The sequence below is a fragment of the Mesocricetus auratus genome, unplaced genomic scaffold, assembly GCF_017639785.1.
Source record: "Mesocricetus auratus isolate SY011 unplaced genomic scaffold, BCM_Maur_2.0 Super-Scaffold_100020, whole genome shotgun sequence".
Classification (NCBI taxonomy): Eukaryota; Metazoa; Chordata; class Mammalia; order Rodentia; family Cricetidae; genus Mesocricetus; species Mesocricetus auratus.
The window spans coordinates 40,870,553-41,150,256 of record NW_024429201.1 but is presented as its reverse complement, the minus strand read 5'-3'; the positions used below and the strand labels follow the sequence as shown (position 1 = coordinate 41,150,256).

At 42.7% G+C, this 279,704-nt stretch overlaps 7 protein-coding genes, 1 long non-coding RNA gene and 1 pseudogene across 18 annotated transcripts in view; 5 read left to right on the top strand and 4 right to left on the bottom strand.

Moving 5' to 3' along the window:
- Rhobtb3 (Rho related BTB domain containing 3) overlaps positions 1 to 18,647 on the bottom strand; it is a 55,976-nt gene extending 37,329 nt beyond the window's left edge. Inside the window, exons 1-4 of the mRNA XM_005065708.4 lie at positions 17,970 to 18,647; positions 17,646 to 17,871; positions 13,230 to 13,416; positions 2,917 to 3,071 (exon numbers count right to left, since the gene is read on the bottom strand). Coding sequence (XP_005065765.1) covers positions 2,917 to 3,071; positions 13,230 to 13,416; positions 17,646 to 17,871; positions 17,970 to 17,971 — 570 coding nt within the window. The 5' untranslated portion in view covers positions 17,972 to 18,647. The remainder of the gene's footprint in view (positions 1 to 2,916; positions 3,072 to 13,229; positions 13,417 to 17,645; positions 17,872 to 17,969) is intronic.
- On the top strand, positions 17,652 to 30,555 carry LOC121133195. The gene is made up of 2 exons (XR_005869975.1): positions 17,652 to 17,789; positions 28,706 to 30,555. It is a non-coding gene; the product is annotated as an uncharacterized LOC121133195 (long non-coding RNA).
- A 22,050-nt stretch (positions 30,556 to 52,605) lies between these two features.
- Positions 52,606 to 77,375, top strand: Spata9 (spermatogenesis associated 9). The gene is made up of 5 exons (XM_005065707.4): positions 52,606 to 52,728; positions 52,883 to 52,971; positions 60,111 to 60,338; positions 72,151 to 72,246; positions 76,933 to 77,375. Exons 1-5 carry the CDS (start codon positions 52,668 to 52,670, stop codon positions 77,215 to 77,217), a joined length of 759 nt encoding a protein of 252 aa, XP_005065764.1. The 5' UTR covers positions 52,606 to 52,667; the 3' UTR covers positions 77,218 to 77,375.
- Positions 77,376 to 79,130: 1,755 nt separating this feature from the next.
- Positions 79,131 to 90,647, bottom strand: Rfesd (Rieske Fe-S domain containing). The gene is made up of 4 exons (XM_005065706.4): positions 90,086 to 90,647; positions 82,283 to 82,455; positions 82,154 to 82,188; positions 79,131 to 80,503 (listed from the first exon to the last, which is right to left on the bottom strand). Exons 2-4 carry the CDS (start codon positions 82,452 to 82,454, stop codon positions 80,240 to 80,242), a joined length of 471 nt encoding a protein of 156 aa, XP_005065763.1. The 5' UTR covers position 82,455; positions 90,086 to 90,647; the 3' UTR covers positions 79,131 to 80,239.
- Positions 83,593 to 84,090, top strand: LOC101839887 (protein kish-A-like). The gene has a single exon (XM_040729087.1). The coding sequence runs from the start codon at positions 83,666 to 83,668 to the stop codon at positions 83,882 to 83,884; it is 219 nt and encodes a 72-aa protein (XP_040585021.1). The 5' UTR covers positions 83,593 to 83,665; the 3' UTR covers positions 83,885 to 84,090.
- A 33,324-nt stretch (positions 90,648 to 123,971) lies between the features above and the next one.
- On the bottom strand, positions 123,972 to 126,259 carry Gpr150 (G protein-coupled receptor 150). Its single transcript, XM_005065704.4, has one exon. The coding sequence runs from the start codon at positions 125,844 to 125,846 to the stop codon at positions 124,563 to 124,565; it is 1,284 nt and encodes a 427-aa protein (XP_005065761.1). The 5' UTR covers positions 125,847 to 126,259; the 3' UTR covers positions 123,972 to 124,562.
- Positions 126,260 to 126,267: 8 nt separating this feature from the next.
- Positions 126,268 to 128,628, top strand: LOC110339617 (annotated as a pseudogene).
- Positions 128,629 to 141,365: 12,737 nt separating this feature from the next.
- On the bottom strand, positions 141,366 to 178,655 carry Arsk (arylsulfatase family member K). Of its 7 annotated transcripts, XM_021223608.2 has the most exons (9): positions 178,398 to 178,451; positions 175,001 to 175,033; positions 174,821 to 174,903; positions 171,442 to 171,601; positions 164,558 to 164,840; positions 162,115 to 162,286; positions 154,378 to 154,602; positions 143,063 to 143,287; positions 141,366 to 141,723 (listed from the first exon to the last, which is right to left on the bottom strand). In XM_021223608.2, exons 4-9 carry the CDS (start codon positions 171,597 to 171,599, stop codon positions 141,404 to 141,406), a joined length of 1,383 nt encoding a protein of 460 aa, XP_021079267.1. In that variant the 5' UTR covers positions 171,600 to 171,601; positions 174,821 to 174,903; positions 175,001 to 175,033; positions 178,398 to 178,451; the 3' UTR covers positions 141,366 to 141,403. The 7 variants fall into 7 exon arrangements, with proteins under 7 accessions (XP_021079267.1, XP_040584995.1, XP_005065579.1 ...); XM_040729061.1 differs by having other exon boundaries at positions 174,821 to 175,033; positions 178,398 to 178,655; XM_005065522.4 differs by lacking the exon at positions 174,821 to 174,903 and having other exon boundaries at positions 174,904 to 175,033; positions 178,398 to 178,642.
- Positions 178,656 to 178,707: 52 nt separating this feature from the next.
- Ttc37 (tetratricopeptide repeat domain 37) lies at positions 178,708 to 271,955 on the top strand. 5 transcript variants are annotated; one of them, XR_005869908.1, is made up of 43 exons: positions 178,708 to 178,816; positions 187,179 to 187,323; positions 191,039 to 191,129; positions 195,130 to 195,273; positions 195,634 to 195,725; positions 196,659 to 196,734; positions 196,842 to 196,982; positions 202,269 to 202,367; positions 202,462 to 202,570; positions 210,953 to 211,093; positions 211,768 to 211,869; positions 213,366 to 213,505; positions 215,545 to 215,631; positions 216,053 to 216,156; positions 216,776 to 216,902; positions 217,506 to 217,685; positions 218,355 to 218,479; positions 219,320 to 219,573; positions 221,831 to 221,933; positions 224,808 to 224,984; positions 225,079 to 225,223; positions 225,372 to 225,450; positions 225,531 to 225,592; positions 226,402 to 226,458; positions 227,892 to 227,960; positions 229,019 to 229,093; positions 229,862 to 230,003; positions 232,495 to 232,588; positions 234,986 to 235,063; positions 237,383 to 237,507; positions 238,420 to 238,543; positions 240,041 to 240,259; positions 242,174 to 242,246; positions 245,945 to 245,998; positions 246,176 to 246,287; positions 247,788 to 247,916; positions 252,799 to 252,920; positions 254,438 to 254,596; positions 257,790 to 257,942; positions 263,953 to 264,083; positions 265,886 to 266,009; positions 267,748 to 268,007; positions 268,540 to 271,955. XR_005869908.1 is itself a non-coding variant. In XM_005065703.4 (42 exons), the coding sequence occupies exons 3-42, from the start codon at positions 191,040 to 191,042 to the stop codon at positions 267,820 to 267,822; spliced, it is 4,692 nt and encodes a 1,563-aa protein (XP_005065760.2). In that variant the 5' UTR covers positions 178,708 to 178,816; positions 187,179 to 187,323; position 191,039; the 3' UTR covers positions 267,823 to 271,955. The 5 variants fall into 5 exon arrangements, 4 of the variants coding, with proteins under 4 accessions (XP_005065760.2, XP_012981356.2, XP_021079249.2 ...); XM_005065703.4 differs by having other exon boundaries at positions 267,748 to 271,955; XM_013125902.3 differs by lacking the exon at positions 178,708 to 178,816 and adding an exon at positions 178,820 to 178,836 and having other exon boundaries at positions 267,748 to 271,955.
- The last annotated feature ends 7,749 nt before the right edge of the window (positions 271,956 to 279,704 follow it).

Below are 279,704 nucleotides of genomic sequence, written 5' to 3'. Positions count from 1 at the left end.
ACAGCCCCTGTGCAGCCGGAAGTGGTAACATGAGTTTGTAATCTTAGCGCCCATGCAGACAGGAGCCAGAATACCCCCAAGCTCCTGGGCTAGCTGGTGTGGGGTATGCAGTGGTGACAGCAAGAGAGTCTATCTCAAACTAGGTGGAAAGTGAGGATCAACAACCAAGATAGTCTTCTGACTTCCATATGTGCACACAATGGCACACGCAAGTGTATGAACGCACATGCAGGTGCACACACGCACACACCATCACCACCATAGCATATATGCACAAGCACACACACACACACACACACACACACACACACACACACACACACACACACACCAAGGTCTTCTTGATTCTATCTCATCTTCTTACTAAGTATTAACATAAAGGGAAAATCCACATCTCTCTCCCGACCTTGTCCACATATTCAGTCCTTCCTATCCGTCACTGTAACTACACCATTAAACACTAGGAGAAAGAGAAACACGAAGGAGTAAGAAGAAAAAGAGTGAGGAGAGTGGCCCCAAGCACTGCAGGCTCAGGAGGTGGAATAGAGAGCCAGGAGACTTCTACCCAGCAGAAATTAAACTAAATCTAACCCATGAAACAGCATCAAATGAAATCATTAAAGAGAGATGACACTCACCCACGCCCACATAAATTACCTAAATATCCATGGAACTGTATAGTTACTGATCAAATAAAAATATTTCAAACCTACACTAGAAATACTGGACTTCATTGTAGCCATTTACATTTAATAGAAATCCATGTCACCTATATTTATCATAGTCAACTTAGTGAACTCCAGACAATAAAACTTCTATAGTCTTCTGTGGTAATTTGAGTATCTCAACACAAGCATACATTACGTACAAAGATCTCACGCCTACGTCCGAGCTATCTGTGGTGCTGACTTTCACTGATGATTATCAGATGTACCTATTGGGAAGGTCTACTTCTTGGAGAGCTAGTTAGTTTAGGACCAGGAAACTGTTAAATGATGCAAGTATTCTCCAAAGACCTTATTATCTTAGTACTATGGGATGGCTATTACATGTTGAGATTTAAAATGGTCACAAGACTCACCAGCATAGCAACTGAATAGGCAAAGTCTGGCTCCTTCCCATTCAACAAACAGTCCTTTGACACCCCCCCCAGTGTGTGTGTGTGTGTGTGTGTGTGTGTGTGTGTGTGCGCGCGTGTGTGTGTACATGCGCGTATGTTTCCACTGGAAGTAATTTTTTCATACAATATATTCTAATCACAGTTCCTTTTCCCCCAAATCCTCCCAGATTCTCTCCACCTTCCTACCCATTCAACTCCACAACTAAATTCTCTCTTTAGAAAACAAACAGGCAAACAAACAAAAAGCACAAGAAACACACACACACACAACCCCACATAAAAACACAAAACTGGAAACCATAATATCCGAGCAAAAGAGGAAATTAAGATGCTCAAACAAAGAAATATGTGGCAAAAATGTACAAGCACTCCACAGGCTTCGTTTTGTGTCAGCCGTCTGCTGCCAGGCATGGGGCATTCAGTATGGTTTGTGTATGGGGAGAACTCCTTGGGGAAAAACTAATTTTTCCTCTTGCAAGTGGTTGTCGATTGGAACGGCCTCTGGTAGGGATGGCCCTCTTCGCCACTTTCTCCTCTCAGCACTGGGCCTGTCTGGCTTAGACCTGCGCAGGCCCTGTGCCCGCTGCCTCAGACTCCGGGATTCAGATGTGCACCAGTCCAGGGGCGCTTGGAAAGCACTGTCTTTTTGGTGTCACCCATCCTTTGGGGCTCATGCACTCTTTTGACCTTTTCCTGCACAGAGTTCCCTGACCCCGAAGGCAAGGGTTTGATGACACTTAGAACTGAGTGTATGCTTGAATTATAGCAAGTCTGGTTGTGAAGTCATGCTGAATCATGTGTAAAAGAAACCCACTGTTGTCAGCTAACAGAAGTACAGAGAACTTTTAGGACCCACTGGTTCAGGCTGCAAGGGTCATTCAGCTGCATACTGACATTATAACCCAGCATGGCGAGATGGTTCAGTCAGTAAAGCACTTGCTTTCCAAGTACAAGGACCTGACCCATGGGGGAAACATTGGACATAGCCGGACATACTTATAATTCCAGCCCTGGAGGGAGAGACATGCAGATCCCTGAGGGAAACATTGGACATAGCCGGACATACTTATAATTCCAGCCCTGGAGGGAGAGACATACAGATCCCTGAGGCTCACTAGCTATCAAATTTCGCCACTGTGAGCTCCAGGCCAATGAGACCTTGTCTCACAAAACAAGGTGGATGGCACCAAGAACAACACTCAAGAATGACATCTGGCTTCTACACACAGCACATGAGCTCCCCTCCCCAATAATGCCGAGCAGGCTGAACGAAGCGTGCTGTATTGGACAGCACTGGGGCGGGGAAGACAGGTGGACCTGAGTGACACTGACTGGCCTGCCTGACTTACTTGACAAGTTCCAGGCCAGTGGTAGTCCCTGTCTTTAAAAAAGGTGAGCAGTGTCTGAGGACACTTGAGGTTGTCCTTGGGCCGTCACATTTAAGTAGGAACATATGCACCTAAGCCCACATACAGGCACAGAGGTCATATGTGTGCACGCACACACACACACACACACACACAAGGTCACTACAAACTCGCGTAGGTATGATTTTTGACATACATCCAGACCGATATAGTAGCAATTTTGAAAGATTCTAAAAATCAAAAGAGATGATTAAAAACATTTCATTGGGATGGAGAATTTATAATTTTACACTTATTAAGACTATGCCACTTGTGTTTCTCAAGGTTAAAACAAACAAGTCTTACAAAACTAAAGCTCTAATTGATGTCTTAGTAACTCGAGTGCCAGCCTGACAAATGGCGTCACACGCTGCAGGACTCTCCACTTACCACTCCTCCAAAATATTTTCCAATGTAGAAGTCATCAAGGCTGTGGAGTTCCAGATATGTAGCTCCGAGCTCTTTGGCAAGTTGGATCCCTTCTGTGGTACTAACACAGCTCCCTCGGTCTGAGGTGCACAGGGGACATGTACAAGGTAACTCTTCTGAGGAAAGTAATGTAAAAACAAGGTGTTGTAAAATCAAACAGGAAGAACATAGGCAGTGTGAACATTAACAGATAGAGTCACTATACACTAGTCTCTCAATAAATAGTGGCTGATTTGGAAAAAAAAGTTCATAGATGAACAAGTATTGACCACAAGGAGAACAAATAATGTTTCAGAAAACAGAAGAATTTAGAGGCCACTGGGTGGCTATTACAAAGGGAGGCCGAGCAACGACACTGCCCAGGCAGGGACAGCTGACCTGAGGCAATTACACAACCCCAGTATCGCATCCTAGACCATCATCTGATCACCCACACAAAAATGTGACACAGGGGACTGGGCCTTCTCTTGTCATAAATTTTCTGTTAACTAAATCACCAAGTTGGAATGAGTCTTACTTTCATTGTGAATTTGAAAGTTGCAGATTGCCCGACTGCCGCCACCTCGTAAATCAACTGCATCCTTAATAGAATCATCTAATTCCAAAACATTCTACTCTGAAGACTTATTTTTATTCCGTGTTTGGGTGTGTTGCCTGTATGTGTGTCTGAGCACCATGTGAGTGCCAGGTGCCAATAGAGGCCAGAAGAGGCCTGGATCGCCTGGAACAGGAATCACAGACGGTTAGGAACCACCACATGGGTTCTGGGAAAGGAACCCAGGTCCTCTGGAAGAGCAGCCATCTCCCAGCCCCTAAAACATTCTACTTGAGCAACAAAATTAAATCAATCAAAATTTAAAGACCAAAAAGTATTTAACAAGCAAGCAGATGTCTTAGGACTCATGTGTGTACAACAAACATGTTTACAACAGAACATGTGAGACTTAATGGTATCTTTACGTTCTCCCTAAGGCCCAAAATACATATTCAGCTCCATAGCCATCAGCCAGCTTTGGTTTGTCTCCGGGATAAACTCCAGTCATACCATATCCAAACAGCAGCTAAGTCAAAAGAACGAGGCAGCCTCTGAGAAAGGCATGTGGCGTCTGTGGGGCACAGTTTAGGTTGGAGAACAGTGTAGGTGGTACACTGCCTGGTGACGGCCCGAGTTAGGGACAGTGACGAGACACCATGACCAAAACAACCTGGAGAGGAAAGTACTTAATTCGTTCACACCTCCATCTAACAACAGTTCATGGAAAGAAGTCGGGGCAGTAACAGAGCAGGAACCTGGAGGCAGGAGCTAATGCAGAGACCAGGGAGGATGCTGCCTGCTGGCTTGCTTCCAATGACTTTGCTCAGCCTGCTTTTTATAGAACCCAGAGATGGCACCATCCACAGTGGGCTGGGCCCTCGCCTGTCAATTGTTAATTAAGAAAATGTCCTATAGACTGGAGGCATTTTCTTAGTAGCTGTTCCCTCCTCTTGTATGACTCCATCTTGTGTCAAGGTGACAAAACTAGCCAGCAGAGACCCTGGGAGCAGCTCTCCTCAGGAGTGAGGGAAATGGGTCTGAGTACTGGGAAGACTTTGACAGCAATGTAACTGTATATGAGAATTCACCTACAGGCTCCCTGGAGGTAAGCCTTTCAAAGCTTTTTCCCATTTGAAGAAAGGCAGCTGAGCCTGTGTCCTACCCCTCCCCAGTAACTAGATGAAGGCTGCACTCATGGAGAGGACATGACCGTGGGCAAAGCAGTTCCTACCTGTGTAGCATCGGCCAACAAGCTCACAACTGAGAAAGTGATCAGAAGAGCCACAAAAAAGCGTTTGGCAACATGAAATGTTACCTAGTTACTGCACACAGATGGAGCACATATGTGTACCCAGTTACTGTGCATGGATGGACACGTGTGTAGCATTTGAGCAACTCTGCTGAGCAGCACAAAAACAGTACTGTACACGGAGCACACATGTGTATGTATAGGATGCATGCCTGTGCATAAATGAAGATCCAAAGATAAATTTTCTGGAGTCAGCTCTTTCCTTCCACCTTGTGGGCTCCAGGGACCAAACTTAGGTCCACAGTCTTGGCAGCAAAACCTCTACCAACTGAACTACATCATTTTCAAGTTCAGAAACCAAAGAGCCTTTAGTCCCAGCACTCAGGAGGCTGAGGCAAGGGGATCTCTGTGAGTTTGTCTCAAAAAACAAACAAATAAAAATAAAGTTCATAAACCATGTACTTTTATCTTCATTTTACAGAGAAGGAAATTGCAGCTCAAATCAGTGAGGTGTCTTGGCCTTGGGAAGCAGAGATAGAAAACAGAGACAAGCTGTCACTTGCTCCACCTGATGCACAAAAGTGGCACATCCAGAAACAGAGCAAAAAGTTTGAATAGAGATTAGCAGTTTCCAAAATACAGTGATAAGAAACGTAATTAAGTGTGGCTTCTTTAATCATGTCACACGCTCTAACGTGAGCATTCTTTCTCTAAGACTTTTTCAGTTTGTAGCAAGCTGTTTGTGTAGCATTAGGCTGTCTTGAGAAAGAACAATGGATCTTTCTCACTCCTTACAAGGCCTCAGTGAACAGTGCCTTGATTTTTCTAAAGACAGAGGCCTTCTTACATCCACAAAGGTCTGCCTGTGTGGCTGGAGGTGGGTGGGCAGGCAGATCACATTATGAAGCTTTACTTGTGAACAAAAAAGTAAACGAAGTTATCAGTGTCTCAAGTGGAAAATGAACCTGATGTTCAAAAATGGCTAATAAACCAACCTGAGGGAAAATAAGTTTTATTTGAAGCCACTGGAGTGAAGTTTCCATCATGTGCCTATTCTCCTTCTATTGACTCAGCAAAAAGGAAAACTGTCGTGTAACTGTCAGTAATTAGTGACATGTCCTCTGGATTTCTTCAGACCTGTTTTAGAGAAAATGTTTCCTAACTAGGTTGCTCTGAGATGCTCTTCTGAACCATTCCTGTATCTCCCCATCCCAATCAGCTGTACTTTACTTAAGAGTCCATTCAAAAGTATGTCTCGAATTGTTTGCAGGTGATTCAATAAAATATTTCTTGATTAAATACATTCTTATTAAGCATATAACTACCAGGGGATCAAAATAACATTTATTTGTTGTTTATTTTGAGATAGGGTCTAGTAGCTCCAGCTGTCCTGGAACACAGTATGTAGACCAGGCTTGCCCTGAACTCCCAGAGGCTCCAGGAATCAGAGTTAGCACTGTCTATTCCACAAGCCCCAACACACACACACACACACACACACACACACACACACACACACACACACACACATACTTTTATTATCATAAAGTGTCTATTTATTCTCTTAAACAATGTAACCCTACATTCAAACAAATGATATTTCTTTCAAAGTAGTGGCATTGATGTTGCTATTGCTTAAAGGTTTTAGAAATAGTTTTGATATAAATTCTAGCCCAGCAGCATATGAAGCCTTCAGAGTTTTAGAGATAACCTGGGGAGGGGGAGATAACTTGAAAAGCAGGGGCCCACATCCTGGAATTTAGAGTTGTGAATGTCTCCCGGGACTATTGTGCACATTTCTCCTTCAAAGATATTTTCACTGTGTACCAAGCACAAAGACTTGTGCCGGGATGCGGCTCAGTAGAGGAGAGCCCATGCTTATCCCGAGGTACCGCATCAAACCAGGCATGTAGAACACACCTATAATCCCAGTACTGGTGACACAGAGGCAAGAGGACTATAAATTCAATGTCATTTTTGTTTACACAATGAGTTCAAGATCAGTCTGGCCTACATGAGACACTGTCTCAAAAAATACAAACAGAAAGTCAAAAATTTATTCAGAGCCAAGTATGATGATATCCACATTGCCAAGTTTGTAAACAGGAAGAAGCATCTAGCCATAGGGGGTGTCAAAGTCATGGTGTTTCAGTGAGCGAGCCCTTATCTGAGCCCTATCAAGAGCTTTATAGCACTGAATTGTTTTCAGTAAACATTACACAGCTGCCTGCTCCCAGGCCGAAGGGGAAGTGGGTCTCTATTCAAGGTCTGGTGTCCCCACAATTCACCCTTTTTTTATTTTTAAATGAGGCACTCCTGGCTTAGGTCAAGTAGGGTTCCCTGGCCCGTCTTTGAAGGACCTTGAACCCCTGTCTTAGGTGGGAGGGGTCTTCCCCACAGGTTGCCCGTCAAAAGAGTGGCCCCACCCTTAGAATCATCTGTAATAAGGCAGCAAATGTGTACTGATATACACCCACACAGCAAGACCCTGTCTCCAACAAATACATGTGCACATACACACACACACACACACACACACACACACACACACTGCTCTGCTAAATACGCTCTAAGAAGATCTTCAAGAGAATTAGCAAAATTCCCCTGCTCACTGAAGTGTGTTGTGTGGATGAGGTGAAGGAGAACCCTTGAGTTAACAGCCAGATTTAGCTCTATAATTAATACGTAATCATCTGTAGTCAATTCATTTCAGGATTTTAATGAAAACTGTTTTCTTCATTTAGATGATTTTAAAAACAATTTATTCACTCACTGAAAAATGTTTATTAGTACCTATTACCAATAGGAGCAGACAGACAGAAATATGAAAGACTCCGTGACCACTGGCATCTGCAACACAGTGAATACTGAAATAGATATCCAAGGTTACCATGGGAACAGAGGAGGGGACATGACCTCAGTGTGGAGGCTGTACCCTGGTTCAAGGGTAAGGGTGAATCTGCTAAGCAGTTACAGCAGGGACTGTGCGAGGGGCACTGCAAAGTGGTGGACCACAACTGCAGCCGTAGCCACAGCAACAGAAAACACGCTTCCATTTCAAAAAAGATTTCTTTTATTTATGTGCACATGTGTGTGCGTGTGTGTGAGAGACAGAGAGAGAGAGAGAGAGCCTGTGAAACCTGGAAGAGGATGCTCGATTGCCTGGAGTTCCAAGCAGTTGTTTTGGGACTCAACCCAGATCCTCTGAAAGTGCAGCAAGTGTTTGTGACCACTGAGCCACCCCTCCAGCCCAATTCTCATTTGTAGGACATCAAGTTAAGTCTCTACCTCTGCTACCTGCCAAACCATACAAGTGACTAAATAAAAGGGAGGCTCTCAAGGAGAGAAGGAATGAAAGGAAGGGGAGGTGGGGAGAGGGGGGAGGTGAGAGAGAGGACTGAGAACAACGCAGCATTAAAATTAAGTGAGATGCCATCAGGCCAGACACTAGGAGAGCCTGGCAGAAGGAAGGCAGACGGCACTGGACTGAAGCTGAGTGTGAAGCCAGATACAGTTGGTTTTCACATGCTGAGCAATGTCCAGGGCGCTCACCGCTCAGATGTGGGAGCAAGACATAGCAGGAGCAAGGGTAAAGGCTGGCAGCTGGCGATGCACACTGATTGGAGGAGGCGGCTGCAACCGCGGACCCCATGAGCTGGCAGAGCAAGAGAAAGGATCAACCCAGCCTAGAAAATGAAGAACAAAAGTAATAAAGAATGCCCTGCCGTCTGAGAAACAGCTACAACATCACCCAACACACAACGCCTAAGCAAAACCCAGGAACATTCAACTGATGAGAATAACTAAGCATAACTAATTAAGTATTTGTAATGAAATGTGCATCTTCAAGTCAGGAGTAAGAAATTGGGGATGAGCCATTTAGAGGTTTTAGACACACACACACACAAAATGTTAAATTTAAAATCCTAATCAAGGGAAGTGGCAGAAAAAACTTTTACATAAAGGGGCACTGTACTCAAGACACATGGGAAGATGAGGCAGGAAGAGCAGGGTTCGAGTCAGCCTGGGCTACAGCATGAGACACCACGACAAAGAAGGGGCGGTGGGAGAGGGAACAAGGATTCAGCAGCAGAAGACAGCAAAGCTAAGAGCATCAGAAGAGATCCAGAATTACCAACTCAGCCCACAGGAGGCCTGTGAAAAGGGAGAAACGGTGGGGTGCTGGCAGCTGAGGCCAGAAGCGACCTTGGAAGACCAAGGAAAAGCATGAGGCTCTTCAAGGAGTCCAGAGCGACTGTTACAGAAAACGAGAACCATGCCCTACATGCTCAAGAAGCAGTCAGAGCCAGGTCGGCTTTTGCATTTCAGATGAGGAGTTTCTGACACAGTTACTAACGTGAATACAAAGGCTGCATAAGAAGTCCCAAGGGGAGACTGTTCTGTAACTTCAAAGGAGCTAGACACAATGACACCTGCAGTGGTGTGTCCCCAGAACCTAGGGTATCATTTCTGAACACCATCCCCACCAAAGAGAACCTGAACTGCTAGAGCAATGTCTGCAATTTGATGTCTTCCAGCAAGTAAGGAAAAGCTGAAAACAGACTGGAGCCAGACTGAAGACACCTTCTAAGACATGGACCATATGATGCACAGAGATCATAAAGTGTCGAACTTTAAAAAGAAGTCCTTATAAATCATAAGAATCGGGGGCAGAGAAAAGTGGAAGCTGTTATAGAGGAAAACCAACCACAGAGTCGGAGGGAGAACCGCTCACACTATAGCAAGCATGAGTATGGCAATGGGAAGGATTATACAAAATAGTGGTCTAAAACTCTTTAAAAATGTCCATATCATGAAGCACCCCCCAACCAAGAAAAAAAAGTGGATTAAAGACTAGAGAGCTAAGATAACCACATGTATTGTAGTATTTATGACTTGAATTGGAAAAAAAACCTGTAAGTCACATTATTGGAATAAGCAAGACAATGTAAATGTGGATATTTCAAACAGTACAGTAGATAACAATGTTACATTTCCTGGGTGATGACATTACTTGAGACAAGAAGTGAGTAACAACCTTGTTCTTATGATGAATATTGGGCAATCAGGAGTAAAAAAGAAAAATACCATGTTACAATGTAGTCTCAAATGATTTAGACGAGAAAAGTGTGTGTGTGTGTGTGTGTGTGTGTGTGTGTGTGTGTGTGTGTGTGTTATAGACTGCAATTCAGTGTTTCATTCTTGCCAGTTTTCTTAGGTTAGAAATTTGGAAAAATAAAAGTGAAGAATGAAGTTCCTGGAGAATTCAGCGCACAGACTGCACTGATCTGACTTGTATTCTGACATTACTACTCTGAGTTTATTTCAGAAATAGGGGAAGCAAAAACAGGAGGCCAGAGAGCTCAAGCTTCGAGGCTTCTGTAGTCTCTTTGCAAATCCCTGGGAGAAAACTCAACAATGTATTCTCCCACAGTTACACACTGTCAAATTGATTAAGATCACTGTCTCTGCCAGGAGGTGGTGGTGCACTCCTTTAATCCTAGCACTGGAGGCAGAGGCAGGTAGATTTCTGAGTTCGAGGACAGCCTGGTCTACAAAGTGAGTTCCAGGACAGCCAGGACTACACAGAGAAACCCTGTCTCAAAAACAAAACAAAACAAAAACCCCAAACAAACAAACAAAAAAAAAACCACAAAAAACTTGTCTCTCTCCAATCTTAAATTGGTATTGAATGAGGCCACCCCGAAGGAGACATCTGTGCTTTCTGGATGCTACTAAATGAATTAACTTTAGGTTCAAAAAGCTGTCACTCGTGACCTCTGGAACCTCCTGCAACAGGTAAGTGTGTGGTAGCTGTCCTGGTACTGGAGCAACTTTCAGAAACATCTGGCCACATGGTGCAGACTTAACATGAGAAATCACAACGTTGAACTGAAATATGAACATGAACTTAGTTGTCTGGGGCCAGAAAGATGTAGAGTGAAAAAAATTAGAAAAAGCGAAAAGTACTTATTACTCTCTTCTCTCTACTGGAAATATCACAATAATCCACATGAAAATAACATCAAAGACTTTAAAACCCCAAAGACAAAAGAATAAATACAAATAGACACAAAATAAATAAAGACATGGTAAGCTGTTAAACAGCAGCCTCCTTTAGACATGTGTGGCATTTGGCAGGTTTGTCATATTTGAAATTTATTGTTTTCTTTGTGCATTATAATATTTGTTTTTCTATTTGTATGTGCCTGAATTTGTGGGTGTAAAATTGGATAAATTTGAGGACTTCCAAATATCTGCAGCTTGCCCTTTTAGAAAATCAAAATGCCACCATGAAAGATTAAATGGTGGCTAAGATCAGTTACTGCTGCTGCAGAGGGTCCAAGTTCAGTTCTCAGCACACACACTGGGCAGCTCACATCCACCAGTAACTCTAATGTGAGGGTATCTAACACCCTCTTCCCGGCCTCTGAGAGGACTCCATGAACAGGGTAACCAAAAACTCAGGTAGGCATATACATACACACATAAGTTTTTTTAAGCACCAAAACTTTAAAAAAGATCAAATGACAAAGAATTGAAGCCCAAAAGGGTTGACAACAATTCAAGCAGTTTGAGATTTACTTAGTATAAAATCAAACAAGGTCTTTAGCTTTCTGAAAGCGGTTGGTGTGAGAGATGAGTTCAACCGGGTCTATTTTGGGTGAACAGAGAGGCAGAAGGAATCCTGCGGTTAAGGGTCATTTCCATGGGGATACAGGTCAGGGGACAGGCTACAAGCAAAGACGCAGAGTGAAGACGCCATGTACACATAAGTGTGTACAAAGAAAGCCAGGGACACAACGTGCAAGTTAATGACCTAGGCAGAGAACAAGAAGGAGGCTGAAGGGTTGAGTGTTGTTGATGCACAGAGGAGGATAGGGAGGGGAACCAGAGAAGAGGGCAGAGGTTAGAAGAGCCGGGCAACAGTAGCTGTGGTGGATGGGAAAGTGTTTGGGTAATTTCAAAGAGAGAACTGTTACTAAAGTGTAACAAATTTCATAGCACACAGGACTACCAGCGAAGGGGAGACTCCAGGAGGCCCGCCACAGTTCTGAAGCCAAAGGCAACTCAGGAACTAAGGAAAACTCCTCCAAGAATCATGAAAAAGATGTTGGGGAAGTCCTGAGAAGGTGAGGTCAAGGGTGTGTCAAGTTTGTTTTCTTGGTAAGTACTAGCATGAAACGCAAACGTGCCCTCTGGTCCAGCAACCCAATCCAAGGAATAATCCAAGTACCAAAAGCACATCGGAGACATAGTTTATGGCACATTCATACAGTGGCATGACACACAGCAGTTAAATGAGGAAGCAATATATACACACTCCTACTGTTTAACGCTGTTTGTACGCTGTTCAAGAACAGGTGCCACTAATGTCAGAAGCCGGAACACCAGCTCCCTCCACAGAGGGTGTGTTTACCTGGTGGAGCAGCACTGCAGACATACTAAACCCTTGTCCGTCACATGAATAGATGCCTAAGTAAGGCACATTATGCTGTATTGTCAGGTTAGCTAATCACACGTCCCCCAATGTGCCTGCTAGTTTTATGTCAACTTGAAGAGGGAATCTCAGTTGAGAAAATGCTCCAAAGTGGCCTGTGGGTAAGCCTGTAGCACATTTTCTTGGTTGATGGTTGATGTGATAGGGCCCAGCTCCTTGTGGGTGGGACCACTCCTGGGCTGTGGTCCTGGGTGCTATAAAACAGGCTGAGGATGCCACGGAGTGCAAGCCTGTAAGCAGCTCCCCTCCATGGCCTCTGCATCAGCTCCCACCTCCAAGTTCCTGCCCTCAGGGATGGCCTGTTACCTGGAAGTGTAACAGTCCCCAAGTTGCTGTTTTATCACAGCAATGGAAAGCTAACCAAGACAATTCGCTATACCTTAATTTAAAAAAAAAAGTGTTAAAAAGAAACAATGAATTAAAATTTAAAGACAGCCTTACTAAGGAAATAACATTGAGTAAACTTACAAAATACTACCAAATCAAAACGAGTCCTGAGTTGCCCCTGAGAGATCTAATGATCAAATGTACAACAGCATTGCGGAGACAGCCTGAACCACCGGGACCTGCCAAACATGTGGTAGGTAATAAACAGCCCTTTCCGAGGGCAGTGTTGTCGTGTTTGGGCTCACTCATTGTTATCCACCCAACAATCCTATTCACATGGGTAATCTATCCTTGCCCTTTGAATGGACCTTAAGACAGATAACATGGCTCAAAGCCAGCCTGTGCCAAAAGAACACAACTACTGATGTACAGCAGAAGAGCAACTTAAAGGAACACTGACACCCAAGTCCCAGCAGGAGCTCACGAGCCTCTGCTCTGGTATCTGGTTACTGTATACAACAAGGCGATGACAACTGGCACTTGAACCCACAGTCGTTTTGACTTTCAAAATAAAACGGCATTAACCATGAATCATTAATAAACTTAGCTTTGTAAACATGGTACCTGCATGCTCATTATAAAGAAGAAAACCATGGACTTACCATTTTGCCTGGTCCCAACAGCAGCAATGATTACTGGAACTGAGTTTGATGCTCTTTTAATCACTGGAATATAATTATCCTTTACTTCATGGAATGAAAACTTGTCATTTACATTGTATTTGATCACAATGATGTCAGCACCCCCAATTAGGTTTTGGGATGTGTACCAGTCACTGTCAAAAATGTCCTAAACAAAAATGCAAACATCAACTTTTAGTTTATCTTCAAATCAATCCCCAAACCAATCGCCAGATCAGTTACAGCATATTAGTCTAAATGTCTAGCGTCTGTTGGCTTTCTGAAGTTACAAAAGTGTGTTTTTGAATGGTTTGGTGGTTCGAATGAGAATGGTCCCCGCAGAAACTGAATGCTCACTCTCCAGGTGGTGAAACTGTTTCGGAAGGATGTGGAGGAGTGGCCTTGTTGGAGAAGGTGAGTAGCTGGGAGGTTTTGAGGTTTCAAAAGCCCGGGCCATTCCCAATTACTCTTCTCTCCTCATACTTCTCGATCAGATGTAAACTCTTAGCTACACAGACTCACCCCCCGGTACTGTGAGCCCAATAATGGTTTTCTTCTATAAATTGCCTTGGTCATAGCAATAGGAAAATAACTAAGACAAATGGGTAACTACATAAAATTTAATATGTCTGATGCCTGATGGTTTATTTAAAACACCTTTTCTCCATTTACCCTAAGCAATGACGCACTAGTAAGGCATGTTACCTAGAGCATTCTTGAGTTTGATGAAACCAGCAATGCCATTCCAGTGTCTAAGCCTAAGTCAGCATCTGTCTTGAAATTATACTGATTTTAGTCACTTAAAATTTCAAGGGTATGACAGTATTCATTCAACCCCAGAAGCTTCTCTGTGACCCAGTTAGACACTGCAGGACTTTTGTGCTCTGAACTACAATACACTGAGAATCTTGTGGTATTCCTCTTATATTATACACATTGAAAAAATTCACATATAGTCTTTAACCTTATACTGTATCTGCATAGCACATATGAGCATGCAGAACATATGCCCTGATAAGACACACTGTACATTACAAGGGGCTAAGTGCAAAGGACTGTGTTTGCAGTTCATGTATTTAGCTCATACATTAAACATCCAGGATGAAACTTCAGAAATGTTTACTAAAAGGCTATATAGAATCATATCTAATTCATTATGGAACTTAGTTCTCTGATGTCTGTAAAACTTTTGTGAAAATAGTATATAAAGAAAATGCCATCTTAATTTCACTGCCAAATAATTTTCCTCTTACATTCTAGTTAATGATTAATCATTTCTTTCATTTGCCCTTTTTCTAAGAGTCCACCTAGAGTAAGGGAACACTATGGCTAGTTATAGCTAACAATCCCAAAACTGTTGGGCTACGAAAGTTCACTCTTTGGTATTGGAACTCAAAACAAGGTTAAAAAGTGCTCAAACTAGCCAATCAAACAAGATCTGTGTGACAGAGCTTTTAGCCCACAACAGAAAGGCCCTTTTGTAGTGAGAAGCTCTTGTCCCATCTCCATACCCTCACCTGCCCATCTCTCAGCAAGCTTATTCAGGATGAGAGCTGCCCTGCAGAATGTTTACACAGGAATGCATTATCAAAAGCAGAGTGGACACAGCAAAAGACTGAACAGGCTCACGATATAGTAGTAGGGTCAGAGGTGAAGTGTGCAGGAGAAGTGAGAAAATGGATATAGGCCAAGAGGAGAACATCGGATTCCCAAGGCCCAGATCACAAAGTCCCACTGGTCCCAACTGCATCTACAAACATTCAGACTGAGAATAGCAAATACAGCACAGCGTGGAAGGTGACGGAGGTCAGCAACAGTCCAAGAGTCAGGCTCTCAGGATCCAAAATCACTACAGACTGGACCAGTCTGAGAAATCATTCTTTCACATTCCAAACAGCTCAGAACCCCAGATTTACTGGGGAGAGAAAACATGGGGAAAGGGGGATTTGGGAATTATTAATTTACTCTGTGGTATTGAGCATAAAGCAACTATAAGCACTTTTATTTGTAATGCAACCCAGACCTTCAAAGAAAGTATCAATTTATCATCTCATGGCTTATTGATTTTTTATTCATTCATTCATTTCCAAGTTTTTCTGAGACAGGCTCTCATGTAGCCTAGGCTGGCCCAAACTCACAGTCCTCCTTCCTCTGCCTCCCAAGTGCTGGGATTACAGGCATGAGCCAGGATGCCCACCTAACTGCTTTGGAACATGTTTCCTACAGACAGAAAAATACAAATCTAGAAGTACACATTAAATAATGGTATGACTGCAGAAGAGCAGTAGGCAGAACTAAGCTATGAACTTCATCTAATGAATCTGAAGCAGACTTTTAAAGACATCAAGTACATGGAGGCAGCAAGGTGCCCAAGTAGGACTAGCGATCTCCAGAAAGTAACTCCAGAGAGGACGCAATCCCAGCTCAGGCAGTCGGCGACTCCTTTCTTTTTAAGCTGTCACTGGTTTCTAGAAATATGGAGGAAATTCATTTGTCCCACCCTTTGCAAGTCAGTTCCAGGATTTCACTGGGATGTTATGCAACAGCAAACTTGGAGCCACACTGGAGAATCAAATTCATCTTTAAAAAAATCTGAGTTGGGCTGGAGGGATAGCGCAGCCGTTAAAGGCTAGGCTCACAACCAAAAAAATCTGAGTTCCTACAAAGAAACAAGGGCTTCATCCTACTTGATTGGTGTGTACACTGAAGGTCCCGCATTGGCATAAACTTTGACTGGCATGAGGAACTCTCCCATGTCTAATGTAAGTGATAAGTGACTACACAGAAGCTATTAGTACGCACGTTACTACAGCAGTCATCTCTCTTGGCCCTACAGCCTCCACACTGGGACTTTACCCTTCAGCACGTTCCAGGACAGACAGGAAAACAAGCCTAAGAGAAGGCGAAAAGACACTGTGTACAGAGTGTCAATGGGGGACCTGCAATCGGTTCTCTCTGAGTCCAAAGTGCTGTGTTTGACATTGTGACTCAGCACCTATGCCAATGCCACTGAGCGGCAGAACCAACCTTCCTGCTTCTGGCAGGATTTACTTGTGTTCAAGAGGAAACAGCAGCTCAGACTGAGTAACTAGACGCACACAACTCACTGTGTCTGAAGACTCATCCTAATCTGGGAAACTGTACCTGGTGACAATCTTGGTGTCACAGATTTTGTTTGATCTATTTTATTGTTATAAAATGTGTGGCTCTTTGCTAAAGGAACACAGGCAGGAAAGGGTGAACAGCTCAACCTAAAAACTTAGGAGAAACAGCCCCAACACCCCAAGTCATCCTATTTTATATTCTCTGCACCTATTTCCTCAATCCACCAAACATTTGTTCAACATTATGTTGAACAAGTAACACTTGAAGGCCATTAAATCTCTCATAATAAAAGGGCCCAAAGTGAACTTTCTTGCACAGACATCGGCCCTTAAGTCCTCCCTAGTGGAGTCTTTGGATACCATCACCGCTGTCATACCTGAAGGCTAAGCCCATCCTTTTAATTGACAAGTTTACTTAAACTTTTGCATGTAAAAATCTCACATAATTTGTGCCTTGGTTGAGACACCCATGTTTCATTCATATATATTTATCTTTAGCTGAAGTACATATAACTACACTATTAGCAAGCAATCACGGGCTTAAAAATAAACAAAACCACTTGAAATATAGTGTTACTGCGTGATGAAGATATCTAAGCCTCCCTTGATCTTTTATCAAACACTGGAGAGTCAGAATAGATTTTTTTTCATTCAAATCTCATAAACAAAGATTTTTTTAAAGTGCTAAGTAACGCTAGTGGTATTTCTGATTTATTAATCGCTAAAAAACAAAGGCTAACAGATGAGTATTTGCATCATTAAGAACTTATTTTTTTCCAGAAGTCAGTAGTCTACAAACGAGCCGTTTAAAATTAGTTCTCAAACCCCGTCCTTTCTCCCTTTTTCCATACTATTTCTGACCTGTTCCAGAGAAGAGAGTATTTTTTTTTTCCCTATGCTGAGTGGTAAAGGGCAGTATTTATAGAACACATCTCCCTACTCTCCACAGGGTGGACACGAAAACATGACTCTCGGGCCAGTGGAACTTCGCGGGCCCCGTCCCTTGGGGTTGGCCCAGTCAACTCTCAGCCAGTGGACAAGTCACAGTCGTGGAGCACGGTGACTGCTCTACATTCCCTGGGGCTTTCTATTTCACAGACGTGTTTTGTGACTGCGCTGCCCCACCACCTCCAAATTGAAACAAAGGACGCGATTTGCAACCGCCCCCCCCCCAAAACCCAGCCCAACCAAGCCCCTGGCCAGGCTGTCAGGAAAAATAGGAAACAAGGGGAGGAGAGGTCCAAACCACAACCGGCTCCTTCGGCCTGGGCGTCGCGCAGCCGCTGCCCCTTACCCAGACGGGACAGTCGTGCACCACCAGCTTGACGTTCCCGAATGCGCTGGCCTGGTACTCGGTGAACACCGGGCGCGCCACCGTGCCGGCCGCGTTCAGCAACAAGCTGCTCTCGTCCCCCGACACCAGCGGGCTTCTCCCCAGGTAGGTGCGGATGAGCCCCGACGGCCGGCTGTCCTGGTGGAACGCGTCGCCCTCGTTCCCCAGCGCCACGATGTGGATGGACCTGCGGGGCCGAGAGGGGCGCGGTGAGCGGGTGGGCGCAGCCGGGGCGCGCGGCGCGTCCGGGACCAGGGCCGCGGCAGGACGGCGACGCTTACGTACATGATCGCGGCTGGCAGGGCGGCGGGGAGACGGCAGCGGGCGGCCTCGCGGGGGCCGGGGCGACCTCTCCTCGCAATCAGCTCATGCCCGGCCGCGGCCCTCGTGCGCCTGCACCGCGGCGCCGCCGACGCTGAGCGGAGCGGCCCGGGCGAGCGGCCGGCGGGGGCGCGGGCAGCGCTGCGGATCCCCGGTCGCCGCCCCTGGCCTCCCCGGCTCCGCCTCCGCCGCGCGGTGACCCGGCCCCGCACGTGTCCCCCCCGGGAGTCCGCGGCGCAGGGGAGCGGGCCGCCCGCCACGAGCCCGGGCGGCGGCCGCGGGACACAAAGGAGCGGTGGGCGCGGGGACGACGCCGCAGCCCGGGCGCTGCCCGCCGCCAATCCGCCTGCGGCAAGTTTGCTCAACTCGGAAGGCTGAAACCCGAGCCGCGAGCGGGGGAGGGGCGGCCGGGCCCCAGCCGGGACCGCGGGAGAGCCGGGCTGGGGGGCAGCCCCCTGGTGATCCCGGGGTCCTGTGCCCGCGTAGGCCCTCCCCCGGAGTGTGTTATCGCTTTGCCAGTGGTCAGCATGCGCTACAGCTGTTTCGTAAAATCCTACTTGGGAAGAAAAAAAAAAAACATAAAGCCAACATTCATGAAGCTGCAGAAAAGGTTCTTTGTTCACGCACCAATTAATTTGCGAATGTCGCTTTGGAAAGGTCATTTACTATTGCAAGCTATATTTGGCATACTTTAGCCAAAACTGCGGAATTTAAAGTGTCGGGATTTTTTAATGTGCTTTTTTAAAAAAGAAAGTTCTAGCAGTTTACGTAGATTCTTCTTTTCAATACACATTCCAGTTACATTATTTAATAATAGCTCACAGAAAAATAAGGACCATGTTAATTGAAGGATACTTTCGATTCTTTCATGATGACACGCAGAAATAAAGCTTGCGGACGCCCCTTTTAAAGGGCCTCCGACTGCTGATGTTAGGACTGGCCAGGGCTTACTCTGGGGCTCCTCCATAAACATTAGAATTCTCCCAAGCACCCACACCTTGTTAAAAGGGCTCTTCTTTATCTTTTTAGCTATTGGCTCTGCTTTGAAATTGGGCCTTTTGTCTTTTTTCAATGGACCGGTTTTGGGAGACAGGCGGTGTCTGAAGGGGCTCTGGAAAGACTGAGGTAGTGTCAGCAGCTTTTTATTAGGAATCAGTATTGCTCGGCTGAAACAATGTATTAGTTTCTTATCCATAGGTAGGGCAGGACAGGAGACATTCTCTATGTAGTTTGTTTATTATTCCTTCTTATTGCTCAAGATGCCTCTACCTGTGTTGCCTAGGCTAACTTTTAGTCTTACCTCCTCAGAGTCCCAAATAATTGTAATTACTCATATATCTCTGCTCAAATGGTCAGTGGTAAAAAAAAAAAAAAACAAAACAACAACAAAAAAAAAGCAAAGCAAAAATCTATCTGGTCTACATAGTAAGCTGCAAAACAGCCATAGTTACATAGTGAAACCCTGTCTCAGATAAATGAGTTCCCTCTGTACCCAAGTACAATTTCTTTTAGTCTCTGGAAATAACCATCCTGGAAGATTCAAATGTGCTGTGTCACATTTCCTCTTGGACCAACAGAAAACATGCTTTTGTTCTCAGCATTCCCCTCCAAGGACCCAGCAGTCAAACACAAAGACACTAGAGTAGATACATAGGAAAAGGAAATATGACACATAAATATGATGAACTTTTTTAGATGGTTTTTCACTATATTGTCCCAAATTTCCAGAGTAGCTGACACCATAGATGTTTAATGAAGCTAAGCTTGTCATATCTTATCCCATGGGAGAGCCATAAGGACGTCATGCTACTCAAAAACAAGCCAACATGAAAAGATGAGTATCATATCATCCTACTTATGAGCTACCTAAAGTAGCCATGGTCTTAGGGATAGTGGCAGGACAGAGCATCTTGGAGCTGGGGCAGGGGAGGAGTATTACTCATGACTATACACTTTCAGTTTTAGAAGATGAAAAAGTTATAGAAATCAGTTGTACAATAAAGTACACATAGCTAATGTGACTTGTACTAATCACCAAAGCATGATTAAGATAGTAAGTTTTCTGTTGTTACTTAAACCACAATACAAAGTGCATAGGAACACACGGAAAACATCAGTTGTAACTGGGAAGCAGACAAAGGGAGAAAGCATTCTTTTTCTCTTCCAGTTTTGAGTGTTTTAACCAGGCCAGGTTAGACACCGGCAATAGTAAGATACCTCAGGACTTCCTCTGTGTTCTTGAGAAGCTAAGCCTGTCAAAGCCTCCTAGACTCTCAATATATATATTCTCCACAAGCTATACTCCATCTTTTTTCTGAAATATGTTGGCTCCTTGATAAACCTGACATACATGCTCAATAGTTAATAGTGGTGCACGCAGAGTACAGGATGAAAAACTCAGCAATGTCCAGCTTTGTGCTATAGATCATTCGGGAGGGGTAAGCGACATCTTAGAAGATGAGGAAAGCCTGGGTAGATCTGAGGGGAGAGGTTGGGAAGGGAGGGGTTTAGGAAGAACTGGGTGGCTCAGGCAAATCACAGGTGGAGGTATGAAAACATGCATGGTGACTGCTCCAACGGCAGCAGATGAGGTGATGCATGCAGGTTCCCATATCGAGGCCAGCAGAGTGGTGAGCCGGTGTACTCTGGTGTAGGCTGGGCATCCTAGGAAGTGGCCTGCCTGGAGTGAAGACATTCTAAAGAGATCCCTTTGGCTAAGAATTTCTCCCAGGAATCTTAATGGGAGAAGGAAAGGGTAAAGTGCCAGCCAGACGAGGAACTTGTCACCAGGAAGAGATTTCATGAGTTCAGACAATTTGAGTCAAGCTTTCAGGAGAAACAGGAACCGAGACCATGCTGTTGGGGGAGGAGACCACACTATGACCAACCCTTGTCCTCTGTTTAACCCTGAACCTCATGTCCGGGCCTGGAGATGGACTTGGGAGCCAGCGAACCTCTTCATTTATCCGTTTTCCTAGGGAGGTCGCAGTGAATGACCCTTCCTCTGCTTTTCAGCATTACTTGTCTGTCTACTTGGCCTACTCAGGACTAGTTAGAGCTGCCAAGGTCCAGACTTTGTCCCTAACAGTTTCGGTAACACCCTTCTCTCCATGGGACCACTAGATGCTCACAGAACCTATTTTCACTTCTAAGATAAATAGTTGAATTTTCTAAACTTTCTGGGTATATGTTTGGCCATGTGATTCAACCTCACCAATGGCATATAATCCTGATGAGCAATTAATCCCACCTTTAATCCCAGCACGTGGAAGCAGAGGCAGGTGGATCTCTGAGAGTTCAAGGCCAGCCTGGTCTATAGAGTTAGTTGTAGGACAGCCAAGGCTAAGCAAAGATACCATGTCTCTAAAAAGAACAAATAAAAAAGAAAGTAAAACAAAAAGAAAAGGTATGCCCCTATAAAGGTTGGGGTACCTCCTCCAGACACCATAGGCTGTCAAACAAAAACCCCAGTGTCAGGTATGCGTTACTCCTTTCTGAGTTGTTGGTCAATGGCTTCCCATAGACCTACTCAAATATCATAGGCTATGGCCGTTACTCTTTCTTACTCTCCAGAACTTGATGATAAGACCCTATTTCTAAAGACACCACACACCCAAGTCATGGATATGGAGGAACTAAGCTAGTACTGCCCAGAAGTTTCATTCCTACAGGGTGGCTTTCATAATGCTAGAAGGTTCTAGGCACACTACTTGGAGAGCAAAGTCACCAACAGTGTTACACACCCGTGGACCCAGTAACCAGCCACAGGGTTTGAAGACCCTCTGTACAAGATGGATCTGATGTCTGGTACCATTAACAAGGCCAAAGCCGGTGGCTGGCTAGGCCGTAAGCCCCAGAGGAGAACATATTACTGTCATTCTGCTAAATGGGCATAGTGACAAACTTCTCCTTGATCCTTCTCTTTATACCCATAGATCAGTATGTCCCTCCCTCATGGGAGGGGCTTCTTTTTACAGTAGATGACAACAGAGAGACTCACAACAGGTCAGCGTGCAAAGATTGAGAAACCATGGAGTGCTCAGCTCTAAATGGGACATCTGCATGCACCCTTCACCTTTCCAGTCTTCACAGGAGTGGAGCTGGAAAGACGGTAGGAGAGAAGACGCAGACTTCAGTAGCGAGATGTCCGATGTGACAGCACAGTAGCTAGGACTGTGTGCACGAGACTCGCACAAGATCAAGTTGTCAAAAATCGAAGCACTGACGGGGGGAGGGTGTCGCACCTGCTGTGCGGCCTGCATCCGAGAATGTAGCGAGGTGGTCGGGATAGATGACACAGAGACCGGTCGGTTGCTTTAAGAAAACTTTATGCTTCTCCAGTCAGCCTAGGAGGAGACCCCAAGTCCGCTTAGGAGAGAGAAGTCTCCCCAAGAAAAAAGAGCTTCCCTCTTTAAGGACTTCTGCCATCCATCTACATACAATTCTTTCCAGACTTCTCACCCTCCTGGCTGGTGGTTTAATCTCTGGCCCCAGAATCAGGGAGACACCGCAGGGGGGGTGAGAAGTCTTTAAAAGAATTGTATGTAGATGGATGGCAGAAGTCCTTAAAGAGGGAAGCTCTTTTTTCTTGGGGAGACTTCTCTCTCCTAAGCGGACTTGGGGTCTCCTCCTAGGCTGACTGGAGAAGCATAAAGTTTTCTTAAAGCAACCGACCGGTCTCTGTGTCATCTATCCCGACCACCTCGCTACATTCTCAGATGCAGGCTACACAACAGGCGCGACAGGAGGGGCTCCTGAAACCCCACCCCTATCTGCTTAGTTGTTGGCAATTGACGGCTGCCAGAGAGCCACTGGGAGAGTTCCTTTTCTTCAGGGATGTGGGTCCTAAGAGGCTACCCAGATTCCAGTAGGTGGTCCACACCTGTGCACCTACAGCCAACAGTAAGTAGACTCAGTAAGCATGTGTGTGGGGGGGAGGATGTTGGGATGTTGGGAAGGGAGGGGGTTCTCAGGAGGGAGGGGAAGGGGTAGAGTTGATCTAAACGCATATGCATGTATGAATATTAAGTAAAATATTTTAAATACAAAGGCTTACTTTAAAACTACACACACACACACACACACACACACACACACGAAAAGGCATGCTTTCTCTACTCTCTTTTGTCCTTCCTTCCATCTGCCAACTGCTGCCGCCTGTTCAACCTTGAGTTTGGAGACCTTGGCACCGCAGCGTGGAGCTTGCGGCAGAGGCTCTTCACAGCGTGCATTGTACTGTGGTATGAGTGACAAATAGATCTTTCTCGGGTTCAGCCAGACATCTTGAGGTCAATTGCTATAGCAGCTACGGTTACTTGTCTTGGCTAATAGAATGCCACAGATGGTCCATTCCCAGACATCTTAAAGATGCTTTCTGTATATTAAGATCACTTTTTGGTTGTTGTTTCTCTTTTACTTAAAAATTTTACTTACTGTATGTGTTTGTAGTTTTTTTATTGGTACGTGACATTTACAAGAAGGAATTGAAACAAGTTGTAACGCATCAGATTCTTCTTCCTCCCCAACTTTAAGACCATTGGGGAACACTCAGGAAGGGCTTTCCATCTGAATCAATATTTTTTCCTTTCATAATGGCTGAGATGTTCTCATTCTGCAATCGCTCTGTTGGATGTCTTCATTTGATAACAAGATGTAACTACTGTGAGACAGCTCAGGGAGCTGGTAACAGCCCAGGTTGCAAATATTACTCTAAGGTTCTGGAGTTTCTTGAAAACAAGCTGGTGCCTGAGTGACCAGAAGGAAACAAGTGCTCCTGCCAGACGTGGAGTTTGAGGCTTGGCACAAGAGTTTGCCATTGTGTTTTGGGGAGCTAGGTCTGTGCAGGGGGCTGCCGCCTCTCATTTAGATACTGGGGCTGTCTGCCCATCTCCACCAAATAGGACTCTGTTCACAAACAGAGTGTGTCTTTACACTTTTGAAGGAGAAGAGTCAAGCTGCACTAATACTTAGTAAAGGGACAGGTAATGGCACCTTTGACCCTTCAGTGGGCAGGGTGCGGGTGTGGGGGTTGATGTAAGGCAAGGCAGGACAGGCGGTCAAGGAAGACGTGCCTTTGCCTTTCCACGTAGAGTACCGCTTCACAGCTTCAGTGTCTAGCTAAGGGGGCTAAGAGTGGTCTAGTATACAAAAACAAAACAAGAACAAACCCAAACACAACTGACACAGCCCCTGGCCACCCATACATGAGTTCTCTGGGTAATCCTGGTTGTCCTGGAACATACTCTGTAAAGCAACCTGGCTTTGAACTCAGAGACCTACCTCTTTTGCCTTCCAAATACTGACATTGAGCATGTGGAGAGACGGCTCACAGGTTGAGAGCACTGGGCTGCTCTTCCAGAGGTCTTGAGTTCAATTCCCAGAAACCACACGGTGGCTCACTTCTGATATGCAGGCATACGTGCAGACTGTGTGCATAATAAAAAAATAAATCTTAAAAAAAGGTGTGTGCCACCATACCTATCACAGGGTAGAATTTCTCACAGGGTAGAATTTCTCACAGGCTGAGAGCCACACACAGTAATTAAAAACAAAACAAGGCCAGTGAGATGGCTCAGCGATTGGAAGTCCTTCCCACCAAGGCTGACAACCTGCATCCCGTCGAAGGCACTCACATGGTAGGAGGACAGAGCTGACCCCCACAAGTTTTCTCTCACTGCTACACCTGCTTCGCCGAGCCTGAGTGTGTGTGTGTGCGCGCACGTGTGTGTGTGTGTGAGAGAGAGAGAGAGACTGCTGAGTGTGAGTGTGAGAGAGAGAGACTGCTGAGTGTGAGAGAGAGAGACTGCTGAGTGTGAGTGTGAGAGAGAGACTGCTGAGTGTGAGAGAGAGAGACTGCTGAGTGTGAGTGTGTGAGAGACTGCTGAGTGTGTGTGAGAGAGAGACTGAGTGTGTGAGAGACTGCTGAGTGTGTGAGAGACTGCTGAGTGTGAGTGTTTGAGAGAGAGAGACTGCTGAGTGTGAGTGTGTGAGAGACTGCTGAGTATGTGTGAGAGAGACTGCTGAGTGTGAGAGAGACTGCTGAGTGTGTGAGAGAGAGACTGCTGAGTGTGTGAGAGAGAGACTGCTGAGTGTGAGTGTGTGAGAGAGACTGCTGAGTGTGAGAGAGAGACTGCTGAGTGTGAGAGAGAGACTGCTGAGTGTTTGAGAGAGAGACTGCTGAGTGTGAGAGAGAGACTGCTGAGTGTGTGAGAGAGACTGCTGAGTGTGAGTGTTTGAGAGAGAGAGACTGCTGAGTGTGAGTGTGTGAGAGAGACTGCTGAGTGTGAGTGTGTGAGAGAGACTGCTGAGTGTGAGTGTGTGAGAGAGACTGCTGAGTGTGAGTGTTTGAGAGAGAGAGACTGCTGAGTGTGAGTGTGTGAGAGAGACTGCTGAGTGTGAGTGTGTGAGAGAGACTGCTGAGTGTGAGAGAGAGAGACTGCTGAGTGTGTGAGAGAGACTGCTGAGTGTGAGTGTTTGAGAGAGAGACTGCTGAGTGTGAGTGTTTGAGAGAGAGACTGCTGAGTGTGAGAGAGAGAGACTGCTGAGTGTGTGAGAGAGACTGCTGAGTGTGAGTGTTTGAGAGAGAGAGACTGCTGAGTGTGAGTGTGTGAGAGAGAGACTGCTGAGTGTGTGAGAGAGAGACTGCTGAGTGTGAGTGTTTGAGAGAGAGACTGCTGAGTGTGAGTGTTTGAGAGAGAGACTGCTGAGTGTGAGTGTTTGAGAGAGAGACTGCTGAGTGTGAGAGAGAGAGACTGCTGAGTGTGTGAGAGACTGCTGAGTGTGTGTGAGAGAGACTGCTGAGTGTGAGTGTGTGAGAGAGAGACTGCTGAGTGTGTGAGAGAGAGACTGCTGAGTGTGAGTGTGAGAGAGACTGCTGAGTGTGAGTGTGAGAGAGACTGCTGAGTGTGTGAGAGAGAGAGACTGAGTGTGAGAGAGAGAGACTGCTGAGTGTGAGTGTTTGAGAGAGAGACTGCTGAGTGTGAGTGTTTGAGAGAGAGAGACTGCTGAGTGTGAGTGTGTGAGAGACTGCTGAGTGTGTGTGAGAGAAAGACTGAGTGTGAGAGAGACTGCTGAGTGTGTGAGAGAGACTGCTGAGTGTGTGAGAGACTGCTGAGTGTGAGCGTTTGAGAGAGAGACTGCTGAGTGTGAGTGTGTGAGAGAGACTGCTGATTGTGAGAGAGACTGCTGAGTGTGTGAGAGAGAGACTGCTGAGTGTGAGTGTGTGAGAGACTGCTGAGTGTGTGTGAGAGAGAGACTGAGTGTGAGAGAGACTGCTGAGTGTGTGAGAGACTGCTGAGTGTGAGCGTTTGAGAGAGAGACTGCTGAGTGTGAGTGTGTGAGAGAGACTGCTGAGTGTGAGAGAGACTGCTGAGTGTGTGAGAGAGAGACTGCTGAGTGTAAGTGTGTGAGAGACTGCTGAGTGTGAGTGTGTGAGAGAGAGACTGAGTGTGAGAGAGACTGCTGAGTGTGTGAGAGAGAGACTGCTGAGTGTGTGAGAGACTGCTGAGTGTGTGAGACTGCTGAGTGTGTGAGAGAGACTGCTGAGTGTGTGAGAGACTGCTGAGTGTGTGTGAGAGAGAGACTGAGTGTGTGTGAGAGACTGCTGAGTGTGAGTGTTTGAGAGAGACTGCTGAGTGTTTGAGAGAGAGAGACTGCTGAGTGTGAGTGTGTGAGAGAGACTGCTGAGTGTTTGAGAGACTGCTGAGTGTGAGAGAGACTGCTGAGTGTGTGAGAGAGAGACTGCTGAGTGTGAGTGTGTGAGAGAGAGACTGCTGAGTGTGTGAGAGAGAGACTGCTGAGTGTGAGAGAGAGAGACTGCTGAGTGTGAGTGTGAGAGAGAGACTGCTGAGTGTGTGAGAGACTGCTGAGTGTGTGAGAGAGAGACTGCTGAGTGTGAGAGAGACTGCTGAGTGTGTAGAGAGAGACTGCTGAGTGTGTGAGAGACTGCTGAGTGTGAGTGTGAGAGAGACTGCTGAGTGTGTGAGAGACTGCTGAGTGTGTGTGAGAGAGACTGCTGAGTGTGAGTGTGTGAGAGAGAGAGACTGCTGAGTGTGTGAGAGAGAGACTGCTGAGTGTGAGAGAGAGACTGCTGAGTGTGAGTGTGAGTGTGAGAGACTGCTGAGTGTGTGAGAGAGAGACTGCTGAGTGTGTGAGAGAGAGAGACTGCTGAGTGTGTGAGAGAGAGAGACTGCTGAGTGTGAGAGAGAGACTGCTGAGTGTGAGTGTGTGAGAGACTGCTGAGTGTGTGTGAGAGAGAGACTGAGTGTGTGAGAGACTGCTGAGTGTGTGAGAGACTGCTGAGTGTGAGTGTTTGAGAGAGACTGCTGAGTGTTTGAGAGACTGCTGAGTGTGAGTGTGAGAGAGAGACTGAGTGTGAGAGACTGAGTGTGAGAGAGAGACTGCTGAGTGTGAGTGTGTGAGAGAGACTGCTGAGTGTGAGTGAGAGAGAGAGACTGCTGAGTGTGAGTGAGAGAGAGAGACTGCTGAGTGTGAGTGAGAGAGAGAGACTGCTGAGTGTGTGAGTGTGAGAGAGAGACTGCTGAGTGTGAGAGACTGCTGAGTGTGAGTGTGTGAGAGAGAGACTGCTGAGTGTGAGAGAGAGACTGCTGAGTGTGAGTGAGAGAGAGAGAGACTGCCGAGTGTGAGTGTGTGTGTGTGTGAGTGAGAGACAGACAGAGAGAGAGAGAGAGGAAGGGAGAGGAAGAGGGAGGGAGAGAATAAATGTCATAAATTAAAATATTGTAACTAAGAAGATCTGAAAATGTCACAGCAAGTGTTCTCAGAGAGCACTGTTTTAAGTGTGAATTTATATTAAACAACTGCACTCACTTCTTTATTTGTTTGAGGAGGGAGGCCAATCTGCATCCCACATGTGGAAGTCCGAGGACAACTTGCAGGCCTCTCCCTGCCTCCATCATGTGAGTCCCAGGAGGTCAAGCTCAGTCTGTGAGCCTCGGCAACAAGTCCGTTACCTACTGAGCCATCTCAGTGGCTCTGTGTCCACTTCTGCTGACATTGACTTTACCCTAAGTGTGTATCAAAGTTAATAATGATATTCTGAATTGCTAATATTTAACTAATCATTTAAACGAATATGCAAACATAAAGGCAAAATCCAAGACTGTTTCCAGCATGAGTGAGTCTCATACATTGAAACCAGGGATTTGATTTTAAGTGTCTGGTAGTAAATGCTAAAAAAGCCTCTTTAGAGATCCTTAAAAAGGAAAGCCAGGAGGCAGCATACCACTGGGGAAATAGTTTTCTTCTTGCCAAGATAAAAATGTCTAAAATAATACATTGAATACAAACGGGGGAAAAAACAACCCTGCATTCCTTTGTCAGCAAAGACCTCCAAAATATGCACAGAAACTTTTGCTAGACACAGAGTCACAGTGTACGGACAGCAGTGTGGGAAGTCGCAAGCCAAACGGAAAGCTGGTTTTAATATTTTCCATTTAGTGGTGTGTATAGTAGGTTCTGAGGCACTGTGGCTTTTACTAGATTGTGTTTCAATAATAAAATGTAATTTTTTGGTGTGATCTTAAAAGAAAGCTGTAGTAAAGATGGCAGATTTTCTTCCATACCCTCCAAAAATCACTTTTCAAAATTAAACTCTAAGTTTTATTCCATGTTTTTAAACTGTAAACATTGGTGGATTCATGGGAACTTTTGCCTGTTTGTTTTTTTGTCACTCTACCTAGGCTGACCTCAGACTCAAGGTTGACCATGTTCATTGCTGCTCTGTTCATAAGAGCCAGAAACTGAAAGCAACTGGACATCCCTCCATGGAAGGACATCACGCTCTCCTTCCTCCTTGTTGTGGGGTTCGACGGTGCTCCCGGAGCTGTGCTCCCTCCTTCCATTGTGAAGAGCTCTGCCGTCTGTCTGTCCTGCTGCAGGCGGATGTGCGGGTTATTTCTGACTTTCACGTGCTTCTAACAAGTTTGTCAGGCCCCTTTCTTTAAATATGTGAGACTGCTAAATCACCTGATTTCAAAAACTATTTTTATCCACTGCCTAGAGCATGGGAATTCTCCCTTTAGTCTTCAGATACTATGTTCTTTATGTAATTATATATCACGAACGTATGCCTGGTGCTACATTATGTGCGTTACAATACTGATTTATAATTTACAGCCCCAGAGAAGGGTCTGTTGCTATCTGATTTGCAAGAGAGGACAGACACATTAAGTGACTTACGTAAGCAGTGAGTGATGGGGCTGAGACTCAGACTTGGGTGAGCAGCCCGGAGCCTGGGTCCTTAACCACGATGCTAAGTGGATGCTTAGAAATACCTTCTTCGTTGTTTAAAGTTGTTGTCATTTGTTTCTGCTTTCTGTATATCAGTGCTTTGCCTGTTTGTATGTCTGTGTGTCACTTTTCTGCCTGGTGTCCACAGAGACCAGAAGAGGGCATGAATCTCTCGGAATTCAGTTACAGACACTTGTGAGCCACTCTGTGGGGGTTGAAAGCTGAACATCTTCTAGAGGGCAGCCAGTGTTCTTACCTGACTAGTCCTCTCTCATCCATTTCCTTTCGTTGTGTGTGTGTGTGTGTGTGTGTGTGTGAGTGTGTGTGTGTGTGTGTGTGTGTGAGAGAGAGAGAGAGAGAGAGAGAGAGAGAGAGAGAGACTGATGGCAGCACACACGATGTCCTCATACCTTCCAGCATTTTCCTAACTCCCTTAAACATTTTTTTCAAACAGAATTCAATGGACATTGGAGGTCTGAATGAAAAAAGCTAAAAATACAGGCCAGAGAAGAGGCTAGGCTGGGAAAGGAGCTTGCCGCCAAGCCTAGAGGCCTGAGTTTGATTCCCGGGACCCCCACAAGGGAAGGAGGGAACCAGCTCTTTCAAGTTGTCACTGCTTCCTCATGAACTTGAAACTTGTGCCCTCCCTAGCAAATAGTAAATAACAGAATAAAAGCGCAAACGCCCGGCACCTTCTGATTAGTTTGTTGGACACATAAGCAACTTTAGGCAAGATGGAAATATGTTTATCAAATGTCAGCCAAGCTTTTTGTGTACTAGCTGATGGAACTGAAAAATAAATGTCACATGTAGCAAGCCAGCTAATGAAGCAGCTCGTCCATTGAAGCCACACACCCCAGCGAACTCTCAGAGCACCTTCAAATAAACAAACAATGGGATGCTGGCATGGCTGCATTGTGGCATCAACCAAGAACTAAAGCCAATCAGACACCCTCAGTTGTTCTGCTTATGAGACTTACTGCATTCTATATTTATTAGAGTGTGTGTGTGTGTGTGTGTATGTGCGCGTGTGTGTGTACCATACGTATCTACTTCTGTTTCTGAGACAGGATTTCATATATCCCAGGCTGGCTTCACACTCACTATGTAGCTGAGGATGACCTTGAACCCTTGAACCCTCTGCCTCTACCTCCCAGATGTTGAGATTTTAGGCACGCACCACCATACCTAGCACGTATGGTATTGGGGATCAAACCCAGGGCTTGACACATGCTAAACAGCACTCTATCAACTGATCTGTGTCTGCATCACTGTGTTAATAAATGTTTCATTCAAATAATCATTTACGATGATCTCATCTATTGAAGCTTTTCTCTTTCAGGATGTTTTATCGTGTTCATAATGTCCTACAGCAATGTAAGAGTGTGATTTATAAGCTCTCAGGAGGTTGTCTAAAATTCCCTTCTCAGTGGAGTGTTCAGCTGCTGCCTGAATTCAGCCCTGCTCTAGAGGCAAGCTCAAAAGACTCCCTGAAGCCGCGCCTTCCTGGAAGCTGAACAGAGGCCTGGGGCTGGCTTTAAGAAGAAAGAAGCTGAGAAACTGGAAGAAAAGGGAGGGGGCTAACACAGATAAACCCCAGGGCATCTTGCCTGGAATTTCAGGCCTTGTGGGAGGACTGTATTCATATTGTTTTAACTAATTTAATGAGAGATAACATTTGTCAATTTACACACAAAAGCATGAGATTAGCCACCCAACCAATAAGAGCTTGCAAGTAGTTCATTGGGAACAGTAAATTCTTTTATCAAGGTCAGACATCTGCCTTGAAAACCTTTGTCTGGGCCTAAGGAGGGAGACTTAACTCATTTCATCCCTTGAGTGGTCTTCCAGTGGACACCTACAGCTTCATTTTGTTTCTGCATTGTGGGTTTCTTCCGAAAGGCAAGATTTACACTTTTAACTATGTTGTTTGTAGAAGCCACAGGAGAATACAGGTTCTTGTCACAAGCACACCCAGTTACCCTGACCCCCTTCAGAAAAGATCTAGCAGAGTTGTGATCCTCTTTCTTTGAAAAACACAACTAGCCACTGTGTTAAATGTTGATAGGTAATGGACATTTAAAGAACTGTTCTATTTTAGTTAAGTATTATATAAGTTATAGAACATATGTTCCTTCAAATTAGGACGCCTAGCATTTTTCAAAGTGTTGAACTTCAAAGAACCCCAGTTGTGTGGCCTTTAAGATACCAGCGCTATTATTCAGCCATTGAAGAGCTGGAAACCCTTCCCACTATAAAATGTACTTCCAGTGATGTAAGTGTGGTTATCAGGCCCCAGTGATGGGGTCCATTTATTAATAATATTTTTGTGAAGTTTTTAACTTGTACTCATGAAGAAACATGAGGTGTTATCTTTATAAAACATTGCCGTTAGCCCTTTTTTTGATAACTGTAATGCACTACGAATAGATGTTTTTGCCCTTGCTGCACTCTGGCTGTTACTGTGATGGCAGCAGCCATTGTGCCATGTCCAGTGGCGGGCTCTGTGGGCGCTCGCTGCAGTTCTGGCTGGCTTTGCCTTTAGCTTGCTGTTAAGGGAACTCTAATCTCCACCATGCCAGGTCCCTGGTTCACCTGACCCCTCTGCCCTGGCACAACACTTCTGAACCTGTAATCCTATACTGAAGTTCACAGTGACTAGGAATTGAAACACTTTTCTGAGTCCCCAGCTGATGCTATTAAATATTAAGTTGGCAAAGGCATTTCAGTTTTTTTATTTATCTTAGCAAGGCTTGATAGTGGATCAGGAGTTCAAGGACAGTCTTGGCTACATAGTGAAACCAAGGGCCAGACTGGCTACAAGAGAGCCTGTGTCCAAAAAGAAGAAGAAAGTAAAGGCAAAACAAAATAAACAGAGAACCCCCGGTGGTGTATCTTAATGACCTGTGTTTGCTTCATCGTCATCCTCTTTATGATCTGATGGGGGAAGTCCTGTGTGTATGTCAATAAAGCACTGTTGGCCAATAGGGAAGTAAGATAGGTGGGACTAGGAGTCCAGGAGGACTCTGGGTAGGAGAAACACAGAGAGTCAAGATGTAACTGCCATAGGGATAAGAAACCCAGAATGTTCTCCAGTAAGAGAAATACTTAGATTAACAATTATGGGGTAAATACTTAAGTCAGAGCTAGCCAGTAAGAAACAAGCAAGGCCAACAGCTTCATAATTAATATAGCCTCATGTATGTTCATTTGGGACTGATGCGGCTCTGGAACCAGGCTGGCAGGAAGGCTTCCCTTTACAATGATCCCCTCAGGCATGCTCTCACGTTCTCACTAACACTGCCTTCTTTTCCTCCTCAAAGAGCCATTAGGGTTTTAAACAGTGGGGGTGGAGAGACGGCTCAGTGGGAAGCCCTGGCTGCTACCAGACAACCCAGGTTCAAGTCCCAGGACCCACATGGCCCACTGCCTGCATGGCATCCAGCAGCTGTCTGTGGCTCCCAGTTGGGGGGGCGGAGGCTGACCTCTTCTGGCCTCCAGGGGCACTGCGTGCACAAGAGGTGTAGACATACATGCAAACAAAACACCCACACACATAAAATAAAAATAAGATTGAAAGAATGTTAGTAAATAAATGCTAGCTTTAAATATTAATATTGCTTTCTGGAGTGATCTTTTATTGATATTCACTCATCATTTTTTTCCTTTCTCCAGATAGACGTTTCTTTCTCTAAGGTGGCCAGATCCAGAGCCCTTCCTCAACAGGAAACATGCCAGGTCCCACAGGGCTTCTTCTGTTTCTGTAGGGAAGGGCTTCTTAGAGGTTCTCCTTCAACATCCTTGGGCTACATAAGTTCCTGCCTGTTTCAGGGCCAGGTTTCAGTCTGTGTTGAAAGATAACAGACCTTTCTCTGTGAAGTGGTAAATATGGATAACCAAAGAAGGTGCTTCTAGACTGATCCCATTAGAAAGCAGAGATGTTGGAACTTTTCCTTGGAAGCATCTCCACCCGGATACGCGAATCAATTCTTCAACACTCCACTCCTGAACTTCTACCCAGGCTGCCCCAGAAGCACAGTCGAAGTCTTCCTGAGTGTTTGTGTTTGGGTCACAGAACATACTCACTGACTTACTGTAGAAGTGGGGGCTGGAGAGATGGCTTCTCTTGGGGAGGACGCAGGCTCAGTTTCCAGCACCTACAAGGTGACTCACAACCACCTGTAACTCCAAGGATGCAGGGGACCTGAAGACTTCTTCTGGCCTCTGTGGGTACCAAGCATACAAGTGATGCACATACCTACTCATAGGCAAACAATCATACACATCAAATGAAAACAAGTATTTTCCTGGAAAAGTGATGAACACTTTTAATCTCAGCATGACGGAGGCAGAGGAAAGTGGATCCCTGTGAATTCTAGGCCAGTCTCATCACACAGGGCAGCCAGACCTACATATTAAAGTCCTATCTCATACAAACAGACAGCTAAATAAAATAAGCATTAGATCATCAACAGGTACGTTTAAAGATGTTGTGTTGCTATGAGTTATCTTTCATCTACTTTGGTTTGTGATTATGAAATCTGGCAAATTGTAAGGAGATCTCTTGAATTCTGAGGGGCCAGAAACCCTTTTGCATCAGCTGAATCTAGCAAGAAATGGTATTTTTGTTGACCTGGATAACTATTTGTGGGGGAACTGCATCAAAATAATCATCAGTAGTTGCTATTAGAGTATTTGTCATGTTGGGAGAGACATGTCTTCCAGATGATTGATTATACCTCACTTTAGAGTTGCAGAAAAGTCTGTGCTGAGAAGTAAGACACGCAGAAATGTACAACCCTGCTACAACACAAGAGAAACAAATTGTGACAAAATGCAAGCAAACAGCTCTGGTCTTGTTTTGTTTTGTCTTTTAAAGCAGAGTTTGCTTTTCTCCCTGGTGTGTCACTCTCCGTAGCTTTAGGACAGTGTGGCTGTCCCTCTCCACACATCAGCTAGAAAGTGTTTAGAGCAGTGGTCCTCAACCCTCCTAATGCTGCGACCCTTTGATACAGTTCCTCATGTGGTGACCCCAACAGTAAAATTATTTCATTGCTGCTTCATAACTGTAGTTTTGCTACTGTTATGAATCATAACGTAAATGTCTGACAAGCAGGATATCTGCTATGTGACCCCAAAGGGGTCTTGACCCACAGGCTGAGAACTGGTTTAGAGCGACTGCATGGCAGACTCTGGGGTTAGGAGGCATATCCAGGCCAGGCTTTAATGTGCTATGCTCTTTCATATTATACTCTTTCATATTATGCTGATTACAATATTCTGCTAACAACCCCTTTCATGGCCTCCAGGATTTTTACTGAAGAAAGTTAAATTGATTTAAATGAAATTGCCATTTTAAGCAGTCAGACTAGAGATGTCATGGGGAGAGGCTAGCTGGGCTGACAGCACGGTGGTAGAGTTGCTGATTGCTGTGTTATCCTGGACTCATTCAAAACCAAAAGCACGACTATGGAGGATCATTCTCTGTATGGACATCTAAGTCAACACACTCAGACACTTGATACCTTGGATGAGCAGCCTCCAGCCATCTGTATTCATTACACCCATACCACTGGCTCATATTCTCACAAGATGTCTGAATTCTGGGTCTTTCTTTCTTCCCCATCTTAGCTAGCCTTTTGCTTTTATTTCCTCCTCTATGTACCATTTGTCACATCCTCATAGGCTTTCCTTATGTTATGTCCTTCTACCCCTCCCTCCCATCCTAATTTAAAACTGGATCCATGCAGGTATCTGACTTTTCGTATCTGGATTATGAAGCATCATTGTATGTCTTAGTTACTTTTCTATTGCTGTGATAAGATCTCATGACCAAAGCAACTTATAAAAAAAGGTTTTTGGGGGTTTGCTTAAAGTTCCAGATGGTTGGAGTCCATGACCATCACAGCAGGAAGCATGGCAGGCAGATAGACATAGCATTCGGGCAGTAGCTGAGACTTCCCATCTGATCCAAAAAGAAGGGGGAGAAAGAGCGAGAGACTCGGAATGACCTAGGCTTTTGAAAACTCAAAGCCCACCTCCTCCAATAAGGCCACACCTCCTAATCCCTCCTAAATAGTTCTAACAACTGGGGACCAAGCATTCAAACATATGAGCCTATGGGAACCATCCTCATTCAAACACCGCAGTGTACAAAGTCACAATGTGTGTGCATTGATGGTCCCTAACTTCAGTGTGATGTAGTATTAATCTGGTAATCAAAGGTAAGCTTTAGCTCTTAGATGGGGTACAGACTTTCTCCTTTTTCCGTCTTTAACTTTGACTCTTCTTTATCTATTCTCACACTCTGTGGTACAGAGAAAAGGTTAGCATCCGCTGAGGATTCCCGTGCGCTTCTCAACACCATAAAGCCACACACACCCTAACCCTCCCCCTGTATTCACAATGCAGTATGAATCCTGCGGTAGGTTAGGTGAAAGTCCCCTGAATCCCTTTATGGAATAGATCAGCCTCAGGGCTACAGTTTCAGGGGGTGCTGTGGATCTTTGAGTGGGAATCTCAAGGAAACAGTGTCCTTCTAGACACAGCAGGACACAGCACACGTGAACTCAAAGAGGCTACGGCAGCATGCACAGGACCCACATAGGTTCAAGCTGGTGGGGTCCTAGTGCCGAGAGTAAGAAGTAGACACTGGCTCCTGGCCCTAACCAAGAAGCCAGCTGCAACTGATACCTCCTGGAAAAGGAGACATTAGTTTCCTCCCCTCGAGTCTCACTTGCCATGCTAATCACACTTCAGTCAGACCCCATGCGCGGGAGTAGTTGACCAGCACAAAGCTAACTCAGTGGTACTTTGAGTTTTTCTCCTCATTTTGCTCTGTCTGGGCATTTTTTGTCTTGTTGGTCTTTTGCTTGTTTATTTTTTTGTGGGTTTAATGTATTTATTTCTTGGGTTTTTGTTGTTGTTGTCATCTTGTATTTGTTGGCTACTTAAAGAGAGGGGGGAAGGGTGTCAAGTTAGGTGGATGGGAGGTCGGAAGGATCTGGGGAAAGTTGGTAGAGGGGAAAAGTATGATCATAATATATTATTTGTTTTTCAATAAAAAAGTAGGAAATAAAAGAAGAGGTAACCCATCTATATGACAGTCTTAGGTCTTTGGGAGCATACTCTCAAAGTTTGTTGTTGGGACACAGCCTTTCAGACAGTCTCCAGTTTAGGCTTATGGTTTGACGACATGCTTTGGCACACTCTTCTACTGTTCCCAGCTGCCATTCTTACCAGGGCTAAATAAATAATGCCTCCTGGTTTGGGATTTTTATAATCCCTGAAACTGTGAGTTAACTACATCATCACCACCACCACCAACAACAATAACCTTATTTCATAAGTCTCCTGCCTCAGATATTTATTGTAGTAACAAAGCTGGTTAACAGAAAACTTGTGTCCTCTGACATGTCACTCTGAGAGCACTGGGTGCTTCCCCCTTGTGCTTGGAGGAACCACACCCTGGGCTCTGCTCTGTGTATTTGACATTGCTGTCTCCTCTTCTTGGCTCGTCAACATGTCCAAGTGCTATGGTTTGGGTGCTGGTGAGTGTGCTACCCAAGGATGGATGTCCTGACCCCACAGATGACATCCCTTGGGTCATAGAGACAATATGAGATCTCTACACAGCACTGGCTTCCTAGTTTCTGAGGTGATGGCCTCTTCTTCCTACATTTGCTCCTGCTGTGGTTGATGCCATTTTCCATCTACCACAGGGTCCTCACCAGAGCTCAATCAGTGCTGATATACTGCCCTAAAATCTGTAGAACTGTATGATAAGTGCATTAGTCAGAGTTCTCTAGAGCAGAACCAGTAGAAAGAATATATTTTAAAGTAGGATTTGTTAGATGGACTTATACCATAGGTCTAGGTGGTCCAACGATGAAAATACTCACACTATGAATCCATTAGCAGTACAGTTCACAAGGCTGGATACTCAGTAGCCCCAATATGGCACTGAAGGCCTGGAGAGCTACTCATCTACAATTCATGTAAGAAGGCTGAGACACTGCATTCTGATGGCAGTGGAGGGTGTCAGTGGAGGCATTAGCAGCAGAATCACAAACCACTGTCACACACGCACTTACCAGCAGAAGGGATGACAAGCAGGCATGATAGGGGATATTCTTCTGTATATAGATGGGGCTACCAGTCAAAGAGAATGCTGGAGAGAGGAAGGCAGAGAGAGGTCGCCAGGGAGATGCAATGTAGCACAGCTGGGCGTTCTCTGGTAAGATAAGGCCATGTAGAAATACATATATTAATAGCTATAGGCTAATAGTTAAGAGAGAGCTTGCAGTAAGAAGACTGAGCCATCAGCCAAACAGTTTATAAATTATATAAGTCTTTGTGTGTTTATTTGGGGCTGAAGGGTGGCAGGATCAGGTGGAACAGAAACCCCATCTACGCAGACAAATTCCAAAAGCTTTTTCCTTGGACTTCCTTTCCTTGCATCTAGGCTGCTACCAGAAGAGGCTCCCCACATTAGGACTTGTCTTCACAGGCGTGCCCAGAGGCTTATCTCATGGGAGATTCCTGATCCTGTCGACCCGACAACCAATACTAATATCACCAGTTTTCTTTTTTCAGTACTTACCCTGCCTTAAGTACTCAGTTATAATCATGAAAAGTCAACAAGCAAATGTAAAAATATTCTTTCCCTTCTTGGGGAGAGGCAAAAACAACTTAAAAAAGGAAAACAAAATATCTTTCAGGTAAGAGATATTTCTTTTTACTTGCCAAGATGTTCACACTTGCCTATAACATGTTTCTAAATGTTGCAGACCTGTACATGTGGAAAATTATTATGACTGAGAATTAACATTCTATAAAGATTCCCATTTTCAGCTTGTTTTCATCTCTTTATAATTATATAGCATTGTATAGTTTAAGGAATAATTACTGCGCCTATCATTCATAGGAAATAACTCCACCCTCTGCATCCTTCTTAAATGGACCTACCCATCCTTCCAGAGGTGGCCGCCATCCTGAAGTCTTAGTGATCAGGTTTTCTTTTAGGGTCCAGATTTTTCTCTACTCCTTCACCTGCTCTGCACACTATGAGTCTAGATTTGTAGGACTCATGGTATGTACCTGCTGTGGCCTGGGCTGCCAGTGAATTCAGTTGCTGCAGACCTCAGGAGGAGCTAAATGAGACAGGGAGCTTTACATCCTGGCTTCCTTCCCTGAAGAGTCTCCAGAGTTCAGGCCAGAGTCAGCTGGTTGACTTTATCATGAACTGACATGATCGGGAGCTTCCAGTAGAGAGAACAAGGTATATAAGGGGAAGAAAAAATTGTGTAAAGAAGTGGGTGTGTGAAGCCGTGAAGACTTGATGAATGCAGAGCCCATAGAGCAGCACACGTGGTAGACAGGGTGCCCGAGAGGAGCTGGACGCTCCACACCTGGATCTGCAGGCAGCAGGAAGAGAGTGAGCTACTGGGCCTGGCTTGAGCTTTGCAAACCTCAAAGCCCATCCCAGTGACACACTTCCTCCAGCAAGGCCACATCTCCTAACAGTGACACTCCCTATGAGCCTATGGTGGTTATTTTTTATTTAAACTACCAAAGCTGGTAAGCTTTGGTGTCAAAAGTGCTGGCAGAATTCTTCTTCCTTGAGGAAGATTAGTATTTAGTCATTTAGGTCTTGAATTGATTGGATGAAACTCACCCATATCTAGAATGGTAATCTTCTCTACTCGAATTCCACAAGTTTAAATGTTAATCTCGAAAAAGAAAAAAGGTGCCTGCACAGAAACAACTAAATTAATGTTTGACCAAATATATGGACACCATTACCTATGCAAGTTGATGCATAAAATCAATCATCATGCAGGCCAAAGGCAAATCAACCTCTACATTATCCCATCGTGTTTCACAAAGTCTCTGATAAGACTTGTCCTTGTCATATGGATATCATTGCCTCCTTTTCTATGAAATGGATTATTAAGCAAAAATTTAATAAGGATATACTCTTGAGGTCAAGTCTTACACATACATGTGTGTAAAAGATATTATTGACTGAATGATGGTCTCAGAGTTTCTACTTAGCTCAAACTGAGAAAAGGAGAAGTTGCCTGCATTTTCAATTTCTAAAACAAACATTAGACAGTAAAATTTAATTTGCATGCTAAAAACAGAGGTAACCTGGAGACAATAGGCTTAATTTACTGCTGGAGTGGAAAGCGGAGGGTCTTCTTGAAGTCCCATGTCCCTTCAGGAAATATTTGTGTGCTTTGTAGCTAAAGGAAACAAATGGACCATCAAGGATCTATCACTCAAGACTCTAAGTGAAGAGGGGCCTGTCTAAAGAATGGGGGTAAATCTTAATCAGCTATAATTCTAATCAGGAGTTTGTGTCTAAAACACACAAAGAATGCAAAAACTAAACAACAGGAAAACAACACAATTAAAAATATGAGCATAAAACTAAACAGAGTATTCTCAAAAGAAGGAATGGTCAAGAACTATTTTTTTAAATTCTTCAACATTCTAGCTCTCAGGGGAATGCAAAAGAAAAGGTTTCACTTACCCTAGTCAGAATGACCAAGATCAGCAATAGCAAGTGATAATAAATGAACTGGGAACTGCTGGTGGGAGTGAAAATGGGAGCAGCCATGGTGGAAATCAGTGTCGAATTTCCTCAGAGAACTAGAAATAGATCTGCCATCACATCCAGCAAGACCACTCTGGCCTTATTCCCATAGGACTGGGTATTGTACTGAAGAGATACTTGTGTATCCATGGTCAATAGATTGTTATTCAGCTATTAAGAAAAATGAAACTTGCAGGTGAGTAAATGGCTGGAGCTGGAAACAATCAGACTCAGGAAGACTGCTCATTTTCCCTGGTATGTGGATGTTGGCTTTGAATCTTTAGACACGTGTATTTAAATTACAGTACCCATAGAAAACAGGAAACTAATTAGGGGTCAGGGGGATTTCAAGGAAAGAGGGATAAAATGCAGCCGGTGTGAAGAGAAAAAGGCAAACAGTAGACTAGGAAGGGTTCAATGGGAGGTCAGAGAAGAGGGGGCGTACGGGGGATGATAACTAACACTCCACAGCTCTGAAAACTTATATGAAAACTTACTACTGTAGCATCTTCCTAAACACGCACACACACACACACACACACACACACACACACACACACGCACGCACACACGCACATATTTATACATACATGCACACACATATACATACACATATACACACATATATACATATGCACACATATATACACACATACATATACATAAACACACATATACATATATAAAATGGTTTAGTTATGTTACCTTATGATATGAAAACAATGCCTGCCCCAGACACCATGGGATCTCAAATTAAAAACCTGATGTCAGGTGTAGTTACTTCTTTTCAAGTTTTGGTCAGTGGAATTCCTTAGACCACTCTTTCAAACATTACAGGCTATTGCCAACACTCTTGTTTACTTATCATTCCTATACCCCCTATTTTCTTTTTAGAAAGAGATCCATGAATCTAATCTCCTTTGCTTAGTTTTGTTTCCCTGACCATGACCAGCAACAATTTGCAACCAACCCCCCTAAACAATGACAAACATCCATAACCCACCAAGTGACAAAAACCACCGCCCCAGCTCTTGGGAATGTGGGCATCATACTCGTAAAGTTACTTCCTGCTGTCTGGGGTGATGGCACCTTTAGGTGACCTTGAGAAAATTAAAAAGCAGTCAAATCCTGGGAGAGCTGACTGTATCATTTGTTGTCCAGTCTCTGTGTGATGGGAAAAGGCAGGGCTAACCTGAGGTCTTGGCTGGAGCAGTGTGTGAGGCTGGACCATCTCAGCCAGCAGCCTTGAAGTTGTTCTTGTTATAGATTTTTGAGGAAACTGCAGCAGAGGCATCCTGAGAGACTGACTCACAAACACAAAAGTTTGTGAAAACACACACAGTTTCAAAGGTAGCATACATATCTGCACTAACACACTATTAAATGTGTGGTGTGACCAAATCAGCTAACAATGATTCTCTGTTCTATGTTTGAGAAGGTAAAAGGTATCTGTCAACTTTATAAGTCCATTTGGACTGCATAACCAACTGTAACATAAATCTCCATCCATGCATATCAAAGGATGACATGTAATAGTAAGTCATGAGGATTCTGGGATCAACAAGATTTATCATGTCTCATCCAGTTCTACAGCTGTTCCCACATCCAATGATCAGCTTACATGTCTGTCTTGTAGTATTTCTTGATTTTTTTTCCTTTATGTCTATAGCCTAGATTTCCAGGAGATCTCCCAGATCAAATCTGATCTTCATTAATTTTGAAGGAATCCATAGTTATTTCTTTCCTGTGTAAACTGAAGCAGAGCCTCTGCCCCAATGCAACACATTTTCTGACTTCCATTCTAAAGTTATGACTTCCTTAAAATATTTAGGCTGGTTTAATTTAGCAATGCTTTTCTACAGTTCAATGTCTGTCAGCAGCGTCTGCCTTTCACTCATAAACATTCAAAAACTCAAAGTCAACCAAGTACCACACAGGGCCCAGATGCCCTGTGTATTGTCCATCCTTATGTGGCTTATTATTTTTATATTACAATACTCTTTCAAAAGGCTTTTTATGTTTAAAATATTTTTTATATTTTATTACTATACCCATTTTTTCTTTCTTTAGCATCTAAGTACATTTTTCAAACATTTTGTCCTTATTCAGAGGTTTTTTTTTTCATTCTTCTCTGATTGCATGAGCCAAATCTTAAATGGCATGGCTCTGCTTAGCACATGGAGCTGGCTGCTGGCTCTGTCCCTTTCGGGTCCATAGGCAGTGGTGGAAACCACACATAATGGTCTCAGTCAACCTAACTATCTCAACCATCCCAGCTCTGGAAGCTGTAGTGCCTGATTTCCAGAGTCCCGGACAGCATCTGCCCACTTGCGAGTGTTCGAGGAGAGACACAGGTGGCAACTGCGGTGGCGCTGGCTGGCGTGACTTTTCTGTCGGTATGGCCATACAGTGCATTGGAGTGCCCAATGTAGGCAGACTTTCTTGGACCACCAGCCCCCAAATAATGACATGGAGGCTTATTATTTATTATGAAATCTTGGCGTTTAGCTTAGGCTTGTTCCCATCTAGCTCTTATTACTTACATTAACCTGCTTTTATTAATATACGTTCTGCCATGTGGCTTGTTAACCTTCATCCATAAATGTATGTCTGCCTCCCTCTGTGTCTCAATGGCATCTCTCCTCTCTTCTTCCCAGAGTTCCTCTTTCTCCCAAGAAGTCCACCTATTTGTTCCTGCCCAGCTATTGACCAGTCACATCTTTATTAAACCAATCAGGGGCCTTAGGCAGGTAAGGTAAGACAGCGATACATCATTACACAGTTTGCTCAAATATCCCTCCAGAACTTGACATAAGACCCTATTCCTGAACACACTATACACCCGGGTTACAGAAAATAGAGAAATAAGCCCATACTGACTCAAACACTTCATATCTACTGACTAGCTATCACAGTGCTGGAAAATTCCATACATACTACCATGGAAGAAAATCAGTCAGCTATTTTCCTTAGTTACGAACCTGGTAAGCTACTATAACAACTGGTCTGGAGAGATATGCCTATTGGTAGCACAAATGTTATGGGGGCAGCCACTCTCTGATTGCATTTAAAGTCTGCTACAGAAGATGGGACCCGTGCCCTGTGCAGTTAACTGGCCCAAAAGCCTGTGGTTGGCTATGTCATAGGTGCTAAAGAAGGAACATATTACTGTCGTTCTGCTTAATGAACATAGTAATAAATGGCGCCCTAAGTTCTTCTCTTTATACCTAGAGATTAGTATATCTCTCAACCCTCAGTGGAGAATACAGATGACAACACATAGATTCACAACGGGTCAGTATGCAGAGACTGAGAGACTATGAGGTGCTCAGCTCTAAATGGGACATCTGCAGCCACTCTTTCCCAAAGACTCAGGGACCATTTTGGAGGAGGAGATGGAAAGATTGTAAGAGAGTCAGAGGAACGACATGTCGGTAGAATGCAGTGATGCGGTGTATCCTTCTGTACATATGTTTCTCTTATTGGTTGATGAATAAAACACTTATTGGCCAGTAGCCAGGCAGGAACTATGGGCCGGACTACCAAACGAGGAGAGGCAGGGTAGAGAAGGCAGAGAGAAGCTGCCAGAGAGACCATGCTGCTGAAGGAGTCACATGCCAGATTATGGGTAAGCCACAGTCTTGTGGCAATACTTAGTTTAATATAAATGGGTTAATAATTAAGAGAGAGCTACCTAGTACGAGCCATTGGCCAAACAGTTTATAAGTCTTTGTGTGTTTATTTGGGGGCTGATCGGCTTCGGGAACCTGGTAGGACAGAAACCTCCATCATGAGGGGCATGCAGACATAGCTGTTAGGACTGTGTGCACAGGAGTTGTACAAGATCAAGCCAGTTAACATCTCAGCATAGACTGGAAAGACAGTCATAAAGTTCCACCCCTATCTGAGGAGCTATCAGCAACTGATGGCTTCCAGGGGGCGGGAAAGTCATTTTCTTGGGAGATGTAGTTCCTGAGAGGCTAGCCATGTTCCGGTGGATGGTTCCACACCTGTGTGTGTACAGGCAACACTAACTGACTCAGTGGATACAAGGAGAGAGATCAGAGAGGAATAAGAGCATATGAAGTTGGGAGAGAAAAGTGGGTGATAGGTAAGGAATTGGAGGGAAAGGAATGGGGGACACATTTGATCCAAATACATTCTATGCATGTATGCATATTAAATGAATGTGTTTTAGAAATAATACACACAATTAGAATTTTTTATGTTTCATTTTATTTTGCTATGCTAGGGGTAGGACCCAGGGCCTCATCAGTGCTAAACAGATGCTCTACCACAGTCATATCCACAGTCAACAAACGTCATCTAAACACAGCTAACTGTTGGTGAGGAATTGATTTAATACAGACAATGCTTTACGACAAATTTCAAGGAAATAAATGAAGTGTGGAATTTAACAGAGCAAGGTATTTGGTGCTCTTTGGTGGAGGTTCTTTACCTAGAACCACGTTCAAATGGTGTACACTGTTCAGTCAGACAGCCTTGGGTTTTCTCTTCTTCCTACCCCTCCAGCTGGGAAGAGAAGTGGAAGGATCCTAATGCCCTTGCATCCCCAGAGTGTGCAGCACACAGGAGGTATCCCGGATATGTTCTAGCACTAGGTGGGTGCATATAAGAACAAAACCTTTCTAGGTCTTCATAGGGAGTCAAGTTCTCTGTTAAATGCTGACAATAACATAAAAATACAAACATTTTCATTAAGAACAAAACCTTTCTCGGTCTTCACAGTCAGGTTTTCTGTTAGAATGCTAGCAACAACACAAAAATGTAAGCATTTTCGTTTTGCCATATGTTTTCAAATGTGCTAATTTTATTTTGCCATGCCTTTTATCTCTTAGAAACATGTGAGCATTTTTTGTTTTTTCTTCTACCTACTAAACTTGGACACAAAGCAAACACTATGAGTCTCTTAGTTGGTATGATTAGCATAGTTTAAAATGGAGCAAGCTGCTGGGAGATCTTTTAAGGATTTAAATACACCTCCTTGGTGGTTGGATGAGAATGTCCCCTCCCACCCCACAGCGCATATATTTACATGCTTGGTCACCAGTAATGAACTGTTTAGGAGGTGTGGCCTTGCTGGAGGAGCTGTGTCACTGGAGGTGGGAACTGAGGTTTCAAAAGTGCAAATAGGCCTTGTGTCTCTCTGCTGAGGCCTGCAGACCAGGATTGAAGCTCTCAGCTGTGGCTCCAGCGCCATGTCTGCCTGCCTCCTGCTGCGATGATCTGAAACTGTAAGCAAGCCTCCAATTAATGCTTTCTTTTCTATGAGTTGCAGTGGTCAAGGGGTCTCTTCAGCAACAGAGCGTGACTAAGATACTTCACTAACTTTAGTTCACTACAGTTATATCATGGGGGCATCGATGCTGCTTTGGGGATAAAGATGCCTGCTGCTAAACTCATGACCTGGGTTCCATCCTAGAGACCGCAGTGTGGGAAGAAAAAAGGGACTCCCACAAGTTGTCTTCTGACCTCCACACACTCACTGTGGCATGCATGAAACCACACACACACACACACACACACACACACACACACACACACACACACGCACACACGATGTGTAGACAAATAAATGTAGTTTAAAATGTCTTGTTTAAAAAGCGGGGGGAGCTGAACAGTGGTGGCACACAACTTTAATCCCAGCACTCAAGAGGTAGAGATAGGAATATCTATTAGTTCAAGATCAGCCTGGTCTACAGAGTGAGTTCCAGAATAGCCAGGGTTACACAGAGAAACCCTTTCTCAAAACCAAATAACGCCCCCATGACAGTACAGACTAGAAATCTAGCTCCAGCTTTCTGCTGGCTCTGTGTATGTTACTGTTGTTCAAAGGCTACATTTCAGGCAACTTTCACAAAGTGACACTTTCTCAGCCTGAAAATATTTACTCACAATGATCTGACTCACAGGAATCTTCTAGCATATTCTCAAGAAAAAAAGCTCTTGTATTTTATGAAATTAATTACAGATTTTTGGAGGGTGATCTAGTCTATAAATACTTTTCTTGGCAGCTGGCCCGCTATTATTTTCTCCCCATGCTTAAAGCTACTTCTTTGCCTGGCCCATAAGAGAGCATAGCATCTTTTGACTTTGTTCACTTGGAATGAAGCTCATGACTAAATGACGAATACTGCCAAAACAGTGAGGCCTTGCAATGTTTTGCTTAGTTATTAAAAAATAATGGGCTAACATTTTCACTAAAACACAAAAGTTACTTTTGTTAGTAGCATTAATCACTGATTTAGTCTCCCATAGCCTCAAGTTTGCAGGAAGCAGCCCTCTGAAGAAGCAGCCACTTGTGGCACCATGTTAAGTCTTCCAAGTGTGCAGGATGTTACTTTGTACAATGAGACACGGATTTCCCATGCCTCCCCAGTCACTGACCTACTAAGGCAAGAGAATGACCCAACTCAAAAGAGGGCTGCAGTTGTGTAAGCTGCTGTTTCATGTCAAGATGCTGAGTGACCTGGGGGTCATTGCTCTAGAACTGTCGTTCCCCATGGGCAGAAGGAACTTTAATGTTGCAGGTCTCATTGTGCTGATAACAGTGAAGTAGTCAACAACCCATCCAAGCCCTCAGAAACGTCTAGATCAATACATTCAGTCAATTCTTCATGGCTTCTGTTCCAATTGAATTTGGAATGTGAAATAGTATCAGAAATTTTTTTTTACTAAATTACATTTTAAGATTAGTGAAATAAAGCATCTAAATGAACAAAATGTATAAAATCCATTTAAAAAGAAATATAATTTTGTCAGTTTACTTTAGTTCTCTGAAAGACAAGACAATGTTCTATCAGTTGAGCTGCTATCAACATGCTAGCAAATAGCTAAGAAGCATTTTGCAATGTTATAGTGGATATGGCAACAGCAATTTATAATTAAAACATGCAAATGACAGTAATATTTAAGACATTAATTAACTAAGTTTCCAGGAATTGCAATACTTTATATTTTCAATAAGACTTAATGCATTTATATTTCATATTTTAGGTTTTTTAAGTCCCCATGGTATGGTTTCTTTATGAAACGTAAGTAACTAGAATAAAAAACTATTTTAATGAGTAAAGATGATAAATAACATGATTCCACATTTGTGTGAGAGCATGTTTTAGAACCACACAAATAAATGCACATAAAACGGCTGGAATCTGAATGGATTTAGTGGTCATACCAACATCATGCTTCAGGTTTTGCTGCTGTGCTGTGGTTTATAGGATGTCATTATTGTGCAAAACTGGGTCAAGGGTAATTGAGATCTTGTCTATTTTTGCAGTTTCCCATGAGCCTGTAATTAAGATAAAGCCTGGAATTATAAATAGCCGCAATGGAGCTGCTCCATTGTCCTAATTAAATAATTTCAAGCTACAGATATTAGAATTAAATATAAACATGCCCCTGATTCTCATCCCTTTTATCAAGTCTTGGAAATCCATAAATTTTCTCTTCCAGATAATCTCCACAGAAAACTGCTATCAGGGGCCAATTCCGTGCTGAAAACCCACATCTTCCCATCATCTATCGCTGATGTTCTTTTCAGACTTCAGTTCTTCATTAGATTGTTTCCTCTAGATCCCTGCATGGCATCTGACCTCCAGGACACTCTTGAGAAACAGTAGCAAGTAAAAAATAAATGAATGATGAGCTTCCAAATATCTAAGGGGCTTTCCTGCGGCATGTCCTCTAGTTAGGTCAAATCAGAACACAGTAAAACAAAGCAAGTTATCTCTCTGCCCCGCTGACCTTTCTCCATCACTGTCTCCATCTCTATCAATATCTGTCCGCCCCGCTGACCCTTCTCCATCACTCTGTCTCCATTTCTGCCATTCTCCCAAAATGTACCTAATTTGTATTTATTACCTGTCCATGAAATGTAATTGATTACTTGTTCCAAGTGTCTGATTCTTTCAGGAGATATTTAGCTGCTCAAAACCCTTCCTGAAGGGCTGGAGAGATGCCTCAGCAGTTAAGAGCACTTGCTGCTCTCCAAGAGGACCCAGGTTCAGTAACCAACATCAACATGGCAGCTCACAGCCATTTGCAACTCTAGCACCAGGAAATTCAGTTCCCTCTCCTGCATCAGGTACACATGTATAGACACAGTCAAACAAGCATACACATAAAATAAAAATAAACATCTTTAAAAAAACTTAGTGGACAGCAAAGTCAGATACTTGAAGATGAACTTATTTTTAAAAAGGTTTAAATTTAAAGCAGATTTTTGAGGACTAGCTTTCATGGTACTATACAAGCTTCCGGGGAGGGAAGCAACCAACAGCCTCACACAGCTGCGACACCTATGACCCACGTCGAGACCAGCATGGCACAATATCACTAAGACTGCAGTAGAGGTACACACACCTTAGGGATAACCAATAGCTCTTTAATCAGACTTAAGACCTGATCAGCAAGAAAGAGACCATGGAAATCTAGAACTACTCAGGGATAGTGAAGCCATGATTGGAGGAGGATCTGTAAGCACTAATTTACTAAACCAGCACAATTCCTAGTAACAGTCTACAAACACTCGTTCTTATGCCCACAGATAAGTGTGGTCTTCATCTCTCATCAGGGAAACAGATGGAGACTGTCGCACCTGTTGTGCAGCCTGCATCTGAGAATGTAGCGAGGTGGTCGGGATAGATGACACAGAGACAGGTCGGTTGCTTTAAGAAAACTTTATGCTCCCCAAGTAGGCTTAGGAGAACTCCCCAAGAAAAAAACGCTTCCCTTTTATAAGGACTTCTGCCATCCATCTACATACAATTCTCCAACCGAGCTCTCACAGCTCTCCCAGACTTCTCACCCTCCTGGCTGGTGGTTTAATCTCTGGCCCCAGAATTGGGGAGACACCGCAGGGAGCAGGAAGGAGCATCTAGCCGTAGGGGGTGTCAAAGTCATGGTGTTTCAGTGAGCAAGCCCTTATCTGAGCCCTATCAAGAGCTTTATAGCACTGAATTGTTTTCAGTAAACATTATCTCACAGGTGCCTGCTCCCAGGCCGAAGGGGAAGTGGGTTTCTGCTCAAGGTCTGGTGTCCCCACAGAGACCACTACAGAAAATCACAGCCAATCAAAATGCAGAGTTATGGAGCTTGGTCCCAGTGGATACAAGTACAAAAACTTCCCACAACCATGGTCCTGGGAACATTGTGAGAGAGTGGACAGAAAGATACCCAGGAGCTTAGTGTGGTTTGTGTCTCCTATGACTGTCAGAAGCTCCACTCATAAACCCTCACCAACATGATTGCTCAGCTTGAGCCGAACAAGGATGACACCAATGGACGTGACAGCGTGGGTGTGGAAAGGCTCACACGGCCTCAACCCTACACGCAGAACTATGGTTGACTGAGGAATGCTGAGAGTGGACAGTCTGTCTTTTCCAGGGAAGATCGAGGAATGCTAAGAGCGTTCCCACTGGTTGTCCAGAGCCAAATGGTCAGTCCTGAAAATGTACACACCACACACGTTACACAGACCGAGCAAGTTGTTATTTGGGAATATATTAGCACATATACGTGTGTGTGTGTGTGTGTGCATATACATACGCATGCAATAACAATTAGTGAAAAAGAGGTCATAAATTTGAAGGAGAGTGAGGCAGGGTATGTGGGATGGTTAGGAGGGAGGAAGGGGAAGAAGAAATGGTTAGCATTAAATTGTTGAAAAATTGATATCAATGGGAGCAATTTGAAAAATTTAGGTGTGGGATGTTTTGGTTGCATGTATTTAAATGTGTCCTGTGTCGTGTTGCCCTTGGAGTCCAGAAGAAGGTTTTAGATCTCCTGGAATTGGAATTCTGAATCACTCTGAGTCATCACATGAGTGTTAGGATTCAAACTCATTCCCCTTGGAAAGCAGCTAGTGCTCTTAACTGCTAAGCTCTCATTACTGCCCATGACTCTTGTTTTAAATCAGAGAAACGTTTTATATCACATGTAGTTGATATCACCTTTCCAGCTCCTGGGAAGTAAAAAATGAAGCATTCATCTCAAAAATATGAGCCAGCCATTTTAATGAAAGGAATCATTTTTCTAGGTTCTTAGGAAACAGAAATGCCTTGTTTCTATTTCTAACTGAATGTGAGTTCCCTTGGTACAAGGATTTCTCTCAACTCCTCTACCCCAGTTCTGAGAACAGTGACGTTAGATGACAGATGTTCAGTATAAGCCACACGATTTGAGCGAAATCCTTCTGGTATTTGCACTGATACTCGCTGAAGCGCAGGAAGGCAGGGTTAGTCAGGGCCCTAGTGACAGCATGGGTCAGATGTTGACAAGGAAGCTGGTGGTCACCCTGCATGTTTTCATCTGCTTCAATGACACTGCTTTCTTTGTCTCCACTGTGAGTACAAGAGAACCTCTAAGCTTCACGCCTTTGTTAACTTAAAATCAGAAAAAAATCAAGGGGAATGTTAAGGAAAGGTATAAAAATAAAAGTTGTAGATTTTCTTAACAATTTTATTTAGTGATAATAAATCTAGTGGACAAAAATCAGTGGACTATAATAATTAAGTAATCAATCAGTTTGTTATTATTCATTTTGTTTTTGATTTGAAAGTATACATCCCTTTGTATAACTCAGATATTCACGAAAAAATGGTCATGTAATTTTTCAGAAAGAAACTTTAAAGTCTGGGAAGTAGAGATTTTATAGGCCATATTGTCTGATCTAAATTCCAATCAAAAACAAGATCTCAAATGTAATTACTTGGAAATCATGAAACAGTTACGATAACCCTTGGGGGAAAACACAATCAGAGGAATCTGTGAAAAGAACTCTTCGTTCCAAAATCCATAGGGCTCTCCTTGTTGAAGAAGAAAACTAAGAGTAAGGTGACTTTATTTAAGAAAAAATAGAAAGATAAATATTCAAGATAAAAATAAGAGAAAAGCCTGCTACATTTCCATGGAGCCCCATGGCAACATACTTAAAACCCAGTAGAGGAGTTCCTAGAGAAATAAAAGTTAGCAAAACTATTCAAGAAAATATAAACACATATTGCCATGTATGAATGCAAAAGCTGGAAACTGAATTTTAATGGAAATATAAAGAAAACAAAGGAGAAGTTAAAGCAATTCTAAATAGTTCAGTGTTATTGTTCCAGCCACTACTGCAAAATACGATTCATTAAATTTGTATTTACAAAAATGTGGCACTGTTCTGTTAAATAATGAAACAGCCATGGACCAACATAGGTGTATGGACACATTTGTGAAATGTTTAAGTCAGACCTTACCCAATAAAGTGGAGCAAAGGACCATGAAAGACAAGTGTCAGCATTAGGTAGGCTGGGACATTTTCTCTTTTAAGGCTAGCAAGTTGAGGGAGAAAGTGTTCACATCCATTGATGATGAACAAAAGCAGAGAAAGCTGAACAAAGCTCAACCCTGATTTCCAGGAAAAACAAAACAACAAAAACAACAACAAAGCCCTGGAGGGTCATAGAAGGAAACTAAATGTGGTGGAGATCATTTAGGTTACCATTTGTCCTTGACTTAAGTGTGATAAATGCATGAGGAATGTTTTTGGGTTTGGTGGGTTAAATTCTCTAGGGTGTTCTGATGAGAAGAAACTTCCATAAAACCAACTGTGACCTTAGGAAATACAAGGGAAGGCAGCGGCTGGGGGCAGAGCGCCAGGGATATCGGGGACAACATGGGCTGCTGGGTGCTCCTCTGAGGTCCAGATAGATAGGGCACAGAGAGCATCTCACTCTGAGGTAAAGATAGGGCAAAGAAAGCATCTCTCTCTGACTCCATGATGGCACCATTGTCAGTGAGGAAGGTTTTCTTTCTGGTAATGCGTTGCACTTTTCAAATGTTAACACATACTTAAGAATTAAGGCCACGAGGGAGAGAAGAGGGTGCTGTTTGGCTACACGTGGGCATGTGTAGTGGGTTAAGGGCTGAGAAGAGCGTGATAGCAGGGGTCTGCCAATGATCTCTCTCCCACAGTTTCTATGAGCAAGCTTCCATTGGCCGCAGCCTCAAGCTCTTCCAGGACAACCACCAAGCTACTATTAAGTGTAAAACAAGACTTTGATCCACCAATTTTTAACTCATCCCCACTAACAATCAAATTGACCTGTTATTTAGTTCTTCCCTTGTGTGGTGAGTGAGGGGCGATGATTTTCTAGGTGTGCAAAAACTAAAGAAATGAAGACAAACCAAACACTTTACCGTTTTGCCTGATGTGATCTATTAATCTCAATCTATTCAGAAGTCTTTCCAAATTAATGGCTGTGTGTGCATGTTTGCACATGAGTGTGTGAATGTAGGCATATGAGTTTGTGCATGCGTGAATGTATGTGTGTGCATGTGTGTGCTCTAGTGTGTGCATGTCTCTGTGTGCATGTGTGTGCGTTTATGCATGTGTGGGTATGTGTTCATGTATGCACGCGTACGTGTGCATATGTGTGTGTGTGCACGCACATGTATTTGACACTATCTGAAGTATTTCTTCCCAACTGCCTTCAAAGAGAACTTTGTTCTGACTCTCGGGTGATCTGTTAATTCAAGTCTCACTATAGAATTTAGGACAGACTCATTTTGTATGTGAAAATTCCTGGTGTGATTCAATTTTCAAGCTCCTCCCTCCTCCCTTCTTGCCTCCAAACATAGTCTTGTTCCTCCCATCTCCACAGTTATTTCGGAAGGTTCTGTAACAAGTTCTCAAAGGCCCCATTGTGCAGTAACAAAGAACTCTAACGGTGAGGGTCAGGTTCTGTCCTTGCCTGCAGTCCTGAGTGGAAGAGTCCTCATCCAGGCCTGCTAGACATTTGGGAGCCATGGCCGCCAGGCCTATCGGCTGGATATGTGGACAGGCGCTAAAGACCTTCTCTGGAAGACGTATGACAATCTTACTGTGACTTGGGATATGGGCGTGGGAACCGCGGGGACAAATGTCGCCAGTTTCTCTATCCCCAATTACCCAGGAGGTGGACAGGGTCCCACACCTCTGTGAATGTCACGGGCTACTCGTCCTAACATCTCCTTTTCTCAGTTGAGGGGCTCCAGAAGGCAGTGATGGACCTTATAGATGAGTTTAAAGATGAAGTCCCTGGCATCCTAAGATTGTCACAGTCTAAACAGGTAATGAGACTCACAAGCTTCAATAGGAAGAGAAAATATGTGATTTTTGTGTCATACAAATCATTAATGCTGAGGTCAGTAAGTGACGCTTAAGAAAATATGATTTTTTCCTCAGAAAAACCAATTTCCAATTTTATTTACTGGGAGGAGCCCTTGGGTAGCAGAGAGATAGACGAAGAAGTGACTGAGATAAATTAAGATTAGATCAAAAATCTGAAAATCTTTCATAGCAGAAACTGACAATGCAGTTTGTTTTATTTTTTTTTTTTTGAGACAGGGTTTCTCTGTATTGTTTTGGAGGCTGTCCTGGAACTCGCTCTGTAGAGTTCCAGATCCACCTGCCTCTGTCTCCAGAGTACTGGGATTAAAGGCATGCGCCACCTTTTCCTTAACATTTGCTTAATGTAAAATTGGAAAATCGCTAGAAATGCTTAGGTAAAATCTAAGGCAATTAAGGGATTACAAACACTTAACTGTGATAAACTAATCTGAAAAGATCGTGTGAACATGTGTGATAATGTGGAGAGAAACTACTGATGTCTACCACGTAAGCAAAATACACATGCACTGTGTTTCTAAAGTCTCTGTTTCATAAAAGATTTGAAGGAGATAAAGTATTGGACTTGGAGACAGAGGGATAGAGGGAATTCTGAAGAAAAGGCATGATCTCATTAACCTAATTACTCCACGTATCGACTTTTGAAGTACAGTACAGTTTAATGTTGCATGACACCCTAAAAGCCAGACTTGGGCAATGTCACATGTCACGTTTCTAGCCCAAACCAGAAACTAAACACAAACATACCCCGAGAGGCATGGCATTCACAAAGTTTGCCTGTGTCATTAGGAAAGGCGTTGGGGCTGTCAAACACTGTTAACTCTCTATTGTTTGTGATTGGGGAGACAGGGATGTGGGGACAATAAACAGGATGTGATCCCTGTCAGTGGGTTTAATCTAATGAAGATGGGTTGTAATGGTAAAGTTAATAGGTATTCATTTAAGCCAGACCCAGAATAAGATCTTTGGATATCATGCAACAAAAGAGGCTGATCTTTGTCTTAATTATAACACAAAAGTAGACAGAGAAGATTTTGAGGTTGGAAATGACATCCAGTTTTTATTTTGAAAATAGTTCATAGGCCTAGGGAGATAATAGTTCAGTGGTTAAGGTCGCTTGCTGTACAAGCAAGAGTTTGTGTCCCCAGCACTCACATAAAAGCCAGGCATATCTGCTTGTGTACCTTGCATTGTTGGGTGGAGACAGGTGGATCATGGAATCTCAATGTCTAGTGAGCCTACCTGAAACGATGAGATTCAGTGACAGACCTGTCTCAGATACAAGGTGATAGAAGAAGCCATCCCCTGGCATCCCATGGGCACATGAACACAGATGTGTGCATCTATCACGCACATGAACAGAGATGTGTGTATCTATCACGCACATGAACACAGATGTGTGCATCTACCACGCACATGAACAGAGATGTGTGTATCTATCACGCACATGAACACAGATGTGTGTATCTATCACGCACATGAACACAGATGTGTGTATCTATCACGCACACGAACACAGATGTGTGCATCTATCACGCACATGAACACAGATGTGTGTATCTATCATGCACATGAACACAGATGTGTGCATCTACCACGCACATGAACAGAGATGTGTGTATCTATCACGCACATGAACACAGATGTGTGTATCTATCACGCACATGAACACAGATGTGTGCATCTATCATGCACATGAACACGGAGTTTGCATCTATCACACATACATACACATACACCAAGGAGAAAAACAGTATTTATCTAGAGATGTTTTCTTAATGCAGGCAGAGTTTCTAGTAAAGTTCTGTTACAAATGGTTGCCAAGAGCATTGGGAATATAAAGAATGGGTGTAGTGTTCTGTGAATCATAAACTTGATAATGTGGGCTGACAAGGCTATGCAGGGGTAAGGAGGAGTCTGCGTTTCTTGAATGGCTGGAAGAAGAATGGCTGTTAAGTAAGACAGGGGCTATGTGGACGACATGAAGATGGGATATAATAAAATTATTTCAGTAGTCTTGATTCAAGGGATGTAACTCATTGTGTTCAACCCATGTAGTTGACCAGTAAATTGAAGCTACTTAGCTTCTTATTCTGACTGTAGACTAAACAGACAACAAGCCCTCTCTGTTTGGGGTCTAGACTTGGAATGAGGGTGATGTGAAGCGTGGGGTCCCAGATGAGCAGTTGTTGAACAGTGCAGTTCGTTCTGCTGAGCAGTTCAGACTAAGTCTTAAAAACTCCGGAGGAAAGGCCAAATTCTGGAATCCCAGGCCTCCCATTTACAGCCTAGATACCTCCCCCTCTTTACATCCCCTGGACTTTGTAAAAAGTATTTTGAAATATTGGGAACTTTTCTAAGCTGTACTCTGGATTTCTAAGAGAAGAGATGAACAGTGTCTAGTGGACCTAGCATCTAAGTGCTTAAAGTGGATGGTAGTGTAATAATTTTTTTAAAAACCTCAAAGGGAGTCCTAGAGGCAAGAGTCATGCTAGAAATACCCTGTTTCTTTTCCAAAATGGGCTTCCTCCATTGCCAAAATTTGAGACATTGAGATTTTTTTCAAACAAACAAAAAAACTCTACAATTTTTTTCATACTTTTTCTACCTTGCTCTGTCTTCTGGTGGCATCGTTGTCACAGGATCTAAGACCATGATTTGTGTTCAGATAGATGGCTGCCTTCTCCCCAAAGAGAGCTCTATCCTGTTCCCAACACCTTGAATTTATTTACTTTTAAGAGTCTTGGGCCACTTCGGGAAGAGCACAAAGACGGCTTTTGCCCATTTTGAAACCCACTGCTGCTTTTCCACCACCCCCTTTGCTAACTTAGTGACACAAACCCACTGTGTGAGATATACAAAGCACAGGCCGTGTGTAAAACGAGAAGAAACCCCATAAAAAAGCACTACCCCCCCAGTACCTCAGTACTTATCCACCCCCCCACCCCACAACCTCCTAGCTCTGGTTTTGTCTGGATTTGACAGAACAACTTCACCTTTTGCAAAACACTCCATAAATACTGAAAAAAAAATGGAGAGAAGATGGTGAGGTCAGGGAGGTAGGGCCACAGTCTCCACAGGGCTTGTACAGGCTTTGCTTCCAGACAGAGTTCAGCATCAGCTGAGGCACTGTAAGATGTGATCTGACAGGTTTTAGCTGGTTATCTCTGGTTTATTTGCTGCTGACACTGAAAATAAGCAAATCTGGGAGAAGGGAACTGTTCAGGTGGCTAGCCCGCTGGCCTAGAGAAGAGACTGTGTATCTAAGGGTGGGGTGGAATTCTGGAACTATTCAAGGGAAGAATTGGATACGTTTACTGACACGCTGGTTTTATAAGTGGAGGATAGTAAGTGCTGCCATAATAGGATTGAAAGTTCATCATTAAAACTGCTGACAACAGAAATGGGAAGGACTCGTGGGGAGGGGAGTATGTATTCAAACGGGAAATCTAGAGCAGGTTCCAGAACCCATTTTACTAACCAAAGCAAAGTTTCCTTTGGTGAGTGACCTTTGCAGCTCTGGGTCCTTGGGTGGGGCATTTATTTCCTGGCCTCTGTGAACTGCGCAGATGAGGGTGAGCAGTGCACAGAGGGGCATCCATGTTCCCCTGGCAACCAGATGCTTAGGCTAAGAGTCAGAGAGCATGAGCTTCATTTGGGGTGGCCATTGGGACCCCACCCCACATGATTTTATTAAAAATAAACAGACACACCGGGCGGTGGTGGCGCACACATTTAATCCCAGCACTCGGGAGGCAAAGGCAGGCGGATATCTGTGAGTTCGAGGCCGGGCTGGACCGACAGCCTCCATAACAATACAGAGAAACCTTGTCTCGTAAAACCAAAAATAAATAAATAAACAGAGACACAGCGCAGGCAGTGGAAAAGGAGAAAACACCCTGGCAGCCAAGAATAAAAAAAACTTTCAATTGTTTTCCTATTAAAATAGTTAAGAAACTTGCTGAAAGTAATAGTGTTTTGAAATCATCACAAACATCTCTTTCCGCCTGAGGAATGTAGGCTCCTCCTGCCATCAGCTTGTTCACAGAGTGCAGGAGAGAACCACACCTGTTAAGGAGGGCACACACACACACCACACATACACATCACACACACATCACACATTACACACACACACCCCTGAATACCCTCTACACACACACTGCACACACCACACACACAGACCACACACACACACATCACATATACACCACACACACATCACACACACACCACACACACACAGACCACACACACACACATCACATATACACCACACACACATCACACACACACCACACACACACACTTCACACACACACACCACACACACATCACACACACACATCACACACACACACCACACACACATCACACACACACCACACACACACCCCTGAATACCCTCTACACACACACACTGCACACCACACACACACACACACACACACACACACACCTTGGTCTGTTTTTTCCCATCGGTTCCTGACAGGCAGGAAGCATGCCTTCTTGGGGAAGAGCCAGTTCCATGCTTTGTGGGAGAGAAGATAAAAGTAGCCAAGAGCACTGCATGGTTGGAAGTAACAAGTCCTTGAAGATTATATGCCAAGTTTTTGTTTCTGCTTTGTTTATTTTAAAGAAACCGTTTTCAAAGGCATGCAGGGCCGATCATGATCTAATTGTAATAAACTAAGCGTTAGAGGGAAAGAAAGAGCATAGTTGTGAGACACAGGTGAACACAGAGAGACAGCCAAGATTTCATGATGCCAGCTAAATATGCTCGCATTGCAATGCAGGCTTACATGAAATAATATCATTTTCAACAAATGTTCATGTTTTCATCAACCTAAATTATCTGAGCCCTACATGAGACTTAAGATGACCAAATTATCAATGATAATTGACCATGTTTTTATAAAAAAGCAAGAAAGAAATGTAGAAGGGGAGTTGGACAGGCTGATTTGTCTGGTTGTATAAACAGAAGCAGACAGAGACAAACAGTGACTGCAAGCCATCCTATGAAGAACTTGAGGCCTGATTGTTTGTGCCCTTAATCTGAGCTCTCGAGAAGCAGAGGAAGGAAGGGGATCTGGGCTTTGAACCCAGTTGGAGTTTTGTGGCCAGTTTGGCCAGCAAGACTGTGGCTCAGAACAACCAGAAGAAAGTAAAAGATCCTGTAGATTCATTTAGGAGACCTGGAATCTGCAGAAGGTTGACATTTCACAACTCCCAACATGGTAGATTCCCCAAACACTGAAGACTCCAACAAGGAGATAAGCCTTTCAAGGTGGAACTTCATGTGTCCCATGCCTGTTTGTCCCGGCAGTGTGGCTGACTGCGCTTAATCATAACTACAGCGAGGGAGTGCATAGGTACATTTCAGTCACAAGTGAAAACAAACCAATGCCAGTCCACCCGGCGGCAGAGCTCGGAAGGGTCGACACAGCGTAGTCTCGAGAGGATCCTGGGTACTGGAGCGGTACAGACGTGATGCCCCGGGCTGCCCTTCAGCCACAGCCAGGGAACAGAATGATGTCAAGTGGCTGGAGCTCTGAGCTGGTTTGATCACTTTGTTTTTAGATTGCTTTTAGGGTATCATTAGCAGTCTAGATAGCGCTATCTACTGTTGATGCTGCCTGGGAGACTGACACCTCCCTTTGGCTACTGAACTTTTCGGAAAAGTTAACAGAACAAACCACACCAGAACACTACACAGGGAAAAAATGTATCCTCACCAGTGGGCTAGAACAGCTTCTAGTTGTCTTCAGTGAAAATTGCTAAGCAGCAAGAAAAACACTAAAATCCAGTGAGGTGCATTAACTTTTAAAGTAAATATACAAAATGTTAGCTTTGAGGCAAACACACAATGTTCACTGCAGACAAAAAAAACCCCCAAATTTAACAGATATTTTGTATGCATATATTTAGGTTTAACAAAATATTACAGAATCAAAGGTTGCTTATCTTCAGTCAATGCCTAACTAATATTTTTTCCTAAGCATGGCCAGAAGAGCCCCAAATTGTTTAAATTAATGATGACACTAAGTGTGCCTGTCTGTTGACTGTAATACCGTTTAGCCACACTCTATGCAGTTTCTTTTTGGTAAACTACTAAGAGGAAACCACATGTTAAATGTTTTGATAATGCAACAATTTTGTTAGAAATTACTAGAATTTCTGAAGTTTTGAGATAATGTTTTTTTTTTAACTTACTGACTGGCCTATAGCATGTCTGGTTTAGTTTCCTTTGTACATACTCTAGATGTAAACTTCTAAAAATATTTATAATGGTTTAAATAAGTACATTGCTTGACTATTTCATATATTGAGTAATGCTTGGATAAGAATCATTGTTGAGAGTGAAGCCTTAGTCCAGCTATACAGGAGGATGAGGCAGTATGATTGAGCTACAGAATGAGTTCACACCCAGCCTGCACCACTTAGTGAGACCTTGTCTAAGAATGAAAAGGAAGAAGAGAGCTAAGGCATGATTCAGTGGTAAAGCAATTGCCTAGCATGTATAAGATCCTGGGGTGGGGGAAGGAAGAAAGGAGGAAAGGAAGGAAGGAGAGAAGGAAAAGAAAGACAGACAGGAAGGAAGGAAGAAAAAGAATCTTATCTATTTCTTAAAGCAGCCTGTAAAATCAATGTAAAAATACCATAGACCACCAGGCATAGCAGCACATGCCTTCAATCCCAGCCTCAACGCAGGTAGTAATGGGTAGATCTCTATGAGTTCAAAGCCAACCTGGTCTGCATAGAAAATTCAAAGCCAACCAGAGTGACACAGGAGGACATAGTGAGACCCTGTTTAAAAAACAAACAAAAACCCTACATACCCAGAAAGAAATGAAACAATGCTGTCTTTCGTTTAATTCAATTCTCAATATTTATCCTAAGGAAAAATTAAGGTATTCATATAAAAGCTTTAATTAGGGGTGCCAGTGAATTTATACAGGGGCTAAGTACATTTACAACATCATGTACAGCATAGTTATATACTCAGTTTCTGCTACAAGTAGATGCTAATAATGTATCAGAGAATCATGTATCAGATTCTTTTCAAAGCTTATTTTTTCAGAAAAAAGAGCCAGTGCAGAAAACATCCAAGGTCAGAATGGCTCTGGCTGTAGCCAAGATCAACCGGGGGGCATTAATTCAAGGACTAAACAGCATATCCAGCTCCTCCAAATCTGTGGCCAAGCTTCTGCAGCCACAGCTGGCATGTCGACTCTTAGAGCTGAGGCACATATCTCACCGGCTGCTGAGGGAGGTGAACGCGCCAAGCCAACCCCTGTACAGCATGCAGGCAAGTGGATGTTGCGTCCCCATGAGCTGTAGAGCCTTTCTGAAGATTCATGACTGACCAGAGTGTTGGTAATAAATGACTGTTGAGTGCTCAGCCCTAAATGGGATATCTCATCTACATGACCATTTTAAGGCTCAGGGAGCATCATAGAAAGGGGGTGGTGGTCTAAGGCACAGAAGATATAAGAGATGTTGTGAAACTCATCTTCTGGACATGACACACCTGCTCACCGATGAGCTCACAGCAGCAGTGGCTGCCCGTATAAGGCTGAGCCTGTTGACGCTCCTCCACCAGCTGGAAAGGGCTCATAGAGCTATAGGCAGTTGATGGCTGCTACAGGAGGGTGAGCCACTTTTGAGTGATACAGCACAGGTAAATTGCCCCAAACCTATGCTCATACAAGCACCTGGTCAAGGTAGTGGGCTACCCCTACCCCCAGAAGTCATGAAAGTGGAAAGGATTCACTGGGGAAGAGAAGAGGACTGGGGGTGTAAAAAAATGGAGATCAAAGTCCATTATATTGCACAGAATTGTGAAAGAATAAAACGATAGTGAATTTGGCATCCTTTGTGTGAAGCAGATGAAGTTGGATAGGAGACATGATAGAGTACAATTTCTAGTTGAAATCTGGAGGGGTGGTGATGTGAACTTTTCCTACCTTATTGTCTAATTGAGCTGTATAAACTTTCCATTTCAAATAGTTAAAAGAAAATATAAGCATGCAAATTGACTATTTGTGTCAAGCATAAAGGGAATTCTATAATGATTTTTCAAAGTGGTTGTGTTTTCCTCCTCTCTCTGGGAACACTTGTTTCCCAACTAACCCTTGGTGTGCTAGATGGGCGTATTCAGCTGTAAAACCACTCAGGTATACTCACTCATATTCATGTTTATTTCTAATTATATTTTCTGCATGGCCTAGTGGAGCTTCTGTTATTTCTTGTTAAGGGAAGCAACTGTTAAAACTTTTCAGGCCTGACTTTTTTTTAACTTTATGACACAGAGCTCTGGGTCTTTCAATCTGGATGCTATTCAAACATCTAAATTTGTTCTGTGGGAAAGTTGGAGTCTTTCAGCACCAGTATCCCAATCCCAGGAGCATTGGATTGAACACTGGCCAAAAGGAGAGGAAACCATCCTCAAATGGGCTGAAAGCAAAAGAGAAGAGAGTGCTAGTTTGTATAAGCAGCCCAGAGCTAAGGTTCCAGACACGTGCATAGATAATGAAGCAATGGCCTACCTCTTTTTCTTTGCAAGTCTTCATTCTTTCTTTCTACATCAATTGTACTCAAAGACTATCCAGCATGACTTTTAACTGTTTGGGAATCTCCATACTTCCAAATTCAAATAATTCCTGAGTCAGTGTTCCTTGGGTTCATGATGGAGAATGGTGTACATCCAAGTGCTTGCCTTTAAACTAAGGAAATAGGCTGCATCAGTTGGCCTGAGACAGGTTCCCTGCTTCATTTCCAGAGTTGGGGTTGGAGCCCTATCCAGACCACACGGGCTGAAAGTAGAGTGGAAAGAGCAGGTCCTCAAGCAGGATGGATGCTAGGCAGCCAGAACCAACCAACATCCCATTATGGATGCTGGGTGGTCAGAATCAACCAACATCCCATTATGGATGCTTGGTGACCAGAATCATCCAACATCCCATTATGGATGCTGGGTGGCCAGAATCATCCAACATCCCATTATGGATGCTGGGCAGCCAGAATCAACCAACATCCCATTATGGAGAAATCTATCAATAATTCAAGGCTTTTACATTTAAAAAATCATCACCTGGGAACAGAATTTATAAAAGGTTTTCTTGTGGTACTTAGTATCTAAGAATATAAAAAATGTTATGTGTTTGCTAACCAATGGATTCTGAAGTATTCTGCGCCTTGTTTCTCATCTTTAACATTGGAGAATAGCTGAATATTATTAATTCTTTCTGAAATGTCCTTTGAAAGATAATGTTTTCCCTTGCCCTTCTCTAAATTTTGTTAAAACAATAGGCTTAAGAATTATTTTTATTTTATACAGGAATGTTTTCCCTGCATGTATGTCTGTGTGTCATGCATGTTCCCAGGGTCCATACAGGCCAGAAGAGGGCATCAGATACTCTGGAACTGGAGTTACAGAGAGTTGTGCTGAGACACCACAAAAGACAGTTACAACACCACAATGACAGTTGCAGGGCCACGTGGGTGCTGGGGATGGAACCCAGGTCCTTTGAAGAGTAGTAAATGTACTCAACAGCTGAGCCACTGCTCTAGTGTCCAAACCATAGTTTTTATGTTGTGAAATGTCTTCTGAAGAATATTTCTGAAGTATTTCCTGCCAATCATCTTATCTTGCTGTGATTTTTTGTCCTGATTTTCTACTAAATCCAAGGAGCTGAGACTTTAAGCCAACAAGGTTTCCTGCTGTTGATCCACACTGCATACATTTACACACACACACACACACACACACACACACACACACACACACACGGGGCGGGGGGGGGAGAGGAGAGAGTGAGCTCATATCAGGGACATAGATTGTCGTTCACAGTAAAAGTGTCAGCCAGAGCAATGTCCTGTTGGCTCCCTACTTTTCAGTCTATTGACTGAATAACAGTGAGGATTCTTAGTTAATTGTGCATATTTAATGTTGTACCAGGAAAGAGGAACCTTGAAATGAAGAAACAGAGCCTTTTCAGGAACAATGAAACACCTGTCTGGCTTCTCCTCCGAGGGGGGCAGATATCTATTACCCTGGAACGTGTCTGTAGAAGAAAAAGGAGAGGGTATTATTTTGGTGTCCTCTGACATATCTTGGGGATTCATCTCCAGTTCTCTCTACAGAAATGCACTTGCTGTAGCTCCTGAAGCTATTTGATATGTCCCTTGCTCAGAAGAAACAGTTTGTGCAGGTATATGAGCACTCCATGGAGAGTAATATCTCTGTACTCAAAAAAAATTTAGTGGCAGAAAAATTCTGTCTTTGCCTTCCAGCTAACGTGTGTGTGTGTGTGTGTGTGTGTGTGTGTGTGTGTTTATCCACTAATGAGAACAAGACAAAACAACCCCCCCAAAAAACCCACAATGTGTTTGCCTTTTTCCTTGACTGCCACTGAGATTCTGAGACACATACCTGGCTCATCTGCACTTACTCTAGAAACATGTTTTCAGGCAGAGTGGCTGGTCCAAGGCTGTCATTGTCTTCTTTGACATTGATTTACAGTCAGCACACTTAAAAGATTTTTCCTTTTGGGGGCTGTCTAATGATGTAGCTTTAAATAATTTTACCAGTGAAATAGTTCAAAACACAGGAGTAATTTAGCAGAATTCCCACATGACTATAAGTCCTAATGAGTTTCAGATTGCCTTCAGAATGCTCTTCATAAAAAGAAACACATCCTGGTCCCTTCTCGAAGAGGTGATCACTGTGAAGATGAAGTGGACATCTCTACATATACTTTTATATTTTATTGCATTTGCATATGTATACTTACATACTTTTATTATGTATGCTTAACATTCACTTGTCTTTTGAAAATTCCTGTTTTTAGCTACAATTATTGATAAATGTAGCTAGAGTCATTTTAGCTTCTCTCTGGCATTCCAGGAAGAAAAGATACTCTAGAGTTTGCTACTGGGAGAACGAATAATTAATTTCCAATTCTTTTATTTTACAAACAGTGGTTTGGTCAACACACTTATCCCATCCCCCTGTCAACACGAATGAGACTGTCTGGGAACATCTCCAAGGGATTTCTTTCTTCAACTCTTATTAACTCAAACTGTACCTCAGGAAGCTTTCCTGAGAAAATTCTGAGTCTTGAACCTGGAAATAACTAATTCAACTCTTGAAAAATTCTTAATTATCATTCCTTGAAATATTCTATATTTGTCAGTTTCTATAAACCTGACATGCCTACTAAATACATTTTAATGTGTGTGTGTGTGTGTGTGTGTGTGTGTGTTTTCCTTTGCAATGGTGTTAGAATGGACACTGGGACCTCATGCCTGCCAGCAAGCACCCTGTCACTGAGCTACCTGCCTGCCCTTTATTCTCAGTGTGTCTATCTTCCTCACGGACCCCCGCCCTGCTTCTTTCTGCCCAGGGTCTTGTTATGCATGTCTGGCTGGCCTGGGACTCTCTATGTAGATTGGGCTGACCTCAGACTCACAGAGATCCCCTGCCTCAGACTCACAAGTTCTGGTGATTAAAGGCGTGTGCCACCATGCCTGGCTCTTTATCCCTTTTTTACACATCTTGACTGTGTCCAGAATGTTCTTCTACCTATTTAGTATTACCTTAAACTTACCTTTTGTGTGCATGTGAATGTGTATGAGAAGTTATGCATATGTAGAGGTGGTCACGTGTGTATAGAGACCAGGGGTTGAAGTCCGGAATCTTCCTCCATGGTGCTCCACCCTATTGTTTAAGACAGGCTCTCTCACCAAGCTTGCAGTGAGCTCCAGGATCCTCCTGTTCTGCTTCCAGCACTGGCATTACAAGTGTGTTCCACCAAGTCTGATTTTTAAAAGGTGGGTGCTAAGAATCCAAACTCAGGGCTCCATGCTTGCATGGAAAGCATGTCACTGAATAAGCCCACCCCTTCTTGCCTCACATTCATGATTTGAGACCTATGGGTTCTTTCCTTAAGGATGCTCTTTCTTTCCCCTTGCAAGCCTTGGAGAGTTCTCTCCCTTTAATCGACTTCCAATTATCTTGAACATATTTGCATGTACATGGTCTTTCAAATGATTATTCTTTGAAGGATTAAGAGCTACTAAGCTATCAGACTTTGATGGTTTGTATTGCATATTAATAGGAGCTGATTTCCAAATGTTTTATAACTGTATTTAACTGGAACTTCCCCAGTAGAGTTTCATCTTAGTAAAACCCTCCGTGACAGAGCTCTCCTGAGGAGCTCTGCTTGTGCTCCAGGGACATGGACAACCTGGGACCAGCCTTCCAGCTTTCTCAGTTCAGGCTTTTCTGCACTACCCTTAGAATTTCAGGTGATCCCAAAGAGAAAATTCCAGTGCCAGGTGGGGGGCAGCTTCCTCCCTTCCTGTGGTGGTGGTGGCAGTTGTTTGAGTATGGCTTTCAGAAACTGCAGCTGCAGATCCTACCCTGCACCTTACGTCCATCCAAGCCTCACATGCACTCATGGACTGAAGGTCACCTGGTGATCCAGTATGAGCCAGAGAGCCTGGGATGTAAGTTCACATGCTTGCTTCTCTGTTGGCTCTCTTGGTTCTTGGCCCAGGATTCATCTTTCTTTTCTGTAGACTTAGCCTTGCGTGAAGTTTTGGGCATTTGGTTCTAAATGGAATTCTCAGTGGCTTTGTGTAAATGTTTTCACATTAGCTCAGCCTGACATGTTACTGGAGCCAGCTTTCCATCTGTTCTACTTACCATCGTCTTTTACAATTTAATGTAAGATATCTAAATTTCTTTTAACTTAACCTTTTAATTAACTCAGCAAATGCTCATTGAAACCTGATACATAAGATCACTAGTTTAGATACTCTGTGGACTAGTAGGAAAATATGCAGACACTGTCAGTCAAGCGCAGTGAGTGCATGACCAAAGGATGCAAAGTAGACTGTAGAAGCATCCAGAAGAGGCATGCAGTTTCAGAGCGGCCACTGTCAACTGTCTGAAAATTCAGTATTCTGTAATTTAAGCTTCCCAGAACTATTCCCCATGGTTTCTTTTCTTCCCCCCCCCCAATCTGTCCCTGGCCAGAAAAGGAGACGAACCCGCTCACTTACCTCGCTTTTACAATCTCGGTGGAACCTCCAATTGAAGCACCTGCTGTGCGGCCTGCATCCGAGAATGTAGCGAGGTGGTCGGGATAGATGACACAGAGACCGGTCGGTTGCTTTAAGAAAACTTTATGCTTCCCAAGTCAGCTTAGGAGGAGATTCCAAGTCCACTTAGGAGAGAGAAGTCTCAGGAGAAGTCTCCCCAAGAAAAAGGAGCTTCCCTTTTTAAGGACTTCTGCCATTCATCTACATACCATTCTTTTTAGACTTCTCACCCTCCTGGCTGGTGGTTTAATCTCCGGCCCCAGAATCGGGGAGACACCACAGGGGGGACAGGAAGAGGCATCTAGCCGTAGGGGGTGTGAAAGGCATGGTATTTCAGTGAGCAAGCCCTTATCTGAGCCCCATCAAGAGCTTTAGCACTGAATTGTTTTCAGTAAACATTACACAGCTGCCTGCTCCCAGGCCAAAGGGGAAGTGGGTTTCTGCTCAAGGTCTGGTGTCCCCACAAGGTGTGAAGTGTGGGAAGACCTGGGCTGCTCTGGTGAGGTGTGAAGCGTGGGAAGACCAGGGCTGCTCTGGTGAGGTGTGAAGTGTGGTAAGACCAGGGCTGCTCTGGTGAGGTGTGATGCGTGGGAAGACCAGGGCTGCTCTGGTGAGGTGTGACGCGTGGGAAGACCAGGGCTGCTCTGGTGAGGTGTGAAGTATGGGAAGACCAGGGCTGCTCTGGTGAGGTGTGAAGTGTTGGAGGCAGGGCTGCTCTGGTGAGGTGTGAAGCGTGGGAAGACCAGGGCTGCTCTGGTGAGGTGTGAAGCGTGGGAGGCAGGGACTGCTCTGGTGAGGTGTGAAGGGTAGGAAGGGGAGTTGCTTTAATGTGGTGTGAAGCGTGGGAAGGCCAGGGTTCCTCTCCTGAGGTGTGAATGTAGGATGGAGTGTATCCATGGTGTTGGCATATGTTGAGTCACAGCATAGAGAAGATATGTTCATTCTTAATAACGCACAATAAAATTTCCCAGCTGCTTCCAGGTGAAGCTTTATGGTGAATTTCAAGGGGGTGACAGCTTGAATTAATGTTCAGAGGAATAGGCTGTGTGAACGCCTGGAGGATATCACTCTGTATATAAACATAGCTGTGGGAAAGTGACCTAGTAATCAGTCTGAAGCTATGTTTCATGGTCCAAAGATCTTTTACAGTGACTGTTGGGTATCTGATCTAAGAATGAATGATAGACAAATCCTTTTGTACTTGGAACAATTTAATTGGTTCTACCTAAGTTATCATCAACATGGAATACCAGTGAAGCAGATTACTTTCCTGTAAAACATGGACATAGAGGAGCATTTTCACTAGGACATCGATGATACAACTAGACTGATGTTTGAGCCCTTTGGTACAGGGAGGTCGAAGATGAAATCCACAGTAATGGTTTCCTTAAGACGAACAGAGAAAGGATGCTGGCCCAGAGCCTCTAAAATGGTACTCCTGGGTCTTTTAAATGGATGCTCAGATCTGAGCCCCTTAAAATATGTACAAAACATGAGTTGCCTAAAAAAGACCCAGTCCACACCTAAAGAACTTCCATTGGTCAGTTTAAGGTGGGCACAGAGGTTGGGATTTAGCCTCTCTGTTGGCTTTCCTGTTAGAAACGTCTTCTGCCCCTGCTTGTACAGATGGACTGAGTCATGTTACTCGGGTTCTGCAGAGCTGAGGCAGAGATACGAGAACAGCTAATGATGCTAAGCCTCAGGAATGGAAAGCCCTGAGTGGAGAACTCCCTGGAGCCTCCCGACATCCCTAACACTAGCACTTCAGAGTGGCGCATCTGCCCAGCCTGGGAGCTGCCTGACTGAGCCAGCCTACAGCTGCTCTTGCTGCAGTGACCTAGATAGTCAGCTTAGACGCTGACTTCTGCCAAGGCACGTCAGCCCACGAGCTGTTGGCGCTGGAAGGCCAGTCAGCAGCGCGGGGCCACAGAACTGAAAGATCTTCCCGGGGTGAGATGAGGTGACTGCCTCTATTGTGTACAGAGCAAGATGTGCACAAACCCCGAGTGAGCCTCAGCCCCTGCGCTGCCTGGATGTTTCATTCAAGCCCACTGAGCTCATGCTCTTTTCAGGCTGAAGTGAGAAGCTTCCCCAAAACACCCCTCCCCACCCCTGCCCTGCACACTCTGGGGTGTAGTCCAGTTAAGAATTTAAAATGCACATTTACAAAGATCAGGAGCTCTGTGGGTGCTGAGCCTGTAAGACTAACCGGTAGGTGTGATTTGGATATGGAAAAGGGGACTTTCCCAAAAAGAACTTCTCAAAGACATACTGCTTCAAGCTGGCTGGGCAAAGGGTGAGGGCATCTGACCCCTACTGGACCATCTGAATAAGAGCTTTCTCAGGATCAGTGTTCACAAGATGCTGACCAACTCTTTCTGTACTGTGGAGTGCTAGCAGTCCTTGTAAGTGTAATGAGCTACTGTGCAAGGCTTGGCAATACAGCTTTTGCCACTTACAGGAAACCCTTTCTTCCTGGAAAGGTTGAGATTTGTTCATGTCTCAAAGTCTGTATATTGTGCATACTAATGTAACCAAACTAAAGAGATTGACATAGCATTGAAACTGTACTTTAATTCCAATATGTAAACAAATAAAATTAATAAAACAAATTTAAGATAAAATAGTTCAAATAGGCCAAGAAAATGCAAATAAAGACATTTCCAAACATCTCCTGCTTTTATTTTAGATTTTCTATATGCTACTCGTGCTAAAAGGCAGAAACAAAGAGAGTGGCTTATAAAGTATAAAGCAGGCAGTGCAGGTGTCTTAGTCACTGACCTGTTGCTGGGAGGGACACCATGACCAAGGCAACTCTTACAAAGAAAAGCATCTCACTGGGGCTTGCGCACAGTTTCAGGAGTCATGATGTCATCATCATGGCAGTGAGAATGCCCAAGGCAGGCGTGGTGCTGAGGAAGCAGCTGAGATCCTTATCTGCAGGGCCAAGAGGACTTTTGAAACCTCAAAAGCCCATCCCCAGTGACACGCCCCCTTCAACAAGGCCACACCTCTATTTCTTCTCAAATAGTGCCCCTACCTGATGGCTACACACTCAAATATATGAACCTATGGGGGAGCGTTTTTATTCAAACCACCACAGCATGTGAGTCGCAAAACTAAAAAAAAAATGCTACTTTCTAGAAACCACGTAAATTTTGGAGGAAACATATTTCCTATGGGGATGATTTTTTACAGGAACTGAAACCAGTAAGATATTGAAAACAGCAATCCTTAGGCAATATACAAAATTAGTTACTCACAAGTGTAACAGGTATCATGCACATAATTAATTTTGAAACCCCATTGTAATTACCTTCAGATAAGAGAATAAACCCAGGGAAATGTGTAGTGAGGCAAAGTATGATTTCTTCCACAGCCCGTTTTGTTTTGTTACATGTGACTTCCTGCTCGTCCCACACAGACCTTCCTGCACACATAGGAGTCTTTTCCCCTGCAGAGAAGAGTCTTGCTGGAGTCTGTCTGCTTTCCTCTCTGCTGCTCTTTTCCTGTGTGCTTGTCCTCTGTAGCTGGAAGCAGCTCGAAAGGCATGCTGCCGTTCCCATGCTTCCAGGAAGAAAGAAAATGCAACCTTTGATTCATTTTCCAAAGACTCTTTAAGGAAGCCAGGAACTCAGACATTTCCCACGTTGACTTATGGAGACAGCAGTCCAAATCAGAGGACATGCATTTCCTGTAGGGATGATTTATTAAATAGAAAGCAGTAAGAAAGTAGTGTCTATTCCCATATATGGGAGTTGGTGAGGCCTGAGGAAAGAAAAAACCGGAGAGCTCGCATTACACTCCCTCACTCTTAGCTAAGAGGCCTTCTTGGCCTAGTGCTTCTGCATTCCACAATCCCTTACTGAGAGCCGTGGCCAGTTTTGTTGTCACGTAGACATGGCAGCAGTCAGCCACAATGAACCATATGACTTGGACAATACCAAAGATCCTACTTCGTAGATTTCTTAGAGATTAAAATAATGCTATGCAGAGACTTGGCATATAAAGAGTGTTCTGTAAATGTTAATGATACACAGTTATGTTATTCAAACAAAAGCTATTTCAATTTTGGTACATTTCTGTCCACTTTTCCTATAAAAAGCTAGTTGTATTTCTCATATATGAAAGATGGATATAAGTCTTAAGTTTTAAGACAAGTGTGAAAATCATTAAAAGTGTAAATCAGTGAATTTCCATAAACTGAATACTCTTTAGGGTAGCCATGCCCTGAAAATCTCATCAATTCTTCAGTGCTAATCTCACCCCTGTGAGGAAGACGTCCGTTTTCTTTACTTCTATCATTAGAAATTAGTTTGACTCACTTTTATTTAGAGTTTAGTTATTTGCTAGGCATACAGTTTTAACCTCTCTTTCTCTTGTGCTATATTAGTTCCTATCAGGTCCCTCAGTGCTGCCTGTGTAAGGCATTCCGCTGAGTACTGTAAGAATTTTCTTGTCTTCCTAACAAGAACTTACCAGAAGCCTGATCCACCTCCATCTTCCCCTGCCCACTCAGGGGCAGAGCATTCCCAGCAGCACAGACAGCTGGGACTCGGGGGCAAGCCTGGGGTGTGGTGTCTCATTCAAGACCACAATTACTGTTAGCAGCTATGCCATCCCAAGAAGGCCATTCTGTCCTTTTTTCTCAGTTCTTCGTGGAAGAGTAACAATAAAAATGCCATTTCTGTGGGGTTGTTTTAAGGATAAAGTTAAGTCGAGTATTTAAAAAGCACATATTTGGTATTCCTGCTGTTTTATTTAAGGATCATTCTGTGTCTTACAGACTGGTCTGAGTAGCTGTGACAATAGCCCATGCCACCCTGTCAGGTTACACAGCACCTGGGTCACAGTGGAATGTTTATTAAAACACACTTCAGAAGCACACTCTTAAGATTGCAGATTACTGATTGAATTTCATTTTCCTTACCTTTCTGTATCATTGCTTATTTTGGCTTTTTTTTTTTTTTTTTGCTAGTGTAAGTAACGTCACCAAAATGAGATCTTGTTATGCTGTCCAGGCTGACCTCAAAGTGCTGTGTTAAAGGCATCCTCCTGCCTTAGCCCCTGCCCCCAATAGCGGGAACACACACTCCTGTGTGTGGGTAAATGTTCTGTTTTGGTTTTTGGTGATGCTAGGGAATAACTCAGAACTGGTGCATGCTTGCCTAGCATGCTCCCACTGAAGCTCCAGCCTCGCGTTACACATCATTTTCTAAGGGCCATGCACACACTGCTCTTTCCAGCATCCATGCAGTCTATGCTGCACATTCCTATGGCTTTATTAGCCTAGCATGTGGACAGACAGACACTGAAGCTGCTGCATGCCTTGAGTTTTACCTCAAGGAGCATGGCTAGCTGCTACTTCACTGGGGGAGGGAAGGAAAGGCTTTCCTAAGGTGCCTGTAGGAATAATCCCCTTAAACTGAAATGTTACACTGACATGTTTAAGGCAACAACACGTATTACCAGAAACTAAAAACATGTGAGAGGCAAATTCATTCTGAGCATAAACCCTTCAGAGCAGCAGGCTGGGTGTGAGCCGGAAGCCTTGCCTGGAGTTTAATGATCGTCTAAGGTCAGGGCTGGCTGCAGCAGTCCCATGATTAACATTGCAAGTGGGTCATTAATCTCCAGGAAATGCTTAGCATGTTGATTGCTGTTTGCTTAATTGAGGTTGTGAATAATTTAGTAAAGAATGATTACACGAATTTGTACAAAGGAAAGACTTTTTCAAATACTTGGGGGAGCACCCCCTAGCCAGCACATTTCACAGCTTGTAAGCATTGAAATATTTCAGGTTTCAGAAATGGAAATTTCGGACTTATGGGATTTGCTGCTGTTTTTTTTTTATTAGTAAAAGGATGTCTTCTTGCTAAAGGGAGAAGCAAGAAATAGTATATTTTCAGAGGGTGAGAAGCCCAGATATTTAACACAGATAAAATTTTAAATTCTCATAACATTGAAACCTTCAAAATTTTCATTTTAATAAACTTTTGTTGTTTTTGCAGGTCAGAAGGGGTTCTTTATTTGACATCATTTCTTTTCCAGCAAAGACTGCTTTAACTAGCATAATGTATGCTTCCTACGCAGCACTAATTTACTTGGTAAGTGAACTGCTATATTCTAGAAACAAATGTATCTCATTCATTGTTGAAAACGGCACCATGTATAGTATTAGCTTTAATGTTACCAGTGAAGGCACATTACTGACCCTGCAAAATGATTTCAGATTTGTTGTTTGATTTTCTGACAAGCCAAATTAACCCCCAAGGCCCAATTTGCTTATTAAATAAAATTATTTTACTTCTCTAAAGTTAATTACTATTTAAAGAAATGAAATCAAATTTAGTAAATCTGATAAAAATTTAGTCAAAACAGATTAACTTTTGCTTTGAGATATCTTGTTGTCTAGTTATAGCCATTGTCTCACGATGGCTTTAGTTCAGTATTTATTTGGGGTCTATGCCTTTGAAGAACACGGTTGTTACATTTTGATTATAAGTGCTGTGAATGACAAAAACCTAAAAGATGTATAAATTATATGAGTTTCCATCCATTAATAAGTATCCATATATGCTTTATGAAAAACATAATTCAAGAAAGGTTCTATCTTGATGAATTACCACAAAATCTATTGGTCTACTTCAGTAAACATCAGCTACAACTACAGCAACATCATTCCTGCCTCTCTTCCACATAAGTGACTGACATTTGACTTGTGGGTGATTCAGCTTCTTAGATTGAATGTAGCCTGAATCACAGCCTAAACTTTCTTCATGTTTTCTGCTGCTATGAGATTTGGTACTTCTTATTGCTGAGTCTATTCCTGTCCGTTGCGCTATATATAGTGTTTCAGTGACTGACATTCCTTTTCTTACTCAACCACTGATGGGCATTTTACATTGCTCCTAGTTTGAACTTTTATGATGTTTGCATACGTATCTTTGTACATGCCCTTTGTTGAAACTGCTAGGTTACAGGATATGCAAGCACTTATCGCTGATAGTGCAAAAAAAACTCCTAAAATTGTTTTTTAACAATTAAAACCCAACCTAGATCATAGCAGTCCTATATGTCACCAGTGGTGCTTGCTATTGTCAATATTTTCTATTTTAGCCATGATTCAAAGTGTGTATTGTAATACTGATTTTAATTTACATGTTATCGATAAGATTGGTCACAATTGTATAAATTAAATATCCCATTTGTGAATTTCTGTTAAAATCTCCAATGCCAAAACAATGGAATCAGCTAGGCTTAGCTGAACACTCTGAAGCCTTGAGCGGAAACCAACCTTTGCTTCTTTAAAACGTTCTTTCAGTTACTTGTGTCATGATGGAAAGCTGCTTAGCTCAGCTCTTTTTGTCAAAAGATCATAATCTTTTTTGTCTCGTCTAACCATTTTGGCATGATGTATGTTTGATGTGAATATACATTCTCCTGCTTGGTTTCATACTTAATTTTTTAAGAATTGTCTGGTTTTTCACTTTAAGTCTATGTATGACTTTGTTAGTGATGTGAGTTCATTGCAGGCAGAACTTCTTGGGTCTTGTTTGTAATCCAATCAGCAAGTTTGGAAATTTATGTGCCTATATGTGTGCTATATGTATTTGTGTTATGTGTATATATAGACACATGCGTATGTGTATAAAGGCCAGAGTATATTGGTTATCTTCCTTGATCACTATTCACCCTGTCTTTTGAGACAGGGTAGTGATGGGGGATGTCTTTCTGTATATATGTTTCTCTTACTGGTTGATGAACAAAATACTCTTTGGCCAATAGAGGCAGAGGATAGACGGGACTAGGAGATGAGGAGAACTCGGGGAAAGGTAGGCAAAGAGGCACATAAAGGACCCCATGTAGTTGAGGAAGGAGTAACAGGTCCGGGCCTTCTCTGGCAAGATAAGACCTGTGGAAATACTCAGATTAATAGAAATGGGTTAATAATTAAGAGATAGCTAGCCAATAAGAAGCCCTAGCCATTGGCCAACAGTTTATAAATATATGTCTCTGTGTGCTTATTTGGGGCTGAAGATAGATGGGACCTGGCGGGAAAAAAGTCTAGCAACAGGGTAGCTCACTGAATCTAGACTCATCAGTTCAGCTAGGCTGACTTGCAAAAAACCCCAGGGATTCTCAGACTCCACCAACCAGTGCTCATATTCTACCTGTATACTGGCATGCTCACTTCTATGTGTCCATAAGCCATATTCTTCTATGTATATATAAGGCATGCAAACTTTTCATTTCTACTTGGTTCTAAACTCTTCTTGCATTGGGAACATATGGGAAGTTTTCTGCTATTATTTCACCGAATAAGTTTCTCCATCTTTTTCATGACTTGGCTCTTTCATCAATACTGGTTATTCATAAACTTAGCCTTCTAATAATGCTCCCAAATACCATTTATACAGTTCATAGCTTATTCTGATTCACTACTATCTAAGTGTACTAATTTGTTCACTCTGTTTTCAGTCTCTGATATTACACCTTCCAGTTGACCTTGTTTATTGGTGAGACTTGAGTTTGGTTCCTTTTCTGGATTTCATCTTATTGCCTATATTGGTTTCCTTATTTTATTCAGCTGTTAGTTTATGTTATATTCAAACTCAGTCATCATTTTGAAAAACAATCTTTTGGATTCTTTTGCATACATATGCCTCAGTATTTTTATATTCATGTATAAACTTTTAGGAGCCATGTAATTAAGTATATAAGAACTAAGATAAAATCATAAAATTAAGAGAACTTTAAGAATGCCAAAGTAAACAGAGGATATGCCGTGTTCATAGCCTAGCAGAACTTACCCTTCCAGTTATAAAGACATTTTATGAAGCTCCCATGATTCATAGAGCAAAAATTGCCCCAAGAATAGGCAAAGCAGCTAGACTCAGAGAGTTACAAATAGACCTACACACAATGTAACTTATGAACATTATGAAAGACGATACAAAAAGGATTTTCCTGATAAGTAAGGGTAAATCAACTGGGTATCACTGAGGTAACTATTTCTCTCTTACCTCATACCAATTCCACATGGATTATAAATCTATAACTGAAAGGCAAAAATAATACTGCTTCTAGGATATAATAGATGAAAATGTTCTCATGACCTTGGGTATAGGTCATGATTTCTTTAAACAGGAAAAAAAACCCATACAACATGAAGGAAAGCATTAATAAGTTGAACTATATGAGAATTAAGAAAAGACAAGTCAGAGGAATTAATGAAATTTGCACATATGAAATCAAACAAGAATATCCTGGAATATATTTTCAAAGCAAAATCACTAACTTGGGAGTTAGACGTCTCCCAGAAAAACAAAAGGCATACGAGGCTGAGACAGCACGACAGCGGACGGAGGCGGCAGAAGCCACTCACCTGATGGCACAGAAGCTGGGGGAGGGAATGGACACAGGGAAAAATAAAGCCCCTAGAATATGCCTCCAATGAAATATTTACTGCAGGTAACACACACCAACTAACATTACCAGCACACCTCAAAATAGGTCCATCGCCTGGGGTCCAAGCCTGTGAGGGACCTTTCACAACCAAGCTGTAAGTGGAACAACCTACTGAGGAACATAATGATCATAAATATGCATACTGGATCACTCGGTCTTGTTAAACAAATACTACACAATATGTAAGGAGAGATAATACTACAATACAATAGTGGGTGGCTTCAGGATTCCTACTCCCACCAACATGAAACATCATCAACAAATATCAACAAAGAAACATTAGAGATAGATACACTAGAGGTCAGTGGATTTAACAAATATCTATACAATATTCCATAAAACAGTAGCAAAATACACATGCTTTTAATTAACACAAAACACTACTTTTCAATACATACTGGAGCTGTTCATACAAGCTTTATAAATAAAAAATGAGAAAGGAAGGAAATGAAAGGAAAGGAAGACTATAGACCAACATAATCTTTGATAACCCTTGATTATCTTTGAAATTAGATGCAAAAATTCTTAATATGATATTTGAAAACTGCACCTAGAAATATATATTAAAAACATCATCCAACATGATTAAGTCAGTTTCATTTCAGGGATGCTAGGATGGTTCTGTATTTGTAAACCAATGCATTTAATATGGTATATAAACAGAAGACAAAAACTGCGTGATCATCTGTATCAATGCAGAAGAAACCTTTGAGATGAAATTATATCATTTGGAGAAAGTTAAAAGAATGGAACTTGAGGTCATCCTATTAAGCAAAATAAAAAAGACACAGAAAGAAAAGTACAGTATGTTTTGTACTGTGTGGAACCAGAATGACTTTTGAAAAGATCTGAACCAGTGGCAGGACTCCTAGAGAAGGGCATGGGATGGGTGAGAGGGTGAAGACGGGGAGGAAGACTAAGATGCCATATACACAAATGGAAGCAGCACAGTGAAATAAATTAGCATGCTGCTGTAAGAAAGACTATTAGAAATTCAAAGAAGAAAACGCTCAAAGAATTAGCTCTTCTAAGATAAACCACTTCCCTTTAGCTTAGTGGAATACGCTGCTGTCTTTTGCTACTTGGCTCATTAGTAATGCAGAATGAGCTGAATGACTAAACTTGTTTATTTCTCACTTCTGGGGTTATTTTCATGCGTGTTTTGTTTAAACACTTTTCCATATTTAGGATAAGGAATTGATCAATCCCTTGTCGTGTATCAGGGTTTCCTCAAAGGAAGGGCGACATGTTACTGACTTTTTGTCTGTGGTTGTCAGCACCTTAAAAAGAAACATCACTCTTTAACATTTTAATTGGTACAGGCCGTCTGTGTCAATGCTGTGCTGACCAAGATAAAGAGCATTTTCCAGGAAGAAGAATCCATAAGGCAAAACAGAGAGAGCGAGAATCTGAGGAAAGCCTTTTCTGAACCCGTGCTTCCAAAGCCCATGTTTTCTGAAGGTGAAATCAAAGCAAAACCTTACAGGTCATTACCAGAGAAGCCAGACAACCTTTCGGAGCACCCCAAGCCTCCTGCCAACAAGCAGAGCAACAAGATCCAAGTTCTGCATTCTGTGTTTGACCAGTCAGCTGAATTGAATGAATGAGAAATCCAGACATGGGTTCATTTCATCAGACAAAACCAGAAGACCAGTTTACATATGCTAAATGCTCTTTTAAAAAGGGGTAGAACAGGAAAACTATGACATCATTCTCTTGTATTTATATGGCATAGAGAATAAAATGAATCTTGATGTACAATATATATATATGATGACCTAGTATATTTGTTTTTCTAATCTATATGTTCAGGTACCTACCTACATAGGCCAGAAAAAAGTATCAGTCTCCAGAAGCCACCTGACATTGATGTTGGGAACCAAACACATGTCCTCTGGAAGAACACAACATACTCTTAACCACTGAGCCATCTTCCCTGCCCTTACAATGCAATATTTTTAATAAGATAATTCATATTTTATTGTTAGAGTTCACACTGTTTATAATACTGACATAATCATAATTCATTCATATTTTAAATTAAGAATACTTATGAATGCTTATCTGGAAAGGAAAATTTCATAACTAAAGGCTATACGTTTATAACTAAAGGCTATACGTTTATAACTAAAGGCTGTCTATTTTGAGGCTGGACAGATGGCTTGGCAATTAAGAGCACTTGCTGCTCTTGCGGAGAGCCCAGATTTGGTTCTTAGCACCCACATGGCAGCTCACAACTATTTGTAACTGGGGAGCTAATGCCCTCTTCTGGCTTCTTCAGGCCCCAGAGGAAGTGTGGTGCACATACATACAGGCAGACAAAAACTTTAAAAAAAGCTCACATTCAGAAGCAGTGAAAAGTGTGTATCTTCCATTTGCAGGTCATACAGCCAATCTCCCTACTGATTTATAATTCATTAGTGAAGTTATGAAGAACTTGAGGTTCAGATACCATAAACTGATAAAACAAAATGTTAGTTGCAAATCTGATGAGACAGGATATGGTAAGGTGAGATTGTTATTTAATAATGGAGTTTGGCCATATTCCTATTCTAGCTCTGAACACCTTGGGTCAAATGATCATCTTACCTCAGCCTCCTGAGACGCCAGGACTACAGGCTCACAGCACTGAAGCACTGAACCTGACAAAATGATCACTTTTATTTCCAAATTTAAAGACACAAATAGAACAAGAATCCATATTACTTATTACTGCCATTGGTTCCTGACAGAAATGCTACTATATTTGGCCCTAGAAACCAAAGTTCTAGTTTTTTTTTTTTTGCCTAAAGGAACAACTTTAGTTTCTTTCAAGCACTTTATATTCTAACAGATAAGATTTTGTTGCCTATGAGCTCCCCTCAGAGACGGCACATTTTCTGAACCCAGTAAGTAACCGTTGGCCTAAACGTTGTTGAGAAAGCCCAATCCAAACGAATAATAAATCTCTTGTCATGTAACCTGCATCCCCAAAGAAAGGGAAATGTAGTAATATACAGCAATAGGTCCAAGCACCTGCGAGTCACTGCTGTGGGTGCTGGGAACCGAACTGCAGTGTCCTCTGCAAGAGCAGCATGTCCTGCTAACCACTGAGCCATCTCTCCAGCCCTCACTCATTTTACAACAACCAAGTAAAAGAGTCAATGTAAAGTTGAACGTTGAGTACTAGGTTTAGAAATTTCATTCACCCCACATGGTGAAAATTACTCTGTGCTTTGAGACTTAGTTTTATTTGTAACAGTTTTCACCATGAATTTATAACCTAGACATCCTTTCTGGCCCCATTTACACCTACATTTTACTGAGTACTAAGTTTTGCATGACTGATACCCAGGGTGTTTCTCTAAATCCTGAATAACAAGTATGATATCGGTCCCTGGGAGTCAGAACAGCACTGGCCACAAATTACTGGCAAGATATAATCAATGTAAACCAAGTAACCATAAACCTGCTTGTAAACACTAAGGAACAAAACACTACACATTTATGAGAAACTATACACATACAATGTTCTCTAAAATTCTTTTAAACTTTTATTTGCAAGTTGCATGTAGGCAAAGTACTTTGGTTCATTGAGTAGAAGACTTTGCATCTGTCTTGGGTAGGGCATCGCTATGTGTGGCTTTTTCACTTCCAGAATTGGCCCAATAAGAGACAAGACAAGCCAGGTTTTATTAGGTTTTCACATCTAGCGCCCTCCCTCTCTTGGTAGGGTCTCACTATGTATCACTGGCTACCTGGAGCTCACTGTGTAGACCAGGCAGAGATCCGCCTACCTCTGTTGGGATTAGAGGTGTGTACCACCACACCTGGCTTCAAGTTTCTCATTTTTAAGTTCAACATATACACTGGCCTCACTGGTGGCCATTTCAACACATAGACACCTGCTAAACATTTGTAAGCAAAAGTATATAACTAAAACTTGAGGGTTCCAGTGTATTTAAATTTTACTTTTAAAGCTGTAAACACCATAATTAAACACGGGGGTTAGGTAATCTGTGGACAGAGGGACATAAGAATAACAGAAGAATGCTGGGAACTGTTGAAGTCAGTCATGGAGGGTCATTCTGTTAACTCTTAGCTTTGAATGTAGGAAAACTTTCCCACATGAAACCTGCTGCGTTTAAAAGGGATCTTTTCCCACCTAAAACTCTCCTCTTACACTTCGTTTATCTGTTACAGACTGTGCGCATCCTTCTTACACTGGCCGTCTCGAGCCTTTAACGTACAGATTCCAAACAGTTGAGAGAGGGATGGAATGTACTCTGTCCACCTTGGTGGCGGCCCTGAAATCACACTAAAGTCAATGTGCTTTTAAACTTCCCAAGTCTAAGACTTTAAAAATGTTTGTTTTTAATTTCTATATATGTATATGACATGTGTGTGCAGGTGCCCACAGAGGTCAGAAGAGGGCATCAGATCCCCTGAAGCAGGTGTCACGGGTGACGTGAGTCACTTGGTGTGAGTGTGAGGACCCAAAGTCAGGTCCTCTGGAAGAACAGAAAGAGCTCTGAGCCCTGACAAAACCCGAGACTTTTAAAGTTACTTGTACCTATGATAGAAAACATTCATCTTTGTAAAGTAGTTTCAAACATACACACATTTTTTTTTTGCTGCCATATATTTTTATCAGGAAGAACTCTGAATTACTTTGAAGTCTCCAGTGGCAAAATAATCAGAGTCACATTTAAAAGGTTCCTTAGAAAGCGTCACATAAATATTGCCATCATCCACTGTCACAGTGTGAATCCTTTGCTTTACTCCCTTGGAGCACCACTGGGGTCTTGCCTTTGGGTCTCTGGGGTTTATGGACTGGTATAATCCTTCTCCTGTTGCCAAAGTGATCTTGTATTTATGCCAGGGGCAAACTATACATGACTGTCCATTGAAATCCTGGAGGGGAAAAACAACAGATTTAATAATCTTGACAATTCAAGTGTTTAAGACAGACCTCACATTTGGTTAAGAATCTGATGCAGGAGAACCGGGTTAGAGAACCGTACCAGCTGGAGCTGCATTGGTGCCAGCCTGGACACACAATGAGACTGTCTCAGAACAAAGGGAGCCTGCCAGGGAGGGAGCTCTGCTGTGCAGGTGCCTTCCGCTAGGCCTGATGATGTGAGTTCAATCCCGGGAACCCACGTGATGGAAGAGGAGAACCACCTCCACACAGGTACTCTATACACAGACTGTCCCCACACTCAAATAAGAAAGTAAACATCACGAATGAACAAAGGAGACAGTGCCCCCCCCCTTTAGAAGTTACACAGCACAAGCAGAATGAGGGTAATATGTTGTTTCTGCAGCTGGCTAGGAACTCAGGGAGCCGGAGCGCCAGCAGAAGAGGACTGGCTGGCACAAGACCACACTGCCTCATAGGCAGAGGTTACCTACATTAATGTCAGCACTGGGGCAGGGCTTCCTGTGCTTCCCAGGAATTTTCACCAGCTTCTAGAGGAGCTGTGAGGTTGGGAGTTACTGAACGCATGAGTGCAGATGCTAGGGGAAACTGAGGTCCCGACTTTGAAAGCCAGGCCTCACAGAGCATGCACATCAGCTGGGTCCCCTTTAAACACAGCTGTCTGCTGAAATTCAGTATGCATTGGGAGAGTGGACTCTGCATGTCTAAGAGACTCCAATATGACAAGCGTGCTGGACTCTGGCTTACACGGTGAGTAGCAAGTTCCTCATGGGCTAAAACACTAGAGACAATTCTATTGCCTCCTTATCAACATGTGCTTTCAGCCCTGAACACCAGAATCAGAAATGCTAATTTGGGTTCCCATAGCGGTATCAGCAAATGATCCCATCTTCCTAATTTAAACACATGCCCTTTAACATAAGGAACAGGAACAGACGTGGTTAGCAGGCAAGTAAGTGTACAGAGAGTGAAACTCAGGCTTGTACTTTGCAACAGGTAGAGAAAACAAAACAACCCAAAACAAACGGAAGACAGAAATTGTATATCTAGTTTTGGAGTACAAGAAAGCAAAGGCAATTCCCCCAAATTCTTCAGGTAAGATTCTAAATATGTTTTCTCTCAAACATTTAGAAACAGGTTTATTATATTGAAAATATATACCCATAAAATTCAAAACATAAAATATAACAATAAAAAGTCAATCTATTGGAAATTTTGTCTCATTGGAACTACTCTATTTGCTCCTCTTAATACTCAAAAGTACATTGTTAACATCTCTCCATACCAGCACAGATAGGTCTGATTCAGTAATTCAAAGGGTATACAATGTTCCACAGAATGGCTATGTTACAATGTATTTAATGAGGTAGTCTTAAATTTTCCTGTACATCATTAAACATTTGGGCAATTATATCCACAGTGTAGACATCCCAGTATAATTGTTAGATCAAAAGACATTCATATTTATTATTTATTAGGAAAATGATTTTCTTTGCCTTATAGGGTATGTCTTCAAGGCACTAAAGTAGAATTAAATGTAAACTATTAATATTTGAATAAGGAATAAAGTAATGATACAGGAAACATCTGAATTTGCTTAGAGTAAATTTAATTTTGCATACCTCAATTTCTCCCAGGTGTAAGGGTCCTCCAGAGTCTGAAAAGGAATTGATATTATATCTAATCACTAAATTGAATTTCAAGTTTTGTGATGAATAAGTACAAATTCTAGAAAAGAAAAGAAATCTTACGGTAGCAGCGAATGTCCATAGCATGATACTCCCCTTTGTGGTAGAAAATGACCACTTCTCTGTCATGGACCACAGCCGTCATTCTTTCCAACTTTCTAATGTCATCTTCTCTGCCAACACAGACGGAAGTGTACTTCTTTTCGTCATCTTGTTCGGAGTCTCCAAGGTCCATGCTATTTATTGAGGAGAGAAGGAAGAAAGAGCAGAAGGAATGTGAGCAGAGGAGAGAGGGGGAGGGGAGGGGAGGAAGGAGAAAAACACTGGATGTGCTCCTCTCAAGTTTGGACACAACCTAGAGAAAATATTGAGTCGTCTAGATTTTCTGAAACAAATGAATGCATTTTCCATAGCTCTATAGAATGTTATTTATTACTGTTATTATTTGCTCGTTGTACTCTTTTGGTCTCTGGGGACCCTCCCACCCAGCTTCCAAGTAATCACAAGGAGTCTTATTACTTACAAATGCACAGCTTTAGCTTGGCTTATTTCTAGCCAGCTTTTCATAACTTAAATTATCCCATCTACTTTTTGCCTCTGGGCTTCTACCTTTCTATATACCTTTTTTACTTACTCCATGGCTTGCTGTGTAGCTGGCTGGGTGGCTGGCCCCTGGAGTCCTCCTCCCTTCTCTTTCTCTCCGTCCTTGATCTTCTCTTCCCAGATTTCTCCTCCTATTTATTCTCTCTGCCTGCCAGCCCCACCTATCTCCTGCCCGCCTGTTGGCTGTTCAGCTCTTTATTAGACCAATCAGGTGTTTTAGACAGGAAAAGCAACAAATCTTCGCATAGTTAGACAAATGCAACACATCTTTGCATCATCAAATGTTCCACAGACAGATTATCGTTCATCTTTACTTTGATTTAGGAGCCCAACACCGCCACACCAAGGCAAGCTCCCACACTGCCCGGGAAGAAAGGGCCCTTTCTGTAATTTAGGTGGACATTTTGGAGCAGAGGAAAGAGCGCAAAGCTCCACTGCACTCTCACCCCATCAAATGCAATACTCAAGAACACCCAGTTGTTCTGTGCACTGTCTCTGTCAAAGGAGTCCCTGGAGTCCTGGGTGCCTGGGTGAAGCGGCTCACCGTTGGGGTCTCAGGAGCCTTATGTGGCCTCACAAAGCAAGCTCTCCCCTAACAGGAGATGTTAAAGTGGGGTCCAGAAGGTACCAGGACTGTGCTTTCCTTTATTATGGGACAAAACTAAAGGCTTGCGACTGATGACAGAGGCTGAAGTGTCATGGTGACATCTAATCTCAACCGTTACAGCGCTGAGAGAGCAGCTTCTGAAGCAACGGCGTTGATGGTCATCTTTAAAAGCCACCAGAGTGCTCTTCCGCCCCGGCCCGGAAGGGTGATGTGGCTGGACCAGCAGCGGCCTCACTATGTCTGCCATTTTCAATTTTCAGAGTCTGTTGACTGTAATCTTGCTGCTTATATGTACGTGTGCTTATATACGATCCTTGGCGCCCAGCCTCCTGGACAGAAATAAAACTGGACTATTGGGAATATTTTGGAAGTGTGCCTGTATTGGTGAATGCAAGAGTCCTTATGTTGCCGTATGCTGTATAGTGATGGCCTTCAACATCCTCTTCATACAGTAGCTTTGGAAACTACCAGCTGTGATTGCCATCAGACTCTGTAAACAAGGACATGTCTCCAAAAAAATAATGGGAAGAATGGCTAACCCTTTTATCTCTGAACATGAAATGAGATGAATTTCAAGATGCTGTTCTCTATTTTTATGCTATTGGACCAATGAGCTGTACAAATAATTAAGATGTAACAGGAATGTGATTGTAGCAGTCAACCTCAGTTTTGTCACTCCAGTATTACACTCAACAAATGTCATTCTGTTGTGTCGGGACTGCTTTTCCTAAGGTTCCTGAGGGCATGAAATAGAACTCACAGTTGGCGAATTCCACAGGCTTCTTTAATTAGGGTTTGAAAATATTGTCTTCACAGTATGAGACATTCTAATGACTGGCCTATTTTTATTAAGAAAAATTGTTATATTTTTGTTGTTGTTACTGTTCTTACGGATTGCATTCATATTTAAACCATTTTGATTGCTAACCAGAGTACCTCTCTATTCTTGGCAAATTATGTTGGCAAATGCTGCATTTCTTTAACATAAAAAAAAGCCACCAGAGTGACAAGTGAGGTTATCTTCAGATCTCCTTCCCAGTTTTCTCCTCATGAGAGATGATCATTTTACTAATACTTTCTGATCAATGACTATGTGACTGGCCCTTCAGGACTTAGGACATGCAAGCTTTCTGCCCTCTCAAGGACTGTGATCCACATGGAAAGATTGATATCAAGTAAAAATACAAATATTGACACATGATGAAATCACCCTGGATGACGTGACAGAAAGTGACAGGGTGAGGAAATTTTGCAAAGAACAGACTGTAGAGTAACTGAAAGAATCAAATTGAAACCCCTCCAATAAAATGAGTCAGACATTCGAAGCACCTGTGGGAGAGAAAAGGCTTAGCTAATGTGAGGAACAAACAAACAAACAGCCCTGGAAAATGATAAGCAAGACTGGCTAGCTGGTGGCTAGAGGTAAAGTTAGCTACAGCACTGGGGGCGGCAGAGGGGAGGTAGCTAGTCTAGGGGCACTGGGTGTCACTAACTGGTATAAGCAAGGATATCTTCCATGTTCCCCTTGCTGGAAAACATGGTGACAGGACAGGTAAGAAAACACAGAGAACAGAAAGCTGCTACAGAGAAGCACCAGAGCCAGGGTGACTTGGCCAGAGTGTTTCTGAAGTGGGAGAGAAGGAACATGGTCTAAACCCATCCCATCCCTAAGCATGTCCCACTCTGAGGACAAGTGGAAGACACACAGAGGCAAAACCAGAACAGCACCTAGTGACTGCTAATCAAACAAAATTGCTCACTCTTCTCTACCATCTGCCTCAAACTGCAGGTAAGTAATAATCAGAGACAAAGACAGTCAATGAGGTAAATGACACATGAAAACTCCCAGGAAACTTCTGTTCTAAAACTGGTTGTTAGTAAAAAACGCAAACTATTCTGCTCCCTTGCATAAACCGACTTACTTTTTACACCCCAACTCTCCTAAAAACCAATATTAGTTATCAACTAAGTGAAAGCTTATGGCTATAATACAATCATTACAATCCTCTCTTGCCTATATTTTGAGGTTTTGTCTTCTATTCACTCTATGGTCCAAATGTAGAGATTAAAAGGTGAAGAAAGAAATCAGGCTAAAAAAATACTCATGTCTGGCCAGCCTTTCAGACTACCTGCTCCATAACACTGTGTAACACTCAGCAGATGTTCTTGAAGTCACACAACCAGATGTTTGCAGGGCAAACTTGTTTTTGAGACAGGTCCCATGCATCTCACGCTGGCCCTGCACTCCCTATCTTCCTGCCTCCATCTTCCTAGTGCTAATAGTGACCACAACAGGTCTACGCAGTGCTGGGGATCAAACCCAGGGCTTTGTGAATGCCCTGCAAGCACTCTACCAACTGAGCTGCAAACAATTCAACATCCAATCGATTCTTTGGTCATCCTAAAAGACCTCAATGAGTGTTTGTGTCAGACATAGCCTTCCAAATCAAAATGAAATGATTCTAAAGATCTGTAGCAATCCTAGGTTTTACATAAGACCTCCCCCCCAACCCCACTGTTTGGTCCCCTCTTTTAAAAAATAATTGTATGTGTATGGGATTTTGCCTGCACGTGTGTCTGTGCACCACGTGTCCATGCTTGGCTGGTGCCTGAGAAGTCCATCGTCAGATCCCCGGAAACCAGAGTACAAGGATGCTGAAGTCGAACCTGGGTTCCCGGGAGAGCAGACCCTGCTCTTAGCCCTCTGCGTTAGCCACTTTGAATTCCACCTTCATGATCGGTTATGAATTTGCTATCAGAGTGCGAGTTTACAACTCTGCCTTACGCTAAAGATTATATATGAAAAGGGACATGAAGTGAATCAAAATGACCCACATTTATCAGTAGAAACTCAACTGCCACTAAACACACTAAGTGTACACTGAAATACTCTTGTATTAAAAACAAGTTGTCTACAACTGAAATACCCCAACTGTAGGAAGATGACCCCCTACCTTCTAAACCACACTGATACTGCCACATTCATAAGGAGTTTCTATACCTTTACAAACAAGAAGCTACCATAGGGATCCATTTCAGCCTGGGGCTAAGGTTTTATATATATGTACCCACATATGCAACTTGTTTAAAGCAGAGCTTGGACCTAGATTCAATGACTCCAACCCATAAACTCACAACTCATTTTAAAAGCAAGTTTATAAAAACAGAAAACTTAGGAATAAAATCCCCACCCAGTTTATTAGAAGTGAGCTTTAGAAGAGGAGATTTACCAGCTACAGTAACAAAGGGAGCGCTAAACCAGCAGTTAGGTAGGACATGTGATAGCATCACACACCTGGGTTATAAAACCTGTTGATACCCTGGCTTCTCCCTCTCCCCCAGTCCTGAGGCAGCCTGGCCCTGTTCCTGCTCCCTACTCTTTCTCCTGGGCTGTAGTTTCTCCTCAGGACTTGCCTGACACTGCCAGTTCTCTCCTGGGCCTGGGCCTTGGCCTTGACTTCCCCTGGTTGCCGGCCTCTCTAATCCCTGGGCTCTCTTCCTACCGGGGCCACTCTTTGCCGGGGGACCTTCTTTGGTGGCTCAAAGGCTGTCAAAGGTTGCATGGCTGCACAGTGCATGCGTTAGGTGGCTGCATAAGGGCTCTGCATGCAGAGACCATGAGGACCTGGGGCTGTGCGGAGCTGGGCCGAGGGCAGCTCCATGACTCCAGTTTCAATGGCCCCAACTGCTGAGCCTCTCTCTAAACCCTTCTATTCCCTTTATGAGCAAGCACCTCCCGCTTGTTGTCTCTCTTTGGATTTCTGCTCCTGATCAGTTAACACTTACCCCTCCCTTCGCTCCCTTTCCCAATAAACTCCCATAGGTTTGTTGAGTTTGGTGGATGTATCTCATTGCCAAGCACTGCAGCCAAGAACAACAAAACCTACATGCACAGAGGGAGAAGCGTGTGCACAGCCGGGAGAGGCAAGAGCTTTCACTCAAGGAATAAGAGAGACACAGACTGAGTTTAGGAAACTATAGTCTGCAGTCAGCCCATGCTCTAATAACCTCATTGGACTGGGATGCAGCTCAGTGATAAAGCACTTGCTTACAACCCATGCCACGAGTTCTAGCCCTAGTGGGGGTGGGGGTGGGGTGGAGCTTAATGGCATTTAACTGCTATTTGAAAGACTGAGATATATGCTTATGTTTTTAAAACATATCCTACAATAGACTAGCAAAAAAGCTAATTTTAACAAAAAGCAAGGGGCCATTTGTGGTAGCACACATCTTTAATCCCAGCACTCACTCATGAGGCAGAGACAGGTGGTTTTCTGTGAGTTCAAGGTCAGCCTGGTCTACATAGTGAGTTCCACACCAGCCAGGGCTATAAAGTGAGACCTTGTCTTAGAGGAAATAAAAAGGTAAAGGGGACATCACTATAATTTTTTCTGGGTTATTTGTGGATGATGGGAAGCTGGAACAATATATCTTTCTGTTCATCTGGTTTTGCTTGATTTGGTCAAACATACAAATTTCTAGAGGGAACATTTACTTTCAGAGCTGAACCAGCAGCCTTATCAGATTTCATTGAAAGAACTCAAAGGAACCAAATCCTAAGTAAACAAGAAACCAACAAGTAGAGAAGAGGGAAACAGGCTGAAGTAAAAGGAAATATTAAATCTGCAACACATAAGCCCCTTAGAGTAAGGTGCAGAATGTATGAAGAATACCTATGGACACGGAGTAAGTGAAGAACACCTATGGAGAGTGAGTAAGTGAACACCTATGGACAGTGAGTAAGTGAAGAACATCTATGAACAGTGAGTAAGTGAACACCTATGGACAGTGAGTAAGTGAAGAACATCTATGGACAGTGAGTAAGTGAATACCTATGGACAGTGAGTAAGTGAACACCTATGGACAGTGAGTAAGTGAACACCTGTGGACAGTGAGTAAGGGAAGAACATCTATGGAGAGTGAGTAAGTGAACACCTATGGACAGTGAGTAAGTGAACACCTATGGAGAGTGAGTAAGTGAACACCTATGGACAATGAGTAAGTGAAGAACATCTATGGACAGTGAGTAAGTGAACACCTATGGACAGTGAGCACCGATGGACAGTAAGCAAATGTCACATAAGCAAAGAAAAATGAGCAGAAGGCATGGCCAACAGTTCACAGACGAATCCCAAGGGGCCAGTAGACACATGTGAAGATGCTTAACCTCATCAGGAAAATAAAAGAAAATGCAATGCAAAGCCCAAGCTGGAATATTTCCATCCACAGACTAGCAAAAAGTTACAGAAGGCTTTCAAGAATATGGCATAATTACTAATGCCAGTGCAGCGTGTATCCTTAGAGCATCTGCCTGCACATAGATCAGGAATGCACTGAGAAATTTCTTATGTCAAAACCTAGCACCAGATGAGAAGTTACCCCTACAAATACGTAGCGAAATGCAATAGACTAAATCCACAAGTTCACCTCCCCTGACAACCCAATAAAATCAGATACAGCCTCCCTCAAAGTGTTTGAGCACGAACACTTACAAGGTTTGCCTCCAATCAAGAAAAAGTGGAGTGCACTTGGAAAGGGCTGATAAGGACAAGAGAGGGCTCTGTCTAAGTGATAACAGTTTCACAGAATCAGGATTATAGCCTTGCATATGCTGGAAAATATTGTCTCTCAAATAATAGTTTTCTTTACATCATACAGGCTACTATTATGATATGTGATAATTCTTTAAAATTAACAGTCATTAAATACTATGAGTATCACATTCCATTTAGACAATGAGTCCATGTGTTCACCTTTAAGAATTTAATCTTGTTACTCTGATAAACTATTCATGCATATACCTACATATTTCTTCTTTTTTAAAAGTGTAGCTGGCTGGGCGGTGGTGGCGCACGCCTTTAATCCCAGCACTCGGGAGGCAGAGGCAGGCGGATCTCTGTGAGTTCGAGGCCAGGCTGGACCGATAGCCTCCAAAACAATACAGAGAAACCCTGTCTCGTAAAAACCAAAAAAAAAAAAAAGTGTAGCTGTTTTACACTGACAGATAAAACTGTATACATTTAATCTACATGATGTTCTGAAGCATACATACACATGAAATAGCTAAATCTAGCTAATTAATAAACGATTTATCACACATAATAACATGAGATGAGAACGTTTTCCATGAGCCTTTTTCAAGAATACAATATATTGTTAACCAGTCACCGTATGTACAATAAAGGTAAGATAACAGATCCTTTACCTAAATAAAAGAAAGTGGAAAGTTAGACAGCTATCTAATTTAAGCAGTACATGATTTCCTTCTTTAAAAAATTTAGTTCTAGCCGGGCGTTGGTGGCGCACGCCTTTAATCCCAGCACTCCGGAGGCAGAGGCAGGCGTGTGAATTCGAGGTCAGCCTGATCTACAGAGTTCCAGGACAGCCTCCAAAGCTATACAGAGAAACTTTGTCTCGGGAAAAAAAACCAAAACAACAAAAAATTTAGATCTTCTGTTCTTCAGTTCTTTTTGAAAAATGGTGGGGTTTTGTTATTTTGTTGATCCCTAAAATTAAGTGTCTAAATGTGAGACTTCTAAAAACAAAGTCACACATTAAGTGGATGTCCCCGTCAGTTTTAGATACCTTTCTGGCGGAGACAATTCATTCGAGTATACATTCACCGGACACAAAAGACAGGAAAGCAAGGTACTTACGCGCCACTCCTCTCAAGCAATGGCTGAGGCCTCCCTTTGAGGGTGGGGCCTTGGCCCGCACGCTGTCCCACTGCTTATCTCCGGGGTGACACCCGGGTTCTCAGGCTCAGGGAGGGGAAAGCTCTCCTCCGCGCCACACCAGTTTGGATGACGATAAAGACACAGGACCAGCCACACGTGGTGGCACTTTGCACGCAGAGGGCCATCCCTCCTCACAAAAGTGAGGATCCGTGAACTCGCATGTCTCTAGGTGTTACTTTCGTGGAATCCGCAGCCAGCGAACCATAAAACACGCGGCCTCGGAGAAGTCGTCTGGCAACCGCGTACGGAGCCCGCACCCCCGGGAAGGAGGGAAGGCTCCTCAGCGTCCGGGAATGCGGACACACTGTGCCCACAGACGTTTAAAGCGGGGCACGGGCCGCGTGATCGCGCCACCGCTGCACCCTGGCGTCGGCTGCACCCCGCCGCCCGGCGATGGACCCGCTCAGCGGCAGGGCCAGAGCAGGCGGGCTCAGCAGCGCCCCCTCCAGGCAGAGTGACTACGGGGCTGCGCCCGCCCAGCTCACGACGGCCCGCTCCTCCCCGCCCCGTCCCCGCCCCGCCCCCGCCCCGCCCCCGCCCCCGCCCCCGCTGCGCTCCTTCCCGCCCCGCCCCGCGAGAGCCCAGCTCCCAACGCTCCGTCCTTACCCCGCCCCCAGCCACGTGGGCGGGGCACGGTCACGTGCTCGGAAGTGCTGGCTCCCAGGACTTCCTCCACCGAGGAGCCTCTGGGAGGGTTGTGAGTGGGTTCGATGGTGACCTCCAGCCAACTCTGCTCCTCCCACAGAGTGACATCTTTTTTTTTTTTTTAAAGACGATTATTGGAGCCGGGCCTTGGTGGCTCACGCCTTTAATTCCAGCACTCGGGAAGCAGCGGAAGATGGATCTCTGAGTTCGAGGCCAGCCTGGTCTACAGAGTGAGTTCCAGGACAGCCTCCAAAACAATACAGAGAAACTCTGTCTCGAAAAACAAAACAACAACAACAACAAAAAACAAACAACGATTATTGGTCTTTTTAAACTTATCCAAAATTTAAATGCGCTCAGTAATCTCATGCCTAAGAATGTAAATGTTGGCAGAAGCGCATATGTGTAGGATTGTTTATAGCAATGAAATAATACTTAGATCGTTCTTCAGCTCAGGCATGGTTGGGTAAAACACAGTACAAAAACTTTACAGCCCCATACTGCACGCCCCAAGGTCCAATGGCATGCTCTACTGCACATTGAAAGACACAGCAAACAGATTCCCATGTGTAATATGCACTCTTTAGTACAAATAAGTTTCTGCCAGAGAGACACACCCTGAGCAGGGCCAAGGAAACACACTTTGACCCTGGAACCAAAGAAATGCACCCTGACCCTGAAACCAGTGCCAAAGAAACACACTTTGGTCCTGGAACCAAAGTCATATCTGACCCTAACCGTGTGCAGAAAACTAGCCAATCCCTGAGCAGGAGCTCTAGCACACCCCCCCCCCCAAGCTCAGGGATTGAAATCTGACCAATCCCCACCCTGGAAACCCCCCCCACAAACTCCGCCCCCTAAGAATCCCTACATAAACCCTGCTCATCTGTGGCTGTCCTTCCACCCTGGCAGGGGGCAGCCACTCTCCTGGGTCCTTGCCTCCCAACAAATCTCTTGGCTGAGGTTTGGGTGAGACCTTCCTTCGCCAGAGTTGGAGCAGGAGAGAAGAAACAAACTGAGCCAGCGGAGCATGGCTGTAATACCTTCACCAGGAAACCTTGCCCTAGCTAAGCCGAGTTGTTACTCTCTTCCGGAACCTGAGCCAACTATAACAACTTTGCCCAGAAGCCCTCCCCAGCTGGAGCAAAGCTGTCATGCTGAGGAAACCCCTCCTTGGAGCAGGGCTGTAAGCTGCTATGCTTACTGTGACCTGTGGTATTCTTTGGCTCCCGAGTGCCAGAATCCCTGTCCATTGGATGGGTCTTAATGCTCACAGCAGGTATCCATTCACACTTTTTTTTCCTTTTTTTTTTATATTTTATTTTCCAGTTTAAATTTAGATAAGAAACGAGGTTGCTTCACAAGTCAGTTCCAGGTCCCTCTCCCATTCCCTCCCCTCCTCCCATGCCCTCCCCCAACCCCCCACATTATCCCCTCATTCCCCCAGGGAGGGTGAGGCACTCCATGGGGGTGTCCATAGTCTGTTATTTCATACAGTGCAGGGCCTAGATCCTTCCCCAAGAGTTCAGGGTGAGAGTGCACCTCACATTGTTCTATGGGAGTCCAAAGTCCGTGTGTATACTTGGGATGGGTACTGATCTGCTGCCCAAGGCTCAATAGATTACCTAGGCCACCTCACTGACACCCAGATTCAGGGGGTCTTGATCAGTCCCATGCTGGATTCCCAGGCTGATGCCTGGGATTCAAGAGTTAACCTTTGTCTGATCAGCTGTTTCTGGGGGTTAAACCAGCCCAGTCTTAATCCCTTTGTTCATCAGTCCTCCCTCTCTGTTACTGGCTTTCTTGAGTTCAGCCCAGTACTTAACCAAGGGAGTCTGTCTCTTCTTCGATCAGCCACTAAATGAAGTTTCTGTTTCCCAGACTCTGGGGAGTGCCATTCACACTTTTTAAGATAAGTTTTTAAAAATTATTGGTTTTAAGGAAGACAGTGTATTTTCACTTTCATTTTCAAACTATTACCCTTTTTGCATTTACTTATATTAAAACAACACAGTAAGAATCACTAGCCGGGCCAGGTGTTGATGGCACACGTCTTTAAACCCAGCATTCGGGAGGCAGAGGCATGTTGATCTCTGTGAGTTGGAGGCCAGCCTGGTCTACAGAGTGAGTTCCAGGACAGGCTCTAGAACAATACAGAGAAAACCTGTCTTGAAAAAAACAGAGAGGAGGGAGGGAGAGGGGGGGAGAGAAGAGTTCCTAGTCGGGCAGTGGTGGCTCATGCCTTTAATCTCAGCATTTAGGAGGCAGAGGCAGGTAGATCCATGAGTTTGAGGCCAGTCTGGTCTACGGAACAAGTTCCAGTACCGCTAGAGCTGTTACACAGAGAAACCCTGTCTTGAGAAAAGAAGGAGAACGAGGAGGAGAATTATTCCTCATATTTATGCTCACAGGCAGAAGCTAAATGAGTGACAGGTTTTTAAAAGTCCGTTGTAAACTGGCCCAAGGCAAGTACTTGAGGGGGGCTGCTACTGTGGGCTGAGGTGAATCACTTGAGCCCAAGTGTTGGGCAGCACACAACCTGTTTTATTCATGGAGTAAAGGCGTCTGCAAGGCTGTCAACCGAGTCCTAGAACCCAAACCCACGCAACGATCAAAGAACTGAGTTCACAGAGTTTTACTCCGACCTCCACACAGACATGCATGTGCCCACTCTCACCAATGATGCTTTGATGGAATAGCCCAAAATTTCAGCTAGGCTTTAGATTTTCCTGGGAATTAAAAAAAAATCTTGTGCCCAGTCTGCTCTCTAGATCAATGAAGTAAAATCTTAAGAGAATGTATTCAACATGCTTTCACTTGCAAAACGATTCTGCTGAAAAACCTAAGGTTGAGCAACATATACTAATGCAGTGATGTCAGACCTTCAGTGTCCCCAGATTTGAAACTTGGGAGTGATGTTCATTTATCCCAGTGTACGGCACACATTTTTTTTCTTTTAAGACAAAGTTTTGCTGTGTTGTCCAGGTTGGTCTCAAGTCTGTGAGCTCAAGTGATTTTCTCAAATCACCTTCTGAGGTCTCTCAAATTACACCACCTACAGGTATGCCACCATGTTTTGCTTGTAAACATTTATAAGCAATAAGTGAAACACAGAGAAGCCCAGGAGAATAGCTCAGTGTTACTTTCCCTGATATTATTATATTCACTATATAGTTTTAGGATGACTAGTAATATTTTTACACAACAATGTTCCTTCTGATCAAACACAGGGAAATTATTTAGTTTTGATATGTCAATTATAAAGTCATAATAAAAATTGAAATTAATATTTGCATTGTCTACTGACTCTCTTGATTTTTTAATATTTATTGTGTGTGTGTGTGTGAGAGTGTGTATATGTGTATCATGTGCATATAGGAGCCCTCAGAGGCCAGAAGCAGGCATTAGAGCCCCTGAAACTGTAATTTTAAGTGGTTGTAAGCCAGCATGTGTGTGCTTGGAACTGAACCTGAGTCTTCTGCAAGAGCAGAAAGTGCTCCTGATGGGTACACCATCTCTCCAGTCCATGTCCCAAATCATGTTTTAGCCACATGGAGCACATAAACAGTGTCCAGCTTCTGTCACCAAATGATTAAATAGGGGTTTCAATTAGAAATCAAGTTTCCTTTTGCTTAGCGTAACCTGACATCTAAAATTTTTTTGTTTATGTGTATGAGTATTTTGCTTACATGTCTGTCTGTGTAGCACAAATGTGTCCATTGCCTGAGGAGGCCAGAGGAGGACATTTAATCACTGGGGAATGTGGTTAGACAGTTGTGACCTGCCATGTGGGTGCTGGGAATTGAACCCGGTCCTCTATAAGAGCAGTGAGTGCTCTTAACCACTGAGCCATTGCTTTAGTCCAAAATCTGACACTTTTTAAAGGAATAAATATTTAGACCCATTGGCCTTCAATCTGTTCCAACTCAGTGCTCCAGTAAACACATACACAGAATGAAAGAGAAATTTTTTTGTCTTTCTCAAAGTAATAATGTAGTTAGTCATTTGGTAATATTAAATGTGTGGAAAGCTGTAATGTATAGTGAACAAATCACCTCTCTCTACTTCCCAGGTGCACATGCATGAACACACAAAAGCATGTCCATTAAGTCAAAGAATCCTTATGTCTATGTAAAAGTCTACACAGCTAAGTAGAATCCACACCAACTGCTCCTTCTAAGTGCTACCTGTGACCAGCTGAGGCACTTTCTACTTTTCTTCTTGGAAATGATTTATTTTTCTCCGTCTACAGATTTTGTTGTTGTTGTTGCTTCCTCCAGTGTTTCTAACTTCAGTCTACTAGTGACACCCAGTGGTACTTGTGAAATCAGAACACACTAGCTTTTCCTCTGTATTCTTGGCTCTCAGGGACAATTTCAAAAGTCTCCTGACCTTAGGGAGTCCAGGTCCTCCATACTGAGTAGCAGGCTGCTTTCAAGCACATTTTCCAAGTATCACACCCTTCCCCTTAGAGAATTTAAAATTAGCTCATTAGTATATGAGCTAGTAGAGGCTGAGTGCTACTAGATTTCACTACAGGGAGGTTTGAGGAGTACTCACCAGTCTGGGTTTCCTGCATCCTCAAAACAGAGAATATTGTTCCTAGTGCTCTTACTAGGCCACTGTGACGCAAACTACAAAAACACCACGGCCAAGGCACATCCTTTAGGCTTTCCTTTAGGAAAGCATTTAATTTGGCTTACAGTGGCTGAGGGTTAGGGTCTATGATGGCAGAGCAAAGATGTGGAGGCAGAGGAGAGAGAGAGAGAGAGAGAGAGAGAGAGAGAGAGAGAGAGAGAGAGAGAGAGAGAGAGAGAGAGAGAGAATATTGGGAATTTTACAAGGTTTTTGAAACCTCATAGCACCCCCCCCCAATGACACATCTTCAGCAGGGCCATACCTTCCAAACCTTCACAAGTAGTTCAACAACTGGGAATCAAGTATTCAAATATATGAGTCTATGTGGCCTTCCTTCAAACCACCACAGTTCTCTCTCCCTCTCCCTCCCTCCCCCCTCCTCTCTCTCTCCCTCTCCCTCTCCCTTCCCCCCTCCTCTCTCTCTCTCTCTCTCTCTCATCTGTATGTTACTAGGGCTCAAACCCAGGGCTTTACATACACTAGGCAGCTAACTGCTCCACTTTTAAACTGACTTTCACCCATTTACGTATCTTTCTTAAGAGTGGGCCCTCCACCATTTTTACCCAGGAACTCAAGAGCCCTGAGGGAAGTGGTCTAACTGCCTCTGAGACCTTTGATTTGATCTGTCTGTGACTCAAGGTCTAGACATAACACAGGCTTACAGGTCCCCAGTCCTCATTCCTCTGTCCCTGTGAAGCATGGCCTTGTAAGTCAACGTCACTAGAATATGAGAGAGGAACACCGTGTGACCAGACATACATCTGTAGCTCTGATAGGCGCAAACAGTTCCGCTGTCTATAAATTGACGTGGGCTGTTTGGAAACAGTCTTTCCCACTTTCTATTCAAACCAAGAAGAATGGAGTTCTCTTTATTCTGACTTAGATTAAATTCTTTAATAACCTTCACTAGAGTTAGAGGAACTCGAATTAGAACTAAATTAGAACTAAAAGTTTTTATTTATTTACTCTTGGTTCACTTTTTTATCAATTGAATTTATTTTACATTCCAACAGAATTTTCCTCTCCTTCCTCTCCCCCATCCCCTCCCCCATCTCCCCCACCTCCCCACCCAAACCATCCCTCCTCTGTTTCTGTTCAGAAAGGGGCAAGCCTCCCATGGGCATCAACAAAGCATGGCATTTCAACTTACAGTAAGGCTAAGCTCCTCCTCTTGCAATAAAGCTAGACAAGGCAGCCCAGGATGAGGAATAGGATCCTGGAAGTCATCCAGAGCATCAGGGACTGCTTCTACCCCCAGGACAAGAAGGCAATGCTACACAGCTGTCACAGCTATGTAGAGGGCCTAGATCTGCCACGCTGTTGGTCCAGAGTCTGTGAGCGCCAATGAGCCCAGATTAGTTGTTCCTGTGGGTTCCCTTGTCATGACCTTGACTACCCTGGCTCATACAATCCTTCCTCCCTCTCTTCAACAGGATTCCCTGAGCTCAGCCCAGTGCTTGTCTGTGGATCTCTGCATCTCTTTCAAACAGTCACTGGATGAAGACTCTCTGATGACAATTGGTGTCCTGATTACAGGAGATGGCCATGTCACTCACTGTCTCCACTATTACTAAGAATCTTAGCTGGGGTCATCCTTATAGATTTGTGGGAGTTTCCCTCACACCAGGTTTCTACCCGGCCCCCAAACTCTACCATCAAATGTCTCTTTCATTACCCTATCCACCCTCACCCTCAACCCAATCTCTCATGTTCCCATCCCTGCTGGCCCCCAATCTACCCAGGAGATCTCTTCTGTTTCCCCTTCCAAGGGAAATCCATGTGTCCTCGGCCCATTTTGGGCCTTCCGTGTTACGTAGCTTCTCAGGGGCTGTAGTCTGTAGCATGGTTACTCTTTGCTTAACAGCTAATATCCACTTGAAAATGAGTACATACTGTTTTGTCTTTCTGGGTCTGGGTTACCTTCCTCTGGATGAATTTTTTTTCAGGTTCCATAAATTTGTCATCAAATGTCTGATGTCATTGTTTTTAAAGGCTGAGTAAAAAGCTCCATTATGTAAATGTACATTTTTCTTTATCCATTCTTTAGCTGAGGAGCATCTAGGTTGCTTCCAGGTTCTAGCTATTACAAATAATGATGCTATGAACATAGGTGAAGAGATTTCCTTATGGTGTGATAGAGCATCCTTTGGGTATATGCCCAAGAGTGGTATATCTGGGTCTTGAGGGAGATTGATTCCCAATTTTCTGAGAAACTTACACATTGATTTCCAAAGTGGCTGTACAAGTCTGCACTCCCACCAGCAGTGGTGGAGTGCTCCCCTTTGCTCCGCACCCTTACCAGACTGACCTATTGCTTCTGTTTTTGATCTTAGCCATTCTGACAGGTGTAAGATGGAATGATTTGGTTTGCATATCCCTGATAGCTAAGGATGTTGTATATTTCATTAACTGTATCTCGGCCATTTGAGATTCTTCTGTTGAGAATTCTCTGTTTAGATCTGTACCCCATTTTTAATTGGATTATTAGATTTTTTTGGCATCTAGTTTCTTGAATTTCTTTATATATTTTGGAGGTCAGCCCTCTGTCAGATGTGGGGTTAGTGTGAATTTCCTCCCTTTTTTTCTTTTGGCTGTTGGTAAAGTGGGATTATCTATTACCTATTTTTTGGGGTGTAGTTAACTTCCTTGGGTTGGAGTTTTCCTTCCAGAACTTTCTGTAGGGCTGGATTAGTGGATATGTATTGCTTAAATCTAGTTTTGTCATGGAATGTCTTGTTTTCTCATCTATAGTGATTGAAAGCTTTTCTGGGTGTAGTAATCTGTCCTGGCATCTGTGGTCTCTTAGTGCTTGTAGAATATTTATCCAGGACCTTCTGGTTTTCAGAGTTTCCATGGAGAAGTCAGGCATAATTCTGATAGGTTTACCTTTGTATGTTACTTGGACTTTTTCCTTTGCTGCTCTTATTATTCTTTCTTTATTCTGTATGTTTGGTGTTTTGATGATTATGTGTGGAGGGGACTTCTTTTTGTGGGTCACTCTATTTGGTGTTCTGTAGGAGTCTTGTACTTTCATAGGCATATCCTTCTTTAGGTTGGAAAAGTTTTCTTCTATGATGTTGAATATGCTTTCTGCACCTTTGAGGTGGGTTTCTTCACCTTCTTCTATACCTATTATTCTTAGGTTTGGTCTTTTGATGGTGTCCCACATTTCCTGGATATTTTGTGTCAGGGATTTGCTGGACTTAAGATTTTCTTTGGTCTATTTCTCCTAGTATATCTTCAACGCCTGGGATTCTGTCTTCTATCTCTTGTATTCTGTTGCTTATGCTTGCATCTGCTTTTCTATTTCTAGAATTCCCTCAGACGGTGCTTTTTTATTGTTTCTATTTCAGCTTTCAAACCTTGCACTGTTTGAATTGTTTCTTGCAATTTTTGCTTTGTTTTTTCCCTCTATTTCTTGAATTTTTTGTTTGTTTTTTCTTCCATTTCTCTAAGGGATTTTCTCATTATCTCTTTGAGGGTCTCTATCGTCTTTATAAAGTTGTTTTTAGGGTCATTCTCTTCTGCTTCATTTGTGTTGTGATGTTTAGGTCTTGCTGGTGTGGAGTCTCTAGTCTCTGGTGACATCATACGGATCTTTCTGTTTTTGACTGTGTTCTTATACTGTCATCTTCCCATCTGTTCTTGCAGTGGGTACTGGTGGGGTTTCTCCCTCTCCTGGTGAGTATGCTACCAATTCTCTTCCGGTGGGTGCAAGCAGTTCTAATACTCTCCTCTTGGCGTGGGTGGAGGCGGACTCAGGATGGGTTGGTCTGCTAGGACTGGTTCCGCAGGGTGCAGTCCCCAGGCCTCAGGAGGCTCCAAGCAGGGCACTGGAAGGCAGCTTGTACAGGATTGTTTAAGCTATCCTGGGTTTTTTGTTTTTCCATATGAAGGTGAGCATTGTACTTTCTTAAGATACCCTGGGCTTTTTATATTTTAATATGAAGTTGAGTATTGTTCTTTTAAGGTCTGTAAAGAATTGTGTTAGAATTTTGATGGTGATTGAATCTGTAGATTGCGTTTGGTAAAATTGCCATTTTTACTATACTAATCCTATAGATTTATGAGCATGGGAGATCTTTCCATTTTCGCCTATTTCTTTCCTCAAAGATTTGAAGTTCTCGTCATACAGGTCTTTCACTTGTTTGGTTAGAGTTACCCTGAGATATTTTATATTATTTGTGGCTATTGTGAAGGGTGCTGTTTCCCTGATTTCTTTCTCAGCCCGTTTATCATTTGTATAAGGGTGCTACTCTTTTTTTTTTTTTAGTTAATCTTGTATGCAGCCACTTCAACTTCATTGAAGGTGTTTATCAGCTGTAGGAGTTCCCCTGTAGAGTTCTTGGGGTTGATTATATATACTTCTGTATCATCTGCGAATAATGATACTTTGACTTCTTCCATCCCAATTTGTATCTCTTTGATATTATTTGCTGTCTTATTGCTCTAGCTAGAACTTTGAGTACTATGGTGAATAAATATGGAGAGAATAGACAGCTTTGTCTTGCCCCTAATTTTAGTGGAATTTTTTTTTAGTTTCTCTCCATTTAATTTGATGTTGGTTGTCAGCTTGTTGTATATTGCTTTTATTATGTTAAGGCATGTTCCTCGTTTTTGTGATCTCTTTAACTCTTTTACTAATGAACAGGTGTTGAATTTTGTCAAAGGTGTTTTCAGCATTTAATGAGATGATCATGTTTTTTTTTCTTTCAGTTTGCTTATATGATAGATTGCATTGATAGATTTTCATATGTTGAGTCATCCCTGCATCTGTGGGATGAGTTCTTGAATTCATTTTGCCAGTATTTTATAGTGTTTTTGTATCAAGGTTCATGAGGGGAATTGGTCTGTAATTCTCTTTCCTTGTTAGACTTTTGCATGGTTTGGGTATCAGGGTAACTGTGGCCTCATAAAAAGAATTTGGCAGTGTTCCTTCTGTTTCTATTGTGTGGAGTAATTTGAGGCATATTGGTATTAGTTCTTCTTTGAATGTCTGGTAGAATTCTGTGCTGAAACCATCTGGCCCTGGGCTTTTTTTGATTGGGAGACTTGTAATCACTAGTTCTATTTCCTTGGAAGCTGATTATAGATGTGTTTAAATTGTTCATCTTGTCTTGATTTAATTTGCTATGTGGTACCTATCAAGAAATCTGTTAATTTATTTTAGATTTTCCAATTTTGTGAAGTACAGGTATTTGAAGTATGACCTAATGATTCTCTGGATTCCCTCAGTATCTTTTGTTATGTCCACCTTTTCCTTCCTGATTTTACTAATTTGGATATTCTTTCAGTTAGTTTGGATAAGGGTTTGTCTACCTTGTTGATTTTCTGAAAGAACCAACTCTTCATTTCATTGATTATTTGTAGTGTTCTCTTTGTTTTTATTTTACTGATTGCAGCTCTCAGTTTGGTTATTTCCTGTCATCTACTCCTCTTAAGTATGTTTGCTTCATTTAGTTCTAGAGCTTCAGGCGTGCTGTTCTCACTAGTGTGAGATTTCTCCAAATTCTTTATGTAGGCACTTAGTGCTGTGAGCTTTCAGAGTGTCCCATAAGTTCGGGTGTTTTCTGCGTTCATTTTCATTGAATTCTAGGAAGTCACTGATTTCTCTATTTCTTCCTTGACTCGGTGGTAATGTAGTTGAGAGTTGTTCAGTTTCCATGAGTTTGTAGACTTTCTGAAGTTTGTGTTGTTGTTGAACTCCAACTTTAACCCATGGTGGTCTGATAAGATACAGGGAGTTATTCCTTTTTTATATATCTGTTAAGTATTGCTTTGTTACTAAATATATGGTAAATTTTAGAGAAGGTTTCATGAAGTGCTGAGAAAAAAAGTATATTCCTTTGTGTTTGTATAAAATATTCTGTAGATATTGGCTAGGTCTATTAGAATAATAATATCTATTTGTTCCATTATTTCTCTGTTTAGTTTCTGTCTGGAAGAAATGTCCATTGTTGAGAGTGGGGTGTGGCATTCAAAGTGTGATTTTAAGCTTTTTAAATGTTTCTTTTACAAATGTGGGTACCCTTGTATTTGAGGCATATATGTTTAGAATTGCAACTTCATCTTGATGGATTCTTTTCCTTTGCTAAATATGAAATGCCCTTCTCCATCTCTTTTGATTGATATTAATGTGAAGTCTATTTTGTTAGATATTAGGAAAGCTACACTGGCTTGCTTATTAGGTTCATTTGATTGGGAAGTCTTTTTCCAAGTCTTTACTCTGAGGTACCGTACGTCTGTCTTTGAAGTTGAGGTGTGTTTCTTTTTTTTTTTTTTTTTTTTCTTTTGGTTTTTCGAGACAGGGTTTCTCTGTGGCTTTGGAGGCTGTCCTGGAACTCACTTGGTAGTCCAGGCTGGTCTCGAACTCACAGAGATCCGCCTGCCTCTGCCTCCCGAGTGCTGGGATTAAAGGCGTGCGCCACCAACGCCCGGCGAGGTGTGTTTCTTGTATGCAACAGAAGGATGGATCCTGTTTTTGTATCCATTCCATTCGTTTAGCCTGTGCCTTTTTATTGGTGAATTGAGTGCATTGATATTAAGAGACATTAATGACCATTGGTTATAAATTCCTGTTAGTTTTTGGTGGTGGTGGTGTTGTATGTGTGTGTGTGTGGGGGATGGGGAGTGTGTCCCTTCTTTGGGATTTGCTGGTGAGATTACCTTTTGCTTGTGTTTTCCTTGGGTTGGAATTTTCCTTCTAGCACCTTCTGTAGGGATGAATTTGTGGATAGGTATTGTTTAAATTTGGTTTTGTCATGAAGTATCTTGTTTTCTCAATCTACGGTGATTGAAAGGTTTGCTGGGTATCTTAGTCTGGGCTGTCAACCATGGTCTCTTAGAGTCTGCAAGAGGTCTGTTCAGGTTCTTTTGGCTTTTAGAGTCTCCATTGAGAAGTCGAGTGTAATTCTTATAGGCCTGCCTTCATATGTTACTTGGCCTTTTTCCTTTGCAGCTTTTAATATTCTTTCATGTATTTTGATTATCATGTGGTGAGGGGTATATTTTTTTTGGTCAAGTCTAGTTTGTTTTCTGTAAGCTTCTTGTTCCTTTATAAGCATGTCCTTCTTTAGGTTGGAAAAGTTTTCTTCTACTATTTTGTTGAAAATATTTTCTGTGCATTTAAGCTGTGATTCTTCTCCTTCTTCCATCCCTATTATTACTAGGTTTTGTCTTTTCATGGTGTTCCAAATTTCCTGTATATTTTGTATTATGATTTGTTCATATTTAACATTTCCTTTGACTGATGAATCTATTTCCTGTATAGTATCTTCACTGCCTGAGATTCTGTCTTCCAACTCTTGTATTCTGTTGGTAATGCTTGCATCTATAAGTTCCTAGTCGCTTATGTGGAATTTCTGTTTCTAGAATTCTCTCAGTTTGTATTTTCTTTATTGCTTCTATTTCAATTTTGAAGTCTTGAACCATTTCCTTGGCCTGTTTTTTTTTTTTTTCTTGGTTGTCTTGGCATTCTTTAAGGGATTTGTTGATTTCTTCTGAATTTTGTTTGTCTTTTCCTCGATTTCTTTTTTACCCCAAGAAAGGTTTTCTTTGTGTAGCTTTGTAGACCATGCTGGCCTCGAACTCACAGAGATCCATGTGCCTTTGCCTCCTGAGTGCTGGGATTAAAGGCGTGTGCCAACACTGCATGACTCGTTCCTTGATTACTCTAGAGGAGTTTTGCATTTCCTCTTTAAGGACCTCTATTATCTTCATAATGTTATTTTTCAGGTTGTTTTCTTGTGCTTCAGCTGGGTTGGAATATTCATGTCTTATTGTTGTGGGATCACTGGTTTGTGGTGCTGCCATATTGCCCTTTTTGTTATTGAATGTGTTCTTACACTTGTTTGTAGGCATCTGGATTTGGTATGATTACAGGTCTAGGTGTTGATTCTTATATTTGTTGGGTGGGTGTTTTGTTTCTTTTCCTGTTTCCTCTCTCATCTTCTGGCCTATGTGGTGACAGGTTCTCGTGACTGGCAAGCCTTCAGGTCCAGTTGGGTGTCTCCACTGATGTGTGTGGGGCTTTGGGTACCTAGATCAAGCCTGGCCTCCTATAACGCCGAAGTCATCTTCCAAAGTTGTAGACCAGAATATGGAGCCCGGTGAGGGGGGTGCTGTTCTTTTGATTGGGGTGGGCTATATCTGGGCCTATGTAGTGTACTGGAGTTCCAGAGAAAGGAGACAGCACCAGAGCAGTAGAGTTCTACCAGACAGGCCCAGCAGTCTTGGTGCTGAGATAGGAAGGAGATTGGGGCGACTAAAATGGGAGGCCAGCCACTTATCTGTTCTTCAACTGGGACTCTTCTCCAGGTTCCCCAGTTAGGACAGTGTCTACTCAGAACTGAATTGTTTAAGAAGTAAAAAGAGAGAAAGAGAAACAATAGTGTTATGGAATATTTCAATGCAAAGATGTGTTGCATTTGTTTAACTATGTAAAGATATGTTGCTATTTTACTGAAAACAGATAGGGAACCCTAATTTCCCAGCTACACAAATTCCTCAGTATTTTTGAGATAAGGTCTGACCTGTGTGCCTCTGCCTCATAAGTATTGCCTAAAGCACCTGATTAGTTTAATAAAAATCTGAATGGCCAATAGCAAGGGAGAAGGTTTAGGCAGCACTTCCAGGCAGGGAGAGTAAGTAGGAGGAAGAATTTAGGCTTCAGGAAGAAAGAAAAAGAGATGCCAGGGGCCGAACAGACGGACTTGGGAGAAGCAGGAACATAGGACATACAAAATGAAAGGGAAAAAGCCCTGAGGCAAAACACAGATGAACAGAACAGGTTAAATCAAGTTAAAAGAGCAAGTGGGATAAACCTAAGCTAAGGCCGGGCATTCATAGTCAGTGCCTCTGTGTTCTTATTTGCGAGCTGGTTGGTGGCCCAAAGAAAATTCCAACTACATAATAGTAGTAGAATATTTTGTTAAATGTGTGAAAGTAATAATTTAATTTCAAGAGATCAGATTCACCGCCTCTTTTCCTTTTGCCATTCATTTTTGGGTTCAGCCTAAACTGGGGCAGTTGAATTTGAAATAAATGTAGATCTTAGTTAGTAGGATATATTTTTGTGGCTTATAGATTCAAGAATACTTCTACTGTTTACTAAAATTACTTGTCCTGTATGCCCACACCAAGGTGAAAGCTGGTGTTATACCAACATGTGAGTGTGTAGGTGGCTTTGTGAGATGGTTTAGTGGGTAAAATGTTCATTGCCAAGCCTAGTGAAGTAATTTCTGTACCTACAACTGACATGGTGAAAGGAGAGAGCCAACTCCTGACAGCTATCCTCTGCCCTCCACAGATGGCCTATGGCATACCGTGTAAGTGCCTACACATGCACGTGCACGCACGCGTGTGCGCGTGTACACACACACACACACTCCTCACCCAATAGGTCAATATAAAGGAAAGATCAAAAAAAGTTTCAAGATAGCCAGTCCCTTTAAAAACACAGCACCCTTTTTAAGAGGTCAAAAGATTGTTTTTGAACAAAACAATAAGACAAAGTATATGAATTGTAATTAGATTTGAGTTCAAAGGAAAAATTATCTTCCAGTTTTACTGAGAACGACAGAGAACATTTGGCTGTGGACTGAGTATAGAAGTTATTAGGAACGAGTCTTGCTGATTTACTTAAGTGAGATCATGCTTCTGGGGTTATGTAAGAATGTCTCAGCAGCTGTGTGCTCAGAGGCAGAGGCAAAGCGTAACGAGATGAGATCACGATGCCTTCAGTTTATCCCTGCCACCAACATGCACACAAAAGCAAACAGCAAATGCTAACAACTGTTGAGGTTCAGTGGAGAATATGTGGGTGTTCTTTTGTATTATCCTTGCAGTGTCTTTTATATTTTATAATGAAAAATTTTAAAAGGAGCAAAGTATCTTTAACCTAATGTTCCAAACATGTGACTATGAAACACTTTCTCTCTCCTCCTAATAACATCCCATACCACAACATCACTGCTGTAGAGTGCACTCTAGAATGTGCTTCCATAGACACAGTTGAATGCAGTTAACCTAGTGGTCAGAATGATCAAGTTAGAAGCTTGCACAGTGAATGTCTAGAATTCGTATCCAGATCCTTTATTCTAGTATGACCTTGAGGACAATGATGCAGACCAGCTCTCCTCCCAGAAGGCTCAGGAAGGCCAAATATCCAGCATTGCTCACACCCATCCTTAAGAAAGAGTTTACACATAACCCAGATTTTATGACATGTCCAAGTGAGTAAGGTTGCACCTGTGATTTTTGCTGGTTTTAAGTAAAATGAGACAATCTCTATTGGCAGCATTTGCTGGTGATATGTTGTTGGAAAGTTCTTAGTTGTCATGGGGACAGAGTCTTGGGATGCAGCAACCTAGACAGAGGGAGAGCTCAGAGATAGAAGAGCTGTTTCTGATGATTTATTTTGTGAAACTGGATCCAGCTCCTCCCCAAACTGTTTTGTGTTCTTGGACTTCCTAATTTCAAGGACTCCTAGCTTAATCCAACCTGAGAGGGTTTCTGTCATTTGTAAACAACTCCTGAATGATTTTAAGGAAGATACTAGGAATTCTTCTTATATTTTTCCTAAAGTATAACTTTTAAGTGAAATTTTAGCTGAGGGTATGTGTAGTTTGGAAGAAAATGGTCCCTGAAGAGAGTGGCACTATTAGGAGCTGTGACCTTGTTGGAGGAAGTATGTTACTGTGGAGGTGGGCTTTGAGGTCTCATATATGCTCAAGCTATGCCAAGTAAGACAGATTACTTCCTGTTTCTGCCTCTCTAGATATAAGACTCTCAGGTCCAGCACCCTATCTGCCTGCATGACACCATGTCGCACTATGTTGATAACGGACTAAACCTCTGAAAATGTAAGCCACCGCAATTAAATGATTTTCCTTTATAAGAGTTGCTGTGGTCATGGTGTCTCTTGACAGCAATAGGAACCCTAACTAAGATGAACGTTGGTACCAGGGTCTGGGGTATTGCTGTGATGGGCCTGATCGTGCTTTTGTTTGAAGGAACATGGACCTTGGGATTGTGGATTAGAAAAGCAGTTGAACAGCTTTGTGTGTTGCTTAATGGGGCATACTAGCAGGAGCCAGGAGGAGAGCAGAGCTGAGAGGGATTTGAACTGTGAGGGGCGGCTCAGGAGCTTTCAGAGGAGAAAACTTTTAGTGTGTTACCTAGAAATCGTTCCTGTGATGTTGTGGTGAAGAGTGTAGCTGCTTTTTGCCCTTGTCCAAAAAGTTTGCCTGAGGCTAAAGAGTTTTGATTAATTCCATCGGCAGAGGAAATCTCAAAACAGCCTGGTATAGACTGTGTCTTGTGGTTACTATGTTAACTCTAATGGAGATACATAAAGAAAAGGATCAAGATGAGCAGGAAAAACATTTGAGGAGAAAAAGGGTACCAAATGGGGAAAGGAGTTAAATCCTGTGCTCAAGTAGATAAACAGATTAAGAAATGAAATAAAGGGAGTAGTGGCTTCAGGGCAAGATCCCATTCAGTTAAGTTTTCAACTTGTGAAAAGGAATTAAAGAAAATCTTAGAGCTGGGTGTGGTGGGGCACCTTTAGTCCCAGCACTCAGGATCTGAGGCAGGCAGATCTCTACGTTTGAGCCTGTTCTACAGAGTCAGTTCCCAAACAGCCAAGCTTAGGCAGCGAAGGAAGCCACTGGAAACAGAAGGCTGATTAAGATATAATTGAACTAGGAGTCCATGTCCCAGCCCCAGTAAGCAGCAGAACTTGACCACTTCAGCCATGTGATTCTAGAGTTAAGGATAAAAGCATGGGGTATAGCATTTGCCTCCACAACTAAGGAAGATGCTGAGGCCAGGCATGTATCAGGGCTGTCCCTGAATAGAGACTTAGAGAGGCCATTTTTTCACACAAAGGTGAAGTCTGGATTGCTTCTAAGACATTGGCAATGCCAGAACCATGGGATATCTTTTGAGGAGAGCTGCTAACAGGGAGTGGAATCAGCCCAAGAGAGAGAAGTGTGTTGCAGTCAGCAAAGCTGAAAGGAGTTGGAGATCTGAAGAATGCTTTGATATCAGATGTGGAGATGCAGGGTTTGGAGTTTGCCCTGCTGGTTTGCTTTGCTCCCTTCTGATGGAGAAGTCCTGTGTCAATAAAGCACTGTTGGCCAATAGGGAAGCAAGATAGGTGGGACTAGGAGTCCAGGAGGACTCTGGGTAGGAGAGACACAGGGAGTCACGATGTAGCCCGGCAGAGAAGTAAGATGTTGGGAATTTTTCTCCAGTAAGAGAAATACTTAGATTAACAATTATGGGATAAATACTTAAGTCAGAGCTAGCCAGTAAGAAACAAGCAAGGCCAACAGCTTCATAATTAATACAGCGTCTTGTGTGTTATTTGGGGACTACAACGCGGCAGAGCCCAGGCGACTGGTGGGGAAAAACCAAAGCTGCTGGCAAGGAAAAGGCTTCTCTCTATGTTTTGGGATGGTAATGTATATCTTGTGTCATTATATGTTGGAAGTATGTGATCTGTTTTTTGATTTAGATTTTATAGGGGATTGCAGTTAAGAGATTGCATGAATCTCAGAAGACACTTAGAACTGTAGACTTTTAAATAAGTTTGGGGCTGTGATAGACTATGGGGACTTTTGAAGTTGGACTGAAAGCATTTTTGAATGATGATACGGCTTCAAGCCTTTGGGGTCCAGGGAATAGAATATGATGGTTTGGAAGAAAATGGCTCCCAAAGGGAGGGACACTTTTAGGAGGTGTGGCCTTGGTGAAGTAGATGTGGTCTTGTTGGAGAAAATGCCTGTGGAGGGGGAGCTTTAAGGTCTCATATATGCTCAAGCCACACCCAGTGAGACAGATGACTTCCTGCAGCCTGCGTATCGAAGATGGAGGACTCTCAGCTCTAGCACTGTGTCTGCTTGTGCACTACTACCGCATGATACCAAGATGATGATGAGGAAACCTCTGAAAATGTAAGCCACCTGAGTTAAATGCTTTTCCTTTATAGGAGCTGCTGTGGTCATGATGCCTCTTCACAGCAGTAGAAACTCTAAGAGAGGATGATATCATATTCAAGAGAAATTCAGATCCACAAAGCTTTAAGAAACACACCCAGATCTTGTCTAGACCACAGCAATTGTGCTAGCATCTCCTCGACTGGAACACCGCATCTTTACCTGGGAGTTGGTGTGGCGGTTTAAAGACTATATAGCAGCCTGTTTGGCACGCCTTCCATCAGAAGGAGGGAGTCATGTTCTCTTGCTTTTCACATGGCAGCTTTGATCAGTAGGGCACAGCAACGATGCTGCCTGATTTCTGAGGCAAAGGGACACAAAGTCATATTGCTTCTGCCTCCTTACTAGGATGCTAGCTTTGCTTGTCTGCTAGGAAGTCTGGCATGGAGAGCATGCACATACACTTGTCAATGGATCACGATGAGCCCAGCTTTTGAGTACCTTAGGTTCTATTCATACAAAGTAGAAACTTTTAGGTGATTCTGGCCCTTTTCATTTCTGTCTTCCAAGATGAAGCTGAACTTCACCTCTACAGACTCTATGAACATAAATCAAACAATGGTCTTTTATGCCACAGGGTTTGAGGTATTTTGTTACTTAGCAACAGCTTGTATGAACATGTTGATCCTGAATAGGGCCAGGGTTCTGCTATCCAGATGAGTGTGGGGGTTAATGTAAGTACCACAGCCTGCTGCATCTGATATCTGCTCTTGTACTGTGAATGAGTTTCTCTAACATTCTTAGCTTTTAGATGGATAGAGTGTCTCTTCTGACACCAAATGTTATCCTTCAGAGCAAATAGATCACATACCTCATAGATATGATTTGACTACAGCCACACATCAAACTCTAGATCATCCTTTAATTCCCTAAGGAGTGTCATATTCTAACTTTGGGTCCATTTAATTCACACCAGCATGTCCTAGAAACTCAGAGAGGCCCTGGAGCAGAAAACTGAGGAACGACCCATATCCTTGTCTAATCTAATACCACCTTGGGATAATATGCAAAGGAAAAGCCCATTGGTTGTACCAAAACCCCACCAAATGCAGTGGTTAGAGGAAGACATGGGCGGTCTCACATGATCTGCCTAGGCTGGGCTGCCTGTGCGTCACCAGATCCCGAAAGATCCAGACTGCATCCATGTTGGCACTCTGCCACCTCCCAGCATGCTTCTTTTAAACCTGACTTTGTGAGAAGGAAGAGCAAATCCATGCTTGTTTAATTAAAACAAACTTTACATTAGGGGTGTACCCGGGACTGGCCAGCTGGCTCTCTCATCCTAAGTCAGGATTTTACAGAGCACCTATGCATGTGAGGAAGGACAAGGTTTATGTTCCTAGGGTTAAGAGGTTTCTAAATGGCAGGCTTGTCAGGAAAAACAGGCAGGTTTACAGGAGCAGAACGTAAGCACAGAAGTTAGCCATAATAACCTCCTGAAACAAGACCTGGTTGTCATTTCTGGAATAGGAAGTGCACAACCATTTATAGTTAAGGTTATAGGTGAGCCAGGGTTCAATCCTCAAGAAACAGAGGCTTAGTTATAGACCAGTGGTCCTTACTACAAGATGGCTTTTAAGCCTAAGATGGAGACAGGCTTGTTCTTCAGTTTCCCATCTGCAGGGCTGGACTTGAGTCACTGTCCCAGTAGCTGTCATGGACTGAACTGTAGCCAAAAGGAAAAAGAAAGCACTTGCTATATCTAGGAGCAGAGGGGGCTGTGAAGTGTGGTCTGACTGAGCACATGGCAGGGCCCATGTCTGGAAGGCACACATGTCACTACCAGCACACACTCCGCAGCTGTGAAATGAGTCACTTGCTATATCTAGGAGCAGAGGGGGCTGTGAAGTGTGGTCTGACTGAGCAGGCATATATGAGAAGAATGGATTTGGTAGACTAAATGGCGTGATTGTTTATTTCCAGCAAATAAGTTCTTTACTGGAGTTGTTAGAGGCTGAAATGATTAAAAAATACCGATGGTCATATGTTTGTCCGAAATATATTTTTGCTCTTTAGATAGTAAGTCAGATTTTTCTGTTGTTAATTTTGTTTTGGTTTTGTTTACCTATCACCCTCACTCCCAGCTTCTTCCTGCTGGCATGCATGGTTGCAAAGTAAGGTTTGTGTCTTAAAACAAACAAACAAACAAACAAACAAACCCCCACAAACTCCTAGTCTATGATATTTTCAGAGAAGAACAACAGCCAAAAGGCAAGCCTTGTTACTTAAAACCTGTTTGGACATGGGCAATTTATCTTTCTCTCCAGTTCCATAAGTTGAGATGATTGTGGGATATGCCTTCCAGGTTGCTGTGGGGGTTCACATGAGTTAGGGCTTATGAAATTCCAATGCCTACCTCATGGAAACCGTTTAATACATTGGAGCTATTACAGTAATATTAAGAACTGAAGTTTGGATATATTAACATTTTCAAGTTTAGCCACTTCCCTAAACTAGAATAATTTCTAGGTGCATTTTAAATATTTATGCTGATATCTACAGATAAGTATAGCTCTCACCCCTCATCAAAGAAATTTCTTTTTGTAGCATATATAGAAAGTTACTACTGATGAAAAAATAGACAACAGCTGACTGTGGGCTGCCCAGCCCCAAGTGATCCATGCAGAACACAGCCCCTACACCCAAGGCTCAGAGAACATAACAGAAGAGGGGGTCGAAAAGTTTTTAGAGCCAGAAGACCAGGCCATTGTGTTGTCTATGTATTTTAGAAAAGTCACACTCAATATGCAACAATATTGTTGTCTAAACAAGACCTGAGTATTGACAGCACCAATTGTCTGAAGAGCTACAGGATTTAATGACTATGAGAGAGCGAGAATCAGTCTTCCCACAGATGAACCCCCTAATTTGTTATCTAATACCAAGTGGTCAGCCCTGAAAACACACATGCAAGCAACACTAATAGATTCAGGCTGTATTTATACATTAATTTGTTTACATATATAACAATAATAAAGAAACGAGGCCATGAATTTGAGGGGGAGTACCTGGGGGAGGAGTCTGAGGGAGGAGGAAATGATGTAAAAACAGTACACAGATATGGAATTTTTAAAAATTCAAGGTTTTCTTGGACAGATGGTGATACATGAATGGACTGACTCAAAGGAAAGCAATCTGGGGATCCATTGAAGGCACCCAAGGAAAAAGAAAGGAGCAGAAAAGCACATTATTTATCTGGGAGATGTTTGCAAGTTCTGATGGAGTATTGCTCATGTCAACACACTTGTGATAGTTTTGAGGGTTCAGTCCTCTGCCTCGGTGAGCAGGGCAGGCAGGGTAGAAGCACCCAGACTTGGGGTCCAAAGTAGATCAGACTCTGTTGTTGTTGCTTTGGTTTTATTAAGGCAGTCTTGGAGGTCATAACATATTGCAGCTTTGACTGGCCTGAAACTCACTATGTAAACCAGGCTGACCTCAAACTCACAGGGTTCTGCCTGTCTCTGTTTCCCCAGTGCTGGATTTAAAGGCATGTGTCCCCATGCCTGGCCCAAAGTAGTTTGATTGTGGTCACAAATTAATTAATCCCCTCTCTCCTAACCAGCTTTTTGGTTATCCTGTCATCATAGCGTAAGTTACATATTAACTGGGATCACTTCTTCCAGGCCTAAGGAGCTTTCCCTCCCTTGGGAACCTTTAAAAGTAAATAACTGTTTTTTTATGGTAGGGCTGAAACCTCTTCCTTCCTGTTTTACTATCTGTGTTGTTAATACGTTTCTTAGCAAAGTTTATACCATATATGTGTATGTGTGTAACATATAATATATTGTACAAAATATATGTATAAAATATATATTACTATATCATATATAATACATACTAATATTATTATGTTGTATATTATATAATTATATATTATGATATATAGTTTATAATATGTAATATTGTGCTATATTACATTATATACATATACATCATATACAACATATATATGTGTATATATATCCTAACTCAATGCCTTCCTCTCAAATCTCTCATTTTTCTGCCCCAGAGCTAAGAACATCCTCCCTACCTTAAAGCATTGGTCCCCACTATAAAGAGGTGATGGGATTACAAGAGTTGACTGGGGCACTAATCCATCAGTTACCTAGTCCACTGGTGAGTTCAAACTGAGCAAACAGGAAGTAGGTCTGGTTGGAGGAGGCAGGGTACAGGGGCTGTGCCTTGAAGGGCTTTTCTGGTCCCTGACCATTACCTTTCTGTCTGTGTTCTGTTATGAGGAAGCAGATCTGCTCCATAATTCTCTGCTGCCATGACTCTGTCGTACCACAAGCCTTGAAACAGCAAAGACAAGTGACTTTGGATTGCAACCTGTAAAATTATACAAAATAAATCTTTCTTCAATTGTTTTCTCAGGCATTTTGTCACAGTGATGAGAAATGACTAACAGCATGCCAGATGCCTAGTTGCCCTCGTGTAATTGGTTGAATGTAAAATCTATTTTCTTTTGGGTTCTCCATTAATTTTCAGTTTGCTTAAGTAAGAACATAAGAGACATTTCAGTAGAATGGACTCACATTCTTATATTAACAATATGGTTATGGTTTGTGTTATTGTTGGGATAAGAACACCATAAGATAATAGAATCAGGCTTGGCAAAATGATATTCATAACTCCCCCAGATTGTCAGCTGGAATTTCACCACATGGTAAAGCGGTCTGACTTAGCAAGACCTGAGTCTGTCTTCTGCATTTTGGTTTCGTTGTTGGGTTTTTTTCAAATCGGTGTATATCTCACCAAACTGTGTGATAATCAAATATTTCAATTCAGCAAGCTGCTGGAGCCTAGAATCTAAGCCTGGGGTTTCTACCCGTTCCTTCAAGCTGGCTTTGAACTGCTTCTGCGCTTACTTCTATTTAGTTATTTATTCAGTGAAGCAAAGCACACCGGTACGGAAGGCTCAAATTATGGCCATTTATGGTTTCTCATGCCCTGAGGTTAGCCCAGCGGTTCTTCTGCTTTCTCCTTGGTTCGCATGAACTGATGTGTAACCCTGGAGGGCCAGCTGGAGGCTGTACCCTGCGGGAGTCACCCAGTGACTGAGCCCCTGCTCCTGAGTAGTAATTTCTTCTGGACTTCTTCAGAGACTGGTGATGTTGGGACAACTTTGCTGAAAGAGCAAACATCCATGAAGAAATGTTATCAATCATCCGGTTTGTGAAACATCTGCTCATGTTTTCCTGGCTAAAACAGATCACATGACCAAGCCTAGTCTCAGTGTGGGTTAAGTTTACACTCAAAAGGCTAATTTTAAATGCAACAGATGTCTGTTATAATTGATAGTTTACCAAATTATATGTAAGGCTATCTTAAATAATAGCAAACAACTGGCTAATAAATTAATAAAATTCCTGTGCTAGTTTGAATGTAATTGCCCCTCATAATCTCATAGGGAGTGGCACTATGAGAAGGTATGACTTTATTGAAGTGGGTATGGCCTTGTTGGAAGAAGTGTGTCACTGGGGGGGGAGGTTGCTTTCAGGTTTCCTGTGTTCAAGATACCACTCAGTGTTTCAGTCAACTTCCTGTTCCCTGCAAAGCAAGATGCATCCAGCACCATGTCTGCCTACACAACACGATGCTCCCACCATGATGATAATGGACTGAACCTCTGAACTATAAGTGAGCCCCCTCAATTAAATGTTCTCCTTACAAAAGTTGCCATGGTCATGGTGTCTCTTCTCAGCAATAGAGCCTTAACAAAGACTATTCCCAATGGAAAGTGTTTGCAAATAATGTTCTCTGCTGTGTTTGAATGAGAAATGCCCCTTACAGGCTCATGTAAACAGATATTCCCAAAGTTGGTGGCGCTGTTTGGGAAGCTAATGGAACTTTGGGAGGCAGACCCTTGCTGGAGGAAGCCCTTCATTGGGGCCAGATGTTAGAGCCTGGTTCCGCTTCCTCCTACCTTCCTGTTTCCTGTGTGTGGATGAAATGCTATCAGTCTGCTTCCTGACAGCTGGCTGACCTCATAACCCAGAGGACAAGTCTTCCTGCCATGATGGACATTCTTAAGATGGTTTTGTCATGGTATTCTATCATAGCCGCAGAAAACTATTACATCTTCTAACTTTAGTAACTAGAGGCCGATGTTTCTTAGCAAGGGTTTACCATGAAAATTACAATTCTTCATTTAATATATACTTTTAAATGCAAGAGTCGTGATTTTGATGTTGCCAGATTTGCTCTGCTGTCAAATGCAATGTCCCATTTAGCTTTGTACTCCTTTGTATACGTTGGCTGATAGACTACATTAAAGTACACTAAGAATTCTGTTTCTTTGATAAAGTATATAAACCATTATGCAAGAAGTTAAAATAGGACTTCCCTTTTCCTGCCAAGCTTTTACTTCAGTTAGAGACTGCTTGCTATTACAAATAATAGACAGTTCAACTCCCTGCAAGCCATATTGAAGTGTATTGGCTTAGTTACCAGGAATTCCAAGAGCCTGGTCTCTATGGCATTTGGCCCAGCTGTTCGTTGAGGTCTTCAAAGACATCAGCTCTTCTCAACTCTCCCTCCTGCTTTATCATTATGGCAGTGGTGTCTTCAACCTGACTCTTAAGGCCACAAGCTCACTCATGTATCTTCAAGGAGTGTGAGAGAGTGTGGACTCTATGACCCTCCTAGAAAAGATAAGAACTTCCTTCCTACATACATCCTCATCCCCCTATAATCTCCCCTTACTTTCATTCACCTTAACTGGGTCATTTCCACGCTTAGTCAAATATGGTGGTAGAGGTAGTGGGATTTTATTAATGGGTCTAGGTAATCAAGCCCAGTCTGGGATGAGAAATAGATCAATTTAGGGTTCTCTCAGAACACCTGACTACTCCTAAGAGGGCGTAGCCATCTTAAAACAAGTCTGGGAAGTGTTAGGAAAGGTTTATGAATGTTAGGGAAGCAGTCCACCATGGCTGTAACTTTCCCCCAACATCACAATGCCCCCAACATCTTTTGATTCTCTCACACAATATTATTAGATCGGGTTTTTGTCCCTCATTCCAGTGTAAGAAAACGAGAATCTGAAAAGAGAAACCAGATTCCTCCACTCCTACTTTAGCACTGTACATACATAAATCATAAGAAGAAAACCATATAACCATGGTTCTATTGAGCTGAAATGATGGTGACTGAGACCCTGGGTTCAAGCCCATAGCACCTAAAAACCAAAAAGAAGAGCAAACTGTCTAAACTCCCTCTGCTACTATGTGGAGAAAGTCAGACGTGGCTCTGTAGACTCTGCGTGCTGGGCTCCTTTCACTCAAGCACACTCCTCCAAGTTCACCTGCTTTTACCAGTACATCCGTTTTTTACTGTCAAAGTCTCCTGTGATTCAGGAAAAACACGTCTAACTTCCCCCATGCTTTGTAGGAAGTAACTTAGGAAAAACACCATTCCTTCAGAAGTAAACCAAAGTGTTCTATTTTTGTAGGAGATTTATAGCTAGCCACTGGTTGCATACTTCCTTACACACCTGTATGTTTTTTACGTTTTGTTTCAAGTGACATCATAGGTTTATGTTTGCTTCTTATAGTTCTCTGTTGCTGTGTAGCTACTTCTTTTCTCACAAAAATAGAATTCTTCACATTCTTCTAATAAAATCAAGACTGTCTGATTGCTTGACTCTGGTGGTGATTTGAAATCATCTATGTGCACAGAATCCCTTGGAGTCCTGCTGCTCAGCCCTGTGTGCAATGGCTTGGTAAAAGTCTAACTGTAGCTAGAAAGGATGGTTTTACTTTACTTCAGGGGTCAATTTGATTGTTCTAAACTCCAAATATGTGAATCTAATTTTGTCTCTAGTCGTTCATTTTGGTTGACCTTAAGAAGAAGGCAGTTTCAAGGGCAATTTACATAATTTAGCTTTGCTGTATGATGTAAATAACATCTTATTTTAGGAAGTGTCTGAAAAGTTTCTGCACCCCAAAACCTCTCCACTGATGCAGTATTCGAATCAGACTGAGTTAGAAAAAGCCCAAGTTTAATGGATACAATGCTCCAGGATGATTTTCCACTCCCTGAGAGAGGAGAGGGGAAAGAGAGACAGGAAAACCATGCTTGTACTTTCTGGGGGCAGTTTAAATACCTTGTGGGAGTAGTCTTGAACATCTCTGGGCGAGAGGTCATCATTGGCGGGCTTTCTGAAATGCAGCAGGGTTTGGAGAGAGATAGGGGAGGGGACTTGGGGTGAAACTTCCACCAGAACATTCCAGACTCTTTGGTTATATGGATGCCAGGGGCTGTTGTGAAGCTTTCACCAGAATGGTGTTGAAACAAGTCCCCCTAACTAGGTAGGTATCTTACCTAGTTCTATGGTTGTGAAGAGACACCATGATGACTGTGACTTTTATAAAGGAAAACATTTAATTGGAGCTAGCTTACAGTTTCAGAGGTTTAGTCCTTTGTCAACAGGGCAGAGAGCACGGTGGCATGCAGGCAGACGTGGTGATGGAGAAGGAACTGAGAGTTCTACATCTTGATCCTCAGGCAGCAGGAAGACAGAACTGGCTTGGGCTTTTGAAGTCCCAAGTCCAACCCCAGTGACAAACTTCCTCCTTCCAGACAGTGTCGCTCCCTGGTGACCAAGTGTTCCCATCTATGAGCCTATGAAGGTCACTGTCATCCAAAACACCACCACACTAGGATATAACCAAATCTCTAGGTTTTCAAAAAAGAACTTGAATTCCTGGGTCCAGCACTGCCAGGTGGCCATGCTAACAGGATGCCTCAGTTCTATTAACCTATTAATGGTTCTGGGAGAAGTAACGGAGTTGCCTGGATCTACATTAAAATTTCAGATTACGGGAAACGCCTTACTTACAAGCATCTCTGTATGAATTGGTCTTAACTAAACTTCTACAAAATTTAGGGAACAGTTTAACAGGTTTCAAATGAATGTTTTTAGTTGGTTTTCTGTATTTCTACCCTAGTTGGACAATTCTCAAAAGCTGTAGCTGGCAGTCAGCTGAATAGTGAGAGTCAACCTTTTAACACCTTATGGTTGATGTAAAGAGTTTATTTAGGCCGGGTGTTGGTGGCACATGCCTTTAATCCCAGAACTCGGAAGGCAGAGGCAGGTGTATCTCTGTGAGTTTGAGGCCAGCCTGGTCTACAGAGTGAGTTCCAGGACAGCCTCCAAAACAATACAGAGAAACCCTGTCTCGAAAAACAAACAAACAAAAGAGTTTATTTAGTCTTGTCTTTCAATCAAGCACTTCCTCTTCTTTGCTGTAGGTCCTCTCCACCATTTTTTTATCTCAGCCAAATAATGGTAGCTTCACTTCCCTTGCAATTTCAGGTCTTCATATGGCACAATGAAAAAAATTTTTTTCAGGGAAAGAGTATCTCTGTGATCAGGGGTCAAGGAATGCCACAAAAATTGCACAAAAAATTAATGGGGTGGGCAGAGAATGGTTGCCTCTGAGGAGGATGGGGACAGAACAGCTGGTGACAGTGAGAGCTATAGGAGGTATGGCGTGTGCGTATAGGGAAAGTACAGCAGAAATATTGATTCGAGTCAGCTGGAGGACATGCTTATATTTGAATATGATCCATGAAAATGGAGCAGGCACTTAGTGATCTCAAAAGGAAAGGACCTGGCCTGAATGTTGTGTCTGCTCTATAGGACTGCTGAATAAAGAAATGGAAAAGACAAGTTGTGGTATTAGGTTTCTCCAGAGAAATGAGCCCTATTATATATAGAAGGACTTTGTTATGAGATATTGTTTCTGCAGTCATGGAGGCTGACAATCCCATAAAGTATGTGTGAATACCAGAGAAGCAAGGAAGCTTGTGGTATGTCTCACTTCGAAGGGCAAAGGCCAGATGTGTTTAGGGGAGGAGTGGGAGCAAATCGTAGCAATCCTAGCAGCCGAGGGCTCTAAGACAGGAAGGGTTATCCCAATTCAAGAGGAGAAACTAGTTTAATTTGCCCTTTTCTCTTTTTTTTTCTTTACTCAAATAGATCCTAAATAGACTGTCTGATATCTACTAGCATTGGTGATGAAAGATTGTTCTTACTCAGTCTACTGTTTCAAAGGTTAACCTCTTCTGAATATACCCACACAAACACATCTGCAGATGTTACTTTCCCAGCCACCTGGGCACTGTTTAGTTGATCAGAGTCTGCGCCTATAAGGCTGAGTTAGACCAGTGACAAAGCTGGGCAGTCCTACCACTGGACTACTTTTCACAGGACGTGAAAGCATGCAGTAGGTAAATCCAATGGACGTTTCTGTTAGGGGATGAAGATGGCGGAAACACTGACTAAACCAGCTGCAATTGATTATCTCAGTGGTGCAAATCTTGTTTTGAGGGTTCTCTGAGCGTCTGTTCCCCAATAAAGTGCTGCCCTTCCTGTTAATTTGTCCTTAAGGATGTCGCCAAAAGTACCTTTCCACAACTCATATTTGACCATATCATAGCTCTGCTTAAATTCTCCAAAGTCTGCTTTTTGTTTTCTTGGCCTTCCACACAGATCTTTTATATTCAGCTAAGGCTGGATCTCCTTTGGTCACAGAGTCCACATTGGCATCGTAACACATTGCAACTGCTGTCAATGTTGGCCGTGTTCAACTCTGTCTTCTCCATGCTTCAGCAGGGCTACTCCCATGGTCTGGAACACTTTGCTGTACTAGTTACTTTTCTCATTTCTGTGTCAGAATACAAGGCAGAAACAAGGAAGCAAATGTTTGTTGTGGCTCATGGTTGGGAAGGCATGGTGAAAATCATGGGAGTGAGAGTACCTCACAGCTGGACAGCAGAAGCGTGAAGTGGCTGGCTGCATTTGATTGGCGGTTAGAGAACAGGGAAGACACACAACTATAACCCTCGTGGTCTGTCGCCCAGTATCCCACTTCCTCCAGCTAGAGCCTTCTTTCTAAAGTTTCCATGACTTCCCCCAAGCACCAGCTGGGGGCCCAGTATTCAAACACATGAGACAGTGAGGGACATTTCACATTGCACCCAGATCAACCAACACTGATCTGCCCCCACCCAGGTGAGACTCTCCTGAGCCACTGTTGAGGGGGTGCTGTTTTAGGAAGGGTGGGCAGCCCTTGGGACAGAGGCCTAGATGAGCAAAGTCAGCCATGGCTCTGCATTCACCTACTTGCTTCTTGATCTGAGTAAGTCTCCTGCTTCAATCTCCTACTGCCATGGCTTTAAACACCGCCACCTCATCATCCGTGCTGTGGCGTACTGAAGTCCCCTAAATCACAAACCATTGGTGAAAACCATAGTAACAAAAAGAATGATGAACACATCCAACCACCCAGACTCCCAGGGTTGCCAGATGATCCCCTTCAGTGCTCCCAGTATCTTCTGACTGACCCCCTATTAAAACGTGGCATTGCAGTGAAATTGTGAGATTGCCTCCTACATCTACCATATTGTCTCGTTGAGGCAAAAGTGTGTTGTTCATTTTAGTTTTTCCATAGAATAATTAGTTAATAAATATTTATTAATAAATACAAAAGTAATGCTTGGGTTTGTGAAGAAGGTAGCGTTCTGTCTTTGGCTGATCTAGTCCTGGTGTTTTTCATACCATGCCATCCTCATCTGGGTGGGAAGAGCAGAGAGGAAGGACAATCTGCAGCCCTGTAACAGTGACTGTCCACTGTGGAGGACTGTCCAGGGCTCCTTTGGCCTCAACCAGGGCCACAGCCTTCTGGGTTTCCACTCCCCCAGCACAGCACTCAGTAGGGAAGCTGGTCACTGCAGGCCAGGAAGGGGCTGCAAGGAAGGAGTCTGTGCGCTGGTGCACAGTAACCTGGCTCCCGCCCGTCACGCCTCCCTCCCGTCACGCCTCCCGCCCGTCACGCCTCCCTCCCGTCACGCCTCCATCCCGTCACGCCTCCATCCCGTCACGCCTCCATCCCGTCACGCCTCCATCCCGTCACGCCTCCCTCTCGTCACGCCTCCATCCCGTCACGCCTCCATCCCGTCACGCCTCCCTCTCGTCACGCCTCCATCCCGTCACGCCTCCATCCCGTCACGCCTCCATCCCGTCACGCCTCCCGCCCGTCACGCCTCCATCCCGTCACGCCTCCATCACGTCACGCCTCCCTCACGTCACGCCTCCCTCACGTCACGCCTCCATCCCGTCACGCCTCCCGCCCGTCACGCCTCCCGCCCGTCACGCCTCCCTCCCGTCACGCCTCCCTCACGTCACGCCTCCATCACGTCACGCCTCCATCCCGTCACGCCTCCCTCACGTCACGTCTCCATCATGTCCCGCCTCCATCCCGTCACGCCTCCCTCACGTCACGTCTCCCTCACGTCACGCCTCCATCATGTCCCGCCTCCATCCCGTCACGTCTCCCTCACGTCACGCCTCCATCATGTCCCGCCTCCATCCCGTCACGCCTCCATCACGTCACGCCTCCATCACGTCACGCCTCCATCCCGTCACGCCTCCATCACGTCACGCCTCCCTCCCGTCACGCCTCCCTCCCGTCACGCCTCCCTCACGTCACGTCTCCCTCATGTCACGTCTCCCTCACGTCACGTCTCCCTCAGGCCAAGTCTCCCTCACATCACGCCTTCCCGCACGTCACGTATCCCTCACATCACATGTCACGCCTCCCTCACATCACGTCTCCTTCACGTCATGTATCTCTCACATCACGCCTCCCTCCCGTCACGTCTCCATCATGTCCCGCCTCCCTCATGTCACGTCTCCCTCCTGTCACACCTCCCGCACGTCACTCCTCCCGCACGTCACGCCTCCCTCCCGTCACGTCTCCATCATGTCACGCCTCCCTCACGTCATGTCTCCCTCAGGCCAAGTCTCCCTCACATCACGCCTCCCGCACGTCACGTATCCCTCACATCACGCCTCCCTCCCGTCACGTCTCCCTCACATCACGCCTCCCGCCCGTCACGTCCTGCTGTCTCATTGCTAGCCAGATGTGAGCAGACTTGGAAGCTCTTGAGGGCTGACCCTTCCTTTTCAGTCAGCAGCTTGTAAAAGCAGGAGCAGGAAATGCGGGGCTTTGATTATTGCTCACAATAATGAGATCTGAGTTTTCTCTGTGGTCTCTGGTGGAGAAATGGCATTTTAGACTGCCAGGAAGCTTACAAGATTATTATCTAGTAAAAACAAAAACAAAACAACAGCCATGGTATTGTTCCGTTCCCTTCCTTTAGTCATTGTCCTGTCCCTCAAGAGGTATTCTCAAGGGCCTGTCTATCATCTGGACAAGAAGATACGCTTCAGGATGTAGTCTGTTTCAGAAACTTTAAGATGTTGTATAAAGTGTGCCTTAAAACGCAGGTTGGAAGAACGGTCTTCGTGTCCGCTGTCTGCTCTCACCCCTGAGAGCTTTCCCTTCTCGATGCCAATCGCTTATCCTCAGAGTGTTTTCTTTCACGGTGGTCGCTGCCCTCTTTCACATCTTGAGACCAGTCCACTTTTCCTTGCCTTGTGTCTCTGTCCTGCGCTGTGTGTCTCACTTGAACTCTTTTGCATGGGTCACATTGACTAGGAAACTGAGGGAGGACAGAGCAAGATTACAGTAACATTCCCACTTCTGGCATTCTGAACAGAGCACTGAGGCCCAGAGGGGACTTGAGAAACACACTAGAGGGTCAATTCGGCCACAATGCCACATGCTTTTCATAGCTGACCTCCAGTGGGAAAGAGTTGAAGATTGAGAATCAAACATTCACAGCCAGATTCACCCCAAATTTAGGTAGAAGTATCCATGTCCTCATGTAAGACAATGGTTGTCTGATTTCCATCAGCAGGTCACCAAGAAGGTGAAGACAGCCTGTGGGCATTGGTGAGAGCAGACCTTCCTTAGACAGACTTCTTTTGGTTATAGCAAGGGACCTGTAGGGGCAAGGGCGTAGGGCAGATGATGTTGGATCCATTGTTGCTAGTTGAAGCACTTACTAAGTTCTAATGGAAAAACACCTTTGGGTTATTGCTGGGTTGAGTGAGCAGGATGGATGCACTTTGAGTAGCCGCCCTGCACCTGCCATTTCTGGGTGGCTGTCAGCTGGGTAGGCTAGCCTCTTTGGGATAGCTGGATGATGCTAGCACCAGGCCTCCAAATGTCCAAATATTGCAAAGGAGGACAGACCCAAGATCATTCAGTTAGGACCTACCATAGGCTGAACTCCTGTATCCACTAAGAAAAAGAATTCTAGAGGAATGTAAGCCACCTCAAATTGTTGTAGACTATTATTTTAAAGTGTGTTACATTTCTTTATGCTCTGGAACATTTGTTTAACAATATAAAGATGTTTTGCTTTTGTTTGTGCTTCATTTGTTTACATATGTGAAGCTGTGATTCTTTGCCTGTCTAAAACACCTCATGGTCTAATTAAGAGCTGAACATTAATGAGGCAGGAGGAAGGACGGGCAGGGTTGGCAGGCATAGAATAACTAGAAGGAGAAATCTGGGAGAAGGAACAAGAAGAGCAAGGAGAGGAGGACGTTAGGGACCAGCCATGCAGTCACACAGTCAGCCACAGAGTGAAAGTAAGACACACAGAAGTAAGGAGAGGAAAAAGACCAGAGGCAGAAGGCAGGTGGGTTAATTCAAGTTAAGAAAAGCTGGCTGGAAACACACCAAGCTAAGGTCGGGCATTTATAAGAAAGAATAAGATTCTGTGTGTGATTTATTTGGGAGTTCAGTGGCAGGCCCCCCAAGAGAGCAGAAGAGTAAAGCGTGTAAAAAAAACAATTACACTGAATGAAGATTTCCTTTGTCTTATATTTTCTGTAACCTACCTATACCCCACTCATGATAAGCTATGCAACAAGTCTGCACTGATTGCCTCCTGTGTGTCACATGTTGTAGAAGAATGTACATATAACCAGGAACAGAACAGCATCGTCAGAGAGCATTACGTGTACGAAGGGGCTTTAATCAGTCACCCCCTCCCCGACTCTTAGTGGTACATTTGCTATTGTCAAGAAACCAAGATGTGTGACAGCTGTCAGTTCTCCGGTGGAGGGCTGGCTAAGCACATGGGTATAGTGCTCGTAAGTGCAGCAACTTTCCCCAGAGGCAAAGTCAGTTAAGAGGATGAGGCCACGGATCGACTTAGTTCCCTGATTTAGTTCTTGCCAACCAGCATGAATAAGCGAGGCATTGTGTTTGTTTTGCTTGAGACAGATTCTAACAGCATAGCTCAAACTACTCCAGGACTCATTATGCAGTCGGCACTGGCCTCAGATTTGAGACAGTGCTCCTGCTGGAGAGCGCTGGATTTGCAGGCAGGGCCTCCACACCTGCCCGGGTTTGTTTTAAACAGTTCTACCTGCACAGGCAGCACTTGGAGCTTTGTTCTGTAGAGCTCCTTAGCACTTGAATCGGTGAGTCCTGCCCTCGCTCAGCGTTCATCACCTTAGCATTCTCCCTGTCTAATTTGCTCAAGACTTTGCCCTTAGAAGCTCAATGTGGACGGGCTTAGAAGCTGGTCTGGGCCCAACAACCATGTCCTCTACAATACAGGCATGCTTGGAAAGGACTAAGGGAAGCTTTATGTTCGTCTCCTGTACTCAGTTTTTATTGATGTGGAAGTTAGATGAAAACCAAAGCCACGCCGATGTTCTTACCAGAAAATGCATTACCATGTTGAAACTGTTGTAGCCGCTGCATGGGAAATGATTACTTTCCTACAGTAGGGCTCCTAATCTCCCCAGGAATAGCATCATGGGATTTTCCTCTTGGAAGGAACAGCAAATTTGCTGCTCCCCAAAGATGTACTTGATTTAAGCACAATTCAAAATAACTAAAACAACACGGCGACGAAAAGAAATTTGGCAATTTAGTTAAAATAAATGGTCTTATCCAGAACACAATGGAGTATAAAAGAACATTGCAAAAGTTATAACTCTGGAACTCGGATGAACTTTTAAAGCTTTCCAAACAGGGAATAAGAAAGGAACTGGGGAGAAAACAAGTGAAATCCACGTCCTCGTAAGAAGGAATTATGACAGCAGGGAGGAAGCGGACGGCTTCAGAAGATCCAGGGGACAATTCCACCCTTTGTGGTTTGGGCAGACCTCTACGTCCTGCCCCGTGTTGCCTGGAGGCTGTGCCACAGGGACCAATGACCTGGCCAGGCAGCAGCTCCTAGAAGGCACTTTCGCAGGAGCAGGGCGGCGGTCTGGGGCGCGGCGGGGGTGGGCGTAGGCAGCCCTGGTCCCTCTCTTCCCGCCGGGCATGGTGATAATGGGGGTGGGGCCAGCGGTGGCGGTGGAGTGCCTGGTGGTCCCCAGCTCCCTCGTGGATCTCCGCTTCTCCCTCCCGCACGCAGCACACAAAGCCCAGGCGCCTCCGTAGCCGCCGCCAGAGCCCGCAGTCGCCCGCCTGGAAGAAGAGGTAGACGAAAGGGTTGAGGGCGCTGCTGGCCACCTCTACGACGCGCATCGCCACCACTAGACCCTCTCCCTCCCAGTCACTCGCGGGCCCGGACGACCAGGCAGCCGCCAAGCGGGCGGCGAAGTAGGGCAGCTCACAGCCCACGAAGAGCAGCGCCAGCGCCAGGCTCATTTTCAGGCTCTGCACCTTAGCGCGGGGTAGTGCATTGGGCAAGGGGGCTCGGGCCGGACTGGCCGACCGGGGTGCCCCAGCCACCGGAGCCTGGGTCCCGCGCTGCCACCAGGCACACAGCAAGTGGCCGCAAGAGACACCCATGATAGCGACCGGCGCCGCAAAACCCACGATAGCTTCGTAGAGGGCGTAGACCTGCAGGTGCCAGCGTGGCAGTGGGGCGAAGATGCCCCGGCAGCGAGGCTCCGCCGGCCAGGCGCTGATGGCCGTGGGTGGAGGAGCGCCCCAGCGCACCACGAAAGTCGGCGGTAGTGCCAGCAGCAGCGCCAGCAGCCAGCCCAGGGCAGCCAGGGCGCGCGCCGGCAGCTGCGGGCCCTGGGGACGGCGCACAGCGAGCTGGCGCTCCAGGGCGATGAGCGCCACCAGGTGGGCGGAGGCGCCCCGCCCGGATGCCTGCAGAAGCTGCGACAAGCGGCACACCAGGTCGCCCAGAGCTGGACGCGGGTCGTCCAGCAGCTCCCAAGCCAGCTGCGACAACGCAGTGGCCCCGCACGCGTACAGGTCGGCAGCTGCCAGCTGCACCAGCAGGAAGTCCATCTTGCGACGCTTGGGACCCGGCCAGGGCCGGCTGCAGCCGCCGCACAGGCGGCATAGCACCGTGGTGTTGCCCGCCGCCGCGACCACCAGGATGATTCCCATGAAGACCAGGTGGACCGGGTGGCTGGGTTGCCTTCGTGGCTGCGGCTGTGGTACCGCGACAGAGGCTCCGCGTTCCGAAGTCAGGTTGAGACCCCAGCTCGGCAGGATGGGGACGGAGAGGTTGGGCGCGGGAGGCAGAGCTGTGGAGATGGAGGGATCCTCCATCCTTAGTCCGGAAAAAGAAGAGGAACCGCTGAGGGCGGTACTCACTTAAAATGCCAAAGTGGAGGCGAGGAGAGGCGAGGTGGCACAGGCCGCACCGCTGGGGCTCTGCGACTTCCCAAAGTTAGTTGGAAAAAGCACACGCATCCGGAGCGAGATGGATTCGGGTGGATTTGTGCTTAGTTGTTTTTACAGGTTGTCCTCGTCATTTGTCACTCAAATGTGGGTTGTACATTCGAGGAACACACATGATCCCTATTCTCCACCTTCTCAACATTTCGCCCCCTCCTCCAATCCCTTCAAAGCTTCTTCTAACCCAAGAGGGCATGCCCAGCGGTTCCGCTGGCCTCTGGAAACCTTGCCCTGGAACGGACAGCCAGACAGAAAGTTGTGAATGTGACCTCTGCAAAGACGAATTGACGGTATTCCAGAAGCAATACAAAGGTAGGAAGTTCCTGACTAAGATTGTACCGCACCCCCCATACACCAATAAGTGTTGTGATTGAAAACAGGAAGAAATATGAATACTATTTTTGATTAAAACAAAAATAAAAACATTTTGGTAATGCCACACGTGCGCACCAGCCAGAAACACTAGGACAGAAGAAACCCATTTCCCCCCAGTCCCTATCCCTCTGGGCACCAGGGCAGAGTGCAGGCCAGGCAAGTCTACCATCGGACTACATCCAGCTCATGACGGCGCGAACAGCTTTTGCAGCGAAGTCACCAGACGAACCTTTGATAGGGTATACTTCCTCTCCCTGTAGTGAGAATGGTTTAATCGGAGAGAACTGAGGGCCCTACTGTTGCCTGGCAATTAGAACAGCAGAGGTTTGCAGACGCTTTCCAATACTCTCATTACTAGAAGCAGGGGATGACAGCTACTCCCCTCTAGGGACCTACAACTCGTTTTGTTAGTCTGGAGAGAGCTCTAATAGGTTTTTATACAAATGGTGGTTCATGTAGGGGGCAACCATGGTGTTGCCCCCTAGTATTTCCACCCACAAGGGAAGCGTCCCAAAGCCTCCTCTTCCTCTCGATCCTGTTTTCCCCCAGATGGGAGGTTGCTAGGACGGACTACGCCTCCAGTAAGCTAGAGAAAAGGTGACTAAGAAAAATGATACAGTGGCCAATTTTTTAAAAAGAAAATCCACCTCACAGGAAATGGTTTAAGATTTAATGCTGCCACTTTTAGCCCTGCTTCACAAACAAATTTCAGTTTTCCCACTGGAAGCATCTTCTGGTCTTTTATGCCCCCATCACATTAATCACTGTGCAAGCAGAATTGCTTGTACTTCCTGGTCTTGGGCCAGGGAGCTGGGGGAGTCTGTGCTTCCTAGGCTGCAGTAATGTTTGCAACCTGCAGATGCATGACTTAGGAGGGCTTGGTAGGATCCGCACCATCCTGCTGGTTGCTGCAGAGGTCTCATTTCCCAAGGTCTGTCACTTTGACTGGAGACATTTGTATTATACATACACCCAGTACCTCACGCTGGACTGGACATGTGGCGGATGCCAGTAAATACACGTTCAGCTGATGGTTTAGTGACCGTGTAATGCATGTCAGATAACCTTGAGCAAAGTTCTGTCTTGTCCTAATGTGTCACATGTGATGCCTTCTATAGTGGTACTAGTGACATCTGTAGGGGCTACAGTAAGATCTGAGGGTGTGTGGATGATGACACGTCGTGCTGGGGCATTGGTAGAGAGGCAGAGTGACAACAATGGAGACTTTCAGTCCTGATTTGATTTTCATACTTTCCTCAGAATTTGTCCAAGGTATTTTTCTGTGTACCATGTGGTCTCATCTTTTCTTCTGAACAGTATATGACAGCCAACGACTCCCTCACAAATGCCAGTTCAATGTTTTTCAATGTAATTCTAGTTTGTGGGAATGTTCTCATAAATTACAAAACAAAATTCTACCGCTGAAACTGCATTCCACAGAGTTTTAGAAAGACTTGACAAAATGGTGATTAAGGGAAAAAAAAGTTGTTTTCCAGAGAGAACGCAGCGACAGCTGCTTAGGCCACCAGAGTCGGTTGTGGTCCTGGAGCACTCATGGGACAAGCTGACACAGCCTTCTCCCTGCTTTTGACATCACCGGCTACCCCATGGTGCTGAAGCAGCAGCCAGGGTATCAGGAGACACATTGCATTCATTTGGCCCTTTTGGGGAACAGGGAGTGCTGGAAATGAGACTAGGGCCCCATACTGAAAATAATTCGCTGTCCAACTGCTTGAGTGCTATGCTGTGTTGCTTTGGTGGAGGAATTTTATCCTGTCCGCTGAGGCTTCTTACAAACCATACTAATATTTTACTGGTACCTTTAATCTGGCATACTGTATTTTTTGCCTATGTGACCTAGTTTCCCAAGGCTATTCGTTTTCCCCTGGCTGTAGAATCGAGGAAGCGATCAGATCTTGGAAAAAAGAGGTGCAGTTGCACATGCTAATAGCTGTCACAGAAGCGATGGGCCCAAGGTTGTTGTCCAAATTTATGAACAGTTGCTAAAAGGAGACCGGAAACCAGACAGCGATGAACAGCTGGAGATGTCCTTCCCTTCCAAGGTAACCTTGCTGGGGTCGATATCTTTACATCCCAGCAAACCAAGCAGAGCCTCATGCACCTTCATACTGCCTTTCTTGTGACCATAAAGGTAATCACGGTGACAAAGGATTTTGCCATGACTCTTGCTCCTTTTAAGGATGCCTTGAGTCAGCCTCTGGGCCTGTCGTCAGGGGCTCCATTTGTGAATGTGGAGCCAGTGTGGTCTACATTGTAAGTTTCAGGCCAGTAAGAGCTATACAGTGAGATCCTGTGTCAATGAGAAAAAGAGAAAGACCCTCCCCCATGATTTAGTTCAGCTTTGAATTGCTGTCCATTCCTCTCCAATGTTTGACACTGGATAACTGACTGTCTTGATCCACCTTTGGGGACCTTTGTGGCGAAAGTGGAGAAGTGACTGCACAGGTTGCCCTCCGACCTCCACATGCCCTACACATGCACACACATTCATAAGCACAATAAAATATTTCAAAACTCCAGTTGTAGGGCCTAGAGAGATGGCTTGGTGGTTAAGAGCTATGTACTCTTCCAGAGGACCCGAGTTCAAATCCTCGCATTAACATGGCATCTCACAGCTGTCTGTAATGCCAGGTCCAAGGGATTTAAAGCTGCCTTCTGTCCAAGGACACCAGGTATACAAGCTGGAAAAACACCCATATACATAAAACTGTGTCTAATCATGATCCTATGTTTAATGTGCTTAAAGCATTGTAGGAGCTTGGTAGATTTGTCTCCTCTCTCTCTCTCTCCCTCTCTCTTTCTCTCTCTCTCTCTCTCTCTCTCTCTCTCTCTCTCTCTCTTTCCTCTCTCCCACTCTTTCTCTCTCCCCCTTCCTTCCTTTCTTTGAGACAGAATTTCCCTTGTGTAGTGATGATGAAAGACCCCAGTCGGGGGACTTTCACGGGGAGGGAGACACGAACCCAAGGAACACCGAGACACGACCTTGGATGCAAACAGCAAGAGGCTTTATTTACACACGGGTACCCGGGCGTCTCAGTCTTGGGGGGCTGAGCGCCCCGAGCTGGGGACTCAGGGGTCCTTTTATAGCAAAAAGCGGAGTACAGAAGCAAGAAGCCTAGTTACAGGACCCTGATTGGACAATATAAATGAGGCCGGGGGGGCTCAGAATGAGGGCTATTGAGGTTTCTCTCAGAACTCAAGTCTCGGCCTTGGCCCTATCTGAGGAACAATAGGTCTCTGTGCCTGCCCAGTCTTGCTGGGCTGGCTATGCAGACGCTATGTAGATAGCAGACACCTGTGTCCTGCCTGGACAGAGATAGTAGTGACTATTCAGCTGTAAAGACCTTGAGCTGAGCTTCCTTCTGATCAAAAATGACTCTTCGGCTGAGCTGTGGGGGAAAGGAATTTTCCATAGGCCTCAGCCACCTGTGCTGGGCCGGGGTCTTTCATTCCCCCATTGCTCTTGTAACTGAATGAAATCTTTCATTCAGAGGTTTCTGCCATCTCGAAATCCCTTTGCTTTAGCTGCTGGTATTGTTGAGTCAAAACCAGTGATTGTACAATTGATAACCTTTCCTTTATAAACTGGATTAATCTGTTTAAGATGCATGGCCCGAACATCAGAATCAGCAATATAATGATCAGGGGTCCCATAATGGTGGATATGAGAGTCGAATACCAAGGGGACCTGTTATACCAATTCTGAAACCATCCCTGTTGGGACTCAATTAATTGGTGGTACTTTTGGCGTCTTTCTTTTATTTTAGCCAGGTTATCTCTTACCACTCCGGTATGGTCTGCGTAAAAGCAGCATTCTTCTTTAAGGGCCGCACAAATTCCCCCTTGCTGTAAAAATAAGAGGTCTAGTCCCCTTCTGTTTTGGAGGGCTACTTCTGCCAGGGAGGACAGAGACTTTTCCAGGGCAGCGACAGATTCCTCTAAAGACCGAATATCTGCACGCATTACTTGTTGTAGGAGTTGGAACTGTTTAGTTTCCTGCAGTGCGGCAGTACCGGTTCCTATTCCTGCTGCTATGCCTCCCATGGTTAGTCCTCCTAGTAGGATGGCAGTAGTGATGGAGATAGGTTCCCTCTTAATGCGGCCAGTACTTATCATGTCATAGTCAGAGGGGTGGTAAATTACCTTAGGCCATAATTCTATCAGAACACAATAGTCAATGGTGGCACCTAGTACCGTGGTGGAGACACAAGGGGTTAATCCAGTGTTGCATGCCCAATATGTCCCATTGGGGGCTATCAAGTAGCGGCCACTTTGGGGCAAAGGCTCAGTGGCATTGCATAGTCCTTGATGCGTGGTGGGGACGTTACCTATACATAGCCCCTTTCCAGACACTTCTGAGATGGTCAATTTATGTTGCATGGCTGTCCCATAAAGAGCCTCGGCTGTGGCCTGATCTGTATATTCGCCCATAACCGCTAAGCCTTCATAATAGGGAGGTTGCGGAGTCAGACAAAGCCAGCATTCCTTAGTCTTATCTGGGCGAGTTAAATTCAGAGTGGCATATGTCCCTTTGATTAGGGCTAATATTCTATCTCCCGTGCCTTCAAGGGAGGGACCCAAGGAGGGGGGTTTGGGAGTGCTTTCTGTAGGCGCAGGAGCGGCTGTGGTTTTAGGCAGGTTCAGAGGCCTGGTATCAGCCTTGGGCATGAGTAAGCTAGGCTGCTTTTGATCAGCAAGAACCTGGTTAGGGCCTATGGCCTGTGGATTAACCGGAGCCACCTTACATCTGATTGTAAAGATTACTCCCCTGTCTGTCCCATATAGATACCAACGCAAACCCCAGGTATATCCAGTCTGCCAGTCCGGGGCTTGCTTTCCCTGCACAGTGAAGGAAATGGCAAGGGGCATACTTATCATTCCAGATTGTCTTTTGTCCCAGCCTCTGCGTACCTGTATTTTATCCCAGGATGAGGATGGCCTCCAATACGCATCCCCTGTAGTCTCGCACCCCCAAGCTGCACAGAAAAAGGAATCATGTCCCCCACATTTCCGGGCCTGTTGCCAGGTACGTCCATCTCGGGGGCAGACATAGAAGTCCTGTGAATGTAGCTGCTCTCTGGCTCTGCGACTAACACACCCGGGGTGGTTTCTCTAGGGTCCATGAATATGAATGTACGTCGACGTCTGTAAAGGTGGGAACCACTGGTGCATGCCTTTGGGTGGCAATGGGGAATGTCCCAAGTGTTCAACCCTGCTACCAAATCACAAAATTCAGGCCATAGAGTAGGCCACCATGTCCCAAGTGCATGTGGTTCCGTGACAGCATAAATGACCTTCCCCATCTGGGAGAGAACCTCCCAGGTTAATTTATAAACGGTATGGGGACTGGAGGCCACACCAGTGTCTGATTTTATGAGGAGGGCTATTAGCAGGAGGGAGGGGAGCGGGTAAGTTTTATTTTTAAAGGATTTTGAGTGCGTTGAGCTTTCCATCCTGAGTCCGGATCCTCAGGGGAGGCAGCTTTTACGTGCGAGGCGTGTATCCAAGCAGCAATCCCGTCCACCTTGAGAGCAGTAGGGGTGGTCAACAGGACCGTGTATGGTCCCTTCCAGCGGGGTTCAAGGTTCTTAGCCTGGTGGCGCCGGACCCAAACGCTGTCTCCCACGAGGTATGAGTGAGGGACGATAGGGTGTTTCCTCTGGTCTCGGTAGGCTTGGGCCAGAGGCTTCCAGACTTCCTGCTGAACCAGCTGAAGTGCCTGCAGGTGAGCTTGAAGAGAGGAGGAATTGGCATAGTCAGAAATATCTTGGTCAAAGAACTGAACAAAGGGAACGGTGGTTCCATACAGAATTTCAAAAGGGGTGAGGCCATGGGGGCCCGGTGTATTCCGGGCACGATAGAGGGCAAGGGGGAGCAAGAGGACCCAATCTTTAGTGCCAGCTGCCAGCGATAATTTAGTTATAGTCTCCTTAATGGTTCTATTCATACGCTCTACCTGCCCTGAACTTTGGGGTCGATAAGCACAATGTAATTTCCAATCAATCCCCAACAAGGTGGCCACAGACTGACTTACCTGAGAAACAAAGGCAGGCCCGTTGTCTGTCCCCAATACCTGTGGCATTCCATAACGGGGAAGATTTCTTCAAGAAGTTTCTTGGTGACCACCTTTGCCGTCTCGTGCTTGGTGGGGTAGGCTTCAGTCCATCCCGAGAAGGTGTCAACAAAAACCAGGAGGTACTTGTATCCATATTTTCCTGGTCTGATTTCTGTGAAATCTATTTCCCAATGCACCCCAGGCCGGTGCCCACGAGCTCGAGTCCCCATGGGTAGCTTTAGCCTGGTCATATTGACGCGGGCGCAGGCATCACATTGCTCAGTCACTTGTTTTAGTATTTCTTCTATTCCCAACAGGTAGCGAGTATTTTCTTCCCGGGCTAACAGTTCTCTCATTTTCCTGGAGCTCAAATGAGTGAGTTTGTGTAGGCTGTTAACCAAATATCTAGTCATTAGGCGGGGAAGGACAGTTTTTCCTTGGTAGGTCCAGAGACCATCATGTACTCGGGTCGCCCCCAGTCTTTTCATGGCTTTGATATCTTTTATCTCATAGTCCCATGACGGGGAGGTCTTCTCGGAAGCCTCATTAGTTACAGGGACTACAGCTGCCTGGAGGAGGTGACTGCTGCTTTCCAAAGCCAGGGCAGCCTCCCGGGCAGCCAGGTCTGCCCTCCGGTTTCCCCGGGCGACTGGACTGTCACCTTTCTGATGCCCTGGGCAATGTATAATACTGAGGGCGGTTGGCAGGTGCAGAGCCTCTAAAAGGGCCAGGATTTCCTTTTTGTTTTTAATATCTCTGCCCTCTGAGGTCAATAGCCCCCTTCGCCTATAAATTTCACCATGGATGTGAGCGGTGGCAAAGCGTAGCGGCTGTCTGTATAGACAGTGAGTTTCTTACCTTCTGCCAGTCTCAGGGCCTGTGTCAAGGCAATCAGTTCTGCTCGTTGAGCCGATGTTCCTGGCGGCAGGGCCTCGGCCCAAATTGTTTCTGACTCAGTTGTCACTGCAGCACCTGCTTTCCGCTCCCCTTGATGTACAAAGCTGCTTCCGTCCGTGAACCAGACAAGGTCAGGGTTGGGAAGGGGTTGATCCGTGAGGTCAGCTCTCGTCCCATGGACTTCAGCCAGGACCTGCAAGCAGTCATGAGTCTCTGCTTCCCCGGGAGGGGAAGTAACGAGGCGGGGTTCAGGGTCACCGGAGCCCCGAAGTGAATTCGGTCCTTGTCCAGCAACAGAGTCTGGTAATGAGTCATCCTGGCATTGGTGAGCCAGCGGCCCGGTGGCTGTCTGATGACCGCCTCCATAGCATGGGGGCATAGATAGTCAAAGGCTGTCCCAAAGTCAATTTGTGAGAGTCCTTTATGAGAACTGTGGTGGCGGCGATCATGCGGAGACATGGGGGCCATCCTGACGCTACGGGGTCTAATCTCTTAGATAGGTAGGCAACCGGTCGTCTCCAGGGCCCAAGTTTTTGAGTTAGGACCCCTTCGCATAACCCTCTTGCTCAGCCATGAATAAGTCAAAGGGTTTAGTCAGGTCAGGTAACCCCAGAGCTGGGGAGCAGAGCAGAGCCTTCTTGATGTTCATGAAGGCTTTCTCCTGGCTCTCCCCCCAGTCAAAAGTAGCCCCCGTCTTGGTGAGGGGGTACAGGGGGCTGCCATTTCCGCGAACCCGGGGATCCACAGTCTACAGAAACCTGCTGTTCCCAAGAATTCCCGCAGTTTTCGGGGGGTCTTGGGAGGAGGGATGTCAAGTATGGCCTGTTTGCGGGCTTCTGTTAGCCAACGTTTTCCATCCTGGATTTTGTACCCCAAGTAGGTGACCTGGGTCCGGCAGATTTGGGCCTTTTTGGCAGAGGCCCTGTACCCCAAGTCTCCTAAAGTCTTTAAGAGAGCTTCTGTCCCCCTAAGGCATTCTTCCTCTGTTTTGGTGGCTATCAGGATGTCATCCACATATTGTAAGAGGATGATCTCAGGGTTGTGGACTCTAAATCCGGCCAAATCCTGATGCAAGGCCTCATCAAAGAGGGTGGGGCTATTTTTGAACCCTTGGGGCAACCTAGTCCATGTAAGTTGTCCCGAGATTCCCAAGTCTGCATCCTGCCATTCAAAGGCAAACAGTGGCTGACTGTCTTTGTGTAACCGCAAGCAGAAGAAGGCATCCTTTAAATCCAGGACTGAGTACCAAATATAGTCAGGTGGCAGTCCACTCAGGAGGTTATAGGGATTGGGGACCGTGGGGTGTATGTCCTCAACCCGCTTATTGACCTCCCGGAGGTCCTGGACCGGCCTATAGTCATTGGTTCCGGGCTTTTTGACTGGCAACAGGGGAGTGTTCCAGGGGGACCGGCAGGGGGTTAGAATGCCCTGCTCCAGTAGCCTCTTAATGTGAGGTTTGATTCCATCGCGGGCCTCCCGGGACATGGGATATTGTTTAATTGAGGCCGGGAGAGCAGATGCTTTTAAATGGACTATGATGGGAGCCTGCTGGAGGGCTAATCCCATTCCTCCAGTCTCTGCCCAGGACTGGGGAAAGTCAGTCAACCAGCGGTCCTCGACCTTAAAAGAGTCATCCTTGGGTTCATGTATTCTATATTCCTCTTCTAAGGCTATGGTCAGCACCGTGAGTGGGGCCCCTTCTGGCCCCGTGACTCTTATGTTGGCTTTCTCGAAATGTACTTGAGCCTTTAACTTCGTTAGGAGGTCTCGACCCAGGAGGGGGTATGGACAGTCAGGAACATGTAAAAAGGAGTGCATCACCTTACCGGTCGCTAGGTGGAGCTGGCGGTCCGTGGTCCATCGATATTGCTTCCCACCGGTAGCTCCTTGTACCCAGGCAGTTCGTCGGCTCAGGGGGCCGGGTGACCGATTTAGAACAGAGTGTTGAGCCCCGTGTCGACCAGGAAGGTGACCGGGCGCCCCCCTACTGGTATGGTTATCCGGGGCTCAGGGGGGGGCTCCTGGCCCTGACCTCCCTAATCTTCGAGGCTCAGGAGGTCAGAGGTCTGAGAACGGGGTTTTGGCCTTTGAAATGTCCTTCTTTGTTTCTTGTTCCTGGGACATTCTCTAGCCCAGTGTCCTCTCTCCTTGCAATATGCACATTGGTCTCTCTCTAGGCGAGGCCCCCTTTGTCCCTCTCTCTGTCTATCCTGTCTCTGCTCTGCGACTACTGTGGCCAACAGTTTAGTCATCTCTCTATTACGCTTCTCGTCCCTCTCTTCCATTTCCTGTCTCTGACGTTCTGCCCTTTCTTGGTCCTCTTTTCTCCATCTCTCTTCCCTTTCTTCCTGTGTTTCTCTCTTATTAAAGATGCGCTCCGCCTCTTTTAATACATCTGGTAGTGTATACCCCTGTAAATTCTCTAGCCGCTGCAATTTGTTTCTAATGTCAGCGGCCGACTGCCAAATGAAGGACATGGTCAGGCTAGTAGTTTGCCCGGGGTCCTCAGGGTCATATGGAGTATACATTCTGTAAGCTTCCTTAAGCCTCTCTAAAAATGCAGCTGGGGATTCCTCTGCCTTCTGAACAATCTGTCTTACCTGGGCCAAATTGGTAGGGCGTTTCCCTGCCCCTCGGAGACCCGCTACAAGCAACTGGCGATAAAGACGCAGATGGGTCCTACCTGCCTCAGTGGTGAAGTCCCAATCTGGGCGGTCAAGGGGAAAGGCAGCATCAATTTCATTTGGGAGCTGCGTAGGTTGTCCATTTGCCCCGAGAACATTCTTCCGGGCTTCAAGAAGGACCCGTTGTTTTTCCTCCGAAGTGAGGAGAACCTGTAAGAGCTGTTGGCAATCGTCCCAGGTGGGCTGGTGGGTAGTAAGTACCGACTCCAATAAATCAGTCAGTCTCACAGGATCTGCTGAAAAGGAGGGGTTATTATTTTTCCAGTTATAAAGATCAGAGGCAGAAAACGGCCAATACTGTAATTGGCCATCATGGCCCGTCCGGAGGGGCAGGGCAGTGGAATCTGGAGCGGGCTGCTCCCTGCGGCCTCGCAGTCTAGAGGCCATAGGTGAGGGCTCCGGGTCAGTGGGAGGCGAAGGTTGGGCCTCAGCTGCCGCTGCGGCCTCAGCTGCCACCGGTTGACCTGCTGGAGGAGCCTGGTACGGTGGGGGTTCCTCCGTCAGTAGATCCAATAGGAGACCGTCTTCTGGAGGGAGGACTTTGGGGTCTCCTTTTTTCTCTTTCTGCTTAGTTACGGTGGGGTACAGGCCAGAGTGGGAGGACTGAGGATACGGGGAGGGGGTCAAAGGGGGCGGAAGGGGGGGGTGCGGATGGGTTGGAATTGGCGGGGGTTAGGGAAGAGGGAGAGGGGGACCCTCCGGGGTGCACAAAGGGACGCACCCAGGCAGGAGGGTTATGAACTAACGCTTCCCAGGTGACTATGTAGGGCACTTGGTCCGGGCGGCCGTGGGGCCCAGGATCCATCACTTTCTCTTTCACCTGGAAGATAATTTGGGAGTTAAAGGTGCCATCCCGGGGCCAGCCAACATTTAAAGCTGGCCACTCGGAAGAGCAAAAGGTGATCCATTCCTTCTTGCGCACATCGACAGTCCGGTTACGAGCATACTCCTGAACCTGTGGCCAATGTGAAATGGTCAAACTGAGCGGAGTGGTAACTTTCTGGCCCATCTTCTCGAGAGTGATGACTAAGACAAACAAACAAACAAGAAACAAAAACGAACAGATTTTCGCTGCGCGGCTTCGGCGTAAAGTCGAAAGCAAAACTTCAGTTGGGCTCGAGGTCGGGGCCTCCCGCCTCGTCCCCTACCAGGATAGAAAATCCCTCTGTCAGTGGAGGTGCTCCAAACAGACGGGGCAGATTCCTAGGCATCTATCCCAAACAAACGGTTCCTAAGAACTCCAAATACAAACGGGGCAGATTGACATCCACCCCTACAAATGAGTACTCCAAATACAAACGGGGCCCCAAACAACAGAGTACTCCAAACGCTACCAGGATGTCTCCTGAAGCTTACAAATGCATACAGCTGTATACTACAAACGCAGGCGCGAGAGAATAACAGGCATAGACAGACAGCAGACAACAGAAACAACAGAAATTTAGTCCGGACAATTCTTACCTCCCAGAAGTGGGTCGGTGGTCCCTGGGCGGGGTCTCAACTTCCCGGCCAATGCACCAAATGAAAGACCCCAGTCGGGGGACTTTCACGGGGAGGGAGACACGAACCCAAGGAACACCGAGACACGACCTTGGATGCAAACAGCAAGAGGCTTTATTTACACACGGGTACCCGGGCGTCTCAGTCTTGGGGGGCTGAGCGCCCCGAGCTGGGGACTCAGGGGTCCTTTTATAGCAAAAAGCGGAGTACAGAAGCAAGAAGCCTAGTTACAGGACCCTGATTGGACAATATAAATGAGGCCGGGGGGCTCAGAATGAGGGCTATTGAGGTTTCTCTCAGAACTCAAGTCTCGGCCTTGGCCCTATCTGAGGAACAATAGGTCTCTGTGCCTGCCCAGTCTTGCTGGGCTGGCTATGCAGACGCTATGTAGATAGCAGACACCTGTGTCCTGCCTGGACAGAGATAGTAGTGACTATTCAGCTGTAAAGACCTTGAGCTGAGCTTCCTTCTGATCAAAAATGACTCTTCGGCTGAGCTGTGGGGGAAAGGAATTTTCCATAGGCCTCAGCCACCTGTGCTGGGCCGGGGTCTTTCAATGACTGTCCTGTCTGCAGAGCAGAAAGGCCTCAAAGTCAGACATCTGCTTGAGTTTGTCCACCAAACACTGGGATCAAAGGTGTGCCCACTCCACACAGCTGCTTGACAAATGTTTAATGCTGTGTCTTGAAGGGTCTGAGGAGAATGAAATGAATTGCACTTACACACAGGAGCGTAAATCTCCAAGCTATTGTTCTATTATTTTTGCTCATGTAATTAGCATGTGAACCTCCATATGAGCTAGTAGATACTCGTTAGTCTTAATCAGGAGACATTATTGAACCTTTATGTCACATTAAGATATTTTTGAGATCATATTAAGGTATATTTCATTTGTAAATATAAAATAGACACCTATTAGTGGAATGTCTCAGAAATTTATAAATGACTGCAAATATAAGTTAATATAAACCCACTGAGCTAGTAAAATAAAGGAAAGGGCTATGAAACTATGAAGAAAGCTTTCATATATGGTTTGTAAATGCATTTGCTATGTAAAACTATTGTTTGCAGACAAGCCCTGCACTTGGAAAACACAAGGTATCACCTGAAAAGGTGCTGCAGGCCAGGAGTGTTCAGTGGGTGGACAAGTGTTTTCTGGGAAAGCCTTATGATGGAGACCCATCCCTAGACCCCATGTCAAAGTGGGAGACAGAACCTAACACACAGTGGTGTTCTCTGGCCACAGATATTACACACATGTCAACAATAATAAACAATAAACTTTAAATTAAAAAGGAAAAGCTATTGCAAAGAGTAAAGGAGTTCAATACACAACAAATACATAGAGTCCGCATATACAGAAAAAAAGACAAAAAGGAAGGTGCGTGCATTGAAGTAGAAACCGTATCAGGCTCGGACCTTAGCTCATCCCACTCCATGATGGAAGTGCCTACAGGCTGAAAAACTCAGCAGTAGACAGCACCACCCGCCAAGATGCAGACGAAGACCTATTCCATCAAAGTCCACAGCTCTGGGAAAGTGTACTAACCTTGCCTTTTGACCTCCGTAGTTCTGTTTCCGGCTAACTGTTCCTGTTAACTGAAGTATGTCACCCCAGGACATGGTTTTGTGTTTAAAAGCCAACCCTGTGAAAGGCTCAGGGCTACACTAGGATCCTGAATACTCAGGGTAGTCACTGGCCCACTAATAGGGACTTTCTGTTGCCTTAAACTCAGGTCTTGAGCAGTCTTGAGAATAAACAATGTAACAACTAGGAATGAATTCACAGCAGCTTCCCATTGCGACCACTGGTCAGAGGGATTAATAAACAACTCAGCAGCCCTTGTGAATGGGTGGTACTTTTCCTTTTTAGACAGGGTCTCGTGTATGCCAAGGTGTAAACAACGAGAAAAAGTAGACTATATTCTTCAGAACAATTGTCATCAAGAACTTAATTCTCTCTAAATTAGGATACAAATTAATGGTGTCTTTAAAAGGACCTCAGGCCCTCCAAGTCAACATTAAGAATTTACTAAACTGCCGTGGTGGGGTGGCACATGCCTTTGATCCTAGCAGTCAGGAGGCAGAGGCAGGCAGATCTCTGAGTTAGAGGCCAAGCCTGATCTACAGAGTGAGTTCCAGGACAGCCAGGACTACACAGAGAAACCTGTGTTGGAACTGCACCCCCCCCAAAAAAAAAAGAAAAAAAAGTTTCCATTGCGATAACTAGCAAATGGAAAAATGAAGCAAGAGTAGCCAGGGCAAAAAGAGACTAGTTCAGTGAGGCACTGAGAACCGGATTAAAAGGGCAATCCAGCAGGGAGCAGAGCCTTTGGAAAGGACATACTGGTGAATGGGACTGATATACTCAAATCAGTGGAGGAAAAGACAATGCATTCAAACCAAGATGTTATATAAAGAAGTGGAGAGGACATATCATGTAACAAAAGGCCAATAGTTTAGCAATTTAATAAAACTGAAGAAAACCCCCTAAAGTTAGATCTTTAATATGTACATTATTCTACATGGATCAAAGATCTAAGGGTTACAAATAAAACTTTATGAACATCAGAGAGAAGAACATTCTAAATAGGACACAAAACAAAGCCAGAAAGCAAAGACTCATAAACATTTTAAAGAATATTTTAATTTAAAAATTGTAATATTTGTATGGTACAAAGATTTATAAATGTTACAAGAAAATACAAATTTCTACATGTTAAAAAAATCTCAGGTCATTATCAAAGGACAAATTACAAAGAAAATATTATTTCCAGTGTTTTAAGAAACGTTTGTTTGTTTGTTACTTTTAAATTTTATGTGCATGAATGTTTTGGCTGCATTTATGTCTACATGTGTGCTTGGTGCCCCTGGAGGCCAGAAGAGGGCATTGGATCCCTGAACTGGAGTAGTTGTGAGCTACTATGTGGATGCCCGTAATTGAATCTGAGTCCTCTGGTAGACAGCAAGTGCTCTTAATCCCTGAGCCACCTCTCCAGCCCTTTTTTCTTTTATTCTCCAAAAGGCAAATATCTAAATCATGCGTGGAAAAACAGGCTAACAACCAATAGAGAAAATGGCCAACAGCAGACATAGAAAGGGTCATCTTGGTGTAAATACTAATGGCTATTGGATCTATGGAACACTGTCAGTACTCACAACAAACAACGATGAAATATTTGCTACCTATTGGGCTGGGATGTGTAAGCATGCAGTCCTGTGAGAATGTCAAATACTACAACTTCTTTAGAAACAACTTGGGAAAATACACACAAATTTTATAGATTCTTGACTCTGTAATCTCACTTCTCTGCATCTGTTTTAGTTGAAAAGCCAGAACAATATTCAAGAAGAAACATTACACAGCATATTATCAGCTGTGTGTGTGCCTGCCTGTTGTGTGTAAAGAATATACTCATTTTATTGTCTAGAAAAGGATACAAACTAGGTGGTTGTAGTTGCTTTTGGAGAGAGCTGGATGGGAAAGGAAGGAGTTTCACGTTTTACCTTTTGCACATTTTTTTCTTAAGCAAAAGAAATAAAGTCAGCTATGTCCAGAGTCTGTGTCCTATTAAATAGTTCTAGCACATTAACTACATCGGAAGAGTCTCATCAAAACCAAGTCTTGAAACATCATGGTTCATAAGTAATAGCCAACAATTGTTAAAACAGCTCACATTCTATATTATGCAAAGAAACAAGAATGTATGCTCTTCTCCTTTAAATACTTCTGCTATTAAATTGTCTGCGGTCTGCAACAATAAGGTCTTAGTAGTAACCAGTTTTGAAAATATGTAGCTCTGTGATCATTGGTAGTTAAGATAAAGTACATATTTTAAAAGTAAGTAAACTTAGCAATTACCAAGGCTGTTTTGGTTTAATACTCATCAACATATTCATACATAGCTTAAAAAGGTTCTCTTATTGTCTTTGGCCACTGGAGAAGGGTGGGCCGCGAGCCATTGTTGGATTGCGTTTTCATTCTTCCATGGTTCTTTCTGCCAGTCCTGATGCCACCTCAGGTGTGCTATAGCAGTTGAGTAATTTTGTCCCATGCTTTGTTTCCACGTGATAAACTGCTTTCTATTGTACTGATGAACAGAAGCAGACACTTTAGGGTAATTTATGATAGAACGAAGCTTCTGGTCCAAAGAATAAGTGATTTCTGGAAATTCTGTAGCAATATTTGTTAGCTCATCTGGATCTGAGGAAAGATCTGAAAGAAAAGAAATGAAGTAGTCATGTGCTAAAATTGCTTCTTGGAATATCAATGTGACAGATAATGTATTAGGATTTATTTTCATTTTTTATTCTTAGTGTAAGATGGGCAATGCATTCACATGCCATATAGTGATCTTTTAATTAGCAACACTCTATCTAAGATGAGCCTTCGCATTGATTACGTAGCACTGGGCAGGACAACTCTGCTCTGACCTGGTTAGGTTTGCTGGGCCCGGTGTAGGAGCTCTTGGATCTGATTTAGCAATGTCTATGAAGGTACATGAGGTGCTCTGTTGGCAGTCAGGAACCCAGGTTCATAAACTTAAGGAAGGTAATCCTTTGGCCACCAAAGAATTATTTCTAGTTAATAACTCTGATATTTGTAACCAGGATGGAAAGTTAGGAAGCAGTAAATATTAACAATGGCCTTAACACCTATTTTATGTATAAAAAGGGGATAAAAGATAAGAAACATTCTAGCTGGGCAGTGGTGGCACATGCCTTTAATCTCAGCACTCAGAAGGCAGAGGCAGAGAACTATGTGAGTCTGAGGCCAGCCTGGTCTACAGAGTGAGTTCTAGGCCAGCCTGGGCTGTTATACAAAGAAATCCTGTCTAAATCCCCCAAATAATAATAATATTAATGATGATGATGATGATGATGATGATGATGATGACATAGGAGAAGAAAAACTCTAAATCAAAAAATGCAGCTTAGAAATGAATTTACAGAGAGTGATGTTAGAAGGCATCTTCACAGGGTGGGAGCTGGGGCTTTTGTTCTTAGACCCATGCTTTATGACTTTCTAGTTCTGAACAGACTTTCTGGGACCCCAGTTTCCTTAGCACTAAAGCAAAGGGAATGATATGAAGTCACAGAGCCATGATGAACATTAAATACTGTCTTTAGAATGTACAGACTCTGCAAGAGCGTCTAGAATAATGAAACTTAGGTGTAATGAGAAGGTGTTGAATGGTAATGGAGAAACAGAGCAAATGTTTGAAGATCTTAGCGGGACACATGGTTGAATGAGATCTGGATATCAGGCCGCAGTGAGCTGTCCCTGGTTTCAGGTGGTGATATGCGAGGCAGCTACTCCTTTTTTATGAATGAACCCTGACAACTCAAACCATCAAATGTGCTTTACCATCAGCAGTCACAGACTAGAGAGCACATGTGGATTTTATAAACATAGACTAGATCTAAACACTCTAAACCATGAGACTGGGCGACCTAGTGTAGCATGTCCCAGTATGAGAAACAATAGGTATTCATTTACTTTAAAAAATAGTTATTGACTCTCTTGAGCATTTAGAATGTATCAGGAAGCTTACCGAAGAGCTGAGGCTGCACGGAAGCACCATCAGCGTAGGCGATATACTTCCACTGGTCGGTCCGTAGCATGTAGGTGGAGGCATTTGCATTGCATCCATGGAATTCACTGAGAACCCAAGGCAGACGAGGGATTTTGCGTGTCTGCTCATTTGCAGATGCCTCTGATGACAGTGTCAACAAAGAGTATCCACTGAGAGTCTGAGGTACAGCAATGCCAGCAATATCTTCAGAACAAAAGCAAAATGCTTTTTTAAAAAACTAATTCATCGGAATTATCTCAGAATGTCATTTCTATTTCCCCAACATTAAGGGTTGCAGACTAGAGATCCTGCATGGATTTGTGTGTGTGTGTGTGTGTGTGTGTGTGTGTGTGTGTGTGTGTGTGTGTGTGTGTGTGGCCTAACTGTCTAGACTCACTCCGTGAACCACATTACCTGGAGTGAGTCAGGAAGCTCTTGACTGTTCCTCATGTTTTTCTTTTTTAAAACACTTTATTTTTTATTTTATGTGCATTCATGTTGTGCATGCACATTTGTCTGTGTGAGGGTGTTGGATCCCTGGACCTGGAGTTACAGATACTTATGAGCTGTCATGTGGGTGCTGGCAACTGGACTAGGGTCTTCTGGAAGAGCGGCCAGTGTTTTTAACCGCTGAGTCATATCTCTCTAGCCTATGTTTCCTCATTTCTAAGAAAGGTATAATAGGAGTGCTTATATCTCAAATGTTCATTTTTGGTGAAAACAAACTAACAAACTTAAATTTGAGAACAGTGCCTGACACAGAAGCACCATCCATGAAAATTCCTTTATTTCATGAATCGTTTGTCTCTTAGAGTTATCTGACGGGATAATAAGAAGGCCTACACAAAGAGGGTTACAAAAGACTGCAGAAGTTAAACAAAAACAGGGAATTTATTACAGATAAAAATGTATCGTTGATATGTCTAACAAACTCAAAAATGGTACATGGTACATCCTGTGCTCTGAAGTTATTTGATGATTATTTTTCACCTGTCAAATACTCAGAATAAGAGCACATGAAATAAATCAGTTAAGAAGAGGATGCATTTCAAACACTAATGTTAAGGAGAATGTTGATAAAACAACTGATGGTATTGGCATAAAACAGTCAATGGAACTGAATCAAAGACCCAGATGTAAATCCATACACCTATAGACAGCTGATTTTTGATAAAGAAGACAGGAATATAAAATAGAAAAAGAAAAGAATCTTCAACAAATGGTGGCTGGTCAAACTGAATGTTGTGTGTGGAAGAATGTGAATAGATCTGTATCTAACTCCCTGCACAGAACTCATGTCTAAATGGATCAAAGACCTCAACATAAATCCAGATAAACTGAACCTGATAGATGAAAAAATGAGGAACAGCCTTGAACACATGGGCACAGGAGACAACTTCCTGAACAGAACACCAATAGCACAGACATTAAGACTGACAATTAACAAATGGGACCTCATAAAACTGAAAGCTTCTATACGGCAAAGAACACTATCAACAGGACAAGATGGCAGCCAACAGAATGGGAAAGATCTTCACCAACCCTGACAGAGCACTGATCTCCAAAACACATAAAGAACTCAAGAAACTAGACTTAAAAAAATCCCGCAAATAATTCAGTTAAAAATGGGGTACATATCTAAATAGAATTGTCAACAGAAGAATCTCAGATGGCTGAGAGACCCTTAAAAAAATGTCCAACATCTTTAGCCATTAGGGAAATGCAAATCAAAATAACTCTGAGATTCTATCTTACATCTGTGAGAAAGGCTAATATTAAAAGCACAAGCAACAGCTCATGCTGGAGAGTATGTGGAGCAGGGGGAGCACTCCTCTATTTCTGGCGGGAGCACAAACTTGTTCAGCTACTTTGGAAATCAGTATGGCAATTTCTCAGAAAAGTGGGAATTGATCCCCTCAAAACCCAGCTATACCACTCCTGGGCATGTACCCAAAGGAGGCTGAATCACACCACGAGGACACTTGCTCACCTATGTTCATAGCAACTTTATTCATAATAGACAGAACCTAGAAACAACCTAGCTGCCCCTCAACTGAAGAATGGATAAGGAAAATGTGGTATATTTACACAGTGGATTATTACTCAGCTTTTCGAAACAACAATTTCATGAAATTTGCAGGCAAATGGATGAAACTAGAAAAAATCATCCTGAGTGGGGTAACCCAGATTCAGGAAGACAAACATGGTATGTACTCACTCATAGCTATAAAGTAAAGGATAATTGTGCTACAATCCACAGACCCAGAGAGTCTAAGCAACAAGGAGGGTTCAATCGGGGTACACATAGATCTCCCTGAGAAGGGGAAAGCGAACAAATTTCTTGGGTGGACTGGGGATGGGTGTGGATGGGAACAGGAAGGATTAGGTGGGGGGAGAGAGTACTGGGAGATGAGTGGAATTGGGGAGCATTTCAGGGGTGAGGCAATGGAAACTCCCAGGAATCCATGAGGGTGAGCCTGGCCAAGCCTCCTAGTAATGGGGGTACAGAACCTGTACCAATCGTTTTATGTAACCAGACTGGTATCTAGCATAACGGTCTTCAGAGAGAATTCTTCCAGCAATTGATGGGAGCAGATGCAGAGACACACAGTCATCATTAGGTGGAGCTCATGGAATCCTGCAGAAGAGGGCCAGGAAGAATGGTAGGATGCAGAGGGTTTAGGATTCTGTAAGGAAATAGCCCACAGAACCAACTAAGTAGAGCCCATACAGGCTCACAGAGCCTGAACTGACAGTCACAGATCCTGTAGTGGTCTGACCTAGGTCCTCTGCATATATGCTATGGTTGTGTAGCTTGGGGTTCCTGTGGTACTATTGACAGAGGAATCGAGGGCTGTCTCTGACTCTTACGTCTGTCTTCGGGGCCCTTTTCCTCCTACTGGGTTGCCTTGTCCAGCCTTAATATAAAGGAATGTGCCTAGTTTTATTGTAACTTCATCTGCCATGTTTGGTTGCTATCCCTAGGAGGCCTGTCCTTTTATGAAGAGAAAGGAGGGGGAGCAGATCTGGGGGAGAAGGGCTGTGGAGGGATCACAGGGAGAAATTGCAGCTGGAACTAATATATGAGAGAAAGGAAAGAGAGGATGTATTTCAAGCACTGGTCTTATGGAGAGTGCTGCAGGACTCTTGGACTCAGCACCCGACACCAACGAGAGTGGAAGAGAGGAGGGGTCACCAGTGACAGGAGCCAGGACAGCCCCTGAACGTCCTTAGTCCACGCCAGTCTAGTTTGCACTCTCATTTAGCCTCTAAAGCCACAAAGTGGGGCAGACAAGCAACCGAGATGTTACAGGCTCTGCAGTCAACTGGTCGTTAGGGGCAACAACCCATCGCATTAGCTCCTTCTTCAGTTCACTCTGCTCCCAGGAGTAAGTGAAGTCATGTTTGGCAAACAGGTTGCACTAGCAGTGCTTTAAGCAAACCACTAAACAATCAACAAATCAGTGGATAATAACTGGTCTTTTCTACCTTATTCTATTTTAAGACAAGAGAAAGGCACAAGGAAGAAGCGAGATGAGGGAAGTGCATGCCTTGGCCATCACTAGTGAGTCACAGGGAGAGAAGAGAATCCCGAGATGAATGGCAAGCAGCAAGCAACTGGCAGGTGCTCACAATTAGCCTCTTAACAACGTCTAACTTAGAAACATCATTCAGGGCTAGCCTCTTAACAACGTCTAACTTAGAAACATCATTCAGGGCTAGCCTCTTAACAACGTCTAACTTAGAAACATCATTCAGGGCTAGCCTCTTAATAACATCTAACTTAGAAACATCATTCAGGGCTAGCCTCTTAATAACATCTAACTTAGAAACATCATTCAGAATTTTCTTGTTAATGTCCCTACAAAGGTACAGAAAACCAAGAAACTTTGTTTCTCTTCATAACAGTTCATCCATTTATTTATGAGTGGCTCACTATTTATCTACTCAGCACACCAGGCCCTATCTTAGCTGTAGGAGAGACAGCAGAAGGCTGATTTGCTCGTCAGAGCTCTCCTACAGCTGGGCAAAGGCTGGTGCGTCGGATGGCAACCCAGGAGCAAGGAAGCAAAGCAGGTCTGGAGACAGTGAGGGTAAGCGGCTCAGGGGCAGGGATCTGTGCTGTTTCATATCTCGCAGTCAGAACGGCTCTCTGACAAGGTGAGATTTTAACAGATACCCGAGGACAGGCTAAGGAGTCTGTGTATGTCTGCAGACAAATCTCTGATATTTTCTGTGGATCAGAATGTATCAAATCTGTGAGTAAGGGACCGGATTGGTTCAGTCAATGCCCAAGCCCCCGAAAGGGCTGTCTGGAGCAAAGAAGGGTGTGTTATACAAGATGCTGGGAAAGGGAAGAGGCCATGTTGATCTCCCAAGTCCAGTGAAAGTACCTGGGCTTGTGCTTGGGTGACACAGGAAATTACTAGGAAAACCGAGCAGAGGGTTGACACAGATGAAGGCTAACAGTGCATAGTAAACTCATAACCTGTCAGACACGAGGGAGAAGACAGCTGCGACACCATGGCAAGAGTCTGGACGAGAGATCGCGGTCTATTATTGCTGGAGTAGAAGTCTTTATAAATTGAGGTTCAGAATAAAACTAATAGACAGGCATTGTTGCATACACATACCTTTTCTTCCCAACAACACTCAGGAACTAGAAGCATGTGGACTTCAAAAATCAAAAACACAAGAACAACAACAAAACAAAAAACAAACCAAAACCAAGAATAAAACTGGTGTCAATTACGTATACTACATATTTTATTTCAGGGTTTTACCTATGCATCCTTGGCTGGTCTAGCCCTTGCTACTTAGACCATGCTGGCCACAAACTGACAGAGACCCGCCTCTCTCTACCATACCTCCCTCCCATAAGTACTTTAAATATCCATGTTTTTGTACCTCATAAAACTGCGTTTTCCAATCTTACCTATTTAACATTGATCTCCTTAAAAACCCTTGAGCTTAAATTGCTTTTTAAAAATCACTTTGATAAGCCAGCAAGATGGCTTAGTTAGTGAAGGTATTGGTCTAGTAGGCCTGACAGCATGAGTTTCATTCCTGGGACCCACAAGTGGAAGAGACTCAGCTTCCACAAACTGTTCTGACTTCCACACGTGTACTGCAGCACATGGCTCCACACATATCCACAGGCTCTCATGAAATAAATAAACATGGTAAAACAATTAAAGAAAGTTCTTAAGCTTAAAACCCATATTTCATATTGACTTGTCCGGCAAATTTGTCACCCAATTCCATTTTAAGCCACGTCTCACCTCTTTTGGCAGTATAAGCAAAGGTTAAAAAGGTAGATTTCTTGGGGTGGAGAGGTATCTCGGTGGTTAAGAGCACTGGTTGCTCTTCTGGAGGGCCTAGTTTGATCCCTAGCACCCACATGGTGGCTCAAAACTCTGTAACTGTAGTTCTGGGGCATCTGACACCCCTTTGTGGCCTCTAAGGTGCTTGTGCACTACAAGCATGCATGTAGTAAAGTATTTTAGAGAGTAACTTGCCAAGAATAGTTGGACAATAATCAGCTTTAATAGTATAAAGAATTCCCAGGCATAGAAGACATCAGTGTTCTGTTAGTACTAGGCAATGATAAAATGACTGCATACTATACAGACCAGTGAAGATGAATAAACTACAAATATTCTGTACATTTCATCATAAAGTAGTTTTTAGGAAAAAAACGTTTCTTCAAAGTCTCATTAAGAAACTGTGAATTCAAACTTTTAAGTAAAAGCTACCGCAGAATATTAAGTCTGAACAGACTACAGATAGTAACGTAGGTGCAAGATAAATAAATCAGTAACGTACAGAGGCTTTTCCTATTTGAGTCTATGCAAGTGCTTAGGCCCCAGAATGAAGATGGGCCCTGGATTGAACTAAGGTCAGCCTCATACTCTTCCCATGTAACTGATTTCTGGAACATGATGCTGAGACAGTTGAGCCACCAAGAAAAGGACCGAGGAGAGGTCTAAGACTAAATCATCATTTATAAATGAACCTCCTAATTAAAAGTAAATCTCTGAAGCTTCTTGGTCAAAATATATGTTTATTTATTCATCAGTGGTGAGGTGGAACATGCTACCTCATGGGCCCAATTTGATAGCTAATCATTCCTGGAATTCCTTTAAATTCTTCCATCACTGAGAAATTACATTTTTAAAAAGCTAAATTAAATATAAGGAACACGAACCTTCAGGATTAACTGAGTTTTGTTGGTCATAATGAATGTTAAATAAAGCAAAAGAGAGCTTAGGGCTATTAACCCTGGTATAATTGGTAATCATTTCCCCCTACTCTACAAAAATGAGCTGATTTAGATAGCAAACTAGATGGACATTGTTTCAAACAAAACCAAGTCTTGCTCATACAGTGTTAGAACCACTTTCTTTTAAATAATACTGATGGGGGATGTCCTTATGTATATGTTTCTCTTATTAGTCGATGAATAAACCACTGATTGGCCGCTAGCCAGGCAGGAAGTACTGTCGAAGCTCTGAGATGAGAATTCTGGGGAGAGGAGGCAGAGAGAGGCCGCCAAGAAGAGACTCCATGTAGAGACTGGGAAGATATGATTTGCCAGGATTTCTCTGGTAAGATAAAGCCATGTAGAAATACATAGATTAGTAGTTATGAATTAATAGTTGAGAGAGAATTAGTAAGAAACCCTAGCCATCAGCCAACAGGTTATATTTTCTGGGGGCTAATCAGCTGTGGGACCAGGCTGGAAAGAAACTCCAGTTACACAATACAAGTAGTCTATTTCCACCTCAGTTCACTTTCAAACATAATCTATGATTACAAGACATTTACCAGGTTTCTAATTCTTTAATAATATCGACAGATACACATCTGTGTACATTTACTGTCCATTTGATGAAGGTAGGCAGGTTTCCAAGAAATGGGGACACATTTGTTTTGAGAAAATTCATGCCAGTTTTTACTCTAGCAGCAAACAGCAAAGGCCTATTACTTTTTTTCTTTTTCTTTTTTTTTGGGGGTGGTGGTGGTGGATGGTTTTCAAGACAGGGGTTCTCTGTATTGTTTTGGAGGCTGCTGGAACTCTCTCTGTAGATCAGGCTGGCCTCGAACTCACAGAGATCCACCTGCTTCTGCCTCCCGCAGGCTGGGATTAAAGGTGTGTGCCACCAACGCCCAGCAGGAAAGGGCTATTTCTAACAGAAGATTTTCCACTTCTTCTTAGTCTTTGTAAACTGTGTATCTGAAAGAATATGTTTATTCTTGCTTAAATAGTTTTTTGTTTGTTTTTAAGACAGGGTCTCATTATGTGCCTGACTGGCCAGGAATTCACTGTGTAGACCAGGCTGGCCTCGGAGTCACAGTGATCCATTTACTTCAGCCTCACATAAACACACACATCTTGGCTGCTTGTACATCTTCTGCCGTGAAGTGTCTTTTGGGGCAACTGTTAGTAAGACCTCTCTCTCTGTCTCCTTACCAGGTCTGTAAGAGCTTTATGGATACTCAGCTTTCATTATTTATAAAAATATGACTAACTTAAGGAACTATCATGGTGTTGTCACAGCACGGTTCACATCTTACTAATGGCTGACTTCTGATGACCAGGACATTTAGTGATTTACTGAAAGGCCTATGCACAAACACTTCCCTGCATTCTCTCCCTCTACCTCAAGATCATATATAGCCACGGCATTTCCTGTTTCGATGAGAAGAATCTCTTATATGTCACACCGTAAACTGTGCTAACCTCAGCACTGTTAATTTAATTTTTACTTGAGAATTGGACAGAAAATTGTTTTGACTTTATTCCTTTTACTATTTCTGAACAGGCCTAACAAACACAGAATTCTGTTAGCATTCTTGCAGTGAAATATAACTTGGAAGCTATCTACAATCAAAGATTTCATGGGTGATAAAAATAAAGGTATATGTAAACCTTTAGCTTAAAGGACAAATTACAGAGAAAAACCTACAGCTGTTGGGAACTTTAATCATTTCAGAACAGGGATGGATTTAAAGATATTTCTGGAAAATTCTTATTTAATAGTACCATAAACCATGGAGTGATAGTCAGATGCCTTGCTTGGTGGGTAAATGAAAATCCCCCATCTCAGGTAGCTTTAATCGATAAAAATATCATAAAATTCCCGATGACAATATATTTGATATTTACCTAAAACATTTAATGCCATCTGTGGATACACTATGATATATGCAAATCTGAAAATTACCCTGAACTGTTACAATGTGTGAGGTGGAAGTGATACTCTACTGTGTATGTTGGCTTTTTGCCACTGTGACAAATACGTGAGGAAAAACCGTAAGGAGGTAAGACTTCCTTCAGCGATGGTTACAGAGTCCGGGGCTGGTGTGCTCCTTTTCTGTGGTCTGTGGTCAGATGTAACATGGCAGCCAGAGCACACAGCGGAACAGAAGGAAGGATGGCCGGAAGGGCCTGGCATAGCGTAGCTCTCAAAGGCACTTCCTGCAATGACCTCGCCTTCCAGGCAGCCCACATCCTAGATTCCAGCACCTCCTGAGAGAGCACCATTGGATAGGGCCACACCTTCAGTACTTAAGTATGTGAGGTACATTTCATATTCAAACTGTAACAGGTTCCTCAACAATGCAGTGTCCATTAAAAAACAAAGTAAATAAAAAATTAAACAACCCAGTTAATAAATGAACTAATAAGATGAAAAGATAGTTCTCAAAAGATGCAATGTAAGTTGCCAACAAACATATGAAAGGATGTTCAACTTAACTGGCCATCAGAGAAATGCAAATCAAAACTACATTGAGATTCCATGTCACTCCAGTTAGGACGGCAGCCCTCAAGAAAACAAGCGGCACTATTGGGGACACAGACAAAGCAGCAGAAGGGACATGTGTCATTGCTGGTGGGAATGTAAGCAAGGCCAGCCACTGCAGAAGTCAGTATGGGGTTTCTCAAGAACACTAGAAACAGATCTTCCATATGACCCCACTGTACAACTTGTAGGGTAACTGAAAACAAATAAAAATGTGAGGAATGAAATGTGTAATGTGGGGAAATGTAAAGCAATGTTTAATCAAGAAGCATGGGGACTTGCATGTTAATCAGCTGATGCAGAGACAGTATGTAGGAAGAGAACAGCCCGCAGTGCACGACTCCTCAAAGGTAACGCACCATAACACCATTACTATTGAGAGAACCAGCGAGAAAGAATCAGCCCAACATCTACTCCCTTCCAGTGCCTTCTGCATACCTCAGTACTGTACCTTGGGAAAGCAGACAATGCTACAAAGTAAGCAGAGATGCCTTACTTTGGGAATATAAGTTTTACATGAGGTAGATTAAGGGAGGAAATTGTAGAGAAATTCCAAATCACATACATACTCAACAAAACGGAATGAAGGTAAGAAAAGGAAGAGTAGGGTATATGACAAAGAAATGCTCAGGAAAGCTTTAAAAACACAATGAGAGGAAGTAACAGGGACCTGGGCATGGAGTGAGAAAGTGGCCGAGACCTAGCTACATGTGGTCGTTGCTCTGCAGTGAAGGGAAACCAAGTGACGAGCGAGCAAGCAGAGGCAGATTCTAAGGGCTGGAAAGATGTTCAAGCACACAACAACAACTGGAACGAGGAAGGAGAGAGATCTGCCTTAGATCACTGCTGAGGAGAGAGCTCTGCCTTAGATCACCGCTGAGGAGAGAGCTCTGCTTTAGATCACTGCTGAGGAGAGAGCTCTGCTTTAGATCACTGCTGAGGAGAGAGCTCTGCTTTAGATGACTGCTGAGGAGAGAGATCTGCCTCAGATCACTGCTGAGGAGAGAGCTCTGCTTTAGATCACTGCTGAGGAGAGAGATCTGCCTTAGATGACTGCTGAGGAGAGAGATCTGCCTTAGATGACTGCTGAGGAGAGAGATCTGTTTTAGATGACTGCTGAGGAGAGAGCTCTGCTTTAGATGACTGCTGAGGAGAGAGATCTGCCTTAGATGACTGCTGAGGAGAGAGATCTGCTTTAGATGACTGCTGAGGAGAGAGCTCTGCCTTAGATGACTGCTGAGGAGAGAGCTCTGCCTTAGATGACTGCTGAGGAGAGAGCTCTGCTTTAGATCACTGCTGAGGAGAGAGCTCTGCCTTAGATGACTGCTGAGGAGAGAGCTCTGCTTTAGATCACTGCTGAGGAGAGAGCTCTGCCTTAGATGACTGCTGAGGAGAGAGCTCTGCTTTAGATCACTGCTGAGGACATTCACATAAATAAATAGAAGGGCCTGGTAGCAGAAGGAAGAAAATAAGAACTCGTATTGCTTTGATTTTTAAGGTATGTGTTTCACATTTTTCCATTTCCAAAGTAGAGAAACAAGTTACCTTTCACCAACATGTACAAGTCAATGGCAATTTTTGTAATTCATGATGCCAAAGAACAGAATTATCGTTTTGAACAGTGATGAATTTAAATTACTCTGCTAAATTAAAAATCAATAGTTTTACATTATTTCCTCTGAGTTTGAGGATGTCCCGAGTCTATGATCTTCAATACAAGCAGCTTACTACTGCAGCCCAAATGCTACTACTATGGACCTCTGCCTATCCCTGCAGACATTATGAAGCAGGCAATAAAGTAAACAGTGTACATGTAGGAAACGTGTTGGGGGGGGATGTTCACACTGTTAGACAGGGAATGGCAATGGCCCCAGCTGGAACTGTTTCGGGAGGACTAGCAGGTGTGGCTTTCTTGGGGGAGGTGTGTCACTGGAGGCAGGCTTTGAGGTTTCCAAAGACTCATGTGATCCCTAGTGCTCTTTCTTTGCCTCAAGGTTGTGGTTCCAGATGTAAGGTCTCAGCTGTTCCTGCCACCATACTATGCTTCTGCTCCACCATCACAGACTCTCACCCTCTGAAAACATAAGCCAATTAAACTCTTTCTTTTAATACTAGCCTTGGCCATGGTTCTTTGTCTCAGCAGTAAATAAAGTAACTAATATACCCCACAAAAAGTGAGTAGAAGATTCTATAATGTAGATACTTGTATTTTAGGGGGGTGGTGGTAGGAAGTTGAATGTTGTATATAAACAAGTGAAATAAGTTTACGCACCCAAAAATCTTATGTGTCTTATTTTATAATCATATCCTGATTGTGACTCTTTTGAAGAGAAAATGACTAAAGGAAACTGAGGAACATTACCCCTGCTTTTCAGAGCACATATCTCAGTGAGAGTGAGTGAGCTGCTCAATTTTGTGGGATTCCGAGTACTTTGTTTGTTTTTCTCCAGCATTACAAATAAATATTTCTACAAACACAGTACTTACCAAGCATTGTAGGGTAAATATCCACAAGAGAAACAAGATTTGGTACTTGTACGTTGACCTTAATTCCTGGTCCCATCATCAAGAGTGGAACATGGGCACTTGCTTCATACATACTCATTTTATAAAACTGGCGGTGCTCCATGGCCATCTCTCCGTGGTCTGCCGTGTATATAACAATAGTTTTCTGAAGAAGATCTAACTCACGAAGGGTCAAAATAATTTCACCTACCGTAAAAGTCAAGAGAGTTCTTTGGGTTAGCTTTAGTTGGTGTTTTAGTTTGCCACACTGAGTTTAAACCAGAGTTTGTTGCAATTCCTCTTACCATCTAAGTAAAACCTAATGCTCTCACATGCTTTCTCCTCAGCTGGCAGACTAGAGAGAGGAAGGGAGGCAGTATCTACAGGATCACCTCTTCAGCTTCTGTCTGAGAATATGTGAGGTCAGAGGGGCATCTTCCTCTCAGTGTCTCAAATGGGCACAGACAGATGAGTCCAGATGTCATGCTGGACATAACTCAGATGTTAATGAAGATTGCTACCACTACTGACCCACACTTTCTGCACAGTAAGAGGGGTTATGAGCAATCTGAACTTCCAGGCTGTCTCTTCTTCTAGGTCCTTATGCAGCTGCCATTGTATCCTCCTAAAGCAGGCTTAGTTATAGATATCCCACCTTAAAGAAGGATGAGCCATGAGCACATGGCGTTACTTGGGAATAATTAACAGTAATGTTCTGAGAGGCTTTGTCTCTTTGACTTGATAGCTGCTTCCCATTGGAATTATGAGAATCACAAGAAAGCATAGTGCAGAGAAAGGAGAAACTCTATTTTGCTAGATCTTGAATTTGAGGTATAAGGGTCTATATTAAATACATGTATTTGTAGGTCCAGTCAGAGTTGAGGTCCAATGCTCTACAGAATTAAGAACTCATGATCTTTTAACTGGACAAAAGGAATTGATTACTACATTTTTTCTTCTCTACTCCTCTTTCCCCTCAATAGTATTCCTTGCACACTCTGATGGATGCCTTATTTCTACAAGATCTGATAACCTAGTCTTGTCATATGTCTAATTAAAACTTCAGATAATATTAGGCATGTTCAGGGTGGTATGGCCTTAGACTAAAACGTTCTTCAACTTCCTATATCTAACTCTTTAGGAGGACACACAAGTTCCTCCTCTATTCTCCATACTTAGCTCCCTCAACTATCTGGTAAAGCCTTACCTTCCAGCATTCCTAGACTACAAAGTGTGCCCTGAAAGCTCACAGACCCCAGTCTGACAGCTGGGGAACCAGCATAGGACTGAACTAGGACCCCTGAACGTGGGGGGTTGATGGTCTGTGGTCTCTCGACTTTTTGGCCTTATCAAAAATCCCGGTACTGGATGACCATGTGTGTCTCAGACTCAGGGAACCCTGGCCCCTGATTTGTGCTTGAGGGACCACAACAATCAGTCTGCCTTTCATATCCGATCCTCCCTTAGTCTCTGGGACGTTGGAGAGTATAGGCTTTGGATCTTCTACGACCATATTAAACCATGTGCCCGCTTACTGGCACCTCACACTCTACCAGTGATCCACAGTTGAGAGTGTGGCCTCTGCTCATTTTCACTTGTCTGTTTCCCTCCTCTTCCCGAATTCTAAATCTCTCCACCTGCCACAGTGGTGTCCCGCAGCTTCTGGTCATGGCTAAGCCTGTCTCAGGGCGGGAGCCTCCTTCCACCTGGGAATGTCCTGTTTCGCTAGAACTCTTATGTTCCTGTTCAAAATGTCTCTCACCCTCCTGTTTGTCCTATCTCTGCTGCCCTTCTACCGTGTTTTGAAAGGGGTAAACTAAGCTCAATGACTTCACTTCTAATAATTTAGAAATAAAGGGACCAGACCCTCACTCAGCCCCCTGCTTTAGCAGCCACGGCAGGCTACAGAAAAGGCCTCTGACACAAGGAAACTCCAGATCCTCTGGCCTCCCAGAGCCTAGGGCCAAAACTGAACACAAAGAAACTCCAGATCCCACCCCCCAGCCTTCTAGACACTTGATTCCTGGGAACTGTTTGGTCACAGAAGAAACTCCAGGGGGGACCAAAACCTCTCCTCCAGTCTCCAGGTTATAGTTCTGAAAACTATCGGTATCTATCTACAACAGGCCACCTGCAAGTAACAAGACAATGTCATAGAAACCACAGAATGTCCCCTCTCAGCACTCACCATTGAAAATAATTGGCACACAGGTATTTCATGCCAAAACAGGACTTTGAAAAATTCTCCTGATTGTTCCCAAATGTCAACCAATCAGAAACCAACCCGTACCTACTGATGTCATCCTGTAACTTTTGTCTTTAACTAGCAGTAGACAGGGACCTTCACTCCCTCTGGAGGCTGTGAGACAGCTAGTCAGACGGGATTCCTGCCATGAGTGGATGAACAATTAAAACCTTGCTTTTGCAGTCTGGTGGGTCTGTCTTCCTGGTGGTCTCTGGGGACTGTGTGACTTGGGCACAACAGTTTCTTCTCCGTGCAGACGCCAGGAGCTCACAGTGAGCTGACCTGGGGCAGCATCTGCTTGGCACGCTCTCAGAGTTTTTTATTTTTCTTTTTTTCCCCACAAATGAGGTTTTCGGGCTTTGTCCTGACTGATGCAGTCATTCCTCAGACCCACAGGGAATCTCTCAGGTTTTGTACCCCAGCACTGTCCATAGAATGATGCATCCATTCCTCAGACCTACAGTGGTTTTTTTGGATGTTGTGACCCCTGGACTTTGGTGTCCTGTGGTTTCACACATCTTTCTGCCTCACTCATGGAGAAAAAAATCCAACAAAATCGTATCTCAAAACTTTCTAACTCCTGCGAGCAGACAGGAGCATGCTTATGGAAGCAGCCATCTTGACCACGTGGCCCAGCTGTAGGCCCGCCTACTCCATGGGTCACTCCCTTTCCTTGGCCTATGCAGAGGGGACAGTCTAGCCCGCTCCTGCTGACATTTTGCCTTTTATTTTTGCCTCTAATTTCTTCTTTCATTGGCTCTGTTGCGTATGGCTCAGACAACTATGCACACAAAAGCCTTGCCTGTTCCATCTGCAGCCGTTCTGTCTGCTGTCTCTTTAAATCTCCTTCTGTTTGCTACAATGTGCAAATCAGAGATTACATGCTGGTTCTCCCTTTTTACTTTTATCCAGTCCTGTTTTATATATCTGCTTGCCTCTGTACATGTGATTTAAATTTAACTTATATATAAATGCAAGCTAACTCTATGCAACTTAAATTCAACTTAAATTCAAAATTGTTATATATCTTTAAATGGTGGCAAACATTTAAGGTTATAAAGGTCTATTTCAAATTAACAAATATTTATGCCACCCAGTCCTTCCTTTCAGCTGTTTACAAAGGCTAAGCGTCTATTACAAAAGGGGATTTTTCTCTACTTCTTTGTCCGTTAGAGGTGTCAATTTAATCTATTAAGATAAGACCAGCTACAGTCAGGCTAGAGGGCTCTGAAAAAAACATCCCTCCACAGCCTCTCAGCTTCAACCCAGTTCTCCAAACAGATCCTGCAACTAATCTGTATCCATACAAATTAATTACAGGAATAAAGCCTTACCTAGTCACCTATGTGCTTAAGGCAAGTAATGAAAGACAAATTTTGTATGCTGAGATATACTAAAAAGATAGACAGTCCTCGAATGTTCAGAGATCCAGAGAATATGACATTTAAAATGTTTTATTAAAAAGCTTTTTATAACTGAGAGACAGGCCAGCTGCTGGCCCCACCCCATTTCCTTCAAGAAGACTGGTGGGCACTGAAGAAACTCCACCCACAAGAGTGGTAGCGCTAGCCACTGAGCAATCCTGCTTTTAACCTCAACTGCTGCAAAGGACTCTTCGGACTGTGGACAAGAGGACAATGGAATCGACTTTCTCCATGTTGCTTGGGCCAACAGTAGGCAAGTCTTCCTAAAGTTCCTAATCCACAGGTTCCACACTATCAGCAGAAGGCAGTTGTCCTTAAAGCCCCCGCCCTCCACAGTTATGGAGTACTTTGGAAGTGGCTGTACATGCAGTCAGCTAGCAAGTCTCTCTCATTCTCTAATAATTAACTCAGGCAAAATCTTATCCTTTTCAAGAACTCTGATGCTTTTGACGACTGGAAGCTTTGCCAGCTTAAAGCAACAGCCAAAGCTCCAACTGTCACAAAACAGATTTCAGGAACAGGTATTTTAAGGTTTATCTATGTGAAGAAGGTAATGTAAGGTGTATGAATTAAAGTTATGAAGTCTGGGGATAAACAGGCTTCAGTGATGACAAATAAAGTGAGCTGAGTCATTCAAAAGAATGAAACATGCTCCAGACCTCTCTCTTTCATTATGCTGCTGTTCATAGTCTTCACATTAATCAGTGAAGTTTTAGTAAACTACTAGTCCAACTCTGATAGAGTCCTAAACACTATACCACTATAAGATAACTACAAGGTCAAAATTAAGGTACTTTTTATTATGCCAAAAATATCTGTCAATTTAAAACATGTTAATGCTTTCAGCCAAGTCGCTTTTAACATGAATATGCTGCTAATGTGTCTAATACTTATGCTTTCACAAACTCAAAGGATTCCTGTAAGTTCCAGGGAGCCGAACTGGACCCACCCAAACAGGTCAGATTCACTCCAGATATTATTAAACCTTCTCGGGTCCTGGGACTCCTTTCCCTCATCTTGGGACCCCTCAGAAGCTCCTCCCTCATTTTATAATCCTCCCCTCAGTACCAGGATCTATGAAAACAATGCGTTTCTAAATTAACCTTGTCCTCTACTCTGCTCACATCTCGCCAGGTCTACAGAGGCACCAGAATTCCAAGTAGCCAGGACTGCAATGGAACAACCAGCCAGCCCAGGACCTGGCAGCACCCCAGCTTTCTCAGGGCCCCCAGATAAGTAGGAAGCACTCTTGAGAACTCCACATCCTTATTCTCTAACTTTCCAAGCCTAACACCCCACCTTTTAATAATAAATAAAGGTAGGAATCTAAGGACTCAGGCACTCTGCTGGCCAGCCCCTGTCACCTGGCAGAATGCACTCAGGCAGTACCTTGGTCAGGCCAGGGTTCCATGAGTACAGTCTGCACGCAGGTGCAAAGGACCCCTCTAAAAGACAGACCCTGCCCACTTACACTCTCTTACTCTCTTTGCTCTCCTTTCTTGCTCTGTCGCCCTTTAATAAACTCCATGGCTAATGTGTCTCTTGGTTCATGTTCCACCGCACACCTGGAAAATTTAAGCGAAAGAACAACAGGTGGGGGGCATGGGAGGAGGGGAGGGAGAGGGAAATGAGATTGGTATGTAAAATAAGATTGTTTCTAATTTAAATAAAAATTTATAAAAAAGTGTACCCTGAAGAGTCGATTAGTTTATACCTTTTCTGGTACCTCTGTGCTGAATGTCCATTTTCTTACCCTTCCTTGTAACATGAGTCAACTCAAGCATTAGCTGGGGAAGCCTTCCCTGCTCTCCCCACACACTGAATCACTCTGTTCCCCGAGCTCCCTCTGGTTTCTTCACAGACGCACTAATGCATTGTAAACCTGGTGTTTATCTATACGTATGTGTGTCTATGAGCATGCGTGAGCCATAGTACTGGGGTGGAGGCCGAGGGCAACTCTGGGAGTTGGTTCTTTCCTCCTTCTAAGCTTGATGACAAGCATTTTACCGACCTCTTTGTGAAGTCCACATCTATGCTCTGTGATATAACTTTCTTTGCTCTTCTTTCTTAATGTTCATGCATGGAAGAGTATGTGTTATTATATGTATGTAAAGTAAAAATTATAAAGAGTATTTTGAAATATATTGTCCATTTCTCTCTCTAAAGAATTAAACACCAATTTAAGACATTACAACTATTTCTCCACCTCAGGGCCTTCGTATTTTCTGCTTCATCTAGCTGGAACATCCTTGTTTTTGATTTACATTGCTGGCCTGACCTCACAACAGCTCTCAGGAGCGTCTCCCAGACATCTGTTAGTTTCCCAGTCTTACCTGTCCCTCCACAGTTCACGTCACTTCCCTACAACATCTGCTCCCAGCCAGGCTCAGCATCTGCTCACTCTTTTTTCACGCTGAAGACACTGGGAGAGCTGTGCTGTTCCACTGCTGCAGCACAGAGCACACAGTGTTCCACATTAGAAAATGTACTTGCAAACCTTCGAAAGCCACTGGGGAATGCAGATGAGTAAACGTTTCCAGTGTCAGGAAATACCAATGAAATATGGCCCAATGGTCATATGCTACATCAAAACTAACTGTCATAGTTATGGCTAAAGAAAAGCTTAGCATATCGTTATGAGGGAGAACTTGGAGCCATGTGTGGTGGTGTGCACTAATCCAGTGCTTGTGAGACAGCAGCAGAAAAATCAGGAACTCAAGGCCAGCCTAAGCTACATAGTGGGTTCAAGGTTACTCTCAAGCACACACACACACACACACACACACACACACACACACACTGAAAACTTGAAAGTCCTTGCTATTTTTCATATATACATTGATTATATAAATAATGTGCCTGCATGGCTTCCTTTTTTCTTCCTCTGTATTCTATTTACTCAGTGAACACCTCTAATAACAAACACTGTTTGTCCTCAAAGTCTTTCTGTATACAGAAAGAAGTGCTGCCCACACTTCACCAATGCAGTTATGTTCTACCCCCAAAATGTAGCAAAGTAAGTGACACTATGTTGTGAAAACAACTTGTCATCAAAACAGCTGCTGATTTTTAAAAACAAGGTTTCCTAATGTAGGAAGTGGAAACAGCATTAATGTGACCAGAGAGAACTCTTTGACAACCATCTCATGGAAGTAGGCTTGTCTGAGCTGACTCTGAGCCTGAATGTCAGGAAACCCAATGATTGCAACAGAGGAAATGGATCTGAGCTGGGGGTAAGCCTTACTCTAAAGGGTCTAGGGAGAATGAATCTGCTACAAGTGTGGAAACACTATAAGTGCTAACAAACGAGTCCCTCTCTTAAAAAAATATTAGAGACATTAAAATGAGACTGGTACATGTACAGTAAAACCATTAAAATGGCAGTAAATATTGGGGTGTTAATTATTTACACTGAAGATATTTTCTACACAGAGAATGTTTACCTTAGAGCTAGAAAATTATAGAAATAATTTCATCTACAACTTTTATCAACAAGTGACTTTTTCTATCATTACATAAAAATATTACTTGATAACCTGTGATACTAAGCATATGTAAGAAATTAACATCTGCTCGGAGAAAAGTTAGTTTAATTCCTCTATCCATCGAACACCTGATGACCATTCTCCTGGGATTCCAAAGAAGGTGTTTGCAAATCACCAAACTGATTCCTCTACATCAGTGTTTGGAATGTGAAACTCGTCCTGTCTTGGAAGCAAAGCTGCCTCACAATTATGTGCTTGTCACATGCTCCCATGTTTAGCCAAGTACAGACATGTTGAAGGCCACTAGTGCTTTGTTTCAAACAGAAAACTGCTTACTATGACTTTTTATGTATGAACAAATCTGAGAACTTATGAATAACTAAAATAGAAAGGGCCCTTTATTCTGTTGTTAATGTATTTTTGTGAGCTAAGAGCCTCAAAGTTCTAAGTCTGAGGGACCTAAGAAATATCTGAGATGCTTCTGCAAGCCTCAACCAGCACAGTCACAATTTGTTGGGAAATCGTACCTTTTTCCCTGTAATTGTTTACTAATTATACCACCTACCTAGCATGGCATCTGTTTCAGCACACATAGCATAATAAAACGCTCTAATATTCTTAATTTCCTCTTCAGTAAATTTCCCTGTGCAGTTTTTTGTATAGGAAGAGTAATAGTCCACAGGGTGCATTTCTGACAAAGCCAGCCACTTTGGGATTTTGATGGCATCATAAGCTACCTGAAAAGGAAGAAGAAAAAGCTTTACACGAGCAAAGTCACAATATACCTTTCTCCCAACAGGTATCTGTGGCAAACCTCACAATGTTTCATACACAGGATGGTTGAAAAGAACAGCAATGAAGTATGCCAATTCTCCAAGCAAGAGTAACCCTCATTTACACTATCTGGAGAAGGAGTGTTTCAGATTTTGATAAGCTTTCTTCGAAAGGTCATAAAGAGAACAGATTTGTCTCCCAAGGATAACTCCATGAGACACTTCACAAGAGTGGATAATGAAAGAAGACTCAACAAAGATGGACACTCAGTAAAGAGATGAAAAGTGCTATGACTGGAGTGAATTCAAATTACACATATAGGACATAATCCATGAAAGGCTAGTCTTGGGATGCTCATAGTGCAGCTCTCTCAAAGAATTCAGAATCACAGTCAGAGGACTGGACATCAATCATCACAAGGAAGACCAGTTTGAAGAAAAGGATTGAGAGTCACATAGAGAAACTGGTAAAAATGTTCACATTGAAGGAACTTTTACAGATATGTTTATATTGGAAGCCAAAGAGTAAAAATGTAGAGAGTTGATCCAAATAAAGAGAGAAATAGACAATCTGCAAAGTCAAGAGAAGATGCTTGTTGAACAGGGGAAGACGGGCACTGCTCACACTGCACAGGGGAAGACGGTCACGGCTCACACTGCGCAGGGGAAGACAGGCACTGCACAGGGGAAGACAGGCACTGCACAGGGGAAGACGGGCACTGCTCACACTGCACAGGGGAAGACGGTCACGGCTCACACTGCACAGGGGAAGACGGGCACTGCACAGGGGAAGACGGGCACTGCACAGGGGAAGGCGGGCACTGCTCACACTGCACAGGGGAAGACGAGCACTGCTCACACTGCACAGGGGAAGACAGGCACTGCACAGGGGAAGGCGGGCACTGCTCACACTGCACAGGGGAAGGCGGGCACTGCTCACACTGCACAGGGGAAGACGGGCACTGCTCACACTGCACAGGGGAAGACAGGCACTGCACAGGGGAAGGCGGGCACTGCTCACACTGCACAGGGGAAGACGGTCACGGCTCACACTGCACAGGGGAAGATGGGCACTGCACAGGGGAAGACGGGCACTGCTCACACTGCACAGGGGAAGACGGGCACTGCTCACACTGCACAGGGGAAGATGGGCACTGCACAGGGGAAGACGGGCACTGCACAGGGGAAGGCGGGCACTGCTCACACTGCACAGGGGAAGACGGGCACTGCTCACACTGCACAGGGGAAGGCGGGCACTGCTCACACTGCACAGGGGAAGACGGGCACTGCTCACACTGCACAGGGAAAGGCGGGCACTGATCACACTGCACAGGGAAAGGCGGGCACTGCTCACACTGCACAGGGGAAGACGGGTACTGCTCACACTGCACAGGGGAAGACGGGTACTGCTCACACTGCACAGGGGAAGACGGGCACTGCACAGGGGAAGACGGGCACTGCTCACACTGCACAGGGGAAGATGGGCACTGCTCACACTGCACAGGGGAAGGCGGGCACTGCTCACACTGCACAGGGAAAGGCGGGCACTGCTCACACTGCACAGGGGAAGGCGGGCACTGCTCACACTGCACAGGGGAAGGCGGGCACTGCTCACACTGCACAGGGGAAGGCGGGCACTGCTTACACTGCACAGGGGAAGGCGGGCACTGCTCACACTGCACAGGGGAAGACGGGCACTGCTTACACTGCACAGGGGAAGGCGGGCACTGCTCACACCGCACAGGGGAAGATGGGCATGGCTCATACTGTACCTAGTACACTTTTTATTACACTGATCCCAAGCATTTCTAAATAATAGATTTTTCTATTTCTATCTTGACAAACCAAAGCATAATTTTATATAATTTGACAGATGTTTTAAAAATTTTTAGAAAAAAAGGGTATCTTCTTCCTTTTGACAATTAAGATTATTTTTCAGTTTTATTCTGCATCGTTATTTTTATTATCCTGAACTGGGGATGTGAAGCCTGCCCACACTCCAAAGATAATGTCTTTCAGCTCCTTTTTATAGACATATGTAAATTTATGTTAGTAAATTCTAATATTTTATTTCCAAAATATATCATCCTTTTAACAAAACCATTACTGTTTCAGTTTAAAAGTATAAATTTCCAATTTTTCCATAAAAATGATAAAAGTGAAAAACTGAGCCAACACCAGGTGTCATTGCATGTGATATCAATGTCGACTTTTGAGCACACACAGAATCCTTACCTTTTCAAGCCAATACAGAGATGTGCGAAATGTAGAAGCACCAAAGTTTTCTCCTGAAGAAGGTGAAGGGTAAGGGTGTGGCAAATTCAACCCCAAGTAAAGGACGAATGGTTTGGTGTCGTTAGCGGCTTCCTGTCTCAGCCAGCCGATCGCTCTGTCTGTGTTCTGCCAGTCCTTTTCCATAACTCTCCTTCTGTCCTTATCAGGGATGAGATTAACCACAGGCCTGCCTTCTTGTCTGAGTAAGAATGCAACGTCTCTTGTCCACGCTTCCACACGGTTACTGAGGGTGTCAGAACACAGCCATATCAGAGAACACTCACGCAGGGTTAGAAACTGCCTAAACAAAGCTGGAAAGCAACAGGAGAAACTTATTTAAAAACTGTGGAAAACAACTGATTATTAATTTGTGTTAAGATTATTACAGATTGCTTAGATTAGTTAATTTTTCTTAGAGAAAGATATTCAGTTGTGCTGGCTTGTTTTATGTCAACTTGACGTAAGCTAGAGTTATCTGAAAGGAGGGAACCTCAATTAAGAAATTGCTTCAGCTTTCAGGCACTTTCTTAATTACTGATTGATGGGGGAGAGCCAAGCCCATTGTGGGTGGTGCCAGCCCTGGGCTGCCGGTCCTGGGTTCTATAAGAAAGCAGGTTGAGCAAGCCATGGGGAGCAAGTCAGTAAGAAGCACCTCTCCATGCCTCTGCCTCAGCTCCTGCCTCCAGGTTTCTGCCCTGCAGGGAGTTCCTGTTCTGACCTCCTTCAGTGATATCAGAACAGTGCTGTGGAAGCGTGAGCCAAATAAACTCCTTTCTTCCAGAGCTGCTTTGGTCATGATGCTTTATCACACTGATAGTAACCCTAAGAAAGACAGTACTTACAGTATTTCATATTCCTAGTGTTTTTCCCATTGCATTTTCTAGCATTTTAGTATCTTTCTCTCAGAAGAGACCATTTCTAACCAAAGTCACTATAATTTCTTTGCATCACTATAAAGCTTCTACCCCCATTTGTACTTCTTATGTTTCTAAATTCTATGTTTTAATATGCTCTGTTTTGGTCATGGTCTGAACTGTCATAATATTGATGCAACTTTTTTAGTCACTAGAGTCTAGGTATGTTTTTGTCTTTGCTGCCTGACTTACACATTAATGACCTAACTCAATTTTAGTCTTTATCACATACTGTTTGCTGTTTTCAAGAAATGTCCAGAGTTATGAAGCTGACACTGCTGTTTGCAGAGGACACTCAGCATCGCCGAGAAACATGTTTACAGTCTTTACTAGTATAAGTGCCTCTGAAGTGCTCTATCGGATTAGAAACATTTTTTAAGAATCCAGAGAACAACCCCAACAGAAAACAACGGCCTAGTTTTCTTTTACAAACATGGACACCTTTAAAATCTGACTTTATTATCACCCTTCACTAAACTGTGACTTTTTCCTTTCTAATACAGACAGGAAACTACCTAACATACCACCAACTAATTGCTGCATGAATTTGTCTGTGAGGTTTTCTGTGCCAGGTCTCCTGCTATAACAGCGGGTACAACTCATAGGTAACAAGGAATAACATATGTAGTAGCAAGTGCATCCGAAGAAAAATCACACATTGCATCAACTATGAGAAACGAGCTTTTTTTGAATGTGAAGCAGCAGCGTAGCAAAACTGCAGCTTTCTGGGTCTCCCACGAAACCTGCCAGTCTAACTTCTACAGCTCTGCTGGTCCTCTCCACACTGTTTTTGATGGAACTGGAGAAGCAATGATTCTTTTGTATAGGCAAATGATAGTTCTAAAATTTCCCTTCCAAATTTCTGAACCATGTAATAAATTTTATGTTAAAAAAGGAATCCACCATTCCCTATTGAATGCTCTTTTGTTATTATGAATAAACTTCAGATTTGTTCTTACTTTCATATTTTATATCAGAGACTAAATCTTACCCTGATCAGCAATTATGAAAATTCTGGCAAGAAATGTGAGTTGGACTTACGATCCTTTGCGGGGTCATGGTTGGGAGTGATGCAGTTAAACAAAACCCAAGGCTCAGAGTAGATCCGAAAACCAAGTCATGAGCCAGGTGACTAAGGATCAAAGTGCCATTGATGCCTGCCCCTGGGGCCACTAAACCTGTACTGGATTCAAAATTGTTTCCTAGTTCCATTGAGAGAAGTGTGTAATAGGCCTTGGCTGAAGACTGATAATCCAATCCCTAATCAATGTATGCAAGTCCTTATATTACAGTCATGCTCCTGATACCCTGAGAAACCCCCAATCTTGTGAATTCATTTTATGGAAACATTTCATGGCATTCCAGAAGTAAGAATATTGTCTTAGTTACTTCCCCATTACTGTGATAGAACACCATGGCCAAGGTAACTTCTATAGACTGTATCTGGGGTTTACAGTTCCAGGGTTATGACCAGCATGGCAGGGTCATGGTAGCAGGCAGACAGGCACGGTGCCAGAGCAGCAGCTGAGACATCACTCCTCAGTTCAGAAGCAGGAGCCTAAAGTCTACCTTCAGTGACATACCTTCTCCAAGGCCACACCTCTCGATCTTTCCCAAACAGTTCCACCAAAAGGGACCATGTTTTAAAACAAATGAGCCTATAGTGGCCATGCTCACTGAAACCACTACATTCCACTCCCTGGCCCCCACAGGCTTTCATATATCATAATGCAAAATTCACTTAGTCTAACTTTAAAAGTCCGCATAATCTATTGCAATCTCAACACTGTTGAAAAGGCCAAAGTTCAACGTCTCTTCTGAAATTTATGGCAATCTCTTAAGTGTAACATTCCATAAAATCACAATCAACTTACACACATTACCATTCTGAAAGAGAGGATGGGGACATACTGAGGAAATAATGAACCCAAGCTAGACCAGAACCAGCAGGACAAACTCTTATCCTGTAGCTCCTTGTGTGAAGTCAAAGGGCTTAGACGGTGCCACACTTCCAGCTTTGCTGACAGCATCACACTTCTCTTGGTTAGTCTGGTCCGCCTCCCTGTAAGCAGCTGTCCCTGGCAGACATCCCACGGCTCTGGTGTCTCCACCGCCACCACTGTCTAGGCTTCACTTTTACAGCTTCACCCACTCAATAGCCTCTCAGGTCCTTCATGCAGGAACTTCCCTTCCATACACCTGACCTGGCTGGTTTCCTTAATCTCCCAGGAAGGTTCTGTAACCCTTTCTTCCTGAATCCTTCAGGACTCTAAAACCTGAAGCATGTGGCCTGATGCTGCCAAGTTCCTGTGCTTGCTTGAGATGGACCTTGGCCCCTCCCTGAATTATATTGGTAGCTGCTTGAGGAGGAAATCCCTCTTCTTCTACAAGCTGCATGATTAGCTGGGTGGGGTCTGGCCCGAGCCACTCTCATTATTCCATTATTCCATTTGCCCCAGGCCTCTCAACGCTGAGTGTCCGCCTTGGCTCTATCATTAACTCTTACTCCTCTAACTGGGCATTTTGTGTTTCCTTTTGCCCTGTTCATTCTCCTTTTATGTAGACCTGCATAAAAGTGATAACAAATAATCATACCACAGAGGCAACATTAGGTTTCCTTGAAATGTCCTGGACCAAGAAAATCAATTCATTATTTTTCAGTTTACCTTCAGGCAAATTTTGAGGAAAGGGCAGGAAACAGCCATAGTTTTGCCAAAATATCACAAGAATGGTCTCTAGCCCAGTTTCTAATATTGCTCTCCTCTGAAACCTTGAGCTGGACTTGCATAATTCCACACTGCTCTCAGTACCACTGTCTTCCAAGCTCCTACTAGGATGTCCCACTAATCCCCACTTATAGCTTTCAAAGGCTTTCCTAATCCACGGTTCCCAAGTCTTCCACACTTCTTCCAAAAGCAGCATGACCACACCTGTCTCCACAATGCCTCCGGGCTCATTCCATGTCTGTCCTACTTACTTTTTGATTGCTATGATAAGACACCACAACCAAGGCAACTTAGAAAAGAGCATCTATTTGGACTTACAGTTTCAGGGGCTATGACCATCATGGCAGGGAGCCTCAGGGCAGCAGGCATGGTACTAGAGCAGTAGCTAAGGGCTCCCATGTCAGTCTACAAGCACGAGGCAGAGAGAAGTAACTGGGAATTGTGTGAGCTTCTGAAAGCTCACAGCCCACCCCCAATGACACACCTTCTCCAATTAGGCTACACCTCCCAACCTTTCCCACACAGTTCTACCAACTGGGGACCAAGTATTTAAATATAGGAGCCCGTGGGGGCAGCTCTCAGGAGAAATTTGTGCAATTCCATGCAATCGCAAAAGGCAGGGGTTGTAAGGCTTGTTGACTGGATTCCACATCATCCAATCTTTCCCACCGAAAGGATGTTTATTCTGTACCAGGCACCGCTACACGCTTACTTTCATTTACTCCTGTTATAGCATCTTCAATATTAAACCAGATAAGACTCAGCTGTTCAATGAGTGATTAGATTCCAACTTATACGGGGCCCACACTTAGAGAAGTAAGAGACTTGCCCAGGACAAGGATGTAGACAGGGTAACACTGCTCACACACTGTGCTGTCTGCACTCTCTCTCTGCTACATTCTCAAAGCAAAGCAGAACACAGGGAGACTCAGACCCAGAAGACCCACCTTGTCCCTGGTGAAAACCACATCAAGGACATTTTAGTAAGATTAGGTATGTGCTGCAGTAGAGCGTGGCATGAAATCAGACAGTACGCAGGCGTGGTCTCAGAAACCATGCAGCAGGTGTGGGATTCTAGTGAAATGAGAGAATAATAATGCACCCAAAGCACGTAAGTCATGTGACCGATTAGTGTATATTTAAAGATCACCACTGAGGATGAGATCACCCAGAGGCCATTTTGATAACTCAAGCAGGAATGACAGGAACCTGGTGGGGGCAGTAATCAAGTAAGATGGGGATGCTTTATATAGAACCAACAACGCGTGGTGATGAAAGACAGAGGGAGACTCGGGATGTTAGCATGACTTCTGAATTCGTAGTGTGGCTATATTTTATATCTTAAACACAGAAAAGGAGGGAACTTTAATATTAGAAAGAACAACAAAATAACTCAGATTATTCTAGTTTTAATACTCAGATAATTCTAGTGTTAATACTCAGATTATTCTAGTTTTAATACTCAGATAATTCCAGTGTTAATACTCAGACAATTCCAGTATTAATATTCAGATTATTCTAGTATTGGTTTAACTGCAAACTCACTGGACTACATCCTGAGGGCTTGCTTAATAAGTTACCACCGAATGAGTCACTTAAAGCAGCAGTGTGTGCGTCCACACCTCCAGAGACTAAGTCTGACTAGTGTGTCGGCAGAGCCATACTCCTCCTAAAGGCTCTGCGAGACTGTCGGCTGTCGTCCTGGTTTATGGTGACTCCAGGGATTCTGTCACATTCCTAACTTGTTCTGGTTTCACTCCAGTCCCTGCTTCTGACCTTAACTGTCCCATTATGCATCTGTGCCTTTCTCCTGCTAAACAACAGTGGAAGGTACTGCATTTTCATTTATCCTAAGTACAGAGTTTGTCTTCTTGAGATGCTTAACGGTTACATCTGTAACTGGGATCATTTCCAAATGAGTTAACGCTCTACAGACCCAGTGCTCATGACGTCTGGGTGGGACATTGTTCAGTTCATCACCCTGAGTGCTACTTTTATGACATTTGGTTTTCAGTTCTTTCACTTATCATCTCTCATCAATATTATTATTATTATTGTCACTCGCAACGATCACTTACTGAGCACAGGTGCTGCCTAGTCTTGTGTTTTTGTTGGGAGTCCCAGGTTTGCAGGAGGAACTGTAGGACTTGGGGTATGCTTTTACATCAAAGTGCACAAAGCAAAATCAGCACAAAGAGATACCCAACCAGACACAGGCTTCCGAGCAGAGAGCTAGGGTACCCAGATTCTCCCAGTTCGAAACTGTGACTAAGGGATGACACACTGTTGCGATTCAATACATGTGAAGTAGTATTTTCACTTAAGAGAACTTTTTACTGAAGGCTAATCATTTGGGCACCTTGGACCTACCCTATACCAAACTTCTTGTCTCTGAAGAAAGCTGATTGTTTACCATAAATCACACCAAACAAACACTTCGGGCCATGTTTACAGTTATAGAATGGTGGAAAACACCTTTGAAACCCAAGATCCCAGATACCAGCCAGGGCCAATCATTTGTGTAGGAAAATAGTGTTAAGGTAAGTTTCAGGTCTGCATGTCAGCACTTTACTGGATAATTATCTAGTTCAGTCATCACATTAATTAAAGTTAAGAGAGCTCAGGTGTGTTCAAGATTACACAACCACAAGTTTAGTAGTAATTACTGAAACAAGAATTCAAAATTAGGCAATCTGGTTCTACAACTTTACTCTCCAACACAATCTTAGCTGCTCATTTATGTTTGTGGTGGTGTGGGTAGAGCCCAGGGTCTTGTGCATATAAGCACATTCTCTAACACTGAGCCAAATCCCTACTAAGATATCTGCTTGTCTTTTGAAGGTTTACTAAAATGAAAGAAAAGTTATAGTAGTTTCAAGGTCTAGAAAACTATCAAAGGTAAATAGAAGTCTACTGTTACAAAGATTGTAAAATGAAAAAAGTGTTATATGACAGAAACTCACAAAGTAATTCACAGGCTAAATTATTTCACAAATATTAAAATTCACTAATTATAGATATTAATGTTTTAGACAAAAACCCATCAGGATATTAACAATTTTAATAGTTTCAGAAGATTAAAGAAAGTTAAGCTTTAGCCAAACTGGCACAACTGAGGGAATAAGAAAATGATTTTAAGCCTTGTGGTAAAGAGTACGTGAATGTGTGACTAGCGTTGGGTTAACTTCTCTGTTTTAATTTTTACCTAATGGAATGATGTCCTGAAGTATAGTCTAGTTTTCCAAATTTTTGAGTCTGATAGCCATGCTTTTCCATGACATCCATCCACGTTGTATAATTTGGAGCAAGACCCTTAAAATTATTCCAAGATTCTGTTAAGTGAGTGAAGAGGCCACTCCACATTGCTGAGGGAAAAAGAGAAATAAAAAAAAACTGATTAAGGCAAAGCTTAACAATTTAACTATAAACAGTTACTCTGAGAGTGTGGCTGGCTGTTTTACAGTCTGTGACCTGGAATAAGGAATGCCATCACTTGAGACAGTCTCCAGCTATTTCTCATTCTACTCATTTTATCAGAGGGAAAGCCCTACAAGCAGTTTGTATTTCTATTCTTCAGATGAACCCACCAAGGCCTAGAGATTAAGCTGATTAAGGTATTTGTTGTATTTATGGCTAGAATTAAACATAAAGCTTGCACATTTGGTGTTTTTCAGTCATAAAAGCTACCTGTATTTTTTCTAATCTTTTAAAGCATAAGTTAGTGGACTGACAGTTATAGACACTGTTTTCTGTAGAAGGGGACTTTTCTCCTTCTTTTCTGGTCCCACTGGACCAGTTTTCTCTCCACCCACCAAGTCCCTGTAGCTGCTTATGGAATAACCACTCTGAGGCTGAATATCAATTACTGTTGTTTGGCCAATGGCTTCTTACTAGCTAGCTCTCTCTTAAAATATTAACCCATCTCTATTAATCTGTGTATCACCATATGGCTGTAGCTTACTGGTGATGCCCTGGCATCTTGTTTCCCAGGTGGCTACATGGCATTTGACCTCACCCTCCTTCTCTCTCTATCCATGTTTGGAATACTGCCTAGGGATATTTTGCCTGGCCATTAGCTGAAACGGCTTTGTTCACCAACCAATAAAAGCAACATATATATGCAGCCTACATAAGGACATCCTACATCAGTTTCCCTTACATCTTCAAGGACTTTTCCATTCATTATCTTTCACCAGGTTTTTCTAAGAAAAAGAAAGAAACAAGAATGTTATGTGTTCTCTCAAATCTTAACAAACACTTCTCCTTTTCTCCTTTCTGTGTGCAAACACAGTAAGCTCATTCTTTCCCCTGTGTGCATATGCATGTCTAGGGTGTCTCCCTAAATAGTTTTTAAGGTAAGATCTCTGTCACTGAACCTGGAGTTTGCTGTATGGCTTGACTGGCTAGTCAGCAAGCCCCAGGGATCTTTCTGTCTGTTAGCGTTCCAGGCATGCACTGCCACACCCAATTTATCATTACCTTTTTAATACACAGTGCTGAGTATTCAAACTCCAGTCTCATGCCTGGCAGCAAGCACTTTATCAAGTGAGCCATCTTCCAAGCCCCTCTCTTCTTTTCTGATCTAAGAAAATACTCACTGAGAGGTGGGGTTTGAATCACAATAACAACAGTTCTGGTATGTCCTCTCACGTTATTTGACCATTTTGTTTTAGTTTTCTTCTGCAAACTGGGCTAATACCAATAACCATGCTCCTGGAAGTATGAGGATCATACACCAAAATATTAGAAGATATTTAGAATATCTCCAAATGCAGCAAGAATACACCAATCATTTTTATCACTGTCATTCCTTGTCAGAATATGTTTTTTGTTTTTTTTTTTTTGTTTTTTTTTTTTTTGGGGAAGACGCCTTAGTGAGACTTCCAGAGTTTGCTAACCCTTTCTCATTTGTTCTTGCACTTGACAACCGTGTTTACTGTGAGGGCACCCGTAGCATTCTGTAGATGAGGAAACTGGGCTACTTCCGTTAAAGGGCTCACTGAGGGTTAGAATCATCTTAACCCTAGCTGGGGCTCCTGGTCAACGCAGGATAGAAGTTAGCAAACATGATTTTACATATGATATGTCCTTTGTCATTGAAATATCAATTAGGATAATGTAGGGTTCCTTTAACCGTTGGTTACCAGATAGTGCTAATGTGTCTAAAATTTATCTTTTCACAAAGAATTCTTGTAAGTTACAGAGAGCCGAATTGGACGCACCCAAACAGGACAGATTCACTGCAGATAAATATTATTCACTCTTCCCCTGGTCCCAGGACTCCCTTCCTTCATCTTGGGACCCCTCGGGGATCCCACCCTTAAGATCCTCCTCCCCTCAAGTACCAGGACCTAAGAAAAATCTTTTTCTTAAACTTAACCTTGTTCTCTGCTCTGCCAACACCTTGCCAGTCTAAGAGGTGCCATAGAGTTCCATACATCCAGGACTGTGATACAGCAACCAGCTACCCCAGGACGTGGTAGCACCCCAGCATTCCCAGGTCCCCCAAAGATGGCTGACACCCCCCATGTCAGCAGGAAGTAGTCTTGAGAACTCATTGCCCTCATTCCCTAACCTGCCAGCCTAACTCCTCACCTTTTTAATAACAAGAAAAGGTGGGAATCTAAGGACTCAGGCACTCTGCTGGCCACCCCTGTCACCTGGCAGAATGCACTCAGGCAGTACTGTGGTCAGCCCAGGCTTCCATGGCTACTAGTCTGCAAGCTGGTGCAGAGGACCCCTTAAAAGAAAAACCACTGCCCACTTATGCTCTCTTTCCTGCTGTTCCCCTGGGGCAGAGAGGACTTTTCCTGTCTCCCTCTTCTCTTCAGTCCTCTCTGTCTCTGTGTCTCTTTACCTCTTTTCTCTTTCCTTCCCCCCTTCCCTTTCTAACAAAACTCACTTAAGCTCTGTCTGCCTGCTGTGTTTGTCCCCACTTAGGTCACCTTTGCCCGCCATGGAATCCGCCAAGGTTCCCCACATGCTTTATCCTAGAAAGTGAAGGTGGTTATAACTGAAACCATAGAGACCATCATCTCAGTGGCTCATAAACCAGACGTTGGTGTCATTTACAGGTTCCATGGCAGACAGGCAAAGGAAGACAACCTCAGACAAGACTCTTAAAACCAAACTTTCATTCTCTAAACTTATGGCTTATGATTCCTGCAATACTTGACATGGTATTTGTAAAATTGTTGCAATAAGGTGAGCGCTTAGATCTGTGATAGATGTAATTTGGGGCAGAAGAGAAAGAGATGAAATGCAGTCTGAAATCACTAGGGACACTTAAGACAAGCATGGATATGAGTTCTGTCTGGGAAGAGTATCCAAGATAGCTTGCTGACTCCTTCCTAAACCCTCACAGAAAGACTTCCTGCAGAACGCCATGAAGCATGGGTACCTACTCATCTGCTTCAACAGTCAAATGAAGAAATGAAATAGCAACACAGGACCTAGACAGTATCCCAGGAAAGAAAAAGCCCTTCTTCAGAAAAATGAGAAATTCAAATGACCCAACATTCACCCCTTAGGACACACGGCAGTTATACGGAGGCACATTTACTAGGCACTAGATGTGAGCTTACCAGAGCCTTTTGCATATGGCGTCTTAAATCTAGGTGTCCTTCTATGGCTCAGCCCATTCCCATCAACATCAGCACATTCATACCTGCACGGGATGGACAGCAGATGGGAGAGTTTGTGTAGGCGTTCAGGAAGGTGGTGCCACGTGCTCTCATGAAGTTGATAAAAGGAAGTCTTACTACCTGACTTCCTGGTTGAAGTGTTAGTCTTCCGTCCTGAAATAAAGAAATGCAACCACTGCTGATCACCTAGCATGTGGAGGACAGAGGGCAACCTTAGGCGTCCATCCCCACTCTTCTACTTTAACTTTTATTATGCAGACAGCAAGCTCAGGTCACCAGGCTTGTGCAACAATCCATTTTGCCACCTAAGCTCCCCTATTCCCAACCCAGTGCCTCTTCTTCCACATAACCACCACAGGCTAGAACAACAGCGGGGTGGCCATCATGTTCTTCTCATTGCCGTCTCCAGACTGCACGCGAAAGTGTCCTCGTTTATGATGCTGTTTCATAGCACTATTACCCATGCTTAAATCAATGTTGGGCTTCAAGAACCAAAGACAGGAAGCTACAAAATTCAGGTTGTTAAATCAAGAACAAGATCATGGAATGCTAAAATCCAAGGAAGTATTAGAAGAAAAATAAGGGGAGGAGGAGAAGGAGGCCGAAAAGAAGGATAAACTCATTTAATAACAAGTATTACTTATCATTGACACACATAAGAATAGATTTGTTTAGGGGCTAGAGAGGTTGCTTATCAGCTGGGAGCATTGGCTGTTCTTCTAGAGGACCTGGGTTTGGCTTCCAGCACACACATGATGGCTCTCACCTGTTTGTAATTCCATTCCAGGGCTTCTGACATCTTTGATTACGATACCCCCCAAACATTCTCCCTTTATTTTAAACACAAAATTTACTACCCCAAAGACTCCGATATGCTTGTATGAAATCTCAAAAAGAATAAAAAGCAAGCTCAGTGGTATGCCATAAGGGTCTAGTACACAAATAAAATTTGAAAGTGTTATGCTGAAATTCATTTGCATATATTAAGTTATAGTACTTCTTGGAAAGTACTTTTGGAGAATGAAAAAATGATTTAAAAATTATTTCAACAAACTTTAAGTACCTATGTGTTTATGTGTCAGGCACCTTGCAATATCTGAGTATACAATGGTGATATAAAATAGAGTTCTATTCCCAGGCACCCTTCGGGGAGAAGTGAAAAGAACATTAGCAAATTAACGGTGAATACTTATGATTTATGTGTGTAATCTGCACAAACATAGACTTTTTTCCTTTGAAACAGGGTCTCATGTATCCCGGGGGCCTTTGACTTGCTATGATGACCTTGAGCTTCTGATTCTCAGCCTCCACCTACTGAGTGCTGGGGTCAGAGGCATACACTACTGTGCCGTCATTATGTGCTGCTGGTACCCGAACCCAGGGCTTTGTGCATGCTTGGACAACCACTGTACTACGTGAACTACGTCCCAGCTGTGGCTATGAATTCTAACAAATTCTAATTGCTGCTTCTGAACCATTATCATTCTGGCCAAGGAGGATCAAAGGAGAAGTTTAGATTTCAAGCATTGTTCTAGTTTTATTCTGTTGTTGTGACAAACATAACCATAATCCAAAGCAATTTACGGGAAGAAAGATTTATTAGTTCCAGGTCACAGTCCACCACTGAGAAAAGTCAGAGCAGGAACTCAAGCAGGATACCAAGAGTTAGAAACCAAGAAGAAATACTTTTTGCTGGATTGGTTCCCAGCCAGCTCACTCACCATTTTATGGTTAGTTAGTGTTCTTTTTTTCCCACTGTTTTTTAAGGCATGCTTTGTTCAGCTTGCTCCTTTTCATTATAAATCTTCCTCAGAGTTAGCACTAATAACCACATGAAAGATTCTATACTAGCTTTTCTGGGATTTCCTCTGCCAATGGAATTAATCCAAAACTCTTCACTTTATCCTCTATGCCATATATTAATATTCTTCTCTTCTGCAACCCTTTGAGCTCATCACACCACACCAGCACCACTCTCTTCTATGCTCCCACCAGTATGGCCCATAAGCTGTGCCTAACGCATTCCACTGGTTTCCTAATCCAAGTACCAAATCCAAATTCCTCCAGACAAAAACATGGTCTGGCCCATTACAGCAATGGCCCAGTCCCTGGCACCAACTTCTGTCTTAGCTAAGGTTTTCTATTGCTGTGCAGAGACACATGACCATGGCAACTCTTACAAAGGAAAACATTCAATTGCTTACAGTTCAGAGGTTCAGTCTATTTTCATCATGGTGGGGAGTATGGAGTCATGTACGTTGATATGGTGCTGGCTTCATCTTGATCAGATGGCAATAGGAAGTGGACTGTCACACTGAGTGAAGCTTGAGCAAAAGAGACCTCAAAGGCTGCCCCCATGGTGACACATTCCTCTAACAAGGCCACACCCACTCCAACAAAGCCACACCTCCTAGTAGGGGCATTCCCTTTGGGGACCATTGTGTTTCAAACCATCACACCACTGAAGCTGCAACAGTGGGGAAGTGCAGTGTATTGGATGTGGGGGTCCACCAGGGACCCTTGTCCTTAAAGTCCAAGCAGAAGGGCTTCCTATCTTTTCTTAAGAACAAAACAAATTTTATCCAGATAGAAGTTACATACAACTTACTCATTTACAGTGTTCAGTTCAAAGGTTTTAGTATATTCAGAAAGTCATTTAGAACACCTTCATCATTCCCAATAAAACACTTAGCCATCACCTGGACTTACCCAAAACTGAGGCAACTACGAACTTACTTCCTGTCTCTACACAGGAAGTTCATATAAATGTACTCATATAAAATGTAATTCATCACCGCGAGTTGGTGGCGAATGTCTTTAATCCCAGCACTCGGGAGGCAGAAGCAGGCGGATCTCTGTGAGTTCAAGGCCAGCCTGGTCTACAGAGCGAGTTTCAGGACAACCTCCAAAACAATACAGAGAAACCCTGTCCACGAAAGAAGAATGTAATTCATCATTCCTTTTACTGACAGCATATAGTTTTTTAGGTTCAACCACTTTGTAATATGCATGTATTTACATCCCCAGCTGGGAGCAGAGCAGATACACTGAGGAAAGCAGCCAAGCTTACTGCAACCTGTGGTGGTCCTTGGCTCCCGAGCTCCAGACACTCAGTATTCTGTGACACCCTAGTGCCAGAACACCTGACCCATCCTTATCCGCTGAAAAGCCTACACACCTAACATTAATTTTTGCCAATGTGGGTGACTGGCACGTCATTCTGCAAAACGAATAAGCGTTTATGGAAGTGCATAATACATTTCCCTTCAAAACTGAGTTACGCCAGGACACAGGTTAAACATTTATTAACAATTAATTAAGGATGGCATAAACGCTTCAGGGGACCATGTCTGACATTAACAGTGCCGTGGGTGTGCGGTTCCTCTGGAGAGGCGGAGGCAGAAGGACCACCAGAGGCCAGGAGCTCGAGGCCTGCTTGCCACTGTGCGTGTCCCCGTGGACACACCAGGGTCGCGCTCCCCGCGAGGCTCTCCGCTCGCCCCCTCGGGGCACTTACGAAGGAGTCGCTGGCGATGATCACTACGTTGGGGGCCCGGGCCACTCGCATCTCGTGCTCTCGAGTTCCCGGGGTCGGCGCCGCGAGCGCGGACGCTGCGACCGCTGACACCCACAGCAGCAGCATCGCCGGCCGGCAGGGGCGTCCAGCCGGGGCCACCGAGCCCGCCTCCTCCGGACTGCAGGCCAGCAACGGGCACGGAAGCGACCCTGAACTGCCAATGTGGGTGGCACCGCCAAACTACAACTCCCATCGGGCTCAGGGCACGCGCACGCGCGACGCCGGGGGTGGGGTCCGCGCTCTCGCCTTTAAGCCACGTAAAGCCCGTGTTAATCAAACTCGGAGCTAATGAACGCTCAGCCCCTTCCGAGCGATGCCTGGGGGGAGTGCGCATGCGTCTTCCAGATTTGTACTTTGAGGTAAGCCCTGCGTGCTCCAGGTGGGTTCTGGTTGCTCCAGCAGAAGTTAAACTCCAGGGGCAGCCTAGGTGGTCAGGGGAGAGGGGGGCGGTGCGGGACAGCGTGGCTGGAAGCTCGCTGGCACGGAGCTGGGCGTGCTGAGGGGCCGTGCCCTGCCTAGGCTGGAGGGGCTGCGGCCTCGGGCCTCCCCAGCGCGGGCTGGGCACTGGCTTGGGTCGCCTGCGGCCCCGGAGCTCCCGTGCAGCTGCCCCCGGGCCGCCTCCTGCGGCCGGCAGCAGGGGTGGTGCTGGCGTAGGGAGAGGAGCAGAGCGTGCACCGTGAGTTTCGGGTCCCTGACGCGGAACGGTTTGGCTGCCCCTTGGCCTTCAGAGTCGCAGAGGCGTAGGGGTCGGGGGCTTGCGGGGCAGGAGAAAGAAAGAAAGCATCGGGTCTAGAAGGAAGAAGCATGGGCTGTTGTGCCACTGTTGGGTGCAGAGTAACGTGATTCCGTTTTCGATTGTTAGATTCCTTTAGAGAATTCCGGAAGAAGCAAGTTTCTGTGTCAGAGTCAAATTCTTCACTTAACTATAGCTTCCGGCATGTGTAATTGTACATTAAATCAGTTGTTTTGATTTTTTTCTGGCAGGAAAGGAGTTGTTCTGTTTATTTAAAAACTTAACTCTGATATCTTGGCAGTGTTTTGTACAGGATAATTACGAGGGAAATACCTTACATATCTAATGCATAGTGGTGTGTACTGAGCCCTCACTGTGTGTTTACTGTGTAGCATGCTTTCCTGTAGCCCTCACTCGGACTACTTTGCAAATGATAAAACAGATGGGAGAGGTTAAATGACTTTTCCAGGGTTTTGCAAGGAAACTATTCGAAGAAGAAATTGATTAGCCGGTGCCCTAACTCATAAATACTTTGTCTCCAGTTGCAAATTTTTATGAGTCTACCGAGTTCCATCTCTATTAGTAAACAATGCTGCTTGTCCAGCCTCACCCTATAGATATGTGTGGGTATGAATAAGCACACCCTTAGTCCCTGAGGAATATACACTCCTGGGGAGAAAGACCCAGCGTACATAAAGTATCCAAGTAGATTGCCTCAGAAGCAGGGCACACTCCCCCAAATTGTGTTAAGTTCATTTGGAATGTACAGCGTATTTTACAGAGGCAATGCCAACTGGCATTTACAGTTACAAAAATGATACATAGTTTTCTCTTCTGGCATAGTAGTGTTCAGGCCCTGGTCTTGATGACAGGAGCACATCTGTTTTTTCTTCTTTCTGTCCTTGCTGTGTCAGAGACAGCAGATGCTACAGTGTGTTGATGCAACATAGGTGTTTTAGGGACCCAGGGACAGAGTGCTACCAGAATCTAAGGGGCTTCTAGTCCTGCTTCTGTCTGATGTTCAGTGGGACCTAGAATGTTCCTGCCTGGTGGATTGTCCAGCTGTAATGTAGCATGAAGAATAAAAACCCAGAGATGATCGGAGAAGCAAAGCAGCCAAGCCACCAGAGAGCTCTTACCTCTACCAGTGCTGGGGAGATCGTGTCCTCAACGTGGCTGGAGACCAATTGTCAGAATCTGAGACCCTGCTCCTATCTTATGCACCTCCCTAGTGCTGGGATTAAAGGTGTGAGCTCTGATTCTCTTTTAGACTGAATCACTCTCATGTAGCCAAGGGTGAACTCACAGAGGTCCATCTGCCTCTGTCCTGAGTCCTGTGATTAAAAGGGTGTGCCCCTACTGCCCAGCTTCTATGGCTGTGGCTAGCTTTGCATTCTGATCCTTCAGGCAAGCTTTATTTAATCATAAATAATATGTCACCACACATATAGGTCTTCATCTTCCCTGATACTAACCTTCCTATGAGTAAGTTCCTTACACGTGTGTAGGTTCAAGTATTACAGTTCTGATTTTTTGTTTTGTTTTGTTTTTTATTTTTTGAGGCCGGGTTTCTCTGTAGCTTTGGAGCCTGTCCTGGAACTCATTCTGTAAACCAGGCTGGCCTTAAACTTACGAGGTCCACCTCCTGGCCAAACCTGTCTACTTTTCAGCACCCATTTATTCATTACTTTTTGATTTTGCGTGGATAAATGCCTGTCTTTGTACTTCGTCTCCATTAGTCGTCTTTTCAGTCTTTTCCCAGTTCTTCTGCTAGTTATCGTTTCACTTCAGGGCTCTTCGTTGTTTAATGACTGACTTTACTCAGCCAGTGAGCCAAGAAACTTCTACGTGTGCAAGTGTTTATGCAGTTAGGTAGCATTCAGGATAGGAGCTCTGGTTCATGGCTGGTATAACAAAATACCATAGCATAACTATATTTTCTCATAATTTTGGAGTTTGGAAGTCCAGAATCAAAGAGTTGTCAAGTTTGGTTTCTTTGAGGCTGTTGTCACTGTCTTGTCACCTCAGCATGTTTTCACCTGATCTGTCTTCTATGCATGTGCATCCGGGTATGTCTACATTTCTTTCAAGAGTGACAGATTGGATCAGGGGCTTTTTACATAGCCTCATTTGGCCTTTATTGCCTTTGTACTTGGCAAATACTGTTGTTTTCTGAAGCAGTGGGGCTGGTATTTTGATGTGTGAATTTTGGGGTGTTGTATGTCTTCCTGTGAAAACATGAAGAAACATCTGTGCACCCCAGCTAGGGCACCAGTGATAGATCAGAGTAACTCTGCTATAGTTCAGCATGCTGCCTTAAAGAGTTTTGGGGCTTACATACAGAACGTGGTTGAGGGCTTCCTTAGAGGAACATGAATGACTCAGGGTGATGACTGATAAAGTCTGTGTTCTTGAAGCTCCCTGTATAACCTGCTAATAGCTCAGCTACTTGGAGAGTATCCTGCCCCATGCTACTGCTCCTTTAACCTTGGGGGAAGAGTCTTGTCAATAATGTAAGTTTCAGGTGATTTCTGAGACTTGTGAGTTGTTTATTTGTTGAGCCTCAATAAGCTTTCTGAATCTTTTTTTTTTTTGGTTTTACGAGACAGGGTTTCTCTGTATTGTTTTTTGGAGGCTGTCGGTCCAGCCTGGCCTCGAACTCACAGAGATCCGCCTGCCTCTGCCTCCCGAGTGCTGGGATTAAAGGCGTGCGTCACCACCGCCTGGCTCAGATTTTTTTTAAAGATTTACTTTTTTTATTACATATACACTGTTCTGCCCGCATGTATCCCTGCACAACAGAAGAGGGCACCAGATCTCATTACAGATGGTTGTGAGCCACTATGTGGTTGCTGGGAATTGAACTCAGGACCTCTGGAAGAGCAGCCAATGCTCTTAACCTCTGAGCAATCTCTCCAGCCCCCTTTTTTTTTTTAAAGATTTATTTATTTATTATATATACACCAAATTGAATTGTAGATGGTTGTCAGCCACCATGTGGTTGCTGGGAATTGAACTCAGGACCTCTGGAAGAGCAGTCAGTGCTCTTAACCTCTGAGCCATCTCTCCAGCCCAAGCTTTCTGAATCTTAAACCTCCCTCCAGGATGGATTATTTTGATTTAGAAGAAATCACTATATAATGCAGGGGGATACAATTATCCCCACAACAGGCTCAGGTCTGTCTGTCTATCATTTTACATCAAAAGCTGATGATTTCCATGTTAGAGACAGGTTGCTTTAGTTAAAAATACTCTGCTTTTTAGATGTTAGAGAAGTCTTCAGTTGAACAGTCTGGGCCTACCTTATGGAATCTGCAGTTTTTTTTTTTTAAATTATGTATGCAGTGTTCTGTCCCTGCAGACCAGAAGAGGGTACCAGATCTCATTACAGATGCTTGTGAGCCACCCTGTGTTTGCTGAGAATGGAACTCAGGATCTCTGGAACCTCTGCAGGTCTTTTAATATCCAAAGTAACAACAGAATTTCCTAAAGGACTACCAGTCAGTTTTGGGAAACACATAGATGTACATACTTGTAAGTCCAATAAGCCTTGAAAAGGTATTAGAAAGTATTGGTAATGGTTGAATTAAACACACACACACACACACACACACACACACACACACACACACACACAAGCAGTAATGTCTCAAGTTATATTCTGGAGCATGCTAGTGTTTTCAAGAAGGCAGCTGGTTGCTGCAGTTGGCTGTGTTGTGGTCATTGGATTTCCTAGAGGGTTTAAATGGCAGTATACATCTAGAACAAAGAGTGAGATCTGCGTGGTAGACACAACTTTCCTGCACCATGGAGTAATGCCTTCAAGCATGAATATATACACACAACCTGTTGAGTCAGTTTATTGTTGTTCTTTTATATATGTTTTTAAGACTGACCACTTGGTACTGGATAACCAATCAGTGATCTCATTCCTCTCCCAGCAGTCATGAATTGCCTATAGCTCTTCAACTGTAGGCGGAGATTTTTGAGATTTCCACCATTCATGTTGGCATGTTAGCTAGTGTTGTCATTGCCCAGGTCTTGTTTAGGTAACCATATTGTTTTGAGCTTATGGGGGCAGCGTCCCTGTCACATATTGGGAACACATGTCTGCAGCAGATGTGCTGGTCCTCCAAGTCTTATAATTTGATATCCTCTGGGTGAGTGCTAGGTGTAGTGGTTGTGCTGTAGGCGTATCCAAGGGGTTGGGTGACCACAATAGGTGTAGACGTATCCAAGGGGTTGGGTGACTACAGTAGGTGTAGACGTATCCATGGGGTTGGGTGACCACAGTAGGTGTAGACGTATCCAAGGGGTTGGGTGACTACAGTAGGTGTAGACGTATCCAAGGGGTTGGGTGACCACAAAAGGTGTAGACGTATCCAAGGGGTTGGGTGACCACAATAGGTGTAGGATTGTGCTGTAGGCATATCCATGGGGTTGGGTGACCACAATAGGTATAGATGTATCCATGGGGTTGGGTGACTACAGTAGGTGTAGACGTATCCATGGGGTTGGGTGACCACAGTAGGTGTAGATGTATCCATGGGGTTGGGTGACCACAGTAGGTGGAGGCGTGTCCATGGGGTTGGTTGACCACGGTCAGTTTTGTGCTCTGACCAGCTGTGGTTTTTGCTATCTATGTATGGGAAGCAGTGTTCTCAGAATTGACAGTTCTAAAGCCAAAATAGTCATCAGTTCGGAAAGATTTTGAAGGTACTCTGTATCTTGCTGTATCCAATATCTATCCAAGATTTAATTCTTTGTCTAGGAATAAACATTCATTTCACTATCGTGCAAATTTTCTTTGTTATTTAATAAATTGTGTGTATACCAAAGAATTGTTTTAAAGTAAACTTTATGTTTTACTCTTAATAAGTATTTGATTTGTATACCATTGTTTATGCGCCTGACTACTGACGGTGGCATACATTTTACAGGTGAAGGGAGTCATGATTGAAAGCAGCTTAAGTACTGGTTTAAACCAGTTCAGAAATTTGGAGATGCAAATCAGTGTCCCTCTGGGAAAGATAAAAGACTAAAGTCATGTGGAATTATTTCTCACGTTTTAAATTGCAGCCATGGTGAATCTGATTTTAAAAAGCTTTGGAAGGTTTTGGTTGTCTTATGTGACTGTCTCATGGTTGTTTTTACTTAATTTAGAAGAGAAATGTGTAAGGGACAGTTGCACACTCAGTTCAGGAAGAAGATGCAGGTGTGGTGACAGGAAAGCGATGAGTGGCATGCTAAAGTAACAAGCAGTCAGTCTGCCTTTACTCAGGCATCCTTTCCAGGTCCTTCCATAGAAGGACTAATGATAGGTTTTTTTTTTTTTTTGTATTATACTACAGGTCAAACAAATGTGTGGTGTTTTGAATGTAATTGACCCCCATAATCTCATAGGGAATGGCATTGTTAGGAGGTGTGGCGTGGTTGGAGTCGGTATAGTCTTGTTGAAGGAAGTGTACCATTTTGAGGGTGGGCTTTGAGGTATCTTTGGCTCGAGCGTCACTCTGTGTGACAGTCAGTTGACTTCTGTTGCCTGCAAGATGTAGGACTCTCAGCTATTTCTCCAGCACCACATTGCCTGCATTCCATGCTCCCTGTCATGATGATAGTGGATTGAACCTCTGAAACTGTAAGCAACTTCTTCCATTGTTTTCTTTATATGAATTGCCCTGGCCATGGTGTCTCTTCACAGCAATAGAAACCTTGACTAAGACAAAATACCTTTAGATTTTTGCTATTTAATCATTGTTACTGTTTTCTCCTTTTATAATTAACTCCTTTGCCATGATCATTTCTGATTCTTACTACTATTATTTTCATTTTTTGGGATCTGTGGATGCTCATCCAGGTTATGCTTTTAAGTTCCTGTGACTTTAGCTAAAGAGGTCCTATCAAGCCATTTCTCCCGTGTTGATACATTTTCTAACCCTTTGAAAATGTAGTTGTTGCTACTTTTTAAGCTTAATTTGAATAAAAATCTTTTAAGTTCATAGAGGAGAAATTTTCATTGGATAAAAGTGTGGAAAAATGAGTATGTTCCCTTGCTAACGGTTATTGTATTCAGCATCTTTCCATACCTTTGTGTTTCAACACTGCAGTGTAGTTCTCTGTTCTCTTCCCATCTCTCATTTAGCATTGTGTGCTAAATTTTAACTTGGGAGGAAGGAGGACAAATGAAGGGAGGAGAGGAATTAGGGAAAACATTAGTAGAGTTGTGGCCAAGAATTGCAGCCTTTCTAAGGAGATAATCTTGGAAATACTTAGAATTGAGGAAACTAGACAAAATAGAGGAGCATAGTGTACATAGAGTAATTTTGGATAATGGGTTTTTCATGAACAAAAATGTTTTTGAGTGCTACTTACTTAATTGAGATGGTTAGTTTACTAAGGTTTATTATGTTTTTAAGTGGTTAATTGGCCTCTTCCTCTCCTATGTCAAAAAGTTATTTTCCGAGACATATTACTTCATGTTTGAAACTGACATTCATACGCATATGTGCACTCGTGTGTGTGTATGTGTGTGTGTGTGTGTGTGTGAGAGAGAGAGAGAGAGAGAGAGAGAGAGAGAGAGAGAGGGGGAGTACCTGAGAGCCTGCATACTGTGCTAACTGAGGAAGAAATGGGAAGAGAATAGACGCTTACATTGCAGTGTAAAGAACCCATGTGGGATCACAGAGATGAGGAAGGTACTGAGAACAGCAGCTGTTAGCAAGAGAAATGTGTTTCTCGTGGGCTTTAAAAGCACTGAGCGCAGAGTCTAGTGTCTTCCTGCTGCTGTCCTTCTCCACATGTGTCCACGTGACTCACTGCTCTTCACCTACCCTAGCTGGCTTCTGATAGTTGGTGTGTGCAATCTGCTCAGTGTGGTTTTCTCATTCTCTCTCCATTCCCTTCCTGCCCCTTCCTCCCGTGTCTCCCGTCTCCTACTGCAGTGGCTTTCTTTCTTCTCTGCGTTGCCATGTCATGTCTTCTCCTAGTAGTCATTGATTGCTTTACACAGCTCACTTTTGTTGTTTTTACTTTTTGGCTCTTTGGGAGGCCCACCACCCAGCTCCCAAATAAGTGCACAGAACCTTATTCTTCCTTATGAACGCTCAGCTTTAACTTGGCTTGTTTCTAGCTAGCTTTTCTTAACAATGTAAGTCTCATCTGCCTTTTGCCTCTCGGCTTTTACCTTTCTCTATTTCTGTATATCTTTTCTTTCCTTCTTATTCCGTGGCTGGCTGTGTTGCTGGGTCTTGCTCCTAGATCTAGATCCCTCTCCCCAGATTTCTCCTCCTATTTATTCTCTCTGCATGCCTGCCCTGCCTATCCTTTCTCCTACCTTGCTATTGGCCATTTAGCTCTTCATTAGACCAATCAGGTGTTTTAGACAGGCAAACAATAACAGCTTCACAGAGTTAAACAAATGCAACATAAAAGAATGCAACACATCTTTGCATCATTAAAACAAATATTCCACAGCATAGAAAAAGGAACACATCTTTTTTTTTTGTTTGTTTGTTTGTTTTTTTGAGACAGGGTTTCTCTGTATTGTTTTGGAGGCTGTCCTGGAACTCACTCTGTAGACCAGGCTGGCCTTGAACTCACAGAGATCTGCCTGCCTCTGCCTCCCGAGTGCTGGGATTAAAGGCATGCGCCACCAACGCCCGGCAAAGGAACACATCTTAAAATAGCATTCAACAACAGCACACTTCTCTAAATTCCTGTGGTGCCTTTCCTTTTAATCTTTAGCATCATTTGATGTCTTAGGTGTTTCTCCTGCATTAGCCTGTGTTCAGAGCAGCATGGCCCTTTTCTGTGTCATCATGCATTGATGAGTTTGGGGCCATGTGGAGGTTGCCTATCATTTCTTCCTTGTTTATGCTCCCACCTAAAGTCTTCTTTTTCTTTTCTTTTCTTTTTTTTTTTTTTTTTACACTGGAATAGCTCTCTTTATTTGTCTAGGTCAGCAATCCTCATTAACCTCTTTCTTTTAGTCCACAGGTTATTTTGCAGAAAGAATGTGACTTGAGAAAGTTAATGTGAAATCAATGTTGAACTTGGTTAACTGCCATCAAGATTTGTAGACTAAAAATATTTCTTCTCCAATTTACCTCTGGATTAATATCAAGATACTTTAAGGTACGGTAGTAGTTTTAAAGATGATAGAATGATCTGTGCTATTTTAAATTAATTATTGCAACAAGATCTTAAATTATATTTGGCAAATTTGAATGTATCACAGGTAAATTGATTTTATAGTGTCTTAATTTTTATATTATTCTGAATTCTAGCTTACTTTAAGTTAAAACAGTCTTATCTTCAAATCTTTAACTTCTCAGATTTCTTTTGTTTTATACTTGTACATTTTACTTTGGTTAGAATGTACTGGTAATGTTCTGTTAGGGTACTATGTTAGTGTACCGTGCACATTGCACACTGCATTAGTGTAGTGTGTTAGTGTATTTATTGCATTAGTGTAGTGTGCTAGTGTACTACATTTGTGTATTACATTAGTGTAATGTGTTATTGCACTATATTTATGTACAGAGATAGCCTACTGTGTTAGTGTACTATTTAGTATACTGTGTGTGCAGTGTTAGTGTACTGTGTGTGCAGTGTTAGTGTACAGTGTGTGTGCAGTGTTAGTGTACTGTGTGTGCAGTGTTAGTGTACTGTGTGTGTGCAGTGTTAGTGTACAGTGTGTGTGCAGTGTTAGTGTACTGTGTGTGTGCAGTGTTAGTGTACAATGTGTGCAGTGTTAGTGTACTGTGTGTGCAGTGTTAGTGTACTGTGTGTGCAGTGTTAGTGTACTGTGTGTGTGCAGTGTTAGTGTACAGTGTGTGTGCAGTGTTAGTGTACTGTGTGTGCAGTGTTAGTGTACTGTGTGTGCAGTGTTAGTGTACTGTGTGTGTGCAGTGTTAGTGTACTGTGTGTGTGCAGTGTTAGTGCACAGTGTGTGCAGTGTTAGTGTACAATGTGTGCAGTGTTAGTGTGTGCAGTGTTAGTGTACTGCATTAGTGTATTGTGCTTGTGTATTGTATTAATGGTTAATGTACCATGTTAGTGTATTTTGTCAGTGTACTGTGTTAGGGCACTGCGTGAGTGAATTGTGTTAGTGTACTCCATTAGTACACTGTGTATAAAGTGTTTGTGTATTGTGTTAACAGATTGTGTTCATGTACTATGCTTATGTAATGTGTTAGTGTACTTACTGTGGTAGGGTATTTACTCTGTTCCCTCACAGCATTTGAATACTATGGTAGTGTATAGTGGTGGTCACCCAGTTTGATACTCTGAATATCTGGAGTCTGTAACTGTTTAATATCTACCTAACTTTGCTTTATCTTTATGGTGAGATTAGAAATAGGTTGATTCAGCAGAAAATACAAATGTTTCTTTTGTAAAACATTGTATTGTGATTGTATTTGGGTTGGGTAACATGGGCTTCTTTATTTAAAATTAAATTTTTTTATCATTTTTTATTTTAATTTTAAATAGCTTGTTTTACATGTCAATCCCAGTTCCCTCTCCCTCCCCTCCTCCCGCACTCCCCTTCCCCCCCACCCTCCCACCCTATTGCCAAATCCTTCCACATAGGGGATATCTAGAGTATGTCATTTCACTCTGGGTAGGGTCCAGGCACTCCCCTAAGAGTCCAGGCTGAGAGAGCATCTCTCTTTGTGCTATAGGCACACGAAGACTGTATTCCAGGGATAGACACTGAACCACAGCTCAGGGCCCCATAGGTTGCCCAGGCCTTCTCACTGACACTCACATTTGGGGGGGTCCAGATCAGTCCCATGCTGGCCTCCCCACTGTCGGTCTGGGGTCCAAGAGCTCTCCCCTGTTCAGATCAGCTGTCTCTGCTGGTTTTGCCAGCCCATTCTTTGCCAATTTGCTCATCACTCCTCTCTCTCTGTCACTGGGTTCCTTGGGTTCAGTTCAGTGATTAATTGTGTGTTTGCCTCTGTTTCCATCAGTCACAGGATGAAGGCTCCCGGATGGTTATAGACATCAAGTTCATTATCAGGAATGGGCATTCGAGGTGGTCTCTCCACTATTGCTTAGCTTGCCAATTGGTGTTATCCCTTTAGGTCACTCTGGTGCCTGATCTGTCTTCTATCCTATGATTCCCTCTTCCCCCTATTCTACCCCCACCCACTCAACTTCCTGTTCCCCCATGACCAACTCTCTTCCTCTTCACCCCCTCTCTTCTTCCCAGCTCCCACTCCCCCCCACCCCTCGCCGTGTTCCCCATCCATTCAGAGGATCTTGTCTCAATCCTCTTCTCTTGGGTACTATGCATATATGCATATCTTTCAGGTTCTTTCCTGTTTCCCAGACTCTCTATCAGTGGAAGTGCAGACTAGCACTATCCTGATCCATGTCTAACATCCATATATGATGATTACATACCATGTTTGTCTTTTTGCGACTGGGTTACCTCACTCAGGATGGTTTCTTCCAGTGCTATCCATTTACCTGCGAATTTCAAGATTCCATTGTTTTTTTCTGCTGAGTAATACTCCATTGTGTAAATGTACCACATTTTCTCTATCCACTCTTCAGTTGAGGGGCATCTAGGTTGCTTCCAGGTTCTGGCTATTACAAATAATGCTGCTATGAACATAGTGGAGCAGATGCCCTTGTTGTATGAATTTGCCTCATTTGGATATATGCCTAAGAGTGGAATTGCTGGGTCTAGTGGTAGATTAATTCCCATTTTCCTGAGGAATCTCCATACTGATTTCCAAAGAGGCTGTACGAGTCGGCACTCCCACCAGCAGTGGAGGAGTGTCCCTCTCTCTCCACATCCTCTCCAGCATAAATTGTCTTCCTGTGTTGTAATATTAAATGAAGTATTTTGACTGTAAAGTAAAATATCTTTAAACTTTTTCAATTTTTATTTAAAAAATTAGTATACAGAGTATTAGGTTTCATGTAGAGAAGTTTGGCCTTTAGCTGTGTAGCAGAGGATGGCCTTGAATTCCTGATTCTTCTGCCTCTACTTCCCTAGTAATGGGATTAAGGAATATGCTGCCACACTTGGACATGTCCCTTCATGGCTGAGATTATGTACAATTTTGCATAGTCACCATTCTATTCTTGTGTAAACATTTATATTTATTTCTCATTAGAGGAAGTAATATTATGGCGACTTTCAATATGAAGGCCGTATCCCGGTTTATGTATTAATAATCTAATATTAAAATCACTTTATTAGTCTTTAAAAAATCTTTCATATTAGTTATTAAAGCTATTTATGTTTTTCTCTGTCTTGAGCTTATTCTGCTGGATCTTGGTTATAAAATTGGATTGGAATTACTATGTATTGTATGTTCACAAGATCATTTGTATTTTAGCTAAATGTGTGGAGAGTGAGTATAACTCTAATATTTCAACATGCATTTATTGGTCACCTGCATTTGTTAGATAGTAATCCTATTGATGGAAACACAGTAATAGACAAACCCGGTTCCTACAGAGCTTACATTCACTGGGGTTAGACACACGGTAGACTAAAGACACAGAGTTATGGTACAGGAGATGTGCTGAGTGCTTTGAAGTAAGTAGAGCAAGGAAGGACATAAGGAGAAGTGAGTGGTGTTGGGTAGGAGACGGAGGAGTAAGATCTCCAGTAGCTTGTCCAGAGAGCGGTCCAACGAGGAGGAGACATTTGAGTAGAATCTAAAGAACTGAGGGAATGAACTGTGTGGTGTGTGTGTGTGTGGGGGGGCAGACTATTCCAGAGAGAAGGAATTCGATGACTCTTTTTCAGATGGTTAAGTTTATTGGGACTCTTATCATTGGGGGGATATTATTGTATATTAACTGTGGCTTCTTGTCTTGATAGAATGTCTAGCAAAGAAGTGAAGACTGCCCTAAAAAGTGCAAGAGATGCAATCAGAAACAAAGAGTACAAAGAAGCTTTGAAACATTGCAAGGTAAAGGATACTTTTCTCTTTGGCAGACAAATACATTGCCAATTTATGAGTTATTGTAAGGTATAAGTCACTTATTGTCCCCCTCAGCCACGTGGTAGAACCTATAGAGCAGTTAGATCCCTCTCTCCTTGTTAGTGGAGTAGGCTAAATTACTGCACTTAATGTTTTTACTGCTAAATCACTAAAGCCATGTTCTCAAAGCCAGACATATAAGCACCTTGAATTATTATTGTATTGTGTTAAAACTGTGTCTTTAGTGTGTGTTATGCTTGTGGAGTCAGAGGACAAATTGTAGGAGTCAGCTCTCTCCTACCATGCCAGTCCTGGGGTTTGAACTCAGATCATTAGATTTGATCACAGACGTCTTAGCCTCTGGGCCACCTTGCCCACCCGCATTTTTATTACTTTAAGGTTGTTGACATTCCAGTTTCTGTCTGAGCGGTGGGTAAAAGAATAAAGATTCCAAAGCTTCCTCATGTGCTGACGGGACTGCTCCTGCTAAAGAGAGAAATTGAATGTGCTGGAGAGATAGTGGGGACAGAAGTGAGCAGGAGAAAAGATAGGTACAGATCCATTATAGGGCTTGATTTGCTGATTTGGCAGTGGAAAGGTAAGTGCATTTTTCCTGATGGCTTCTATTTTTGGTGACACATGGCAAGAGTTGTGCAAGGATGTTTGAGACTAAAGCAAGTTTGAAGCAGTTGTTATTCATGCTGAGAAAACTTATGAACAAGAAGTTAAAGGATTGCTAACTTATGAGTAAGAATTTGAATGATTGCTGGCTCTAAACAATGCCCACTTGAAATTTGGTGTTATTCAAGTGAGGTCAGTGAATGTTGGAATTCAGGGATTGAAGGGAGAGAGACATAGGAGTCAATGATGGCAGAGGATGGATGACAAGGATGAGTCATCAGGAGGGATAAGCCAAGGAGTAAGAAAGAGTGCAGAGTCCTGAGCTGAGAGTTGTCATGGTGAGACCATTACAATAATTGAATTGGGGTAGATGCGCTGGTGAACACATTAGTGGTGACCCCAGAGGCACCAGAATCACTGGTGCTACATTAAGGACAGGAACCAAAGTGTTTCCTCTTGGAGTACTTTGGCCTAGAGCAAACCCTGTTTAGAATTTCCTACTTCTCTCACTGTGTCTTCCATCTGTCTGTAGTTCATGGTTCCAGGCCTCTGAGATCTCTCTATTGCCTGAGTCTGAATCTGTACTTGTGTGAATGCTGTCTGTGACTCTGTCCCTCCAGGGGCTTTTGTTAACTTTCATTGTTCAGGATAGTGAGCATCACAAAGGGAAGGAGTGAGGAGTACTTTACAGAAACCTTTAACACTTTCCCAAGGGACCAAATATCACTGGGCCAGAAGCACTCAGAAAAGCAAACATAACACAACCTCAACAGGTGGATATCTGTTTAAAAGGACACTTGTGACCTGTTTGCTGTTTTCAGCAAATGATTATATGGTAGCACACATGTAAACACATGGGAAACCAAAGCAAGTAGGGTATTTGTTACATTGTAGTCTTTTGTTTTTTCTTTCCTCCATCGGGTTCTCTGTGTAACAGCTCTGGCTGTCCTGGAACTCTAGACCAGGCTGGCCTCAAACTTAGAGATCCTCCTGTCTTTTCCTCCATTGTGCTGGGATTAAAGGCATGCACCACAGCCTCCAAGTGCTGCATTGTATTCTTAAAAGCAAGTTAAACAAACAGACCACCCAGTACACAGCAGGACAGCAGTCCTAATTTTTACATGGCCTCCCCTGAGGTCCAGCAAAAGTGCCAGCCTCCCTGAGTTTAAATTTATACATAGAAGTGTGTTGACGACTGAGACTAGCAGGAATGTGAAGTCAGGGTGGTACTAATCTGGTGCAGAGGTGAGTAGTTTGTACATGTGGGGTACGATGAGAGGGACCGTTTCTTCCAGCACTGGTCTTCTCTAACTAACCCTTACATATGATTATGCTTCTAAATTGTTATTGTTATCATTATTACTATTAGTGTGTGTGTGTGTGTCTGTGTGTGTATGTGTGCATGGTACATGACATACCCATGTGGAGATCAGAGACTGAACTGAGCTCCTTAAGCCTGGGTGGCCCACCAAGCCATTTACTGACCCATATTTCCATTACATTACTTAGCATGGATATCTTTCTGTGGGTATTCTGTAAAATTTTGACATGAATTTCATCAAGTAGCTCATAATTTATAATGGCAAAATCCCGCTATAGACTCTAAATGGAGAATAGTGCAATGGGAGATGTCTCTCATCAGTAGTAACCCGGAATTAGTTGAGACTAAAGCAAAGCTACCCGAGAGTATATTTGCTGTGGTTCTGTCCTGTGGAACTCTAGGGCATGGGATAAGCATTCCCTTAGGAAGCTGTCTTCAGTTTGTGTATGTAGTTAGGTACTTTTTTTCTTTGTGTTTGAAAAGTTTCTACACCCTGATAAACCACAGGTCTCTTTTCTGGGGGTCAGTTTAAATACCCTGTGGGAGTGGTCTTGAGCATCTCTGGGGGAGAGATCATCATTTGGAGGGCTTTCTGAGATGCAGCAGAGTTTGGGGGGAGATGGGGAGGGGGCTGGTGGAACTTTCACCATAACATCCCAGACTCTTTGGGGGTTGGATGCCAGGGGCTGGGGCGAAGCTTCCACCGTACCAGTGTTCTCCCAGTGTCTTCTATGTATTTCACCACATTTCTTTTTTGTGTGATTATTTCCTTAAAAATGTATCCCAGAATCTGAAATCCAGATCATTAACCAGACAGTAATTATTGATTGGTGGTTGACATGTACCTTGTGTCATTTGATAAGCAATTATGTGTTGTAGAATATTATCTTATATGCTCTGGAACATTTGTTTAATGATGCAAAGATATGTTTGATTAAATAAAATTCACCTGCAGTCAGGAGACTGGGTCAGTAACTAGCTGACAGGAAGCTGTAGGGAGGAGCCAAGTGGAGAAAGGTTTGTATGGAGGGGTGAGAAGGAGCAAGAGGACTTCTTGGGAGGCAAAAGAGGTGAGCTATGTAGCTGCTTGCTATTCAGCCTCTCTGGGAAGCAGAATTTTGAGTTCTTTAGCTGGATGGAGATTTAAATAAATTTAGTTCTGAAAGAGTCAGTGTCTGTGGGAGCAGGCTTCCGCTCTTGTGGCTTAGCTGTTGCTGAATAAGATAGTTATTGCTGAATGGCATAGCCATAGCATAAAAGGCAGCAACAAATAAAAAAGAAAAACAACAATAATGTGCCAGCCGTTGTACTTGGTGTTTAGAACATAAGCAGAACAAGTCCTGGTATTGGAGTTTACTTTGTTGGGTACCTCATTGCTGAGCTGTAGAGGCATCATTATTGGGTAGAGTGCAGCTTGCACAGTACATTGGTGACAGACCACTCAGAGTATGTGTGGATACACACACCTAATCAGTGGAGAGGTCAACTCATGGAAATGTGAGTTTCCCTAGCATATGCAAAACCTTGAGAGTTGGTTTTATTTTAGCTCCTGGTTGTTTTTCTTTCCCTAGAATATATTAATCTTGCTTTAAGCTTTTTACTTTAGTAAGTACTCTTATTTCTGAGAGAAATATTTCTGTGTATAATTTTGTTTTAGATGACAGGTATTATGTAAACATTTACTGCCATTGTTTATTTTTTTGGTATAATGCCTATGACTGCCAAAAAGAATCCATCTTTTATATGGGAACTTTTTATAATGCAAAAGAAAATATTAGATTTGGATGAAGTGATGTGGAGGCTGGGAATTACTGTTCTTTTCTACCCAGCATTCTCATGGGGTGCGGGTCAGGGAATTTCATGTAGGTATCAAGATCCCTTGGGCATTTACTGAAATCCTTTACAGTCTTGCATTCACTGTACCTGGCTAGGTACCATTGTATGGGTCGCTGTGTTGGTGGCAGGCCCAGTGTCCTGACTATTGCTTTGTTGTTTGTTCAGTAGTTTCTGAAATGTAATAACTTAATCTACTTCTTTTTTAATCAGACAGTGTTAAAGCAAGAGAAAAATAACTATAATGCCTGGGTTTTCATTGGTGTTGCTGCAGCTGAACTAGAGCAGCCCGATCAGGCCCAGGGTGCCTATAAGAAAGCCGCAGAACTGGAGCCAGAGCAGCTTCTTGCTTGGCAGGTATGGAGGAGATAGGTTTTATTTCTCATAATATGGGGAAAGCATTTGTTTTCCATTTTCAAAGTGTAGGCTCCAGTGTTAAAATAAGCAATTAAACCTGTCTCGTGAAAAAAATTGAAATTTTCTAAATCTAAAAGTTAATTTTAGGTGCCTAAGATACTGTTTATCACTTCTTAACTTCCTACCCAATGGATTATTTTTAAATAGAAGACTTTAACTATAAAGATTCCCTCTTACCTTCACTTTACTTGGAGGGACATTCTACACATATTTCATCTGTAGTCCATTGTTTCATACAATAAATAAAAGGGGGGGACTTGAGGTTTTGCTAAAGATAATTAGCACTGCTTCCTTCTTTAGGGGCTAGCAAGTTTGTATGAGAAGTGTGATCACGAAAATGCTAAGGGTGATTTATGCGGTGTTTACCAAAAGCTGCTGGATCTCTATGAAAGGTAAGGGAAAGGCTAGTTTCTTTACAGGTCTCACTTTAGTGATCAGAAATTATATAGAGCTGGGCAGTGGTGGCACATGCAGAGGCAAGACGATCTTTGTGAGTTTGAGGGCTACCCTGGTCTACTCTGTGAGTCCCAGGACAGCCAGGGCTATACAGAGAAACCCTGTCTCAAAAACCAAAAAAAAGGGGGGGATTATATAGAAATTGTGTTAGGGTTCTCTAGATACTGATAGAATGAATACATGCATACATACATACTTACATATAAAAAGCAGGATTTATCAGAGTGGCTTACAGGCTGTGGTTGGATTATTCCAATGTTAGGAAGTTTCATGAATCCAATTATAGTTCTGACCATGCGGCTGACAGTCCCAGGTGGTCTTAGGTAAACTAGGAATCCCAAAGAAGTAGGCTTTAATGCCATTAAGGTGATGGACTTCCAGAGTGGGGTGAGCAGGCAAAGATAGCATCCTCCTCTTATGTCCTCTGTGTAGGCTGCCACCAGAAGGCGTGGGACAGAGTTTAAGGTGGGTCTTCCCACCTCCAGTGGTTCAGCCCAAAATTTCTTCCAGCTGTGTCCAGCATCTTGGTTTTAGGTAATTCTAGACGTAGTCCAGTTGACACCCAGAATAGCCATCACAGAGCTGGAAGGACTGGTGACATTTACTGAGAATTTAGAAACAGTTTTCTCTCAAATTCGTCACCAAGTTTCTTGTGATTGAATTAGACTTGAAAGACTAATATGATGATTGGCTCAATTCAGAATTTTAAAATGTGTGGGTCAAGATCATGAAAGATGATCTTTCCTCATCCTTTACAAAAGGCTTGTTGTATACAATAACGTTATAGTATCAGATGCTTGAGGCTTTTAAGTGTTTGCTTGGTTCTTCTGTCAGATTAAAATCCTTTTCCTTCTTCTCTTTAACCTGAGTGTTGACAAGCAGAAGTGGTGTGATGTCTGTAAGAAACTTGTGCACCTGCATCACCAGGAGAAGAGATACCTAGAGGTTGGTCAGTGACTTCTAAAAAGTTTTCATCTAGCTAATACAAGTTAAGAATGAAAATATCAAAAATGTTTAGTATAACATAGCTGTTTAAATCTCCTTTTCAATAGGTGGCTCGGACATGGTATAAATTGATAAAGACACGGCAGGAAGATGGAGCAGACAAGCAGGAGCTCAGGGAGCTGTGGAGAAGACTGATTGAGTTGCTAGCTGAGAATGCAGAGGACCAGGACAATGAAACACAGCAGATGGTATCATCTTCTTTATTCCTCATAGTTTATGACATGGAAATCGATACTTAATTGAATTGGAAAACAGAGGCATAATGAAGTAACAGAGGAACATACCCTTGTCAGTGCAGCGAGCGCTGGGCATGCTCAGTTTAAATTCCGCACACAGGAAGTACCCTTGTCAGTGCAGCCATTGCTGGACATGCTCAGTTTAAATCCCAAACACAGGAAGTACCGTATGTCAGCACAGTGAGTGTTGGGCATCCTCAAATTCATAGAGATTCTTGCTGATAAAATTAGAAACCTTTGCTTTCAGTCTCATATAATGTGGAGAGGGCAGACTTGGGTCTTAGAGTATTAGATTTTCAGGTCCTTGTATTTATAAGAATCTACAGTAGATCATCAACTTAGTCACTATAGAAAGGAAAATATGTAAAGACAGATTTTCACAAAACTGTAACTTCTAGAACGTTGAACTTTCTACGTATTCTTTATACTTGTTAACTGTAGGCACTGAATTACTTAGTAATCACTTAATTCAATTAAAATGTTTATATTTAATAGTTAGATTATGTTGGATAATTCCTTTTTTAATGTATTGGCTCTAATTTATTGAAAGGGTTTTTTAAAATATTGTAAAATGTTAATTTTAAAGTATGGCTGGAAATGCCTCTATTCCATATTTTATTAGTATAATAGCAACTTAATTTTTATCATAATTATTAGCTATTCAGTGTCCTTGTTACATTGAGTGTAATTTAAAATCTTAACAGTTATAGACTGTACGCAATGGAAACTTTGCATATGTTCACATGTTCAGTCATCAGTTTGTTCTTTGTTCAGAAAATTTTGTTGCAAATGTTTTGTATGCCAGGCTGTCCCCAACGGGCCAGTCAGTGCTCTGTCACCAGGAAGGTTTACTTTGGCTCACACCTTCAGATGTGTCTCTCTGCTGTTCTGTGTGTAGAGCATCAGGGTCAGGAGCCCATGCAGACCACAGCTGTTCACATGCGGTGCCTAGGATGAAAAGAGCCTAAGGTAGGCCAGGATGCAGGTCTGCTCCAGGGGTACCTACTTAACTTATACTGGGCCCCACTTCCCAAAGCCTCTACCACCTGCCAGAGCACCACAGGCTGTGACGAAGTCCTCAACACATGGCCTTTCAAGATGTTTAGACTCAGTTATAACATGCCATAGTAATGACTTGTCTTGTACAAGCAGTTGTGAAAGAAATTTAATAGTGACACAATTGGATAGCTCATCTATTTCTTTTAAGCTGTATCTATGTTATATAGCCTTACAATTTTTCTTGGTTAACAGAGTATCAAACTTATACCAAAATTAGTAAAATATATTTTGGTTTACTTATACTCCATGGAAGAAAATTCATAAATAAAGAGAGAATACTGCCTTACTGTGTTGCACAGGCTGGCCCAATTCCTGAGTTTATGTAGTCCTCAGCAGGCAAGCTTTCTCTTGTCCTTGTTTCTCTGCCCTCTCCACGGTCCTCATTCCTCTTCTCCTTTCCCCATTTCACCCTCCTTTTATCTTTCCTTCATCCTTCTCGTTTCTTTTCTTCTTTCCTTCCCCCTCTCCTTCCCTTTCCTTTTTTCTTTCTGTGTAGACATATGAATCTAGTGCCTTGCGTGTTCTAGGACCATACAGAATATTGAGTCATTACCAGTCCCCAGGTAACACGCACACGCACATGCATGCACAAAGACATGCAGACATTTTTGTTTGCTTCTTTGTTTTTTTTTTTTTATTTTGAGACAGGATCTTATTATGTAGCCCAGGCTGTCTTTGAATTCTCTTTTTTCTGTCTGTCTGTCTGTCTGTCTGTCTGTCTGTCTGTCTGTCTACATCCTGACCACATCCTCACCTCCCTTCTCTCTTCCCATCCCCCATCCACCCTTCCTCTGTGTAGGAAAAAGGGTCCAGCCAAAGAAACACACTTTGAGCAAAGCCAAAGAAACACACTTTGGCCCTGCAAACAGAACCAAAGAAATGTACCCTGACTCTGAAACCAATGCCAAAGAAACACACTTTGTCCCTGGAATCAGAGTCAGCGAAAGAAATACACCCTGGCCCTAAAACTAGAGCCAAAAGGCTAAAAAGGACCAGAGAAAGAAACACACTTTGGCCCTGAAACCAGAACTAAATCTGACCCTAACCCTGTGCAGAAAACTAACCAATCCTTGAGCAGGAGATCTAGCCTTCGTGAGCTCAGGGATTGAAATGTGACCAATCCCCACCCTGGAAAAACTCTATCCCCTAAGAATCCCTGTATAAACCCTGTGTCTGTTCAGCTTGTGGCTGTTCAAGCTGCCCGGCTATCCTCTGCTACCTTGGCGGAGGGCAGCCACTCTCCTGGATTCTTCCTTCCCAGTAAATCTCTTGAATGAGGTTTGGGTGAGACCTTCTTTCAGAGGAGCAGAGAAGACCCAGAGCAGAGGGGAGCAGGGCTGTAACACTTTTTGCCCAGGGAAACCTTCCCCTGGCTAAGTGAAGTTGTTACATTCCTCTCTCCTGGGGACTGGAGCCGAACTGGAAACCCTCTCCTGCTGGAGCAGAGCTGACACACTAGGGAAGCCTTTCTCTGGAGCAGGGCTGTAAGCTGCTAAGCTTACTGTGACCTATTGTATTCCTTTGCTCCTCATTTCCAGAATACCTTTCCATCCAAGCTGTAACACTCAGTATTCTTTAACTTCCGAGTGCCAGAATCCATCCCATCCAATCTGTTGAATGCTTACAACACAGGCAACTAAGGAATACTGAGAGCAGAAGTCTTCCCCAAGGGAGGTATCCCCTAATTGGTTATTCAGTACCAAGTGGTCAGCCCTGAAATCGTATACATGCAAGCAAGACTGAATGAACTCAGATATCTGTATGAATTAATATGTTAATTCATATGAATGCATAATGATAACAATTAAAGATAAGGAGGCCAGGAATTTCTGTGTTGTTTGTCTAGGTGGGGGCTCATGAGATTTCCCCTTCCATGTTACATGTCCATTGGTGGTCTTTGTTCAGCTTTGTTTTCAGCACCCGTGTTATTGAGAGATCAGAGATGTGCTGCCCTGTAGTTTCGATAAGGCACAATTTCACAGCAGATTTCCCAGTCCTTTCTGTGCCCACTTCTGGAATGTTCTCTGAGCCTTGGGTGCAGGAGTTACGTTCAAGCTGGGCACCCCATGATCAGTTGTTCTCTGCATTTGGAGTTGTGGTTTTCTGTGATGACCTCTGTGGCAAAGAGTGGGAAGGTAGCTTCCTCAGTGAGGGTCAGGTGCTGCCCTTATTTGTAGATAAATATTTAGGATGCAGTTGGGAATTGTGCTGGTTTAGTAACGTGGTTCTTCTCTAAGGCCCATGAAATCACTAGGCTTGAGGAGTTGGCTATGTTTCTTCTCCCCTCCCATTAGATAAATTCTGGTTACTACCAGAATGAGAGTGCCACCATTGCATCATTAGGATGTCTTGCCAGCCTTGTCATTGCTGTACTTCGTAGGGTTCATACTTGGGTAGGGCTGTTGGTTCCTTCTCTCCCTGGGCAGCTTTCAGGGCTATGAGAGCTTGTATTCAGGGAAGATCATTTCAATTCAGATCCAGCTCTGATCTTCAAAGTCCCATGTCCAAAGTACATGGTATCTTAAGCAATAGGGACTTACCTTCAACTTCAGGGAGGTGACTGAGGACAATAACAACCACTTGTATTGCTACCCTGAAAGGAAGTTTATCAAGCCTGGTATTGGAGTTTTCATCAGATAGTGTGTGGCTCTTGAAGGGAGCCTTATCAGCCCAAGTGGCCTAACTTTCTTTAAACTATGTATGTTTTTCTTATTCCCCCATTCACATCACCAGTGTACTGCTATTCCCCTCTCTAGTGCTCCTTTTTCTTAGTCCTTAATAATATACTTTTAAGAACATATTTCTTAAAATAATGAGTGTTCCTTAAAAACATCACTTATTTTCCATTTGGAATACCTGAATTATTATCTGAAAAAGCAAGTTATGTTAAATCATCTTAAGGTTACTGTGAGATCATTATCCTGATCAGAACAGTGAAATTTACTTTTTCCTATCTTTATAATTAACAAGGGGATACTGAGGTAATGAGTTAGTAGGGGTTGGTTGTGATGACTAATTTTGTCCACTTGATTGGATTAAGAAGCACTAAGGGAGGCGTGTGACTGAGTGCTTCCTAATAAAGATTTACTGGAGTGGTTGAGGCTGGGGAGCCCTGCTCAGTATGTGAGTGGCACCAGCCCATGACCTGGGGTCTTGACCTGAATGAAAAGGAGAAAAAGAAATGTTGGCCTTCTCCTCCTCACCACATACTGATCTGCTCAAATGTGAGCACACAGCTTCTTGCTACTGCTGTGATAGCTTCAAACGGTGCTTTCTGCCATGATGGACTGTACCCTCAAACTGTGAGCCATAATAAAGTCTTCGCCTCATCTCTTAAGTTGCTTCTCATCAGCAATAAGGCAAGTGACTAATATAGGGGATTGATTAGGTCATGAATATACCCTTGAAGGTAAAGACCTTACCTAATGAAATGGAGGGTATAATATGCCGTAAAGTGCTTGCTTCTTCCTGTTCTTATGCAAGACATTTAGAATGCTTCTTTCAAGATTTTCTTCAAAGTGAGTTAATACTGTATTAAGAGAAATAGATTTATTACACTTCTCTATTTTTTTTCTGATGAAGTATAACCCAGCTTCATAATTTTTCTTCAAAGATTTCCTGCTCTTGGAGATTTTCAAAGAATGTGCTTGTAATACTGTATTACCATTAAGATAATGTTATAGCTGATTGCTTTGTAGCAGGCAGCAGTGAAGGGAAAATACTTTATTAAGCTACTGTTTTAAATTTGTACTTATCCCTTACTAGTTTAGTATAGTCTATTGGCCAGTTGGAGTTAGAATGTATTTTAAAACTTATGTAGACTCTTCTCCCCCTTCCCCCGCATCATTCAAATTGTCAGGGCCAAGTTGATTGAGGTGGCTAATCTGTAAACCCTGTCATTGGGAGGCTGAGGCAAGAGCGTCTCCACAGATCAAGGCTGGCTTAGGCTACAGATCTGACCCAGGGTTAGTTTTCATAAAGGAGTCTTTAGCCTGACTGTCCTGGTACTTCCTTTGTAGACCAGGCTGGCCTCAAACCCACAGAGATCCATCTTCCTCTGCCTCCTGAGTGCTGAGATTATACTACCACTGCCTGGTTTATGAAGGAGTTTTAACACAGTATAGTACTTGCCACATTTTCACTTAGCATGCCACATAATAGCTTTTTGGTTTGTTTCAGCTTTTAACTGCATTTGAGAATGCGCTGGACTTAGCAGATAGTATTCCCAGTGAGGATCACCAAGTACTCTATAGGCATTTCATTCAGCGCTTGTCTAAAGTAAGTGACATGTATCATTTCTAGTCATGAAAATGTTCATCAGTGTGGCTTACTGCTGTTGGGATTCACTTCATCATGCTTTTATTTTTCCAAGCTTCCTCATGAGACTGCAAGATTAAAGAACGCCTGTGAAGGAATGATAAATGTCTACCCCACTGTACAGTATCCTCTAGAAGTAATTTGTTTGCACTTGATTGAGTCAGGTAACTTCAATAATTCCCAGAAGTGTGTGATTATACGAGAATGATATTGTGTCCCAGAGGTGTGTGATTATACGAGAGTGATATTGCATCCCAGAGGTGTGTGATTATATGAGAGTGATATTGCATTCCAGAGGGGTGTGATTATATGAGAGTAATATTGCTTCCCAGAGGTGTGTGATTATATGAGAGTGATATTGCAATCAATTAAGCATGGTTTTAGTGTTTACTATGTATAAAATATTTTATCAGTGTTCCTGAATATAAAAGAAATACATTTATGTAATGTTGTTATTTACAGAAAGCCTGAGAAGTATAGGAGAGTAGAATGATACAGGACTTGTGAGTTATAAAGCTATTGGTTCATCAATGAAATTCTCGTATTTTTATTATTTATTTTTATTTTGTTTTAATTCTGTGAAGTCCTTTTGGTGGTGGGACTTGAAGGATGTCTTGAACTTTCTCTGACATTAGATGGAACAGGTAGGTCTGGTAGTCCAGGTGGCAGGGTAGAGTTGTGGTGCTAGATACAGTCCCCTCCTTTTTAATTGGAATAGTAAAATAGATTTGTATGATGTAGTAGAAGGAATAACTGAAACCTATTTGGCTAAATGGGTTGGATTACATTACACAAGTCTTGACTGCCAGAAAAGGAAACTTTAAGCTTCACAGTGTTGACATTAATACTATAGTGGTGGACTGTTTTTTTTTTTTTAAACTTTGCAGTATTGTGAACTAGAGTAAATTCACGTTGGAGAGTGTGTCTTGGTGTGTGTGACACACTTGCTTCTTTGTGTACTTTGGTAGAAGAAAGATGGTTATTAACAGCTGGGTTATTGGGAGTTGGCACATCCGAAGTGTGTGTCTGTGACCTAGGCAGGTATTTGTGGGGGTTGACCACTGTGGTTTTCATGACAGCCTCTGTCCTTGTCAGTGTTTGTGCTGAATAGTGCTTTATGGTGACTGGGATGCACTCCTACACATGCTTTTATCCACCTGAAGCAAACAAGTTCATAGAAACCAAGGATGAAACGGAACCGGAAGTAGCGTGCTGGTGATTGGCTCACCATGGGACTTCCCCAGCACAGTGAATCTGTTTTTACTTGGTTGCAAAATTGATAAATACATGGAACAGTTTGTGTGAATGACTCACATTTGTCATAGTAGGGAAATATGATTGAGTTCTCGAGAACCGAGGGAGAGTCCCTGGTAGGCTCTGAGCGTTGCACCCATCTCCATTCTGCCCATGCTCTCCCTTATCACTCCTGTGTTTCCTGGTCTGTATGAAGTCATTGCCCTTACTTTTAGTCTTGGAATTTCCATGAACAAGTAAGAGGCTTTTCTTAGTCTCAAAGAGAATATTTCTCATTATCATGAAAAGTAACAAAAGTTTCAGAGTGAATTACTTTATGAAGTCCAAGTGCTTAGACTAATAATGCTCAGGATGGACTGGAGGAGAGACGACCAAGTGCGCTGAGAGTGAGTAAATGAACTTGGAACATGGTGGTGACAGAAAGGCACAGATGAATGGAAAACATTACTCAGCTGCTCAAAGGGAAGGGCAAAGTTATATTGTAGTTCTTCTACAACTTAGCCCAGTGTAGAGAAAAAAGATGGTTTATGTGGAAAATACACTTTAAAGGAACTGTTAAAGTAGACAACATTCATCAGTTGTTTGTAAATGGGAAGTAGCAAACTATAAAACTAAACATGTAGTTTGGAAATCATTTGTATGAAAGTGAGATGGAGTGATTGACATTAGAGAAGACCAAGGTCTAGAAGGCTGAGGATGGCTGCTTGTGTGGTGCTGTCTGGCGGGGAAGAAGAAGAAAAGAATGAAGATCAAGAAAGGGATAGGTGAGAGAGCAAGGTGGGTCCATGTGAAGCCAAAGAACGTTTCAGAAAGAAGACTGTGGGGACGGTCATGACAGACTGAGTAAACTGAAGACTGTGTGGACCATGACAGACTGAGTAACTGAAGACTGTGGGGACTGTCATAACAGACTGAGTAACTGAAGACTGTGGGGACGGTCATGACAGACTGAGTAACTGAAGATTGTGTGGACCATGACAGACTGAGTAACTGAAGACTGTGGGGACTGTCATGACAGACTGAGTAACTGAAGACTGTGGGGACTGTCATGACAGACTGAGTAACTGAAGACTGTGGGGACTGTCATGACAGACTGAGTAACTGAAGACTGTGGGGACTGTCATAACAGACTGAGTAACTGAAGACTGTGTGGACCATGACAGACTGAGTAACTGAAGACTGTGGGGACTGTCATGACAGACTGAGTAACTGAAGACTGTGGGGACTGTCATGACAGACTGAGTAACTGAAGACTGTGGGGACTGTCATGACAGACTGAGTAACTGAAGACTGTGGGGACTGTCATGACAGACTGAGTAACTGAAGACTGTGGGGACTGTCATGACAGACTGAGTAACTGAAGACTGTGGGGACGGTCATGACAGACTGAGTAACTGAAGACTGTGGGGACCATGACAGACTGAGTAACTGAAGACTGTGTGGACCATGACAGACTGAGTAACTGAAGACTGTGGGGACTGTCATGACAGACTGAGTAACTGAAGACTGTGTGGACCATGACAGACTGAGTAACTGAAGACTGTGGGGACTGTCATGACAGACTGAGTAACTGAAGACTGTGGGGACTGTCATAACAGACTGAGTAACTGAAGACTGTGTGGACCATGACAGACTGAGTAACTGAAGACTGTGGGGACGGTCATGACAGACTGAGTAACTGAAGACTGTGGGGACCATGACAGACTGAGTAACTGAAGACTGTGGGGACTGTCATGACAGACTGAGTAACTGAAGACTGTGGGGACTGTCATGACAGACTGAGTAACTGAAGACTGTGGGGATGGTCATGACAGACTGAGTAACTGAAGACTGTGGGGACTGTCATGACAGACTGAGTAACTGAAGACTGTGGGGACTGTCATGACAGACTGAGTAACTGAAGACTGTGGGGGCTGTCATGAAGACTGAGTAACTGAAGACTGTGGGGACCATGACAGACTGAGTAACTGAAGACTGTGGGGACTGTCATGACAGACTGAGTAACTGAAGACTGTGTGGACCATGACAGATTGAGTAACTGAAGACTGTGGGGACTGTCATGACAGACTGAGTAACTGAAGACTGTGGGGACGGTCATGACAGACTGAGTAACTGAAGACTGTGGGGACTGTCATGACAGACTGAGTAACTGAAGACTGTGGGGACTGCCATGACAGACTGAGTAACTGAAGACTGTGGGGACTGTCATAACAGACTGAGTAACTGATTTTATGATTAAGAAAGCTGACAGTGATTGAACTGAAGTAATGATAGAAAAATTGAGGAAGTGGTTAGAGGTTTAAGAAGAAAAGTAGTCTAGGAACTTTACTAAGTGCATTTATGGGAAGTGTGAGTTGGGAGCAGCAAGAGAAGCAGCAGCAGGGTTGCAGTGATGTCTCCTGTCTGGACCATTTCAAGACAGAAGGCATGTGATGGGGTGTCCAGCTGTCAGAGGGGCAGGAGAAGGGTTACTGTGATGTCTCTCTGGACCGTGACAACCACTGTGTTAAGCCCTTGGGAGATAAGGCACACAAGGGAACTGTTGGTACAGTGTTTTTGTTTTTCATCTGATAGGAAGTCTTAGTTCAAGATCATCCAGTTTCTTCAGCTTTTATTGTAAGACCCAGTGTGTGATAGAAAGATAGGATATGACATTTGTGGCTGAGTTGCCTTTGAGAATTAGTGACTGGTGGTTACTCTTGCCAGTTCTGCTTAGCTGTTAGTGGTTTGCACCATTTTGTCTTTAGTCTGCTCATGACTAAATGGTATAAGGTCAGTATTTGGAAAACTGACTGAATGCTTTCTCAGTAAGTGTGAATTTGCCTGTAACATATTTGTTTGTTTGTTTGTTTTGGGGGTAAACATGGCTCTGGTATTTCAGAATGCCTATAAAACAGCAGGGAGACATGGAATAAACTCTATCTGCAGAGTTTTACACATAAATTCATTGGCCTCTGTAATAAAGAGACTATTCCTTCCTCAATCAGTGTGAATTCTTGGTGTAAGAAAAAAAATGAGATGCTTTCTAACATAATATCCATCAAAATGTCTATCTATCTAGCATTCCTTGAGGTTTGCAATAAAATGGATTTGAGATTTTACTTAGATTCTGCTCTAGAATGACTTGGAGAGAACTAAAACATAAATGAAATGTTGCAAAACACTGACTGTTAAACAACACCCAGTATCATCGTGTGGGCATTTAGAAACGTCAGATAAAAGTTGGACTGGGGTATAGTAGATGGGTAAGTGATGGAGTGCTTGTCTAGTGTGCAAGAGGCCCTGGCTTTATCTTACGGTGTGTGTGTGATAGTAAAGACATCATAAAGGGATTATACTGACTGATAAGAAAACATGCAGCTTTACAAACTACAAAATACTTCAATAAAAAATGGAGTACAGATCTAAACAGTGAATTCTCAACAGAACAATCTCAAATGGCAGAAAGACACTTAAGGGAATGCTCAAAATCCTTAGTCATCAGGGAAATGCAAATCAAAACCACTCTGAGATTACATCTTACACTGATCAGAATGGCTAAAATCAAAAACAATAACAGCTTATGCTGGAGAGGATGTGGAGAAAGAGGAACACTCCTCCATTGCTGGTGGGAGTGCAAACTTGTACAGACTGTGGAAATCAATGTGGCGATTTCTCAGAAAGTTAGGGATCAGCCTACCTCAAGACTCAATAACGTTGTTGGTCATTTACCCAAAGGAGGCACATTCACACTACAAGGACATTTGCTCAACTATGTTCATAGCACCATTATTTGTAGTAGCCAGATCTTGGAAACAGCCTAGATGCCCTTCAACTGAAGGATGGATAAAGAAAATGTGGTGTATTGACACAATGGAGTATTACTCAGCTGTAAGAAACAATGACATCCTAAAATTAGCAGGCAAATGGGCAGAACTAGAAAAAAACATCCTGAGTGAGGTAACCCCAAACAAGAAAGACAAATATAGTATGTACTCTCTCATAAGTGGATACCAGACATAAAACAAAAGATACCCATCTTACAATCCATAACCTTGGAGAAGCTTCTCTTCCAGAAACAGAAGGAAGCAGATGCAGAAATCCGCAACTAACCAATGGGCCAACTCCTGGAGAACAATCAAAGTGAGGGAGGAGCGATAATATGAACAAAGGAGTTAAGATCATGATGGAGAAACCCACAGAATCAGCAGACCAGAGCTAGTGAGAGATCATGACTCCCATTTGACAAATGGGGAACCTGCATAAGACTGAACTAGACTCCCTTAATATAGGTGACAGTGGTGTGACTGGGACAATATATGAGGCCACTGGCAGTGGGTTCAAGACCTAACACTAATGCACAAGCTGACTTAGTGGAGCCCATTCTGTATGGAGAGATACCTTGATCAGCCTAGACACGGGTGTGGGGGTGGAGAGATGCCTTGGTCTTGCCTCAACTAGATGATGGGACAGACTTAGTAGACTACCTAAGGGAGGCCTTACCCTCTCTGAGGAGCTGATGGGAGGAGCAGGGAGTGGAGGGTTGTGGGAAGGTAGGAGTGAGGGGGAACTGAGAATGGCATGTAAAAAGTAAATAATAACATTTTAAAAGAGAAAACATACAGCTTTAAAAGCTGGGTAAGATTATAGGTTCATGCCTGTAATCTCAGCACTTGGAAGGGTTCAGTCAGCTCCAGCTGCATACCAAGTGTGAGGCCAGCCTGAACTGCTTGAGACTCAGCCTCAGCAAAAGAAAACAAGACAGTATTGTTGAAAAGCCTTTGGGGAGCAGTGTTGTGTAGAATTATTGGGAGGTCGGTCTGTGCCATGGTGAATAGGAGTGCATGTGTGGTAAGACTCAGTTCTTATTCTAGGACAGTGAAAAGCTGTGCATGATTCTTTTCATCATTCTAAGCCAAATTTACAGATTCTGAAGACTAAGTGTTTCTAGGAACCTTGAAGGCCTCTAGAAGCCAGCACACCTTTCCTCCCCCAGAGTACTTGAGTATTGTGATCTGTGCTTTACAGCAGCTAATCACTGTGTCTCTGCACCAAGGACAGATGTATTCCATATTTCTAGGTCTTGCTTTGTGTGTTGAGGCTCAAGATTCATTTCCAATATGTCTCGTTTGTCAAGCTTCATGGAAACAAAGTTGGAGAGACTTTCCCCATTGTCATTGGTTGAAAGGTGTTTTTTAAGTGTGTATGTGCTAAATAGCCCTTTTGACTCACTTCACCTTGAGGCTGAGATGCAAGAGGACAAGGAGGCTTGGCTCCTCACAGTTAAGCAGAGGACAACTTCCTTAAGGGTTAGTTAGGCTTATGTGTTCAGGCCCAGGGAAGTAGCTCAGTGTGGAACACTTGCCGAGCAGAGCTGGTGAAGCTCTGGGTTTGCACTGACAATGAAAAATAGTGAAGTTTTATGTCTTGAAAATGCCAGTGGAAATAGAGAAACGAGTGCCGTCAAATTCTATCTTCTTTCTCCCTCCAAAACTAGGTTTATTTAAAGTGAAAGTTTGTAGTGTTCATTGGTTTCTTTGGTATGTCTGAAGTGATTTTAAAAACAATACCTTTTATTGTGGTGTAAATCTGGAAACTGAATTTCATAGAGTTATTTTGTATCCATCAATTTTATACTTGAGGTTTTACTATTTAGCAACCTTAGGTCTAGACTGTCTTTTGGAGAGGTAAAATTATGTTGCTAAACTATTTTTTTGTTGTTTATTTTTCGAGACAGGGTTTCTCTCTGTAGAGCTTTGTAAATCAGGCTGGCCTGGAACTCACAGAGATCTGCCTGCCTCTGACTCCTGGGTGCTGGGATTAAAGGTGTGGCCACCACCGCCATGCCGTTGTTACTTTTTTATAATTGTTTACTATACTTACTTTTTGAGGTTATAATGTAATTCCACCATTCCCTCTTTCCTTGTTCCAAATCTTTCCATTGCCCCTCCTTGCTCTTTTTCAAGTTCATGGCCTCTCTTTCCATTGATTATTGTTATGATTAACTTATAGGACTCCGTAACTACTTTTAGAGAATGCTATTGACAGGATCTCATGTATTCTAGGCTGACCTTGAATTCTTCAGCTGAGGGTGGTGACCTTGAACTCCTGAATGTCTGGCCTTTGTCTCAACTGCTGAAGTCAGAGGCATGTGCCAGCTGTCTTTTGTTTTTATAATTGTGCTTCCAGATATTAGCAAAAGGAATATATTAGGAAGGTACCTTGATTTAAGAGTTGTTCTTGTTCATTGTGGCCTTTGGGAAGCTACCTGTACATACTATGTTTACCTGTGTGTAGTTTGGATACTCTTAGCTGGGGATTGACATCGGAGAGATTCATGACTATCTTTCCCTTTCATCATCCTAGGTATGTTTGTGATAAAGGCAATTTGTGTTGCAAAACGTAGTCTGTCATGAATTATGCTTTCAAAGGCTCAACATACTATTTAATAAATGCTTACCATGTATGCTATACCTATGCCAGTCTCTCCCCTCTAGAATTTTTCATTTAGTTACAGAGACAGCAGTGTCACTCCAAGTGCTGGGATTGTCTTTGTGTGAGCTCTGTTTCTCTTTTAGACTGCATCAATTCCGTGTAGCCCAGGTGGCCTTGAACTCACAGAGATCTGTCTGCCTGTCTCCTCAGTGCTGGGATTAAAGATGTGTGCCACCACTGCCTGACCTCTGTGGCTAACTTTGCACTCTGTATACACTCTATGTGCTGTGATCTTCAGGCAAGCTGTATTTGTTAGATCATAAACAAAATGACCCCACATTTTCATTCAGTGTCCTGATGCTAGCCCAGCGTCCTTCGATAACTACGATGCTGGGAAAGTCCATCAGAGTTGATTGCTACCTCTCTAGGGACCCAGTAAGATACTCTGTTTCATGAAAATACTAAAGTTGATATGGTTGAATAGGTAATACTGCTAAGAGTTGAATAGGAAAACTACCTGGCAAGCCATGGGCTATATGACAGCCCATGGACTAGTAGCAATAGGTTCTTCCTTTGAAACCTTCAAGCATGAATTCAGAGTATGTGTGTAAGTGTGTGTGTGTGTGTGTGTGTGTGTGTAAAGTAATTCTATTTCCAGTGTCTAAATACTATTTGCTGCTTTATTAAGTTTTTATTTTCTTAAATCAGGACTTAGTCAAGTATGTATGAAACATCTTTGAAATTTACATATATATGTATGGTAGTTAAGAATTTGTTGTACTTGTGTGTATATATATATGTATATACACAGATATACATATATACATATACATATATATCTATATATGAATGCTAATATTGTTTTCTTTTAATTTCAGGGAGTCTGACAGATGAAGGACAGCAGTATTGTTGTAGGCTAGTAGAAATGAATTCAGAAAGTGGTCCAGGCCTCATTGGCTTGGGCATTAAAGCTTTACGAGACAAGAAGTATGAAGATGCTGTTAGTCACCTAACAGAAGGTAATGTATGGAGTATAATATTTAATATGAAGTGTAGTTACTCAGTCAATCTGGACTACTATTTCAGCCTTCCTATCAGGAGATAAACTAAAGCGAAATGGAAAATGAATATACGTATTCTGGAGCCTGTTTATTAGATTTAAATTTCAAGTCGTAAACTTAAGACTATGGAAAAGTGAAACTTTATGTGTCCCAGTGATTTCCTTTGTATAGTAGTGATACTTTGAGGAAGCCTTGGAAACAGAGAGGCTTAGCAACTCAGGTATGGGGTTTTATTTCTGTTTTTAGTAAACTTATATTCAAGCTGAGATATGACTAACAGAGTGAGGAAGGTAGATGGGGAGTGGGAGGAACATTGTCAGTCAAGGAGTGCATTTGTGGAGGAGCAGAGCTAAGAAGAAACCTGTTCAGGGTAGTTCAGTAAGATTTGAGGATGGAGTGTGGGTCAGGGAGGAATAGGAAGTGAGACTGAGCATGGCCTTGCAGACATTGTTAATGAGCTTACAGTACATCAAGGACAGCAGGAGCCCATGAAAGGCCCTAAGCATAGAAACACAGTAGTCTGGTTTGCATGGGTCTGGAGAGGTAGGTCAGTCTGTGAAGTGCTTGTCATGTGAGCATCAGGACCTGTGGACGACTCCTAGAACCTGGTATTTGTCATTACTTCATCCTAGGCTTGAAAGACATCCCTTTCTGCGTAGCTGCCTGGTGTCATTTAGCTGAAGCCCAAGTCAGAATGCACAGACCCAAAGAAGCTATTCTTTCCTGTGACCAAGGTATTCTTGCTGCACTTTGTGTTTGCATAGAAGGGGACCAATGCTGCTTGCTTTCATCTGACTTGAGCAAGATGTTATTTTTAAAATCAGGGACTTTTGAAGTTTCATGTTAAATTTGTGGTTGATTTAAATTTCACTGAGGAAGATAAATAAATGCCCAATCTGTGAATGCTGCTATTATATTTATTTTTAAGGCGAGGGCTGGGGTACGGATGTCTGCCTTTCCAAAAAGGAACTTTCTGGTGTGTTAACCTTCATGAATTCGTGATGTCATGGATGCAGATGAGGGATAACTCTTTGTTCTCGACCCTTTTAGTTGCTGAACTTTTGTGATTGACAGTCCTTTCTAATCCAGCTTCTTTCCCCTTGCAGTGTCCATAGACAGTCTGTCATAGTTAGGGTTTCTACTGCTGTGAAGAGACATGATGGCTTTGGCAACTCTTACTAAGGAAAACATTTAATTGGGTGGCTTACAGTTGAGAGTTCTGTCCGTTATCATCATGGTGGGACATGGCAGCATGCAGGCAGACGTGGTGCTGGAGAAGAAGCTGAGAGTCCTTCATCTTGCAGGCAACAGGAAGTAGCCTGCCTCCACAATGACACGCTTTCTCCAACAAGATCACACCTCCCATTAGTCTCACTCCATTTGGGGGCCGTTTTCTTTCAAACCACCACATCGTGTCCATTCTAATTCAACTTCTTCCCCTCCCGGTGTCCTTAATTTGCTGGGTGCAGAGGACTAGTAGCCATTGTTATTCTTAAGCACCTTCAATTTTATTCATGCCATGTGAAGACAGAGGTCTTAAATTCATGTGTTTGGTTTCCAATTCAGATCTTTCTAGAAGAATTTGAGAGAACTCTTGTGTCTGAATTTCCATCTCTGTGTGTGTGTGTGTGTGTGTATGTGTGTGTGTGTGTGTAGTATTATGTATTAGAAATCTTGCTCACTGTATCTACAGTGTATTATGGTACTATTTTTTTTAAAGAATCGTTAAACTGTAAGGCTGTCTCTATGCTGTGTGCATGGAAATGCCCACATGCCCACATGTATGGCTTTGTATCATGTTTATGCATTATTGTGGAGGCCAGCTCCCTGGAATGGGAATTGTAGGCGCTTGTGAGCTGCCCTGTGAGTGCTGGAAATCAAACCTGAGACTTTTGGAAGAACAATCAGTGTTCTTAACTACAGAGCCATCTCTCTATTACTGTTGTTTAAAGGTTTTTTTAACACTCGTTCATTTATTTGTGTGTGTGTGTGTGTGTGTGTGTACGTGCACAAATGTGCATGTGCCATGGCATGAGTGTAGAAGTCAGAAGACAACTTGGCAGAATTTGGTTCCCTTCTATCATGCGGTTCCTGGCACTGAATTCAGGTTGCAAGGTCAGGCAAGTGTCACTATCATCCTAGCTGTCTCACTGGCTGTGTCTGTCTCATTCATAAAAAAGCAAGCAAATGCAATGCTGGGCATTGATTCCCATGTCCTCAATCTTGTCAGCACTGAAGAGCATAGATAACCACAGTGCAGCAGGGAGCAGACGTCATCAGAAGAGTCTGTGTCTTCTTCTGAAGGCTGAGGCTTTGCTTAAACTCTCAGACTGTGAATCTTCAGAGGAAGCAATTCGTGTTCTTGATCAGGTGGGTGGTCTCAGTTTTCCTCTCCAGCTTCAGCTTCCAGTCACTAGCTGCCAGCCATTTCTCCCTGCCAAATGCTTACCTTCATAAATTTTGTGTTACAGATAACAAATTCAGTCTGTACACTCTGATAAATCTTCCACACTCGGAAACTACTTGTCTTGGAGTTTCTATGCTGTCAAGAGACACCATGACCACAGCAACTCTTAGAAAACACTTAATTGGGGTGGCTTACAGTTTCAGATTCTTAGTCCATTATCACCGTGGTGGGACATGGTGGCATGCCCGCAGACGTGGTGTCAGGGAAGGAGCTGAGAGTTCTATGTCTTGATCCTTGGGCAACATCTCATGTGAAGACATTCTGTTTTGTATTAGTGCCTATTCTCCCATCTGTTTTCTTAAGGCTTTTGGTGTAATTGAAATTCCTTAGTGAGAAAACATAATGGGCAGATCATGAATTTTAGCAACATGTTTCTTAAAGAATTTTGTCAAATATATTAGTTGGTGCAGTTTTTTTTTTGTCATTGCTTTTTGTATTTCAAAGGGCTTTGCTTTTTCTGTTTTCTTTGAAATTGAAATACCAGCCGCTGTTGGTCTTCTGTAAGAACCCCAAGCAGCTGGCTGGGGTGGTTCACGCCTGTAATCCCAGCACAGAGGCTCAGGCAGAAAGATGGCCATGAGTTCAAGGCCAGCCCGAGTAGCACTGGGAGCCCCGTCTCTAAAAACAAAGAAAACCAAAATCCCAATACCTTCTTTTTCTACTTGTCTGTCCGCAGCATGTATCTTGTACAGATGCTTTTAGATACCTTTCCAGTACCTTTTTTCACACACACAAAAACCATAATGAAAAACTTCTTTAAAATCTGTAAGGGTCCATATCCGAGACACAGAATTTGTAAGTTGAGTGCAAAACATGTTATGCAGAAAGCACAGAAACTATAAAATTATGAACTACAGTAACCAGACATAGGAGCTGCCCAAGGAGGGCAGCAGTACATGTGTTGAGAGAAACACTGTGTTTAGATGTGTTTAGCTTCATGTGTGCATGATGCTACCAAAAAGAAAAACCGATCACAGCAAGCTTGTGAAAGCGTCACGGGCTGATGTGAAGGAACAAACTGGAAGGAGTGAAAGCCTTTATTGTGCCTATCTTACCAGCTGCTCATCGAGACAGCCAAATGGGTGACAAGGGAAGACAAGTTCCTCTTGCTTTCGTATTCCAGGTGATAAGGGAAAGAGCAATGCTTGACTAGAGGCCATTTAGTAATCTTTAATGAATAGATGTAGGCATTGAGGATCAGTGACTTCCACAGAAAAAAAAAAAGATAGTCCACACAACCATGGCCAATACTCATAGCATATTGTTGCTAGGTCAGGTCAAGGGTCTTGCCCTGCCTATTGACGCAGGGACCAGGGAGAATGTCAAGCACCATGAGAACACATTCAGTCAAATCTTGACTTTGTGAAATTGTGACAAATGGCCTGTGTTTTCACAGTTAAATTGTAAGGAAGAAAGCAAGAGAGATCGAAGGGGCCTGTAGATTAAGAGATACTTCAGAGAACTGTCATCTTATTGAGCTATATGTACCTTAGTTGAATTTTGGTTGAAGTAAGTTTTTCAAATTCTTCATGAGGCAACTAGGAACTCTGATGATTTGAAAGCTATATGGCCTGGGAATGGTAGTGTATACCATTTACAAATGACTTTATCTTAAATGTGTATGCTGAAATAGCACAGATGAAAGGTTACAGTTTGTTTTAAATTCGTCTGAAGGGAATGGCAAAACGGTAGGTATATACATGGACAAGCATAGCATTTGAGTTTATATTCTGTAGCTGGGTAATGGGTACAAACAAGGTTGCTACAGTGGTCTTTAATTTTCTCATGTTCCCCCAATTAAATGATTAAAGAGTGAAAATCTGCATAGTAATGGAACTCTTACTATACCCTGTCATACCCTGCCCTTCTCTGTTCTTTAAGCAGAACAGACACCCCTGTAGCTGTCTGGAGAGACTTGTATCAGCTCTCAATCATTTTCTAGGTTTCGGATACAGATAATATCCCAGGACTGCTGGTTCTTCAAGGCCTAGCCCATCTGAACACAGGTGCTATAGACAAGGCTACAAAGGTTGGTGCTTTCTTTCAAATGGGAATTTAGTTCAATGTTACAGTGCTTGCATACAACATGTAAGGCCCTGGGTTTGCTCCCAAGAACCCAAAATAGAATAAAATAAAGTATAAAATAAAAACTAAGCAAAAGCCTCAACTAAAATTAAAGACAAAAGTCATTTCAAAGTATGTTGTATTTTATGTGAATGGGTGTGTCTTGTGCATGTGTGTCTGTGCACCATGTGCCTGCCTGGGCCCTCAGAGACAGTGAAGGGCGTTGAAGATCCTGGGACTGGAGTCATAGATGATTGTCAGCCACCATGTGGATGCTGGGAATCGAACCTGGGTCCTCTGGAAAAGCAGCCAGTGCTCTTAACCACTGATCCATCTCCCCATTTCTTTTTAATGGGATATGGAAATGATAAGTGTCTCCTTGACAGATTATGGAAGACCTTCGAGCTTCTTACCCTGACCTGGCCGAAGTTCCCGCACTTGAGGCTTTGATTCATTTTGCTAAGAAGGACTATCTGCAAGCAGAAGCATGGTGAGGGTTTATAACTCGCCCGTGGCTCCAGTCATATCCCGTCATTTCTTAAAAATTCCACGTGGTCTTGATGAAGTTCCGCTTTTAAATTTGTGGTGTATGTATGTGTGTGTGTTTCACTTGTAGCCTAGCAACTCTACAGTTTTCTGTGATTAATTTCTGATCTCATTAACTGATCATATTGTTTAGTAAGCCAGTGTAATATTGGTATATGTTCTGAACACTTGTAGTGTTAAAACGTCACTGTGCTTCTTAAAGCTTTTCAGTAACACCACTCTTTGCTTATTGTAAATCCTGAAGTAGTGAAATGTTTTAGATTTGGGTATTTTATTTTGGATGTTTTGCCTGTATGTACATATGTGTGCATGTGTATCTAGTACCTGCATAGTTCAGAATGTGGTGTCAGATCCCCAGAAACTGGAGTGACAGTTTTCGGCCTTCATGTTGGTATTTGGAACCCAGGTCCTCTGGAAAAACAGCAGCAGGCTTACCCCTGAGCTGTGGCTTCAGCTCCTAGATTTGGTATTCTTGAGTCTCCTAGCTTGATCGTTCTGTCTTGGAGTCCCTTATGATTTACACACACTTGATAACTTCTCTTCACTCTCCTTTGGTGATTCAGTTTCCAGAGAGCACTTGAGAGAGATGGTGACGTTGCTGAGTATCATTACCAGCTTGGGCTGACATACTGGTTCATGGGTGAAGAGACAAGAAAAGATAGAGCAAAGGCTCTTACCCACTTTCTGAAGGTAAACCAGTGCTACTGCTAAATTCTTTATTAAAGTGGATTTGCTATAAAATTAAATAAGCAACAGAATAGGTATGTAAAATTACTGTTTACTCAAGTATCTTTTTGCAATTCATTTATCATAGAAGAGGTTTTGTGAGAATATTCTGTGTGTTTTCCTAGGTGAAAATTTAAATCATCAAAGTGTAAGTGTCTGTTTCGGGAATGCATGCTATGGAAGTTGAGACATGTTGACTGGGGAAGCGATGCTGTGTAGCTGATAGCCTCTGTAGTTTTATGGGGACGCAAGTCTGGGTTTTTAGCTCCCTGTTTTTATAGATGTTTAACATCTATGTCTTAAATTCTTATTTTCTCAGGGAGCATATTAATTTAACAATGGCTCTAATTTCACATTTGTTTTACCAAAGAAATGCTAGTTTTACCTTGTGTTTGTTTTCTGTAGGCAGCGTCGACCAGCTTTTGTGCCTGTTTTAAATATCACACTAAAGGACTTTTGGCATAATTTTATACTTTTAATAAAATAGTTTCTTTTATCAGTGTACTATATCCTTAATATGCATTGAAATAAACTTGTAACATTCCATTGTCAACATTTATTTCCAAGGCTGCAAGACTGGATACATACATGGGTAAAGTTTTCTGCTATTTAGGTCATTATTACCGCGATGTAGCTGGAGATAGAAACAGAGCCCGCGGATGTTACAGGAAAGCTTTTGAATTAGATGACACCGATGCTGAGTCTGGAGCAGCAGCTGTTGACCTAAGTGTGGAACTTGAAGACACGGTCTGTCTCATGACCACTTCTGTCTCTTAGCCTTTTACTCTATTATGTAAATGGGAATGTTTTTGTAATATATTTACTTGAAAGTTATGTTCATTATTCTTTTAGGTAAAATGGAAATATCTTTGTACTCATTTATAAACTACAGTTTCTTCTCATTGGTAGACACTAAATTACTTGTCACTTTTCTGTGTGTACTTTTATATGGCTATGCATATGCATGCATGGCATTCATATGGGTACATGTGCATGGGTGTATATGCCTGAGGTCAGCGTCATGTGTCCTTTCTTGGGAACTTTCCACATTGACTTCCTGAGAGGCTGTTCACGGAATCTGAAGCTCATTGTTCTGGCCAGGCTAACCATCCAGTGAACTTCCCAACCCTACTGCCTGGTGCTGGGGTTCCGGGAACATCCCCAGTCATCCTTTTACATGCACTCTGGAGATCTGGGGGTCCGACCTCAGTCCTTGTGTTTGTGTGTCAGGCACTGCACCAATTGAACCAAGTCCCTAACCCAGACTTTTCGTTTATTATTAAAACAAATTTGTTTTATGTATGTCATTGTAGAAGTAAAAAATATCAGAAGTGGGAAATGAAAGTGTTTGTGTGTTTTGTGTAGTTGTTGTGTATTTTTGTGTTTGGGGTCCTGACACTGATGTCTCCTTGTCAGGAAACCGCGTTAGCAATCCTAACAGCAGTAACTCAGAAGGCGAGTGCTGGAGCCGCGAAGTGGGCCTGGCTGCGGCGAGGACTGCACCACCTGAAAGCTGGCCAGCACTCTCAAGCCGTGGCTGAGTAAGGCGTCCTGCTACATTCACATCGAATGATGTGGTGCACGTGACCTTTGTAAATAACCGCTAGCCAAGATGCATTCTGAGAGAATCATAACAAAATGTACTGTGATTAATTTGTCGCTTATTGCCTGCAAGGCAGTAGAATTGAATGTGGACTAAGCTAAGTACTATTTTTGAGGAGTTAGCCCGTTAAGTCTTAGTTGGCATCATATTGCAATAGGTCCCCTCAAGAGACATTTCACTAATAAAAAGCTGAGGTCTTTGATGTTATACTACCACGTGTTGGTGCTGACCTTGGCAGCAAGGGAGACTTTGGCAACTTGAAGGAGTTTTTGGAGAGGCTCATGTTTGATTGATTTTAGTCATTTTGTTTGAACTGTATTTCAGGGGAAAAATATAACTATATCAAGATAAAGTCATCTCTGATGTATGTTAATTTCTAGGATGTATATACTCTTATTTTTTCATAAAATGCAATTTGATCAGAAGTTTAAGCATCCCCCTCACTCCTGCAGTTCAGGTGTCTAGAGGAGGAGTGACAAGTTAAAAACAGATGTCTACCTCTTCTGGTGGCATACACAACTGGAGGTCTGCCAAGTAATAAAGAAAAAGAAGCTACGGTCAACATTTCCCCCAAAGAACATTTTAATCTTATCTTTAAAAATCATTTCACAAGATCTTCCTGTTAAAAACATTCAAATCATAAAAGAAATAGGAAGACCGCCTTAAATATCATTTTTACAAATCAAAGGATTTATGGATGGTTTAATTGGATTACTTATTTTAGATGAGGATGTAGTTCTATTACCTTTAATTTTCTCACTGTTTCTTAATTGTTAAGTTTGCAGGCAGCACTGAGGGCAGACCCAAAGGACTGCAATTGTTGGGAAGCCTTAGGAGAGGCATACTTAAGCAGGGGCGGCTACACAACAGCCTTGAAGTCTTTCACAAGAGCCAGCGAGCTGAACCCCGACTCCACGTACAGTGTGTTTAAAGTAGCAGCAATACAGCAAATCCTAGGCAGGTATACCGAGGCCATCACTCAGTATCAGCTGATCATTAAAAAGAAAGAGGATTATGTGCCCGCCTTGAAAGGTAATTTTTTTTCAAGAGTTCTTTTCTTAATTTTATAATACTGAGCTATAAAACCCTCAAACTATTTAACACGAGTAGGTATTAAATAGTTTTAAAAGCATGTAGTCAATAGCAAATATCTGACAAGAATTTCTTATTGTACAACTTAATATTGATTTGACTATAAAAATACCAATTTTTGTTTCCTAACAGTTTGTAAATAGTAATATGGTAGCTATTAGACAAATAGAACAAAAGCTATTGGGTCCCAAATAGATCTTCCAAGCAAATTTCTATGTTTTAGTAATTTTAAATTATATTCCCAGAATAGGCTAGTAATTATAATTTTTTATTTAATAATTTTTTATTAATGTTATGAAAACTTAAATTATTTTTAGATTCAATTTTCTTTGTTTTGTAATTAAGCTGATTTTAGGTCCTCTTTCAGTAGCCCTTCCTTCCTAACCCTGTTTTTAACTATATAAGGAAAAACACCACCTATAATTTAAGTTTTTGAGACTTTGTGTTTGTTTGTTTTTGGATGTAGTGAACTTTATTGATTTATTCAACAGAGTAGGGCTCCCTGAGCTCCTGATATTATTCTGGGGTCTTGGATGGACACTGTGAGGGAGATGCTCCAGGGCCTCTCTCTTTCTGGGGTGGGTGGTACAGGGTGGGCTTCTTACTCCTTGGAGGCCATGTAGGTCTTGAGGTTGACCACCCTGTTGCTGTAGCAGTGTGCATTGTCACACCAGGAACTGAGCTTTGCAAAGTTGTCATTGAGAGCAATGCCAGCCCCAGCATCAAAGGTGAAAGAGTGGGCGTCACTGTTAAGTTCACATGAGACAACTTGGTTCTCGGTGTAGCCCAGGACGCCCTTTAGTAGTCCTCTGATGCCTGCTTCACTACCTTCTTGATGCCTTCATACTTGGCGGCTTTCTCCAGGCGGCATGTCAGATCCATGACGGCTCAGGTGGCTGACTCTGCTGCATTGTTCCTTTCTCATTGGTGTCTCTGGATCAGGTGTTTCTTTGTCAGCAGTCTCTGGGAGTAGAGGCAGGCTTGGCTCAGGGATGAAGTGCATGACACACATGCCCATGCAGGCTGGCTTGGGCCCTGGGAGAAGGTGACTGCAGTTTGGGTAGGCTGACTGCAGTTTCTCCTACATGTCTGCCCCTCCCTCCCTCCTTTTTTTTTTTTCTAATTTGGCTTAGTGGGAGTCAGAGTTCTAGCTTTGGCCTTGTCCCTGCCTCAGAGAGCATCCAGCGTGCCTGTCTTAGGTTGACCTGCCTTGTGGTCCTTATCTGTCACTGACTACCAGCCCTCAAAGGATGACATTTCTGGGAAGCTCGCCGGGGTGGGAGGAGCACCTGTCAAACTGATGTGTCAGGAATTTCTGTGAGCCAGGCCCAAGAGGCCTCCCAAGGAGGGCCACGTTCTGGGTGTTGAAGTGCCATGAGAACCTGGAGTGTGGAAATACATTGTAGGAGCATAGCAACAATGTCCCCTTTGCTAGAACTGCAGGAGCTCTGGTTATCCGGCTTCCCAACATGGCAAATGTGTTCACTCTGACTTCACCATTGTGTCTCAGGGACAAGGCCGGCCCAGCACAGAAGGATGCGCCTGTCTCTGAAACAGGGAGGAATATGGAGTCAAATTTTTGAGATTGTGTCTTACCCTTTCATACTATATATGCTACTATATAGGCTCTTCTATTTGCTTCTTATGAAAGAAACCATTGAGGCTCCAGTTGTTAGTATTGTATGTTTGGAGTAACATACAGCTTAGACCTGGAATCATTTTCCTTTTCTATCCCTTCCTCTCTTCTTTCTTCATTAATAAAACCTTCCTCAAGAGGAAAAATAACTCCCTTTTATGAAGTATTTCCTGGCACTTGAGGAATTTACTACTTCATTTAGTTTTTACTGTATAGTTTGCTACACAGGTTTTAATGTAAATGATTAAATACTATTTTTAATCCAGTTAAATCCATCTGATAGTGAGCACTAGTGTCCCTAGTTTGGAAGCTGACATCTGAGGACATTAATTAATCCATGGTCAAGAGAATTTTGTGCAGATGACTTCCTGTGAGTTTTAATGCATGTTGATTGCAACAGAACCTTGACATTGGAGATATTTTCTAAATGTGTCAAGACTGTATTTAGAAATAATTTTATAAAATAACACTTTGTTGTTTTCTGGAAGCTTTCTCAAAAGACTCAAATTGACTCTCTTCTTTGTCTATTTTAATGATGTGCATAAACCCCCCTCACCGCAGGTTTGGGCGAATGCCATCTGATGATGGCGAAAGCAGCCTTAGTGGATTTTCTGGATGGAAAAGCTGTAGACTATGTGGAAAAAGCACTGGAATACTTTACTTGGTTAGTATCACCTTTGTTTAGCACTGTTATTTTCTTGGTAGTATAATAAAGCCAAATTTAGAATGTAATTGTATGTCTCTGCTGTTAGACGTTAGAGTAGTTCTGTAGCATACAAACTACTAATTTTATCCCTGAGCTGAGAAAGAGATGTTTCTGTGCCCTCTGTAATGGCCCCGTGCTGCCGAGAGGAGGGGGCATGGCCACTGGTGGGGCAGCAGCTCCATTGAAGCCGTCTTGGAGCCTGACCTGGGCCTGGGTCCTCTCTGCTGGCACTGAGAAGTAGAGCTTCAGACACAGGTGCCTTTCATTCATCAGTGAGACCTGGTAAGGGCGTGTCTAATGAGAAAAGAGTCAGGGAGATTTAAATGTAGCACGCTATAGAGGTACAAAGTATTATATGTGCTGGATGACTTTAAAAAGCCCACATATTATGCCGGGCCGTGGTGGCGCACACCTTTAATCCAGCACTGGGGAGGCAGAGGCAGGCAGATCTCTGTGAGTTCGAGGCTGGGCTGGACCGACAGCCTCCAAAACAACACAGAGAAACCTTGTCTCGTAAAAACCAAAAAAAAAAAAAAAAAAAAAGCCCACATATTAGGGATTAGGGAGATGCTCTGCAGGGAAGAGCAGTTGCTGCTGGGCAAGCCTGAGGACCTGATTTTAAACCCCCAAGGCTGCACACGTGCCTGTAACTCTGGTGTTTTGGGAGAGAGATGAGAAAATCACTGCCTTCAGGTTTAGTGAGACATCTACCATCTTTCAAAGAGATATGACAGAGAGGGATAGAGCAGGGCAGTTGGTGACCTCTATACTCACGTGCACCCCCTGTATTCATCTGCCACCCCACCTCAGTGGCAACAGTGAGTCTATAGATTGTCTGGGGCACAAGGGTGCATATGCCTGTTCCTAACCTCTTAGGAAGCCAAGGCAAGAGGATAGCGACTTCAGAGACAGGCTCAGTACATCTCAACAGCAACTGTATCACTGAGCTGAATTCCCAGCCCTGATTTAAACAAAAATTAACGTTGAAAGATATGAATTTGGACGGTTAAGATTGCTACTGTTTTCTTCTTTCTCGTTTCAAGTGTCAGTTTTAGAAATCTTACTAAGAAATTTAAAGGAACTGAGGGATAATGTCCTTCCTTCTGACTCTCACAGTGGGTGGGTTTTCAGCAGTGACTGTGGTAATCAGTGCTTCTCAGGAAGACGCTGGGAAATAGATTTTGGCTGGACTCCTGTTGCAGAAAAGGCTATGAGAACGCCCCATGCTTGTGTCTCCTGTGACACCGCAGTGTATAGTGGCTGACTGTCGAGTCCTGGCCTACACAGAGATGCTCTGAGGAAGGCGGCGAGAGGCGTGCAGTGCTCACGCTCTCTCTAAAAGGAGCCAGCCCTTTGCGTGTCTCCTCAGACCCTGTGTACTCTTTGAGTTCTTTATCCAGGCTGCTTTTACTTGCTCCTGAGGGTAGAGCTTTAGATTTTCTTGTTTAGAGTTTTTTTTTTATTTATTTTTGTCCTCAGTGAAAATCCTGTGCTCTACCAAGTATAGTTGGTACAGATATAGTTGATACATTGTTTAGTCTTTTCTAATGTTTTTATTTAATTTAGAAACAATTTTATTTTACATATCAATCCCAGTTCCCTCTCCTATCCTCCAGTGCCCCCCACAACCTTCCTCCCAGCTCCCTAATCCCCCATCCACTCCCCCAGGGAGAGTAAGGCCTTCCATGGCAATCAACAAAGTCTGCCACATCATTTGGGGCAGGGCTTAGGCCCTCCCCCATGTATTTAGTCTGAAAGAGTATCCCTCCATGGGGGAATGGGCTCTCAAAGCCCATTCGTGCACTAGGGGATAAATACTGGTTCCATTGCCAGAGGCCCCATAGACTGCCCAGGCCTCCTAACTGTTGTCACCCACGTTCAGGGGGTCTGGGTCGGTCCTATGGTAGTTTCCCAGCTATCAGTCTAGGGTCTATTAGCAACCCTTGTTCAGGTCAGGTGTTTTTGTGGGTTTTCCCATCATGGTCTTGACGCCTTTGCTCATCACTCCTCCTTCTCTACAACTGGATTCCAGGAGTTGGGCTCAGTGTTTAGCTATGGATCTCTGCTTTTGCTTCCAGCAGCTCTGTGATGGCATTTAAGGTAGTCATCAGCCTCATTACAGGGGAAGGGCATTTAACGTAGCCTCTCCCCTATTGCTTAGATTCTTAGTTGTGGTCATCCTTGTAGATCTCTGGACATTTCCCTAGTGCCAGATTTCTCTTTAAATCTATACTGGCTTCCTCTATTAAGGTATCTCTTTTCTTGCTCTCCTCTGTTCATCCTCAGACTCAATCTTCCTGATCCCTCTTGTTCTCCTCCCCCCTCCTCTTCTTCCCTCCTTTCTCCTACATCCCTCCTCCTTTCCTCCTCTCCTGTGCCCCCAATTTGTTCAGGAGCTCTTGCATTGTTTAATCTTTTCAGGGGAAGTTCAAAGACATAAGCTTTTATAACAAAAAGTCCCTGCATTGATTATTGATTAACCAACAAAAGGCACACCTTTAGATCCCTGGTATTGAAAATACACTGAAACAACAGAAACAGAATTGCCCTAAACTAGTTCTCAAGTGTTTTCTAATAATTATGGTGAAAATATCTGAAGAAAAACCGAAAATTTTCCTACCAACTAAAATACTCAGTTCCTGGCTCTTTTTCTAGATTTTTTTCCTCTTAGTGAGGAGGTGGTAGAGTATAGTTCTGTTAAGTGCTCAGTGAGACATGCAGAGAGAGCCTGACTGAACGCATTGCTCTCAGCCAGGACTGCTGTTGTAGTCCTGAGAGGCATGCAGCTGAGCTTTTGGACATCATTTGGAAAGTTCCCATTTCTCCTTGCAGGGCACTGCAGCGTCAAGCTGATGTGTCCTGCCTCTGGAAGCTTGCTGGGGATGCCTGCACCAGCCTGCATGCTGTCTCACCGTCTAAAGTGCACGTTCGTGTCTTAGGAGTGCTTCTTGGCCAGCAGGAAGGAAGTGAAGCATTGAAGAAAGATGAGCTCCTGCATCTAGGAGGAAGGTGATTCACAGAGAATACCAGTCATTCTGTTAGAGTTGAATTAGAACATTCTATTTTAAAAACATCCTTACCATTCATTTTAATTTTTCCACAGGTGTTATGGTCGGGCATTAAAGTTGATGTCTACATCTAATACATGGTGTGATCTTGGAATTAACTATTACCACCAAGCACAACATCTAGCAGAGACAGGCAGCAGCACGGATGGCCTTACAGAGCTACTGGAGAAATCTGTGCATGTAGGAGAAATTTCTCATGAACTTAAAAACACAGCGATTTTATGAAAGATGCTTTTGATAAATATTTTGTTTTAACATTAAACCACGTTTTTAATATAAATGTTGATATTCAAGAAATAAAAATTGACCTACTTTAACTTCTTTTCAGTGTTTGAAAAAGGCAGTGAGACTGGACAGTAATAATCACTTATACTGGAATGCTCTTGGTGTGGTTGCATGTTACCGTGGTGAGTAACACTTATTTTACTTTACACGGTATTTGTTTTCAGGTGATAAAGTTTGGTTGCTTAGATTCTTTATGTTTCAGGTATTGGAAATTATTCTCTTGCTCAACACTGTTTCATCAAATCGATCCAGGCAGAACAAATTGTAAGTGTTCCGTGTATCTACAAAAGAATTGCAAAATTCATTGTACTAGTTTTCTTTTCAAAGTAGTTCATTTAATTTGTTTAATTTGTGAGTGAGTACGGTGTGCATGTGCCATGGAACGCTTATAGACATCAGAGGATTGCTTTCAGGAGTTGGGTCTCACCTTGCATCGTGTTCATTTATTTATTGTGTGTGTGTGAATGTGTGTATGTGGTTGTCAGGGCAGCTTTGAGGAGTTTAGTTTATTCTTTGCCATTTCACACATGTCCATAATGTGTTTTGATCATACACAACTCGCTCTGCTCCTCTTCCCACTCACTCTGATCCCATCATCTCCCCAGCAGGTCCCCTTCCCACTTAATGCCTTGATTTTTGTTTTTTAAAGTGAACTACTGAGTTTAATTGGGTGCTTGCCTGATCATGGATGTGGGGTTATTTGCTGTGTATGGACAAGTTAGCAATAGCCACACCATTGAAGAAGGACTCCCCAGTCTCTGTTAGCTGCTTAGCTGGTGTGGACCCTGGTGAGCTCTTTCCTGAGCTGTGGCAGCAGGCTGAGCTTCACCCTTGTGCAGGTAACCATGCCTGCTGTGTTCATGAGTGCAACAGCCAGCCAGCAGTGTTGTGTTTACAAGACGTGAGTGAGCACTGGTCCCCAGCCCGCAGCTCCTATGTGCTTTCTGCTCTGTCTTCTGAGGTGTCCCCCAACCCTTGGAGTGTGTGACCAGCGAGGAGTGTTTGCATTATCTGCTCTACACTGTGAAAAGAAGCGTCTCTGAGTGAGGCCTATTTTTTAATATATCTTTTAGAATGCTGCCGCATGGACCAACTTAGGAGTGCTGTACCTTGCTACAGAAAACATTGAGGTATCATTATTAGTTTCAATATGTTAAAAATGAAGAGTGTTTTCTACATAGGACTTTGTGGAAAAATATTTTATGTATTTTGTTCAGTATGTCAAATATACTAGCTAATTAATGTCATTTGTTTCATTATGTTGAGTAACGAATATGTAATATTTGTATTTTCCTTTCATGAAATTTCTGGTATTACATTTATGTATACTTTTTTCTTCTTGGAGACAGCATTTGTCTGTGTAGTCCACACTAGCCTTGAACCCACTATGTAGTAGCCATCTTCTTACTTCAGCTTTTTATAGATGAAAACAATTCTCTTATTAATGAATTTGGCAACAATATAAATATAAGAAAAGTTCTTTGTATGCAGTGTTTATCTGGATGAATGAAGGTAAGAGAGACAATTAGTGTTTTTTTAATATCTTAAATTTAGCATTTGGTTTTGTGATTTAGAATTTGGCTTCAGCAAATATTATTGCCGTTAAATATCCCAATGAAATTCCAGTTGAGTAGCTGGAACCTAGTTCCTGGAATCATGTTCATAGGCCATATTTGAGAAGTCTCCACACGTCTAAGTGCCATTATCTTTCCTGTTTATTGGTTTAGTCAATGTGCTGAATCTTATCCTTCGATAAAGAACCCTCCATAATATTCTTGAGGATACATTAATCACTCACTGCAAGAATGATCAACCTTGGAAGATTGTAAATGCAATGAAAGAAATTCTTAAATTAGATCTAAAGATATGTGAAGTGTGTAACTGTAGCTCAGTAAAAATGTACACACACTTAGTGTGGGCAAGGCTGAGGCCGAGTCTCAGGACCACTGGGCACAATTGTTGTTCATAAGCTTTCTTTTTCCTAAACTAAAGTCTCTTTCCTTACACCACGTGGATTATCCTGAAACAGTAGAAAGCAGTATGGAGCAAGTGTGCTTTTGTTGTTGTTTTTTTAAAGCTGGTGCGTATGAGCTTATGGTTGAAGAGAGGTATTGTTAATGCTTCTTGACTGCTTTTTATGGAGTTGTGTTATTAATCTCTCTTTCTCCAGCAGCAGGGCCCAGAGCTCCAGCTTCATTGGTTGTGAGTTCTTATTTCCTCAAAAAAGGGGGAATAGATTCAGCCTTATTTAATCATTTCTTTCACATGTAGTTAGCATATGGTATGTGATTATTTAAAAGTTCTGCAGACTAGGTGATAGAGAACTATAATATTAGTTTGCAAGGGACCAGAGCTCTTAATCTGAAGAGAAATCTGTTGCACACAGCAACAGCTAAAATTATAGCTAAAGCAAATCCAGGTATTACTAATTGTGGTTGAACAATGAAATTTTTTATTTATGTATATTCACAACATGTTTGGTCTCTCTTATTTTATGCTTTTTAAACAATTGAAGTTTATGAGATTGCTTGATGTGATATTTTCTTGTTTGTTTTTTGTTTAGCAAGCTCATGAAGCTTTCAAAATGGCTCAGTCCCTTGATCCATCTTATTTATTGTGCTGGATTGGACAAGTAAGATAACAGTTGTTAATAAACATCAATATAAAATAACTTCATATTAGTATTAATGATTTTAGTGATCACAAATAATAATGATATCATTGAGAACTTGCTACATGCCAGTCATTGTGCAAAGAATCTATTTTAGTTAATGTGTTATCAGTCTTGGTGGTGTGGCTATTGTTACACTCTTTAAAGATGTAGAAATTTAAACTCAGACATCCTAAATACTGTGTCACAGCTGGCAGTGATTAAACTTTGAATCCCATGAATCTGATTATTACTTTGACTAAAAAATATACCTAGAACTCCTATTAAACTTACATTTGCAAAGACAGTGTATATTTACAAAGGTCATTTAACCTGTTGTTTTGTAATTTTCTATAAAGTCTTCATATTGGGTTGTGCATTTATGACCATTTTCTCTTTATGTTTAGATTTATGTACTGCCAGATAGAATCGGGTTAATGTTACTAGTCTGGGTCTGTCACTGATTATTTACTGCAGTCATATCACCTGAAACCCTGAATGCCTTGTCTAGTGGAGAAAGTTGATGAGTTGCTAAGTGGTTCAGCAACAATAGGAGCATCTCATGTATCAGAACTGTTAGTCAAAGATTGGGTATGTCTTACTGAGCTTTGGTGTAGTTCAAGTTGTGTGGTAGTGCAAGCAGATAGCTCGACAGCTTCCTGTCAGTGGCACATGGGAGCAGGGCATCTCTGCACTGTCCTCTGTGCCAGCTATTAGACAGGGACACTGGAGTTTGCACTTCTGTCTGACGTCAGAATCTTATGACGTAACTGTTCCAGGGTACTTTGCTCTAGGTTAGGAAGCAATATTGTTACCTACATTGTAAAATGTTTTCTGTTTTCAAAGTATTTTGTTCTTAAAATAATTATCTTAGGATACAACTCACAGTTATAGTTAAAAATGGTAGCACTGGAAGTGAAACTAACTTTGCTTTGAATCATGAATAGTAAATCTCTGGTTTTTCTAGAACCATTTATTACCATTATTTTTATTTCTTTTAAATTAATGGAAACCTTTTAAATTAAAAATCCTTTTAACAGGCTCTTATTGCAGAGACAGTTGGAAGTTATGATACCATGGATCTCTTCAGGCACACTACAGAGCTCAGCATGCATGTAAGACTCGATTGTTTCTCCTGAGAATTCATTAGTGGGCAAAGTATGCTATCTTAGGATCAGATAAATTGTCTTTACCTAGAACTTGCTTTCATCTTCAGTGTTTAAGCTAATAAAAAATGACAATGAGATTACAAATTTTATTTATTTATTTTTATGTATATGGGTGTTTTGCTGGCATGTATATCTGTTCACCAAGTATGTGCCTAGTGTCCATGGTGGCCAGATGGGGGCATTGGAACTCTTGGGACTGAAGTTACAGACAGGTGTGAGCTGTCATGTGAGTGATAGGAAGTGGGCCTGCATCTTCTGGAAGAGCAGCCAGTGGTCTTAACCATTGAGCTGTCTCTCCTGTCCTCCACATTGAGATTTAGTGCATGTAATAAGAGTATTATGGAAGACAAATTGATACATAAGAAAAAAATAGACATGAGTTGAAGGATGGCTTTAGTTGATAATCTAGACTGAAAAGACATTGAATTAGTTTGTTTTAACATGTGGGAATGGTCTGAGAAGGGGAAAACCAGCCCATCTGGAAAGCCTCTGTTTTCTACTTTTTGTTGTATTTGATTTTACTCAGAGTTAGGGAAGTGATTTTTAAATTGATCTCAATAGGTTTGTTGCTATTGTTTTGCTTTGTTTTATCATGGCTGCTTTTGTTAAAGTTACTTAAAGAAGACTAAACTTTGATACTATTGTTATTGAAATATTTTATTTGTTAGTTTTATTGAAATATGGATTGTCATAAGTTTCCTTTGTATTTTCAAGACTGAAGGAGCCATAGGTTATGCATATTGGGTTTGTACAACATTACAAGACAAAAGCAACAGAGAAACAGAACTGTACAAATACAACATCCTCCAGATGAACGCTGTCCCTGCAGCACAGGGGGCTCTGTGTAAATACGTGGGTAAGATACCTATTGTATATAGCACAATAGTAGACCACTGAAGTATGTAAATACGTCGTAAGTGAGATACCTATCATATATGGTACAATGTCAAATGGATACATTTTTAAATTTTCCCATCTCGTGTTAGATATCAGTGCTCTTTCAGGTGTTAACTTGCCTTTTTGTTGCTACTTGGAAGGACTGCAATTTTTCAGTCAAAGTCATGCCTCTGGAAGAGGGACTAAACTCACTTTATTATTTACTGAGTCAAGATTTCTTTGAAATAATGGAAGTGTGTTAAAAGTTATGGTTCTGGGTTGCTGCTACAGTGGCTCCTCTGTTTATTTCCATTACAGTTTGTGGGCTGGATATTTTACTTTCCTTAACTTGGGTTTCATTTCTGGGGAGAGAAGATCACAATTCCCAGGTTGTATAGCTAGGGGAATTAGACAAGATAATACATACAAGATGTCAATCCCATACTAGTGATTTTAACCTTTCCTGTTAACTCCTGATTACCCTATAAGATATTGCAAACATATGTGTTTATGTTTAGGAAACTGGCAGAATGGTGAGGTTTATTAGCTTTCCCTGGTAATAATTTCCTGTCTTTAAAACAGAACCGTCACTGAGTCTTTATCTCTGCCTCACTACTTAGTCATTGTTGAGTCCTCGGGCGTACTATACAACTGAATGTTAGTTTCTTACCTGTGATATGAAAGACAAAGTGCCCGTGACTTAGGATTTCAGTGAGATGAGTTGTGCACAGTATGAAGCTGAGTTCTTGGCAGTGGTAGTCATAAAAGAAACCAACAGCTGAATAATATGAAGTAAAAATGGCTTGGCCCAAGTATTGACAAGTCAGTTCTCTTGTGCATTCGTGTAAGCCACCTGTGAAGAAGGTACTGAGTGTACTGGCATCGGCACTCTGGGACATTGTTGTTTGTCTATTGGAGTGTGCTGACATGAAGGGCACTGATAAATCACCAGAGATGAGGACATGTCCACTCAGAAACCTTATTCATGTATTTCCTTACTTTATAAGCAACTTAAAGGATTTACCTAAAGAGGTAAAGCTTTTAACAAAATGCAGATATCTAAAACGATGAACACTTTTTTTAACAATTGTGCATAGCTGTTTTTTAAATGGTGGAACCATTTTCATAGACTCATGTAAGTGCTGTGTACTTGGCCAGAAATACTAACAAAGCAGAACAAAAGAAGAGATGCTGATAAGAAGATTCAGAACATCCCTGTCTGTCTCACTTAGTTTGCATTAATAGACCATGGTGGATAGAGCTTCTAACTCTTTTTGATGGTTTTGTGATCCTATAAAGTGACCTTTGCGACTTAGGAATGATTTATTGACTATGATGTTAGGCATACACCTTACACTTACACACATTATACTCTGATGCTATATTACCAGCCATCACATAGATTCCCATCTGTGGTGTATTTGTTAGACAGCATGGGGATATGAAAGCCTGCTCTATAATATTAGCTTTAAGTAACTAGGGGAGGCATGTTTTTCTTTGTTCATTGTAGATATGTAATGCACTTCCAATATAAAAATTGTAAAATACTATATTGAAAGTACCTAGGTCCATTTCTCTGGTGGAAGTACTGAATTATTTTTTTAGAATATATAGTTTCAAATAGAACCACCAAGAGAAAATCGTTGCTAATTTAAATCATAGGAAAGAAGTTTAATTGATTAGCCAGGAAACTGTATGAAATGCTTTAAAAACTAATTTAAAAATTGCAGAATCCTGAATTTCTTTATAAATGTCATAACTAGTTTTTACTGAGTTATAATTTCAAATAATTTTACCTAAAACACTTGTGTTTGGTTTATTTTAAACAAAACATGAAAAAAAATATGTTAAGATTAAGCAAACCCATCACATCAAGGCTGGACAAGGCAACCCAACAGAAGGAAAAGAGCCCCAAGAGCAGGCATGAGAATAGAGACCCAGTCATTCACACACTCAAGAGTCCCATACAAACACTAAGCCAAAAGCTATAATGTATACATGGGGGACCTACTGCAGTCCCTGTAGTCCCTGTGTGCTGCTCCAGTCTCTGTGAGTGCATGTGAGCCTGCTTAGTTGATTTAGAGGGCCTTGTCCTCCTGGTGTCCTCTATCTCCTATGACTCTTACACTGTTTCTTCCTCTTCTGCAGGGTTCCCTGAGCTCTGAGAGGAGTCATTTGAGGGAGACATTCCAATTAGAGATGTATGCTCCAAGGACTTAAAGAAACAAACACTTAAATTATACAATATAACTAGAAACCACATATAATTCTTTAATACTATTCAGTGATTTAGAAGAATTATCCCATGATCACTGGTATTTTCAAGATAAATTAGTCCATTATTCTTAATAATACCATTAATCTCAGTAGGTAATCTCCTGTTTTGAGATACTGAAACAAAAAGAATTTTACTGTTATTTTTGTGTATATAGTTATACACATACAAATTAAACATATTTGTTAATTTCCAGAAAGAGTTCCAAATTACGCTCCAGCTTTCACAATGTTGGGTTATTTAAATGAGCATCTACAGTTAAGAAGGGAAGCAGCAGAGGCATACCAAAGGTAGGTGTGCTCCTGGACAGCACTCACTGTCAGCGGTATTCAGTTAGAGCTTAGTCTCTCTGCCAAAGAACCACTGTGATGCTTCTCTCCTTTCCCAGTTCTCATCGCGTTACCTTGTAGAAGGTGAAAAGATGAAGTTCCACATTGTTGGCTCTAGTGTGGGTTCCATTAGCTAGGGAACGGGGAATAGAGAAGGGCATAAACCAAAACCTCATAGGTTCTGTTATAGAAAAATCTATCCCCCATAGTCACATAAGAAACAACAACATGAGTATTTACTCGACTTACTTTATTATCTATGAGGTATGTCTGCTTGTTGATAAATGTTTGTTGGATACTTCGTACCTAGCAGTGTCCTTGCATGAGAAATGTAGGGAATTACAACAGACAGAGGCCCTTTTCTCATGGAACTCCTCAATGCGAGATACTCAGTAAGCTAATAATATCTGGTTCCTAAAAGTTGCTAAGGAAGAATTAAAATAGTATCCAGGGTCCGAGAATCTGGAAAGATGCATTCAGATAGAGTGAGAGCAAGTACTTCCTAACAGAAGTAGTTTGCCATAGTTAACAAACAAAACCCCAGTGTCCTAGAGTGGAGTGATGTCCTGAGATCCCTCTACGGTAATGGTAGGTAAATATGAAAATAACAGTTGATCTCATGAGTAACTACTAATAAAGGTTGGAAGAGCCAATTGCCTAGCTTTAAGGCACCGCTCCTTCAGATGTAGGTGGATATTTAGAAGATACCTGGTCAAGTGTGAAGAAGTGCCCCAAATACTTACTACATCCTTCTGTGGATTCTCATGTAGTTCAAAGGAGTGTCACTAGATGGTACTGGAGGCTACATAATGAAGTTTTGTTTGTGTTTTTCTTCCCCAGGTGATGGAGGGAGGGTTATAAAAAACACAATTTTCTTCTTAGAGTGTCAATAAACTTAGAGTAAATAAAATGTAGACTATAACAGTTAACACATAAGACAGCTTACTTTGTATGCTACCTTTGTGTGTGTTGTTGTTATTGTAGAAATGCTGAACTCAACGTCTCCGTACTGCAGGCTTAAAGTAGCAACTCCACAGCCACAAAAGAAACGTATACTCACCACAAAAGCTGTGTTACATGTTATGATACTTGCTGCCTGAAACACAAATAGTGCATAAATTCAACCAGAAGTGTAGTTTTTACTCTCTCGCGTTTTTTAACTGTAGATTTCATATCATACACCCAATCACACTCATCCTCCTGTCTCTTCATATACTCCCTTTGCCCTTGCAACCTCCCCACCCCCACAACATAAAGACAAAAACAAACAAAAATCTCACCATGGAAGCTGCAGTGAGTCACACAGTATACACTTTAGTTCATGCATCTTTATTTGCAAATGTTCGTTGCAATGAGTCATTGGTCTGGCTCTAGGCCTCTGGCTCCTGCTGCACTGTCAATATTAGATCTTCCTTCACTCTTGGATATCCTTTTGCTGCCCTGTTTCATGGAGGTCCAGTAGCTTTGATCTGCAGGACTGGCCCCTTCACTTGTTACAGCAGTTAAGAAACGGGGTGAATGTTGGGGTGGGCTCATAGCGCGTTGCCCTGTTCCGGGCCAGGTGTTAGCTGGGTTTGTTGGCCCACCTGCTCTCCCTCATCCTCACCACTGGGGGGAGTTCTCAAGCTCTGCCCTCGCTAGTTCACCCAATGCCCCAGGCAGCAAGAGCAGGACCAGTTCCACTCTCATACCCTCCAGGCCACCTCTGTAACATTTTATGCTTCCTGAGCAAATTGTGGTTTTTGTGCAACCTCATGTAGATAAAAAGACTTTCTTGGGTATTTCTCCTGGCTGATGTCTTTAGCGAGAAAAGAAAGAAACCATTAACAAAAGCTCTTAGCTTTTAGGACATTTCCCTCCTTGCCTATAGAGAGCACAGTGTAAGAAGAAAGCGTTGGCTTTAGCTCTTGGTAAATGGATTCTAAGCCTAGAGGAATCTCTCATCTTTTCCCTTAATGCATTGCCTTTTAGTGTTTCTGTGTGGACAACCTCAGAGAGCATTCAATTTTCTGCCTTCCTACATGAATATTTTCAAGAATGTCTTCTGTAAAATTTGGTGTGTCAAAATAGAACATTGATGTGGTCATTGCCTGTGCTTAGATTACAAATTTTAGAATATTTACAACTCGCATGCAATATTAAATGGTGTATGAAAAAACGAGATTATTTTTTACTGATAACCTAAAATTTAAATATATTTAAGTGCCTTTGTGGTGTCAGTGTACTGGAATATAAACAGCAGTAAAGAGTTAGTAGAATTGAAAGACTGTAAATCCTTGGGTTTGGCTGAGGAGGAGTGAATAAAACAAAAAGTTGCACATAGAAAATTTAAAATACCTTGTCCTTTTTTTTTTAAAGGGCAGCTTTGCTGTTACATTCTACGGAAGATCAACATACTTACAATGTTACAGTGAGAAACTGGGGCAGATTGTTGTGGTAAGGCTGTCTTTCCTCATTAATTCTGTGAATCTATTTCTCAGGGAAAATTGTGACCCTATAGATGTGAAGACTAGTGTCCAGAGCACTGGGATGCATTATTCCAAGGGCCAGAATGAGTTAAAATTTCTCTAGCCTTAAAACCTAGCCTGAGTATGCCTTGTGGAGAGTAAAGTTAGAGCCAATAGTTTATGAACCAGATAGAGGAACGTTTGGGAGGTAAAAGTTTTCTCTGATAGAAACCTACTTAACTAATTGGGGAGTTGTATTTATTCTTTTTGGCAATGGAATATTATGTTCTAGGAGCTCCTTTGAAACAGTACTAGAAAGTTCAGGACAGTGGAGCTAAGATCTTCCCTTGGATTCTAAGTCTTCTGACCTAAGAAGACAGACAGACTGCGTCAGAGAGTAGAAGTAAAGCCAGAGTGCAGATACATAGGAAGAAGGCTTTTGACTCACAGAGGGATTCCTTAGATGAAAGTTGCCCTAAAGTTGAATGGTTAGTTTGAACACTGAATTGCATTGTGGTATTTTATGGTCAGTCTGTACATCTTTTAAGGAACTGCACATGGAGGCATGAGACAGCCAGTAACTTCCTGTTATTTTAATTTAATCAAGTCTGTCGATAAAGAAATATTACTACTTTGCTTGTCTGTAAATTCTTTTAAGCTCATACTTTAGTAGTTGGTAGAGCTCTGTTGGTTTTGTTGAAGCAGAGAATACCTAGATTAAGAAACTGCAGTATATCTTCTTCTTGGGTTTGATATTTCATATACAGTAAATATTTTTAAAGAAAATTTTACTTCTATAGAAAATGGGCCATCTGTTTTCTTTCTTTTAAAAAAAGGTTTATTTGTTTTTATTTTATATGTATGTGAGCATGTCTGTCTGTATGTAGGTGCAACGTGTGTGTGCCTGATGCCCACAGATACCAGAAAGGGTGTTGGAGCCCCTGCAACCTGACTTAATGGGTAGTCCTGAGTTAGCTAGTAGGCACTGACTTGGGTCCTCTGGAAGAGCAGCATATGCTTTTAACCACTGAGCCATCTCTCCAGCCCCTTTTTTGTTTTTATGCAGTACCTTGGACACAGGCAGGTATATGGTAAATAATAAACTATAGTGTGTAAATCGGTAAATAGTCAAATATAACACATAAAAATTCTGTCATTTGCTTCAGGGTCATTTTAAAGGAAAAGTCATAAGCTGAAGTCCCTTTACTCTTTTTCCTGTATTTTTCTTCTATTCATTTCTGAAAAGAGTTTTCATTTAAAGAAATAATTATGCACGTATGTGCAAACAACTCTCTTGTATCAAAGGCTAGCCTTCTTTCAAAATTGGAACTTAATTTTCTATTTTTCATCTTTATAAAACTAGTATTAAGAAGCAAATGTTGCTTGTGTTTATAATTTATGTCTTCAAAGATTAAAATACTTTTACAAAAGTATTTCAAAACATTTATAAAAACCTTTTGGATTATAGTGATAAATACCAGAAACGAGTCTCAGAAATAGTTATTTAGTTAAGAGTTGGGGCTGGAGTCATGACTCAGCAGTTATGAGTGCCTGCTGTTCTTCCAGAGGTCATAGTTTGGTCTCCAATGCCCATGTGAGGCAGTTCTCAACCACCTGTAATTCTAGCTCTTGGGATCTGATGCTCTCTTCTGGCCTTCCCCGGCACCTACATACACGGGACATAGACTCAGACAGACACACATATGCATCCATTAAAGACATCTTTAGTTGATGGCAGATGAGCTTATGTGACTTCATTGTAAGATAAGCAGTTATTTTGCTATTATGATCCCTAATGTTAGTTTTTCTCACTATATATTGAAACATAGAACAATAAAATTATCTCTGTGGCCTTTAATTGTGCCTATATGCCATTCATTTAACTTACTGGATATTATAGATCCATATTCGTAGGATACTATTTAACTAACATAGTAAGCTTAAAAATTAGAATTTTTTAAATAAAAACCAACCTAAAATTATTCTTATAACTTGGGATTTAAGTAAAGTTTGTTAAAAAATCAAGAATTTAAGAGAGTGATTTGAGTTTAGCAGAGCTAATTATTTTCACACATAATTTAAGAGAAAACAAAACAAAAATGTGAAGCTAAATCATTCTGGTAAACTCCACTTACAGTGTGACTTCTATTTTGAGTCTTCTCAACAACATGAAGACTAATATATTTTATTTGCTAAATTACTGTGAAAAGGGACATGTAGATAAGTCATGAAAAGTAGTTGAGTGACTATGTCTGTGTACTTTCACAAAAGTATTTTGTGAAATTAATATTTTTATATTGCTTCTTAGTTCCATTGGTGAGTATGACAAAGCTGTCCAGGCCTTCAAGTCTACGCCCCTTGAGGAACTGGAGGACATCGTAGGCTTAGCATTGGCATTGTTTATGAAGGGACTGTATAAGGAGAGCAGCAAAGGTAAGTAATCATATTGCTTAAAGCTTTTTCAGAAAAATATAATATTGGGATTGTGATAGGGTTGCAGTATTTTACTTAATTAGTTAAAAAATTTTTAAATGTTGTATTATGTATGGATGCATATATGTCAGTTCAAGATTGTGTGCCTGATGTCCTTAGAGGGCATTGGAGTCCCTGGAACTGGAGTTACAGACAGTTGTGAGCTGCTGTGTAGGTGCTGGGGATTGAACCTGGATCCTCTGGAAAAGCAGCCAGGCCTCTAAACTGCTAAGCCATTTCAGTTGTAGTATTTACTAAAATCTGACTGGGAGTCAAGAGCTGCCATAGGCATTGTTTATGTATCGTCTTATTAGTATGCCATGATTATGAATGCTCCTTAAAAACAATCTGAACTGAGCATCCATTGTATGTTTGAGGAGACGAAGTTTCAGGCTTAGTGCTGGATATGTAGCTTAGCATTCTGTATGCTTAAAGTGAAAAATTGTGATAAGTGAAAGCTTCAGCTTTTATTAGTCATAGATTTTTATTTCCCCAAAAATTTGAAGTGAGAAAACTGTGGTACATATGCGCTCCACCACTGTGTGTACCGTACACTCAGCATTGTACATCTGCTGGAGAAGGTGATGACTGCACTGGCAGTGTGACTGTCCGCCAGTGTCCCCAAGTCTCCTCTTCAGAGTCTGTTCTGCTGGCAGAAGGTGGGGGGTTGTCCCCTCTAAAGGTACCCTTAGAGTCGCTTTGGAAGAGCTAAACCATGGTAGGGCTTATTCTGTCTGCTTGAGAAGAAGAAAGCAAGGAAGGTAGACTTTTAGTTAGATCTGTTTTGAAAAAGGGATTAGGAAGGGGAAAGTGGCCCATTTTGTTAATTAGAATTGCTTTGTATTTTGCTTGCTTTTTCCTTCTATATAATAGCCTATGAGAGAGCCTTGACAGTTGTCAAATCAGAGCAAGACAAAGCTCATGTCTTGACAGCTCTGGCAATAACAGAATACAAACAAGGACAAATGGATGCAGCCAAGTCATTGCTTTTCAAATGGTATGTATAGCTGACTTTAACACTTACACAGTAGATCTTTATGTTTGAGATAAGAGGCGAACAATGTAAAATAAAGCTCTAAATGTTTTAAGAACTTTGAAGTAAATGGAAGAAATTGGACCCACCTTGTTCAAAACTGACAGTCATGTGTGGAGCTCAATACCATGGCTTAACTTATAGCTTTCTGTCTGTCTAATATGGCTTATTTGTTTTCAAGAATAAGTGCCCATGTGAATCACAAGCGATAAACAGAATTGTAAAATGACTTGGTGTTTGGTTGCTCAGGTCCTCAGAGAGGTCTCCTCCTCCCTCTCTTCCTTTCAAGTTCCCCTGAGAAAAGTAAAGCACGTCTTTAAAAAGACTTGTAGAACTTATATACTTCTATTGTCAGAACAGCTGAAAATGAGAGCCTGTGATAAGTTATTTACATAGGACTTGTTGAGTTTTTAAGCCTGTTTGTTCTTTTTTTAAACGGTGGCTGTAAATGATTAAAACAGGCTATTGGACAGTGCTTGCCAGTGAAGTTTATTGGAGTTTTTGAGTGGTGTAGATCCTTATAGGACAGAAAGCCCCTCCCCATCGCAGGAAGCTTATAGTCCTTCCACCATGCATTAATAGTGAAGCACTCAGTTACTGTGATAGTGAAACATTCCCTGGATAACTGCCCCCTCCACCCCAGAGGACCGAACTTGTGTTACCCTGGAAGTCTCGCTGTCCTTGACTGCATGATGAGAAGAGGCCCTTGGATCCTGCAAATACAAAAAATAGACAGATTTCTGACCCACTAAGCAGTGAGGGACCTTTCTGAAAATGACTTCCAGTTACAGCCCTCTGACTCTGCTGGGACAGCTGAAGAACCCTTTCTCCAGTGCCAGCCCAGTGAGCCCTAGGTCTCCTTTCTTGGACTGTATTCCTGCAAGGTCAGGTTCTGTGCTGAGGAGACCAGGGGACTTCCTCAGTCTCTCAGCTGTTGGGCTCTGGTAGGGAAAGCCTCCTGCTGCCAGTCACCCACCTGGCCTTTGGTGGTGCACTTCCGAAACTGGATGCTGCTGGTCTGCGGGCCTGCCACACTGTGCTACGGTCCTTCTCAACAGCACCTCTGCCTTAGTTCAGGCTGAGGAGACAAAGGAAAATGCTGCCTGGTGTTTCTTAATTTGCCATCTTTTGTTTTCCTTTTACAAAACAGAGTTTATGTAAACTAAACATTTTACTAAAATTATTCTCGTTGCCTAAAACTGGGAGTCAAAGAGGCCAATATATATATTTGTCTCTAAAATTTAGATATGATGACATGAAATGAGATTTGTGAGTTTGTGATGTGAAAGGAAGGCTATTACTACTTTGTTTCTTTAAATGTTAAAAAAATTATTTTTTATTAAGCACAAAATTGACTTACTTTGATGAATCTTGAAGTAAATAGCTTTTTGTATTAAATAAAACCTCTTAATAGATATTAGTGCATTGTAGTAATACAGACTACTAAATGTTTATTTATAGCTCTATTTTAAAGGAGCCAACCACAGAAAGCCTTCAAACCCTGTGCGCTCTCGGGTTGGCAGTACAGGACACTACACTGTCAAGAGCAGCGCTAAATGAGTTCCTGAAGCACACAACGCACAAAAACGATTACCACAGATGCCTCCTTACTTCAGCCATCTGTGCACTGCAGGGCCGCAGCGTGGCGGTGCAAAGACAGGCCGCCAAGGCTGTCCACAGGTGAGCCCTGAGCCTGGGGACGAGTTATACTTGGTGTGACTATGTTCAACTTTTGGGCTTTATTGTGACTATAAAATGAAATATGTGTCTATCTGGAAGTCGTACTGATTTTTCCTTTATTCCGGTGAAGCTCTACTTATTTTGATACAAAAGTCTGTAATTCCTATGTTTGTATTACTGTCAATTCATTACCCAATACAGATCAAGTTGATGGATTTAGGAATTCTCAGTCACTTAAGTGTTGATCACTGCCTTTAAAATTTGGAAATTAAGGTATCATTTAACAGAGGCAGGCAGATCTCTTCAGTTGAGGCCAGCCTGGTCTACAGAGCAAGTTCCAGAGCAGCCAGGGCTACACAGAGAAACCCGGTCTTAGAGGGAAAAAAAGATAGCATGTAACAGCAGTTATCTCTGTTCTCATATCTTGTATCTTTAATTTCTTTTTCTTGGTTGATTAGGTACATTAAATTTTATTACATACTATGGCATGTACCTGTGAGATAGGAGGACAATTTATGGAAGTCATTTCTCTTCTTGGTTCCCATATGGCTGTGTATATTTTTGGTCACCATGACACGAGGAATATATTAAAGGGTTGCAGCATTGGGAAGGTTGAGAACCACAAACTCATGTAAGAGTTAAGTGCCTTCGCCCACTGAGCCATCTCTCCTGTGGAATTAAAGAAAATTAGCATGAAGTTTATTCCATGTGAATTATTTCTCTTAGAGTAATATCCTGCTGTATAATATAGTTCATCCTATGCCTTTAAATTTCTCTGTAGTTCTATACACGTGCTACATTTTCTTAACTGTATCTCATAATTTTGTGACCATGATCTTGTTTTACTTTGTTTTAAGAACATAAGAACTCTTAGTGTTTGTAGAAGAGGATATAGTATATTTCCTAAAATTTAAGATGTTTTCAGTTAAATGTGGGCAATTAATATGAACTTGCTTAGGTGTCTAAAGGATTTTAAACTTAAAATATTTGCTGTTCTGGTTATGGTTAAAGTAACCACCATCTTTTTTTATGAAATATTTGGCATTTTGTATTTTATTAATCAAAACTGTAGCATATGGCTTTATCCAGCATTCTTTAAATAGCATATTGATTGAGTCAGAACTAAGAGACATTCAAATCAGTATAGTGTTCTTTCCTGTCAGATGAGAGAAAAGAACATAGTAGTCCCATTTACTTCTTTTTTTCTAATTTGACTTGTTATTGATTCTTTGTGGATTTCACATCATGCATCTGAATCCCACTCTACTCCTTGTCCCTTTGTATCCGCCCTCAGAGGCCCTTGCACCCTCACTAGGTCTCCTGTTGGATTTGCTGTTGTTGCCCTGTGTTGTGGAGACCCCGCAGCTTTGTTTGGGTCTGCAGGACCTGCCCCTTCAGGTGCTCCAGTAGATCATAGATGTGTGGATGATGGGACCGGCCAACTCTTAGCTCTGGCTCTGGGCCTGGGTAGTTGCAGGGTTGGTCAGCCTGCCAGCTCTCCCCTGTCTTCACCATCCTCTCCAGCACTGTCCCTGCCAGCTAACCTAATGCCATAAGCAGCAAGGGAAGGGCCGGTTCTCCAGTTCTCATGCCCTGGGGCCAGCTCACCCACGCCTACAGCACCAGGGCCAACTCTACTGTGTTGCCCAGGCAAGATACAGGGGCAACTTAGTTGCTGGTGATGATCTCGTGACCTCAGGGCCAGCTTTCCCATCTGCCTCAGGCCTTGAGGGGTAAGGTTGGGAGTTCAGGGGGGTTTCCCTCCCTTGACCACACCACCATATGACAGATGAGGGGCAGGTCAGATCTCTCATGGCTGTGTTCTTGGGGTGGCTCGCCCATGCCCCTGTCAATGGAGTCAGCAGCAACTCCCATCTATCTTTAAGGTGAGCTGTTTTTTGTTGTTTGCTCTAGTAACCCTGCTGACCCAGCTCTTTGGTCTCTGCTGTCTCGAGTTGTTGCTCAGTATACTCAACGGAATGCAAAGGTGAGTCGTGTCTAAAATTCTGCCGAGTAGAGTAGCCTGTGGTGTTAAATACATGTATGCATATGTATAGCTATACCAGTGTGTGTATGTATATGTATGTATGTATGTATGCACACAATGAGAGAGGGGGGAAGGGAGGGAGGGAACCTTTTCAGTACTGGGATTAGAGGCATCAGCCATCTCACCCACATTAAATATGTTTTTAAAATATAGCATTTTTCTAAAGAAAACAGTAAGTACCATGAAGAGAACTTCATCATTTAATCAAATTCCTGTTTTTACCAATACTAGACCAAATGCCTTCCATGTACCCATGAAATTGTTCTGAGTGTCATGGACACTACAAAGCAGGACCCTTACATTCTAAAATTATACAGATTATCTCAGTCTATATGAGTAAATAACATGCATAACAAATAAGCATTAGTGATTGTGGTTTTAAATTCCTAAAGATCATGTTATTTAAAAACTGTTTAAAGGTGCCGGGTGTTGGTGGTACACGCCTTTAATCTTAGCACTCGGGAGGCAGAGGCAGGCGGATCTCTGTGAGTTCGAAGCCAACCTGGTCTATAGAGCTAGTTCTAGGACAGCCTCCAAAGCCACAGAGAAACCCTGTCTCAAAAAAACAAATAAAACAAAACAACAAAAAGAAAAACTGTTTAAAGATACGATTCTGATATCTAAAATCTTTGTAGATGGGTTTTTATTGTTCATTTTTCTTACTGATTTTCACTCAAGGTGGCTTTATTTCTTTCCTTTCTTTTTCTTCTAGAACATTATTTGTAGACACTATTTGAACCTTAGGGTTAAGATAGATTCATATGAAAGACTTTGTATTTGTTTTTGTGAGATGTGTCGGCAGCCGCATTTATAAGTTAGGATTCTCATTAATTAGGCTACTCTGTACCTGGGTCTCACGTCACTTGAGAATGGCCTGAGAGTCCATGAGAGGTTCAGTAAATTCTGAACCTTCATATTCGTACCTTCCTTTTATGAGTCCTGGGCTCGTTCCACTGGCTTGTGAGCCCCATATTGGGATCTACAAATGACATAAATAATCTCTAAATCCAAACTCATTGTGCCTTTTTAGCTTTCAGTTTGTCAGTTACTCCATTCTTTTAGGAATGTGTTTTAAATACTTTATCTCAGTGCTGATCAGATGGTACTGTGCTGTTTGTTGACATCCTCTGATAGTACCATTACATGCAGGTGGTAATCTAGCAGGGCTGAGAGTCTAGATCTCTCACAGCCTCTCAGGTCATGGCCATCTCCTGAGTCAGGCCATTTGAGTAGTAGAGTTTAAGCTGTTTTCAGTGGATGCATTGGCTCAAAAGCTGTTACTTGTACTCATTATGTGTGAGTTACTCTGCTACACATAGGTATGCATTTTACCTAATAATAGTACAAAGTTTTTGTAGTTTTGCTCAGTTTTTAGAGTAGGAAGCTTGAGGCATTGAGATTGATTTGTGCAAGTCACGGTGGCTGACGGTGATGGCATTCAGTTCCTCTAACTCAGGAGTTGTCTGACTGCTATGTTGCCTTTCTTTTTCATCAGCCTTTGTCTGTATTTGAAGTACAGGGTTGAAAACATTGCTGATACACATTTGAAGTGAAATGCAAGGTGTATAATGCATGTGATGAAAAACCTCTGTGTTTGCTGTTGTTACTTTTGAGACAGTCTCACACAGCCCAAGCTGGCCTGGAACTTACTATGTAGCCCAAAGTGACCTTGAACTCATGGCAATCCTTCTGCCTCAGCATTCTGAGTGCTGGGATTATAGGCATGAACTACCATCCCTGGCAAAATCATTCTTAAAATTCACTTTTTTTCTTAGGTAAAATGTTTAATAATTGAATTTAAAATTTTTAGATTTCAAATTGACCTTCTTAAAACTGATGCTGCATGTTTTTCTTATTTTTAGTATTGATTTGCTTATTGAAACAAGCTTCATGGCATGCAGACACTTATTATTAGGGACTATGGGGGTCTTAAGTCAAAGCACAGGAGCTCAGGTGAGAGGAACCTGGAGGCAGGAGCTGATGCAGAGGCCGTGAGGGTGCTGTTTACTGGCTTGCTCCTGTGGCTTACTCAGCCTGCTTTCTTATAGAACTCAGGACCACCCGTCCAGGGATGGGCACTTGTGGTGATATTTTGTTTGTGCTTTGACAGATAAAGCTTTCCTGAAGATCAGAGTGCTGAACTAGCCACTAGTTAGCCATAGAGGCCAGGCAGTGGTGGCGTACACCTTTAATCCCAGCACTTGGGAGCCATAGGCCTTTAATCCTAACACTAGGGAGGGAGAGACAGGAAGGCATGTGGTTGGGCAGAGAGAAGAATATAAGGTGGGAGGAGACAGGAGCTCAACCCATTCAATCTGAGGATTCCTAGAGACAGGATCGTGCATTCAGTATGAAGATTTGTAGGGACAGGATCTCCCCTTTGGTCTAAGAATTGGGTAGAGGTAAGAACTAGTGGCTGGCTGTTACGCTTTTCTGATCTTTCAGAATAACTCCTATATCTAACTGAATTTTTATTATTAAAACCAATTAGAATTCATGCTTCAGGATCACCCACAATGGTCTGGGTCCTCCTTCATCAATCAACAATTAAGAAAATGTTCCACAGGCTTGTCTACAGCTCCATCTTATGGTGACATTTTCTCATTTGAGATTCCCTCCTCCCGTACTACTACTCTGTTGTATCAAGTTGACATAAAACTAGCCAGCAAATGCCCTTTAATTATCGATTACATTTTTGTGCACCCAGATACCACAAAACATTAAAATTCCATGACAAAGTTAAAACTATAAAACAATTAGCTTTATACCCTTCTTCGTGCCTCACCTGTACTCGCCTTGTCCTTTATTCTATCCTTTCTCATCACCTGAGACATCTTTCCTTCTTCTTTCTGTTTTATACCTACATGGATATTTGTTTGCACATATGTGTGTACATTGCAGGATAGGATCCACATATAAGGGAGAACATGGGTTTTTTTTTTTTCTTTCTGAAATGGATGACATTCTAAGTCCATCCTGTAAAATTTGTGATTCCATTTTTCTTTAGAGCTGAACAGTATTCCACTATATCTATTGTCTGTCTTCATCTATTTTATTATCAGTTCATCTGTTGATAGACAGCTAGATATTTTCCGAGAATAAGCCATGTGAGTTTGTTTTTTATATCCTTCACTCTCCCTTTCTGCTGTTCCCTTGCACTGTTTCTTAAAAAGTTTTTTTAATACTTACTTTATGTACATTTTGCCTGAGTGTATGTCTGTGTGAGGGTGTTGGAGCCTCTGGAACTGAAGTTGTAGACAGTTGTAAGCTGCCTTGTGGGTGTTGGGAATTGATCCCAGGTCCTTTGAAAGACCTAAGGTCATTTCTCTTAACTGCTGAGCCAACTCTCCAGCCTTTTTTTCAGCATTTTTATATTATTAGGCAATAAATACATTTACTCGGTGCCCCTACAAAGTCATTTTACTTTTGAACTTGTAGTATTTTAATAGCAAATGTGAAATGATCAAAGTAGACAGTTTTTTTTTTCCTTAAAGCTGTCAATAATACATTGATGTTTAGAGGCTATAAGACACAAATTTGCTGAAAACTGAGTTTCTCAAATTATTTGAAGGAAAGATTTTATTAGTCTTACTGTTTGGTGAAAAGGTTTGCATTTGTCTGTGTATGTTTTGTTATAGGGAGGAGCTGTTGCCGGCGCCGTGGCTCATGTTCTGGACGCAAATCACGGAAAGGTTAGCTTTTGCTCTATACAAAGGAAGTAGTTAACTTGTTCAAGAGTGTTAATGAGTCAGAATAATGTCCTTATTGTTTTAAAGTTTGCATCCTATTAAATACAGGCCCTTTAGTTAGTTTTGAAAAGCAGAAACTGAAGAGAATTGATAAACACACCTCTTTGTCTTCTTTTATAGAAGGCATTATTGTATACTGCAGTAAACCAGTTGGCCATGGGAAGCAGTACAGCAGAAGATGAAAAAAATATTTCTTTAAAGACCTTTCAGAAAGCAGCTCTCCTTTCTCCAGGTGAATATATTTCCATTTCATTAATCTCGATGTCATCAATTTTGCATTTGTTGTATCAGTTGTTTAAACAGACTGATGAGAATATTTTCTTAAAGATACTATGTTAAATCTGAATGACTTATTATTTTCAGTCTATTTTATTTCATTTTTCTATCAGTATGATTTAGTATTGTTCATCTACACCTCGTAAATTACTTCCTATAATATTTTTATGTGTGGTTAACTCTGCAAGGTTGGGTTATGTTTTATATGGTGTAGTACTCTCGTTTCTATGATATCTATCTGACTTATGGAAGGAGGTTTATTTGGGGCATGATTTGAAGATTTAAGCAATCTAACAGGATGGGGAAGGCATAGTGGTGGTAGAGGCTGCTCAGCACACTGCATTCAAGTCAGGAAGCAGAGGAGGATGCAAGTTGCTGCTCAGCTCTCTCTCTCTCTTTCTGTTGGACTGCACTGTAGCCCACACCATGGCACTGCCATATTCAGGTTAGATCTTTTCTGAAGTAGACATGTCTGGAAACACCCCCATGGATACACCCGAAGGACTGTTTCCATGATGGCCCTGAATACATCAACTTAACAAGATTACCTGACAGTGTAAAAACATACAGCCTTACCTCAGCTAGCTAGTGTTAGTTCTAGCAGGCTGTGTCATATTTATGCTGCTGAATTTATAGGTAACGAGGAGCTGCATATTACTACCTTAGGGTGTTTCCCCTGTTACTACAGAGAGCTAGAAGGTCATGCTTTGTAGGGATACAAAGCAAAGTTTTACAGTTTTGTTGTAAATATGAACTAGAGCAGCAAAGAGTTGCCTTTCCCAGGAATACACAATCATTGATGCAGCATTCTTACAGCATCATAAGACGTTGTTCATGCTTTCTTATTAGAACATAAATTCAATGCTGAGTTTTTCCTTCGGTTTTTACTTTTCTTAAGAACCTAAAACCAGAACCAAAGTGTATTGACTTGTTTCTCCTTAAACGAAGCCTTTCAAACAGGACTAGAGTAATAGAGATACATGTGTGCTGGAGACTTGTCCTCCATGTCTTTGGAATGGGAACGAAATTGCTCTCTCCATAGTAGCACAGCACTTTAGGAACTGAACCAGACAGGAACAGCCTTGGGACAGGAGCTGATCCACATAGGGATAGCTATGGGACAGGAGCTGATCCACACAGGGACACCCTTGGGGCAGGACCTGATCCACACAGGGACACCCTTGGGGCAGGAGCTGAGCCACACAGGGACATCTGTGGGACAGGAACTTAGTAGACTATCCTTCTGTGAGATGTTCAGAAGTTTTACAAGTCTTGAAGGTTTGGTATACCAGTTTATTTTGGGGGGAACAAGTTTGCTTTCCTTTAAGGAAATGGTTTGGTTTTTTTTTTCTTAAGAGATAATTAATTTTTATTGGGGAAGACATAAGCTTTTATTTATGATAGTTTTACAGCAGCATGTTGGTATGAACAAACCTTCAAACTGTTTCTTGTTTAGATGACCCTGCTGTCTGGGCTGGGCTGATGGCAGCCTGCCATGCTGATGATAAACTGGCCTTGGTCAGCTGCACTCAGCCAAAGAGGGCAGATTTGCACTTGGCACTGCTCTCTGCTGTTTCTGCCTCACGTAAGTTTTATTTTTGCTTACTTACATTGTTAGATTGTTGTTTTAAATTGCATGCAATATATTTTGATCATATTCTTTTCCCTGCCCCCAGTCCTCCCATATCCTCACTCCCATCAGTCTCCCAGATCCTCGCCCCCTACCTATTCACCCAACTGCATGTTCTTTCTTTCAAAAAACAGACGAGATCTGGCACATTCAGGGTGGCATGGCATAGACTCTTTCAAAAACCCCAAAGACAAAAACACTGAGTCATAACAACAACAAAAAAGAAAAACAAAAAACATTGAGTACCGTTCTATCTTGGCCAACTACTCGTGAGCATGACACCTACTCTGGAGTATGGTCGATACACCCAGTCTCACTGCCCCAGAGAAAGCCACTTTCCCAGCAGGGATCAATTGCAAATAGATGAGGGGTAGACTTTGTGCCCGCTTCCCCACATTTTTGTCTGGCGCGGGTGTGTAGGGCTTGTGTGCGCTGTCGCAGTCTCTGAGGATTCATGTTTCCATCAGCCCTGTTGTGTTTGAAAGACATTTTTCCTTGGCATCATCCACTACCTCTGGCTCTTGGAATCTTTTTATGTCGCCGTCTGCAATGATCCCCAAGCCGTGAGGGTAGGAGTTTGATAAGGACATCTCATTAAAAACTGAGTGTGTGTGTCAAGGTCTCTTACTGTCTGCACACTGTCCAGTTGTAGGTCTCTGTGTTAAGACCTGTCTGCTGCAAGAGAAAAGCTTCTCTGAGGAGGATTGGATGAAGCACTGATCTGTGGGTGTGGCAGTGTGTCTCGGTTACTGTACTGATCTGTGGGTGTGGCCATTTCATAGAGTGGGCCTTAAATCCAGTTATTAAGAAATGGTTAGTAACCCCCATAGAATGTATGCCAGCCAATATTACATCGGTATATCTTGTAGGCAGGTTTGTTGTAGGTCACAGAGTTTGTAGCTGGGTGAAACTGATGGTTACTTCTTTCTCTAGTAGTGTAAGTAGCATTTTCTAGCTCTGTGAGTGCTAGCTAGGAGAGTAAAACTTCTAGGTGGGAAATGCTCTGTTTCTCCATGTTTGATAACATAGGTGAGTGGTGTCTTCGCAGTAGGGTCTTGCTGTTATACTGTGGAAGGTAGCCAATAGTATTGGCACCCTGTAATATTTGAGTGGTTGTTCTATGGGACCCTTTGGCCAGTGACAATAAAATGTAGCCCCTTTCTGGTGCTAGGGGTTTTACTTGGTAGCACTTGATGTCTGATTGGGGTATTCTCTTTTGGTAGCTCAATTTTAATTTCTTTTATATTAGGAATCTTCTAGAGTAGTAGGTTTCCATGTGACTTTTCAAAAGACCTTTCATTCTCCTTTCTGAATACAAGAGGTAGAAAGTAGACTCACTGATTTAGCTAGTGAGTCACTTACACTGTGTGATTTGCCAATTTGCCAAGCATGACTTGCTAACTGAAATAGAATGACTTGGAGAAAGTGCTAATACAGTGGGTAGCTGTCTTTAACGACAAGTTGACTGCAGAGCCTGTAACATCTCGGTTGCTTGTCTGCCCCACTTTGTGGCTTTAGAGGATAAATGAGAGTGCAAACTAGACTGGCGTGGACTAAGGACGTTCAGGGGCTGTCCTGGCTTCTGTCACTGGTGACCCCTCCTCTCTTCCACTCTCATTAGTGTCAGGGTGCTGAGTCCAGGAGGAGCCCCACAGAATCACCTTTTCATGTAGCCTGTAGAAAGCGTTTGTATACATGGTTTAATTCAGATTCCGCCAGTGATCAGACCAAGAACACATACAGCTTCAGTATTCGTGGTCATAAGAAAATGTATTATTCACTTACCTACACATTTCAGTTTTCTCAACACCATTCAATGACAGTGTCACTATCAATGCTGAGTTAGCTGTAACATGGTAGTGAATCAATTAATACAGTTCCTCTCTGATACTCTTTATATAACTCTGGGTTTTAATAAATGACTTTTACCACATCCTTTATCTAAAAGATCTTTCAGTGCATACTCTTGAAAGATAGATACACTGGCAACATAGTCATTCAAGTTGTTCAATTTTTGAGGAAGTCTTCATTTCTATTTTACTTTTAAAGGATAATTTTGCAGGGTACAGAATTCTAACCCCTCCCCCTTTTCAACTTTAGATGTTTTATTCTATTTCTATTCTTCTGTAGTTTCTGAAGAGAAGCTGGGGTGGTCTTATCTGTTTCTTCCCCTCTGGCTTCTTGCTGTAGTTTTGTTTTGGTTTCCTTTGGTTAGAAGGTAATGTAGCAAGATAAAGTTTGGGGGTTTGTTTTTTGTCTGGTGTTCATCTTTCAGTGTTCTCTGAGCTTCCTGACTGGCAGTTGTGTCTGACATTAACTTGGGGACATTCTTAATCATCGTGGCTCTAAATGTGTTCGTTTCTCTTGCTTTCCTGGCATTCCCATTAGGTTAGATGTTTTGTAGTTGTCCCATAATTCTTGGAAATTATTCTGTTACATTCAGTATTTATTCTTTTCCTTTTCTGTTTGAATGATTTCAGTTGAGATCTCTGAAGTTCAGAAATTCTTTCTTGGCTCTCTCCAGTCTGTCAATAAGCTGATCATGAACAGTCTGTTCTGTTAGTGTTTTTGATTTGTATCTCTTGTTGTTTCTGAGTTTTTCAGAATGTACGTGGCTCATGTTGTCTGCTTAATGAAAGCTTTCCCCATAATCATTGTTGTTTAATTCTAATAATTCTAGCTTCCTACCAAAGTCCAACATTCCTGCAATACCGACTGCAGTCCTGCTCTGTTGTACAAAATATATCATTTGCATTTGAATCTTTTTTCTTCTTTGTAGCTTGGTCATGGTTAAAGTAGCTGCTTTGTGAGCCTGTGGTGGGGAGGTGGGGTACAGGGTACATGTGGAGGTCCTGTGAGTGGACTGTCTCAGTCTCAGGGAGCCGTGACTCTGCTCTGTGAGTACCACGGAGCTTCCCAGTCCATCCCTTTGCCCTCACCTGGCCATAATAGGCAGCCTACAGTGGACTTGAACTGGCTATTGCCTTTCTTTCACCTAGTTAAGCTCCCCATCTTTGCCAATAAACAATTATTAAATATTTGGAAACTGAATAGCATACTTCGAAATAACCAAGACCAAATAACAAGTCCAAAAGGAAATTGTGAAATATTTGTGAGTTAATGTTTACACAGTGTGCCAAAACTATATAATACGACTAAAGCACAAATTATCGAAAATGTATAATATTAAATGGTTACATTAGAAAAGCGAAAAGGCTCACCTCGAATTAATGATGGCAGTTGTCTTAGGAATCTAAAAAAGGAAGCCCAAAAAAAGAAATGATAAGATAAAATATAAATCTGTTAGATAAAACAGAAAAATCAATAAAATAAAAAGGATGTGTCTCTTTTCTTGTTTTCTTTTTTAGGAAAGCAATTCTTGGGGGAGGGCCTAGGTGCCTGCCCCCGATAATATGTCCGACTCTGGAGAACCCCCATGGAAGGCCTCACCCTCCCTGGGGAGAGGAGTGGAGATTGGGTGGGGGGTTGGGAGGGGGTTGGTGGGTGACTGGCAGGGGAGGAAGGGAGGGAGAGGGAATTGGGATTGACATGTGAAGCAAGCTTGCTTATAATTTAAATTTTTTATTTTATTTTATTTTCCAGTTTAAATTTAGATAAGAAACGAGGATAATTTAAATTTAAAAAAAAGAAAAGAAAAAAATAAAACACACACAGAAGAGCAATACAATTAGTAATTCTGTAGATTTATGGTTCAAGAAAAGAAGATAGGAGAGCAGCATTTGAATGAAAGTATGTCACTACAGATATTAGCATGTTAATAATATTTAAGTGAAAGTATGTCACAACAGCTATCAACATGTTAATAATATTTCAGCAGGAACTTCATGTCCTGGGATTTGACAACTCAGAGAAAATAATAAAATTCCATAAGACACAAGGTTTACATGAACAGAAATAAATTCAATAACTACTGTCTATTAAGGATACCCAGCGTGAAACCTCACAAAGTAAACTGTAAGACCAGATGACATCGTTTATGAATTCTGCCAGACATTTAAGGAAACAGTAATTCCAGTTCTGTACAAAGTTTTCTAGAAAATCAAAGAGATGGAAATGCTCTTCTGAATATTTTCTAAGAAGCCAGCTTTCTCCTAGTACCAAAACGAGAGGTAGTGCAAGAGCAGAAAGAGACTGAGCAGTGTCAGCCCTAGCATACATGGTGAAATTCTTAATAGACCCTCAGCATTTCTGTCCAGCAACACATAAGAAAGGCAGTGCACCACACTCAGGTGGGGTTGGCCCCAGGAATTTGAGAATGAGTGCAGTTGACATTAATATTTGTGAAAGGTGCCATTCCTATGATGTTGTAGAAAGTAAAATTGGAGTAGGAGTTTCCCAGGAACAGAGGAGAAGGGGGTTGGGGTGAATCAAACAGAGGCAATTACACAGGGCAAGAGGCAGCTCTGCTAATGGCAAGTTTGTGGTTTTCCTCAGCTATGGTGTCTGCCTAGCAGTCTCTTAAGTGTGTTCCAATTCGAGAGTAGGTACAGCTTATTTTACTTCAGTTACATTGGAGGAGTTTCTCGAAGTTTTCAGTGAATTTTCTTCACTGCTTACTGTACAGGATATATATTTAAGATAACAGTCAGAATATTCATAATAAATCTATTGTGTTCTGGTGGTGTATGTACCTTTTAACATATGTAGATCCAGGCACTGGGTAGGTGGTATACTCCTGTAATTATGAGATTTCAGGGATGTGAATTTAAAGTCAGTCTGGGCTGTATAGACTTGGATAATTGTTAGCAAATACCCCAACCCAAGAACACATTATACACAGCAGAAGACAGTAGCATTCACCTCTTTTTGCTTACAGTTAAGAACAAAGACATTTTGCAAAATTACAACCAGTCACTTGAAAAGTGGTCTCTCTCACAAGCTGTCACTGGTCTAATTGACACAGGAAGAATATCTGAAGCGGAGTCTCTGTGCACAAAGGTATTGTGGAGTTGACACTGAAATTTGTGTTTGTCCTGCCTAAAAATGGGGAGAGTGTCACTTAATGAGTGTATGGTGGCGGGGACCAGCAGCAATTATTGGTTACTTACTCCAGGCTACTCATTCTGTTAACAATATTGTTTCTGGGCTTCACAACAATCTGTGATGTACATGGTTATGATTTCAACCTTTTTAACAAGTGAGAAAGTTCGTGTTTGAAGAAGGTGAAGTATTTGCCCAAAAGTTCATAGCAGCTAGAAGTAGAATGCTAGCACTATGCCACTGCTATAACCCTCATGGTCTATTTCAAAAGAAATGCTATTATTTACTTATTCATTCATTCATTTGCTTATATGTATGCATGTGTATCTAGGTATGAGGAGGTCATAGTGTTATTGTATTTTCTGGTGCTGGAACTATAGCCAGTTGGGAGATGCATCATATGGGTGCTGAGATTCGAACTCTGGTCCCCTGCAAGATCAATAAGTTCTCTTAGTCACTTTTCCAAGTTCTGAAGCCGTAGAGTGACTGTGGAGATTGTTCATCACCATGCGCTAGGATCGGGGTTCACTCTACTAAAAATCGGAGGGATTTAAATAATGTGTTTTCTCTGAAGGCTTGTGTTTCATAAATACCAGAAAGAGTGTGTTGTTCTCTTACAAATGGCCTTTGGGTGAGAAACAAATTTTACAGAGAGACAAAAATGGTCTTTAGTCCTTGAATTCTTTGAAAAGCAGAATAAAACATTTTCTTTTTCATATAAAGAATTCTATTTGCTCTAAGTCGAGGACAGTGTATTAATTATATTGTGGGTGATGACTAATCGTACATTAGCAGTTGTAATGTCTTTTTTGGTAAAATGAGGAATGTTTTATGAGCTTTTCCTTTTCGTTTTATTGTTTCAGTTTCTTGTAGACAAAAGCCTTCAAACACACTTTAGATATACGTTAAACTGTGATCTAATGAGAAAAGTAATGGAAAAAATGCTCTCTTAATAGAGAAGCAGTACAGAAATGTTTTACTACAGAAGACCTGGAAGTTTGCCAACCTACAGAGACGATGTTTTGGATGACAATTCTAACGATTCTTATTTGATCATAATATAGGTGTTGAGTTATAGTGTTGTACTCCATGAATAAATACAATCTTATGTTAATCACAGAGTATGGTCTGTTCCACTGAAATTGTAAAATCCTTTACTTTTTATATTTCTTGAGTCAGTTTTCTATTCAGAACCTAAGTTTTTTAGTATAACAACTGCGAATTAATCAACTCAACAGGGCATATTAAATCTAAACTAAATGACTCAAACACTACAACAGTATTACTTATATGAAAGATTATTTTAGTATAGGCTTTGCAGCCTTTTGTTTATTTAACTTTTATACCTGTTTTCACTATAGTCAAAAAGATTTAAATTGAAAAAACATCTCAGCATGGAAGACACTTTAATTGCCTTTTACTTAGTTCACTTTAGCGCCTATTTGATACGTTTCTGTTTGGGGTTTGATTTTTAGAATTTAAAAAGTAACCCTGATCAGCCAGCAGTTATCTTACTGTTGAGACAAGTTCAGTGTAAATCACTGCTGGAGTCACAGAAGCCCCTCCCAGATGCTGTGCTCGAAGAACTGCAAAAAACAGTCGTGTCCAATTCTACCTCTGTTCCAGCGTGGCAGGTAAGTTCTCTCCTTGTGTGTGGCTCCTAAATTAAAACATGCTGTGATGCTAGTGAGGAATATACTCCATCTCTATTGCTTTTAGGCTCCTCATATATTTGTCCATTTCCAAATGTGAAGAGTATTGTGGAAATTTAACATCAATTTAGGATCTGCTTCTATAATCCTTCAGTCATTCTGTGTTGAAGATGCTTTATAATGAGAATGCTGTCTTAGTTACTTTTCTTGCTTGTGTCACAAAATATCTGATACAAGCAACCCTAGGAAGGAGGCTCACAGTTATAGGACAGTTTGAGTGAATGAGTCTTCCATAGGCTCAGGCATGCATTTGCGCAGTTGGTCCCTTGTTAATGGCAGTATTTGCAGATGCTTAAAAGTTGTGTCCTTGCTGGAAGAAGTATGTCTCAGAGGCTGGACTCTGAGAGTGTAGCCCAGCTCATTTCTGGCTGTTTTCTCAGCTTCCTTTTCTTGTTGCTGCCATGCCGACCATTGTTGCCATCATCCCTGCCATGCTGGGGTTTTAGCTCTATGAAATTGGTATCCATTCTGTTAGCCTGTGTCTTTTTTTTCTTTTTCTTTTTCTTTTTTTCCGAGACAGGTTTCTCTGTATTGTTTTGGAACCTGTCCTGGAATTCGCTTGGTAGACCAGGCTTGGTCTTGAATTCACACAGATCCACCTGCCTCTGCCTCCAGCATGCTGGGATTAAAGGCATGCACCACCACCGCCCGGCTAGCCTGTGTCTTTTTATAGGTGAGTTAAGACCATTGATATTAAGGGATATTAATGACCATTTATTTTTGATTCTTATTTGTTTTAGATTTGGTGGTGGTGGTATTGTATGTGGATTTATCCCCTTTTGGCTTTTAGTAATGTGGGGTTATCTATTGCCTATGTTTTTGTGAGTGTAGTTAACTTCCTTGGGTTGGAGTTTTCCTTCTATTACTTTCTGCAGGGCCAGGTTTGTGGATATATATTTTTTAAATCTGGTTTTGTCATGGAATATCTTGATTTCTCCATCTATAGTGATTGAAAGCATTGCTGGTTATACTAGTTTGGGCTGGAATCCCTGATCTCTTAGTGTTTGTCTATCCAGAGCCTTCTGGCTTTCAGAGTTTCCATTGAAAAGTCGGGTGTAATTCAGATAGATTTGTCTTTATATGTTACTTGGCCTTTTTCCTTTGCTGTTCTTAATATTCTCTCTTTATTTTGTATGTTGGTATTTTGATTGCTATGTGGCAAGGGGAATTTTTTGGGGGGGAGTGGGGATCCAGTCCTTTTGGTGTTCTGTAAGCTTCTTATGCTTTTATAGGCATATCTTTCTTTAGGTTGGTAAAGTTTTCTGGCATGATTTTGTTGAATATGGTTTCTGCATCTTTAAGGTGGGCTTCTTTGCCTTCTTTTATACCTATATTTCTTAGGTTTGGTCTTTTCACAGCGTCCCATGTTTCCTGGATAGTTTGTGTTAGGGATTTGTTGGACTTAATATTTTCTTTGTTCAATGAATATATTTCCTCTAGTGCATCTTTAATACCTTAGATTCTCTCATCTGTCTCTTGTATTTTGTTGTTTATGCTTGCATCTGTAGTTCCTGATTGTTTACCCAGATGTTCTATTTCTAGCATTCTCTCAGTTTGCTATTTTCTATATTGTCTCTATTTCAGCTTTCAAGTCTTGAGCTGTTGATTTGTTTCCTTCACCTGTTTGGTTGGTTTTTCTTGGCTTTCCTTGTTTTCTTTAAGAGATTTGTTTATTTCTTGCATATTTTGGTTTGTCTTTTCCTCCTTTTCTTGCATTTTTTTGTTTTTCTTCTATTTCTTTAAGGGATTTCTCATTTCCTCTTTGAGGGCCTCTATCAGTTTCATGAGGTTGTTTTTAAGGTTGTTCTCTTCTGTTTCATCTACATTGGGATGTTCAGGTCGTCCTGGTGTAGAGTCCCTAGACTCTGGTGGTGTCATATTAGTCTCCCTGTTGTTGAGTGTATTCTTATACTCTTGTCTTCCCATCCCTGCTTCCAGTGCATGCAGGTGGCATTGCTCCCTCTCTTGGTTGGTATGGGTCCAAGGCTCAGTCCAGGTGGATCCAGGCTGGTCCAAGAGTCCAATGGCTGCAGATGCTGAATGGTTTGGTTTTCTCCCAGGTCTCTGGGTGGTTCAGTGGGCAGGATGGACTAAGTGCAGTCCCTGGGTGAGGAGACTCCAAGGAGGAGGTCCTACTGTAGCATTTCTGTCATTTGTTTCAAAATGCTCTTTAACTGTCTTTGGAGTTTCTTTGTCTTGTTTTTCATATGAAGCATCTTGAAAATTTTCTTACATGAGAATATTCTAGTTATTTTTCTGTTCATGATTTCAAGTATAATTCCATTTAGTTGGAACATAATTTTATGATTTCAGGCCAGTGGTTAGTTGTTGAAATGTAGTCTCTGTGATTGTTTTTGAGACGGGCTCAGTAGTAGTCCAGGGTGTCCTGGGACCTTCAGAGTACTGGGATTCTATTAATGCACAAGCCAGCACGTCTGGTTTAAGATATGTTTTATAATTCAGCATGAAGTCATATTTGGTAAGGTTTGCAGGTGGAGTTGTAAACGGTTCTTCAGTTGTTGGTTTCACCCTTTAAGTAGGTAGTATAAACCCGACTTGTCATTGCTGGTGTCTGTTGTCTCTTTACTGACTCTTTATTTATTTATTTTTTCTGTTTCTTCATATGACTGCTGGATTAGGCATGTTAAAATGGCCTGTCATGTAGAACTGGTTTCTGTCAGCCTTTTCTGGTGAATTGTGCATTGTTTGGGATTTGCATTGTAGAGTGCTCATGTGGGTGTGGAAGGAGTACTGTGTCAGTGCCAGCTTCGTGTCTTGCTGTCTGTGACTTAGCTATATTGTTGGATAGAACTGCAGCTGAACAAACTTGCTTTTGATTAGTATTTGTGTAGTTTATTCAATAGTTTTTACATTGTAATTTGATATTCTTGATTTGCCATCTTTGGAGACGCTTTAGACTTCAGCTTGATATGGGTAGGAAATTGTTGCTGGCAGAATAATCAGTGTGATTACCTTCATTGTTTTGGGGGATGCAAAGCATACCAATAATTGAATTAAAAATTAACTCATTAGCATTGATTGAATTTGTTGGGAGTCGGGAACCAGACTGTAGGAAACTCATTGTTGTGCATTTGTCTTCCTTTCTGCCCCTTAGTGGTTGGCACAGGTGTATCAGTCCCAAGGAATGATGGGTGCTGCAGAGATGTGTTACAGGAAGAGTCTACAAGTGGCATCCCAGCAGGGCAATTGGAGTGGGAAGCTCTCGAGTCTGCTGAAGCTCGCACTGCTCGCATTGGAAGTGTGCATGGTAAGCACATTGTGATTATGCTTCCTTCCTTTCAAGTATGTAACATTCCACGTAGTGACACTCTGTGTCCCTTTCCCCATCATTTCATTATCTTTTGCTGTGGTCTCTTGTGGACTTTGTACTTTGAGCTCTGGAGGAATGTAGAGCAACAGCAACTCACAAACTACAACAAAATTTCTTAGTTGTTTACGGACAATCGAGTGTAATTGTAAAAGTTGAGTTATAGAAAGTGTATTCTTGGTAACTTAAGAATTCAAAGTCTGTTGTTATGCCAGGATTTAACTTTTTTTTCTTAATTGAATTTGACATTCCTCAAGGTGTTTCTAGAGACCTCTATGACTTGATACCCTATTTTCTGATGCCAATACATATTAACCCAAAAAGTTTTATGTGCCAGTATGGAAATTTTTTAAAGATAGCATGTATGTGAGAGAGAAGTCAACTGTAGAACAATTTATATGATGTGATCCTATTTGAGCACTTGTGTATTTGGTATATATATTATCAACTTGCAGTGGGTTTCTTAGGACTTAGCCCTATCATGAGAGAGAAGCATCTGCAGGGGTACCCTAATGGACATGTGTCCCATGCCACCACACAGGGTTCCACTGGATTTAATGTTCTGCACTTGCCATCTTCAAATTTTTAATAATTTCTAAACACTCTGGGTTTTGTGCTGAGACCTGTGGTTTGTGTGGCTAGAGCTGCAGACGGCACCCACTCCTGAAGTTGAAAGTCTGAGAAAGCTAGCCCGAGGAAAACAGCTTGAAAATCTCTCACTATAGTACTCACCAAATATAACCTTCCAGGCATTTACCGAGGGCCTGGATGTTGTGCAGTATTTGTTGCAAAGATGTGTTGCATTTTTTTTAACTATGTAAAGATGTGTTACTGTTTTGCCTTGCCTGTCTTAGACAGCTGGTTGGGCTAATAAAAAGCTTTACAGCCAATATTGACGGAGGAGGTATGGGTAGAACTTCTGGTCAGGAAAAGTTAGTAGGAGGAGGAATTCAGGCTTGGAAAAGAAAGAAAATGAGACAACAGGGAAACACCAGGGACCAGACATACAGGACACAGGAAAGCTGTGCACACAGAATGAAAGAAGGCAAAAGGCCCCAAGGCAAAATGCTGATGAAGAGAAACAGGTTAGCTAAGTTAAAGAGCTAGTGGGACAAGCCTCAGCTAAGGCCAAGCATTCATCATTAATAATAAGTCTCCATGTCTTGATTTGTGAGCTGGTTGGTGGCTCAAAGAAAATGTCATCTGCACCTGGGAATGCCATTAGCACGGAAGTACAGGGGATAAACAATGTGTCATCATGACTTTGTTGGACCTCAGCCTTACCATGAAGATAAGAGGGTTTTGAGAGACTGGATAATGTCCTTGCATAGTAATTGATCTATTTGATAAATAGAGTATACTTTAAAGTCTATAGTAAATTTTATTAATATTATTGTTATAGTGTTTTGTAATGTTTTCCATGTAATATATTCTGAGCACAGTTCTCCTCCAGCTCCTCCCACATCTTCCCCACCCACCCAGCCAACTCCATGCCTTTCTCTCTCTTTAGAAAATAAGCAGACAAGTAAAACAAAACAGAACTAAAAAGACAAAGCATATGAAACACATAGATACAACACACATACAAATAAAGCCCTTGGAAACTGTAATGTACAAACAAAAGATCAGTAAGACAAGAATGCCCAAACAAGCAATATGAGACAGAAAGTCTGAAAATACCAATGAGTTCCTGTGTTGGGCCTATTGCTGAGCATGAGGCTTACCCTGGAGTGTGGTTAATGTTTTCTCTATTGGAATAAACTAAAGTTTCCTTAGCAATCAGATGTCAATTGGAGATAGGCTTCTTGGCTAGGGAGGGAAGCTCATGTTTTCTTTCCCTTCTCAGTGCTGGGCCCCCATTTACTTTGATGCCGTGCAATCCCTGTGCCACACAGTCTCTGAGTTGATGTGTGTGTTGGTCCTATTGTATATGGAAGATACTGGGTTGGTTTGTTGTTGTTGATGTTTTTGAGTCATCCATCCCTCTGGCTCTCAATCTTTTGGTGTCTTCTTCCACATAATCCCTGAGCCGGGGGTTGGGGCTGGGGGCACAGTTGATGAAGACATTAGGTCTGGGTGTTCCAAAGTCTCACTCTCTGTATATTGTCCAGTTGTGGGTCTTTATGTTAGTTCCCATTTGCTGCAGGAGGAAGCTTCTCTGATAATGGCTGAACGAGGCACAGATTGATACGTGTATCAAAACGTCATTAGGGGTCATTTTATTGCTGTCCTTTAGCAAAACAATAGTTTTTGTTTTCCCCTAGGCCTGTGATCTATCTAATTTTGAGCCCTTGACCACCTGACAGTGTTCCATATCGTAGAATGGACCTTAATTTCTATTAGATGATGGTTGGTTACTGTCACGTCTGTGCCATTATTGCATCAGCATGTCATTCAAGCAGGCTGCCATTGTAGATCTCAGGACCTGTAACAGGGTTGGTATTTACCTCCCTTTGTTTATGGAGAGCAACTAATAGTTTGTCAATATACTGAGATGTTTGAGGGTTTCTATGCCACCCTTTTGGCCAAAAACTCAACTAGATGTAACCCAATCCTAGCAGGGGAGGTTTTCACTTGGTGGCAAAAGTTGTCTAGTTGAGGCATTATCTTACCTATTATTTTCTGATTCCATTTGGATTTCCTTTATAAGTGTGCATTTTTAGGATGCTTTTACAGTAGTAGGTTTCTATATGATCTCTCCAGTGATGTGCTAGCTGTCCCTTTCCTTATTCCCTTCCTTATTCCTCTAGTCCATCCCCCTTCCCATTTAACCTTCCCTCTCCAGTGTCCCCCTTGTTTCTCCCTACATATGTATTCTATTTCCCCTTCCCTTCTTCCATATTATTTATATACAGAAAACAAAAAGTTTATAGTGTCATCATAATCATCATCATTGTTTTGTTTTGTTTGTTTGGGACAGGGTCTCACTATGTAGCCCTGGCTGGCCTGGAATTTGCTATGTAAACCAGTCTGGCCTTGAATTCAGAGATCCACCAGCCTCTGCTTCTCAATTACTGGGATTAAAGGTGTGAAACCCTGCTTTCAGCTCAATAAATTTTGAAGAGCTGGGGAGATGAAACCAAAAGTACGTTCTGATTATGTTGTTGAGTATGCGTAGAAGGAAGATTTGATCTCTTAGAATTTAGAGAGTATATTTTAAAGTACTAGTGAGAGTTTCCTGTTAGTGTATGTGGTATATGGGTGTGGATGTGTTCGGAGGTCAGAAGTTGGTGTTGAGTTTCTTCCTCAGTCTTCTTCCACCTCACCTATGGAGGAAATTAAAGCCAGGAAGCACCAACCCATTAGCCCAGCTTGCCCTCCTCCTCTTCTCCTGTCTCTGCCTTCCTAGTACTGAGATGACAGGTGAGCCACCGTGCTCCGCCTCACCTGCAACCCAAGCATAAAGTTGGTGCTGGAGATTTGAGCTAGGTCCTCATGCTTGCACAACAAATACCTTATCCACAGAGTCATCTCTCTCCCTAGCTCATGTTACTAGTTTGTAAAAGGACACGAGCCATTTTATAGATGTTTTCTGCAGTTACATCTGTTGGGGTTTTCTGCAGTGGTATCCATCTGTTGTAAAGAGACATTTCTTTGATGAAGGGGTAGGAACTAAACTCTGTGTGTGTAAGCAAAACTATTTATAATGTAGGGGTTGTACTGACTTAGGAAAGTGGCTGGCACCTTACTGCTAGTTCCAAGTAGTCCCTAAATTTCCAGTACCAGCCATAAGTTTACCTCATGTTGAGCAGGCATAGGTCTAAGTCCAGTTAGAGAGCTGTTGGATACTTCCAAGGTGTGTGATGCTGCTGCACTGTAAGGGTCAGCTGCCATGCTGGTGCTTGTAAGTTACATGCATACCTAATAGCAATAAAAATAAGAGGCTATGAACTTCTGAGAGAACAAGGGGACATGTGGGAGGGAGGGAGGAAATGTATATAATTTTTCTGTTATATATAATTGTATATATATATAAAATGCTTTATTTCTGCTCTCATATGTACAAAAGATGTCTAACAACCTCCATTATTCTTTTGTATATTCATTAAGCATTGATATTCCTTGATTACATAAACTATTCTTGCTTACACTATACTTAGAGGCTGTTGCACTAGTATTTTTCTTACAATTAAGTGAAATGGACTATATTTGTTATACTTGTTTTATGTATTTGTTTTAATATGGTTACATTAAAATGTGAAATAAACATTGACTTTTAAAATGCACATTCTAGATACCTGTAATTAAGAAATCTTAGTACAATTTGAGGTTTTTTTTAGTATTTTAAATTTTGAGGTTATAATTGTATAATTCTTCTCTTCCCTTCCTTTTCATCATTTTTTGTATGCCCTACCTCCCACCTGTTGGGTCCAACCAACGTCAAACATACCCGAAAGGGGGAATGAAGGTTGAGAAAAGAAACAAGAGACAGAAGGCAGACTTAGGAGGGCACTCAGTGAACATTGCAGATGCCCCAAGTTTATTACCCAATCAAAAGGGAGGGCAAGAGACTCCCTTACCAAGACACGAGGAACAAATGTCAATACTCAAAACCCCTGGTAACTACATCCTAGTCAAACATCCTATAATTTGGTCATGAGGGTCAGGACATCCAGTATCCACACCTTAGGCCAAACATCCTGTTGTTTAACCTTGAGGAGCAAGAATAGGTGTGAACTCTTTGACCTCAAGTCAAGATGGAATGGAGTCAATAACAATGGGCTCTGACACCACCCTGTAGTGTTGATTTCTGTAAGACACAATTCCTGCACTCAAGGATCAGGGATTATTTAGAAGGTGGGGCAGAAGGATTCTAAGAGCTGAGGAACAGGGTTTTGCTGAGATTGTTTTTAGTGGGGTCTTGAGAAGCCCAGGCTGACTAGGCTGTTGAGGGTTACTTTGAACTTTTAAGCTCCCTATATCCACTACAGGCATGTGCCATGGTGTGTGCCATGGTGTCTCGTGTCTGCAGTGCTGGGCATGAATCCCAGTGGTTCATGCCTGCTAGTCAAACACGCTACCAAGTACCTTACAGCCCCAGCCCCAGGGAAAGCTTTAATAATCTTTTCTTCTTACCTATTTCCCTACCGCTTATTTTCAGTTACTGTTTCCTAGGCAGTTCACGCTATTTTTGAATCAATACTTTTTATAAAACTTGTTTGTAACTGAAGGAATATGCATGCATATTCCTTCCATGCAGTGGCACTACTTTGTTTTCAGTATTCCTAACTGTGGTTTAATTCTGCTTTGCATGTTCTATATTGTGATTTTATGAAATTCCGGGGTTATCTTACATTTACCACTGTCTTAGTCATTGTTCTATTGCTGTGAACAGATGCTGTGGCCATGAACAGGGCAACTCTTATAAAAAGAAAGTACTTAATTGGGGCTGGCTTACAGTTTCAGTGGTTCAGTCCATCATCATCTTGGTGAGAAGTATGGTTCTGTGCAGGCAGACATGGTGCTGGAGAGGTGGCTGAAGAGTTCCACATCTAGATCTGCAGGAAGAGCCAGAGACACTGGGCCTGCGTGGGATTTGAAACCTCAAAGCCCAACCCACTCCCAGTGAAGCATTTCCTCCAACAAGGCCACCTCCTAATAGTGCCTCCCCTCACTAACCAAGCATTCAGATCTATGAGCCTATGGGGAAGAGGGGCATTCCTATTCAAACCGCCACAACCATAATTAAAAAAGAAAAGATTACTGGTTAACGGGCTTCTCATCTACAGTCTGTGTTTTCATGTTATAAAATGATGTTTTCTTTTTGAGGTCGTCCCTTATCTCAGTGTACCCTGTTTGTCCTCGATCATTTGTAGTAATTACAATTCTGCTCCTTCAGTATTTCTATGATGATGGACAAGAAGGGAATCCATAGTGAGAGCTGAGCTATGTGCTTTTTAAAGTGAACATGTCAAAACCTTGAGTTAATGTTTATTTTGCACTTTTTTAGGCTAACGTTTCTGGTGATCACTGGTCATCCTTGCTTCAAGAGGCAACAAGCGAGGCCTTGAAAATTTGCTTTTGTCCTCTGGCTGTGTTCTTGCAAGCTTTGTTACAGTTCAACCGCAAGATGGGAGCAAGGTATATAAACTGTGTTTGTTCTTGGCTTGGAAATCTTACTTCACCGTAAAGCCTCCTAGAAAATGATCAAGGGAGGACTTATAATGAGATAAATTAGTGTAGCAAGCTTTGGGGTATTCTTATATCTATACTTTAGGAACATTTCTTTCTGTGTTGCAATGCAGAAGAAAACATTTACGTTTATTTAACAAAAATGATGCATGGATATAAATATGACAAGTTTGGCATGGCAGCATTTTACATGGGGATGCCCTTGAGGGTTTGTTTTTGTTTTGTTTGTTTTTTGTTTTTTTATTCTTCTATTTTAGTATGAGCCAGTCATGTAGCGTGAAATCTAGAAGGAGACAAAAAATCAGAGTGACCCTGGCTTAAGGTTTTATTAATAGAAGTTTTGCTAATTTAACAAACTAGAAAAATTAACAAATGTTGGAAAAACAAACCTATTTGTAAATATGTGCTTTTATGTCTAGAAGATTCAAAGGCTGTTTGAATTAAAACAAAAATTTTGGTAATATTTTTAGAAGTTTGGGTGGTGGCATCACAAATATGAAAAACATTACTTAGTAGTCATGAATAGGGGAAAATATTTTTAAAATAACACGTGGTTATAATGAACCATAAATAAAACAATGATTTAGAGATAAACATAACTGACAACAGACTACAAAATAGGTATTATAGAAATAAAGAACTCACTATATACAAATATGCCCCTCTCAACAAAATAACACTGAAGGATGGATTAAGGTCCTATAGCTATTCAGCAATTCTGACATTATTTAATATTCGCCTGGCCGAGGGATGGATGTTCTATGCTTGCATGGGTGTGTACAGTTTCACTGTCTGTAAACTACCCAAACCTCCCTGCAGATTCACACTGAGCTACATGAGAACACAGGTTTCCATGTGGCCCTATGCTTTTCACCACCGCTGTCATTTTCAAAAATGATCCCTTAATATGCAGGGTAGGAAGAAACTGTGGTTGTGATGTTCCTGCGTGTGGACTTCTTCAAGGCAGGTTCTTCAGCTCAAACTAATTTCTATTTATGGGATCCTTCTTCTTAGCAGTTCTGAAGTTGTTGTTTTATGATATTTCTGCAACTAAGGAGTTTTGAGGGTCATAAATGTTAATAAGTTAGGAGAGAAAAAGATCAGAACTGTAAATCATTTTGTAATTATATGAGTTGAGTTCACATATTGTATATATCCTTGACAACTCTAAAAACTTGATTTTACACATGTCTTATACAGATAATAAATATTTCTTGTTCATATATATATCATGGCTATGTGGTTGGTTGGTTGATTGGTTGGTTACTTGTCCAAGAATTTTTTTCTTCCTGTGGATTTTTTGGATTTTTGAGATAGGGTTTTACTGTGTAGACCAAACTACCTGGACTTTGTGAGCATTCTGCCTTCATCTTCTCAGAACTGAGTGTACAGTTTACCACCATGCCTGGCTGATTTTCCTGCAACTGTCAAAAAAAGATTACAGGACAGACACCCATAGATGTTCACACAGTTTGCAATCTTCTCCCCATTGTATGTTGAATGAGCTTTAATCTGCTTGTCTGCAGTAGAAATAACAATAGCAGTAAGGTTGTAAACATTAAATGTGATTAAGTGTCACAGTGCTTTGTGCATAGTAAACACTTAACAAAATAACAACTATTTAAGTAAAAATCTTAATCAGGTAAGATTTTTCAAATGAATGGGAAAGGTAATATCTGGATGGGACTCTATATAAAATCCATCATAACAACTTAAGTGCTCTAAAGTAATTGTAAATGTCTTTCTTCCAGAGAGACACGGAGACTCTTGGAGAGAGTAGTGTATCAGTCTGGCTATCCCAACTCAATTGTATCCACTGCGCGTTGGTACCTCTTAAGACACCTCTATGCCAAAAACGACCATGAGCTCATTGACGTAAGCTGCTAACTTCATTTAAAATACTAGAGTTATCTTTTCAAACTTACCCTACTGTTAGTAAAATTTTAAGATAATATATCAAATTCTTTGTTGCATCTTCTAAAAGTAGAGAAATAGTTATGTGCATGGTTTAATGTGTGGTTAGTTATTGTTTTACTACATTTGTTATAAAATTCTCACCTTGGTGAGAAACCAAGGTAGTAAGCTGTGCTTTTAAGTAGTTAAATGTAGATTCAACAGAAGCCATGCTAAGTTTTCTTTGAGAATAATAACCATTTGGAGTCCAAAATCCAAATGGATGTCTAATCCTGTGTGTAGGGGCATGCATTGGTTTGAGCTTCTCTATCAAGCTCAGTGTGAGCTGTGTTCTAAAGAATTGCAGGGTTACATCAGCTAATCACTCTTGTTGTGACAGCCTGACCTAGATCCCTGCAGTGAGCTGTGGAAGGAAAAAGTGACTGCTGAGAGTTTCTTGTGACATCCACACATGTCCCCACATCCACCCCACTCCATGCATATAATAGTAAATAGAATTTATATTCCCAGCAATGGATTTTAAAAGTGTTTTGATTCATGACTTCCTTTGTTCTGTTATTATAAGAATAGTATGAAATTGTTAGTCATGTTGGGGCATGGAATTAAAGGTAACCTAAATCAGAGTCCCTGGGCTTGGTCACTCATATCTGGCTCCAGAATAAATTTTCTCTTAGCCACTCAAAGGAAATAAATAATTGCCTATGAACAATGAATGGCAAGTTTAGATTAAAAGTTATTCTAACAAGTATGTCGGTTTATCATTGTAGTCTATGAGCTTTCCTAGCTGGGAGAAAAGGGTAAATTGTTAAGGCACTTGTCTGAAAGGTAGTGTTTGTTTCTGTGATCTATGAAGAGCATGACAAATATAAAAGGCCTTTATGAGCTATCCATAGGGTTATAATTGACAGGTGCTAATTCAAAACCCTTACCTAGCAAAATCTGTATATGGTTCATCAATGGCCATTGCATTTCTGAACATCTTGCGAAACAGGTCCCAACTGCTCTTTCTTCCAGGTAGTCTTTCTGTGGTGTTTTTACAGTGAGCAGCCTTGGGAAACAGATAGTGTCTCCCTCTAGAATAAGTTCCTCTCATAATGTGTCCATCCATATCACTCCGCAGAGAGGCTTAGAGGACTGGGGGCATGGAGGCATTGGGTCAGTGTTTGTGCCACTGACTGTACCGTTAGCAATGCAGCCAATTGTCTGACCAGAGAGTCCTGTGTTATCTGGAAGAACCTTGAAATTGCCATACACAGTCTTGCTAGCTTGCAAGAAGAGTAAATAAAGTCCCACGCTTTTCACAATGCTTGACAACAGACAGCACAAAACAACTGAAGGAATTGTTTACAGCTTGTGGAATTTGTGAAAATTATGGAAAGCTTCTTGAAAAAACCTAAAGCCTAGAGCTTAAATTGCATGCCATGGCTTTAAACAGGACACGGTCATCAGGACAGTTGTTTATGGAGTTGTATATGTGGGGTCAAGATTTACAGGTGACAGGAATGTAAGCAAAACCCTTAATCTTATGCACAACTAATGATTATATCAATCAAGACATCGACGTTTTTACTAATAAACAGTGCTTATATGTTAGCTTCAGTTGAGTAGTTTATGACAACAGAAGTGAAAAACTGCATTGCTGTGATTAGTGTCACCCTTTGAAATGGCTTCCTGAGCTTCTGTCTGTGATTTGACATAGGTGTTGGTGAAAAATGCTGAAGCTAATGGTGACAAAAGAACATTGGAACTGAATGAGAAGCTGTCATCACAGTGAGCGTGGTTGTGAGACTCCTGTAAAAACTGAAGAAAATAGGACGAGGCCATCAGTCAAGACTTCTCACCTGAACAACATGTTCTAGAGCTAGTTGTATCAGCTGGGCCTGGTAGCATACACCTTTAATCCCAGCCCAGCAGAACTGAGGGGATGTCTGTGAGTTCCAGAGCAGCCTGCAGTACACAGTGAGATTCCATCTTGAAATAATTAAAAAAAAACAAACAAATAAATTAAAAGTTGCAGTTTTAATCATCCATTGCTTTTCCTCCCCCACCCCCTTTTTAATCTAGAGAAGTTGAAGTTCTTAAGTTAGAGGTGCAGCTTTCCAGTAACCCTCCATCTGCCGCTTTTAGTCTTAAAGACCTTTCTGACTTGGTCCTTAAAAAAGAAGAAAACCTTCATTCCCTTAGTTTTTTGTTTGTTTGTTTGTTTGTTTGTTTGTGTACTTTTTTTTTAGATAGTTTCTCTGTGTAGCCCTGGCTACCCTGGAACTTGCTCTGTAGAGTAGGTTGCCCTGGAACTCAGAGATCCAACTGCCTCTGCCTGCAGGTGCCGGGACAAAAGGCGTGCGCCACCAACCCAGCACAAACTGTTAGTTTTTACATTTGCATGGGTATAATAGGGTATCCTTTGGAGGTTGCCTCTTACAATAAAGCCTTTGTAGCCATTTTACAAAATAATATGAAAAAGTAAATTTTATTATTTTTTAAATTCCAGAGTTCTTCAGACCAAGTCTTGGTGAAATACACAGGTGCTCTTGCTAGTCTTGCTAGTTCCACCTCAGACTCTGTGAAGAAGCAGTGTATGGATGCGTGCAAGGTGCAGAGTTTAGCATGTTCCGTTATCTGGTGCATTTACAAACAAATATTAATGAAACATTTGTTAAAAATGATGCTGATAATTAATTATTTGCGCAATTTCTTTGTTCATGATGAAAAGGCATTAACTACGTGAAATAAAACAAAAATCAGTGTCTTATTTTTCATATTATCAATATGAGTCATAGTTTTTAAGTTTTGGGTTTTTAAAACTTAAAAGCAGAGTTACCTATTTTTTTCAAAAAGTGATTTATATATTTAAATATCCTGTGTGTCACTTACTTTGGATTGTGGTTTTCAATATTCCAATGGGCATGGTGGTACATGCCTTTAATACCTGCACATGAGAAGCAGAGGCTGGCGGATCTCTGATTTGAGATTGGTCTGGTCTACATAGAGAGTTCCAGGCCAGCCCAAATTGCATAATGAGGTCTCAGATGTAAATATTTATTGTACAGGGGTGTATGGCAGTATAATTTATTGTGTGCTTTTTCTAAGCCAGCGGGCTCCTTGTATTATTTTGTGAAATCCTATGAAGTGGTAATATCTTCTAATTGAATTGTACTTCAGAGGTTATTCTCTTAGACAGAACTGTAACCTGGTTTCCCCAGCTGTGGTAGAAATTATAGTCACTGATAGCTGTTTAGTCGGAGGCCTTGGGATGGGAGGGGTCAGGACTCAGCGTTCAGATGGAGCCTGAGGCGGTTGGAGCTGAACACACAGTGTCCTCTGCTTGTTTGGTCTTTGTCCTGCTCCCTGTGAGCTGGTCCAGTGCTTGCAGCCCCACCCACAGGCAGCTGGAGATGCTCTGCAGTAGGTGACTGTGGAGCTGGGTCCCTGTCCTTCTGTCTCCTCCTGCTGATGGGGCTGCTGCCATCTGCCCGTTTTAGGCACAGCCCTGCCGTCCACTGCCTTCTGGGGGTCACCCCCTTCCCCATTTAGATTATGTCACCAATTTGTGGTTTAGAAAATGCGTTCACTTAGGATTTGCGTAGTGAGGATCACGCATCATGTGTTTAGTTTTGCTCCAGGCACATTTAAGTGATAACCTTTGTATTCTTTTGACAATTCTGGCTTACAGGGACCTGGAACCTGGAGTTTTGTGGAAATCAGGGTGGTAAATATGTCTTTAATGCCAAATCAGGATATTTAGTCTTTGTTTTCTCTTTTCATTTAGAATGTGCACATGAATGTTATTTTGTGCCAGCCTTGAGATCATCATCTTTCCTTACTTTCCCCTTTAATATTGATGTTAAACAACAGTCTTAAAAAAGTCAGTTCGAAGCAAGTCAACATTATAAAACTGTGAAAAATTGAGTTAAATTAAAGCTGATTTCTCCAAGGACTGATACTCAGTTTTTCATTGTCATCACTAAGTTTGATATTAGAATTGCAATGTGTTTTCTCTTTTTTAAACTCACCATTTAGCTACCGTTAGTCAACTAGATAGTTATAATGTTATTTGGCCCCCAATGGTAGCCATCTGTAGAAAACACATTTTAGCTTGTAAGTGGATTCTGGACCACTGTCTATTTGCTTGGAATCACTTTTTGTTTGTTTGTTTTTGTTTTGTTTTGTTTGCTTGTTTGTTTTGCAGTGTCTCTTTATTTTTGCTCAGAAAAAAAAAGTGAAGGGTTGTTTTCTTTTTGTACATTACCAAATGAGTGATTGACAAATGTTCTTTAATTTGGGATTCATCAGCGCAAAGTAGGACTGGATAGGAAAACCCAGTACATCAGGACCATAAAGTGTATTAGTTGTTTGTTTGTTTGTTTGTTTGTTTACCTGCTGATAAGATACACATTGAAAGGACCTGTCTGGCTATCCATAAGGCATCTCCGTTCCTACTTGGATGTAACTGTAGTAACATAAAAATGAGGCGGGTTTTAGAACATCAGTGTAGATTACAAATATGTGGAAATTTTGTTTTTGTCAAGTTCACTCTTGCTTCTTTCCAGTCCTGCTCTTCCTTCTACTTGAGTTGCTAATGGAAGAAACTCAGATTCCTTCCCTGACATTTGTTCTAAAAGGAATCACTGGGTTTCATAAATGGCCCTTACTGTATAGGAGGACGTGTTCCGTTTTTACTTACATACTTAGAAATATGTGTTTATATTATAGACTTTATATGGGAGAAGTAAGTGAGAACGTTGCATCATTTAAATACGACACATTCTTAGTTTGGAAAATAGTCACAAGAGAGCTCTCATATGCTATAGTTTTTGCCTGGTAATTTTTAACTTCCTAATGGGGAGTTGTTAATAGCAGTATTCTAAATTCTAGTTTATCCAAATACCCTATGCAACTGTTTATATTTTCATAGATACTACTTTTTTGCTTTGAAGTATTTTTGAAAAGAAATCAATGCAATGGGAAAACAAGTATATTTATTAACAGGAGAAATCACTTACACAAGAAGTTGGGAAGATGAGAAGCCCTCGGAAACGTGGCCAGCATCCAAGAGAGATTTTGCTTTCCCTTCCCTTTTATCTCCCACCTGTCCTAGGTAACCCTTTGGGGGCGTGGGAAGTATCTTGAGTATGTATCCCTACATATTTTGAAGTAGAAACTTTCCTCAAGAAATAGCCATTGTTGCTCTATTCATAAAAACCAGGAAGCTGAGTCAGCCTATTCATCCATAAACAGGCAAAGGATAGGGCAGTCTGGTATATATAGGCATATTTGGCTGTAAAGAAAAATGAAATTTGCAGGAAAATGAATGAGTCAGAAAATTAATATATTAATTGAAGTAACCCAAACTCAGAAAGATAAAACATGTTCTCTTTCAAATGTGGATCCCAATTTTAAGTTGTATACGTGTATACATATATTGGCATAAATGAAGGTATAGATCATAAAGGTAGAAAGGTCACCATGATGGGAGGAAGTTTCAGTAGGCAAAGAGAGCCTAATAGAATTTATGCGACATTAAACTGGTTAAAGGAACATCCAGTGACAGAAGGGCACAAGTATTGGGGTGCAGGGCCCGGGGAAGGAGAGCTGGAGAGGAGGGACAGCCAAGGCAAAATAAGTATGAAACAATGGTGTAGGGCAGCGGATGACTGCTGGGTGGGAGGTTTTTCTCTTAGAAGTGTGGCCAGGGGTAGGTTACCCATGTTCCAGTGGATGTTGCTACGCCCATGTGCATATGATCACCATTAATTGTACTTGGTGAGTTACAGAAGAAAAAAAAGGCAGGTGGTTGGTAAGGAGATGTACTGAGGAAGTTGGAGAGGACTGTGAATGGTGATCAAAATACCTTGTGTTGGTGGATGAAATTCTCAAAGAATAAATAAACGTTTTTTTTAAGTGCCATAATGATATCTGTTACTTTGTATGACTGATTAAGAAACAAATAAGGGACAGGGTTGCTTAGTGGTTAGGAGCACCTGATGCTCTTCCAGAGGACCTACGTTCAGTTCTCAGAACTTTTGTTGGGCAGCTTACAGATGCCTGCAACTCTAGCTCCAGGGGATCCAAAACCCTCTTCTGGCCTCCACAGGCACCAACACAGGATTGAGAGCTTTCCCTTTTCTGTATTAGCATGTCCATTGATGTCATCATTGTTTAAGGCAGGCCCATCGAATTTTCAGCCCCGAGATCATGTTCATACAGATAACGTTATTTGAACTGAACAGGTTGTATTTAGTCATGTAGAAATACATACACACACAATAACAAAGAAGAGACCATGAATTTGAGAGAGAGCAAGGGGGTATGTGGAAGGAGTTGGAGGGAGAAATGGGAAGGAGAAATGGTAGTTTCTTAACTATAGTTTCAAAACTAAAATCATCATACAAATAAAATGCATTTTTCATAAAACCTCATCAATGCGTATTTCTATCTAATTCTCTTTTTAAATGCATTAAATTATACTCACATACCAAAGGTGTATGCTTCAAGCTGGTGGGATGGCTTAGCAGATAAAGGTACCTACTTGACAACCTGAGCTATTGACTTTTGGTTGATTAAGCACCAACTCCTCAAAGTTGTCCTGTGACTTCCACAGGCACACTAAGTGTGTGTACACATCACTGTGCACACACAAGTATCTTCATAAAACTTCTCAAACACAGACACGCACACATTCATATAAAGGAATTTGGAGTTACCCTACATAGGGATTCTGTTCCTCCCAGCTACCCGGTGTGAAAACCTAGCCTTCAAGTTGTTGGCCCGAGGATCCTGGATATTCCCTAAACAATGCAGACTGTTGCCATTGCTCTCGGTTGCCTACCACAGCTAGATGGTGAGATACTGTTGCTGAAGACACCACACACTCGATCAAAGGACATGGAGAATTCAAGGTGGTACAGGAGGCTTCCTGGCTACTTTTCATAGTTCTAGAAGCTCCTAGGCAGGCTGCTGACAATATACAATGACATGTATGTTTCCCAGCTGTGATCCCTGTGACATACAATGACAGGTATGTTACCCAGCTGTGGTCCCTGTGACATACAATGACAGGTATGTTACCCAGCTGTGGTCCCTGTGACATAATAATGACAAATGTTACCCAGCTGTGGTCCCTGTGACATACAATAATGACAGGTATGTCAAGATATGGCCATGGGTGCGATACTACCACAAATATGGGAGTAACCACTTTCTGATCAGATTTAAGAGTGGGTGCTGTAAATTTGACCAATTGTTAGCCCATGAACTGAAACCAAAGGGATGAACTTACTACTAGTGTTTTGCTAAATGGACAGTGTCAAACTGCCCTCTAAATTCTCATCTCATACCTATAGATTAGATTAGTGCAGACCTTACTAGAGAAATCTCAGTGGACAGGATTAATGCAGAAACTCACAGCTGGCCAAAATACAGAGAACGAGTGTCTGGAGTGCCCAGCCACTTCACATGCCCTCCTTAGAGGTCAGACCATCTTGGAAGAGAGCTGAAAGATTGTAAGAGCTAGAGGCTGGGGAAGACCTGAGTGGAGCAGGGCCACACGACTCAGGAACTCACAGCCTCTGCGCTCATCAGTCAACGGTCCAGCTAGGAGCAGGCGGTGTAGTCAGTCGTCAGTCCAGCGAGAAGCCGGCTGTGTAGACAGTTGTCAGTCCAGCGAGGAGCGGGCAGTGTAGACAGTTGTCAGTCCAGCGAGGAGCCGGCTGTGTAGACAGTTGTCAGTCCAGCGAGGAGCGGGCAGTGTAGACAGTTGTCAGTCCAGCGAGGAGCGGGCAGTGTAATCAACGATCCAGCGAAGAGCGGGCAGTATAGTCAATGGTCCAGTGAGGAGCAGGCAGTGTAGACAGTTGTCAGTCCAGCGAGGAGCCGGCTGTGTAGACAGTCGTCAGTCCAGCGAGGAGCGGGAAGGGGTTCACAAGCAAGTGCTATTGACAGCTGATAGTTTGGGGGGAGGGGCGTGTATCTGGGAGGAGTTAGGGGAAACTGGAAGGAGAATATGATCAAAATGCATTGTCTGGTATCCACCTATGAGTGAGTACATACTCTATTTGCCTTTCTGGTTTTGGGTTACCGCAATCAGAATGGTTTTTTCCTAGTTCTTTCCACTTGCCTGCAAATTTTAGGATGTCATTGTTAGTACTTAGTACTCCATTGTGTAAATATATCACAGTGTCTTTATCCATTCTTCAGTTAAAGGGCATTTAGGTTGTTTCCAAGATCTGGTTATACAAATAATGTCACTATGAACATAGTTGAACAAATGACCTTGTGGTATGACTATGCCTCCTTAAAGAAATGAAATGTTTCTTTTTTTTGGCAGAGGGGTTCGAGACAGGGTTTCTCTGTGTAGCTTTGGAGCCTGTCCTGGAACTCACTCTATAGACCAGGCTGGTCTCACAGAGATCCGCCGGCCTCTGCCTTCAGTTCTGGGATCAAAGGAGTGGATGCCAGACATAAAGCAAAAGATACCCAGCCTGCAATCCACAACCCCAGCTAGAACCCTCTTCCAGAAACAGATGGAAGCAGATGCAGAAATCCACAACTAACCATTGGGCTGAGCTCCTGGAAGACAATTGAAGTGAGGGAGGAGCAGTAATATGAACAAAGGAGTTAAGATCATGATGGGGAAACCCACAGAATCAGCTGACCCAAACTAGTGAGAGATCACAGACTCCGGTCTGACAAATGGGGAATCTGTGTAAGACCAAACTAGACTACCACAATGTAGGTGACGATATATGAGGCCACTGGCAGTGGGTCCAACATCTAGCTCTAATGCACAAACTGACTTAGTGGAGCCCGTTCTATACGGAGAGATACCTTGTTCCTGCCTCAAAGAGATGATGGGACAGACTTAGTAGACTTCCTAGGGGAAACCTTACCTTCTTGTGGAGCAATGGGAGGTGGGGGGGGGTGGAGGAATAGGGAGGAGAGAAGGGAGGGGGAATTGGGATTGGAATGTAAAAATTAAGTTAAAAAAGTTTTAAAAACGCATTGTCTGCATGTGTGAAATTATTAATTTTAAAAGCTTGTTATAAGTATTGACTAGATTTGTGACTGTATAAGTCTGTCTTTTGGCCTTTGAATTGTCTATGAATTGATAAATTAAGGGTCTTAGCTAGATTTCTAATGCTGTCATCTATTGCTTAATGATGTCGCCAACGTTTTCCAAACCAGAAATGAATGAAATAAAGTACAAGAACAAACTGTTAGTTGCTGCAACCCATGTAACCATATGCCTTAGGATAGAAGCCCTTTGCAATAAGGCGCATATGGTAAAGGCAGATAGGAGAATGGTCTTAGATCTAAGACTAGGAAGGAAAAGTGCTCCTTACTCAGGGGATGCTTCATAGAAGCAACTGTCTGTGAATGATTGAATATAATTACATGCAATACGCCACATAGGTTGTGCTTTTTTACAAGGTCACAAATTAAACAGTGCATTTACGTTGTTTTGTAAACCTTAGATAACTTCAGTCTCTATGCTCCTGCCTTTCCAATGTCATTCTCTCTATTTGATCACACCAAATATGCTCATTGTTTAATCTCTACATAGAACAAAATGCTGTACCATAAATTAATAGGCAGTGGTAACATTTTGGAAAACGTCAATGCACTAGTTTAAAAGATTGAAGTGATCTGCACTGTTTAATACTTTTAGGATGGAAAAGCAGAGACGGGTTTGTAAACACATAGCTCAGAGGTTGGGAATTAGGAAGAAAGCAGGTGGTAGCAGACAAGACAACAGTTCTTATCTTAGGCTGAGCTGTGTTTTCCTGAGTACGGACACTTCTGGAAGTACTAATTTCTCTTATGTTTGTGACACAAATATGTCTGGGCCCCAAGGAAGAAGCCAGATGGCACAGATGGTTTTTCATGGAGAAAGAAGAGGAAGTTACAGAGGAAGTAAAAACACTGGCTGGGAGAGAAATTTGCATTGATATGTGAGCAAGGTGCAATGAAACCACCAACTGGACCAGTCTGAACCGAAAGAAAGGTTTACTGTGGATCCAAACTGGCAGGCTGTCTCTCAGGAGAAGAGAACCAGAGACGTGGGGGGTGGTGCAGGGACGGGAGAGCCTTGCCCTCTAAAGAAACCACTCAGCAAGTGTGAGTTTTTGTAGCAATAGGGAATACAGATTAATTCTGAACGTTATAGAGAACCAAAGTGACTAGTTGTTCCATTTAATCCTTGGTGGCCTCACATCCCTTATTTTTCTCTTTGTGTTTCTTGAGCTTCTTCCCAAAGCCTGTCAACTTCCTTTTGAGTCCCATGTCATAGGCACCTAAACACTTTGATAGTCTAGGTGAACTTTGCACTGCAGTGCCAACTCTCCCTTTAGAGGAGGGAGTTGATTAAAAACCCATGTGTGCAATCCTTCTTTCAATGCTTTTCTATCTGCCTATCCTACATCTCTTGAAGATGTTGCATTTGTGTCATGAATGTGTGCCAGCCTTTTAAAAGGCTTAGATGGTTGACTATAGAACAGAGGATAGAAAAAAGTCCATGAATCGGGGTGGTTGGTTTGCAGAAGTGTGGGTTTGTCCGGTACCATGTAGGCATTGTCTATTTGAAGTCTGTCCCTGAATACTTGTCTTATGAGCAGTGTATAATTTTTCTAGAGAAACATCCGCCAGCTGGATACTAATTGATTCTACTTGGCCCAAGGGCTTTTATGTTTGCTTTGATGGCTAAGCTAATAAAGGACATAGGATGTATTGCAAATTGTCATTAGCACCTATGGAAACACTCATTGTCCATAATGTCTCTTCAGCTGTTAGCCTTTCTCCCAAGATAATAGAAGGTGCTTTTCAAATTAGAAAATTGTTCCAGGTCATGCAGAAGAAATCTCTGTTTTGCATTCTCGCTACTTCTGTCCTTTGCTAGAATTAGTACAAGCAGAAGTACTTTTCCTTATGCATACTAAATATCTTTTAAGCACAAATATTTTTAGATAATGATCTGAATCAGAGTTATATGAAACTTGTCTTTGGGAAAATCAAATGTTCTGTTTATTAATAGTAAATGTTAAGTATAGTTTCCACTAGGTGACAATATGGGAGATGATCTGCTTGTATTTAAAGAAAAAAATCGAACTATTTAAAACAAGTCCTCTGAACGAGTGGCTTCAAATCAAGGCTCCATGGAAGTTACTGAACATCTCTGTGGTCATAAGAATTTGAATGACTTAATCCATTTAGGCTGCCTTAAGAAGCTTTTAGTGTCTGGTAAATGTTACTTCTAGTCATTCAGTGACCTTTAAAGCAGCAGTATTATTGTCCCATTTTAGGATGAGGGAGTGGAAATGACAGAACAAATCCAAAGTCACAGAGATGGCGATTGTGGCACAGCATTAAACTCAGGTTATGGAACCCTCAACACCCCTCAAATTCTGCGAGGATTAGTTTTTCTCCCAATGTGTTTCTGAGGCTGTTAAAGTGGACATGGCTCATGGCATCGTATCTCAGTCATTTCAGGTTCACATTTGTCACAGGTACATATGCCTTCTGAAAATGAAGTAGCTACATTCTACCAGGTAGTAGGGGTGGGAAATGCAGTCATGAAATCAGAAAATGTCATGAAAAGATCTTAACATTAAACCTTTCTACACATATGGGTGACTCTGATCTCCCAGAGAGACAGACACACAGAGAGAAAGAGAGAGGGGGGAGAGGGAGAGAGAGACAGAGGGAGAAAGAGGGACAGGGAGGGGGAGGGAGAGAGAGGGAGAGAGGGGGAGAGGGAGGGAGAGACACAGAGAGAGACAGAGAGAGAGGGAGAGGGAAAGAGGGGGGAGAGAGACAGAGAGGGAGGGAGAGGGAGAAAGGGGGAGAGAGGGAGGGAGAGGGAGAGAGGGTGAGAGGGACAGAGAGAGGGAGGGACAGAGATAGGGAGAGAGGGACGAGAGAGAGAGAGGGACAGAGAGAGAGAGAGAGAGGGACAGAGAGAGAGAGAGAGAGAGAGAGAGAGAGAGAGAGAGAGAGAGAGAGAGAGAGAGAGAGAGAGATGCCCATGGGATTGCATGGAGGAGCAGTCTGTTTTCTTGCAGCAGTCCTGCTCATCGCCCTCCGTGTCTGAAGAGACAACATATTTACATATGAAATAGATGGGCAATCAATAAAGCAATTAAGTCACCCTGTACTTGTTTGCATTGGAGGGTGGTGCCATCTTTGGCAGGTGGGAATCTAACAATTCTTGAAGCCATGCAAATAGCATACTAATGAGTCACCAAGCCCCTAGGAGAAAACACTGCCTCTCACAGACATCCTCTTTCCTACTACTCAGTGTTTATGTTCTTGTGGGCACTCACGCCCTTCAGTACCGGGTTCTTGTGGGCACTCACGCCCTTCAGTACCGGGTTCTTGTGGGCACTCACGCCCTTCAGTACCGGGTTCTTGTGGGCACGCCCGCCCTTCAGTACCGGGTTCTTGTGGGCACTCACGCCCTTCAGTACCGGGTTCTTGTGGGCACTCACGCCCTTCAGTACCGGTTCTTGCCTAGCAGTGTTCACACCCATGACACTCACTCCCAGGCAAGTCTTCCCCATTCATATCTGCAGTACTTCCACTGTGCCTGTCCCCAGATAAGCCTGAGTGCACAGTCCCTGCTCTGCTGCACAATTTCCCTTTCTTTCGGGTCAAATGTGTGGTTTCCACTCGGTCTCTCCTGCACTCTCCAGGCAAGTAAGTCACAAGTGCAAGTTTGATAAAGTTACTTTTCTATTTCATTGCTTGGGGTCTGTCAAGAGTCCTTAGGATAAAGCCCAGTTTCTCAACATGAATTGCCTTTTGTAGTTGAGTACCTCACACCCCTACATTCTTCAGCGCTCTCTCTCTCTCTCTCTCTCTCTCTCTCTCTCTCTCTCTCTCTCTCTCTCTCTCTCTCTCTCTCTCTCTCTCTCCCCATTTCCTACACTTCCTCCTCTCCCGATCTCCCACAACACACTTTAGGCTCTGACTATACTGACTTTCCTGCAGTTCATGGATCCATTTTGTTGTCCTCCAGACCTGATCCTCTCCTCCACTTGCCTTAGGCCTCATCACACCCTTGCCCATGTATTTGTTTGCAGATATAATTATTGTATAGACTGTAACCTCCTTAAGATCAAGATATTAGCCTCCTCTCAAATGTGTGGTCTAAACACGAAGTCTGCCTTCCATACCTGCAGCTCACCTGTTCGCGGATTCAATCATAGGTAAAAAGCATTTGAAAAGGTGAACCTGTACTTCCTTTGATCATCCCCCTCCCCAGACCCCTCCAAAAAACAGTAACACTGACATTGCATTAGATGTTATCAGTAATCTATGGAGGTTTCAAAGAACATGCGTAGCTAGGCATGTGGCTGAATTGTAGCATATATATGTAGTATGCTTTAAACCCTGGAGTCACCCCAACACTGGGACAAATAACGTATACAGGGTTTCAGCAATTGCTGCGTGATTGCACGTGAGAGTTGAGCACACATGGATCACCATAACCTGCTGATGCTAAAAACAACCGTATTTCCATATTCTGTAGTGCTGTCTCCACCCCCGCCCCGTGTGTGCGTGCGTGTGTGTGTGTGTGTGTATCTGTGTGTGTGTGTATCTGTGTGTGTGTATCTGTGTGTGTGTGTATCTGTGTGTGTGTGCGTGTGTGTGTGTATCTGT

Bases quoted from the DNA above. Each gene is read 5' to 3' on its own strand.
- Spata9 (XM_005065707.4), top strand. From the start codon at position 52,668: ATGGCCGCCAGGCCTATCGGCTGGATATGTGGACAGGCGCTAAAGACC. The intron at 52,729-52,882 runs GTATGACAATCT...TCCTTTTCTCAG, and splicing joins AAAGACCTTCTCTGGAAGAC to TTGAGGGGCTCCAGAAGGCA. The intron at 72,247-76,932 runs GTAAGTGAACTG...TAATTGGTACAG, and splicing joins ACGCAGCACTAATTTACTTG to GCCGTCTGTGTCAATGCTGT.
- Rfesd (XM_005065706.4), bottom strand. From the start codon at position 82,454: ATGGACCTTGGAGACTCCGAACAAGATGACGAAAAGAAGTACACTTCC. The intron at 82,189-82,282 runs GTAAGATTTCTT...ATTCCTTTTCAG, and splicing joins TATGGACATTCGCTGCTACC to ACTCTGGAGGACCCTTACAC. The intron at 80,504-82,153 runs GTATGCAAAATT...TTTCCCCTCCAG, and splicing joins TACACCTGGGAGAAATTGAG to GATTTCAATGGACAGTCATG.
- LOC101839887 (XM_040729087.1), top strand. From the start codon at position 83,666: ATGTCTGCCATTTTCAATTTTCAGAGTCTGTTGACTGTAATCTTGCTG.
- Gpr150 (XM_005065704.4), bottom strand. From the start codon at position 125,846: ATGGAGGATCCCTCCATCTCCACAGCTCTGCCTCCCGCGCCCAACCTC.
- Arsk (XM_040729061.1), bottom strand. From the start codon at position 178,650: ATGGGAGTTGTAGTTTGGCGGTGCCACCCACATTGGCAGTTCAGGGTC. The intron at 171,602-174,820 runs GTAAGCTCACAT...TTTTTCCCTCAG, and splicing joins GCCATATGCAAAAGGCTCTG to CAATGTGGAGTGGCCTCTTC. The intron at 162,287-164,557 runs GTAAGGATTCTG...CTTCCTTTTCAG, and splicing joins CTCTGTATTGGCTTGAAAAG to GTAGCTTATGATGCCATCAA.
- Ttc37 (XM_005065703.4), top strand. From the start codon at position 191,040: ATGTCTAGCAAAGAAGTGAAGACTGCCCTAAAAAGTGCAAGAGATGCA. The intron at 226,459-227,891 runs GTATCATTATTA...TTTTTTGTTTAG, and splicing joins TTGCTACAGAAAACATTGAG to CAAGCTCATGAAGCTTTCAA. The intron at 245,999-246,175 runs GTTAGCTTTTGC...CTTCTTTTATAG, and splicing joins TGGACGCAAATCACGGAAAG to AAGGCATTATTGTATACTGC.